This window comes from Sinohyriopsis cumingii, chromosome 8 (genome assembly GCF_028554795.1).
Source record: "Sinohyriopsis cumingii isolate HCF-2022 chromosome 8, ASM2855479v2, whole genome shotgun sequence".
Lineage (NCBI taxonomy): Eukaryota > Metazoa > Mollusca > Bivalvia > Unionida > Unionidae > Sinohyriopsis > Sinohyriopsis cumingii.
In genome coordinates this window covers 89,307,818-89,596,175 of record NC_142968.1, presented here as the reverse complement: position 1 = coordinate 89,596,175, position 288,358 = coordinate 89,307,818, and the positions used below count along the sequence as shown (strand labels likewise).

Genomic DNA, 288,358 nt, shown 5'->3' with positions numbered 1-288,358 from the left:
TAAGAAAAAAAACAAGAAGAAGCAGCAGCAAAGAAACAAGAGGGTGAAAATCAAACGGTCACGGTACTGTTAGACATTTTAGCGGAGTTAAGAAGTCTGAAACAAATGTATCAGACTTCTTTATCACGACCGAAGAGAATACGACCTTCCCGAGCTAAACACGCCAACCCTGTGACAAAGCCTACCGTACCACCCTTAGTGATTTCAACCAAATCATCATCATCAGAAGTAGGCCTCGGCCGTGGCAAAGGCTTAAGGCAGTTAAAGTTGATTGCTTAAACTCACCCCCACACCAAAAACCAAAGGCCCTTTTCAGGGCCACCCACTTCTCTCGAAAAGAGATAGACTTTCAATTCCCAATAACTCAAAACAAAAACAAACAAACCATTTTACCCCTGTAGTACGTGTATATGAGTGCGTGAGTGTAGCTTGTTATTTAAAATCAAAACTCAAAGACACTTACCTTTTTATACCTAATTTATTCTTTTATCAATAGTTACAATCCAATTCACAATTCACAACAGAGCACTTTAAAAATTACATTCACTTCTTCTGTCTCACTGATTAGTCTCTGTTTTTTAAATTTCTTCACCGTCACAGTCTTTTCTTCCTCTTCCTCCTCAATTTCTTCCCTTCTTTTCTTCTCCTGTTTCTTTTTCTTTACCTGGCTGCTTTCTTCCTCTGAACAATCCCTCTCTTCTTCTGAAGAATCCCTCTCTTCTTCTGACTCCTCTTGTTTCTTTTTTGGGCAATCTGGAGACCAATGTCCTTTTTCTTGACAATAATAACAGGTATCTTGACTTTTGTCTTTTCTAGCCCCTTTTTTCTTTTTTGACGGTCTGGACACTCTGAAGACCAATGCCCTTTCTTCTGACAGATATAGCAAGTATCTTGACTTTTATCTCGAAAAGAAGGAGAGTAGTCCGTCGGCTGGTCTGAAGAAAATTTTCTAATGACCCCTCGCAAAGCTCTGATGAAACGTTCGATTTGGCTAGTCTCTTCCATCGTTGTGCTCTGTTAGAGAGTGAAATGAATAGTGAAAGGACAAGACACACACCCTTTTATATACACTGGTCTACCAGGACTATAAATTAGTCCATGCTGTTTAAATTTTAGTCATTTGACTTTTTTCACTCAAGATGAAACGATCCAATTCATTTGAGAAGAAAAAAGAAGAAAGTAAGAGGCAGAAACGTGATCTATCGCCTCGTACCAGAACTGAAGTCTTGGCACAAATTCATGACAGTGATTTTGAAGAGGACATGAGTGAACCAGAGTCCAAACCCTCTAAACAAAGTTCACCACCCTTAGTTAACCCTGAAAAGTACTATGACATTCGAGAGACAGAAAAGCGCTCCTCTAGAAAATTTAGAACCACGGCTTACAAATACACGGTGAAGTTCAAAGATTTCAAGTCCGAAGTACCGTTAGAGAAAGCAGAAGGGTTCATCACCGGGTGTGGGATTCTTTACTCACCACACTCAAGCGACAATGTCAACCCAATGAAGACGATCGCTTGAGACTGTCCATACAACACGACGGTTTGAAATCCCCTGTTTGGATCGAGTTTAGTAGCCCTGCAGAATTGACCGCTTCCAAAGTCATGGACAAGATTCAACACGTGCAACAATCCAATGACCAGTTTGACATCACCGATGGAAAAGCCACATTGGACATGACCCACGTCTCTCCTCCTCAAGGGACTGGCCGTAGAAAGATCTTATTGGCGAACGACCTTCGCAGCACCAAAACAAGTCTCGTCCGAATTCACAACCCTCAAGACCAGATGTGTTTAGCCCGTGCCATCGTGGTGGGACGAACCTATGCTAACAAGAATGACACGGCAGAATGGAAAACAGCCTGGAAAACTATTCACCGATCCGACCGAGCCAAACAACGAAGTGAAGCAGAACTCTTGTTAAAACAAGCCGGCCTGTCCAAAGACACACCCTGTGGCATTCCTGAAATGCAAACATTGCAAGATGTCCTAGCTCCACGGTACACCTTGAAAGTGCACCCTCAAGAAATGCGTGGGCCTCTGTTGTTTCGAGGGAAAGACTCTAAGGATGGAAAATACATTCCTGTCTATCATCACGATGACCATTTCGATACCATTACCAGTATTACCGGATTCCTGGGATATGTTTATTATTGTGAGAAATCTGACCATGGTTATAATAATCGAGAGCAACACAAGCATTGTGGCTCGAAATGCTCAAGATGTTTGGCCTCTCCACCCTGTCCGAGCGAAGGGCAAGAACCAGTGCACTGTCCTGCTTGTCTGCGCACGTTTGTCAGCCCTGCCTGTTACCAACAACATCTGAAGACGCAAGGTTCACAGCAGAAATGTGCTTGTCAACTCCTGAGATTCTGCCCTACGTGTGGACAAGGCATATGTACCAATAATACCAAGGCACACGTATGTTCAGGAAAGAAAAAATGTCACATTTGTCACCACATCGTGGACTTGGAACATCAATGCTACGTGCAGAAATACCAATCCCCACCAGAGAAAGAGGATGGACACAAAAAGAAGGGCAATTTCATCTTTTTCGATTTCGAATGCATGCAAGAGACCGGTATTCACATTCCTAATTTCTGCGTAGCTCATCGAGCGTGCGAGAAGTGCATTCAAGAACCTATCTTCAGTCATTGCCCTCACTGCAGCAAGATTCCCGGAGGGCGTGAAAAAATCTTTCGGGGACCGAACACGTTAGCCGATTTTGCACAATGGGTCTTAGACCCCATCGACAAGACGTGGAGCCAAGAGGACATCGAACGTTACGGAGATTGTCATCGTCATGCCACAGTGATGGCTCACAATTTCTCCGGATACGATGGACAGTTTCTTTTGAGATACTATACGGAGCAAGGCACCGAGCGTCCTAAAGTCACTTTGAACGGAGCCAAAATCATTTTCATGCAAGTGGGACAAGTACAGTTTAAAGATTCGATGAGCTATTTGGCCATGCCTTTGAGCCGAATGCCTAAAACGTTTGGAATGACAGAAATGGCTAAAGGGTACTTTCCACACTTTTTCAATACAGAAGCCAATCAACACGCCGTTCTACCCCATTTACCTGAGGCTCACTATTACGACCCTGACAACATGCGTACCGAACAACGAGACGCTTTCTACGCTTGGTACCAGGCTCACGCCTCGGACCCTTTCGACTTTCAGGAAGAAATGTTAAAGTGTTGTCGTTCCGACGTGGACATTTTACGACGTTGCTGTGGAAAATTTCGTGAACTGTTCATGGAACACGGAGGGGTCTATCCTTTGAAAGAAGCTTGCACCATTGCCAAAGCGTGTTCCTTAGTGTACCGGCAACGATTCATGCCTGAAAACACCGTGGCTGTCATCAGTCCTCAAACGACCAACTATGTCAAACGTCAATACTCGGTCAAAGCCCTACGCACGTTACATTACTTGTGCGACAAGGAAGACAAATGGATTCAGCATGCCCGCAAAGGAGGGGGCGAAAAGACCATTGGAACGCATTCGGTCGATGGCTGGGACTTAGAAAACCCCAAGATCGTGTACGAGTTTAACGGTTGCTTATTTCACGGATGTCCCGTCTGTTACCCTGACCGTGGCACTAAAAATCAGTTTTTACAACGAACCATGGAAGACTTGTACCAGGCCACTTGTCAGCGACGCCTAAAGTTAGAACAGGAAGGATACCAAGTGGTGGAAATGTGGGAACACGAATACGATCACCGTTTGAAAACTGATCCCGAATTTAAACGCCTCGTGGAAAGTTACCAGTTCATGGACCCCCTGAACCCAAGGGAGAGTTTGTACGGAGGAAGGACCAATGCCACCTGTTTGCTGTACCAAGCCGACGAAGAGAAAGGAGAAGAAATCAAATACTTGGACGTGTGTTCGCTGTATCCCTACGTATGCAAATATTGTCGCTTTCCTGCAGGGCACCCACAATTGTTCACGGAACACATCGACCTGAAAAACATTCGACAATACGAAGGCTTGATCAAGTGCAAAGTTTTGCCTCCCAAGGACTTGTACCATCCCGTCCTCCCTCACCATTGCCAAGGCAAACTGATGTTTCCTTTGTGCCGTACTTGTGCCGAAACGTGCAACCAAGATCAGCCTTGTCAGCACACCCAGGAAGAACGGGCTTTGACGAGAACCTGGGTCAGCGTAGAATTGTTCAAAGCTCTGGACATGGGATATCAACTGTTAGAAGTGTACGAAATTTGTCACTTTCCCAAGACACAACAATACCACAAGGGTGACCCCACGCAGAAAGGCATTTTCGCCGACTACGTGGATGCCTTTTTGAAACTGAAACAAGAAGCCAGTGGCTATCCTTCCTGGTGTCACACTCCCGAAGACGAAAAGACATTCAAAGAGAAATACTGGGCACAAGAAGGTATCACTTTAGATCACATCGAGAAAAACGAAGGCAGGCGATCGTTTGCCAAAGTGATGTTAAATTGCTTGTGGGGTAAAATGGCACAACGACCGTGTTTATCCAAGACGGTGTATTTGACAGAACCTTCCCGCTACTTTCAGATGATTCACGACAAAACCAAATTCATGAAACACGTGGACGTCGTTCGCGAGGATTTGATCTTGGTCAATTACGAAGAAGATCTGGACTTTGTACAAGACGACCCTTTTGGAAATGTCATCATTGCGGCTTACGTGACAGCTCACGCTCGCTTAACATTGTACGAAGCTTTAGAACTGTTAGGGGAACGCGTCCTGTACTTTGACACGGACAGTTGCATTTACATCCATCACCCGAGTCAACAACACCCTGACATCGAAGGAGACCGTTTAGGAGCCTGGACAGACGAGCATCCCGACGACAAGATTCTAAGCTTCGTCAGTGGCGGTCCAAAAAATTACGGCTACGAATACCGGGACCCACAAGGAGAAGTGCACACGAAGTGTAAAGTGAAAGGATTGACTCTGAATTATCGTACCAGTCGTGTGGTAAACTTTGGGGTATTGAAAGAAGCCTTGCAATCTGGAGAGGATGAACACTTTAAGGTGACCACCTATCAACCCAACAAGATTGTACGTTTACCCACTCACCACTTCGTCAGTCAACCCTTGGAAAAAGTCTATCAAATCGTGTACCAGAAGCGAGTGCGACTTCCCAATCATTTCACCTTACCGTATGGACACGTCGGTATTGGTCTGTATATAAAAAGGAACCATAGGCAAGATCGATAGTTCATTGTGACTACCAAGACCAAGCGAACAAAATGAATACTTTCAGAGAAACACAAAACAAGTTTAGAAAGGCACAATTCAAGTGTGGGGCTTTTGAAGTGGAATGTGATTGTGAGCCTTGCGATGGGAACGATGCTGTACGTTGTAACCTTAGCGATGCCGTAAAGCATCATGGGAACTTTGTTCTCACTACCCCTATCATGGAAAGTGATGCTGTGCGTGTCAAACCTGAGGGATGCGAAAGCGATGCCGCTCGTCCTCTTGGACACTTTATTGGGTTTCGTTTTAAAGGTGGATGTTCACTTTCACGTCTACCCCACTACGGATGTCATCCAGCCCTGAGCAAACTCCTGTCCATGTCACCCAACCCTCATCGAAACGAACCTGTGAAAGACGAATATTTGTTTCCTGTGCCTTTGTCGGAATACTGCGACTTTGAAAATCGTCTTCAATCGTTCAATGGAAAATGGCCTAAGTATCTGGGAGGCCCGATCCCCGAAGAATTAGCCAGAGCCGGATTTTTCTACTTGGGCGAAGGAGATAAAGTGCTTCAGTTGCGGTGTGTCACTTCACCACTGGGAACCGCAAGATTCGGCCTACCTAGAACATGCTCGTTGGTCACCGAATTGACATTACTTACCCTTATTGGGACCGAGACATTGAAGTAACTTACCATGTAATTGACGAAGAAGAAACCAGATTGGCTAGGAATCAAATGTTGGACATCACCGAGACCGGTATTTAAACTTCATTTCAAAAAAGATATTGAACCATTACCTAAAGAACTGCAAGAGAATATTTACAAGGAAGTTTTGTGCCGAGAAATTCACAAGAGGAAAGTGAAAAAAGTCAACCAGTGTGTTAGATTTCTCTGGGTCAAGTGTGCATTCATCCTATTATATCACTCTAGACCGTTTACATCAAAAGAGTTCAGTGAGATTCTTGGACGTTACCCTGAATGGCAGTGGTCAGAAATTACTCACTATGTGGATTACTTTTGCTCTAGGAGAAGATTGTGAATTGTACGGACTGACCTATTCATGGATACTTTACAAGAGAACATTCGTGCTTTGCCTGTGGAGTTGAGAGAACGCATTTACCGAGAGCTGGTCAAAATACAAGTCAAACGTAAAGAACAGTTGCATCTGTTACGTCACCAGATCTTTAACCACTGGTACCTGAATGGTATAAAAGAACTGATTCGTCAGAAGTTGTTTCAGTGGTCAGACCTTGTTCAACACTTTCAGTTAGTGAATGAACTAAATGTTCGTAATTTTGGTTACTTCGAGATTCACCTAGAGCAACGTATTGAGGAAGACGAGTTAAAGGATTACCAACATATTTTACGTGGAATCTGCTTAGCGGAAGACGAAACATCTAGACAAACTCTGACGTTTCGGTTACAGTATGCAAGATTTAGATTCCCTACTGGAGAACGAAGATGTCTAGTTAAAAAGTACCATTATTGCTTCCGAAACAAAGAGACTATAAAATCAGGAATCCATGCCACGGCTTCTGTCACATGTAATTGAACAGATTCCGTGGAAGGAACTCAATGACCATATTCAAACCGTGGATCATTACCATCGATTATTACAAGAACTGTATCCATTTAATTTGGGTCGACAAGTGGTGTGTGTCTTAGTGACTTGTTTTCTGGGATTTCGTTTACCAGCCGATTCCTTGTGGACTCTTTACGAACAGTACTTACCACCCCAATGGCCTTAAATGGTCACGAAAGACTCCTTTTGCTCAAAGCCTTGCGTTTTCATCTGGATACTTCTCGACCTCTACGGGAAAAAAGATTCGTCAACTTTTAGCTACCGAAAACGTGTATGACGATGTGTGTGTAGCTTGTGACTTACATCCCCATTGGACAGATGTCCGTGACTGGAAAAAATGGGATTTTGAGGCTTGGACCCAAGAAGCGACCCAGTATGCACGAGAGTTTTTCAAGGAAAAAACGTACTTTTCAGCCTGTGTTAGTGACAGTGCCAGAAGAACCCGTCACCCAGGACAGGACTGTCGTGGACATGCCTGAAAGACCCTTTCGGGAGGACACTTGTGTGACCTTACCCCCTATAGAACTGGTCAGAACATTACCCAAAACATGTTGTACAGACACTTGTGTTTATTCCACGTTGATGGTTATCATGTGCCTTTTACCGTTGTACTTAAGCGTTTGGCTTTTATGTATTTTTGTCTTTCGTGTTCATGTTTAAAACATTCAATAAACGTGTCCTGAAAAAAGTATATAAACTCTTGTCTTGTCTGTTTTCGTGTCACAAGTGACATTCCTAACACTATGGCTACCTCTGCTGTCTCTGCTCCCTCTTCCTCTACTGTCCAAGTCATCGACGAACACTTAGATCGTGCCAGTTGGGAGGCTTCGTATCTTCGCCATCCCTTTAACATACTCATTGCTGGACCTAGCGGTTCAGGCAAAACCGAATTCGTCAAACGCTTGATCGAACATAAACATCATTTGATCGATCGACCACCTCAGCGCATCGTGTGGTGTTACAAAAAGTGGCAATCGGCGTACAGCCTCTTGCGAGAAAGTCAAGGCGATTCCATCGTGTTTGTGGAAGGCATTCCTAAAGAAGACGACGGCATCGTCTCTGACTCCCGTCAAACCCATTTGGTCATTTTCGATGACATGTTAGGAGAAGACGAAGAAGAAATTAAACTGTGGTTCACGCGCAAAGGGCATCATCGTAATGCCAGTGTCGTTTACATCACTCAAAATTTGTTTCAACAAAGTAAAGCCCATCGCACCATCATTCTCAATGCGCATTACGTGGTCTTGTTTAAAAGCCCTCGAGATAAATCGCAAGTGCAAGTCTTAGCCAAACAGTTAGGAACGCCTTGGCTGACTCAGGCGTACGACGATGCCACTCAAACTCCACACGCCTATTTACTCGTCGATTTGAAACCTACGATCCCCGATGATTTGCGATTTCCTACCCACTTGTTTCACCACTGGTGCCAAGACGGAGGGCCTGTCCTGTACACGTCTCCGTCCTCGACTTAACTTCATTCCACAAAAAAATCTATAAAAACCTCAGACCCTTTTCGTCTGTCTCACACAACGTCAACATGACGTCCCTTCAGTCGCATCTTCCCGTCAAATTGATTCGTGCCTTGTATGGCATCAGTCGAGAAAAAAATCCACAAACACGAGCTCGTGTCTTAGAAGCTAGTCTCAAAGAAGTCTTACGATGGTTCACGGTGACGGCACGTCAATTACTCCAAGGGATCATTCAGATTCCTCATCAAACCAAACGCTTTTTTTATCGAAACAAAGTCGCTTTGACCCAACTGGCCGATCCCCGCATCGACACTCAAACCAAAAAACAAATCATTCTGCGGTACTCTAGGAGGGGTCATCATTTGCTCTCTCTCTTAAGATGGGATCCTAATGCCCCCAAAGTTCTCCCCAAGAAAAAAGTCAAACGAAGCTCCAAGAAGAAGAAAAAGACCAGGTCCCCAAGGAGAACTTCTCCAGTGGCAGGACCCTCCTCTTACCAGACACCACTCCGGAAAAAGAAAAGAAGCCCCCAGATAAAGAAACAGAGAAAAAGTCCCCAGAAAAAGAAAAGTCCACAGAAGAAAACTAGTCGCAAGAGAGGCACTTCGGCCAGGACGCAACCTTACACTCGCAAACCACGACCTGCCACGGGGGTGACCGCGTCTCCGGCATCCTCAAGTTCATCCACTTCTCCGTTGATGACACCAAGAACTGAAGAGTACTTGGAGACGTTGTTCACACCAAGAACTTCTCCGTTGATGACCCCAGGAACTTCCCCAGTGGCAGGACCCTCCAATTTAGTGGCAGTGGCTGCTGCTCACAAAATACCTTCTCCCAAAATCAAAGTCCAAGAAAGATCGGGCATGTTACAAAGTTTACTGCATTTGTCCAAGCAAGAACTGGCTCGATTTAGTCCGTTGCCTACCCCTGTACGACGTGTCATGCCTGTCCTGAAGTTGATACGACGTAAAGACAATGAGTGGCGACGCGTTCAGCATAAAAAAGGTGTGTGACCAAGTCGGGGTATCAGTGTTTTGGTGCTCCTGAAGATTCAAAGATGTCACCTTCCAAAAAACATCGCTCTTCTAAACAACCCCAAGGAAAGAAAAGGAAAGGACTGCCACCACGTTTAGTCAAACATGGGGACATGTTATCTGTCCTGTCCAAAGCTTCTCCACCCCTACGAAAAAAACTCATTCAATCAGCTTCCAAAGAGGTCATCGATACCGTGTGCGAATGTTGTTTGAACGTCTTGAAAGGCACGATCCCTTTGTCCAAACACCAGAAACAATGCTTAGGCAAACATTGTCACGTTCTTCACCAAATGGTTCAAAAGAAAATTCCCCTTCGTCAAAAGAAGAAGATGTTAGTCCAACGTGGAGGCATTTTACCCCTCTTGCTAGGCCCCTTGCTGAAAGGAGTCTTGGGAACCATGTTGGGAAGACTAGTGGGAGCAAGATAAAAAGGCCCTCTCGAGTCCCAAGATCTCAGAATCGACCCCTGACATCCCATGTAAGGACGAAAACTAGCTTTAGTAACTTAGAATCGATTGATGGAATACCATCGTTGGCAAGAACAACGCACTCCGCATTTACCTCCCAATCCCCATTTGAGCGAGATGTCCCAGTTACAACACGAATTGCAGTCCTTGATGGATCGCCAAGATTTGTCCGAAACAGAAAAATCGCAAAAGTACGGTCAACTCTTGCAACGACTGCAACTCTTTCACCAGAAAGCTTTAGACGAAACAGCTCTACCCACTCTGAAAGATTTTAAGACCTTGATGAAAAGTCCAGCACCATCATCACTGCCACCACCACCACTACTACCATCCCCAGGGGTCACGAGAGATGCTACCCCACGAAGACCTGAGGACGAAGAGATACGAGAAGTGTTTCAAACACCGTCAGCAGCTCCCATTTCAAGGAAGATTGCAGCATCCTTGTTGACCCCGTCCCCCACACCCCAACGAGAAGAAATGAAAGCTTGGGTTAAAAAGATGATGTCCACTCCTCCTTCGACAGAAGTGAAAAAGAAAGAAGGGAAACCAGAAGTGAAAAAAAGAAAAGAAGACCAAAGCCATTCCATTGCCACCTCCACCACCACTACCTTCGACTTCTACACCCGTAGCCCATCGGACACGTAAATCCTTTTCCAAACCACCCTTTCGTCCCACCCAAAGTAGCATTACCGAAGAGTGGGTGGCTTACTAACACACCAAAAAAAAAATGGAAAAAGTCTTAGCCAGCATTTACTACGATCCGTCCCATCCTGCAGGTTACGCAGGAGTTCAAAAATTGTATCGTGCTGCCAAAACGCGACTGAAAAGTCTCCGTTTACCTCAAGTGCAACGATGGTTACAAGAACAAGCTACCTACACTTTGCACAAACCCATTCGACGCAAGTTTGCCAGAAGTCGCACCCGAGTGGAAGGCATCGATCATCAATGGCAAGCCGATTTAGCCGATGTCTCTCATTTGGCCAGCTACAATCGTGGCTACAAATATTTGTTTTGTGTCATCGACGTCTTTTCCAAATTTGCCTGGGTCGTGCCCTTGACTTCCAAATCGAGCAGCGAGTTAGTGCGAGCCCTGCAACGGGTGTTGAAACAAAGCGGTCGTCGCCCTCTTCGATGGCAAACGGACAAAGGCACCGAATTTCTGAACCAAGCTTTCCAAAAAGAATTAAAGAAACGTGACATTCATTTTTTTACCACCGAGAATCCCGAAACCAAAGCCAGCATCGTGGAACGTTTTCAACGCACTTTGAAAGAACGCATGTGGAAATATTTTACGCATCACCACACTCTGAAGTACATCGACATCTTACCGCACCTGGTGCAAGCGTACAACCAATCTTACCATCGAAGCATCGGACGTGCCCCGCAAGAAGTGACTCCCGACAACGAAGTGCTGGTGTTTGAGCGTCTGTTTGGTACGTCCCCGACGAGGGCTGCCCCCAACAAAAGTGGAGTGTTGACCGTAGGAGACTGGGTACGCATTGGCAAAACCAAACGCACTTTCGACAAAGGTTACTTACCTAACTGGACGACCGAATTGTTTCGTGTCACTGGACGAGTGCATGGCCGTCATCCTGCCGTCTATAAATTGGAAGACATGAACGGAGAAGTGCTCAAAGGAACGTTTTACTTACCCGAGTTGCAACGTGTCACCAAAAAAGAAGACGACGTGTACGACATCGAAAGCATTCTCGAACGCAGAACCCGTAAAGTGGGTAAACGACGTGTCAAAGAAGTCAAAGTACGTTGGAAAGGATATCCACCCAGTTTTGATTCTTGGATCGACGCTTCGCAAGTCATCGACTATAAAAAGAAGTGACCATCATGCCCTTTCACACATACGCAGCTACGTCGACCACTCCTTCACCCAGTTCTTCTCTGCAAGATTTACAGAAACAACCCTTGTGGGTGTGGTGTGGAGAACGTGTGCCTAAAACGCAAATCGTCTTTTTCTGCCAAATCTTCGTGGTGTATTGTGTCATCGCTGCGGCCATTGCCAATTTGAGTTTGCAACAAGGAGACAAAACAATTGTGGACCATTTTATTGAGCAGTTGCATCGGTTACCTGCTTCCCAGTCCCTCCCTGAAATTCTCTTCCAACGGGAACCAGGGGAACCTTGTGTCCAGTGCCAGTGTCAGTCACCACTCCAATAAAAACGACAACCCTATTTTGGGCGGAGACACGCCTCTGACGTCCAGTAACCCCTCGGACAGCCACAGAACTCTGGAATTATGAGTCACCAAAACCAATTTTACTTACCCAGTGACAGTTCTATGGAGGTGTTTCACAAGAACACGTTGTGCTGTTACACGGCCAAATTACCTCTGACCATCCCATTAGATCACGAAGCCCATTGGGAAGTGGCTTTAGTAGAAATCATTCACCCGACCCAAGTCCTCAATGTCCTTCCCAATCAAAATTCTTTTGATGTGGAAGTTTATGACGAGCAAATGCAACTGTACTTGGATACCCATGGCAAATATAACATCAAAACCCCTGGCACAGAAAATCAAAAGTACACCACCTATCACTTGTTCGTTCCCCCAGGCTATTATTTTAGTGGTCAACATTTGGTGAGCACCATAGCCTCCAGATTTAATGTCGTGTTTCTGAAAGCTTTGGAAAGTGTCAAAAAAGTGTCACCCTGGAATACCACAAAGCAGCTCGTCGCTTCTTGATGAAATTTGACGGGAGTAAAATCGTGTCCATTTTATTTTGTCCTGAATTGTTTGACATGTTGGGCGGAGACATGGACATGAGAATGGCCATGCTCAAGAAAAACGAATTACCAATCATTTACGACAACGAGTCTTTTAGCAAGTTATTTCGTGCCCCGGTAGAACTGAACCAAGGACTGAATTTGATGTTTGTGTACTCCGATGTGGTGGAGTATAACGTGGTGGGACACACCTATGTGCCGTTACTGCGTGTCATTCCTTTCAAAGTGGATTCTGCCATGGTCGCTGACGAGGAAGGTGGAAACACTTACCACGTTCACCGCGAATTTGTACATCCTCACTATTTGCCTGTCAGTAAGTCGTATTTGGACACGGTCAACATTGCTATAAAAGGAGATCTGGGACAAAATATTTCATTCACCAAAGGAAAAGTCACGGTGAAACTCCATTTTCGAAAACGCTTCTCTCACGACTCGTAAGTCATGTATCCAGTGTACCGAGGGGTTGCTCGACAGCGAGGACACGGTTTAGGAGATATGTTAAAATCGGCCTTTCGTTCGGTGGCCCCGGTGTTGAAACCGATGGTGACACATGGATTGCACGCCTTGAAAGATGCCGCACTGACACAAGGCAAAGAATTTCTCCAAAATGTCATCATCGACAAACAAAACCCTAAAGAAGCCTTCATGAGGGCAGGCAAAAATGTCTTGCTGCAAACGGGTAAAGACATTTTAGGCCGACGAGACACACCTATAAATGCCCTGCACGCTACCGAATCAGGCATTCAGCAAGGACAAGGCAGAAAGAGACGACTAAGAAAACACCCTTTCACCAGACTTCAAGCTAGAAAGGCCAAGAAAAGAAGAACCGTTCGAGACTTAGACGTTTTCGATTATTGAGACACAGCAACAAAAAATGATGCACCGAGAGTCTTGCGCTTGTTCCAAGACGGAACTGGATATGTTTGCCATGCCCCCCACCATGATGACGATGCAAGAATCCCAGTGGGTGGAATTTCATCCCGTCTCCTCATTGACTGATTCCGCTCCCATCGAGTTTGAAATCAAAGGACAGCCCGAAGATTACATCGATCTGAATAGTAGTTACCTATACTTGAAAGTGAAAGTGATCGAACCACCCAACGCTAACATAGACGCTGATGAAGCAGTAGCTCCCGTCAACAATTTCATGCATTCCTTGTTCAGCGAAGTGGACTTGTACTTGAATAACAAACTGGTCAGCAGCAGCATGGATACTTACCCATATCGTGCCTACCTGGAAAATCTCTTGACGTACAGAAAAGAAGCCAAGAATACTCATCTGGATGTTTGCGTGGTATGGAAACCTGACACGGCAGGTGTGGCCACGTTTAGCGACACAGTCCTGACAGAAGATGACAATCCTCACAATGTGGGGTTTAACGACCGTCGTAAGAAAATTCTGCAAGGGCGAAGTTTAGAACTGATGGATCGTTTGCATTTGGACATGTGGTTACACGAAAAGTATTTGCTCAACGGGGTGGATATCCGTCTGAGACTGAATCGTAGCAGTGCCGCTTTCCATTTGATGGCCCATGCCAATGAACACAAAACTATCATTCAAGAAGCCGTACTTTACGTGCGTCGTGTGGAAGTGTTACCTAAAGTGGGAAACGACGTCAGTCAGACGTTGAGCAGAACGACCGCCAAGTATCCGATACGAGGCGTAGAAGTGAAAACGTTCACCATTTCCGCTGGACAGCGTTCTGTGATCGAAGATCATCTGTTCCAAGGACAGTTACCCAAACGTTTGATCGTTGGTATCGTCAGGAATTCAGCCTTCAACGGAACCCACGATCAAAATCCTTTTGAGTTTCAACATTACAATGTGTCCAAGATCGAAGTCAGTCGCGACGGCAACACCTTGTGTACCCGACCCTTTGAGCCCAACTTTGGTGTCGCGAAGAATTATTTGAGATCGTACTTGTCCCTGTACGAAGCCACGGGACAGTTAGGAACCAACACCAGTCACGGTATTTCGTACGACGATTATGCAGGAGGCTATGCTTTGTGGGGTTTTGATTTCACTCCAGACCAAGGCAGCGACGAGGGACATTTCCACCCTATAAAATCGGGTCAGATTCGTGTGGAACTTCAGTTTGCAAATCCACCTCCAGATCACACAGTGAACGTCCTCCTGTATGCAGAATTTGACAATGCCATAGAAATCAACAGTTTGAGAGAAGTCATTCTAGATTATTAGAAACCATGGAAGACTGTTATCCCTCTTTACCTAGTGGAGAAACTTTGAAGATGGAATGTGAGGAGACCGTGGAAGAAGAAGAAGAAGAAGAATCCCAAGACGAAGAAGTTATCATGATGAAGTCAAGATGGCCAGAACAAGAAGCCCATTTAGTTTCCTGTTTTGCTACCGTCCTGGCGGATATAATGAAAGAATTGATCAAGGAAGAGTGCTATGGATGTCACAACGATCATCCCAGTCAAATTCAACACGACAAATGTCTGATGTTACGTCAAGAAGAAAAATTGAACGAATATCTGGACAAAGCTTGGGATCACATCGAGATAGAATTCGTGTTGAACGAGTGGTATAAAGGCTTGGATAAACATTCTTCTCCTCCATTAACGTCTCTGGAGTGCCGTCGCATCGAATCTCTCTTGGACCAGAGTAAGAAGTCGGATCTAAACGCCTTTTACTTGTCAAACATTTTCAAGTAAAAAGTCAGGATCGAATTGATCACTTATCATTACCTGTGAAGAAGAAGAAGAAGAAAAAACCACACAAATCAATGGATACCTGGGAACTTTATTACCTTTTGAACCACAGTTCGTACACGGCTTCTTGCAATCCTGTCGTCTGTGCTAAAGATGAACTCCCTCATCGCAAACCTCAAGACCATCTAGCTTATGTGATCAACACGGACGACAGTCATCTCCCAGGAACCCACTGGGTAGCCGTCTACTTCCTCAAGAAGGATGTGTGGAATATTTCAATTCGTATGGATTGCCCCCTTTGGAAGACGATATCATTGACTTTATGAGAAGAAATGCTCAGACCACCCGATTCAATAATGTGAAATTACAAGGCACATATTCCTTGGTGTGTGGACAATATTGTGTGTATTTTCTGCATCATCGCAGCCTGGGCTATTCCTTTGAACATTTAGTGACTCATTTTGATCCTCGTTCTTCTTCTAGAAACGATGTGAAAGTAGATCAATGGTTTTGTGACCATTATGCTTATCTTTTGTCTCAAGCTAGGAAACGTAGTGTTCATCAATGGCCTAATGACTTCCAACAGTGGAAATCACAATTTCATTCACAACGTTGTCAGCCTTGTCCAAAATAATGTGTGAGTTGGAAAAAAGTGTTTGTCATTTGAAACAAAATGTCTGATGTTATATTGTTGGATTATTGTTTGTTAGTGTTAAGTGTTTTTGAATAAAAAATGTTGTGTTTTGAAAAAATGCCTTGGTCTTTTGTTTGGCTATAAGAATTTTGATTCATGCTCTTTGACTTCTTACTATCCCTCTCATGGCACTCATTGAACGTTCCGGCTCGAAAACCGTGGAGGGATGTTTTCCTTCACGTCCGCGCTTTGACTTTAAAGCCGGGTTAGCCTCCAGTCTAACCATCCATTGTCGACTCATCCTCCTACGAAGATGTGCTCCAAACTAGCTAAGCTAAACGAAGCCTACGTAAATTTGCATAGGGTCAGACACAGTCTGATACCGAAGCCAGAAGAGATAGAGAATGTGAGAATGCTAAAAGTCACTGAAGACCTGATAGAAGAGCTCTTCAGAGAAGTGAACAGGGAGAAAGAAGAATGGACAGAGAAGTACAGACTTCAGAAACAGCAGTGAGAGCCTCAACAGCAACAGCAACCTGAACCTGACAGAGGCTTTGTCGATTGTCGTATCGACACCAAAGAGTTCTTCTTCTCTTTCCGAAGAAGCAGACCTATCGTCAGAAAGTCTATCGTCAGAGGACATCTCATTCTTAGAAACTAAAAGATTGCCATAGCAAACAAAAAAACAGCCCTTTTCAGGGCTACCCAATACTCTAGAAAAGAAATAGTAATCCATTTGCCAATGTGTGTATGTAGATTAGTGTGAATAAAACACTGACTCTTTTTTATAGTGTGAGTGCATGTGTTTGTGTATATGATTGTGTGTTTGTAAGTGCTCACGTACGTTTGTTGTGTTTTTGTAAGTGCTCACGTACGTTGTGTGGATAGTAGATTATGATCATGTTTTTTTGCTGTTTGACGTGTGGGGAGAGTAGATTTGGGGTTTGATTGCTTTGCGTATGTGGATAGTATATTGAAGTGATTAATGAAAATTTTTAAATTAGTAATGGGTAGTATAAAAAAGTGAGTGAGTGTTTCTTTTAGGTCGGCGCGTTGTTTGGTCATGATCTAGGTAATATCAATTTTGTTTTAGGGGGATGTTTTCCTTGACGTCCGCGCTTTTAGTATAAATTGAAAATCGCTGGGCAGTCTAGCTACCCTGTTCATTCGTTAACAAGACAATGAATACCAGAATTGTAAAGCTTCTAGAACTCCAGATGCACCTGGAATATGCCAGGCGCATACTAAATGAACTGGCCGCGGAGGCCATTGTCGAAGAGGGAAGGATGAAAGAGGAGGAGGAAAGAAGAAAAAAAGAAGAGGAGGAAAAGGAGAGAGGAAATTTCAGAATCCCAGAGACAGAAAATTGGAATTCTGAAGCCACTTATCCCGCCTCTGCTCTCCCCCAAAAAAGACTAAAAAGAGACTGGGAAAGAAGATGTGTGTGTGGTACCAGGCCTGGAAGGTGCCATCATTAACCAGGTGCCATGGAGTTCAAAAACAAACAGCCCTTTTCAGGGCTATCCAAACCTTTAGAAAAGAAATAGTAATCGATTTGCCAATGTGTGTATGTAGAGTAGTGTGAATATAAACAGACTCCCTTTTATGTGTGTGTGTGTGTGTGTGTGTGTGTTTGTAAGCGATCACGTACGTTTGTGTGGATAGTACATTATTGGGTTATGTAAGAGCTTAAGTTGGTTTGTGTGATAGTAGATTAGGATTTCATTTTAATGCTTTGCGTGTGTGGATAGTAGATTTGGGGTTAGTTTATTGCTGCTTCACGTATGTGGATAGTAGATCATATGAAATGAGAAAAGTAGGGGATGTTTTCCTTCACGTCCGCGCGTTTTAAGTGATAATCTAGGTAATATCAATTTTGTTTTAGGGGATGTTTTCCATCACGTCCGCGCTTTAACTATAACGCTAACAGTGTTAGCCATTAAAACCCATTCCACGGAATAAAGACAAAGAAAATGGTGGTAGCAACAGCGTTACTGAATGATTTGATAGGTATTTATTATTGGATAGTAGATGTTACGTTTGTCATGGAAAAGATAGAGAAAGAATTCAAGTTAGAAAAGTGTCTTGACTGTTTTAATACTCTGAAGGAAGCAAAGGATATAGTAAAAGGAATGATGGAAGAAGAGGAAAAGAGATTGAGAGGATTGATTGACCCGCCTTATGTAAGAGTGGGAAGCTTAAAGGAAGCACTTGAAAATGTCATCAAAGTCAGGTGCTTCTTAGAAAAGATATTGAATTGGACGGAGTGGCGATACGTAAAATGGGGGTTGGACCAGCTGACAAAAACGGAAGAAGTAATGAGGAAAGTGATGACGGAAGAGGTAAAGAACATCAAAGAAAAGTGGACTAAGGAAAGAAGAGAAGAAGAAAATAGAAAGAGAAAAGAAAGCTTTGGGAAACTCAGCAATAACTGGATACGAATACAGGAGAAATTCCGAGCGATAGGTCATCCTGACTGGATGCCTGAATCAGAAATAAAGAAGAAGACAGGAATAATGGCAAAAGTTAGAAGATGGCTACAGAAGTGGAGGAAATAAAAGAAGAAGATGATTATGAAACCAAAGGCCCTTTTCAGGGCCACCCACATTTCTCGAAAAGAGATAGACTTTCAATTGCCTACCCCTTTTTATATTTTTATTTTTATTTTTTTAAAATAGGGTCCCGACCCTGTTCCATTTCCCCTAGTCCCTAAACAGTCCCACGATCAATTCCCCATGTTCAATTTCCCTTGTCGCTAGAGTGACCCAACAATTTTCCCCATCTTAATTTCCCTTGTCGCTCAACAGACCCACGATTTATTCCCATGTTAATTTCCCTTGTCGCTAGAGTGACCCATGATTTTTCCCCATGTTAAATTTCCATTGTCGCTAGAGTGACCCAGGGGGGTCTGTAATGCTAATTCCCATTGTCGCTAGGGTGCCCCACTTCACTACTTGTACATCAAGAGACAGAGCGACAATGTAGAAAAAGGGGTCTTGAATGTCGTTTGTACGGCAGTCATCGACGACGACTTGAGAGAATCAGAACACGAGGTTCCCCTTGAGTGTCCCTTGGGTGTTGCAAGGGAAGGGGTAGATCAAGTCGATGTGAGTGCCGAGTTGACCAAAGACCAGCGTCAACAAATTAATGCGCTTTTGGTTAAATACTCTAATGTATTCACCGACAGACCAGGTTGTACAACCTTAGTAGACCTCAAAATTAAACTGAATACATCTGACCCCATTAGAATCAAAGGTTATCCGGTACCATACAACGCACGAGAAGCTGTGGACGAAGAGGTGAGTAAAATGTTTGATCTGGGGGTGATTGAACCCTCCAACTCGCCATATTCTTCTCCCGTAGTGCTAGTCAGAAAAAATGATGGGACGAACCGATTCTGTATCGACTTTCGACAGTTAAATACAATCACCGTGTTCGATACAGAACCAATGCCACATATGGAGGGTCTATTTGCGAAGTTGTCGGGCAACCGATGGATTTCCAAATTAGATCTGTCCAAGGGGTATTGGCAGGTTCCCATTGTTCAAGAGTCCCGTACATTGACAGCATGTGCGACCCAGAAAGGATTATATCAATTCAAGGTAATGCCATTCGGGTTAGTAGGTGCCATTGCCACCTGTTGTCGTTTGATGCGCAAGTTGCTAAGGGGTTTAGCAAGCGTTGATAGCTTTATAGATGACATATTTGTGTACACGAATACTTGGAGTGAGCACGTGTCCGTCTTGGGGGAACTCTTCGATTGACTCCGCAGAGCGAACCTCACAGTGAGACCCACTAAATGCAGTATTGGCTATACATATTTAGATTGTTTGGGTCATAGGGTCGGTGGTTTGGGTCAGTTGAAACCTCACCCCACGCAAGTGGAAGCGATTGGGAACGCATCTAAACCGGACAAGAAAACGCAAGTTCGTTCGTTTCTAGGTCTAGTAGGGTTTTATAGAAAGTTTATACCAAACTTTGCAGCCATTGCTAGCCCCCTGTCTGATCTGACAAAGAAGGGGCAACACAACAAAGTAGAGTGGGGACCACCACAGGATATAGCTTTTTGCACGCTGAAAGAAAAAACTAATCAGTGCACCTATATTAATATTGCCAGATGTTAGCAAACCCTTCATTTTAAGAACAGATGCCTCTGAAACTGGGTTGGGAGCAGTTTTACTGCAAGAGCAAGATAACAATAAGTTACCCGTAGCTTACTCGAGTAGAAAATTGCTACCCAGGGAGAAAAACTATTCAGTTATTGAGAAAGAGTGTTTGGCCGTAGTGTGGGGAATTGGGAAGTATCATGCATATCTTTTTGGGAGAGATTTCGTTCTCGAAACTGATCACCAACCCCTATTGTATTTAAACAAGGCCAAGGTCGCTAACGCTCGATTGATGCGTTGGGCGCTGACACTACAACCATATCGCTTCCGTGTAGAGGCAATAAGAGGGGTTGAAAATATAGGGGCAGACTACTTGAGTAGGGCATGATTGGAAATTTGGATAAAAAAATTTTTTTATAGAAAATCCAGATAGCGGTATTACCGGTGTAAATAGTGTAACATATCGATAGTAGTTATTTCTCTTTTATTCTGTGAGGGTTTTAAAAAAAAAATGTGTGCATTTTTTTTCTGAGGGGGGAGGTATTATCACAGAATTAGGCAAAGAAATAACTTGGTTTTGTCTTAAAAACAATTAGACTATTTCTCGTTGTACATGCGTACAACGTTATATAGGGTGAATGTGTTTTTCCAGGTAAGCGACTATATTAACATGTACCTAGCCACAGATTACTTGTGTCAGGTATCATAACTAACATGATATGCACGGGTATTCTACCCCGACTTGTACTCACTCTCCTATGGATTTAAGTAAGATGAATCTCTAAAAACCACACTGGTCGTTTTTTGGATCACGTCAAGGAGTATGCACTCTCCTTTTTTTCTCCAGCCATAGGGGTAAGTGTTAAATTTACATTCTTTTTATTTGATAGACACGGACAGTTACATTTAAATCGATCGCCTGGGTCACTGTTACTCTAAAATTGAAGGAGACCGTTTATGAGCCTGGATGGACGAGCACCCCGACGACAAGATTCTAAGTTTTGCTAGTGGAGGTCCCAACAAATACGGCTACTAATACCGGAATAAACAAGGAGAAGTGCACACCGAGTGTAAAGTGAAAGGATTGACTCAATTATCGCACCAGTCGAGTGGTGAACTTTGGCGTGCTGAAAGAAGCCTTGCAGTCTGGACAGGATACAAACTTTAAAGTGACCACCTACGAGCCGCACAAGATTGTACGTTTACCCACACACCAAATTTTTAGTCGGCCTTTGGAAAAAGTGTATCAAATCGTGTACCAGAAGCGAGTGCGGCTTCCCAACCACTTCAATTAACCATACGGTCACGTCGATATTGGTCAGCATATTTTAAAAAAAGGACAATGTCCAAGCAGTGCCGTCTTAAGGCATGGACACACTAGGCAGTTGCCCAGGGCCTCGCACTTCTAGAGGCATCATGCTGCCCATATTGTTAATGAATATTGGCCGGTGGGAGCCGCAGTGCATTGCTTTGCCCAGAGCCTACAATGTTGTTAAGACGGCCCTGTGTCCAAGACCGATAGTTCATTGTAACTACCATGACCAAGTGAGAAAGATGAATACTTTTTAAACATACATTATACAAGTTCGGGATTCTCAAGTGGAGTGCGATGCTGTGCCTTGCAATGATAGCGATGCCGTACGCTGTGACCTCAGCGATTCAGTACCACATCATGGGAACTTTGCTATGACTACTACTACTACTACCGTTAAATCTAACGTGAAAAGTTATTTCAGTGCGTGTCAAACCTGACGGATACAAAAGCGATGACACTCGTTACAGAACACCTTATCGCTTTACTGGTTTTCATTGTCAATGTCAACCTTCACGCGAGACCACGAGTCTACCACCCTACGGATGTCATCCAAAAATGAACAAACTCCTGCGGAGTTCACCGTACCCTCGTCGAAATGAGGATGTGAAAGACAAATATTCGTTCCCTGTTCGTTTGCCTGAATATTGCAACTTTGAAAGTCGATTCCAAACATTCCAAGGAAAATGGCCCAAATATCTGAGAGGACCTACCCCCAAAGAATTATCCAAAGTCGGATTTTTCTACTTGGACGAAGGAGATAAAGTCAAGTGCTTCAGTTGTTGTCTACCACTTCACCAGTGGGAGCAGACAGATTCAGCTCACCTGGAACATGCTCGATGGTCTCCGGATTGTCACTACCAACCTTTAGTGGGACGACCTCAGTAATATCCGGATGGATACTTTACAAGAGAATATCCTGATTTCCCTGTGGAGTTCAGAGAACATATTTACTGAGAGCTGGCCAAAATACAAGTTCAACGCAAAGAACAATTGCATCCGTCACGTCACCGAGTTTTGAACCACTGGTACCTGAAGGGTATAAGAGCACTGATCATTTCAAAGCTTTCCATTGGTCCGACGTTGATGAATCGCGTGAGATTCATAAAGTTTTGGATACCACTCATTCTACTTGTAAGGTGATCCTAATACACCGAATTCCAACGGACGATTTAGAGGATTAGCAAAATCTTTTACACCAAGAAATCTTGGTTCAAGAGGAAACTTCTGTACGACGTGTGGTGTGTGAGTTAGTGACTAAACAATTTTGGTACTGAACTAAAATAAAACTGATGCTGTTCAATAAGTATAGTTATTACCTTAAGCCAAAGAGGGTATAAAAGCTTGCTACCATGCCACGACCTCTATCACTCGTGATACAACAGATTCCGTGGTAGGAAACCATTGACACTATTCAGACAGTGGAGGATTACCAACACTTATTATTATTGAATTTGGGGTCGACGTGTAGTGTGTATCTTAGTGACTTCCTTCCTGAGATTTCGTTTACTAGCCGATTCCTTGTGGACTCTTTGCAAACAGTACTTACCACCAAATAAAAAATGCACGTGGTCCCTTTAAATGAGCACGAGAAACAAACTTGTTTTGTTCAAAGAATTGCGTTTTTATCGGGATACTTCTCGACCTCTACGACAAAAAAAGATTTGTCAACTTTTAGGTACTGAAAATGTGTATGACGATGTGTGTGTAGCTTGTGACTTACACCCTCACTGGACAGATGTACGTGACTGGAAAAGTTGGGTTTCGAGCATGGACCAAAGAAGCGGCAAACTATGCCCAAGAGTTGTGATCCTCAATTTAAACCACTAGTGAAAAAGTAACTTTTAAATCTGTGTTAGTGCTTGTGCCAGAAAAACCCGTCACCGAGGAAAACCATTCCCTTCAGGACAGGACTGTCATGGACATTCCCGAAAGACCATTCGGGCAGGACACATGCGTGACTGTACCCAATGTAGAGACTGTAAGAACATTACACACTGTCTCTAGGACACTTTGGTTACCAAAACATGTTGTACAGAGACTTGTTTATATTCCACTTTGATTGTTTTGATGTGTATTTTATCACTGCACTTAACCATTTAGCTATAATGTATATTTGTCTTTCGTGTTGTTCCATTTTAACTTGCAATAAACGTGTCCTGAAAAAAATATAAAAACTCTTGTCTTGTCTGTTTTCGTGTCAAACAAGTGACATATCATGCACTATGGCTACCTCTGTTGTCTCTACTCCCTCTTCCTTCACTTTCAAAGTCATCGACGAACACTTAGATCGTGCCAGGTGGGAGGCCTTGTATCTTCGCCATCCCTTTAACATGCTAATTGCTGGGCCTAGCGGTTCAGGCAAAACCGAATTTGTCAAACGTTTGATCGAACATAAACATCATTTGATCGAACGTCCACCTCAGCGGATCGTTTGGTGTTACAAAGAGTGGCAATCGGCCTACAGCCTCTTGCAAGAAAGTCAAGACGATTCCTTCGTGTTTGTGGAAGGCATTCCTAGCGAAGACGACGAAATCGTGTCTGACCCCAGTGAAACCCATCTGGTCATCTTCGACGACATGTTAGGAGAAGACGAAGAAGAAATTAAACTGTGGTTCACGCGCAAAGGGCATCATCGTAATGCCAGTGTAATTTACATTACCCAAAATTTTTTCAACAAAGTAAAGCCCATCGCACCATCAGTCTCAATGCTCATTACGTGGTCTTGTTTAAAAGCCCTAGAGATAAATCACAAGTTCAAGTCTTAGCCAAACGGTTACGAACGCCTTGGCTGACTCATGCTTAAGACGATGCCACTCAAACCCCGCACGCCTATTTACTCGTGGATTTAAAACCCACAAGCCCGATTATTTGCGATTTCATACCCATCTGTTTCGCCACTGATATCAAGACGGTGGGCCTGTCGTGTACACGTCCCCGTCGTCGACTTAACAACAACAAAAACAACAAAAATCTATAATTGAAAAAAACCTCGAACAATTTGGGTCAGTCTCACACAGCGTCAACATGACGACCCTTCAGCCTCATCTTCCTGTCAACTTGATTCGTGCTTTGTACGGCATCAGTCGCGAACAAAATCCACAAATACGTGTTCGTGTCTTAGAAGCCAGTCTCAAAGAAGCCTTAAGATTGTTTACGGTGATAGCACGTCAATTACTGCAAGGCATCATTCACATTCCTCATCAAACCAAACGCTGTTCTGAGAGAAACAAAGTAGCCTTGATGCAACTGGCTGATCTCCGCATCGACACTCAAGCCAAAAGGCAAATCATTTTGAAACCTGTAGGTAGCGGTTCTCTAGGAGGTATCATCATTCGCTTCCTCTTAAAATCAAATCCTAATGGCCCCAAAGTCCTCCGCAAGAAAAAAGCCACTCGACAAAAAGCCAAAGAAACCCCAAAGAAAAAAAATAGAGCAACGGTGTCAAGACCACGTCACAGCCCCAGAAAAAGAAAAGCCCACAGATAAAGAAAAACCCACAGAAAACAACTTCTACCCGCAAGAGAGACAGTTCGGCCAGGACGCAACATTACATTCGCTAACCACGACATGCAGCGACGGCGACCGCGTCTCCAGTAGCCTCAGGTTAGCCTCAGGTTCTTCCACTTCTCTGTTACAGCAGATGCCAGCCAAACCGAATTTGACGCCCGTTCTTCCTCATTTGATGAAACAATGGATACCGGTGTATCCAAAAACTTCTCCAGCAGTGACACCCTCCTCTTTAGCTGCAGTGGCAGCTGCTCACAAAGTATCTATCCCCAAAATCAAAGTCGAAGAGAGATCTGGCATGTTACAGAGTTTACTGGATTTGTCCAATCAAAAACTGTCCCGATTTAGTCCGTTGCGAACCCCTCCACGACGTGTGATGCCTGTAATCAACTTGATACGACGTAAAGACAATCAGTGGCGACGCATTCCATTATAAAAGAAGACTTGTGACAAAAGGATGGGATCAGTGTTTTTGTGCTCCTGAACGCCCAAAGATGTCCCCTCGAAGAAGTGCACACCGTCACCATCATCATTCTCCTGTCCAAAATGGAAAAGGAAAAGGAAAGGACAGTCTCGTCATCCGAGAAAAACGCTTAGCCCAGCATCGACGTCCCTTTGAAAGAAGACACAGTCTTCCAAAGAAAAAGAGGAGCAACCAAAGGCGAGAATTCTGTGGCGATTTTGGAAAACACATCATTACCTTTTTGATGAAGCGATAGTCCAATAAAAGATAAAAGGGCGAGTGCCAAGTCATCGACGTCAGTGTCTTATTTGTGAGTGCCCTGGAACCGACAAACAAAGATGTCACCCACCAGAAAACATTTCTCTTCTACCCCTAAAGGAGAGAAAAGAAAAGGTCTTCCTCCTCGTTTAGCCAAACATTGGGACGTGTTGTCCATGATGTCCAAAGCCTCTCCACCCATGCGAAAACAAATAATTCAAACAGCCTCAAAAGATGTCACCGATACCGTGTGAGAATGTTGTTTGAACATCTTTAAAGGCACGATACCTTTGTTTAAACACCCCGAAAAATGCTTAGCCAAACATCGACACGTTCTTCGCCAAATGGTCTAAAAGAAAATACCCATTTTAGGACTTTTTACCAAATCAATAGTAGGACCCACGTTGGGGCTCCTGGGAAATATTTTACTTATGTTTGTAGGAAGATAAAAGGAACATCTAGAGTCAAAAAATCTCAGACGTGACCATTGAAATAAATGAAATAGAAGGACGAAAACTGACTTTAGTGACTTACAAACAATGGATGGAATACCATTGTTGGCAAGAACAACGGATCCCGCATTTGCCTCCCAATCCGCATTTGACCAAAATGTCTGTTACAACACGAATTACAGTCGCTGATGGTTAGCAACGATTTGTCCGAAACAGAAAAATTGTAAAAGTACGGTCAACTATTGCAGCGATTAGAAATTTTTCACCAGAAAGATGTAGACGAAACAGTTCTGTCCACTCTGAAAAGTTTTAAGGCCTTGATGAAACGTCCATCACCATCACCACCTCTAGCGGTCAAGACAGACGCAGTCCCACGAATGCCCGAGGAAGAAGAGGAACGAGAAGTCTTTTTAAAGACCATCAGCAGCTCCCATTCCTAGTAAGATTGCAACGTTCTTGTTGACCCCTTCCCCCACTCCCCAACGAGAAGAACTTAAAGCTTGGGTTAAAAAGATGATCTCCACTCCTTTTTCGACAGAAGTGAAAAAGAAAAGAAAACTAAAGCCATCCCATTACCACCTCCATCTCCACCTCCACTGCCACCACTACCTTCAACTTCTATTCCCATGGAAAATAGGACACGTAAAGCCGTTTCCAAACCACCATCTGGCCCCATCCAAAGTAGCATCAGCGAAGAGTGGTTGACTTTTTAAAAAATGGAGGTGTTCATCATCATTTACAACGATGCATCCCATCCTGCAGGTTATGGAGGAGTTCATAAATTGTATCGTGCTGCCAAAATCCGTCTGAAAAGTCTCCGTTTACCTCAGGTGCATCAGTGGTTACAAGAACAAGCCAAATACACTTTACACGAACCCATTCGACGAAAAGTTTCCAGATATCGCACCCGAGTGGAGGGCATCGATCATCATAGGCAAGCCGTTTTAGCCGATGTCACTCATTTGGCCACCTACAATCGTGGCTACAAATATTTGTTTTTTGTCATCGACGTCTTTTCTATATTTGCCTGGGTCGTGTCATTGACTTCCAAATCGAACAGTGACTTAGTGCGAGCCCTCAAACTGGTGTTGAAACAAAGCGATCGTCACTCTCTTCGACGGCAAACCGACAAAGGCACCGAATTTCTGAATTAAGCTTTCCAAAAAGGATTAAAGAAACGAGAATAGAGAAACCAAAGCCAGCATCATAGAACGTTTTCAACGCAGCTTGAAAGAACGCATGTGGAAATATTTTTCCAAAAACACTCTCAAGTACATCGACGTCTTACCGCACTTGGTCCAAGCGTACAACCAATCTTAATATCGGAGCATTGGACGTGCCCCCAACTCCTGACAACGAAATGACCGTTTTCGAGCGCCTGTTTGGTACGTCCGCGACGGTGGTTGTCCCCCCAAAAGGTGGAGTATTGGCAGCAGGAGATTGGGTGCGCATTGGCAAGACCAAAAGCACTTTCGACAAAGGCTATTTACCCAACTGGACCACCGAATTGTTTCGTGTCACTGGACGAGTGCGTGACCGTCATCCTGCAGTCTATAAATTGGAAGACATAAACGGGGAAGTGTTAAAAGGAACGTTTTACTTGCGTGACCAAAAATGAAGACGAAGTGTACGACAACGAAAGCATTCTCGAACGAAGAACCCGTAAAGTGGGAAAACGCCGTGTCAAAGAAGTCAAAGTACGTTGGAAAGGATATCATCCCAGTTTTGATTCTTGGATCGACGCTTCGCAAGTCATCGACTATAAAAAGATTGACCATCATGTCCTTCTACACAGCCTCACCTATTATTTCCACCGTAGTCACCACTCCTTCACCCAGTTTTTCTCTGCAAGATCTTCAAAAGCAACCTTTGTGGGCGTGGTGTGGAGAACGTGTGCCTAAAACGCAAATCGTCTTTTTCTGCCAAATATTTGTTGGTGTATTGTGTCATCGGTGCGGCCATTGCCAATTTGAGCTTGCAACAAAGAGAAAATCAATTGTGGACCATTTTACTGAGGAGTCGCGTAGACTACCGTGTTCCCAATCTTTCCTTGAAATACTCCTCGAACGGGAACAACGGGAATCTTGTGCTTAACGCCAGTCACCACACCCCAACGATCACCACAATAATTCTCCTTTAGACACTCCACTGACTTCGAGTGACCCCTCGGACAGCAACAGAGCTCCGAAATTGTGAATAAAAACAACCATTTTTAATTAACGTTACCCAGTGACATTTGAATGGAGTTTTTCCCAACAATACTTTGTGTTGTTACACGACCAAATTACTTCAGGCCATCCAATTAGATCACGAGGCCCATTGGGAAGTGGCTTTGGTGGAAATCATTCACCCGACACAAGTCCTAAATGTCCTTCCAAATCAAAAAAATTGGTGGTCGAAGTTCATGACGAGCAAGTGCAAAAGTACTTGAATACCAATGTAAAATATGAGAATAAAACACATAACTCACAAATTCAAAAATGGACCTATAACATTGTAATTCCACTAGGTTATTATTTTAGCGGTCAACATTTGGTGAGCACGATTGCTACCAGGTTCAAAGCACTGTTTGGCAAGGCTTTGGAGAGTGTCAGGAAAGAGTCACCATTGAGTACTATAAAGTGGCTCGTCGCCAACTGATGAAATTTCCGGAGGGTAAAGTGTTGTCCATTTTATTTTGTCCTGAATTGTTTGACATTTTGGGCGAGGACATGGAGATGAGGATGACATTGATTAGGAAAAATGAATTACCATCATTTCCGACAAAGATTCTTTTATCAAGTTATTTCGTTCCCCGGTAGAATTGAACCAAGGACTCAATTTGATCTTTGTGTACTCCGATGTTTGGAGTACAACGCGGTGGGACACACGTCCGTGCCATAATTACGTGTCATTCCTTTCAAAGTGGATTCTGCCACGAACGCTGACTAGGAAGGTGGAAACACCTATCACGTTCACTGTGAATTTGTACATACTATTTCCTTCATCAAGTCGTATTTTGACACTGTCAACATTGCTATAGAAGGAGATCTGGGACAAAATATTCCATTCTCCAAAGGAAAAGTCACGGTGAAACTCTATTTTCGTAAACTATTCTCTAACGACACGTAAGTCATGTATCCAGTGTACCGAGGCGTCTCTCGACAGTGAAGACATGGTTTAGGAGATATGTTGAAATTGGCCTTTCCTTCGGTGGCCCCGGTGTTGAAACCGATGGTGACACGAGGATTGCACGCTTTGAAAGATGCCGCATTGACGCACGGCAAAGAATTTCTCCAAAGTATCATCATCAACAAACGAAAATCCAGAAAAGCTTTCTTGAGAGCTGGCAAAAATGTCTTGTTGCAAAAAGGCAAAGACATTTTGGGCCAACGAGAAATTCCTATAAATGCCCTGTAAGCTACCGAGGCAGGCATTCCTGCTTCTCTGACGCCACAGCAAGAGCAAGGGAGAAAGGGACGACGAAAACACCCCTTTAGAGGAATTCACACTCATAAAGCTAGAAAGACTAACAAAAGAAGAACCTTCCGAGACTTAGACAGTTTTGATTATTAAATCATAGAGACAAACAATGATGCACCGAGTCTTGCGCCTGTTCCAAGTGGGAACTGGATCTATTTGCCATGTCACCCACCATGATGACGATGCAAGAATTCCAATGGGTAGAATTTCATCCCGTCTCCTCTTTGACGGATTCAGCTCCCACTGAGTTTGAAATCAAAGGACAGACTGAGGACTACATCGATTTGAATAGCAGTTACTTGTATTTGAAAGTCAAAGTGATCAAAACGGACAACAACACTCCAGGAGTCGATGCTAGAGTAGCTCACGTCAGCAATTTCATGTATTCCTTGTTTAGTGAAGTGGATTTATACTTGAATAACAAACTCGTCAGCAGTAGCATGGATATTTACCCTTACAGAGCGTACCTTGAAAATCTCTTGATGTAGAAAAAAAGAGGCCAAGAACACTCATCTGGATGCTTGCGTGGTATGGAGGCCTGAAACGGCGGGTGAGATCAGTTTAAAGACACAGTCCTGACAACAGATGACGATCCTCACAATGTGGGCTTTAATGACCGTCGAAACAAAATCCTCCAAAGACGTAGTTTAGAACTGTTTGATCGCTTTCATTTGGACATGTGGTTGCAAGAAAGGTATTTGCTGAACGAGATTGATATCCGCCTGAGACCGAATCATCGTAGCAATGCCGCTTTCCATTTGATGACCCATGCCAACGAATACAAAACCATGATCCAAGAAGTCAGACTGTACGTGCGTCGTGTGGAAGTGTCACCTAAAGTGGGAAACGACATCAGTCACACTTTGAGCAGAACGACCGCCAAGTATCAGATACGACGCGTGGAAGTGAAAAATTTCACCATTCCCGCTGCACAGCGATCCATGATCGAAGATCATCTGTTCCAAAGACAAATTCACAAGCGTTTGATCGTTTGAATCGTCAAGAATTCAACCTTCAACGGACTTCACAATGAAAATCTTTGCGAGTTAAAGCATTTCAACGTGACCAAGATAGAAGTCAGTCGCGATGCCAAGACACTGTGTACCAGACCCTTCGAACCTAAGTTTCGTGACTAGAATTACTTGAGATCAAACCTGTTCCTGTATGAAGCCATCGGACAATTAGAGACCAACAACAGCCACGGAATTACATACGAGAATTATGCACGAGGTTATTTTTTGTGGGCTTTTGGTTTCACTCCAGACCAAGGCAGCGACGTGGGCCTTTTCCACCCTTCAAAATCCGGCCAGATTCGTGTGGAACTTCAGTTTGCTAATCCTCTACCCCCAGATAACACGGTGAATGTCATCCTGTATGCCTAATTCAACAATATGATAGAAATCAACAGATTAAGAGAAGTCATTTTAGACTATTAGAAACTATGGAAGCCTGTAATCCCTCTTTGAAAAGTGGAGAATCTATGGAAATGAAATGGAGGATACCGTGGAAGTAGAACCCCAAGACAAAGACGAGGAGGACATTTTGATGAAGTCCAGAACAAAAACAACATTTAGTCTTATGTTTAGCCAAACACCTGGCAGAAAAAAAATACGGAACTGATCAAGAATGATTGCTATGGATGTCAAAACGATCATCCCAGTCAAATTCAACACGATAAATGTTTGAGGCTGAATCAATAAATAAGAATAAGACGAGTATCTGGACGAAGCTTGGAGTCTCATCTTGGAAGAAGCCGTGTTTCACCAGTGGTATAAAGACTTGCGTGATCATTTCTCTCCTCCATTGATGGCTCTAGAGATCCATCACATCGAAGCTGTCTTGGCTCAGAGTGCGGAGACGAAGCGAACAAACGGCTACTTGTCAGACATTTTTTAGCAAAAAGTTAGGATTGAATTGATGACTTATCATTACGTGTGAAAAAAAAAACAACAACAAAAAAAAATACAAACAACAACACAACGATGGATACCTGGGAACATTATTACCCTTTGAACCACAGCTCGTACACTGCGTCTTGGAATCCTTTCGTGTGTGGTAAAGATGAAATGTCTCATCGCAAACCTCAAGACCATCAAGCTTATGTCATCAACAAGGATGACAGTCTTATCTCAGGAACCCCACTGGATAGCCGTCTACTTTCCCCGTGATAGCTGTGTGAAGTATTTTGATTCTTATGGATTGCTAACTTTCGAAGACGACATCATCGACTTTATGAGATGAAATGCCCAGACGACACGATTAAATAATATGAAACTACTTGGCACAGATTCCATGGTATGTGGACAATATTGTGTCTATTTTCTTCATCAACGCAGTCTTCGATATTCTTTTGAACATTTATAGACTTATTTTGATCGTCACTCTTCTAGAAACGATGACAAAGTAGATCGATGGTTTTGTGACCAGTATGGCTATCTTTTGTCTTTAGCTAGGAAACGTAGTGTACATAAATGGCCCAATGACTTCCATCAGTGGAAGTCTAGATTCACTTCACAACGTTGTCAACCATGTCAAAAATAGTTAGCTTTTGAAAAATATTTGTTTGTTAATTGTTAATTGTCGGTTGTTATTTATTTGAATACAAATGTTGTTTTTAAAAGAATTGTGTCTGTCGCTTGTTTTAAATTTTTATCGTGATACATGCTCTTTGATTTCTTTCTATCCCTCACCCTCAAATCAAACTATCATAGCGTTCCGACTCTAAACATTGTAGGGATGTTTTCTACTGCATCCGCGATTGAACCAAAATAAAGCGAGGTAGTCTCCAGTCTAAGTAGCACGATTAAGAAAATCGGCTGTTCATGTACCTGCTCCGAATTACTATACCAAAATGACCATAACCCAAACCAAACTAATGAGGCCATATTAATCTTCCTCACTATACCCTATACACCTACATAGTAACCATCTTATTCAGTCCTAACACCCAACTGCTAGTTTCAATTATTGAAACAGGTGGGGACGTGAATTCGGAGGTAGTATACGGTTTACCGCCCAAGTAAGGGGGTGTACCGCGAAACGTGGGCTGATGCTGCACCTGCACCCATCACCTACTACGGCACCGTGGGTTGATCGATAAGCAATGCAATGGAGCGACAGACAGTAAAGTAGGTCATTTCCCACCGAACACCCCTCTTGGTATCACTGGGTGGGGAATTAGGTGCGAGGGTAGCATACGGTTAACCGCCGAAGTAGGGGTGTGTACCGCCAAGCGCGGGCTGATACCGCACCTGCACCTATCACCCACTACAGCACCCTGGGTAATCTGGATGTATGACCCGCTAAGCAAAGCAATAAGCGATTGGTAGCCAATTCGCCCTCAACACTTATACCAACAATCTCTATCTGCTCTCTCTTCCAACGTTAGGCATGATGAATCATTTAAAGATAAGAATCAAAACTGGCCTATATACTTAGACAATATAAGGTGGCTTAAACCCCAGCCATCACGACCCTCTGAACAATGCGGCAACGATTTGACCAATAACTTGTTAAATTTAACGTAAGAACCAAAAAATTAGATCTATAAGGTGGCTAAAAGCCCAAAGCCATCAGGACCAGCTACACAATGTGGCACCCAAAATTACATAATTAGGAAATATGACCCCAATATTTAGAATTATAAGGTGGCCAAAACCCAGCCATCAGGCCCCCCGCACAAGGCGGAAAAACTTATGATTAGAGTATGAACTCCAAAATATTAACTGCTTAAATAAATTCCTCTAAAATAGACAATGAAGATCCATCATGTCACCTCTATCCTACAAACAGCACAAACAATTATTTTCCAAATTACAAATACGGTAAGACACCATTTAACATTCGGAAAATAGGGAATAAAAAGAAACGATCTCAGATGTAAGGCGCATTCCTTCCACTCAGTCCGATATACACCTTGCCACTGCCTGACATGAACTATTTAACTGAGTGTGTGTGGTCCATTTCCACTCACCACGAGTCCCATGACACATCAATGTCTCGAAAATCGGACTAATCAAATAGCACTTTTTAAGTGCTCTAATGCGTTGGGGGACGCGGCACCATACCGTCCCTCTCGAAAAAATCAATCAGCTCCAAACAGGGCATTAAATAGTCGTGCATGCCCGTATGGGCGAATACGATTATAATTGAAACGACCGACCGACGAGTCTGACCATCCATTGTTGACTCATCCTCCTATGAAGATGTGTTTAAGACTAGGCAAGCTGAACGAAGCTTACGTGAAGTTACATCGTGTCGGGAAAAGCCTGATACCAAAGCCTGAAGAGATAGAGAATGTCCGAATGTTGAAAGTGACCGAAGACCTAATAAAGGAACTCTTCAGAGAGGAAATCAAGAAAGAGCAAGAAGAATGGACGAAGAAGAACAGACTTCAGAAGCAGAGAGAGAGAGAGAGAGAGAGAGAGAGAGAGAGAGAGAGCAGAGAGATCAGTAGCAACAGTAGCAACCAGACAGATGATTTGTCGACTGCCGTGTAAACACGAAAGAGTTCTCCTTCTCTTTCCGAGGAAGCAGACTTTATCCTGTGGGAAAGCCTGTCGCCAGACGGTGACCAAATCTTAGACGATAAAAGATTGCCATAACTCCTCGTCCACAAAAAACAGTCCTTTTCAGGGCTGCCCCAATACTCTAGAAAAGAGATACTAATTCAATTGCCAAAGGTATGTTAGTAAGTTAAAAAGTAGAAGTGTCTATTAGCACTTCGTTTGTTTGACTTTATTAAAAGTGTGTCTATAATTACTTCTTTTCCGTAACTTGTCAAAACAGTGTGTGTGTGTGTGTGTGTGCGTGTGTGTGATTTTGATTTTTAACGTAGCTTTAACAATGTTTCAGTCATATCGCTACAATGCTTGCAGTGTTGCAGTTTATAGTGATGTCTAGCACTTATGCATCATGACGCAGACATGTAGCATGATGTCCCACCCAGTCACATTATCCTGACACAAAGCCAACCAGTCCTAACACTAACCTCTTAATGCTGAGCATCCCGCTTATCCTGCCCGCTAAGCCGTTTCGACCTGCAGAAGAGGCCAAGCAGTCCGCCTATCAGAATCCAGTAATTTGCTAGTACTACCATTTTCTCAAATTAATTCAGGGAGGGAATCAAAAGGTAAATTTACACATTTTGATATTAAACCTTCGGGTACGTATCTATTTGTGCTCTTTGGAAATTTAAACCCTCTATTTCTCACTTCTCCTTTTACTCAACAACTAACATTATTTACATCTAACCAATTAAGTCGTAGTAGTTTACATATAGAGAATACCAAACCCCCGATACAACTCTATTACATACAGACTTTGGCGCCTTATTCAAAATGTCAAGAGATACTAGATCCCAAGTTAGGATGAACACCAATAGGTACACAATCAGGAAATTCAACAATCTCCTCGATATGACTATCAAACTTAACAATTCCGTTGGCAATCCCTCAGTAAGCCCAAACGCTTCGGGCAAGATTGGCGAAAACCCAAGAAGCAATAACGGTAGTGACAGGTCAATCCCATATGTCAAGCCAGACAGTCCCCTCAACTTCCATACTAGTTTTGTGCATTTTACATCTAGCCCCACCTCATGTTTAATCATTCAACATCCGTTGGACCTGATCTCGCACATACCAGGCGACAATCCCACAATTTCAAATACAACCACTACGCCAGGAAAAAAACAAACTTGCGGAACCAGAAGGAATCATCAAATCATTCTAAATGCCCTCATCCATTCAAGACAGCCCAATATTGACTAATCGGGTGGCACTAGCAAACACCAAGTCCCAAACAACTGTACCCGCCCTGAGCGGCCTGGAGGTACTGAACATATCTCCCAACAGGAAAAATCTTATCCAAATTGCTTTTCAATACAGCACAATGGCAACCATAGATACCGGACCACCAACCAAAATGGGAGAGAACAAGGCACTTCCAGACTTATTGGAGCTATCAGATTTACCAGATTTGCCAGAAACTCAATCAACACCAGAACAACATTCTCACCCAACTGAACCACCTACTCTCACCCATTATTTAACGTCCAACCCACAGTCGTCATCACCTACTATTACATCAGCAACCAATTACCCTCCACAATGCCTGTCCCCATCACCACCCTCACCAACATACTGTCACCCTACTAATCGTCAAGGCCAACAGGTAAACAACGTGACAGATGCTTCAAATCCACCCACTACCACCAACAACAACGGTAGGAATGACCAACAGAATAAAATGACTCACATACCACCATTACCACAAAGCAAGAACGAAGACGGACCAGGCAAACAACTCAAAACCAAAGTGCCAAAACAACCACAAGGCAAAAGTCGCTCCACTCCAGCCAAACACCAGGCCCTTCCAAGGACACAAGCACATTAGACATAATATGTATAACCTACCAGGAACAGAGGAGGAGCAGGTTACCGAACTCATATATATATATATATATATATATATATATATATATATATATATATATATATATATATATATATATATATATATATATATATATATATATATATATATATGGCATGTCCTGCTATGAGGAGGACTACATTATTAGAAAACAGACCAGAGAAAGGGCAAGACACCGATGAACGGAATACCTAAAAGAAAAAACACAACAACAGAAAACTCAACGACAGCGATCAGAAAACCGACGCTATCGACCAAGGAAAGCCGTACTACCGAACAACAAACAGCAAAGAATACGAAAGAAGGGACCAAACAACAGACGGAAAAGAACAATCAAACCACAAGAGGACAACAAGAGGGAAAAAGCCAATATCATAGCAAATATCTTACGGTATTCATCACCAGCAGCAGCTCCAAAAGCATCAACATCAGTACCAACATCCTAGCATCAGTCTTGTCTAAAACACACTCAGGAGCCTTTGTAATTATTAGACCCAGATCAATCTATATAATAGTTAGGTGCAGCACCATAAGACAGGTAGCCAAAATATATGGAAATACAACAAATTGGGCCAATTCAAGACAAAGTTACCAGACACAATGCGCTCACAGAAAACACCTGGAGCACAACCCAGCAGGATTCGACCAAGAACAAGGAAAAGGAGCAAACGTCTGATAAAATCCAAACAACCAAGACCAAACCGACCCAAACGAATGTACCGAAACCATCTGCCACCTACACAAAGGTCATTAAATCTCATCCGAAACACAACTTCCTAAACAATAATGACCTAGCCATAGAGGTAATAACCCAAGGAGCTGACATATCCTGGGATTCCAGGTTCAAGTCAAGTCACAGACAACTGACCAACAAAATTCTACTGGAATTCCACTCAATCCCACAACTGCTCGTCTACTTCGATGGCTACTCTTATCAACTACTTGAATACATAAATAAGCCTCGCTTCTGCAGTCATTGCAAGGCATGGGGACATCACGTCAGCAGGTGCAAGAACAAATAACGTTGTGATACCTGCGGATGCAGCCACATCATCATATGCACATACACAGGCCAGAAGTGTGCAAACTTATGACGGAACAGAAATTGCCATACACAAAGCAAAAGCCTCAACACAATTGAAAAATACCATGCAGGAAAAGGAGCCAGTACCACAAATATATGTTATCCCTAATCCTACGCCCACCCCTACCCGAGTCCAACCCAACCCAACAAACCAACTGACAAAGGGCCACCCCCCTTGCCCTAAACGAAAAAATGAAACAGGTGGAACACTCAGTTTTAAAAAAGAAAGCAATGTTAATGGTAACACCATCAAACCAACCAACCCTGATATATCGACCTTCATTCGGGAGGTTCGTAATCAAACCAAAAAAAAGAAAATGCAGATAAATCAATGTCGAGCAATGCAAGTAACAAGGGCAAAAGCAATGCAGATAATACAAGTCCCCCCCCCCCACCTCCGAGGTCTTCTCACATACCACCACCATGCACTACCTAAAAGACCTCCTGGAGGGAATTACAACTCTCTCTCAGAACCACCTGATACCTTGTATCCCATTCTTTAAATTACTATCTGACTTATTAGAGAAACACCTGGAAACCACACACTAATTTGACCATTAGAATCTATTAAATAAATTAATCACAACATGATAAAAATAGATAAAAACACGAAAAACAAACTAATAATCTGGCAGTGGAATAGTCGGGGACTAAACATCAATAAACCAGAATTAATGATCAAACTCCAACAATCCAAACTCAAACCAGATTTGATAGTTATCCAAGAAACCCTCATTCACCAAAATTCGAAAAATATACCAAAAATCCCAGGCTTTTCCACCAGTAAATTTACTATGAGAGACAATGAGAAAAGAGGTGGTGGTTTAGCCATCTTTGTCAGCGACACACTCCCAAATACAACATTCGAACAACACTCTATAACTACAGATGACTCTACAAATTACCGTGACAATCCAACAACTCTTGAGTATCAATCGATACTCGTCCAAGGTGGACAATTTTCATAGTTTTGCAAAACATGACATCTGACTGACTGATTGCAAATAAAAAATTAAAAATATATAAATATACAAGGGTAAATTTATTGGATTATTTCTACTAATAATAGATTCAACACCTACATATAGGTATAAAAAAAAACAATAAAAAAATACCACAAAAAAGTACACAAAAAAGAAAGAAAAAAGAAAAGAAACGGGGACAGGGATCTGTGTTTTCTTGTGTGAAGTAAAAAGGAGTTAGTCCCGCAGGGCTATGCTACTTGGCTCACGCGAGGTTGACAGGCTTGCGGTAGACATGCCTGCGTGGGAGTCAATGAAAACTGCAAACACTGAATACGGACATACAGTACATAAACATCAGGGAAACATAAATACGTTTCTTTTTTGTTTTCTTTACTTTGGAATATGAATTTCCCTCTTGTCATTCTACGGTATTATATATACCTCTTGTCAGTCTACCGTATTATATACATCTCTATGCAAAGTGCTACAGATATATATATATATATATATATATATATATATATATATATATATATATATATATATATATATATATATATATATATATATATGTATATGTGTGTGTGTGTGTGTGTGTGTGTGTGTGATAAGAACAAAACTCCGGTTTCGCCATTCTTTTAAAAGAATTAGTAGGGACAGATATCGGAGAGCACCAACAAAAATGAAAGTGTAACAACAGTGTTTAGGATCTTACATGGGCCGGTCCTAACGTGAACCTGTGATAGCAATGCTTCAACATTGTATAATACACACATACCATACACAGGACAATACGAGATCCCTGTCCAGGGTCACAAGCAAACAGGGACAATGACATGGCAATCAGCCAAAGACGTTTGTGTCGGTTGAGGGAAGAATGTCATCAAAAATAATGAAATTTACTACAAATAGGAAGGACCATAACGAGGCCATATGAATACGACACATCTAAATATAATAAAAACGAAAAAATAAAAGGTATAGAGAAATCCCTGAACCAAAAATTTTGTTCTAAATAAATTGTTATCATCAAAATATTCTTTTTCTGGGTGAGTTTTTGCGGAAAAACAAATACATACTTGTCTTTAGGGGATACTAATACACATAAAAGCTTTTATAAATTTTCTAATGCCATTGGGAGACACTCCAAAGGCCGATAACTTAACATAGCTAAAGAACGGAGACGTGCCCACAAATTAAATGGCATTTTCGGACTGAAATTGAAGGAAATCAACCAGGTAAATATACTGAGTTTTTTGTGAAGTTGGACATCATTAAATGCCGGACAGATGGCTGTAAAACCCTACGCTATATTGTCACAACCTCTCTACAGTATTAGGACTAATACAGCAGAAAGGTGGACATTTACATTTTGAATGACTCACGAGCGCACAATCAGCAATGCCGACAGACTAAATACACGAATAAATCAAGATAAAATATATAACAATTTAATCAATATTAATAATAAATAAAACTGTTCAAGTAATTTCTTGATATAAATCTTCCAATTACACTTCACTGATAAATTAATACATGAATTAACCTGTTAACAAATGCCTTTATTTCATCATATGAGAATTAACGTCCTAATGTGAGTCCTTTTAGTGAGTAGTCCCTTGAACTCATCTGTATTCGTTCTTTCTTCTTCTACTCTCCCTTCTTCCTCCCTCTTGCACTCGTTCTGTGCTACGTCTTGTACCATTTCCCCTTCTCCTGCACCCTTCGTGTGCTACTCCTTGTACTCCTCCCTTCCGCACCCCTTCTGTAATAATTCTCATACTACATCCTTCCCTCTCTCAAGAGTTTAGTACCGTTTCTTACGTGCACCCTGGGAGCTTCCTGAAGAAAATATAAGGGACGTACATCCATCCTGTTCTTCCTATACACATCCTCGTAATCTACCACTCTCTCACGGACTTCTCGTCAGACAAATGTCGAAAACTTTACCAGGCCCTTCTCACATACTGAAGTCTATCATTCCATACACACCTTGCTCTACATACAAATACTATTATTTACAAAGTTCGTAACACACGCACACCGTCTGAATGTTATATTCTGACACAGCAATCTACCGTTGTTACGGTAATCGTTCACATTGCCTGTGTCCTACGAATAATATAATGATACATAGAAATATGTAACTACATATGCATACAAATCCACTGTCTACCTCGCATAATTCTCAGTCTACATATTGATAAATGCAAATACACATCCTAATTCAATTTTCTAATAGATTCAACTATATGCTATGATGTAATATTCTCCAGTAATTCGACGGAAAGTTATGTTCTATTTTAAATAAAATAGCTATACGTTATAATACACAATCTATTAATTTCCTATCAACACAAATCAACACAAATATTCGGCTGAGATATTTCCTGCCTGTAAAAGCTTTCTATTCTTTCACATCTAAAGTTATCTCCCCTCTCTCACGCTCGGAGTGGTCTTTTCCCCGAGAATTCTTTTTGATACTTCCTTGAATACTCCGCTCCTTTCAAACTTTATAAATTTTACACAGGTATGGCTAGATATTTCATTGTCCCCTTGTCTGTCTGAGACATTAACTCCTCATACTGGTAGATTTTTATATTGTTCTAATTCCGATTGACTCGTACGTTTCGTTTGATGGCCGGCGGCGCTTGGCACAAGTCTTTTCACATGCAACTGTGAGAGCAGAAATCTGACATTCTTAGCGAAACAAAGAGCTTAATTTCTTTTGAAGCGACTAGCCGACTCAACCGTCTAATTACTAAATAAACACATAGCCGACGATCTTTTGTTGGCCTCGCACCCTTTAGCCGACTGTTATAAACACTGCGTAGCCCTTAGCCAGCAGGAAGTTAAAATTATGGAGGCAAAAATGACAAAATTCTGACCATTTCCTCACATATATGATAGATAACTGAAATCGGGTCCCAGTTACAGTAAAATTATCATTTCGTCTCCTCGGATTGAGATGTTATATTGTCTTCCTCATATCGGAGGAAAGCCTTTAAATTTCCTCATAGATAAGGGAAAGTCTGCAATCTAGAAGGAAAAATATTAAAACTCTTCAAAATTAAAAGGAGGCCAAATCCGGACTCTGCTATTGAATTACTCCGTTCCATTGTCTCCGAACAAATGATATACATGTATTTCGACATTTCAGTAATATAGTCACTTGCAATTTGAATCTAACATATCATACTAAATCATCTTTTATACCCTCAAGAGTTGCCATGTGCAACAATACTGAATTGAATATACAATGGAGCATGGCTTACGGTGCTTGAAAAAAAGTGTTGATTTCCAAATACCGAATCCAGTAAAATGCATAGTCTTAGTCCAGTCGAGTCTTACATATTATTCATACTTGATTGCAACATTGCACATTAAACGTTTATTTTGTTGTGTTCAATTCGTTGACGCACGTTTTTGTTTCTACGATAGTATATAAACCACTCTAAATTTCTTCATGTTCTGTCCCAAGTATAGTCAGCAACGAGTTGATGATACAAATAATTAAGGTAAGTGCCATATCCGACTGTTAGCTTATAGAGTTATTGCTTTGGGGGAATGGCGATGCAAAGGAAAAATACAGAATTTTACAACATGTATGTAAATATATAACATACTGGAATGTTGGGGTTAGCTATTAGGTTTTACGGATGTATGACTCGCCACCGTTGCTTCTATGTGCGGCGCCCATGTAATGGAATGGGTTGAAATATTTGCATGATGTAGGCAGAGGGCCAATTAAGTTCTTAGAACTTGGCTCAATCCCACTGTAACACAATATGACAATAAATTATGTTTCAACTGACCGTTGGTGCTGCTGAATATACTGTGAAGAATTGTTGTTACCAACCAAACAATAAGAAAAATATTCAAAACTCTAAACTTAAGTAAGAAAAAGAACACTTAAGATGTTTTGTGAAACTGGGGCCACTTCGGTTCAGTCTCAAGGTTTGGAGGAGGAGTCTGACGGCATATACACAATCGATACCTAAAACAATCTTGTCTCGAAGATAAACTGACGTCTCGTACTACACTAATGTTTTGGTCATATAATTCAAAACAAGTTTTCCTCGCGTGATGCTATCCATAACTGTCTGATCAATATCCTGCCAGGTCAAAAGTGAGAAGCCACCTGAGCAAGAAAAGTCATTTAGCAGAGTACATGATTTCAAATGGTAACTGCATAGATTAAGATGATTTTCAAGTTCTATTGTCTATGTGCACTAATGAATATACTGATTGTAGTTAAAAATTATGTTATGTATATCTATATTTTGTGTAAATTTTGGTACATGGTTGCATCTTTTTGTTCATGGTTATAAATAGCAGTGATCCTCTATAAACAACATAATACGTAGCTTATATTTTTTGTCTATGGGTGTAGATTATATTTTTTAGATATTGAGTTATAAATAGGTGTTTACAAGTTAAATTCAACCTACATATTGAAACTGTTGACACACTTGAAGTAATTTCTCATTGGCTAGTGAGATCAGGTGGGTTCTTACAAGAATTAGGTTATTTTCCATTGGATTGGTCCGTCACTTGAATTCTTTTAGGACGTAGGTTCTTCTGAATTGTCACATACCGAGGAGAAAAATGCATTTTAGGGTTATATGGATGTATATAAGTGGATAGATCTTGACATTTATTTTATTCTTATTTCCTATGTTATTGTGTTAATATCCGTCTGCAGATGTGTGTAATGTTGTGTTTATATATAATTTGAGGAGAAAAATAGGTTTGTCATTGGAATTACAAAGTGCTCATTGGACTAAAATAGTATTTCTGGACTAGTGTGAATTTATTCAAAGGAGTTCTGGATAGTGTCATTCTGATACAACAGGACTGATAGCAAACAAGTACATTCGAAGATCTGGAATTCATCTGGAACATTCGATTGTTTTGGACTCGTGTATAACGTTTTATGATTATTTTTGACTGAATTCATAATACTGTAAATTCCTCTTAAATGTTGATTTGTTAACTTTTGTAATTAAATTATTTGTTAAGTTTCACACGACGAGAGTTCATAAACGTTATTGGATAGTATTGTACTTGTCAATTCTCTTTTTTTGTATGTACAGTCTGTTAAGTATTTGCTATACATGTGTATGTATGGAGCAGCACATATGCATATCCGGTAAATGGAACGTGGACCGTATAAATCCAATAATGTGTAATTTCGTGTATGCTTAATTGCATACTTTTAAATTTATCAGGCCGAAATTATTAAAAACATAAGTATATGAATTATTATATTGTTTGCCTTCAGTTGTTAACATATCACTGTACGGAATTAATTTTATCAAATAACATTGAAAATGTGCAGCGTTTACAACGAATTTAATAATTACCTGTTGGTTTAACACGTAAGTTAGGAACTACTCACGTATGAATTTGTTTAAAATTAGTATTGATAATTATACTTTTGATTTTTTAATATATGTTATTTCTATATTAAAAGAAATACGCGAGTTGCACGAATCTACAATTTAAGATGTGTAAGTACAAAGAGCTTAATAGCTGACCACTACATGTTTTTTTTTTAATTTATTTTTTTGTAGGACCGAACGTCGGGGAGGGAGAAATTATTATTCCTCAATATTGTCCAATTGAGACCTTAAAATACAGGCGATTGCTTACAAAAGAGAGAACACCTAGAATATACTTGTAATATTATCTTTCTATAAGATCTGCCTTTAATTTAGCTTTTAACGAGTTCGTTTTCTACATGGTTGCTTAAACGGGAGTTTTCGTGTCACCCCTTCTCCCTGGAGTGGAGCCCGTGCAGAAATACTAGACAACAAATCAAGGGATGCAAACATCTCAAGACACACAACAAATAGGCAACAGTATAACAAACAACAATTCAACAGCTTTTTATTTTCTTTAATTTTTTTATTTCCCTACGTAACACTAGAATCAGCATCCCTAACAATTCTAATGACTCCGAAATTCCGAAACTAAAACAAAAATTTAGCAAATTACCTTTTGAAATGTAGCAACAAAATGCATTTTTTCTTTGTTTTTTTTTCTTAATTAAAAATACATAGTACAACTCTAAAATTAGTTTTATAAATGCCAGTCCACACAGAAACATAAGAGGAGCATTAACTAACAGTTCAACACAAAGTCTAAACATACGCTAGACAATAGGAATATCTCTGGCAGGGATCACTATAAAGACACAAAAGCGGAGAGGAAACCAGCAAAATCAGCCTTGCTTTTCTAGGAGAGCACATATCACATAGAATATTCTTTAGACCTGGCTAGGAAAGTCAAGGAGATCTGGAAACAGAGATCTTTAACAAGTACGAACCTATTACCAAAAATTAAAAAAATAAAATAAAAGAAAATAAGAAAGAAAGGATCAACTCCAATCAAAAACTTTTCCTATAAATTTTTAATAAAATTCTTTTTGATATTTTTTTCCCAGAACCCACAACTACAGGCCTATGCGGGATACATGAACGTATAAAACCCTTTTCAAATCTTTCGGCCACATGGATGAATCCCTCAAAAGCTACTAGCTAAAAGCTGGCGAAGGGCCCATATATATATATATATATATATATATATATATATATATATATATATATATATATATATATATATATATATATATATATATATAAAGAATACAAATCATATGGCGAATAACAATCCTTTCAAGTGCACTGGATCCAGCAAGGGATCACGCGTGTCAGGGATTGATTAAGACAAGTGCAATAAACTGACAACGAACAGTGCGAAACTATTATCTAGCTAGCCTGGGCGCTTTCGACCGCATGGTTTCAATGTTCTAAGGCAGGGGTCGGCAACCTTTTGATAACAGTGTGCCAAAGTAGGATTTCTAATTTATTCAGCGTGCCAACAACCTATATTCCTATAAGTCTACCTGCTCTACCATATTTTTATATATTATATAAGTACTCGTATATATGAAATTACTATTAAAACAAATAAATTTGATCTTGAATTTATTATATTAATGTTTAATTAAAGAAATTGAACAGAAAAACTTCAATTGAATGTAATTAATCTGTATCTCAATTAATGTGAGCCTTGTCCTTGCATTCTCTTGGTTAATTGTTCAATATCAGGTACATATTTGGTCACTTTCAGCTTCACACAGGCTTCTGAGTGTTCAGGTGTTAGGCGACTTCTCTGTGGACTTAAAACAGCTTTCATCTGAGAGAAAATTTGTTCACAAGTATAAGTTGAACCAAAAGCTGAAAGTAGAGCAAATGCAACTTTCTTCAAACAGATGAATGCTTCAGGGAGGGATGTCCAGTAGTTGAGAATAGCAGCTGACTTTCGTCAGCAGTTTCCTTCCAGAGATTTCCGCAATTCGGCAAATTTTGATGTCGATAATTCTGATGTCTTAAATTCAACATGCTGCATTTCAAAATCGTCAATATCCATCCACCTAAAAAGATCCAGATCTAATTGGGTAGTAGTCAGATCAAGCAAGTCAGGCTTGATGAGGTATGAAAATATGGGTCCATGAATTTGAAAGTCTTGACTTCGTTTAGCAAACTCCACTTTGAGTGCTTCAATGTACTTCTGAAGCTCATCTATATTCACTGTAAATCGATCTGAATGAGCCTTCACATTTGGGAAGTACTTGAATGTTTTGGCGTTGATATCACGGCAAAATATGTCCAGTTTCAACGCAAATCCTTTCCAGTAGCCAAAAAGATCAAGTACTGTTTGACTCTGTCCTTGTAAATGCAAGTTCAACTGTGTCGTTATGTCTGTCAGAAACATCAGCTTCAACAGCCAGTCCTCATCATTCAATTCCGGAAAATGTTGTTCTTTTTCATCAAGAAACACCTTAATTGCTTCCAGACAAGAAACGAATCTATTCAAGACTTTACCTCGACTAAGCCAGGGAACATTGCTGTACAACAGGAGATCTGCATATTCACTCTCAATTTCTTGTAGAAGAGACTTGAATTGCCTGTGAATCAATGAAGAGCGGGAAACTATAAAGTTGACTATCTTAACAACAGTTGTCATCACAGAGTGCAAGTCCAATGATGAGATCTTTGCACACAAACTCTCCTGGTGTAAAATGCAATGGAAGTTTAATAGTCGACGTCCAACGTGATTCTCAAGAAGTGTGACAAATCCTTTCTTTTTGCCAACCATTGCAGCAGCACCATCAGTTGTTACACAGAATAATTTATTCAACTGGATGTTCTGATTTTTTAAATAGCTTACGAATGCAGTCAGAATGTCCTCTGCTTTGGTTGTATCATGAAGAGCTAACAAGCAACACAACTCTTCATTAATACGATTATTTTCACAATATCGTGCGACTACAGCTAGTCGTGACAAGTCATTCAAGTCAACGCTTTCATCAAGAGCGACACTAAATACAATAGCTTGATTTAATCCAGTCGTTTGTTTAACTGTAAAATTTTCAACCAAATCAGTTATGCGCCTCTCAGTTGATCTTGCGGAAGCTGGTATTTCTCGAATCCGAGACAGTATAGTTTCTTTATTTGGTAAATCACTGAACAAAAGTTTCTTTAATGTACTCTCTATCTATAAAAGGTTTGCCTTTCGAAGCCACACACTGAGCAATTTTGTAACTACATTCAGTAGCTTTATTCTTCATTCCAACTGCTTGACTCAAAATACCAGTTTGTTTCTTGAAACCAGAAATAGCCCTTTTGATGGCTTCACTTTTCTCTTCAGAGATTTTAAACTTGGATTGATGTTTGGTTTCATGGTGTTTTTGTACACTAGACGTACGACACACAACACTTTCACAACAGAAAGCACAAACAGCACGATCCTTTTGTTGTATAAATCTATATTCTTTTGTCCAATTTTCTTGAAATGGGCGTTGATCAAGTTTTTGCCTTTTTTCGGCCATTTTAGGGGTACTGTATTTAATACAAGAACATAAGAAATAGCAATAAAACTATAAACGTTTAACACATTGGCCGCGTCCCAAAGTAGCGGCAGCATGCAGTGACTGGTGTAGCGCCTTCGGCGCCACACTAATATAGCCTGCTGCTGGCTAGTGAAAGCGGACATGTGGCGACACCTAGCTAATGCAAGAAATATTAAAAAAATGATATGGCGCCGTCTAGTGCACGCAGCAGCCATTATGCTGACGTACGTTGTTTTAACTTGCATTTTAAAAAAAAATCCCACTTATTACCTTTTTGGGCGGTTTTCCGCGTGCCATTCATGGTTTCAATGTACTAAGATCTTCTTGGTTTAAACCGCATGGTTTCAATGTTATATATATGCATACATATATAGATACACATTTTACATAGTCATCACTTACCAATGTCTGCGTGGGTTCGAGTCTCGGGCTCCGCCAACGTGGTTACGTGAGAAAGCCTGCCAGTAGCTTCTCGTGGGTCGGTGGTTCTTACCGGGGTTTTCCGGGTTCTTCTTCCACCATTTATATTGGCCGCCATGTATAGCCGATCTTGTGCTGAAAAATGGCGTTAAACCCTACAACAACAACAACAACCACTTACCAAACATTTGTTATGCGTACATCTTCCCTCTGGGTTCTGGTAAATAGCTATAATCAATGCTCCATTGTGTGTTATATTGTTCAACCTTCGAAACAGTTACGTACGCCAGACGAGGGGAGTAGGGTTCTGTAGCTCACATCCGGGATAGGAACCAAAATATCTCTGCTCAGAACCACTTAACATCTGCGCTGGGAACCAATAGCCATACTTAAAACGCGCTTCAAAGCAATATTGAGTCCGGTACTTATGACAGTTTTCCTTATTATCATTATTATTATTGCTCATTACCACACTGCTGATTGATATAGCAGAACTATTGGTAGCTTGCCCTTTAATCATATTTAAAGATATCATATTTAACATTTAAGAAAATACCCTTTATTTCTTTACTGATTTGCCTTAATGAAATTGAAAATTTTCTGATAAACTTACATCAGCTCAACTGCAATTAGTTCAAAATCTGGGTAAAACTGACAGAAAATATACTAATTACCTGAATGAGAAGTGAATATATAATTTAATTCACACTGACGACAACCTTGTAGATTTATGTTTTCATTTCACATTACTTTTAAATTTACAATGTATTTCATCTTCTCGCTTTTCACAATATAGCAGAATATCATCATCATCATCATCATTAACAACAACAACAATAACAATAGCAACAACAAAACCCAATATGGCAGTAATTTATTACTTCATTTGATCCAGTATTTTAATGCTTTAGTTTCCTAATTCTGATCTCTATATGCGTACTGCAGTTGTTATAAGTAAAGTGATTATACTTATAACTCTGAGTAAAGTGATATTTGTCAAAATCTACAAATTACTTCAAGGTTTTAATTGGATTCATTTTTTGGATAAGAGTACTGAACGTCTTAAAAGTTGAAGAAATAAAAGCTGTAGATTGGAAGAAAGCTAAAGCAAATAATATCATCAGTATAAACAGCAGTATTAGTAATGTTTGTATTTCTCATGGACTGACTCGGAATTCTCTCTGTGGGATTCAGTTTCGCGAAATGTTCTTTTCTTATGATTTTTGTAGTTAAGTTTTACATTACAAAGTGTGCTAGTTCAAGCTGCAACTGGCCCTCTCCCCCACCGTCCTGTTGTTTAACCCACTACTTTAATTTTTATTAGTATTTGGTGCTTCGGTTTAACTTTTCAATCGAAAAGTTCGCAAGTCAAAAAAAAAAAATGTTTATTTTCAGTGGCGTACTAAAGGTTGATGCGGGGGGGGGGGGGGGGTGGGTCCGCCGGGTCACAGCCAGAAAGTGGAGTTGGCTATCGGGAGAGTTCAAATCAGTACAAGTTTTCAAACGAAATGAAAACTTCGCCAAAGTAAACGTTATTTCCAATTTGCTTATGACAGCACTGTTTTGTTTAAAAATCTACTTACAAACATAATATTTTTTTGTGTGTTTACATTTTAAAATGGAGTGGGGGTGGCAAAGGATTATCTGCTCCGTGTGCCAAATACTTTAGGTACGCCCATGTTATTTTTACATTATATAGCTAGTAAATGTAAGATCTTATTATTTTGTCCTGAACATAATTTATAAAATATTATATAATACAAGAAATTTTAAAATAAAATGATGCTGAACACAGTGCCTATAATTTTTGTTTTCTAATGAAAGTATTAACAATAAATACTTTTAGCACTGTTCTTTCTTACGGATTAGTCGATGCATGTGTCCGATTGGAACTATCATTTGCAAAACTTTACATTCAAGAATATACTCACAAAGCTATGGGTAACTATGATACAGAAAATCAGAGTCATCCATGTTATCAGGGTAATTCATGATTATGTGATAAGATAAGAAGTTTTACATTACATAATGGTGATAAAGCAAAAATTAGATGTGATATTTTACAACTCAGTTATAAAATAATTGTTTTCCTCCTAATTACTTACAATTTTACTATTATTTCTTCATTTGGAGTCTCAAATGTTACCTTCCTATTATTGTTTCGTTCATAATCTTAGTACCATAATCTCATTCCAATGACGCTTTGCCTTTTTCTTAATAATGACTAGCGAAAGCAAACTTGAACAACAAGTCTTCACTTAATCATCTCTCAACGTTTAGAATCACAAAGTGTTTGACTGAAGTAGTACCCTGAGATATTGCTACTACGTTATTCAAATAATATAATCTTATCCAATATCATAATATTCCTGCAAGAAATTATTTTGAATTAAACGCTTAACGATTCCAGTGTGTAATGCAATTAAACGCTTCAAGCAAAACTTTCACTGAGTTCTCAAGGCATTTTAAGTTTAAGCTTCTTGTTGTTTCATAACAAATCCTTCTTCCAGTTATTTAACATTTAGCTTTGTATCACGAGTTGATTGCCAAAATAAAAATAAGTATATTATGTTTTTTTTACACTAACCATTTGACACTAACCACCAGTAAATTTAAGTAAGTACTATTCCTTATTTGTGACGAAACGGTTATCACGAGAGTGTATTCAGTGTATACAGTGTGACTTGCGACCAAAGCCGATTCATTACTCCAAGTTTCCATATAGCATCCGTGCCTGTAACCAACAGTGCTTGTTGAAAGAATACTAGAAATATTGCAGATCAGACTCCCATACAGCTGTCAGAACAAATGACAAAGGAAAAACTACATCTCTATTGTTACATTGAAATTCATGTCCTACTCCCAATGACGTGCCGCAACATGTAGAATACGGGCATTAATGTCATGAATGATAACAACTTTATAGATGTTTAATCCTACTATACTTAACATCTGAACTAGGATATTTTAAATTCAGTATAAATCAACATATTTCATACTATTCGTTCTTTCCGTGTTTAAATTGCATGATAGATTCCTGGACATCTGATATAGTGTCGTATCAATTTTAGCATCCGTGCTCAGAACCAGCTTAAACATTCTTCATTATAAATGCCTCGGTAATATATATCTTGATCCTTAGCAATTGCAATTTAGCCGTTTTATTCTTACGTCATTGCTCACAAGAGTTGGCTCCCAGGTAAGGTTCCTATACTCGTTCCCTTCAAGCGATGCATCTTCGCTCAGACCCACGACCTTATTACCACTGCCTGTTAAAGCACAAGTTGATGCACACAACAAATAAGAATTTTATTATTTTGGCATTAATCCTCTCACAGTAACCACCAGTAAATTAAAGTAAGTACTTTTTTTTACTTTAGAAGAAAAGATTATCATTAGAGTATATAGTGTAACAATCGACCAAAGCCTATTCATTACTGCAAGTTTCCTTACAGCATCCGTGCCCGGAACCAACATTCCTTTCTGAAAGCAAATTGCAAATACATGTAGTAGAGGTCCGACCCCTATACGGCTATTAGAACAAATGACAAAGGAAAAACAAATATCTTCATTGCCACAGAGAATTTCACAATCATGTACCGATAACACGTACAATACGGTCATTAAGATCACCGATGAAAACATACCCAACACAATTTCATGTATGAATTACCATGCCAAAGTTAACATCTTTCCTAGGAGACGTGAAATTGATTGTGCATTATAAATCGAGAAGTTTCACACTGTTCGTTCTTTTCGTTCTTTTCATGTTGTTTCAATTATTACATCAAAGATTCCTGGACCTGCGCTATAAAATACCGTATCACTTTTAGCATCCTTGCTCAGAACCAACTTACACATTTGCTTGTAAATGTCTGATTAAAACATCTTGTCCTTCCTGCACATTGGTACAAGTTAAATTACTTCATGTAAATCGTTTAGCATCCCATGTTCCGTACGTAATATAATCTAACATCTTTATTATTTAGTCATTGCGCACAAACACGGGGTTTCTATGTAAGGTACCTATACACGTATATTTGAAGATGTCCATCATCACTCAGAACTACGACATCCGTACTCAAAGATATCCTAACACAATTCCTAATTAGAGACCATTTTATTTTCTAAAAACAAACAACTGTAACGAAATTTTGTAAACTTTGACTTAAGGTAAAGCAAAGTCTGCGTCCTCCATGCCACATGTCTCGCGCTTGACCATTTCATTCATACTGACAATAACATTTGCGTCCTCCCTGCCCTCCATCTCTCTCTCTCTCTCTCTCTCTCTCTCTCTCTCATTTAAGTACATACGCACTAGAAATGAAATATACACACAAGTTACCTCTTTATATTCAGTACATTTGCTTCCTCAAAATTATGTTAGATTCATTGGCTATGAACTCGTACATATAATCTGTATACATACACTTACATAAAATGTAAATCGTATTCACAACCGCACGTGACAGTCTACCTAAGTATATTTATTACTTCAAGTTTCCTCATATCATTTGCGCCTGGAACCAGCATTACAAATCATTTGCAATTATGTGTGCTGTATACATCAACAAATTTCATACTCTTTGTGCTTTTCATGTTGTTAAACTTACATCAAAGTGACATGCCCTGGAGCTATAAAGTACTGTATCAAATTTTGCATCCGTGCTCAGAACCAATTTATATATTTTTCTTATAAAAGCCTGAGTCATATATATTTCGTTTCGTTCACATTTGTACACGTCACATTATCTCCATGCATATTATGTCATATTTCTTCAGCTTTAGGTATTGCAATTCAGCAGCTTTATTCCTCAATCGTTGCTCACAAGACCAGTTTCCTATCTAAGGTATCTAAACTCGCTTCTTTCAAGCGATGCATCTGAGCTCAGAACCACGACTTTCTCACCACTACCTGCCACAGCACAAGTTGATGCAAAAATAAAGATGAGCATAAATATTTCTTACAATAAATATCTGTTACTAATCACCAGTAAATGAAAGGACTATTCCTTATTTTAGAAAAAAATTATCACCAGGATATATAGTGTAACAATCGACAAAGGTTTGTTCGTTACTACAAGTTCTCTTGTAGCATCCGTGCCTAGAACCAATATTTCCTGTAGAAAGAAAATTACAAAAAGGTAGAGTTCCATACCCATACATCTTTCAGAGCAAATGACAAAATGAATAAGATCTTTATTACCGCATATAAATTCACGTCATTTTCCCAATCATGTGCCGATAACATGTAGAATACGGCCATTTACTTAATCGATAATAACATCTCCGCTGGGAACCAAAACAAATTCATAGATTTAATACCATGCTCTGGGTAGCATCTTTAATAGCATATTTGAAATCCTGTGTCCTGTATAAATCAACCAACTTCACACTCTTCATGCTTTTCATGTTCTTTCATTTACAACAAAGATTCATGCATCTGACCTATAAAGTACCGTATCAATTTTTGCATCCGTGCTCAGAACCAATGTAAATCTTTCACTTTGCAAAAGCCCGAGTCATATGTATTTCGTTTCTTACACATCTGTACACGTCACATTATCTCCATGTATATCATCTAACATCTGTTCATCTTTAGTTATTATAATTTAGCAGCTTCATTCTTTGACCACACGAAGTGATTCCTATGCGAGGTACCTTCACTCGTTTCTTTGAAGCGATGCATCTGCGCTCAGAACCACGATCTTCTTACCACTGCCTGTCACAGCACAAGTTGATGTCTAAATAAACATCAGCATAACTATTTTTTACAATAACCATCTAATACTAACCACCAGTAAATGAAAAGATTATTATTTATTTTGGACAAAAATCGTATCACGAGGATATATAGTGTAACGATCGACCAAAGTCTGTTCATTACTGCAAGTTCACTTATAACATCCGTGCCTAGAACCAAGATTTCCTAGTGAAATAAAAGTACACAAAAGTAAATATTCATACGTCTTTCAGAACAAATGACAAAATGAATAAGATATTTACAGTCGCATATACATTCACGTCCTTTTCCCAATCATGTGCCGATAACATATTGAATACAGCATTTACTTCGTCGATGATAAAATCCCCGCTGGGAACCAAAACAACTTCATATATGAAATACCATGCTCTAAGTAACATTTTTAATAGCATATTTAAAAATATGTCCTGTATAAATCAAATAACTTCACACTCTTCGTGCTTTTCATATTATTTCAATTACAGCAATGATTCATGCATCTGACCTATAAAGTACCGTATCAATTTTTGCATCCGTGCTCAGAACCAATTTTGTATATTTCTCATTGTAAAAGCCCGAGTCATATACATTTCGTTTCTGACACAACTGCAAACGTCACATTATCTTCATGTATATCATCTAACATCTGTTCATCTTTAGGTATTATAATTTAGCAGCTTCATTCTTTGACCACAAGAAGTGATACATATGCAAGGTACCTTCACTCGTTTCTTTGAAGCGATACATCTGCGCTCAGAACCACGATCTTCTTACCACTGCCTGTCACATCACAATTTGATGCCTAAATAAACATCAGTAATACTATTGTTTCCAATAACCATCTGCTACTAATCGCCAGTAAATGAAAGGAATATTCCTTATTTTAGACGAAAATCGTATCACGAGGATCTATAGTGTAACAATCGACCAAAGTCTGTTCAATACTGCAAGTTCACATATAACATCCGTGCCTAGAACCAAGATTTCCTTTGATCGATTGTTACACTACATACCCTCATGGTACGATGTTTTGTTTCTAAAATAAGGAATAGTCCTTTCATTTACTGGTGATTAGTATCAGATGGTTATTGGAGACAATAGTATTACTGATGTTTATTTAAGCATCAACTTGTGCTGTGACAGGCAGTGGTAAGAAGAACGTGGTTCTGAGCGCAAATGCATCGCTTCAAAGAAACGAGTGTAGGAACCTTGCATAGGAATCACTTCTTGTGGTCAATTATTTAAGAATGAAGCTGCTAAATTATAATACCTAACGATGAAGAGATGTTAGATGATAAACATGTAGATAATGTGACGTGTGCAGATGTGTAAGAAACGAAATATACATGACTCATGCTTTTACAAAGAGAAAGATGTAAATTGGTTCTGAGCACGGATGCAAAAATTGATACGGTACTTTATAGGTCAGATGCATGAATCATTGATGTCATTGAAATAATATGAAAAGCACGAAGAGTGTGAAGTTATCTGATTTATACAGGACACATATTTTTAAATATGCTGTTAAAGATGTTACTTAGAGCATGGTATTTCATATATGAAGTTGTTTTGGTTCCCAGCGGGGATGTCATCATCGACGAAGTAAATGCCCGTATTCAACATGTTATCGGCACATGATTGGGAAAAGGACTTGAATTTATATGCGACTTTAAATACCTTATTCATTTTGTCATTTGTTCTGAAAGACGTATGAATATCGGAATTGTACTTTTGTGTAATTTGCTTTTTACGACGAACTGTTGGTTCTAGGCACGGATGTGATAAGGGAACATGCAGTCAAGAGTAGACTTTGGTCGATTGTTACACTACATACCCTCGTGGTACGATGTTTTGTTTCTAAAATAAGGAATAGTCCTTTCATTTACTGGTGATTAGTATCAGATGGTTATTGGAGACAATAGTATTACTGATGTTTATTTAGGCATCAACTTGTGCTGTGACAGGCAGTGGTAAGAAGGACGTGGTTCTGAGCGCAAATGCATCGCTTCAAAGAAACGAGTGTAGGAACCTTGCATAGGAATCACTTCTTGTGGTCAATTATTTAAGAATGAAGCTGCTAAATTATAATACCTAAAGATGAAGAGATGTTAGATGATGAACATGGAGATAATGTGACGTGTGCAGATGTGTAAGAAACGAAATATACATGACTCATGCTTTTACAAAGAGAAAGATGTAAATTGGTTCTGAGCACGGATGCAAAAATTGATACGGTACTTTATAGGTCAAATGCATGAATATTGCTGTAATTGAAATAATATGAAAAGCACCAAGAGTGTGAAGTTATTTGATTTATACAGGACACATATTTTTAAATATGCTATTAAAGATGTTACTTAGAGCATGGTATTTCATATATGAAGTTGTTTTGGTTCCCAGCGGGGATGTTATCATCGACGAAGTAAATGCCCGTATTCAACATGTTATCGGCACATGATTGGGAAAAGGACTTAAATTAATATGCGACTGTAAATATCTTATTCATTTTGTCATTTGTTCTGAAAGACGTATGAATATCGGAATTGTACTTTTGTGTAATTTGCTTTTTACGATGAATTGTTGGTTCTAGGCACGGATGTTATAATGGAACATGCAGTCAAGACTCGACTTTAGTCGATTGTTACACTATATACCCTCGTGGTACGATGTTTTGTTTCAAAAATAAGGAATAGTCCTTTCATTTACTGGTGATTAGTTTCCATAAGGCATCAAATTGTGAAATAATGTGACGTGTGCAGATGTGTAAGAAACGAAATATACAAGACTCAGGCTTTTACAAAGAGAAATATTTAAATTGGTTCTGAGCACGTATGCAAAATTTGATACGTCACATCTTAGATCTGGTGCTTTGATGTAAGTGAAATAACATGAAAATCACCAACATTATGAAATTTGTTGATTTATTCAGCACGCAGAATTTCAGATATGCTAACTATAGTATGATAAAACATACATGAAGCTGTTTTGGTTCCCAGTGGGGATTTTATCATTCATGATGTGAGTGTCCTTATTCTACGTGGAGATAAATTGACGTCTACAAATGAGAAAGAAACCCAATATATATTAGTCATTTCGTAGAGAAATACGCAAGTTGGTTCTGACCAGGTATGCTAAAATTGAAATGTTAGGTTGATGTGAAGGAAGCCCAGTACATTTTACTTATACACATACAAACACAGATGAATAAGTTAGTTGTTTATACTGGTGCTATAATTCAAATGGTACTTCATAGCACATGTCCATATATCTTCTCAGGAACACGAAACAATAGAATTCCATGATATTCGTTGATTTCTGTACATTTGCAGAATAGACTATATTTATTATTGTGTTGTAGAGAAACACGAATCTAGTGGCTGGTTTAATGTACGGATGCAAATATTTGAGTGGTATTACATACCCCATTTTAGTAGGCGCTACATGACAGTAGTAAATGGGGTGAGATTAGCGACAATGGGAATTAGCATTACAGAGACCCCTGGGTCAGATTAGCGACAATGGAAATTTAACATGGCGAAAAATCGTGGGTCAGATTAGCGACAAGGGAAATTAACATGGGAATAAATCGTGGGTCACTCTAGCGACAAGGGGAATTTAACATGGAACTATAGTGTGGGTCTGTCTAGCGACAAGGGGAAATTAACATGGGGAATAGAGTTCGGGCTTTTGGGATTTTTTTTTTTAAATTTAAATTTAAATTTAAATTTAAAAAGGGGTAGGCAATGGAAAGGCTATCTCTTTTCGAGAAATATGGCTGGCCCTGAAAAGGGCCTTTGGGTTTATGTTAATGTATTCATTAACATAAATGGTACCGCATTGGTCTTCTTCTTGTCCTTAGGCTACGTCTCACTGTTGGTCCGTAAATCAGCACTCTTTTCAGGCATCCTTGTCTTTCAACGTAGATCCTACGTATCCACAGGCTGCTGTTTGTCCTGTGGACAATGGTCCACTTGGATAGGACATACATGAGCATGTCCGTCCTAAACATCATGGAAGACACAAGCGTAGAAGATTGCACATCGGTCCACATCTTGAAGCGACGAGAACAAGTGAATCAATGCAGTGAACTGCGCTTATTTATAGGTACAGGAAGGATTGAAACGGATTGAATTCATTCACCAATCCGAACACGCGTTACAAAATTCAGTCAGCTCGCATCCAATCCGAAGAGAGCAGTCTGTGACGTCACGTGGTCTATATAGATTCGTTAGCGCTTGTGTGCAGTCAATCTATGCGACAGTGATTCAACATGACGGAAACTCAGAAAACGATCCATTGGGGTGCACCAGCAGGGGAGACTGCCCAAGGGAACCCGGACTTACTTTCAGAAGAGGTACACTGGGATTTTGTGGATTTTCTTACCTCGCAAGAATTTGTTCCGGAACCTTCGTTACCTTCTTCATTACCGCAAGTGGAGAATTTTAGACAGAGACAGAAAGAAGAACTGGAGAAATTTATGCAACGACAAAAGGAAGCGGAACAAGCTTTTCTCCTACAGCAACAGCAACAGCAACAAGAAGAGGTAAGAAAAAAACAACAGCAACAACAGCAAGAAGTAGCAGCAAAGAAACAAGAGGGTGAAAATCAAACGGCTACGGTACTGTTGGACATTTTAGCGGAGTTAAGAAGTCTGAAACAAATGTATCAGACTTCTTTATCACGACCGAAGAGAATACGACCTTCCCGAGCTAAACACGCCAACCCTGTGACTAAGCCTGTCGTACCACCCTTAGTGATTTCAACCCAATCATCAGAAGTAGGCCTTGGCCGTGGCAAAGGCTTAAGGCAGTTAAAGTTGATTGGTTAAACTCACTCCTACACCATAAAGAAAAAAGGCCCTTTTCAGGGCCACCCACATTTCTCGAAAAGAAATACAATTTCAATTTGCCAATAACTCAAAAATAAACCCCACCCATTTTACCCTTATAGTACGTGTCTGTGTATGAGTGCTTGAGTGTAGCTTCTTATTTTAAAATCAAAACTCAAAGACACTTACCTTATATCATTCATGTATTCTTTTATCCATTTTTTACAATCCAATTCACAATTCACCACAAAACACTTTAAAAAGTTCTTACACTTCTTCTTTCTCCTTATTTAGTCTCTCTGTTTTTTCAATTTCTTCACCGTTTTTTCCTCATTTTCTTCCCTACTTCTTTTCTTCTCCTGTTTCTTTGCCTCTTTTAAATAGAATTGTCTTCTTTCTTCCTCTTCTTCCTCTGAAGAATCCATCTCTTCTTTCGAAGAATCCCTCTCTTCTTCTGAAGAATCCTTCTTTTCTTCTGACTCCTCTTGTTTCTTTTTTGGGCAATCTGGAGACCAATGTCCTTTTTCTTTACAATAATAACAGGTATCTTGACTTTTGTCTTTTTTAGCCCCTGTTTTTTTTTTTTTGACGGTCTGGACACTCTGAAGACCAATGCCCTTTCTTCTGACAGATATAGCAAGTATCTTGACTTTTATCTCGAAAGGAAGGAGAGTAGTCCGTCGGCTGGTCTGAAGAGAATTTTCTAATGACCCCTCGCAAAGCTCTGACGAAACGTTCCATCTGGGTAGTCTCTTCCATCGTTGTGCTCGGCTTGAGAGTGAAATGAATAGTGAAAGGACAAGACACACACCCTTTTTATATACGCTGGTTTGCCAAGACTATAAATTAGTCTATGGTGTTTAAACTTGAGTCATTTGACGTTTTGCACTCAAGATGAAACGATCACATTCATTCGAGAAGAAAGAAGAAGAAGAAGAAAGTAAGAGGCAGAAACGTGATCTATCTCCTCGTACCAGGGCTGAAATCTTGGCACAAATTCATGCCAGTGATTTTGAAGAGGACATGAGTGAACCAGAATCCGAACCCTCTAAACCAAGTTCACCACCCTTAGTCAACCCTGATAAGTACTATTCCATTCGAGAGACGGAAAAGCGCTCCTCTAGAAAATTTAGAACCACGGCTTACACCTACACGGTGAAGTTTAAAGATTTCAAGGCCGACGTACCCTTGGAGAAAGCAGAAGGGTTTATCACCGAGATGTGGGATTCTTTGCTCACCGCACTCAAGCGACAATGTCAAGCCAAAGAAGACGATCGCTTGACACTATCCATAGATCACGACGGTTTGAAATCCCCTGTTTGGATCGAGTTTAGCAGACCCGCAGAACTGACCCCTTCCAAAGTCATGGACAAGATACAACAGGTGCAACAATCTAATGACCAGTTTGACATCACCGATGGTAAAGCCACACTGAAAATGGCCCACGTCTCTCCTCCTCAAGGAACTGGATGCAAAAAGATGTTATTGGTGGACGACCTTCGCAACACCAAAAAGAGTCTCGTCCGAATTAACAACCCTCAAGACCAGATGTGATTAGCCCGTGCCATCGTGGTGGGACAAACCTATGCCAACAAGAACGACACGGTAGAATGGAAAAGAACCTGGAAAACTATTCAACGATGCGATCGAGCCAAACAACGAAACGAAGCAGAACTCCTGTTACAACAAGCCGGACTGTCCAAAGACACACCCTGTGGCATTCCTGAGATGCAAAAATTGCAAGATGTCCTAGCTCCACGCTACACCTTGAAAGTGCACCCTCAAGAAATGCGTGGAACTCTGTTGTTTCGAGGCCAAGATTTTAAGGACGGAAAATACATTCATGTCTATCATCACGATGACCATTTCGATACCATTACCAGTATCACTGGATTCCTGGGATACAGTTATTATTGTGAGAAATGTGACTATGGTTATAACAATCGAGAGCAACACAAGCATTGTGGAATGAAATGCCCATGATGTTTGGCCTCTCCACCCTGTCTGAGCGAAGGACCAGTGCCTTGTTCGACTTGTTTGCGCACGTTTGTCAGTCCTACCTGTTACCAACAACATCTGAAGACGCAAGGTTCACAGCAGAAATGTGCTTGTCAACTCTTGAGATTGTGCCCTACGTGTAGACAAGGCATACGTACCAATAGTACCAAGGCACACGTATGTTCAGGGAAAAAAAATGTCACATTTGTCACCGCATCGTGGACTTGGAACACCAATGCTACGTGCAAAAATACCAACCCCCACCAGAGAAAGAGGACGGTCACAAGAAGAAAGGCAATTTCATCTTTTTCGATTTCGAATGTATGCAAGAGACCGGCATTCACATTCCTAATTTCTGCGTGGCTCATCGAGCGTGCGAGAAGTGCATTCAAGAACCTATCTTCAGTCATTGCCCTCACTGCAGCAAGATTCCCGGAGGGCGTGAAAAAATCTTTCGGGGACCAAACACGTTAGCCGATTTTGCCCAATGGGTCTTAGACCCCATCGACAAGACGTGGAGCCAAGAGGACATCGAACGTTACGGAGATTGTCATCGTCATGCCACGGTGATGGCTCACAATTTCTCCGGATACGATGGACAGTTTCTTTTGAGGTACTATGCGGAACAAGGCACTGAGCGTCCTAAAGTCACTTTGAACGGAGCCAAAATCATTTTCATGCAAGTGGGACAAGTACAGTTTAAAGATTCGATGAGTTACTTGGCCATGCCTTTGAGTCGAATGCCTAAAACGTTTGGAATGACAGAAATGGCTAAAGGGTACTTTCCACACTTTTTCAATACGAAAGCCAATCAACATGCCGTTCTACCCCATTTGCCTGAGGCTCACTATTACGACCCCGACAACATGCGTACCGAACAACGAGAAGCTTTCTACGCTTGGTACCAGGCTCATGCCTCCGACCCTTTCGACTTTCAGGAAGAAATGCTAAAGTACTGTCGTTCCGACGTGGACATTTTACGACGTTGCTGTGGAAAATTTCGAGAACTGTTCATGGAACACGGAGGGGTCGATCCTTTGAAAGAAGCTTGCACCATTGCCAAAGCGTGTTCCTTAGTGTACCGCCAACGATTCATGCCTGAAAACACCGTGGCTGTCATCAGTCCTCAAACGACCCACTATGTCAAGCGTCAATACTCGGTCAAAGCCCTACGTTGGTTACATTACTTGTGCCACAAGGAAGACAAATGGATTCAGCATGCCCGCAACGGAGGAGGCGAAAAGACCATCGGAACGTATTCGGTAGATGGCTGGGACTTAGAAAACCCCAAGATCGTGTACGAGTTTAACGGTTGCTTATTTCACAGATGTCCCGTCTGTTACCCTGACCGTGACACTAAAAATCAGTTTTTGCAACGAACCATGGAAGACTTGTACCAGGACACTTGTCAGCGACGCCTAAAGTTAGAACAGCAAGGATACCAAGTGGTGGAAATGTGGGAACACGAGTACGATCACCGTTTGAAAACCGATCCCGAGTTTAAACGCCTCGTGGAAAGTTACCAGTTCATGGACCCGCTGAACCCGAGGGATAGTTTGTACGGAGGAAGGACCAATGCCACCTGTTTGCTGTACCAAGCCGACGAAGAGAAAGGAGAAGAAATCAAATACTTGGACGTGTGTTCGCTGTATCCCTACGTGTGCAAATATTGTCGCTTTCCTGTAGGGCACCCGCAATTGTTGACGGAACACATCGACCTGAAAAACATTCGACAATACGAAGGCTTGATCAAGTGTAAAGTTTTGCCTCCCACGAACCTATACCATCCCGTCTTACCTCACCATTGTCAAGGCAAACTGATGTTTCCCTTGTGCCGTACTTGTGCCGAAACGTGCAACCAGGACCAACCTTGCCATCACAGCCAGGAAGAACGTGCCTTGACGGGAACCTGGGTCAACGTGGAATTGTTCAAAGCTCTGGACATGGGATACCAACTGTTAGAAGTGTACGAAATTTGCCACTTTCCCAAGACACAACAGTACCACAAGGGTGACCCTACTCAGAAAGGCATTTTCGCCGACTACGTGGATGCCTTTTTGAAACTGAAACAAGAAGCCAGCGGCTATCCTTCCTGGTGTCACACTCCCGAAGACCAAATACAATTCAAAGAGAAATACTACGCACAAGAAGGCATCTCTTTAGACCACATCGAAAAAAACGAAGGCAGGCGATCGTTTGCCAAAGTGATGTTAAATTGCTTGTGGGGTAAAATGGCACAACGACCGTGTTTACCCAAGACGGAATATTTGACAGAACCTTCCCGCTACTTCCAGATGATTCACGACAAAACCAAATACATGAAACACGTGGACGTCGTTCGAGAGGATTTGATCTTGGTCAATTACGAAGAAGATCTGGACTTTGTACAAGACGACCCTTTTGGAAATGTCATCATTGCGGCTTACGTGACAGCTCATGCTCGCTTAAAATTGTACGAAGCTTTAGAACTGTTAGAAGAACGGGTCCTGTACTTTGACACGGACAGTTGCATTTACATCCATCACCCGATTCAACAGCACCCTGACATCGAATGAGACCATTTAGGAGCCTGGACAGACGAGCATCCCGACGACAAGATTCTAAGTTTCGTCAGTGGTGGTCCCAAAAATTACGGCTACGAATACCGGGACAAACAAGGAGAAGTGCACACGACGTGCAAAGTGAAAGGACTGACTCTGAATCATCGTACCAGTCGAGTGGTCAACTTTGGGGTATTGAAAGAAGCCTTGCAATCGGGAGAGGATGGAAACTTTAAAGTGACCACCTATCAACCGAACAAGATTGTACGTTTACCCACTCACCACATCGTCAGTCGACCCTTGGAAAAAGTCTATCAAATTGTATACCAGAAGCGAGTGCGACTTCCCAATCACTTCACCTTACCGTACGGTCACGTCGGTATTGGTCTGTATATGAAAAGGAACCCTAGGCAAGATCGATAGTTCATTGTTCATTGAAGTAACTTACCATGTCGTTGACGAAGAAGAAACCAGATTGGTTAGGAGTCAAATGTTGGACATCACCGAGACCAGGGTTTTGAGGCTTGGACACAAGAGGTGGCCCAGTATGCACGAGAGTTATTCAAGGAAAAAAGTTACTTTTCAACCTGTGTTAGTGACGGTGCCAGAAGAACCCGTCACCCAGGACAGGACTGTCGTGGACAGGCCTGAAAGACCCTTTCGGGAGGACACTTGTGTGACCTTACCCCTACTATAGAACTGGTTAGAACTTTACCCAAAACATGTTGTACAGACACTTGTGTTTATTCCACGTTCATGGTTATCATGTGCCTTTTATTCTTGTACTTAAGCCTTTGGCTTTTATGCATTTTTGTCTTTCGTATTTATGTTTGAAACATTCAATAAACGTGTTCTGAAAAAGTATATAAACTCTTGTCTTGTTTGTTTTTCGTGTCACAAGTGACATTTCTCACACCATGTCTACCTCTGCTGTCTCTGCTCCCTCTTCCTCTACTGTCAAAGTCATCGACGAACACTTAGATCGTGCCAGTTGGGAGGCTTTGTATCTTTGCCATCCCTTTAACATGCTCATTGCTGGACCTAGCGGTTCAGGCAAAACCGAATTCGTCAAACGTTTGATCGAACATAAACATCATTTGATCGATCGACCCCCTCAACGAATCGTGTGGTGTTACAAAGAGTGGCAATCGGCGTACAGCCTCTTGCGAGAAAGTCAAGGCGATTCCATCGTGTTTGTGGAAGGCATTCCTAAAGAAGACGAGGGCATCGTCTCTGACTCCCGTCTAACCCATTTGGTCATTTTCGACGACATGTTAGGAGAAGACGAAGAAGAAATTAAACTGTGGTTCACGCGCAAAGGGCATCACCGTAATGCCAGTGTCGTTTACATCACCCAAAATTTGTTTCAACAAAGTAAAGCCCATCGCACCATCAGTCTCAATGCGCATTACGTGGTCTTGTTTAAAAGCCCTCGAGATAAATCGCAAGTGCAAGTCTTAGCCAAACAGTTAGGAACGCCTTGGCTGACTCAGGCGTACGACGATGCCACTCAAACGCCACACGCCTATTTACTCGTCGATTTGAAACCTACGACTCCCGAGGATTTGCGATTTCGTACCCACTTGTTTCACCACTGGTGCCAAGACGGAGGGCCTGTCCTGTACACGTCTCCGTCCTCGACTTCATTTCACTCCCCATAAAAAAATCTATAAAAACCTCACACCCTTTTTCGTCTGTCTCACTCTCAGTGCAAACATGACGTCCCTTCAGTCGCATCTTCCCGTCAAATTGATTCGTGCCTTGTATGGCATCAGTCGAGAAAAAAATCCACAAACACGAGCTCGTGTCTTAGAAGCTAGTCTCAAAGAAGTCTTACGATGGTTCACGGTGACGGCACGTCAATTACTCCAAGGAATCATTCAGATTCCTCATCAAACCAAACGCTTTTTCGATCGAAACAAAGTCGCTTTGGTCCAACTGGCCGATCCCCGCATTGACACTCAAACCAAAAAACAAATCATTTTGAAACCTGGAGGGAGCGGTACTCTAGGATGGGTCATCATTCGCTCACTCTTAAGATGGGATCCTAATGCCCCCAAAGTTATACCCAAGACAAAAGTCCAACGAAGCCCCAAGAAGAAAAGGACCAGGTCCCCAAGGAGAACTTCTCCAGTGGCAGGACCCTCCTCTGACCAGACACCACCACCACCCCGGAAAAAGAAATGAAGCCCCAGAAAAAGAAAAGTCCACAGAAAACTAGTCGCAAGAGAGGCACTTCGGCCAGGACGCAACCTTACACTCGCAAACCACGACCTGCCACGGCAGTGACTGCGTCTTCGGCAGCTTCACGTTTGTCCACTTCTCCGTTAATGACACCCAGAACTGAAGAGTACTTGGAGACGTTGATCACACCAAGAACTTCTCCGTTGATGACCCCCAAAAGAACTTCCCCAGTGGCAGGACCCTCCAATTTAGTGGCAGTGGCTGCTGCTCACAAAGTACCTTCTCCCAAAATCAAAGTTCAAGAAAGATCGGGCATGTTACAAAGTTTACTGGATTTGTCCAAGCAAGAACTGGCTCGATTTAGTCCGTTACGTACCCCTGCACGACGTGTCATGCCTGTCCTCAAACTAATACGACGTAAAGACAATCAGTGGCGACGCGTTCCAGTATAAAAAAGGCCTGTGACCAAGTCGGGTATCAGTGTTTTTTGGTGCTCCTGAAGACTCAAAGATGTCACCCTCCAGAAAACCCCAAGGAAAGAAAAGGAAAGGACTGCCACCACGTTTAGCCAAACATGGGGACATGTTATCTGTCCTGTCCAAAGCTTCTCCACCCCTACGAAAAAAACTCATTCAAACAGCCTCCAAAGAGGTCATCGATACCGTGTGCGAATGTTGTTTGAACGTTTTGAAAGGCACGATCCCTTTGTCCAAACACCAGAAACAATGCTTAGGCAAACATCGTCACGTTCTTCGCCAAATGGTTGAAAAGAAAATTCCCATTCGTCAAAAAAAGAAGATGTTAGTGCAACGTGGAGGTATTTTACCTCTCTTGTTAGGCCCCATACTGAAAGGAGTCTTGGGAACCATGTTGGGAGGACTGGTGGGAGCAAGATAAAAAGGCCTCGGAAGTTCCAAGATCTCAGAATCGACCCCTGACAACCCCATGGAAGGACGAAAACTAGCTTTAGTGCCTTACAAACGATGGATGGAATACCATCGGTGGCAAGAACAACACACCCCGCAATTACCTCCCAATCCACATTTGAGCGAGATGTCCCAGTTACAACACGAATTGCAGTCCTTGATGGATCGCCAAGATTTGTCCGAAACAGAAAAATCGCAAAAGTACGGTCAACTCTTGCAACGACTGCAACTCTTTCACCAGAAAGCTTTAGACGAAACAGCTCTACCCACTCTGAAAGATTTTAAGACCTTGATGAAAAGTCTAGCACCATCACCAGTACCAGTACCAGTACCACCAGTACCCGTGACCAAGACAGAAAAAGGAGAAGAAGAGGAAGGGTTTCAAACTCCACCAGAAAAAGTACGCAAGTTAACAACACCACCTACCTCCAGAATTGGATGGATTAAAAAGATGATGGCCACCCCTTCTTCCTCACAAGAGAAAAAGAAAGTGAAGACAGAAGTGAAGACAGAAGTGAAACAAGAACCGATATCCCCCGCTCAGACATCCTTCTCCTCTTCGACACCTATTGATGGCCGCACACGCAAAGCATTGCAATCCAAGAAAATACCCCAAGAGAAAAAGAGTAGCATCCTCCAAGAGTGGGTGTCTTATTAACACACCAACCAACACAAAAAAATGGAAAAAGTCTTAGCCAGCATTTACTACGATCCCTCCCATCCTGCAGGTTACGCAGGAGTTCAAAAATTGTATCGTGCTGCCAAAACGCGACTGAAAAGTCTCCGTTTACCTCAAGTGCAACGATGGTTACAAGAACAAGCTACCTACACTTTACACAAACCCATTCGACGCAAGTTTGCCAAAAGTCGCACCCGAGTGGAAGGCATCGATCATCAATGGCAAGCCGATTTAGCCGATGTCTCTCATTTGGCCAGCTACAATCGTGGCTACAAATATTTGTTTTGTGTCATCGACGTCTTTTCCAAATTTGCCTGGGTCGTGCCCTTGACTTCCAAATCGAGCAGCGAGTTAGTGCGAGCCCTGCAACGGGTGTTGAAACAAAGCGGTCGTCACCCTCTTCGATGGCAAACGGACAAAGGTACCGAATTTCTGAACCAAGCTTTCCAAAAAGAATTAAAGAAACGTGACATTCATTTTTTTACCACCGAGAATCCCGAAACCAAAGCCAGCATCGTGGAACGTTTTCAACGCACTTTGAAAGAACGCATGTGGAAATATTTTACGCATCACCACACTCTGAAGTACATCGACATCTTACCGCACCTGGTGCAAGCGTACAACCAATCTTACCATCGAAGCATCGGACGTGCCCCGCAAGACGTGACTCCCGACAACGAAGTGTTGGTGTTTGAGCACCTGTTTGGTACGTCCCCGACGAGGGCTGTCCCCAAGAAAAGTGGAGAGTTGGCCGTAGGAGATTGGGTGCGCATTGGCAAAACCAAACGCACTTTCGACAAAGGTTACTTACCTAACTGGACGACCGAATTGTTTCGCGTCACTGGACGAGTGCATGGCCGTCATCCTGCCGTCTATAAATTGGAAGACATGAACGGAGAAGTGCTCAAAGGAACGTTTTATTTGCCCGAGTTACAACGTGTCACCAAAAAAGAAGACGACGTGTACGACATCGAAAGCATTCTCGAACGCAGAACCCGTAAAGTGGGCAAACGACGTGTCAAAGAAGTCAAAGTACGTTGGAAAGGATATCCACCCAGTTTTGATTCTTGGATCGACGCTTCGCAAGTCATCGACTATAAAAAGAAGTGACCATCATGCCCTTTCACACAGCAGACGCAGCTACGTCGACCACTCCTCCTTCACCTAGTTCTTCTGTGCAAGATTTACAAAAACAACCCTTGTGGGTGTGGTGTGGAGAACGTGTGCCTAAAACGCAAATCGTCTTTTTCTGCCAAATCTTCGTGGTGTATTGTGTCATCGGGGCAGCCATCGCCAATTTGAGTTTGCAACAAGGAGACAAACAATTGTGGACCATTTTATTGAGCAGTTGCATCGGTTACCTGCTTCCTAATCCCTCCCTGAAATTCACCTCGAACGGGAACCCCGGGAACCTTGTGTCCAGTGCCAGTGCCAGTCACCACTTCAATCACAACCAGAACCCCATTTTAGACGGAGACAAGCCTCTGACGTCCAGTAACCCCTCGGACAGCCACAGAACTCTGGAATTATGAGTCACCAAAACCAATTTTACTTAACCTTACCCAGTGACAGTTCCATGGAGGTGTTTCCCAAGAACACGTTGTGCTGTTACACGGCCAAATTACCTCAAGCCATCCAGTTAGATCACGAAGCCCATTGGGAAGTGGCTTTAGTAGAAATGATTCACCCGACCCAAGTCCTCAATGTCCTTCCCAATCAAAATTTTTTTGATGTGAAAGTTCATGACGAGCAAATGCAACAGTGGATGGATAGCAATGTCAAATATGACAAGAAAACCCGTACACAAAAGTACACCACCTATCACTTGTTCATTCCCCCAGGCTATTATTTTAGTGGTCAACATTTGGTCAGCACCATAACCTCCAGGTTTAATGTCGTGTTTCTGAAAGCTTTGGAGCATGTCAACAAAAATGTCACCATGGAGTACCACAAAGCAGCTCGTCGCTTCTTGATGAAATTTGAACGGAGTAAAATCGTGTCCATTTTATTTTGTCCTGAATTGTTTGACATGTTGGGCGGAGACATGGACATGAGAAAGACCATGATCAAGAAAAACGAATTACCCATCGTTTACGACAACGAGTCTTTTAGCAAGTTATTTCGTTCCCCGGTAGAACTGAACCAAGGACTGAATTTGATGTTCGTGTATTCCGATGTGGTGGAGTACAACGTGGTGGGACACACCTCCGTACCGTTACTGCGTGTCATTCCTTTCAAAGTGGATTCTGCCACGAACACTGACGAGGAAGGTGGAAACACTTACCACGTCCACCGCGAATTTGTCCATCCTCACTATTTGCCTGTCAGTAAGTCGTATTTGGACACGGTCAACATTGCTATAAAAGGAGATCTGGGACAAAATATTCCATTCACCAAAGGAAAAGTCACGGTGAAACTCCATTTTCGAAAACGGTTCTCTCACGACTCTTAAGTCATGTATCCAGTGTACCGAGGGGTTGCTCGACAGCGAGGACACGGCTTAGGAGATATGTTAAAATCGGCCTTTCGTTCGGTGGCCCCGGTGTTGAAACCGATGGTGACACGCGGATTGCACGCCTTGAAAGATGCGGCACTGACACAAGGCAAAGAATTTCTCCAAAATGTCATCATCGACAAACAAAACCCTAAAGAAGCCTTCATGAGGGCAGGCAAAAATGTCTTGCTGCAAACGGGCAAAGACATTTTAGGCCAACGAGAAACACCTATAAATGCCCTGCACGCTACCGAGTCAGGCATTCAGCAAGGACAAGGCAGAAAGAGACGACGAAGAAAACACCCTTTCACCAGACTTCAAGCGAGAAAGGCCAAGAAAAGAAGAACCGTTCGAGACTTAGACGTTTTCGATTATCGAGAAAAGAGACAAAAAAATGATGCACCGAGAATCTTGCGCTTGTTCCAAGACGGAACTGGATCTGTTTGCCATGCCCCCCACGATGATGACGATGCAAGAATCCCAGTGGGTGGAATTTCACCCCGTCTCCTCACTGACCGATTCCGCTCCCATCGAGTTTGAAATCAAAGGACAGCCCGAAGATTACATCGATCTGAATAGCAGTTACTTGTACCTGAAAGTCAAAATTCTAGATAAGACTGGAGGTGCTATAGACGATGAAGCAGTAGCTCCCGTCAACAATTTCATGCATTCCTTGTTCAGTGGAGTGGACTTGTATTTGAATAACAAACTGGTCAGTAGCAGCATGGATACTTACCCTTATCGTGCCTACCTGGAAAATCTCTTGACGTACGGAATAGATGCCAAGAACACTCATCTCAATGCCTGTGTGGTATGGGAAGCTGACGAACCTACCAAGTTTGAAATATTGGAAACTGATGAAAAGAAAGACAACAATGATGGATTTGTAGAACGAAGAAAGAGAATCACGGGAGCCGACACAAGTTTAGAACTGATGGATCGTTTGCATTTGGACATGTGGTTGCAAGAAAAGTATTTGCTGAACGGGGTGGATGTCCGCCTGAGACTGAATCGTAGCAGTGCCGCTTTCCATTTGATGGCTGATAGTGACGGTTACAAAACCAAAATCCTAGAAGCCAGACTCTACGTACGCCGTGTGGAAGTGTTACGTAAAGTGGGAAACGACATCAGTCAGACGTTGAGCAGAACGACCGCCAAGTATCCCATACGACGCGTGGAAGTGAAAACCTTCACCATTCCCAAGGGACAGCGATCCATGATCGAAGATCATCTGTTCCAATGACAGTTACCCAAACGTTTGATCGTTGGTATCGTCGAGAATACAGCCTTCAACGGAGCTGCCGAAAAAAATCCTTTCTACTTTCAACACTTTGGCGTGTCCAAAATCGAAGTCAGTCGCGATGGCAAGACCTTGTGTACCCGACCTTTCGAACCTGACTTTAAAAAGAAGAATTACTTGAGATCGTACTTGTCCTTGTACGAAGCCACCGGAGAGTTAGGAACCAATACCAGTCACGGTATTACGTACGAGGATTATGCAGGAGGCTACGCTTTGTGGGCTTTCGATTTCACTCCAGACCAAGGCAGCGACGAGGGACATTTCCACCCTATAAAATCCGGCCAGATTCGTGTGGAAATTCAGTTTAAAGACCGAGACCCTGATGAAACGGTGAACGTCATCCTGTATGCAGAATTCGATAATACCATAGAAATCAACAGTTTGAGAGAAGTCATCCTAGATTACTAGAAACCATGGAAGACTGTTATCCCTCTTTACCTAGTGGAGAAACTTTTAGTGTTGCATTGTTGTTAAAAAATGTTAGAGTTGTTGTTGTTTAGTGTTAAGTGATTTTTGAATAAAAAATGTTGTGTTTTGAAAAAATTGTTTGATGTTATATTGTTGGATTATTGTTAAAAATGTTAGAGTTGTTGTTTAGTGTTAAGTGATTTTTGAATAAAAAATGTTGTGTTTTGAAAAAAATGCCTTTGTCTTTTGTTTAGCTATAAGAATGTTGGATTGATGCTCTTTCATTTCTTACTATCCCTCTCATGACACTCACTGAACGTTGCGACTCAAAAACCGTGTGGGGGATGTTTTCCTTCACGTCCGCGCTTTGACTTTAAGAACCGGGGCAGTTTCCAGTCTAACCATCCATTGTCGACTCATCCTCCTAAGAAGATGTGCTCCAAACTAGCTAAACTCAACGAAGCCTACGTGAATTTGCATAGGGTCAGACACAGTCTGATACCGAAGCCAGAAGAAATAGAGAATGTGAGAATGTTAAAAATCACTGAAGACCTGATAGAAGAGCTCTTCAGAGAAGAAATGAACAGGGAAAAAGAAGAATGGACAGAGAAGTACAGACTTCAGAGACAGCAGCAACAACAACAACAAGAGCAGCAGCAGCAACCTGAAGCTGACAGAGGCTTTGTCGATTGTCGTATCGACACCAAAGAGTTCTTCTTCTCTTTCCGAAGAAGCAGACCTATCGCCAGAAAGTCTATCCTCAGAGGACATCGCATTCTTAGAAACTAAAAAGAATGCCATAGCAAACAAAAAAAAAAACAGCCCTTTTCAGGGCTACCCAATACTCTAGAAAAGAAATAACAATCGATTTGCCAATGTGTGTAGGTAGAGTAGTGTGAAAATAATCACTAACTCTTTTTTAAAACAATGTGAGGGTATGTGTTTGTGTGTTTGTGTTTGTAAGTGGTTAAGTAAGTTGGTATGGATAGTAGATTAAAATGATGTCTTTTTTTTTTTGGTGTTTGAGGTGTAAATTTGGGGTTAGATTGGATTGCTTTGCGTATGTGGATAGTCAATTGAAGTGATTTATAAAAAATTTTAAAATAGTGATGGGTAGCATAAAAAGTGAGTGTTTCTTTTAGGTCCGCGCGTTGTTTTATGGTCATGATGTAGGTAAGATCAATTTTATGTTTTTAGGGGATGTTTTCGTTCACGTCCGCGCTTTCACTATAAATTGAAACTCGTTCGGCAGTCCAGCTACCCTTGTTGATTGATCAACACCAAAAATGAACACGAGACTGGAGAAACTGTTGGAACTTCATGTGCATCTGGAATATGCCAGACGCATATTAAATGAACTGGCCGCGGAAGCCATTGTGGAGGAGGGAAGGATAAGAGAGGAGGAGGAAAGAAGAAACAAAGAAGAGGAGGAGAGAAGATATAAAGAAGAGGAAAGAAGATACAAAGGGGAGGAGAGAAGATGCAAAGAAGAGGAGGAGGAGGAAAAGGAGAGAAGAAGAAGAAATTTCAGAATCCCAGAGAGCGAAAATTGGGATTCTGAAGCGACATATCCTGCCTCTGCTCTCTCCCCTCAAAAGGTAAAAAGTAATTGGGGGATAAGATGTGTATGCGGCGCCAGGCCTGGAAGGTGCCACCATTAACCAGGTGTCCATGAAGTTCCAAACAAAAAAAAAACAGCCCTTTTCAGGGCTACCCAATACTCTAGAAAAGAAATAACGATCGATTTGCCAATGTGTGTAGGTAGAGTAGTGTGATTATAAACACTAACTCTTTTGTAAGATAGTGTGAGGGTATGTGTTTGTGTGTTGGTGCTTGTAAGAGCTCAGGTATGTTTGTGGGAATAGTAGATTATGGGTTTCTTTATTGTTTCTTAGCGTAGGTGAAGAGTATAGTTAGGGTTCTGTAAGCGCTCACGTACGATTGTGTGGATAGTAGATTATGGATTAGTTTATTGTTCTTAGCGTATGTGTTTGTGTGTTTGTGTTTGTGTTTGTACCCGCTCACGTACGATTGTGTGAATAGTAGATTATGGATTTGTTTATTGTTCTTAGCGTATGTGAAGAGTATAGTTTGGGCTTTGTAAGCGCTCACGTAAGATTGTGTGGATAGTAGATTATGGATTTTGTTTATTGTTTCTTAGCGTATGTGGAGAGTATAGTTTGGGTTTTTATTATATGAAATGAAAAAGTATAGTTTGGGTTTTATTATATGAAATGAAAAAGTAGGGGGATGTTTTCCTTCACGTTCGGGCGTTGTTTGGTCATGATCTAGGTAAGATCAATTTTACGTTTTAGGGGGATGTTTTCCTTCACTTACGCGCTTTAAGTATAAGAACCCATAGTATTCGTCGTTCAAACCATTCTGCAAAGAATAAAAAAAGAAGATGGCTTCTAACCAAATGGACAAAATACAAACATTACAGGACGTTTTAGACAACTTAGGAATGATGGAGCAGATGTTAATAAGACTGGTTGAAGACCATTATTCCTATAGTCCCCATCGTGTAAAGATGGAAATTAATAACTTAAAAAAGGTAAAGGACAAGATTAGTGGTGTCATGAAAGAGATAAAGGAGGAGAAGGAGGATGAAGAGGAAAGAATAAGAATAAGCAAATGGAACGAAAAGATTGAAAAAGAAGAAGAAAATGAGAAGAGGAAGAAAGAAGAGGAGGAAGAGAAGAAGAAGAAAGAAGAGCAGGAGAAAAAGAAAGAGAAGAAGAGAAAGAGTGTTGGAGATAAAATAAGAACTTGGTGGAGAAAAAGAAGAAATTAGAAGCAGAAGAAGAAAACCCAAAGGCCCTTTTCAGGGCCAGCCATATTTCTCGAAAAGAGATAGCCTTTCCATTGCCTACCCCTTTTTTAAATTTAAATTTAAATTTAAATTAAAATTTAAAAAAAAAAAAAATCCCAGAAGCCCGAACTCTATTCCCCATGTTAATTTCCCCTTGTCGCTAGACAGACCCACACTATAGTTCCATGTTAAATTCCCCTTGTCGCTAGAGTGACCCACGATTTATTCCCATGTTAATTTCCCTTGTCGCTAATCTGACCCACGATTTTTCGCCATGTTAAATTTCCATTGTCGCTAATCTGACCCAGGGGTCTCTGTAATGCTAATTCCCATTGTCGCTAATCTCACCCCATTTACTACTCATGACAGAGTAAAAGCGCTTCGTGAAGTTCCTAGATTGACTAGATTGATCATGGACACAGAATTTGAATAAACTTAGGAATGATTTTGAGTATTGCTAGAAAATGCCTTTAATTGTTTTGGTTACTGGTGAAAATGTTATGATCGCTGATGTAAATGCTCGTATTCCACACATTATGGGTACAGGATTTTAAAAATACACCCCCCCCCCAAAAAAATGTCCTGAATTTGTACAGTGATATAGAGATCTGAAACTTTGACATTTCTTCTGAGATCTGTATGCGAGACTTATCAAGAAATTTAAACATTCTGAAAGAAGTGGGGTTAGTTCGAGGTGAGGATGGTGTAAGGGAGACTGCAATACGAATTATAATTACGTCCATTGTACTACAAATCGTTTGTTCGTTGTCATGATTTACCCATATTAATCGAGGATTCCAAAAGGTCCCTTAATTTCACCTGAATTTTGTTAAGGTGCGGTAGCTCGTGCGCTTATTTAATTCATATCGCGAGTGTATCTAAATGAGAGAGAGAGAGAGAGAGAGAGAGAGAGAGAGAGAGAGAAATTTGTGAGATTCACTGTTGCTCTGTGTGACGTGTGTGTGTGTATGAGAGAGAGAGAGAGAGAGAGAGAGAGAGAGTTACTGATGATGTCATATTTAGTAGCAGAAATAAGTTTTGAGGTTAATATTTTGTAAAGAAATGTTCTTTGTAAACGTAAGAAACATATGTGGTGACTTTGTCATGTTGAATTGAAATATCAAATCTGAGAGAGAGAGAGAGAGAGAGAGAGAGAGAGAGAGTTGTGTGTTTTCATATGCCTTCGCTTTATTACAGTAGTCCGTGCACGAAGAAATATTGTTATTTCACTTTACTTGAAGAGACAGAGGTAACACATTTATTATCTCTTTTGTTGATAAAAATCCTATTTACACACACTCACATAATCTTTTTTGTTCTAGTTCTTCTTCTTCGTACAATTGCTAATAAAGGGAAAATACTCTTGAATTGGTTCTCAGCGTGGATGTTTGGCAGTGGTTCTAGCTGTGGACTTCCGGTTCTTCTCGCGGATGTGCACTGCAAGACACTGTTGGACCAGGGAGGGGCTAGTGGTACAATAGGTGACAAGAGTAGGTTTAGCATGTTGAATGATCATTTATGGTACACTTATACTGGAAATTAGTCAGACATGAAATATGTTGCCCAATCAATTGAATGTTAGGGGCGGTTGACATACTAATGATGAGTGCCTAAAATCGACCTTAAATTTAGTTATAACTATACAAAGTCCATTGCACAAGTGATATATTGCACCTATTTTCGTTTTGTCACTAGTTTTCGATGCAGGTTTTTATTTTAGGAACGATAATGGATCGTCAAAACACGTAATTTTAACGAGTTAAGCCTATATTTTTGCAGTAACAGTATTTTGTATTTTATAGTTGCATACGACTTTGTTGAGACATTTCATCAGAAAATTTAACTCGTGATGATAAGGGCTTAAGTGTTTTAATCGCAGGAATATCGGAAATAATAATGATATTGTATATTTACTTAATGGAAAGGTATGAGGAAGGCATTGCAGGATAAATGCAATTATCAGAAGTTGAAGTAGTTTTTGCAGGATGGCTTGAGTTATGATCTTTTTGGTATTTATAAATCACACAGATGAACTGGTCTTGGTACAGGAACAGGCCAGTTGATTTGGGGTTTAAAGGTCAAGGTTAGTGGAGATCATATTGATATTTATGATCCCCATGATAAAACCAGTTTCTGGCATCAGGTTCTCATCAAATATAATCGGCCACTTTAGTTGGGTGCAGCTTGCTGCTGATTTGAGAATGAAAAGGTTCAATCTTGGTGTTGCTAAAATTAAACCCATTAATTTTCAGAATAAAGCAACTGGTAATTGTTTTAAAAAGCCAGCTTAATAGGAAGACTGCTCATGGGATATGAGAGAGTATTAAATTTGTATCCAGAGGTCAAGGCCACTGGAGCTTTCATTGTGAGTTTGCTTTCCACAGAAGAAATTGCATCATAGCAAATTTTCATTGATTCAGACTAATTAGAGGGTCACACGTGGAAAGAAGCAGTACTCTAGTGAGCAAAGGATGGGTTAAATAGCTCAGCTAGTTTTAGTTTCTGCACAAAAGTTCCAGGTTCTTACAATGTGTGATTTTTCTGCAAACTCTAAGAATTGTGTTGAACCCATTTCATGTCAGACATCATAAGTGAATTGTTTCAGAATGGTAGAAGCTCTCTATTTATATATCTCGGTGTGTGCAGAATGTGAAGGTCACTGGAATTAGCGTTATTGTTGTTTATGTATGCATGGAAAGTAATGTTTAATGCAATAACGTTTCTTTAGCTTCAAAGCAGATGAGTAAAATGAGTTAAATGAGCAGATGAGTAAAATGAGTTTCTTCTTAATTTTTGAGATTAAAGATAAAGGTTATTGTTATCATGGTTTCTGCAGGATAATACCCATTTTCTTCATCCATTGACCCCGAACTTCATAGGTAGGCTATTTTGTGTAAAGGATGGGCAGAGACAGCTCCCTATTGGAGTCAAAAGTCAATGGTATATATCGCTGGAATTGTTTGTGGTGTTTGCCTCATGTACGATGAATCTTGTAGCAGTTGAGAAATAGCAAAAATGTTCATCCATACATCTGTCCATTTGGTATAAACCTTTTTTAAAAGCATTTTAAGCTCTGCTATGAAATGTCTGTTGTCTGTCATCCATCATCTGTCATCATTGGTGCCATTCAGACATTCTATATGCCTGTACTGTGGCCATTATGAAAATCTTATTATCACTATTTCTCCTGAATGAATTGTCATGTTTTCACTGAAAGACTTTTTATGGAGTCTGGTTGGTCATAAATGACTATGGTGTTGATCAAACTTATTAAATGACTGCCACAATGGCCATCTTATAAAATATTGTTATCACTACTTCTTGATGACTGGTTATATCGACATTGTGCTTCACCAAAAGACTTATTATGATTATGATGAAGAGTTGGTACTAAGTGGAAATGGTTCCAGTCTGATATTGAATATGGAAACTATGGCATCCATCTTGAAAAGCTTAATGCTGATGCTCAACAGCAAAGTCATTTCAACATGGGGTTTCCACTAGAAGACTCTTTATGATTTCTTGTAGGTCCTAAATGAAAATGGTGCCAAGTTAATATCCATTATGTCTACCACACCAGCTAATTTGAAAATCCCAATATTGCTGAAGAGTTTCAAAGATGGTTTCAATACCTTGCAGTTCAAAATAGAAATGGTATTATCTTGAATTCCTGGGAATTCTTTTCAGCCAGGAGAGCATCTGTTCCCTCAAGGGAGTCTTGTTTAAAGGGAAATATCACCATTTGCATCAGATGTGCTGGCAACTGTATTATGGAGAAGAACTATTACTTGAGATATAGAAGTCAAAGGTCACTGGGACAGTTTACATTGTTAGATGAATGCAGTGGGTTTTGGCTGTACCAGTAAAATCTACTATTGCCATGGATACATTTTCATCAGGCAAAGTAAAGGTGTTTAACATAGCAGCATTGATGCTGAGACAGATTCACTAATGTTCATGAAACATCTTTGTATATGAAGAATTGTAAGGTCCAAGGTCAAGGTTATTGGGTGAAATTTTGTAGGTTTTCTTGAGGTATAATTTTGTTAGTTGTTTGTTAGAACTATATCTTCTATTTCTATGCATTGCTTGAAACTAGAGTTTGCACATATTTCTTGTTGAACACAAAAATTAGATGGTTAAAAGGTCAGAGGTCAAAGTTACATTTGATTTTATGTTGTCCTGCTAAGGCTGCAGTGACCCTGTTGGAGAGAGAAAATGGATTTACTTGCTTTATATTGTTTCTGCATTGTAAATATGTTTGTGTAGCTGTTTGTTAATATCTTCTAATTTGTGTTTAATTACTTTTTCAGACTTGACTGACTGTGTTGTAAGCTGAAAGCCTTGAAGATGTTCCAGACAGGTTTATTAATAGTGACCCAGCCACTGCTGGCGTCTAGAAACAGAATCCCACTCTACCTCACTAGCATTAAAAAACTAATCCAAAATACTCTTTATGTTCACATTCAACCAGTGACTCCCAGGGCAGTTCTAGATTTCACCAACTTTCATCTAGAACAGGTTCCTTACACGACATGTGTCAGGAGTTTTATAAAAGAATTTTACAGCAAAAGTGCAAGTCTCTGCAATAATCTTGATGTGAGGATCTTGCTCAATCACGTATCAAACAGACCACTACAGAATTTGACTTACAGTCTCCACAACCACTGTGATATCGTATTTATTGACCAAGACAGCAAGTCATTTGCTGGAGTAAATTCTAGCAATGACGATCTCTTTAAATGCATACAGAAGTCATTTATGCTTGGGAAAAGTGTGGAATTTAAATTAATTGGCTCATGGGTTGCAAATGATGGATTACATGCTGTTACAGAGAAAGAAGCAGAAGACGAGCTTATAAAGACGTATTGCCATACAGTTCTTGGTGGGACATTTGACAGGTTACATACAGGACACAAAGTGCTGCTAAGTGAAGGGGCTCTTCTGAGTCAAAACTCATTAACAGTTGGAGTCACTGTGCAAGCCATGAACCAGAGTAAGTTGCAATTTAGTTAAATGAACTAGTGCTGTAGGAGTAAGGGACACAGACTAAAAAAAATACGTGTTGTCAAGGATTGAACTCTCTATTCCTGCTATTTTTGGTGTCTTGACTTGTCCTCAGTAGATGGTGCTGTCATGAGGAATGTTTCTAATAATTTTGATGTGGAATTTTGGTGAGATTCAGGGTTGATTCACACATTAACATGGAGGATTGTATAATGGTTAAGTGTATAGCAGACCTCTTGCTTAATGAGGCAAGCAGGACCACAACCTTTAGCCTTGTGGTATGTGTGCCCGAATGTGAAGCAGGTGTAGTGGGTTTGATCCTTCATGACAGCTATACTTTGTCCTGTTACATTGGTCCAATGAAGAACACTTTTTTTCTGGTGGTGCCTGAATTGTATGCTAGTGTTTTAACTGCTTTGTGGAGTTGGAGTTTTTGTGTGGAATTTGAGATTGAATGTTGTGGAGTAATACCAAGAAGTCGTGTTATATATAATAGGCCACTTACTAAACAGCCAAGCTGGTCTGGTCCATGTAGCCATTTAGTGTGTTCACCTGATAATGAAACAGAATTACCAGGTTTAATCCTTGATGACTGTTGTCATTTTAGGTTTGTTCCTCTTTTATTACATACTATTACCATTATAAAGAATCTGCTATGTCACAGCTTTGATGTAGGATGGTCTGTTAGTTGGATCTGCTACCACAGCGTTGATATGGAATGGTCTGTTAGTTGGATCTGCAATCACAGCTTTGATATGGAATGGTCTGTTGGATATGCTATCACAGTGTTGATATGGAATGGTCTGTTAGTTGGATCTGCTATCACAGCTTTGATATGGAATGGTCTGTTAGTTGGATATGCTATCACAGCTTTGATATGGAATAGTCTGTTAGTTGGATCTGCTATCACAGCTTTGATGTGGGATGGTCTTTTAATTGGATCTGCTATCACAGCTTTGATGTGGGATGGTCTTTTAGTTGGATCTGCTATCACAGCTTTGATGTGGGATGGTCTGTTAGTTGGATGAAAACTGTCACTTAGAGCTATCAAGAAGAGATGAGTGACTGTAAAATGCTGTGTATTTTAAAGTAATATGCAGATTCTTAATGTACAGGGTTACCTTTATCATTTGGAAACTACAGACTTGAATGTTCAAATTTCACTTAGGATGGTAAATTTCATTTTATATAAATTTTGTCCATAGTATGTGTGCAATATTTTAAAATTCTTCTTTAGTTTTGTAAATCTTTTCCTTGTAACATTTTATTAAGGTATCGTGCAATCATTATTTCTAATTTTTACTTTTGAAATTTGTGAGATTTTGATGTTTTCTTTGTTTACATCTTATGAGAAAGAAACAAACTTTATTATTATGTTTTTTTTTGTTTATTTGCAGAAAAAATATTGCATGAATTGATTCAGTCTATTGATGATAGACAGAAAGCTGTGGAGGAATTTTTGACTGATGTGAAATCTAGTCTAACATATAACATAGTACCAATAGAAGATGTTTTTGGACCAACAGTTAAAGATTCCAAGTTAGAATGCATTGTCATCAGTGAGGAAACCAAGAAAGGAGGAGAACTCATAAATCAAGAAAGAGAAAAGCGAAGTATGTCAAGGCTGGATGAATATGTAATAGAACTGATGGAGGATGATTCACGACTCTTGCAGTACGAAGAGGAGAAGATAAGTTCATCCACATCTCGGAAGCGCCTCCTTGGCATGCTTTTGCGTCAGCCTCCTCCAAGGGTAAATTGCTATAATATACAAGCTTCATGCTATTTTTATTTCATCATTATGTGTCTTGAATTTACAACAATTATAACAAAATGTACAAAGCAATGATTCAGAACAAAACTGACTTTAGATGGTTGACCGGTCATAGTAGTCTATATCAGAACCAGGATTAAGGGCAAATCACACTTTTCAGATTATTTAAAATTGCAGAAATTTCTCGAACCAATTTTAGTGGGAAGTGAGACATACTGTCACTTACTTATGACAGCAGTTGTGTCAGATTCAACAATGAATTATTTTCAAAAGTTTTTCATTTGCATATATTTCCTCAACTCTTTCATAGATTCTCATCTTGCTTGGAATGAATCATCATGACGTTAAAATGATTCATTAGGTGACATGCATGCTTGCTTCTTTGACCTCAGGGTCATGGCGACATATGTAGAAATTCTGCATCAAGGTTTGTGTTTAGTTGTTTTCATGGGGTAAATTTACTAAATTCTTAGATTGATATTTTTCGTTCCTTGGTGAATCATTATGAAACTAAGACTATTTATTCTGTGAAATGCACCCTTACCCTTTGATCTTCGGGTCAAGTTCACTGTTTTAGAAAATGTGCATTAAAGCTTTAAGTGTTTGTCATTTGTATACATATTTCCTGAATTCCCTGATGAAGTTTCTTCACACCTGGAATGAAACATTATAAAGCTAAGTTAATTCATGCTGCATCTCCTTCACCTTGAGGTCAAGGTTAGGGTCATAGTCAGTTTGCAGTATGTTTTTTGTTTTTTTTAGTTTTTTCATTTGCTTGTGTTTCCTTAATCATGTAATGGATTTTGTTTATTCATTGGCTGAATCCAATGAAGCTAAGGACAATTTGTTCAGCAACATGCCTGCTCTCCACTTTGAGGTCAAGGTCACACATTTGACTTCTGTGTTTTGATTGTGCACCTGACATGCAGGTCATGACTTTGTACTGAAAGTCTGCATGTGAATTGTGAAAAGAGCTCACTGAAAAGCAGCATAAAATTTAGTATGCCACTGATTCCTTTCTGGAGATTCTGTGGCACCATCTGTTGTTGATTTAGGAATAATCTTTTACAGTAATAGATTGGTAAATGAAGTAGATATCTATATTAATATATTTACCTTTATGCAGAGTTTGTGTTCATTGTATAAATGAATGTCTTTGACTTGCTAAATTGCTAAATGAAAACTTCAATAATTGTAGTTATTAAAAGTATAAAAGTTGCCCAAATTATCTTCCTTGTACAGATTTTGGAGAGAAACATCCATAAAGAGAAATATTATAAAATCTGCAATTAGAGTTTTCCAAAAATATTGATGTGAGATAATGACTTGTTGATTAAAATTAATTGAGAAAACTGGTATATCATGGGTCTTACAGAGAAACTCAGCAGTGACATCATTTGTGGGATGCAGTTATCTTTCCTTACATACGGCTGAAACATCATTACTGTTTTCTGCTGTGAAGGGAAATCAGCAAAAATATGGAGAGATTGTAATGTTTTTATTTAGAATAAAATCTAAAGCAAAGAAGTAAACACTTAAAAATTATATTTATGAAAAGAATATGCATAATTATATACAGCTTAGAAATTGTATACAGTATAGAATACAGTATAGAAATTGTATACAGTATTGAAATTTGGTTGCAAATGATGAGATGAAGCAATATTTTTCTTAATTAGAAACACAGTCCTTGTTTTGTTTTAAATTTATATTTTTCCTGCCTGGATCATTATTTTGTTTGTATGTATTTCTAGTTTGCTGATTTAATACTAATGAGCAATTTTTTTTCATGATAATGTCGATTGCTGTTAACTGTGCTAATCAGTGACTGACAGCTGTAGCATATAATAGATCTAAATATCATAATTAGGTACTAAACATTTCAATCCAAATATCATAATTAGGTACTAAACATTTCAATCCAAATATCATAATTAGGTACTAAACATTTCAATCCAGATATCATAATTAGGTACTAAACATTTCAATCCAAATATCATAATTAGGTACTAAACATTTCAATCCAAATATCATAATTAGGTACTAAACATTTCAATCCAAATATCATAATTAGGTACAAAACATTTCAATCCAGATATCATAATTAGGAACTAAACATTTAAATCCAAATATCATTAGGTACTAAACATTGCAATCCAGATATCATAATTAGGTACTGAACATTTCAGTCCAAATATCATAAGTAGATACTAAACATTTCAATCCAAATATCATAATTAGGTACTGAACATTTCAATCCAAATATCATAATTAGGTACTAAACATTTCAATTCAAATATCATTAGGAACTAAACATTCAAATCCAACTATCATTAGGTACTAACATTTCAATCCAAATATCATTAGGTACTAAGCTTTTCAATCAAAATATCATTAGGTACTAAACATTTCAATCCAACTATCATTAGGTGCTAAACATTTAAATTCAGATATCATTAGGTACTAAACATTTCAGTCCAACTATCATTTAGCATTAAACATTTAGATCCAAATATCATTTAGTACTAAACATTTAAATCCAAATATTATAGGTACTAAATAGTTAAACCCAGAGACCATTAGGTATCAATCCATCTGCAAAAATTTCAGGTTTTGTTAATTTTACTATGTATTGCCAGAATATTTTGTGAAATCCATTATTGCTAAGCAGTATTTAACAAAACAGAAGTGCGCAAAAAGGTAACTGTGTCTATGATTTTCTCCTCTATTGTACAAATTGAATAATTAAAGTTTAACATTGCATTTATTTAACAGAGTAGCATTTTGTACAAAATGTATTTTATCTCATGAAATAATTTGTAGATGTGATAGCTTTTAAAAAAATCTCTGTTGACATCCATTGAAACCTTGCTATAAAACAGTGGTCAGTATACACAAAATACCATTATGATATGAACCATATTTTGCAGTAACCATATTGCATGTGTATCCACTTTGCTATACATTATAAGGGGTATGTGTGCAAAACTTGTCTTCGTTGACACAGTTACCAACTTAAAATAATGCATATTCAACAGAAATATTGAACAAAAGTGATTAATATTTACAATTTTGTGGTAGAGAATCAGTAGTCCTGAAATTATTATATTTGCTTGACGTGTCTGGCAGATCAAAGGTTTTGGCCATCATATACTCTGAATATTGGTCATGGAATGTATTAAATATCATTATATCAAATTGTCTTTGAGTTGTTTATCTGCTAAATTGTCAAATAAACACATGAACAAAGTGAAACTAAATAGTCATTAGGTTTAGTACACAGATTGTTGCTTTGCCAGATAATCAATAAAGGTGTTGCTGACAAACCTATGCATAATTAAAGGATGACAAAGCCAATTTTACACATTGCGTTTTTGTTGGATGATCATAAGAGGTATCATTGATTAAGCTTGTTTGTTCTTTATGTTTGCCCAGTTTTTTAAACACTGGATAGCCATAAAGCACAAGTGAAAAGTTTATATATTGGATATGTAAAAAACTTATAACTGAATGATTGCCTCAGTATCTGTACTATACATCATGTTTCTTGACCATACAGTGTCATGTTATGGTTTTATTTGCAAGGTAATTATACCTGTAAAACTTATTAAAATCAGTGTTATGTTGGACTTGATTTCCAAAGCATTGATATACCATAAAGTTAATAGAAAATATTTAAGAACACAGAAATATATAAAATTACCTTGATTTCTTTTCAGCTCTAATTACATGTATTCATTATTTAGCTCTACCGGTCATAGACCAGAAGAATTAATGCTATGACCTCTTGTCAGTTTGTTAGTAGGGGTTTGTTATTGCTGCTCCTCCTAAACTATTTTATGGATTGCCCAGTCTAAGGTTAAATTTGACACACACATTCATTCTAAGGTTAAACTTGACACACATTAATTCTAAGGTTAAACTTCATACACACACATTCATTCTAAGGTTAAACTTGATACACGCACACATTCATTCTAAGGTTAAACTTGACACACACACACATTCATTCTAAGTTTAAATTTGACACACACACATTCATTCTATGGTTTAATTTGACACACACATTCATTCTAAGGTTTAACTTGACACACACACATTCATTCTAAGGTTAAACTTGACACACATATTCATTCTAAGGTTAAATTTGACACACACATTCATTCTAAGGTTAAATTTGACACACACACACATCCAGTACACACATTCATTCTAAGGTTTAACTTGAGACACACACACACACACACACACACACACACACACACACACACACATTCATTTTAAGGTTAAACTTGACAAACACACACACATTCATTCTAAGATTTAACTTGACACACACATTCATTCTAAGGTTAAACGTGACACCCACACACACACACATTCATTCTAAGGTTTAATACTCTAGTTGGTCCTAGCTGAATATAATTTGGCTTGTACATCCAATATGGCCACAATTTTGTGGTCATCTTGAAACCTTTGCTTTTGCTGTTTATACTGACTGAGTGGTCAACCTGGGTTTTCCAGAACCTTCAAGAAGTATTTACATATAAAGCACATAGTCCCAGTAAGACCTTGACAAAAACCAATCATTTTATTCTAAGAATAGGATAAAAATAAAAAGTTGTTTACTTCTCTCATTAATTTCTAAATAAAGGTCGGGAACTGGTCAGCTTTAGGTGTTTACAACTGAAGAGTCAAGGTCAAATTGTTTTCTGAAAAAAGATTGAGTTCCTAGTAAACAATGCTACATTATTTCGACATGTAATGAAATTAGAAATAAAAAGATTTTAAAACTTACAAACAATTAAATTAAATCAAATATACATAACACCTTTAAAGTTACAGAGTGTGACAACAGAAATGCTCAAATGAATATGGGCAATTTTACATTGTACAAAACTAAATGGTGACACATCTTTATGAAGAATTACTTGGTTCTGATTACAGTCAAGAAATACATAAGTATGACTTTTGTAAGTCATCGCAACAAAATGAAGTAAAGAGGTCAAGTATTGGAACAAGTTTATTCAGCTCTGAACATAATTTAGTTGGACCTAAATGAAAAGGTGCAGATCTGTTGTCCAGTATACCAATGCGGTTGCCATCTTGAAATTCCTATTATTTCAGTTCTGTCCTAATGGATGGTCTTACCAACAAGGCTTGTCATCAATGAGTTCTTATGATGCCTGGTTGGTCCTAGGTAAAAATGGTGCCAATATGACTTTAGTATGCCCTCCATAGTGGTCACTTTGAATATTTTGTTATGGCTATTCATTTTAATGTATAATTATATCATGTTTTTCCACTAAGAGACTTCTTATGAAGTTTGTTGTAAATGAAAATGACACTCCTTGGACATACAATATGGCCTAATTCTTTAGAATTGATAGTAATAGTGCCATAGGGTTTTCATTAAAAGACTGAATGAAATAGTCTTGATGGATATCCTGAAAATGTTGGTATGGCTTCTTTTCCAGAATGGTTGGTCTTATTGCTATGGTTTATTTCATTGAAACACAATATAGTACTATGAGGTGTATTTAAAATTTTTGAATGTTAGTGTCCTGTACAACCAAGTTCTTTATTAATGAAAAGTATATCAGTGCATCCCCTCAAAGTAATCCCCATGGACCTCTATACACTTTCCCAGTCTGATTAATATATTCACTTTTTGGTAATGATTATACACTGGAAAACTGCACTTCTAACTGCATGACAGTGTTCAAATAATTGGCCCTTCAGTGAGTTTGTGATACTGGAAGCCAAACATCACTTGGAAGGAAATCAGGGCTGTAAAGTGGCAGAGTTTGGATGCTGTGCTTCTTCAGGAAGTCTCTCACATTTACATGCAGGTGCATTGTCACGAAGTGGACGGATGCCTCTTGTACTGGTGCATTGTCACGAAGTGGATGGATGCCTCTTGTACTGGTGCATTGTCACGAATTGGATGGATGCCTCTTGTACTGGTACATTATCATGAAGTGGATGGATGCCTCTTGTACTGGTGCATTGTCATGAAGTGGATGGATGCCTCTTGTACTGGTGCATTGTCATAAAGTGGATGGATGCCTCTTGTACTGGTGCATTGTCATGAAGTGGATGGATGCCTCTTGTACTGGTGCATTGTCATGAAGTGGATGGATGCCTCTTGTACTGATGCATTGTCATGAAGTGGATGGATGCCTCTTGTCCTGGTGCATTGTCATGAAGTGGATGGATGCCTCTTGTACTGGTGCATTGTCATGAAGTGGATGGATGCCTCTTGTACTGGTGCATTGTCACGAATTGGATGGATGCCTCTTGTACTGGTGCATTGTCACGAATTGGATGGATGCCTCTTGTACTGGTGCATTGTCATGAAGTGGATGGATGCCTCTTGTACTGGTGCATTGTCATGAAGTGGATGGATGCCTCTTGTACTGGTGCATTGTCATGAAGTGGATGGATGCCTCTTGTACTGATGCATTGTCATGAAGTGGATGGATGCCTCTTGTACTGGTGCATTGTCATGAAGTGGATGGATGCCTCTTGTACTGGTGCACAGACGGATAGTTTAGAAGAGTTCCACAACATTTGGCAAGACTTTGGAAATATAAAAATGTCCATTGACACTGGCAGCCAGGCAAGGTTCCTGGATGATCTGTCCTTTTGCATTGGAAAATAATGTGTACAAAACTCTCTTGAAAGTGTGACTTCATCTAGCTATTTTTGGTTATGGATTGTTTTCTCTGATCCTGACTTTATTATTTTCTCTTGAGCTGGGTTCATAAAGGTAAATCTAAGTGTCATCACCAGTGACAATCTCATTCAAATGTCTCTGGTCTTTCTTTTCGTATTTGGCAAGTAGCTCTTCGGCAGTTTCAACCTGAGACTGCTTTTGATCAGCTGTTGACCATTTTGCTCAACCCTTTGAGTTTCAAGCGATTCTTTGATATACCTTATTAAAACAGTTGACAAATCAATGCCTGTCATAATATAAATATTTTCCACCATTTAAGGAGCATCTTCATTTGTTGTCAAATCAAGTTTTGGGATATATGTGATAAATGCATAGAATAATGCCACTTACCTAAATAACTTTTTTAAAAACCCCAAAGTGATAATGATAGATTGAACCAAACATAGCATGTACTTATTGCTTGAGAAGTTCATTGATTTACTATCCAGGATATCAAATTCAATGTCAAAAGCTGACAGAACAGTTTCTGCTGCAGTTACAGCAATCTTGTAAACATGTTAACTCAAACATTGGAAAAAATATTTTTTTATATACCAAATTTGATACATTGGAGCTCTGCAAGAACAGATGTTTCAAAACTCAGCAGTTAAGAAGAATTAAAGGGCAGAAGAAACGTTTGTCTTATATTCATGGAAATTCTTTTCAGCCAGTACTACATCAGTCCTTTTAAAAGACATTTGTTATGATATCAGTTATTGATGCTTTTTGTTATGACATCAGTTTTAGTGATTGTTTTCGTTATGACATTAAATTGTGATTGTTTTTTAGCCTTAGTTAGTTAAAATTTGCTTAACAAATACCTAGAACTATCTGCCAGTTGGTACTGAAAAGACAGATCTTACATTATATCATAGAAATGTGTCCAGAAATTTTGTGCTAAGGTTATCAGTAAATTAGTAAATGCATTTTATTGTTACAGCCAGAGCTTTCTACCCATCCCTACGTGATTGGTTTGACTGGCAGCATTGCTAGTGGCAAGACCTCTGTGTGCCAACGTCTGGAGAAGCTGGGAGCTGCTGTTGTGGACTGTGACAAGCTGGGTATATACAGTGAATCTTCTTCTAACAATTATCCAACTATATATCTTTATTATAGACATAAAATCTGTTTCTGTCAATTTAAAGCAAGATTTATTCTGTTATTTTTCGTAATTTCACTTGGCACATTTCTTAAAAAATTATCTGGTGAAACATTAAGCATATAATAGCTGTTGTGGCCATTCATGGGAAACTGCTTAAAGTTTGGCAGGACCATATTGACATCTGTTGTTTGCATCAGTGGTAAAACGTTGTCTTAAGACATCACAGCATAATACAATGATGCACAATTTGAAATTACATACTTTATGACATCTTTGTTCATTCGTATCATTGTTCATAAGCTTACCTCTATAAAGTAGAGGTTAACTGTTGTGCTAGTCCCAGTGTTGGTGTTGGCATCAGCATCGGCAAATTTAACAGCATATGTATTTGTACAGCCTGATTGCATATAAACCAGTCTTTCTTCCTAGGCAACAAGTTTCATAGCACGTACTCCCTGGGGACGAGAATAAGGTCACATACATGTAGTTTGTACACATACTTTGTACACATATTTTGTACACATTCTTTGTACACATATTTTGGTTGTACATTCTTAGTTAAGCGTTTGCATTTATCTCAGGAATTTGCATCTAATATACATACTGTTATACTTGACATTATTATATTTGATGAGAGGACGCATCTTATTGAGTTCCATATCCACATCATACAAAACAGATCACTTTAACCTAAATTTTGTGCTTTACTGACTTTAGTTAAATCTTGTATTTTGAGTTGATTTCTCAAGCTCTCTTCATGCCAGAATCTTCAAACTAGATCACTGTATGCATCTATATTAGTACCATACCCTTATAATAAAAGAAGGTCACTGTGGACTGTATTGACATTTTACGAGTTTATTTAACCCTTTACCTCATGCAAGCATCTTTGGATGCCTGTACTCCATTCACTTGGAAGCACCTTTTGACACCTGCTGTAAACATCAGCCATTTTGAGCTGGTTTTTGTAGCGCCACCTTCGGGGCAAAACCCCCTATTAGATACTACATTCATTTCTACGAATGTCAATTACGTCAGATCACGTGGTCACTGTTTATGCACTGGTCGATATCTGCTATTTAAAGTAACTGGGGCGTAAATCTCCACTCTCCAAAATGGCGGTCGTGGATTTCATTCAGTACTTACAAAGTTTTCACGATTAGAATCACAACTATGAAAGATTCAATAACTTTGGTAAAGGCTCTGATATTGATGTAGGCAGCAATTAGTTTTTATAAATTATCAAATTCAGATGACTTAGTGATGTAGACGCAGACAAAAAACATGTAAATTTCGAGTATGAGAAAGGACAGCTACGGTTGGTCACGCGGCCTCAGTGACATGATGATGAATGAGTTCTCTCAAGATTTTAATGCACATAAAAAAATTCTTCTGTGAAAAACAATTACACAGCTATGACAATTGGACTTTACTCTTAAATTTTTCCACATATAATATATGTGTAGCAAAAATGTAAAATGGTTAAAATTGCTGTTAAATGTAACATACACTACATTGCCTAATAGTTCACAGGCAGGCCTATGCGACTAGGTAACAGGTGTTCTATTTATAGCGCGCTGCACTTTGTAATTATGCTGTATGAGGTAAAGGGTTAAGTTCTATTTTTTAGCTCTTGACCATATAGGCTTTTTGCATTAGACACATATAATATTCATCCAAGAATCAATTTCATTAGTGGATGTGTGTTAATGAGTACTACATCTTTTGTAGAAAAATGGGTCCCTGTGGCCCATAGTTCATGCTTCACTGACTCAAGTTAAGCACTGTTCATACTGGAAATAGATGATTGTATGCATCCCCATTAGTGCTGTACCATACAGCAAAAGAAAGTTGGTAACTTACATTCTGCTTTTGTGTACATACTTTTATAACTGGAATCATGAAAATTGGTAAGGGTTTGCAACTTGATGAGTACTACACCCAGATCAGAAGACTAGGTTACTGTGATCCATATTTCAACTTCATTGACTTCAGTTATATGTTATGTTTTGACTATTTATGTTAGAATCATTCAGATAGATGATTGTGTACATCTCTGACAGTACTGGACCATTACAAAATGAAGATCTCTGTGACTTACATTTCAGATTTTACTGGCTTAGGTTATATTTTTATGTCTAACTCATGACCACAAGGCTTTTTGGAATGTTATGTATATAATATTTAAAATGATGAAACTTGGTTCGGGGATTTATCTTGATAGTCTTGATTTGGGTTAAATTTTCTGTTTTATTTTCATTTCTCAGACAGTTGTACATGTGACAATCATGGAATTGATGTTGATATGGATTTCTTGTAGTATCACACCAAGCTTGGCTTACATGAGGTTTAAGGGAGCCACAGTAGCTCATTTGGTTGACAGTCTGACTTTTAATCCAAAGGTTGTGTGTTCAGTACCTGCCTAAACCAGCCAAGGTTAGCTGCTTTGGTGTGCTTTTCTGAAAGGTACTTGGTTTCCATTTCCTCTGTATGATATAGCCAATAATTATTTATAAGTGCCACTAAAACCAACAAAAGTGGCTTGACCTAAAATTTGATCTTTAGTGGTTTTGGTGATGTTTCCTTGTTTATCTCATTATAACACATGTTTTGCATGCTGTATGCATTCTATCTTACCTAGACTCATGAAACTTGTGGAGATGATTAATTTTGATAAGGCCAACTAAAAAAGTGTGTATGGTGGTTACCTGACATACTCGGTTATTTTCCATGGTGACCTGACTTTTTACCCATTTTTTTCCAGCTGACCATTCATTTATTTTTTAAAAGCAAAAACGAAATTCAGGAGAGAAAAAAATAAAAAAGGGATGTAGCTATTATCAAGATTACATTCAGGATTTGAACAATGCTTATTTTTTATAGGTTATATATCGACTTACTTACCCTAATTTTTTTCCATGTAACCAGGACCATACATATTTTGTATATGGCCTATGTTCTTCACCCTTATTGCAAATATATGGTCTCTTAGACCTGTACTACTTGAGTCTGTGACTTTTCTTGAAATTTTGTGGTTAAAGGTAATTTAGTGGGTTAAATATTGTGTTTAGCACATGGCCATATAGACTTTTCCATGTATATACATCCTAGACTACATGTATATACATCCTAGACTACATGTATATACATCCTAGACTACATGTATATACATCCTAGGCTACATGTATATCCATCCTAGACTACACAGAAGCTCATTACAGATCACTGCAGCATGAAGTAGAAATCAATGTTTATTCAGTGGTACATTTGAATGATTATATATTGTATATTGTGATAGATTACACTCGATAGGTTAACTGTATACTGTACATATAAGCGACTATAGGATTTAGATGAGGAGACTGCATTATTTCTTGCGAGATTTTAGCTGTAATTGCTAATCAAGGTATTTACTAATGAATGAACTAACTGGTATGCTTCTAATAATGTTGTCATTTCAAGATTGCTGAATGCCTGTGACTTTGACTCAGGAAAATCTAGTTTCTATGGGTGGAAAATGCTAATAGCTTCTGAAGCAGAATTTATAATCTATGATTTTAAAATGAAATTTAAATAACACACAATACATAGGTTCAGTATAAACTTTATTGTAAATATAAATAATCTTTGGCATAATTGGGGCAAATCCTGTCACAGCACACTGCACCAGCCAAGCTCTGAATTGTTTCTATAGGAATATCTCAGGAAGAGAGACTTGGGGGATTTTGTAGGGTTGTGAAGAGTGTCTGTCACCTGTATGTGGAGCCACAAGGGGCTGTTACAAGGTATATAGGGACACTAATAACCAAAACTCGATAAGTCTGATCCTGAGGATTGCTATGATAGCAGACATCAGCTGATACTCCATACATGCACCATAGGAAGCAGGTATGAAGTGTATGGGCATAATAGTTGAGTACATTTAAGTACTGACACAAATTGGGGGTCAAAGGCAAAGCTGTACATGCATAAAACCTGGCAATGACAATAGCATTAGCCGATTTGATAAAGGGCCCCTAGAACAGAGCTGGAATGGTATGCTATGCAAGAAATGTCCTAAACGAACAACATGGTGGAAGGAGGGGAGGCGGGTGGTTCTTTCCATAAATAATGTTAAAAATTAAATGCAGCATCTGCACTGAAAGGAATGCATCTCTGCAGGTGTATCAGTTTTATGAATGATGCCTAACTGAAAATGTTTGATCCCATGCTTCAACTCAGTCATCTGATTGGTTCAACATGACAGCGTATCTAAATTTAGTTATTAGCTTATTAACATATCAGTATATTGGCTGCAATGACATCATGTCTGGGCAGAGAACCATAGTAGGCAAAGAGGGGCCCAGCAAGGAGCCAGAGAAGGATTCACTGTTTATTACTTAAACTTCATTTAACCAATTAAATTATAATAAAAAATTAAATAAATTTTATGAACTTATTATACATGTAGTACCTTATAGATATAGAAAAGAATGTTCTAATTGTTTTACATCTTGTATGTCCTTGTCACATGGATCAGCATTTTGTTTACAAGATCACTTTAATTTGAATTTATTTTCTAAATGATGACAATTGTTTACATGGGTACAGGAGACTGAAAAGCTTCATATTGGCTTGCTATGTAATTGTTGATTACACACTTGTTTTAAGTGTTGTTCCAGTATTCATTTGCTAAAAGCAGTCAGCACATCTCTTGTTTTCTCTGATAAATGCATGTAATTTTTCAAAGATTGCAAGTTTTTTTTTTTAAATTCACATTGCATTTTAGGGATATTACCCTATTGTGCTGTAATCTTTGATTTTGCATTTCTTTTTTGGGAATATCTAAACTTGTGACTGTATAGCCAGGATTGCTATCCTATATATTGCAGACACTTATTTTCTGAACTAGGAAATGGGTGGTATGCTTGTGCGAATTACTGTTCTCATAATGTATATAATTAACAGAATAATACATGTTAGTAAATCAGTTATATTGAATCATTCATTTATCATCAATCTAGGTCATGTGGTTTACCTAAATGGCACTCCAGCTTATGAAAAGTTGGTTGCTGAGTTTGGACAGGAGATATTAACAGAGGATGGTGAGATAAACAGAAAAGCATTAGGAGCAAAAGTATTTGCAGACAAGGTAATTGGGGTACAAATATAGATCATAGTTTACATCATTAGTGTGTGTGTGTGTGTGTGATATTAGTGGTTTTTGAAATTATTTTGTTTTGTGGTCAGTGCTTGGCTGATGTTGGAGAGTAATTATAGTCCATGAATTCAGATCACATTTTTCATGTAACTGACTTCAATGAAAGGTCTCGCAGCTGCCCTGAGGACTTTAGTTGACTCCAATGAAAGGTCTCTCTGCTGCCCTGAGGACTTTAGTTGACTTCAATGACAGGTCTCTCAGCTGCCCTGAGGACTTTAGTTGACTTCAATGACAGGTCTCTCAGCTGCCCTGAAGACTTTAGTTGAGTTCAGTGACAGGTCCCTAAGGACTTAAGTTGACTCTTGCTTGTGCTTGTCCTTTCAGAAAGTAAGAATTTTGATTATTTTGTATTGTGCTCCATCTTTTTGCCAAAAGCTCTGGACATATTTGTTTTTCCATCCACCTATGATACTTTTGTTTCCACTCTATAACTTTCAAGTCTTTTTACCTTCAGGAGTGTAACTTTGCATGCTTCTACATCATCATTAGATGTGTCATGTCTTCAGGTCAAGGTCACAGCTCAATATTTTACATTTTCCTTTACATGTTTTTCACTCTGTTCTTGTTGTTGTGTTTAATGCCATTTTTAGGCACATGATAGGCAATACATAGCAGCCAGTATATCTGGTGGAGAAGAACCTGGAAACTCTGACCCACTAGAAGCTTCAGGCAAACTTTCTCACTTACCCACATTGGTCAAACCTGAGACTTGAACCCATGGAGACAGGAGTGAAATGTCAGTCAGGGTTCCCATTGGGAAAAAGTCGGGAGAAATGATAAAAAAAATTCCTGCCCATCAAAAGTCCTTGAATTTTTAACCAAATCGTCTTAAGGAGTTTAAGTTGGTTGAAAAATCTTGATTAGGATTTTATTGTCACACATAATTTTAGGGTTAAACATTTTTCGTAACAAGATAAAATTCTAAAATTTTGTATTTATTGGGTTTTTTTCATACTGTGATACAAAATGTTTACTTTGTATAACATGCACACATATTGCTCTAGAATTCTTTTGAATTAAAGGTTTGAAAGGAAACAAAATAGTTTATGTTCATTTTGTTGTTTCCATGTAGCAACATAATCCAGGTCAGCAAAATAAAGTTGGAATTTGTATTCTGTACATTGAAATGGCTTTAAATGCCAATTTATGGGAATATAGTCAAATTTGTTTCGTGTGACTCATTTTGTGGTTTTGTACAAGATCATCTTTTCTGACATATATGTTTTGGAGAGTCTTGAAAGAGAAACATCTTCAGATTTTGAAAATGCATGTTTTATAATCCAAAATGTTCTTTAATTCCATTCATTAATGGTCATACCTTGATTTATTTTATTTCATCCTGGATAAAACCTGGAAAAGACCCGGAAATTTATATTTAGAAAAGCATGGGAACCATGGTCAGTGATCTGTAAAGGCAATCACCTTAGATGACTCAGCTGCCTGGGCCACTGTTTTCCATTCTATTAGATGACTCAGCTGAATGGGCCACAGGTTTCCATTCTATTAGATGACTCAGCTGCCTGGGCCACTGTTTTCCATTCTATTAGATGACTCAGCTGCCTGGGCCACTGTTTTCCATTCTATTAGATGACTCAGCTGCCTGGGCCACAGTTTTCCATTCTATTAGATGACTCAGCTGCATGGGCCACTGTTTTCCATTCTATTAGATGACTCAGCTGCCTGGGCCACTGTTTTTCATTCTGTTAGATTACTCATCTTCCTGGGCCACTGTTTTCCATTCTATTAGATGCCTCAGCTGCCTGGGCCACTGTTTTCCATTCTGTTAGATGCCTCAGCTGCCTGGGCCACAGTTTTCCATTTTATTAGATGACTCAGCTGCCTGGGCCACTGTTTTCCATTCTATAACTTTAAATCTCTGGGATTAAGGCAAGAAACTCGGTATATTTGTACATCATAATTAAATGATGTGCTGCAGTCAAGCTTGGGGTTGGAATGGGGGAGGGTAGTATTTAAGCCCATTTTCATAGCATTTGGTTCCTTAATGTAAGAACTGTTTATGATACGTGGATTAAACTTGATTTAATTATACTGGCCATGGTAGATATGTTGCATTCCAAATTTTGGGATGTTGTCCTCAAGTTCAAGGACATGGGTCATTATTTTAAGGTTTCTTTTATTGCTGCTGTATATCATACAATATTGTTTTAGATACATGACTAAAAAGTGGTCAATGATGAACCATTTGTACATTTATGTTTCTGAATTTTCTTATGTTTCAGTCAAAGTTTTATCATCATGATCACTGTCAATGCCTACAAATACACAACAGGCATAGGATACAAATTCATACAAATACACAACAGGCATAGGATACAAATTCACACAGATACACAATAGGCATAGGATACAAATTCATACAAATACACAACAAGCATAGGATACAAATTCACACAGATACACAATAGGCATAGGATACAAATTCACAGATACACAATATGCATAGGATATGTTGTTGTTGTTGTTGCAGGGTTTTTCATTTTTTAGCACACGATAGACCATACATGGCAGCCAGTATAATGGTGGAAGAACCTGGGAAAACCCCGGAAAGAACCACCGACCCACGAGAAGCTACTGGCAAGCTTTCTCACGTACCTACATTGGCTGAATCTGAGACTAGAACCCACGCAGACAGAGGTGAGATAGCAGTGATCCATAACGGAGAGCGCTTTACATGCATAGGATACAAATTCATCCAAATACACAATAGACATAGGATACAAATTCATACAAATACACAAGAGGCAGAGGATATAAATTCATACAAATGCACATTAGGCATAGGATACAAATTCATACAAATACACAATAGGTATAGGATACAAATTCATACAAATACACAATAGGCATAGGATACAAATTCATGCTAATACACAATAGGCATAGGATATAAATTCATACAAATGCACAATAGGCATAGGATATAAATTCATACAAATACACAATAGGCATAGGATATAAATTCATACAAATACACAATAGACATAGGATACAAATTCATACAATTACACAATAGGCATAGGATACAAATTCATACAAATACACAACAGGCAGAGGATATAAATTTATACAAATGCACAATAGACATAGGATATAAATTCATACAAATGCACAATAGACATAGGATATAAATTCATGCAAATACACAATAGGCATAGGATACAAATTCATACAAATACACAATAGACATAGGATACAAATTCATACAAATACACAATAGGCATAGGATATAAATTCATACAAATACACAATAGGCATAGGATACAAATTTGTACAAATACACAATAGGCATAGGATACAAATTCATACAATTACACAATAGGCATAGGATACAAATTCATACAAATACACAACAGGCAGAGGATATAAATTCATCCAAATGCACAATAGACATAGGATATAAATTCATACAAATGCACAATAGACATAGGATATAAATTCATGCAAATACACAATAGACATAGGATATAAATTCATACAAATGCACAATAGGCATAGGATATAAATTCATGCAAATACACAATAGGCATAGGATACAAATTCATACAAATACACAATAGACATAGGATACAAATTCATACAAATACACAATAGGCATAGGATATAAATTCATACAAATACACAGTAGGCATAGGATACAAATTCATGCTAATACACAATAGACATAGGATATAAATTCATACAAATGCACAATAGACATAGGATATAAATTCATACAAATACACAATAGGCATAGGATACAAATTCATACAAATACACAATAGACATAGGATATAAATTCATACAAATGCACAATAGACATAGGATATAAATTCATACAAATACACAATAGGCATAGGATATAAATTCATACAAATGCACAATAGGCATAGGATACAATTCATACAAATACACAGTAGGCAAAGGATACAAATACACAATAGGCATAAGATATAAATTCATACAAATGCACAATAGACATAGGATATAAATTCATACAAATGCATAGTACACATGGGATATAAATTCATACAAACGCACAATAGGCATAGGATACAAATTCATACAAATACACAATAGGCATAGGATACAAATTCATGCAAATACACAATAGGCATAGGATACAAATTCATGCAAATACACAATAGGCAAAGGATACAAATACACAATAGGCATAGGATACAAATTCATACAAATACACAATAGGCATAGGATATAAATTCATACAAATACACAATGGGCATAGGATACAAATTCATGCAAATACACAATAGGCATAGGATAGAAATTCATACAAATACACAATAGGCATAGGATACAAATTCATGCAAATACACAATGGGCATAGGATAGAAATTCATGAAAATACACAATAGGCATAGGATAGAAATTCATACAAATACACAATAGGCATAGGATACAAATTCATGCAAATACACAATAGGCATAGGATACAAATTCATACAAACACACAATAGACATAGGATACAAATTCATACAAATACACAATAGGCATAGGATACAAATTCAGCAAATACACAATGGGCATAGGATACAAATTCATGCAAATACACAATAGGCATAGGATACAAATTCATGCAAATACACAATAGGCATAGGATACAAATTCATGCAAATATACAATAGGCATAGGATACAAATACACAATAGGCATAAGATACAAATTCACACAAATACATAATAGGTATAGGGTACAAATACATACAGCAACACAATAGGTATAGGATATAAATTCATACAAATACATGAAAACATAGGATACAAATTCACACAAATACATCATGTACTAGGGAAAAAACAGGATAAAAATTCATACAACTACATGATAGCATAGGATACAAATTCATGCAAATACACAATAGGCATAGGATACAAATTCACACAAATTACACAATAGGCATAAGATACAAATTCACACAAATACATGATGTACTGGGATAAAAATTCATACAAATACATTTTAACATAGGATATAAATTCATACAAATACATGATAGCATAGGATACAAATTCATGCAAATGCATGATAGCATAGGATACAAATTCGTAGAAATACATGATAGCATAGGATACAAATACATGATAGCACAAATAGGATACAAATTTATACAAATACACGATATCATAGGATACAAATTCATACAAATACATTATAGCATAGGATACAAATTCATACAAATATATGATAGCATTGGATACAAATTCATACAACCACATGATACATCGGATACAAATTCATACAAATACACAATATGCATAGGATACAAATTCATACAAATACACATTAGACATAGGATAGAAATTCACACAAATACACAGTAGGCATAGGATACAAATTCATACAAATACACATTAGGCATAGGATACAAATACACGGTAGGCATAGGATACAAATTCATACATATACACAATATGCATAGGATACAAATTCATACAAATACACATTAGACATAGGATGCAAATTCATGCAAATACACAGTAGGCATAGGATACAAATTCATACAAATACATGATAGCATAGGATACAACTTCACACATATATTAAGTAGTCTACCCTTGGATATAGAGATTGGTATCAAATTCCCTCATTCATGAGTCACTGCTTTAACTGAATTTCACTCTTTCATCATTATAAAAGAATATTTTGCATGTCTTGTCAATTTCGCCATACAGTATGCAGTACAGTGCCACAGGTCACAAACAAAAGCCAGCTGTCTTTGATCTTGATGAATTTGAGCAGCAGCTTAATCCATCAACTGATTAAAGTGTGAACACCTGTTTTCAAGCCTAATTATACCAACTGTCCTAATAAAAAAAATCACCTGTGTGTGTCACAATTACATGTAAGCTGTCAATTTGAAACTGAAATGGGGATGGAGATAACCTGTCAGTTTGAAACTAAAATGGGGATATAAGGGAAATAAGCACAATGCAAATTAAGATTGGTCACATTTTTAAGGCTTAGTTATGATTTAATGTACATGATGGATTAAAGTGAAGATACAGAATCATACTGTGAGACTTATTCTTTTACATTTGGTTATTTTTCTTTTTGTTAAATAGGTAAACTAAATACATATATTTTGGTAGCATAACACTACTGCTAAGTATAATAATACATGCAAAATAATAATAATAATAATAATAATAATAATAATAACAATAATACTATTAACAATAATGATATGCTATTTGGTTCATAGTACATACATTTGTCATGAACCAAGTTTGAGAGCTGAACCTACCTTCTGGTGTAACCTGTCTACAATGGCCACTTTTGCCTTTTACTATGGGTGGTTGTTATTGACAGGTTTGGCTGTACATATTTACACAGCTTTGGTAATCATGCTAATATTGTGTGATAAAAAAGATCATAAAAGGATTCTTGTTGTAGTACAAACAAATGACATCATTGACTTTGGACAAAATTGCCTCCTTAACAACAGTCATAGCACTTTATTGATATGGTAATTGAACAAGAGCTGATGAATGCGGCCGCTCCGGTGGCCTGTTGGTTAGATAGAGTATCCACCCTAGATGAGGGTGGCAGTGGGTTCGAACCCCGGCCAAGTCATACCAAAGACTTTTAAAAATGGTTTTAGCAGCTGCCTTACTAGGCACTCAGCATGAAGAGATTAGAGTTAGGACTAGTCGGCCTGGTGTCAGAATAATGTGACTGGGTGGGACATCATGCTACATGTCTGCGGCACAATGCCCCATTGCTAGATATCACTTTAAATTGCCATGCTGCAGACATCGTACCGATATGACTGGAAAATTGTTAAAGCTACGTTGAAAATTTAAATCACACACACACGGTGATAAAAATGATGTGTGATGTATGGTGGTCTTGCCAATTTTATTTTGCCATTTTTGTGTCTGTAACTATTGGGTCATGTTTAATGTAATGTATATCAGTAGCTTAATAGGTCACCTTCCCAGTAAGCCCCCACCTTACATGCACTTTCTAATGCTGTGGGTGACTCTGCTGCCTCAGAAATTTGAGGAAGCATAGTTCTCCCATCAGATCAAGTATTCCCATAGCTCTGTGCTATCCATTACATGTATCTCAAATGAAACTTTAATATTCTGCTCATACAGTAGGAAATAAACCTGGGGCAACTTGGGGTAAAGAGGATGCAGCTCCTTCCACCCTTTACTTATTGTCCTAGCATATTATGGCATGGTAATTTATTGGAAGAGATCAATTTTTTAAGTTATATGTTTTTTTCCTGATAATACCTATCCAATCATAATGCAGGCATTTCCAGGTCCTTTTTATACTAATATTCTTGGAAGAGCATGCATTTCTAATACAGTAGTAACTGTGACTGATGGAATGTGGTACTTCTCTGCCATGGGAGGCCACTCTTATCTGACATGTCTTGGTTATTAGATGATGCAGCACTTTAGGTGGCGCTCACCAGATAATATGTACTTTTGAGAGAGTGACGTATGTAAGGTGAAGTAGTTCACATTTAAAACATGCACAGTGGAGAGAATGTTTGCATACCTCTATGCTACATTAATGTAATGTGGATGATATTTCTTTTGGATATTGTACTTTTGGAAATTTTACATGATTTAAGCACACTGCTAACTAAAATGACTGCTCCCTTGTGTTAAAAAATCAGTCTGAATTAGTCTAAAGTACACTATACATAGCAGCTATTAAAATAGGGAAAATGAATTTTGCCAGACTAGACAATACCAGCTTCTGAAAGTGCAATGAATGAATTACCAAATATATAAAATGTAAAAAAAGTTATTGGCTCTTTTTTATACAATTGACCTCTGAAGTTCAGGAAGTGAAAATGACCAAGTAGAGCTAGCACTTTTTTGAAAGGTGCACATTTGAAGTAAGGCCAAGCTGTATACTCTATAACCCATAGTACACCCATCAATCATACACCAAAATAAAGGGAATTAAAGGTTCTTTGCATTATACCTAAGATATACAAGGTCTTTTTTAAATAGCCAGTATAACCAGTGAGGAAAGCCGGGGACATTCTTTTTCTTTAAAATCCTAACCCTATGCAAAATGCGAAACTGTATAGCGCCACCTTAATAATTTCTCTATTCATTTCTACTGTGTACTGCTCCATTAAAAGATGGAGGCAACAAAAGGGCATTGCTGCAAAATGTATTTCTATACCTTCTGTCTTTAGTGTCATTATATTTAAATTTGGGCTTCTTGTTAAACCAAAACATTTGTCGTAATTGCATTTTTTTGTTTTATTTTTGATCAGACATTTTTCTCCACAGGGCAAATTTATGTTGATGAAAATTTGTACTACTTTTTACAACCTGCACTCCAGACCTAAAAATATCTTATTTATCTCAAAGTGGTTGATCTGTTTGTAAATGTCATATTTATGTCAGAGTGGTTGAACTGTTGTAAATGTCTTATTTATCTGAGTGGTTTATCTGTTGTAAATGTCCTATTTATCTCAGAGTGGTTGATCTGTTGTAAATGTCCTATTTATCTCAGAGTGGTTGATCTGTTGTAAATGTCCTATTTATCTCAGAGTGGTTGATCTGTTGTAAATGTCTTATTTATCTGAGTGGTTTATCTGTTGTAAATGTCTTATTTATCTCAGAGTGGTTGATCTGTTTGTAAATGTCCTATTTATCTCAGAATGGTTGATCTGTTGTAAATGCCCTGTTTATCTCAGAGTGGTTGATTTGTTGTAAATGTCTTATTTACTTCACAGTGGTTGATTTGTTGTAAATTATTTTGTCAGTCTCTCCTGGAGAAACTGAACAGCATAGTGTGGCCAGAAATTGGAAGACTTGCAGCTGAGAAAATCCAACAATTTCAGAAAGGTGAGTTAGTACTATGTGGCCATTCTTTATTTTAGTTTACCATATATACTTGCTTATAAATTGAATCCAACTGCAGAACAGCATAGACCCTGGTCTACCATAATGTGCCAGCAGATCTGGGTCTGTGTAATTGGTTGTGACTTATAAGCTAGTATATACAGTATGTAGCTGTAAGGCTTAGTGAGATTATGGTATGACCCTGCTGCATTCATAATGCATTGGCCATTGTATGACTTTCAGTAATTGCTTGTTACTGTTCTGGATCCCATATTTCTGATTTGACTTTGATTAGAGTTGGAGATTGGGTTTACATCATTGGGATCTTTGATGAGTGTGATTATAAGTGAGATGCATATATATTAATGAGGTGATTTTGCTTCTGATTGGCTAAACACTTTAGAAACTCTGTGGTGAGATTTTGATCTGATCTGTTCAGTAGTCATCTATCATCTAGCTGTCAGATCATTTTGATTTGATTTGTTCAGAAGTAGTATTTCATCTAGCTGTCAGATCCATTTGATTTGATCTGTTCAGTAGTTGTTTATCATCTAATAGTCAGATCAGTTTGATCTGTTCAGTAGTCATATGTCATCTAGCTGTCAGATCAGTTTGATTTGATTTGTTCAGAAGTAGTATTTCATCTAGCTGTCAAATCAGTTTGATTTGATCTGTTCAGAATTAGTATTTCATCTAGCTATCAGATCAATTTGATTTGATTTGTTCAGAAGTAGTATATCATTGAGCTGTCAGATCAGTTTGATTTTATATGTTCACTAGTTGTCTGTCATCTAGTAGTCAGATCATTTTGATCTGTTCATTAGTCACATATCATCTAGCTGTCAGATCATTTTGATCTGTTCAGTAGTCATCTATCATCTAGCTGTCAGATGAGTTTGATCTGTTGAGTAGTCTGTCATTTAGTTGTCAGATCAGTTTAATTTGATCTGTTCAGTAGTCTATCATCTAGCTGTCAGATCAGTTTGATTTGATCTGTTCAGTAGTCTATCATCTAGCTGTCAGATCAGTTTGATAATGATCTTCACATATTTATAACTAAATCTTGCATCAGAGTTGCTGAACCTGTTGCCACTCTGGAGACTGGATTTCAATCAGATTTTGTTAAATAAACTTGTTTATCATTATCTTAGATACTTTATTAAGTTCGATCTGCATATTAATGAAAATGTATAAGATTCGCTGAGTTTGTTACACCTCTAGAGACTATATTTTTATTCCAATTTCGATCAACTTGGTAAATAGGTTTATATCATCAATATATTGGGTGAGTTCAATTATGAGTCAGATTTGTGCATATTAATTATGCTGTTATCTTGGGAAACATTTCTGTCAGACTACGGTAAAATAAGTAAATTTGACACTATATAAAGATTAGCATAAACTTTCCACAGACTTGTATTATACAACACAGTGCTCCTCCATATACTTACACTTTGGTCTCTGATCACTCTCAGTTACTGCCAATAAATTTGAATATACCAATTTCCTCAGGGGTTCTTCCATTGATTCACTACCCTCATTTTCTGCCATTTGACAAGGCTAATCAATGTACAAGCTATGTATAAATAATCATCAGAGACCTCAAACATCCAAGTATTACTGGAGCTTTGTTTTTACTTATTTATCTACTTGTGGATAATACTAAAACTGTTCATGGTGATATACCAGTCAAACTGTACATGGTGATATACCTGTCAAACTGTACATGGGGATATACCAGTCAAATTGTAGATGGGGATATACCAGTCAAACTGTACATGGTGATATGCTGGTCAAACTGTACATGGTGATATACCAAACTGTACATGGTTGTCAAACTGTGCATGGTGATATACCAGTCAATCTGTACATGGTGATATAGCAGACTGTACATGGGGATATACCAGTCAATCTGTATATGGTGATATACCAAACTGTACATGGGGATATACCAGTCAATCTGTATATGGTAATATACCAGTCAAACTGTACATGGTTGTCAAACTGAACATGGTGATATACAAGTCAAACTGTGCATGGTGTTGTACAGTCAGACTGTAGATGGTGATATACCAGTCAGTCTGTACATAGTGATATACCAGACAAAATGTAGATGGGGATATACCATTCAAACTATACATGGTGATATACCAGCCAAACTGTAGATGAGGATATACCACTCAAACTGTACATGGTGATATACCGGACAAACCGTAGATGGGGATATACCAGTCAAACTGTACATGGTGATATACCAGACAAACTGTAGATGGGGATATACCACTCAAACTAGATGTGGTGATATACCAGTCAAACTGTAGATGAGGATATACCACTCAAACTGTACATGGTGATATACCAGTCAAACTGTACATGGTGATATACTGGTCAAACTGTACATGGTGATATACCAGTCAAACTGCACATGGTGATATACCAGCCAAACTGTACATGGTGATATACCAGTCAAACTGTACATGGTGATATACTGGTCACACATACAAGTATTAGATTCAGTGGATAATAAAATTTTTTTTTTTACAAAGAGCGCAAAGCAGATCCTTATTTCATGTGTTTTATGTATTGTTGTGATTTTTGTAAGAATTGGAATGGTCTTATGTAAGTTTATTACTGAACCATGAAACTGAAAGTTTTTCATTGGTTCTGTTTGTAATATTTAAGAATGACATTAAACTTTACAAACCATGAAAATGCAATACTGTTTTAACTATCTCGAAAGTTACAATCAGAATTTGCCAGTCATGTATATTTTCATTTTGTTTTTATAAACTCTGTAATTAAATCTGAAGTATATTCATTGGCATTAGATGATGGTAAGAGATTACAACATGGTGGATGCTTTTACTTCCAATGCGAAGTTGTGTTTTTCTGTATGTTTGCAGTATCTTGTGGACTAAAATAAACAAAATGAAACTGGGTAATTAATATTGTGTTTTTGTTTATTTATGTACACTTCAAGTGTTGCTACTCTGCTTCAAGACTCGAGGGATAGGTTAATATCACATCTGTTGTTTGGTTGCTTGCTGAATTAGATATTTTTGTATGGTTTGGACAGTACATTGGGGGGGGGGGCATTAAAAAACATGCAGAAAGTATATTCAATGTTACTGTGAAATCATTTCATTTTTTGTTGGTATCAGTTTGCATGGTTTTGCAATGACATTTTCATCAATACTTGACTTTTTATCTAAGTTTCAGATGAGGAATGTAGTCTTATTGTTGGAACAGATGGACCACTGTAATTTTGGTCTGTAAATTCACAACAGCCATGAAATACACACAAATTGGTAAACCAAGATAAAAGTGAATTGTGTATTTCCTTAGAGGGATTGAAAAATCTGAAAAATTCACTTCACTTGCCCGGTCAGGAAAGTACTAAAAAAATTGTACTCAACCAGTCAGGCAAGTACTAAAGATTGTACTTGACCTGTCAGATAAGTACTAAAAATTTGTACTTGACCTGTCAGGAAAGTACCCAACAAATTTTATTCGACCTGTTGTGGAAGTACAAAAGAATGACCAGAATAAACTCTTATTCAAATAGCTATGATAGAAATATAAAGGTTGGTGATATTAAAAATCTAAATACAGTGGTGTGAATGGTTGTTTTCTGGAACTTATTCTTTGACCCTTCTTACACCAGTTGTAAGTAATCAAGACCAGTCTGCCCTCACTCTGGTAAGTAATCAAGACCAGTCTGCCCTCACTCTGGTAAGTAATCAAGACCAGTCTGCCCTCACTCTGGTAAGTGTTTATTGGTTTAGAAGAGATAGCATAGTGCTTGTGTAAGCTTAATCAAAATAAAAGGTAAACAAACTTCTGGCAGAAAGTATGGACTTGCAGTAAATAAAGTCAGCAATTTTCGCAAATGAACATCTTTGTCTTTAACCCATTTTATCCTGAATACGACTATGGCCGTAATACCTCATTCTGTCCTGAATACACCTGTGGTCTTAGTATCCCATTTTATCATGAATACGTCTACGGTCATACTCTACTATGTATGTGTATAGTGTCTCTAGAAACGTGTTATACGTAACAGATATTTGTGTACTTCTTCACCGACACAGGAAATGGTTAAAGCATGCTTACACAGTGAAATTTTTTTAAAAAATGAGGTTGGAAAGGAAATTGTTGGCTTGAAAATCGATCGATAAAATGATGGACGACAACTTAGATGTAAACATGGATGTTGATAGTGCAGGTAGCAACATTGAAGTTGATGATCTGGATGATTTTGATGATAATATTGACTTAAATAATGAGTTAGAATTGAATCAAGTTGATGAAAGAGATGATGCATGGCTTCATGCACTTTTTGACAGTGATTCAGAGAATAAAGCTGACTTTGAAGGCTTTCCAGAGGATTGGGTCTGGGATGATTTTTCACCTCGGTCGCAGCCATGATTTAAATTGATAGAAACGGCAACTGTTCAACACCCAGAAAAAGCCGATGCACAACATTATTTTGAGTTACTTTGGGATGATTTAATCTGGGAAAAAAAATTGTTGATGAAGCAAACCATTATGCTGAACGTGAGCTTTGAAAAAATCCCCCTCCTGCTGTATGATGCTCCATTTTACCACAGTGTATTTAGAATTGCTTCTCAGGAATCAGGCACTGCAGTTGAAATAGGTAAACAGGATAAAATGGGTTAAAGAGAAACACTAGTTAGTCCTGAATCAGTATGTGCCTGGTGGGACAGATGATTGGAAAATTCATTCAGCTGTCAGAAATATTTACTTGACATTTTGAGTTGCGATGGTGAATTCCCAACCCCTGAGTCATTCATACGTCATACATTTTTTTGTATATAATTTTAGAAGTTCATAAATAGCCAGAATTTATCAATTCACCATCTCTGAAGTCCATTGTTCCTCCATGTAGTGTACTTTGGTTGATAGTTGCCACGCTTATTGTCTCAGTTTTGTTCTGGGCTCATCAGTATTCTCAGCTGGAATGACTACTTTGTGCCAAGAGTTCTTCTATCAGAGTACACCACTCCTTTGATAACTCGTGAACCCACATATAATGCAGAGTCAGGCAAAGATTCCATTATTTAAAATAGAAAATATCCTAATAATTGGACCTTATTAGTTGAACATGAAGAAAATCTCAAACAATTTGGTAAATGAGACCTTGATGTGTAGCTTGTTTCATTGTAAAAAAAATAATGGCAAGTGCCTGGTTTGAAACAACATCTTGAAATTTTCAACTTTTAATAAGAACTCGTATATTTTGTAAAATTTTATTTCATTCTTTATACACTGTAAATAATAATTTTCATTGAAATTTGATCAATGAAAATGTCACTTATGTCTACTGGTGGCAGCACTTTAGTAAATAACAATTAGTTAAATAAGTTTTGTCAGGTGAAGTTCCTGTTTTAGTGCTATCTTTTAATCTGGCATCAGTGTAATCATTATTATGTACAATGTTCTCTTGTATTCCAAAATGAAAAATGTCAATCTAGCATGACAGCTATGTCCTTGATCATTTCTGTGTGAATCTATTTAAGTTCCAACCATGTTTTGATCCTCGAATTTCATAATTATGTGTTTTAATGTTGCAATCAATTAAAAGCAGTCCTGCTTAGTATTATTGTATTATCACATTAAATGTGTTTTGTATCAAATCAATAAAGGGGGTGGAAAAAAAGAAAAGTTAAAAGGCATGTAAATCCTACCTATGCATGGGCTAGTGGTAAGGTGTCAGGTCTACTCATTTCACACTTTCGCATTTGAACACTGTTATAAATATTATTATGCAAGTAAATTACCTTTAATTAGCCAACTCGTTCACAGGTGTGATAAAAGATAGCAAGGCAATCAGGCAGAGAGAGTACCTGGGGAATAAATAGCTTTGTTTCACAGGTACAGTTCATTATGAGAAGCGAGTTCCATAGTTTGTAGTGAACTTTCAATTCCTGAATTTACACTCAGAGGTTTCCTAAAGGATGAGAATAAGTCTCACTGTAACTTGCAATGGAATCACATCATTAATATTTTACGAGTTTCGATGGTTGTCTGATGAAGTGAACGTCCTTATTTTTGGAGAAAGAGGAATATTGTTTTATTGTGAATAAACAACAACAAAAGCAGTGACATATTACACACTGATTTTGCTTACAAGTGATAGTTATTGAAACTTCTTGGAGTAATGTTGTTAATGCTCTTTCAGAGGTTGGATATCTTGAAAATTATGGTAATTTATTCAGTGAACGACTTCATTAGAAAATGCTCTTTATTGATAATTATTCCCAACATGATTATGAAATGAGATTCAGCCATTAAACATCCCCTGGGTTTTCTTGATGTCCTAATGCCATGTATGCTTCCCTGTTGTTAATTTTTTTTGGTCCCTGGTGTATGAGTTATTGTGGGAGATGTATACTTTATACAAGTTCCTGGCCATACTTTACGGTTAAATTGATGTTGTTGTTGTTGTTCTTGTTGTAGGGTTTAATGCCATTTTTCAGTATAATTGGTGGAGGAAGAACCCTGGAAACCCCGGGAAGAACCACCGACCCACGAGAAGCTACTGGCAGGTTTTCTCATGTACCAATGTTAGCCGAGGCTGAGACTTGAACTCACGCAGACAGAAGTGAGATGGCAGTGATCTGTAACGGTGAGCGCTTTAAACCACTCGGGGCCCCCCGGCTAAATTGAAACAAAGTAAATCTAATTGTTTATCGCTCATTTGTATTTCAGAGGGAAAAGCTGTAATTGTGTTAGAGGCAGCCTTACTTCTAGAAGCAGGATGGGACAACATTGTGCATGAGGTCTGGACAAATATCATTCCACCAGCAGAGGTATGAATCAAATGCATTATGCAAATATTGTGTCATTTTTATGTTGCCATATTCATTCAATTCGGCATATAGTGTTGAGATTGCATACATATGTTCTGTATTTTTCTTTCTGCACAATAACCTGATAGTATTCATAAATTGATACTTATTTTAGTGTGGAACTTAATGTCAAATTGACTTGGGTTGGATCTGATTTTCACTTTTATCATATCTATTTGCTTTTAAGTTGAGTCAAACTGCAAATAACAAAAATCCTGATCTGCTGTAGCATAATGCGGTTGCAGAACTGGGTCTTTGTCATTTGTTCTTCTGACCTGGCGCATTATGTCATGGCAGATCTGGGGTTTTGCAGTTTGCAGTATATATGGCACTTGTGTCAGAATTTTGGTTAACACATTAACCCCTGGAGGTTTTTGTCATTTTTGCCTTAAAATCGAGTAGGAAACACATTTTGAAAGCTATTTCTGAATATATCTGAAAACACCAAATCCCCAGTGATCTTTCAACAACATACTGCCTAGTTGTGTTAGAAACATCGTTTTTCATTGGCTAATTGACTTCCGCATGAGCAGAAGGGTAAAAGTTGGATTTTTGTTTTTTGTTTTTTTAGTTTTGCTAAATGGAGCCATTATTTTTTTATGGAGACCACTCTTTATTCCAAATGCCCATCTTGTCCTACTTTTTGCAAAGGCTCATCTGTCTGTTTGCAGTTCATACCAGTTTGCCTTAGATCTGAGACCAAAAAGTCTAAAATCCAGACACAAAATCTGATTCCGACCATGGGCGAATTTTGGGTAGAAAAAAGTTGGGTCCAAAAAATGAGTTTTTTTTATCTGTATTTTGTAGTGCAACTAGATATTCCAGATTATTTGGTATCATTGTAGAGCTACATCTGTCTACCTTTCTATAATACCACCCACGTTAGTGTATCATGCATGACCATGATGCTACAGAGCTCGGCAGTAGTTTACTACCTCCTGCCCTGTTAAGTCGTTGCTAGGGGTTAATGTGTTAATGGTTACTATTTGACATCAGATTTTGCACATCATCAAGAACCAAGGCTTCAGTTATACCATATAGACAGGGGCATCTGTGTTCTCAGGGCAAAACATTAATTTAGTACTATCTAATCAAAGTTTAACCTGGCAGAGTTTTCAAACAATACAGAAAAAAGTTAGCCATTCTTGTTAACTTAAATTTTGCTCATGTTTGAGGTCAGAGTGGTCCATCTGCAGGTCCAATAGTCAAATGTGTCCTGTGGATAATGTTTTATGTGGCCTGAGCTCATACAAACAGTCCATTCTGTAATTATTGTATAATTACTATAATATATGTTTGTATGGCCCACAAACATTATATTTTTGGTCCCTGTTGGCTGCGGTGTTGAAGATCTTGGACCACAATGTTTTAGGTACACCACACTCTCAATAAGATGTTGGATCACAGTGTTTTAGAGACACCACACTCTCAGTAAGATGTTGGACCACAATGTTTTAGGTACACCACACTCTCAATAAGATCTTGGACCACAGTGTTTTAGGTACACCACACTCTCAATAAGATGTTGGACCACAATGTTTTAGGTACACCACACTCTCAATAAGATGTTGGACCACGGTGTTTTAGGTACACCACACTCTCAATAAGATGTTGGACCACAATGTTTTAGGTACACCACACTCTCAATAAGATGTTGGATCACAGTGTTTTAGGTACACCACACTCTCAATAAGATGTTGAATCACAGTGTTTTAGGTACACCACACTCTCAATAAGATGTTGGACCACAATGTTTTAGGTACACCACACTCTCAATAAGATGTTGGACCACAATGTTTTAGGTACACCACACTCTCAATAAGATGTTGGATCACAGTGCTTTAGGTACACCACACTCTCAATAAGATGTTGGATCACAGTGTTTTAGTTACACCACACTCTCAATAACCTGTTTGACCACAATGTTTTAGGTACACCACACTCTCAATAAGATGTTGGACCACAATGCTTTAGGTACACCACACTCTCAATAAGATGTTTGACCACAATGTTTTAGGTACACCACACTCTCAATAAGATGTTTGACCACAGTGTTTTAGGTACACCACACTCTCAATAAGATGTTGGACCACAGTGTTTTAGGTACACCACACTCTCAATAAGATGTTGGATCACAATGTTTTAGGTACACCACACTCTCAATAAGATGTTTGACCACAGTGTTTTAGGTACACCACACTCTCCATAACTCATGCCCTGATGGCACATGAACCCACTTATAATGTGGGGTCAGTAATGGATCCCATTTGTTTTACTAGAAAGTACCAAACGTTTGACCCCTCTTTGTTGAACATAAATAAAATCGCAATCAAAATTGGTAACTGAAACCATGATATATCTCTCGTTTGATTTGGCAAAAACAGTTAATGTGTCCTGGAAATTTGAATCAACATTATGAAATTATCAGCTTTTAATCATGTATTTTGTTAAAATCTCTAATCAAACCACATTCCTGGTACACGGTAAAAAACAGTATGCAACTAAATTTTGATCAATGAAATTATCACTAACACATCCTTGAGGCAGCACTTTAATAAATAAGTACCAATTATATGCGTTGTTTTTTTATCAAGTGAAATGTTTGTTTTACTTATATTTTTTTAGTTCAGTTTAAGTGTAATGATCATACATACATACAATGTGCCTTGATGTATTCAAACGTGAAATTTGTCAATCTACCATAACAGGTATGTCCTTGAGTGTTTCTGTGAAAAACTAATTAAGTGCTGATGGTGTTTTGATACCTAATTTGTTTAAGTATTTGTTGTATTGTTGCACTGAATTAAAAGCTGACATCCTTGTATTAGCATGTTACTACATCAATTAAAGGGGGTGGACTAATTAAAAAGTTAAAAGGTATGTAAATCCAGCCTTAGAGCTATAGGTCCCAGTCTAGTGTCAGGTCAACTCATTTCAAGCGATCAATCAAACACTGTTAAAAAAAATTGTGAACAAAATATGATCAAACTTTCTTAACTTGGTATTACTCATTCACAAATATGATCAACAATAACAAGATAGCATACTCATTCACAAATGTGATCAACAATAGCAAGATAGCATACTCATTCACAAATGTGATCAACAATAGCAAGATAGCATACTCATTCACAAATGTGATCAACAATAGCAAGATAGCATACTCATTCACAAAATGTGGTCAACAATAGCAAGATAGCATACTCATTCACAAATGGGATCAACAATAGCAAGATAGCATACTCATTCACAAATGTGATCAACAATAGCAAGATAGCATACTTATTCACAAATATGATCAACAACAGCAAGATAACCAAGCAAAATGAATACTTGATGACATAAAATTCTGTTTCACTGATACATTTTGTTAATGAAATGCTAGTTTCAGAGTTTGTAGTTAATTTGTAATTCCTGAATTTGCACTTGGAGATTTCCTCATGGATGGGAAATTTCACTGTTACTTGCAATGAAATCATGGCATTAATATTTTATTATAGAACAATAAAAGAAATTGTCTTTTCTTTGACGACTCTTTCATGATCTAGATGTTCTGTTTTGTTGTTTTTTTGTGTTTAATAACAGGAATCTTGTGTGATTGTAAATTTGAATAAATAACTACTTTGGTTCTTTGCTCCTTGCGTTGCATGACACAAGAGTCAAGGGCAAAACAGGTTAGCAGACGGACCAGGGAACCAGAGTATTCAACAGCAACACAAAGCAGTTATGTAATACACAGTGTTTTTATGTACATGTGAAGGTTGTTGGAATAATGTTAATGATCTCTCACCGGTTGGACATAGTGAACATAAAGGTAATTTTTACATAAAAATGAATAACATTGGTTGAAAAAGTGCTTTATTGACAAATATTCCAAGTGCAATTCTAAAACAAGCCATTAAACATTAAACAGACCAGTTCCCTACCCCCCACAATGTCCACTGAGGATGGTATCATTTCATATTGTTATGGAGTTCCCTTGATAACTCGCGTCCAGGCTTATTGTGTGGTCTATGTTTTTGGATCCCATTGTGCACTAGTTATTGAGGTAGAGGTATATTAGGAAGGAAATAGGTTATGTATAAAGTACAGTATGTATACTGATGTATTTGGTTTTAGACATGTTACATTGAGAACTTGATATGTTAGATTCACAGTCATTAGAGTAAACCAGAAAGCATGAAATATCCAAATAATGAGAAAATGTACATATTGTGAATTTTTCATATTGCAGGATCAGAAAAAGTCTCATGTTAAATCTCATTTTATATAGCTATTTTCCATTCTGTTAAATTTATTGTTATTTGTAACATGAAACATAAGCTGCCTTACTTGATGTAATAGATTCACTGTGTACTTAATAAATATTTGGATGAATTTCATGAGATAAAATGTTCATAGTAATAATACATGATTGATATGATCTCACAAAATGTGATAAACAACCAAAGTATGTGCATATATTAGAGGAGATAGTTCCCTTTGTCAACACTGGAAGCTCTCCAGTTTGGAGGTGTTTTCTTTCTTCATTATACTCGCATTAATTAAAATAAGTATGATTCATTTTTGAGATTGCTTTAACCCACAAAGTCAAGTGGTAACAAGAAGCTTGGCATGTGTTGTTGTAAAATCAAGAAAATCATGACGTTCTAGGTGAAATTTTATCAGCTGCTTCCCTCCCACATGTGTCTAGGAAATGGATATTGGTGCATTTGATCCACGGAAGGGTGTGTGCTGAATGCAGTACTGTATATACTTGCTTGTAATGCATAATGAGCTGGCAGATCTAGCTCTGTGTATTTGTTCAATAGCAGTAATCAGTAAAACAGACAACATAGACCCTGACCTGCCAGTACATTATGCAGTGGTCCATATTGTTTGCACTTGATCTGGATTTATAAGCAAATATACAAGGTGTATGCCATATTATACAGAATAGTGAAATTTCCTTATATATGGTAATTTGAAATAATGGTACATAAGATATGAACAGTTCTTATTTCTCTTTTTTCATACAGGCTGTAAGGAGAATAACAACAGAAAGGAATCTATCAGAAGAGGAGGCCAAAAAGCGATTAGAGTCTCAGTTAAGCAATGAAGACAGAATAAAAAGGTCAAATGTTGTACTGTGTACTCTATGGGAATATGAGTACACACATTTACAGGTGATATAATTTTTGCCACGCAAGTCTTAGCAAGAATTTCGAATATCAGCCCTCCACTTGCAAAGTTGGTGTTATTTCCTAAACCCTTGATTGATTTTCATAGTACTTGGCATTAATAATTATTAAGCTAAGATGATTCATTTTATAAATTTTGCTGGCCCCAAATGACCTTGGGGTCAAGGTCATAGTCATAGAATATTTATGTTTGAGTTTGGTCGAAGTAGTTGCCTTTTCTTATATCTCCTAAACCACTTGATGGATGTTGTTCATATTTTGGATAAATTATAATTAAGGTCATTCATTTTGTGATGTGCATGCTTGTCATTTTAACCTTGGGATCAAAAGTCACAATTGAAAAAAATTTGCTTTAGGACTTTGGTAAAGTTTTATCATTTGCTTATATTTTCTAAACCCTCTGATAGATTTTCTGCATATTTGGGACAATGCAATCTGCTAATGTGCTTGTGTGCCTTTCATCTTGGCATCAGAGTCACAGTCATAAAAAATGTGTACATGAAGGTCTGGGTTTAAAACCCCTTGATGTGTCTGTTCATACATTGAATTAATCATTGAGAAGTTAAAACAATCTTTGACATGCTTGCTGTCACATTTTGACCCTGTGGTAAAGGTCACATTTTGCACCAACGCTTGATTGTGACCTTTACATGCTGTCCCTTGCCTTCTTCTATTGATTTATCTTTGCTCTGATTATTTGTGGCTTTATTTTATTGTTTTTCATCCTCTGGTTTTAGTATTTATTCCATCACTGCAGAATTGATCTTTGATCATGTCATTTTAATGCACTTGCCACAAGATGGAGTATACTGTCTTATTATGTTGTTTGTTCAATTTCATTCTCTGTACAATAATTCAGGTATACAATTACCAGATTTTATAAGCACCATGCATTTTGGACAAGAAAGAGAAACTTATCAATTGGGGCCTCGAGTGGCTGAGTGGTCTAAAGCACTCACCATTACGAATCACTGCCATCTCACCTCTGTCTCGGGCTCGGTCAATATGGGTATGTGAGAAAGCTTGCTGGTAGCTTCTCGTGGGTTGGTGGTTCTTTTCGGGTTTTCCTAGGTTCTTCCTCCACCATTAATACTGGCTGCCATGTATAGCCTATCTTGTGCTGAAAATTGGCATTAAACCCTGTAGCAACAACAACAAACCTATCAATTTCAAGCTTAAAAAGTCAAAGGTCAGTGTAACAAGAACTGACAGAAGGAAAATGACACTTACTGTGTTCAAAATTTGTGAATGGTTTATTTTGAGATAAGGAGGAAACCTATTGATGAGACAGTCGAGAAACAAGTTGACAGTGACTCTAAGAAAAAAAGAGAGTATATTGTTTCTCGATTGAATATGTTTCCCAATCATGTTAATGTTATGGTATAAAACTTAGATGCCCCTTGAATTTATCTTTCACATCAATACTAGATATAGACAAAGGGAAGAAAATCGTATAAGGTTCCTCCTCCTTTCCACTGCTAGGTGGCTATGCGTATATCTATTATTGACCATTTTGAGCCTTCACTGCAGTATGATCAAGATTACACCACATTGCCTTTTTATATCCATCAAAATCATCATTAATTCCACCCATCAATCAAAGTTGTTGTACTTCTTTTGTTAAGTGAGGTTTCCACAAGGATTTGGTAACTTTAGTTGAGATTTTTCAGTTATTTATACATATTTATACATAATTTTGCAGTTTGTGGAAATGTTATTGATACCTAAAGTTGTACATTTTAATTGTGAATCCTGTGTGAATTTCTCGTATGTATTCATAAATGTGGTTATTGATTTTGTTGACACTTTCAAGTTATTTCCCATTTTCTGTCATTTTATTGTCATTTTGGATTACAGTGGCAATGAAATGTACCAAGTGCAAGAAATGCAAAGTCATAACATGTTTATCGCCTGCACAAAATGCATGTCAGCTTTGCCCTGCAACATTTGTAGTTGATGGTTTTGAGGGGACTTGGTCTGTGTTCTGCAGAAAATTTGGAAAGGAGAGAGAGAGAGAGAGAGAGACAGGCAAAATTGATACTGACAGATAGTGACAGCCCAAGTTTCCATCCCAATTCCTTGTGTAGTGTAGTGTGGGACACTTCAATGGTATTTCCCTCTCCTATGATTTTTTTGAGCCATGCTGTAAACTACTGTTGTGTTTGGACAGCTAAAGACAGAATCGGGTGACATGGGATAAATCCATACTACACTCATCTCATGCATTCCCCAAGTGACAGATGAGGAGACTTGTTCAGAAAATGATTTGGCTTCAGGGGAGTTTTATCTCACTGTTCATTATGTTTTTCCAATAAAGATTTAAATTTGATGGGAGAATTTTATTCCATTATTGGCAGCACAGTGGGCTTAAGTTCCCTGCATGCCTGAGCTTGGATTTAGTATCTATAAGTCTGAGTGCCTGGGTTATTATTCTGTCCTCACCAACATGTTTTACCAGCTGTTGTCATCTTCCTTCAGTATTTAGGTTGTTGACCAGCTAAATCAACCATCCACCTGGCCATTTCAATGGGACATGCCACATACTTCCTATCCATTAAATTTTATACAGAACTGTACAGGGACAGGTACTCCCAGCGAAACATATCTAATCAGCTGCCCAATAGTCAGTCCAGCCTATGACTCGGATGATAGCACTACTTCTTATGTGCAACATGGAATCAATGCTGGACAAGGACAACTACCACAGTGGATGCAGGTAAACCTTCATCTGTCCCATCACTCTAATCTGACAATGGAGGTTACAGAGTTTAGCTTCAGTCAAGGAAATTTACTGGATCTTAGCTCCATCTAAGTGTCTACTGCTGCCATCTACGAGCCAGACCTATAAGGTCAAGGTCTCAGTAGATGTTGAAGATGAGGAGAAAGATGAACATCTCTCCTCCCTTCTCTGATTTCTCTGACTTGAAGAAAAAAGTTCAATTTCCAGTTGGATTTTGTGGCAAAATCTGAGACCTGGGAAAGCCTATCACCAGTATCTTTTTCACTTCACTGCTCACTGTGGATATTCCAGAAAATGAAAAGAACATTGCAGAGGTAAACCTGGCAACCCCACAATTCCTCCTGGTTGATTGTTTTCGATACAGCTTCCAAGACAATGCAGAATATGCTGGCCATGTCATTTATTCTTACCTCCACATCATTAACAGATTTTCACCTAGTTAAAAAATCAGGCAGTGAGCATGTATGAAGTCAATAGGCAACATCAGCAATGGGATTATTAGGGCTATGCATCATTCTATGGCTGACTCCCTTATGACTTATAACAGTCTTAATTTAATGTGATGAGACATCTTTTTCTGTATTTTGTCTTGGAGAAAGCCATATCACTTTTGGAACAACAAACAAACCCCAAAAGCTCCAAAATATAGACAATGACTCTCAGTCTATGATGTCCATCAGCAATATCAAAGGAAGGGTCAGACTTCATTTTCAAGGCTCCAATAGACTTGTTTCTGGGCAACAAATGGGTGATCTAAGTTGTTTTGGAGGGAATAAGAATCTTGTTCACTCATTTCCCCTCCCGTTGATCTTCCCCTTCTCTGATGATTTCAATTTTGTTTACATAGCTTTAACAATTTTAGTCATATTGCTATTATGTCTGTAGTGTGGCAGTTTATAGTGATGTCTAGCAATGGGGCATCATACCGCAGACATGTATCATCATGTCCCACCCAGTCACATTATCCTGACACCCAGGCCGACCAGTCTTAGCATTAACCTCTTAATGCTGAGCACCAAGCAAGGCAGCTCTTTGTACTATTTTTATAAGTCATTGGTATGACTCTGCCTGGGATTGAATCCAGAACCTCAGATTGCCATCGTATGTACTCAAATTGCCATGACACTAAACTTCTGAAATATTTTCATCCTTTCTGTCCCATTGGAGAGATAAGATCTAAGTAATGGGTTTGTTATACACTGTCATCAAAAATTTCTGTGCAATCTCTGAATCTGGAAAACAACTTTAACCAGTTGAGCAAAATGGTAAATTGTACTCTGCCACAAAATTTGCAAGAAAATTCTCTACAAATGACACTTTATCCTCCATTGATCCAGTCTCAAATTAGACCTTTAGAGTGGGTATATTTGTTACAGAAAAATCATTGTTTTTTATGAGATATTGTCTGCATATGCTTGGTGATATAATTTCATCCTATTGTACTATCATGTTAAAATCCACCTTGAATGAAACACACATTACAAACTCAAGACCTTTGGTACTCACCTTCACACTCTTATTTCAAAACTTTGTTGAACTTGCAGTAATATTTCTTTGCCAGTGGTTTTTAACATTGGGAAAAGTGCACATTTCAGCATTTTGACATAATAGGGTAATCGATTTACAGCCTGTTGGTGTTAGCCATTATTTAACAGTTCTCAATCCAGCTAATCAGCACTGGTATTTGCACTGTCGGAACAGTTCCAGTCCCCTGGTAGAGATTTGCAAGGTTATTGTAGTGATCCCTTTTAGATGGGATAATTCCTGGGTCAGTGACATACTCAACCTTGCAAAACAGTGGGACCGCACTATAGCACGCACCATTATAACATGAATTTGGATATAACATGATTGTAGTGTGACTCCCGAAGTATCATATGCATATATTTTTCTTGTACATGAGGAAATATTTTTTCTTCTTAAAAGTACAAAAAGAGGCTTACTGTCATTTTGGTGAATGAATTCTAATACAAGATGATCATGTCGTGGCTCTTGTACACAAAAAAAAATCTTCTTAAAAGTAGGAAAAGTAATGTGTACAAAGTTTACTCAGGGATTGCTTTGGGCTTCACTAATGTCACAAATTGCTATTTTTTTCCACACATTGGTGGCAAAATATACCGTCTGGTGACTTTTTGTGTGTGACAACATAGGTAGCTGTTTGAACTTGTATATACAATTTTTGGTTTGGAGTGAAGAAATTGAAATGCACCATGAAAGGATGCCACAAACTTGGATATAAAATGCACTGGAATCTATCTACTGTTACATAAACAAATAATTTGTTCATATTAACAAACTCTCTTAACAGTGCATCATCATATCACAATCCCCTTATGCTGACATCTGGCCTGAGCACTCTGCTGTGATACACTCGAATATTGATGCTACTGGACTAGCTACAGTTGATCAGCCTTTGAAGGCAAGAACATGAATGACTACAATTGACCAAACAACGCTAGGTTTTTTTAAAAATGTACCCAGAAAATATAGTTTTTCTGCGACTTCAAAGAAAAATTTCTGCAATTATTTGATGTTGCCACCAGAATAACAAACAGTCTTTTGTTTGGTCATCCAAATTTGTTCATTGGTGGTGACTTCAATAACACATGCACCTTTCATAAAAGCAAGCCGACTACGATCTTCAATCAAAGCAAGCACCTTTCATCAATAGAAGTCAGCACCAAACTTAAATAAATGCAATGGAATCTGATCGATTATTGCAATTTCCAAAGTTACCAGAAGACGTTTATTGTTCCATGAAAGTTTCCTTTTTGCAGGAAAAACATTTATACTTACAACTGCTACCAATGGCAGCATAAAACACAATTTAAATTTCCAATCTTTTGAAACATAGATATGTGGCCATCAATTTGCTTTTTAATTTGTTCATGTTTTCATTTCCCTAAGAGTAGCCTCAATCCTGGGAAGCCTTGGCAAGATATAACTGTCTCCAGCTGTCCAAAATTTAGGCCATTTTAAGTACATAGCATGTAAACTACCATTCATAGTTAATTGTTTAGTGAGACTTGTTTGTTGATAATGGGATATAGATCAAATGAAGACTACCATTTTTTTATATAAGTTATTTGTGTTTTCTAATGAGATGTTACTGAGACATGAATTTTGTAACTTGTGATCTGTATTTGAATTCAGGAATTATTCTTATACATGTACAGTACTTAATGCATTATGGATTGTACTACAAGTTGTCAATGTACAAGTGTACTACACAGATACAAGTTGTCAATGTACAAGTGTACTACACAGATACAAGTTGTCAATGTACAAGTGTACTACACAGATATAAGTTGTCAATGTACAAGTGTACTACACAGATATAAGTTGTCAATGTACAAGTGTACTACACAGATACAAGTTGTCAATGTACAAGTGTACTACACAGATATAAGTTGTCAATGTACAAGTGTAATACACAGATACAAGTTGTCAATGTACAAGTGTACTACACAGATATAAGTTGTCAATGTACAAGTGTACTACACAGATACAAGTTGTCAATGTACAAGTGTAATACACAGATACAAGTTGTCAATGTACAAGTGTAATACACAGATATAAGTTGTCAATGTACAAGTGTACTACACGTATATGTTGTCAATGTACAAGTGTACTACACAGATATAAGTTGTCAATATACAAGTGTACTACACAGATATAAGTTGTCAATGTACAAGTGTACTACACAAATATAAGTTGACAATGTAAAAGTGTATTTCAGACTAGTTTAATCTTCATTTACTCAAAAGCACGTGACCGCTCCGGTGGCCTAGTGGTTAGAATGTCCGCCTCAGATGTGGGAGGTTGTGGGTTCAATCCCCGGCCGAATCATACCAAAGAATGGTACTAACAGCTGCCTCACTTGGTGCTCAGCATTAAGAGGTTAGTGTTAGGACTGGTCAACCTGGTGTCAGGATAATGTGACTGGGTGGGACATCATGCTACATGTCTGTGACATGATGCCTCAGTGCTAGGCATCACTATAAACTGCCACACTGCAGACATTGTAGTGATATGACTGAAATTTCTTTAAAGCTATGTTAAAAATCCAAATCACAAACACACATCAAAAGCATGTATTTTTGCACCTGTTTTTATTACTCCCCCTTTCCCAGCCATTTTATTTTTGTACATGTATCATTTTTGTTTAGCTAACTGACTTAGTTTGTTATAACACAGTTCGGTCTAAAACATGGTCATGTTTTATAGACCTTAGCCTTCATGGTATAGCACTGTTACACAATAAATATTCCCAGGAAGAGCAAGATGTCTTCCAACCTACTCAAGCAGCCAAGATTGCAGCTCTTCAGCCCCTGCAAGGATAGACTTCTCCTTCATGTTTGGCTTTTATAAAGAAAGCCTGCTCAGAAAGGAGTTCAACCCTTTTAGTTTTGGAGAGAATCACATGAACTCAGTGATTAATTTTGTTCAATATCACATTTATCCCTCGGTTGTGCAGTCACTGTTAGGACAGTGGTCTTTCATGAGGATCTGTATCATTTCATCCTCCAATAGGTTACCAGGGTAGAGGTTGGATGCTCTTACAACTCAACTGTTCTTTTAATGGTAATGTTTCCATGGAAAAGGAAATTTTTATTACAAATTATATTTCTCTGAGAATGGCACATTGCAAAAAGGCCTTCACATACCTCTCCACAAATGCAAGTGGCCTTGTTTGTTTATTTCTTTATGCTTAAACTGAAGTGCATCCAGTATATAGGTAGCCATTTAGCTGAGATGGGGCTTTAATTATAGTGGTATCTCAGAAGCATTTCTCTCTGTATATACTGTTATTATTGTCTGTATGATATATAAATAGGAAAGTTTAATGTCTTTTTAAATCCCTGCCAGAAGGTGGAATGTATAATGGTTTGATACTGTTCCTCTGTCTATCCATACATCCATCAGTTACCAATGTGGTTTCTGCATAATAATTTAAATTTGTCCACCATCAAACAGTCTTCCTGGATGGCTAGAACATGGGGTAAGAAAGAATGTTATCGATTTTGGATTCACGGGGTCAGATGTCAAGGTTACTAAGAGAATCATAATAATATTTGTTTGACAGTACATACCTGGATCATACTTTGTGGATGGCTTGCACTTGGGAAGAGGACAAAGCCTAATATGACCTAAATTTTTGGTCCCCTTAGGAGCTCAGTTATACAGACTCCTTATTTCTATGATAATTAATTGGATTAGTCTCCTATACTTTGCTGCTGATCAAGTTGAAATAGTATTGTAATTTGGATTTACAAAATAAAGACCTATAAAGTTTTGCTTTATTGTACATTATGACCTAGTAAATTGATAAAACAGTCCATTATTTTCAACAGGACTTGTAGTTTTGCTTCATTTGTGATTGTAGCAAAGCAATTCTCAAAATTTGATAAGAATCTTTCCTCATGCAATTTTCTTTTTTAAATGTGTAACAGTTAGCACCAGAGATAAACAACACTTAAAGTTCTGTATGTATAAACATTTACATGTATACATGTTTTAATTTGTAAACATATATACATGTTTTAATGTGTCAACATCTATACATATGTTTTATTGTGTAAACATGTACACATGTTTTACACTATAGCTCTTGAAGAGTATCATGAAGGTTGATAATTCTCAGAACTTAAATTGATACATTTTGATTTCAGATTGATCGAGCCTGGAAACATTTACAGCAGAGACTTTGTAAGCCAGATGAAGTCAGGCCAAGGATGTGAATTTCCCTTGCATTTGTGTTCAGGGTTCAAAGCACATGTGTGTACACCCATACAATCCATCCTGTTTTTAGCTTGTTCACAGGGCATTTAGTGATTAAAAGATGTGTAATAAAATTTTGCAAGCTCGTACAAATAAACACAGTGAAATAAAAAGGTGTTACCATTGCTGTGCATTACAACCTAGACACATAAACTCTATAAATATTTTATTATTACAGCAACTAATAATATATTTGGAACAATGTTTTTTTCTATGATTTCAGTGTTCTGTACCAAGTGATGTTCTGCCCCAATCATTGAAATCCAATTAAGTGCTTATGGTTAAGATTGTAGATTATACTAAGATTCAAAGAGTCCAAAAGAGGGAAAGAAACAGGTGTGAGGAGTAGAAGTTTGATGGATTGATAGAGTTTTTCGAGCATGGGTATCGTCATAATGAAATGTTGCGTAAATCAAATCATTATTGGATTCATTATATATGCAAATTCATAATAAAGTGTTTATCTCATCAGTTATATAATACATGGGGAATACTAGTGTCCATCTGTCTTTCATAAATATTTTCATTTCCAGAGCATAACTTTAAAACCATTGAGGTATTTCAACCAGATTGAGTCCACATGTCAAGCATATTACTTAGAGGTTTATATAATAAAGTAACTGGAATTTTCATCATTATTTTTTTCTAAACACAGAATAAAGTAAAGAATAAATAATGTATAAACTGAGTGTATCCACCACAGTACACTACCATAAGTAGTAAAACAAAGAGATAGACACTCTGCAGGCTGAAAGTAATTTGAGAAATTCACAATGTTCTGTTTTTCTAGAATGTTTCAATCATCACAGATAGTAGATAAACATAAGAGGTATCAAATTTTATAACAAGTATTTTTGTTTGTTTGAATTCATATGTTCACAAGAAAAGGACAGAAATCTTCCTCATGGCCACTGACCTTGAACCAGATATCAAACTCGTATCATGGGTAGAGGTTCACTGAATTCATATGTATCTTATAAGATCTACCTACATGCTAAGTATTAATTAAAGCAAAAATTATAGTTTGGAGGAAAATTTTAACTTGTTATTCTTTTCTTCAGGCTTGTGCATATCTATATTTGTTTTTTGTTTTCATCATTCATAGAATATTTTAAAAAAACAAACAAACATTTGCCCAGGAAATACTTGTCAGGGTGCTCAAGGGATATAACGGCTCCAAATGTCAATGTGGACTGCTGCACATCTTTGTTCAAGGTCTCAAAATCATACCATTGCATTGAACATTTTTTTTTAAAGCCAGATAAACTTGGTAAAGCAGTCCGGTGTAAATCAGGAGGATGGGAAATCAGGTTGCACAACTCTTGTAAATGACATCTAAGAATAGTGGAAAGTGAACTTATCAGTATAAAGCCACATGTCAAACTGTGTTGAAATCCATTAATCCTTTGTAGAATTATACTGTAGAAATCAAAGCTAGGAGGATAAGCAATCAGGAAACATAACTCCTGTCAAAGGGACTGATGCTCTACTATGTGAAAATTATGCTCAGGAATTAAAGATAAGACCATTTCTTCTTTAAATACATAATCCAATCATAATACCTTAGGGAACTACAACCTCACAAATGTTACTGTATTAGTATAATTATGTTGGTTTTAATCCATTTCATACAAAAAAAATTGTGCAGGATGTTTTCACAGGCTTCTCGTCCTGGACCTTGTATGGGCTTGTGCATTAAAATTGTTTCTATCTTGAAAACAGATGTTTCAACATAGGTCTGAAAGCGATAAAGAAAACAAATGTCAAAATGTAACATAGTTTATTAATAAGATTTTTGAGCTGTAGAAGGGTGGATATGACTTACCAAGTACATGCATTTAAATTTCTGTTATGCAGACATGTACATGTTTTTCAGATTATAAAGTTGATAGTTAATTGCTGTTGTTGTTATGGGCCTCATGACATTTTTCAACACAGGATAAGCTGTATTTGGCAGCCAGTTTATTTGGTTTAGGAAGAACATGCAAAAACTCTGGGAAGAACCACTGATCAACAGCAAGCTACTGGCATGCTTTCTCATATATCTACACTAGCCTATCACAAGACAAAAACCAATGCAGACAGAGGTGAGATGTAACTGATCTGTAAAGGCAAACAATCTTAAACTACTTAGAGTAATTGATTTAAAAATTGTGTTATACAACTATTGATTGTTAAATGAAGAAAACTACCATACTGACAATAAATGAAAATCTGATATGAATGTCTTATCTTTTTCACATGATTTTCTTCAAGATTACTATTTTAAAATTCATATTTTCCAGCCATTGTATGTATCTTTACTGCAATAATATTGATGAAACTAAGAAAAATACAATGTTTTCATATCTACAATGATACAAAGACTGATACAAAAATGTTTTATTATTATGGAAAGAATGCTATGGCCCAGATACATTTTTGGATGTAAATGTTGGTTAACACACAAAGGCCATCACCAGTCAATTGTCCCAAACTTATCCTCAAGCTTACATCATTGCTCATGAGCTGTTCTAAGATCATGTTGCTGTTGTGTTTTTCGAGCAGTTTATTTCCAGTGTGCTCCAAACAGTGTCAAACAAAATGAATGCATATTGGTTTTAACTGCAATTATAAAACATTTTTTTTGGCTATATCATTGCTGAAATAAGGTTAATTTTCAAAATACTCCAGGTATAATGGCTGGTCAACATATCTTCTGATGAAGACCAATATGTACTAAGTTCACAGCAATCTAAAAACAGCAAGAGTACTTGCATTCGCAAAAGCTGGAAATCAATAACTCTTATAAAAATCACAGAAGCCAAAAGATATGTCAACAAGTGCATCTTAGATTATTATTATTATTATTATAATATGTAAGAAGATTCACAGCAATCTATTACAAACAGTTGAAATCAAAATTCTGGTGTGCTGCAGGACAAAAAGTGCAATAACTCTGATACAATTTGTACATACCTAAAGATGATGACCATGACATGTATTTCAGTGTTCCATGAAAAACTGCATGGACTAGATAATAAGATTTGTCATTCATTTGCAAGACAATGGCAATAACTGCGACAAACATTGTTGGAGAACAGTAATTTGTCAAATTATGACAATAACGTGTACAAAGTGTAATGATGATTGATTGGATCACCATAATTTGTCAATATGAGGATAATCCTAACATTTGGCGAGTTTTATGCAAATCCACTTACATTCGTTAGTTGTTCACAAGATTCTATCCTAAACTGCATTCAGCTGCAAAATGGGCAGTGACTCGTAAAAATTGCAGGAACACTGATTATTTTAAAATATGCACATCTTAGATTATGACCATACCAAGTTTCATTGCAGTCCATGAAAAACTGCAGGGACAACTGTACTAAAAAAATTTGTCATGCACAGCGTGAAGCTACAAGAAAAAGGGGCAATAACTCTTATCGAAATTTGTTGACAGTAACATCTTAAGATGGTGACCATAACATTTAGCAAGCTGGCAACCCATTAAAAGCTGAGACTAGTTGCAAACATAAGATTGTGTCCTACACTGTGCTCAGTTGCTTGGTCAAGAAGGACAATAACTAATCAAGTTTAATGGCAATCTAATCAAGTTTAATGGCATTCTAAAAATAAAAACTTGTAGGAAAAGATGTGCAAACAAGATTGCATCATACACTGCCTTCAGTCATAAAATTGTGGGAGCAAAGTGATCTGTGGATATGCACACCTGGATGATGATGATAAAATTTACAAACTTACATGGTATCGATCAGATCATGTGATAACAAGGTTATTTGCCAGAAAAAAAGGAATGGAAATTGAAATAATGATTACAAATCTCGATTCTTTATCTACCTCAAAAGAAATTGAAATGATGACTGACTTTCTTGTGATGAGTTGATTAATTGCCCTCACACATGATGATATTTTCCCTAGCTGTCACAACTTATTCAAGATTATGTGAGTTCTAGCTAATTAAAATGGACAGCATGGTTGATTGTTATAATGGACTTTATTATCCCATTAATTTAAATAGGAATTTAAATCTTTCATACAACCATGAGGTGTCTTTATTAAAATGCTAGAACTAAGGATCCATTGTATTGATGGAATGGATTGAAGTGTAATGCAGTCACATAAGATTTACACATTTTAAAGCTGCTTCATATATCAAATTTGTTTTAATGCAGGAGATTCTGTGCATATTTGCTTATAGATGAATAACTGTTGAAAAGAACTGACACTACATGTAAAAGGGAAAGGATACTAAATCCTGACCAGAATCTGAATTTCAGTGTCATGAACACCCATTTCGATACTGACCAGTGATGATGTGATTATGAAATTCAAACTTTTGAGACACTCAAGAGTACAGTGAATAGCACATGTCCTTCATCTGTGTAGAGCATGGCTGACTTGGAATATTATTAAACAATGGGTTTCAATGACCTTGATATTTTTGCTAAAGGTGTGCAAGTCTCAAGTTAAACTTAGTCATGAAACCATTATTTTCTTTTTAATCAGTCGAACAAACAAAATAAACCCTGATCAGTGACATATCAGGGTCTATGTTGCTTGCAGCTGGGCTTAATTTATAAGCAAGTGTTATTGACATTGTAAGTACAGTAACAAATGAAAATGTCATTTTCTGCCAAACAAAAGCATCTAATATCCACAATTAACAGGACAAGCTGCATTCTGAAGACCGTATCATACACTGCAATTAGCCATACGACTAGCTGCATTTAGAAGATCGTATCATGCACTGCAATTAGCTGTATGACTAGCTGCATTTAGCAGATTGTATTATGGACTGCAATTAGCCATATGACTGGCTGCATTTAGAAGATCATATTATGCAGTGCAATTAGCCATATGACTAGCTGCATTGAGAAGATCGTATGATGCACTGCAGTTAGCCATATGATTAGCTGCATTGAGATGATCGTATCATGCACTGCAGTTAGCTGTATGACTAGCTGCATTTAGCAGATCGTATTATGCACTGCAATTAGCCATATGACTAGCTGCATTGAGAAGATCGTATTAAGCACTGCAATTAGCCATATGCTGCATTGAGATGATTGTATCATGCACTGCAGTTAGCTGTATGACTAGTTGCATTTAGCAGATCGTATTATGCACTGCAATTAGCCATACGACTAGCTGCATTTAGAAGATCGTATTAAGCACTGCAATTAGTCATACGATTAGCTGCATTTAGAAGATCGTATTAAGCACTGCAATTAGCCATACGACTAGCTGCATTTAGAAGATCGTATTAAGCACTGCAATTAGTCATACGATTAGCTGCATTTAGAAGATCGTATTAAGCACTGCAATTAGTCATACGATTAGCTGCATTTAGCAGATCGTATTATGCACTGCAATTAGCCATACGACTAGCTGCATTTAGAAGATCGTATTAAGCACTGCAATTAGTCATACGATTAGCTGCATTTAGAAGATCGTATTAAGCACTGCAATTAGCCATACGACTAGCTGCATTTAGAAGATCGTATTAAGCACTGCAATTAGTCATACGATTAGCTGCATTTAGAAGATCGTATTAAGCACTGCAATTAGTCATACGATTAGCTGCATTTAGAAGATCGTATTAAGCACTGCAATTAGTCATACGATTAGCTGCATTTAGAAGATCGTATTAAGCACTGCAATTAGTCATACGATTAGCTGCATTTAGAAGATCGTATTAAGCACTGCAATTAGTCATACGATTAGCTGCATTTAGAAGATCGTATTAAGCACTGCAGTTAGGTCAAGATGGACATTAACTCTTGTACAAATAGTAGGAACACAGATAATATGTTCATCTTAATGCAATGATTATAATATTTGCAAAACTGCCTGGAAATCTATCAAACACTGCTGACTAGTTGCACTAAAGAATTTGTGTTGTACAATGCATCAAGCTAAGGATGGGCACAGAGATTACTATTTATCATAGGCAGGAGAGAAAAAACCCGCTGAATGGCAGAAAATCATGTATCTTTAAGAATGCATGAAATAACCTCAGATTCTGGTAAAGTACAGAATTGAATGATTCTCTAAATGTTCTTATTTTTACCCTAAGGCACAGACTAAAAAAAATAATGCATAGTGTGACATCAAGGCGTATGCTGGTGTGCGTCATAGTGGTACAATGGCTTAAGCTGGTCAAGTAGTTTGGCCAGTTAATCTAAAGACATTTTGCATAATTTGTATTTTGAAAACAATACCTTAGTTGTTTGATTATGGCAAAGAACTGAACCCATCTTATAATGGGCCTACAACATAAGTAGCTTCACTTAAATATAAATGTGCAATTCAAACCCATTAAAAAAAAATGTAACAAAATTAAATGTTCTGGTAAAAACTACATTGATCAAATATATATATATATATATATATATATATATATATATATATATGTGTGTGCATGTCTGTGGGGGGTTGCACTCGGGGGGGGGGGGGGGTCAGGAATCCTGATATATATCTGGCTTCCTGACCCCCACAAAGCAACCAAACTTTTTGATGTACTTGATAGGTTTCATTAGGTGGCAGCAAACAATATTTTAATCAGTTCCAAAATTTTGCATTCCCTCTGATTAATTTAAGGAGTTTTGGGCAAAATTCAAAGCCATTTCAACAAATTTATAACCAACTTTCTGGAAAATGAGTTTTTTTAAAATGTAACTACTCAAATTCAATGATTTTTCAATGCTGTACAAATTGTTTTAGTGAAAGCCTACTAACTGACAATCTGCTCAGAAGAAGTAGGTATAACAAGATTTTCAAAATGGCTACCCTGGCAGATTTGTTGGAGGTCTGATCGACACCACTTTCATTTCTGATTTCTGACCAATGAGATGTGATCATACATGTTAGTGAAAGAACAATAAAAAGATTTTCTTGATGGTCACCATGGTGGCATGTATGAAGGCCACAAAATCTATTTAGGACCAACTAGACACTGTAAGAAATTTTTTAGTGAATGAAGAAACTCAAACCATGTCTATATCACCATCTGTTTTGGAGTAGTAGTGATCATATTTCATGATGGCTGCCTTGATGGTCATACTGGATGTCTGAAGAGCACCAATTTCACAAGGGCCAACTAGACCTTATGATGAATATGTTTCATGGCAATCCTAGCAGTAGCTTATCAGGTTTAACATAAAGAACCTGTACTAACTGATCATAGCTGGACACCAGACACTGGACAAAAGGCCATTCATTATGTTCTTCTCGTCTATGACCAGTAGAACTAAAGAAGAATAATAATAGCTATAATACAAAGAGAACAAAAAACATGCTCTGCATGCTAGACAATTATCAGAGTCATTTCCTTGAATACATAAAAATACTAATTTTAAAACTGCTACATAGGACTACAAAAATGAACAAAAACAAGGGTAGAAATGTTACAATCCACAATCCTTTATATAAAAAGATATTTGCATAAGCATATTGCTTTCCTCTGATAAACTATACCATATTAAGCTTGAAAATTTTAAAATTTCTTCTAATGTATTTGTGTAAATGTATACTATTTACAAGTATGATAAGAATTTTATCATGTACATACATTTCAGTTAATAAAGCTAATAATGATTCTAAACAAAGCATAATTATCACATAAAATTTTGAAGAACATTTTCATTAATGTTAATAAAATGAAACCATAACAATATTTATAAATACAAGAACTACAGTATGTTTAAACAATCAACAATTTATATATTTTCATAGATATCAATGCTCATGGATTTGTAAAAAAAAAAAAAAAAATCGTTTGTCCTTAAATTGTTAGTGGTGTATTATTCTTTTCACAGATTGATAATTGTTTGTTGGGTTGTTAATGTCATGATCATTAAAGATCATGATGCTAACAATATTTAGTATCTCATGAAAAATTGTGGCTACAGAATGTCTGACAGCCCTACTATCATGACTATAGTGTCTGACATGTAGCTATATGACTGACGCCCTAACTGACACAATGTTTGATCACATGCTCCAACTCAGTCATCTGATTGGTTCAACATGACAATGTATCTAAATTTAGTTACTAGCTTATTAACATATATTGGCTGCAATGACATCATGTCTGGGCAGAGAAACCATAGCAGACAAAGAGGGGCCCAGCAAGGGGCCAGATAAGGATGCACTGTGTATTACTTAAACTACATTTAATCAATAATAATATAAACACCTAAGTTGAGTCCAACTGCAAACATTGATCATGATCAGCCATTGTCAAATACACTGACAGATCAAGAACAATTTATTTGTTTTATAAATTATTCTTAACGAACTGCAGGCCACAGTCGATGTTTGCAGTTGGACTCAACTTAGGTGTTTATACAGTAATGAAAATGATTAATTCAGTTTTGGAAAAAGGAAAATGCTATTTTTTAAATGGGAATGGGAGTAGCTCAAGCATGTTCCCTCAGAGTAATTTGCATAAAATAATATTAAAAAGAAAATCATTTTGATCAATCATATCTAAAATAAGTTTTCATGGCAAAAGGTCACATTCATTCATCACCTAAATTTCATTTTATCAAGATAATTTATTTTTGAGAATGTTACATTTTTTGAGGGTATTCTTTGACAATATTATGAAAAATGTAAAAATTCCTGCAAAACACTGAATGCTTAACTGGATGATAAATTTATTTAATTTTTAAAATCTTTTATTCTTATTTTTATTTAATTTGTGTGAAAAATGCAGTAAGTATAAGTGTAGTCTTCATGAAATACAAAAGAGAATGCAGCTTTGTAGACAAAAAAGTCACGCTCATTGATTGTTTTATTAAAGTTATAAAGTATCATTTTAATTTCATTATAATTTGACGGTGAAACAGCATTTCTCTTCAACTGCTAACATTTTTATATGGGCTGTTCCATTAAAACATACAGGGAAGGCACTTTTAAAGTAGGGTACTCACCCATAGATGCAATTTAGAATGTTCTTATCAATGAATGAATAATGAATAAGTTATAAATTAATAACTGAGCTGTCAGTTTATATGATTTGATGAAAATAAACATGCAAACAGGTTGATATGGTTAGGGCTGTTCCATTAAAATATATATGGTACCCAGGGAAGGCAGTTTTATAAAAATATAGATGCCATGGTACTTTGAATCACAGAGTTAATATGAATTCATTCATTTCATTAATGTTTTTACTTATTCATTTAATTATTCATTCTCTCTATGCCGTTTATTTGGACAATGTCCTTATTCATTCTCTCTATGCCGTTTTATTGGACAACGTCCTTATTCATTCTTTCTATGCCGTTTTATTGGACAATGTCCTGATTCATTCTCTCCAGGCCGTTTTATTGGACGATGTCCTTATTCATTCTCTCAGTGCCGTTTGCTTGGACAATGTCCTTTTGCCTGTGAAACGTTGAATTACCTCACAAGAAGTTGGATGTAGCACAAAAGGGAGACAACATTTTGAAAGCTGTCATTTTGGTATGTCACAGTAAAATGAAGCTAGACCTTGCAACATTTAATGATTCAAAATGATATACCCTTTTAGCAAAGAAAAACACTGCACAATAGAAGATGATTTATATTTTAAACAAGTGATATTGTTTAAGTTGTAAAACTTTTTTGATGCAAATTAAAAGTTAAAAGAAGCAAAAAGTTTGTGTCTAAAATAATTATACATTGACATGTACTGACAATTCAAGTTGTGAACTAAATATACTCACATATAAATGAAGTCCAATTGCAAACAACATAGACCCTGTTCTGCTGTTGTTGTTTATCAAGGTCTATGATGTTTGTTCTACTTATTGCTCTTAACTGCAAAGACCCACAGCTGCCAGTGCATTATGCAGTGACATCAGGATCTGTGGAGTTTAAATTCAGACAGGACTTATAATCTAGCATATATGGTATTTACTTGGTCCAACAGCATAACTAACAGTATACTCTGTCTAGCCCATATGTACAGCAGTTTTACTTGAACCACTTGTTAATTAAACCAAAAATTGCACTTTTATTTGGAGAAAAATGTCCATGAGTCTTTTTTATTACAAAAGGGTTAGACATTTTTGCATTACAAAGGGGTTAGACATTTTTTTTATTACAAAGGGGTTAGACATTTTTTTATTTGTACACAGGATCAAACTAGGTCAGGATTTGAGGAAGAAGTTACATCGCAGTGATAAATAATAAATGTCCTGAAATACAATTTTTTTCTAGCGCACGATGCAATGCTTCTGTATGTATGTTTCTCCAATGCTGCTACAGGGTTTCCAGAGTTTATCTTTCCTGTACAAATTGAACTTGTTTATGAGCCTAAGTGTCACAAACATTTGATAGGATAGAAGTGTTTTCACCAGTTATATGTACTTTCATTTTATAACAATTTAACTTAGTTTACAATTTTACATTTATTCTATGTCAGCAGTAACATCAGTATGTTGTGAGATTCTGCTTTTTAATAGTAACTGAAAATAGATGGGTCTCATTTACTGAAAAAAAAAAGGACATAAAAGATTCGCTTTCAAATGTATTCATAAAATAATCAATAAAACACACATTATTTTTGTAACAGTATGGTCAAAAGGCCTTTATACATAGGTAGCATGTCCCGAGAGAGAATTATACACAAAAATGTTTTTTAACATCAAACACTAAAAACAGGTGACTGCAGCTGACATCTAAGGCATCTTGGTTGTCATCCTGGTCATGTTTTCAGGCACACATACAGTTTTGTGTGATTATTTCACCCCCAGCCTGGTAGCATGACCCACAAATACATAAAATGATGATATAATCACTCTAATGTAAACAGTACTTTGCACTTTGCCCTTTAAATTTGTTCTAAGAAATTTTTATGAACTTTTTGAATTTTACAAAAAAATATGCAAAGCATTGGTTGTATATACAGATCACTTTCCAAATATCTTGTAACAAATCATTGTCATCAATGTAACATATTTAGCTAAAGGTTGGAAACACGACTGGATTATGAGTGAGACTGATTTGCAAGAAGTATTAAATTCTCAAATCTGTTTGTTTTAATGTAGAGTTAATCTGATATTTCTTCTTGAAGCATGAAGAGTAAAATTGCTGTTCTGGCTTTTACATGATTGAGTTAGACCATACTGTCATTATTGATGGCTTTTACAAGATTGAGTTAGACCATACTGTCATTATTGATGGCTTTTACAAGATTGAGTTACACCATAATGCCATTATTGATGGTTTTACAAGATTGAGTTAGACCATACTGTCATTATTGATGGCTTTTACAAGATTGAGTTAGACCATGCTGTCATTATTGATGGCTTTTACAAGATTGAGTTAGACCATACTGTCATTATTGATGGCTTTTACAAGATTGAGTTAGACCATACTGCCATTATTGATGGCTTTTACAAGATTGAGTTACACCATAATGCCATTATTGATGGTTTTACAAGATTGAGTTAGACCATACTGTCATTATTGATGGCTTTTACAAGATTGAGTTAGACCATACTGTCATTATTGATGGCTTTTACAAGATTGAGTTAGACCATACTGTCATTATTGATGGCTTTTACAAGATTGAGTTAGACCATACTGTCATTTTTGATGGCTTTTACAAGATTGAGTTAGACCATATTGTCATTACTGATAAAAACAAGTGCCAGAAGTGACCTTAATATGTTTTATATAAAACTTGATTAATGAGTTTTGTCCACTTGTGTAACATATAATGACCTGGTTTTTACCCTGTACGGATAATACAGAGCAACTGGATCAATCTAATGTAAAGACTATAAAGTTTAAGACTACACAAAATAATCGTCAAATGGTTGATTAAACGATCTAAGCATGCCATATTTACGTCAAAATTAGTGGCTAATATGACACAAGAACTGATTAAAAAACACATTTCATTGTTTCCAATTTTCTCCTCATGAATTTGATAATGATTATTATCTATATAAAGATTATGTGTTATTTATATGACAGGATATATTTACATGATTTTTTCTTCTAATAGGTCAAATTCCTCAAAATGACCCTAAAGAAAGGTTACTCTGATGTGCTGAAAAATCAATTTCAGATCACTAATAAGGGCATTATACCAGAGTTCAGTGAGTAACTTAAAGAAGTATGCATTGAAACTTAACAATACAAAAGTGGAAAAGACCATTTACAGGAATGTACATATGAAATGACAATTCAAGGTATATTTTAAAAAACAAAATCAAAATATGTCAAATATTTTCTGCCTCTGCTAACCAGGGTCAATCGGTTTAAACCCTGTTTTGGCTAATTTCACCAACTTTTTGGCATATTTTATATAAAGGTACTCCAATGATTAGTATACCTAATGTGCCTTTCTTATCCGTACTTTCTACTTGGGCTTAATCGACTAGTTAGCCAGTTACCCGTACTCCTACAGAAAGCCATCCACAAAGTTTGGTCCTGGTATATGATGACAAACTTGTGTCATTAGGTAGAAACCATTTTTCTTCTTCCAGACAATCAAACTAACTATAAAAAACCAACTAGGTTCCACACACCAAGTGAGAGCTATCTGCAAAGTTTGTAGATAAGGAAGAAGAAAAGTTATTTCGTGGAAACCATGGTGACCATGATTTTTTGAAAATTGACAAGATTCTTCCTGACTCAATGTACAAACCTTCCACAATGTCTGCTAACTGTAGATGGTGGACAATGCAAGTTATTATATGGAATCCATTTTTGTTCTTTTAATAAGTGACACTGGCCTTGTAACTTTTGACCCATAAATATGTATGGTTCTTCTTTACTGCCAGTGCAAGTCACATATTTTTCAAGTAATAATAAGCTTTAGTGCCAAAATAACAATTTGATTTATTGTCAAGATTTACTGTATTCTTACAGAAAAAAATATCTTGCTTATTTAAAAAAGATATGTTAGCTCTCTGAAAAGCTGATTTCACCTAATTGTTACTGAGCCATAAAGCCACCAAGTCTTCTCTGTATTGTCTTCAATGCATCCTGTGTGCAATCATTGCTTTATGTATGTCTTCAATGCATCCTGTTTATAATCATTGCTTTGTGTTTGTCTTTGATACATCCTGTGTGCAATCATTGCTTTGTGTATGTCTTCAATGCATCATGTGTACAATCATTGCTTTGTGTATCTCTTCAATGCATCCTGTGTACAATCATTGCTTTGTGTGTCTTCAATGCATTCTGTGTACAATCATTGCTTTGTGTGTTTTCAATGCATCCTGTGTACAATCATTGCTTTGTTTGTCTTCAATGCATCCTGTGTACAGTCACTGCTTTGTTTCTCTTCAATGCATTTTGTGTACAATCATTGCTTTGTGTATGTCTTCTATGCATCATGTGTACAATCATTGCTTAGTGTATCTCTTCAATGCATCACATGTACAATCACTGCTTTGTGTGTGACTTCAATGTATTAAGTGTACAATCATTACTTTGTTTTTGTTTTCAATGCATCCTGTGTACAATCATTGCTTTGTGTTTGTCTTCAATGCATCCTGTGTACAATCATTGCTTTGTGTTTGTTTTCAATGCATCCTGTGTACAATCACTGCTTTGTGTTTGTCTTCAATGCATCCTGTGTACAATCATTGCTTTGTGACTGTCTTCAATGCATCCTGTGTACAATCATTGCTTAGTCCAGGTTAGACAGTAGTCAACAGATGTTTCCTCAATCATCTAGCACACTCAACCAAATGCTAAACAATGGAGAGGTCAATGAAAGTTTCTCACCCAAATTTATAAATCAATCAACCTCCCCATCTACTTATGGGACCACAATGCATACTCAATCAACCACCATACACATCTGCTGAAACAAGTTTATTGCCCAAATTGTCAATGGTAGTTTTAGTCTTTGCTACATCCCCCCATCTTACTAATTTTTATTTGTGTCAGTAAGCAGCAAGAAATCACCACCATGCCAATGTAATTCTAAAGTTACCTGTATATAGCTGTGTTGTGGACCACTCACTAATAGGACCATTTATGTTGTAGGGGTGGGAGGGATTTGCTATTATAATTAAATAAATTACTCATAATTTTTCCTCTGCAATATCACAAAGTCATAGTTATAAATAAAACTCAATTATTATTTGATTTATTTTATTTATTTGTTTCCTTTGTCTTTTAAGGAATGGCTCCTGTTTTGTTATATATCACTCTCTACCCATGAAATCAATAGGCATACTCCCAAATAGCGTCCACACAGCTGTTCAAAAAAATAATCATCCCATTACGAGGTAAATACCACTACTTCCTGAATGAATTTTTAGTCCAAGTATTTCTCAAGCCTAACTACAAGTTTCTATCTAGGACTCCCAATGTCTGATTTATGCATTTTATTCTTGGTAGCAAGATCAATCTAATGGTCATGTCCAGCAAATATGAATGTTTAATAAATACAATGTTTCCTAAGTTGGTGTGAGTGTATAGCAAGAAATTAAGCATTTGAATTTGAATGTAGTCTTGCAGAAACATTCTATAAATTATGCTTCTTTGTGCACATTTTCAATTGAATTACAATTATGGATAAAATGAGATGGGCTGAACAGTACACTTAAGTTGACAATTTTTTTTATACACATATATGTATGGACCAATGAATATTCTCAGCCAAAATATAATTATTCAATATGTAATAATGAGTATTTCTCACATAATATGCATCAGGTTGGTAAATACATCAATGAAGTCCATTGTTATGTGCCTGATGCCTGCCCCACTCCACATCTTCCATACCAGACATAATTCACATGCAATATTTTCTTCAGTGAACTGACTGAATACTGCATAATACAGTATATGCAATGTTGGTAGTTAAATGAACTGACTGGATACTGCATAATACGGTATATGCAATGTTGGTAGTTAACTGAACTGACTGGATACTGCATAATACGGTATATGCGATGTTGGTAGTTAACTGAACTGACTGGATACTGCATAATACGGTATATGCAATGTTGGTAGTTAACTGAACTGACTGGATACTGCATAATACGGTATATGCAATGTTGGTAGTTAACTGAACCGACTGGATACTGCATAATATGGTATATGCAATGTTGGTAGTTAACTGAACTGACTGGATACTGCATAATACTGTATACGCAATGTTGGTAGTTAACTGAACTGACTGGATACTGCATAATACTGTATATGCAATGTTGGTAGTTAACTGAACAGACTGAATACTGCATAATATGGCATATGCGATGTTGATAGTTAACTGAACTGAGTGGATACTGCATAATATGGCAAATGCGATGTTGGTAGTTTGTGAACCCCAACCATCGTGATATATATAGAGGTTTCACTATTCAGATCAAGATATTTCATTCTAGACTGGTAAATAGTCTTTTAACTTAAGTATTGTTGATGTTCTCAAATATACTTCATTAATTTATCAACAGAATTTTCACAAAGGTAACAGAGTAGCCTTTGGTTACACTAATTGGCCTAATTGTCTTTGGGATCAAAATCCTATGGCACAATAATTCACTCTGTCATGGGGTTTCACAGAAAAAAAAGAGTTTAAAAAATAGAAATCAAAGGATCACAGTATCATGTCATTTCCAACTACAGTAATATGACAAGGGTTTTCAAAAGAATTTAAGGTATAAAGAGTGAAAGGTGATGAGAATGTTGTTTGCTAGTTCCAGCTGTTTGTGATGGAAGGTTTATCTAACAAAGCCTTAAGTTCTTTGTAAAGTACATCAAAATGGGGTCGATTGGAAGGTTCCCGTTCCCAGCACCTCAGTGTTAGCGCATAAACTTGTTCTGGAATGGCTTGTGGTGGAGGCATCCTGTAACCTGAAGTGAGAAATACCTGTATCACATCACATTCATATAGCTGATATCATATTGTGAAACTGTACGAAGCAAGATCAAATACAAAATTACTGTATGATATCACATTCATACTAATTGTATCTCACTGTAAAATTGTACCAGCAAAATCAAGTAAGTCAATAGTAAAAAAAAGTGATGCAAATCATGATCAACAGATATAACATTTATAAAAGTTACTGAATAATACAGTAAGTCACTACCTGCAGGTAACTCATGGATAATAAGAACCCTTAATAAAAAATTTCCCTTCACTTAAACACTCAAGATTTGCCATTTATCATATTTACATAAAATATGATAAGGCCCAAATTATTTCATGTCACAGAATTATAATATTAAAACACATTATTATTGTCTAGCACCATGGGAATGTTACTGGTAACAACATATACAACACCATGTTATGTAATAGATATATCCATACTGTCACGGAATGGTGTAAATGTTGTTAAATTAAATACATGTACTCGGGTTTCGTTTCTTTTCTCTGTACAACGATACCCGAGGGTGATTATAATATGGTCTATGTATTTCAAAATCGTGAGTACGATTCGTCCTATGCCACACGTGCAAGGTGCCTTTGATAAAGAATAACGAAAATTCTAAAGGTATAAACACGTTACTACATGTAAAGGACCTTTACAATACTAATGGTTTTGTCAGCAAGTGGCCTGCTAAAAGGATTCGCACAACTCCAGCTGTAGGGGTAGGTAATTTTTGGGTTTTAAGTGATAACTAGTGTATTACCATATTTGCCTTTGCATGTTTGTTATAGTTTTCTTTACATACCATAATGCGTGCATTTTTTATTCTTGTTGCGACGTAGTGCAGGACTTATATTGGTAATGTAAAGCTACATTTTTTAAAAAGAATTGTTTACTGTTGTCTTATCAAGCAGGGTTAAGTTTACTATTGAACCTCTGTTTTGTAATTGCCATAATAATATAATCTTTTTAACTTACCATGTATAACGTCCTTACGTTATGTCTGTATCAAGTGTAGTACACTGTATCGGGTATATTTTCAGCTGAGTGAGTTTTTGATGGTAGGAATATCCGGGGTGTCCGGTGTTGTCAGAGGGTAGAAACGTCCGTGTGTCCGGAGCGTTTAAGGTGCCGGAGCGTCTAATGTCTAGCGTCCGGAGTGTCCAGAGGGACTAAGGTGACCCAGCTGTAGAGCCGTCAAAGGACCAGGGGGTCCGGAGGGTCTAATATTTCAAGTGATCATAGTATTCCGAGGGTCCGGAGTCTATATTGGTTGTGAAATTGATTCGTCGGAGCTGTGGAGCGGATATGGTGCACGGGTGACGGAGTGCATCTCCACACATGTATTTTTAGCTGTATGCTAATTTTGGGTTAGTAAGACCCAGTGTATTATTCAGGACTGGAAGGATAGATTGTATATCCGTTCTTGTTTAGTGACATAATTTCGCTACCTGAGCGAATACATTTTTTTTACTATGTGTAAACACTTACATTGTTTACTATTTGAGTGAACTATATTCATCTTTCCATTATTGAATCATTTATGAAATCATTTATCCTGTATTTTAGGGTTACTGAACTAAATTTATTTGTATATTTTTTTCATCTTTGAAACTGTGCGTTTTTTGTTAAATAGATCCAATATTTGGATTATAAATACGCACACATCTTCATAATCCACTACTCACATAAATCGCTACATTAAACCATATATCTGTGTCGTCAAAACGTGTTCTGTTGTTAATCCGAAATATCCCACCCGGTTATCTTGTTACAAATGGTGTCAGAAGTGGGATCATTTCGGATATAACAGAGCACTGAAATTGTTTTATTATATTTGTATGCTTTTTGTGTGTTTCAGATGCGTTTGACAAAGCACCAAGGTTAGGTAGATACCTAATTTTACGTTATTTTTTTTATTTAATATTTTTGTTGCATTTCGTGAAAGAAAATACGGTTTGTGGTAATTACGTGTTTTGTATAAAACTGCACTTTAAGGTCGGTCACCACCAAACTTTTGAAATGTCTTCTATGAAAGAACTGGTAGAACTGGGGAAACAGTTTGGTTATGAGGGGGAGTCCCTTAGAAATTTCGTTCGTGAAGAACAAGCCCGGGAGAGGGACCAAAGATTAAAGGAGAGGGAATTAGAAGGGAAAAATTTGAAAGGGAACAACAAATAGAAAAGGAAAAAATGGAAACCCAGAAGGAAATGATAGAATTAGAGAAACAGGCTGAGAGGGAATTAGAAAGGGAAAAATTTGAAAGGGAACAACAAATAGAAAGGGAAAAAAGGGAAACCCAGAAGGAAATGATAGAATTAGAGAAGGGTAAGATAGAACTAGAGAAACAGGCTGAGAGGGAAAGGATAGAATGGGAAAGGGAAGCAAAGAGGGAGAAGTTAGAAAGGGAAAAACAGGTAAGGTTAGAAACTTTAGAGATGGAAGATAGAAATCGGCAGAGGGAACATCTAAGAAATTCTGAGCTATTGCAAGCTAAAAAAGAGGGGGAACATGATGTTAAACTGAGAGGTCCAAAATTGCCCCCATTTGAAGACGATAAAGATAATATGGATAGTTATCTAAATAGGTTCGAGAGGTATGCTACGGTACAAAAATGGAAGAAAGACGATTGGCCGCTCCATCTTAGCGCGTTATTGAAAGGTAAAGCGTTAGACGTGTATTCGCGTTTATCCACGGCCGATTCGCTCAATTACCCCATGTTGAAAGAGGCACTTCTCAAGAAATATGAACTAACCGAGCAAGGGTTTCGCAAGAAGTTTAAGTATAGTAAACCAGATAGAGGCGAAACATTCACACAGTTCGTCAGTAGGACTTGCAATTATTTGCAGCGATGGGTGGAATGTGGTAAAGTCGTCAAGACATTTGAGGGTCTTGTCGATTTCTTGCTTCGTGACCAATTGTTAACAACTTGTGGCAAGGAGTTATATTTATTCTTGAAGGAAAGATCCTTCACAAATGTACATGAAATGGCCACACAGGCGGATTTGTTTGCCGAAGCTCGGGGAGGTTCGCAGAATGTCATCACGCGAGATGTCAAAGGTGGGAATCAGGTCAACGACAGAAAACCCAGGGAACCTGAAAAATCTGGTAGGAGTAACCAGGGGAAGTGGAGTGACATGCAATGTTTCATTTGCAAGGAAGTGGGTCATATCTCCCACTATTGTCCTAAGCGGAAGGGACCAGTCCAGAAAGTAGCGGTAGCCATTAGAGGCAGAAGATCGGTAAATGGAAAACTTAATGTTTCCCAGCAAGTTAAGCGGAAAGCGGTGCATGAACCGGTGGTGCGTTCAGAGACCAGTCAATCGGCACGTGTATTTTTCCAGAGGCACGGGTGCCGACCGCAAACGGCACTGTTAACGGACAAGAAGTCACCGTTCTACGAGACACGGGATGCACTACTGTAGTCGTGAAACGGAGCTTAATCCGCGATGATCAATTGCTTGGGTTTAAATCACCTTGCATGTTGCTTGACCAGACAATCGACCACGTTCCAGTTGCAAGGATAATGATAGATACACCTTTTTTGACCGGGACTGTGGAAGCTTTATGCGTAGCCAACCCGATCTATGAACTGACGATTGGCAACGTACCGGGTTCTAGACTCCCAACTATAGCAGATTTCCGATTCCCTATCATCCAGGCAGTGCAAACTAGGGCTCAGGTAAAGGAGGAAAATAAACCTTTGCGTAAGTTAAAAGTACCGGAAGCCATTACTGATATATCCCGTGAAGAATTTCAAAATGAGCAAAAACGTGACGCGTCTTTACGTGCAACCTCTGAGAAGGCATTAACGGGTACCGTGAGAAAGTGTAAGAACGGGGGTTCCTCTAAATTCCTTGTTCGAAAGGGTTTAATGTACAGGGAATACTCTACATCGGATAAGAAGTTCTTGCAATTAGTGGTTCCCCAGAAATTTAGGGCACATGTACTAAAGGTCGCGCACGAGTCGAGTATGGCAGGTCATTTAGGCGTAAAGAAAACAACGGATAGGGTATTAAGAGAATTTTATTGGCCTGGCGTCAATAGCGACATAGCGCGGTTCTGTCGCTCGTGCGACGTTTGCCAGAAGACGATCTCTAAGGGCAGGGTAACTAGAGTACCGTTAGGTCAGATGCCCTTGATAGATACTCCGTTCAAACGAGTAGCTATCGACATTGTAGGACCAATATTTCCGCATACAGATCGGAAAAACCGATACATCTTGACACTGGTAGATTATGCTACCAGATATCCAGAAGCCATAGCTTTGCCATCAATTGAAACCGAACGTGTAGCCAAAGCGCTCGTAGACATGTTCAGCAGGGTCGGAGTGCCCGAAGAGGTTCTTACGGATTGTGGAACACAATTCACCTCAGATCTTATGGCAGAAATTAGGAGGTTGTTGTCCCTTAAACAGTTACGCACAACACCTTACCATCCTATGTGCAATGGATTGGTCGAGAAATTCAACGGCACATTGAAGCAAATGTTGCGGAGAATGTGTGCGGAAAGACCGAAGGATTGGGATAGATATATGAACGCCCTTCTGTTCGCATATCGTGAGGTTCCTCAAGAAAGCTTGGGTTTCTCCCCGTTTGAACTATTGTACGGTAGGACAGTTCGTGGTCCTATGCGCATACTTCGTGAACTGTGGACAGATGAGGTCGCGGACGAAGAAGTTAAGAGCACATACCATTACGTAGTTGATTTGCGCGAAAGATTAGAAAGTACTTGTCAAATGGCGCAAGACGAACTCGCGAAATCTAGTCGTAGGTACGCCAAGTACTACAACCGAGGAACTCGGAGTAAAAAATTTGACGTAGGCGATCAAGTGTTGGTGCTTCTCCCAACGAATAACAACAAGCTGCTAGTCCAATGGAAAGGGCCATATGAAGTCAGACAGGTGAAAAGCGAAATGGATTATATCATTGATATGGAGGGGAAGTCCAAGACATTTCATGCCAATATGCTTAAACTCTACGTAGCGAGACCTGGACAAACGATTGATAAAGGGATTTTGAATGTAGTATGCGTTGCGGTGATAGAGGATAGGTCTGGTGACGAAGCGGAATTCGTCTCCAGCACAGAAATACCCCTTGAATACCCCATGGACGTTGGTAAAGAAAGTATTGACCAGATAAATGTATGCCCTGAGTTATCGGAGGGTCAACGTACACAGATTATGGAGGTTTTGTCCAAATATCCAGATGTGTTCACGGACAGACCAGGCTGTACGGGTCTAATTCGACACGAGATCAAATTGAATACCACTGAGCCTATCAGGATTAAAGGATATCCGATACCCTTTAATGCACGGGAGACAATCAGCGAAGAAGTGATGAAAATGTTAGACCAGGGAGTGATCGAACCTTCAAACTCCCCATACTCGTCCCCCGTGGTGTTAGTCAGAAAGAAAGACGGGACCAACCGGTTTTGCATCGACTTTCGGCAATTAAACAAGATCACCGTATTTGACGCAGAACCAATGCCAGATATGGAAAGTGTATTTTCAAAATTGGCAGGTCATAAATACATTTCCAAATTAGATCTAAGCAAGGGATATTGGCAGATACCCATCGCCGATAATGCCCGCGAGTTAACGGCATTCGCGACTCCCAAAGGACTGTTTCAATTTAAAGTTATGCCTTTCGGGTTAGTCAACGCCGGTGCGTCGTGCGTTCGTCTCATGCGCAAATTATTAAACGGAACGGAAAACGTCGACAGCTTCGTAGACGACATCTTTGTTTACACGCATACATGGGATGAACATGTTAAGGTATTACGGGATCTGTTCAATAGACTTCACATTGCAAACCTTTCAGTTAGGCCTACTAAGTGTAGCATAGGGTATTCCAGTCTGGAATGTTTGGGACATCTGGTAAGTGGACTAGGCCAGTTGCAACCTCATCCAGATAAAACAGGAGCAATCAGGGATGCCCCTAGACCAGAGACAAAAAAACAAATAAGGTCTTTCCTAGGTCTAATCAGGTTCTACAGGAAATTCGTCCCCAACTTTTCGGCTATTGCCAGCCCATTAACGGATTTGACTAGGAAGGGGCAACCGAATAAAGTTTCATGGAGTGTATGCCAGGAAAAAGCGTTTAACACTCTAAAACACAAACTGGTAAGTGCACCAATTTTAAAGTTGCCGGAAATAGATAAACCTTTTGTACTGAGGACTGATGCGTCCGATACGGGTCTTGGGGCTGTTTTGCTACAGGAGCAAGGGGGGATGAAATTGCCCATTGCTTATGCAAGTAGGAAATTGCTCCCTAGAGAGGAAAAGTACTCCATGATTGAAAAGGAGTGCTTAGGTTTAGTATGGGGAATAGGAAAATTCCATACATATCTTTTTGGGAGGGAGTTTACCTTGCAAACGGACCATCAGCCACTTTTATATTTGAATAAAGCAAAGGTCACCAATGCAAGATTGATGCGTTGGGCGTTGTCTTTGCAACCATACAGTTTTCGAATCGAGGCAATTCGAGGGTCAGAAAATGTGGGAGCTGATTTTTTAAGTAGGGTGTAATTAGCAAATCATTTCGTTCGGTCTGAAAATTGGAAGTTTTAATAATGATTCATTGTTCACATTCCGTGATTGTTCTAAAAGTGATACCACTTTTTTTTAGGGGGGAGGTATTGTCACGGAATGGTGTAAATGTTGTTAAATTAAATACATGTACTCGGGTTTCGTTTCTTTTCTCTGTACAACGATACCCGAGGGTGATTATAATATGGTCTATGTATTTCAAAATCGTGAGTACGATTCGTCCTATGCCACACGTGCAAGGTGCCTTTGATAAAGAATAACGAAAATTCTAAAGGTATAAACACGTTACTACATGTAAAGGACCTTTACAATACTAATGGTTTTGTCAGCAAGCGGCCTGCTAAAAGGATTCGCACAACTCCAGCTGTAGGGGTAGGTAATTTTTGGGTTTTAAGTGATAACTAGTGTATTACCATATTTGCCTTTGCATGTTTGTTATAGTTTTCTTTACATACCATAATGCGTGCATTTTTTATTCTTGTTGCGACGTAGTGCAGGACTTATATTGGTAATGTAAAGCTACATTTTTTAAAAAGAATTGTTTACTGTTGTCTTATCAAGCAGGGTTAAGTTTACTATTGAACCTCTGTTTTGTAATTGCCATAATAATATAATCTTTTTAACTTACCATGTATAACGTCCTTACGTTATGTCTGTATCAAGTGTAGTACACTGTATCGGGTATATTTTCAGCTGAGTGAGTTTTTGATGGTAGGAATATCCGGGGTGTCCGGTGTTGTCAGAGGGTAGAAACGTCCGTGTGTCCGGAGCGTTTAAGGTGCCGGAGCGTCTAATGTCTAGCGTCCGGAGTGTCCAGAGGGACTAAGGTGACCCAGCTGTAGAGCCGTCAAAGGACCAGGGGGTCCGGAGGGTCTAATATTTCAAGTGATCATAGTATTCCGAGGGCCCGGAGTCTATATTGGTTGTGAAATTGATTCGTCGGAGCTGTGGAGCGGATATGGTGCACGGGTGACGGAGTGCATCTCCACACATGTATTTTTAGCTGTATGCTAATTTTGGGTTAGTAAGACCCAGTGTATTATTCAGGACTGGAAGGATAGATTGTATATCCGTTCTTGTTTAGTGACATAATTTCGCTACCTGAGCGAATACATTTTTTTTACTATGTGTAAACACTTACATTGTTTACTATTTGAGTGAACTATATTCATCTTTCCATTATTGAATCATTTATGAAATCATTTATCCTGTATTTTAGGGTTACTGAACTAAATTTATTTGTATATTTTTTTCATCTTTGAAACTGTGCGTTTTTTGTTAAATAGATCCAATATTTGGATTATAAATACGCACACATCTTCATAATCCACTACTCACATAAATCGCTACATTAAACCATATATCTGTGTTGTCAAAACGTGTTCTGTTGTTAATCCGAAATATCCCACCCGGTTATCTTGTTTTTCATATAGCTGTATGAGGAAATAATTTATCAAATGTGCTGTCTTAGTGGACAAGTCCCGAATGGCAAGTCTGATATAACAGTACATTTGAGAAACTGTATAATTATTTCTCCATAATGTTAGAAAAGTATCGATGAAACTAATTTAATCTATGGTACATTTATTTTAAAAATGTTACAACTACATTTTTTGGTGATGTTAGATGAACTTTAACATTTTGAATTATATATTGCTCATTACTGCCCCTTTAAGACAAAACATTTCAATGCGTGCTTTCTTACTGCCCTGAAGAAAAAAGTAACCTAAGCATTCTTTATGTCCATTGGGCAATTCATTATCACAGCACCAAGGTCAAGTGGCCCAGTTCAAATGTCTCTTAACTGTCAGAAAATGACATCACGTTTTATTGGCTGTTGAAATCACATGATTAAGTAGTCCAGGTCAATACTGCCTCCAAACCAGGGGAAAATGTTGCAGAGACAGTGGAATACACAGTAAAAAATTTCTGAACGAGAAAGATGATAGATAAAGCCCTATTTGACCTTGTATGTAAAACAGACTGATGAAATGACTTCAGAATAAGAAGCTCATTTATGGAATAATTCTGTTTTTAGTGTGCAATGTCAGTGATCCACAATTTGTTTTTCTACGACTGTAAAATGTTCAGCTTGTGGTGGAGGACAAACATAGTCTGCAAATTACACAATTCAAAATAGGAACTTATGGAACAGGAAAATACACTGGTAAAAGTTCTAAAACCTGAATATAATGGCATGAAAAATGATATTGTCAATGTGTAAGTATATTGCACTAATTGGCAGCGGTCCATTTTACTGTTGACCCTGCCAGGCAAAGTGATTAGATTTCGCTCTCAGGTTCTTGGAGTTCATGAGCTGGAAGGACTGATAAAGGAGATAGCACAAGATTGCAAGTTGGCGGGAAATTACACAAACTAATCAGGAGAACAAACACAACATTATTTTTTCATGCTGTTGTGGACAAACAACTAATTAAGAGTTGAACTGAACATAAAAGCATAGAAACAGTAAGAAAATACTAACATCCTTGCAGCTCCCAGTTAGAGATATTTCAAACATTTTAAATGTTCCTCATATGGAAAACTTTTAAAAGTTTAAATACTCTGTTGCAGCTAAAATGCCAAAAGAGTGTCAGTCATGTACTTCTATGGCACCATCATCTACCAGTGCTGGTAACACAGCAGTGAATGACTTTATTTCATTGTCTGGGCAGGGTGCAAGATCTGACAATTGCTCATTCACTATAAATTGTGGTCTCCCAAAGTAGGAACCTATAGTAATATTTATGATAAATAATAATAATATTATAATAATTTTACAATCATACTTGAATGGCAAATTATGCTTTTAAGAAACAAGAACAACATAAGCTCTTCTCTCTCTCTCTCTCTCTCTCTGGAGCACTCAAATCTTAATTGCTGGCATCTAAATGTAAAATTGTACAATTGTCACAAAACAGTACAATTATCAAACAATAGCTGTACTGAAACTCCAAATGAAGAGGTACACAGTTGTGGAGTAAAACAATGTTAACAAATTAGATCTTCTGTCTAGTACCACAAGATGGTTACCAGTAATAATACATGTAGCATCATGTTATAACATTGTTAACACATTACTTTTGTCTGTCTAGCACCATGGGAGGGATAGTGATAAGTAACATATGCAACACGTGTAATATCATTGTTAACACAGTAGTTCTTCTGTCTAACATCATGTGAGAATTACTGGTAATAAAATATGCAACATTCTGTTATAACAATGCAAGCATATTAGTTCTTCTGGCTGTTTAATATGAAGGTTACTGGTAATAATATATCCAATACCATTTTATAACACTGTTAAGACATTCATTCTTTTAAAAAATAAATTCATGACTAATCATAACCACATCATCAACACAGCAGGAGCCCTTGCTTGTTAATGTTTCATCCCAAGAGTGAACAGGGGTTTAGGAAACACACACATTAAAAACTTTATGCAAAACCTTCACAACACTGTAAATGATATCACAGTTGATATCACAGTACATACAATGACTGCTGTGTCTCAATAATCTGTTAAAGTGGGCTTCTTAATCAATATTAAGATCAATCAATCAATATTAAACAGCTTCTTAATCAATAGTCACTATGCCATTGTTTGGCAGATCAGGACTTACCTTGCTCTACACTCTCTCTTGCCTGGCCATTGGTCCAGCCTGGATATGGAGTCTGACCAAAACTGAAGACCTCCCACATTAGAATCCCATAGCTCCACACATCACACATTGATGTATATTTACCTACAGGCAAAAAACACATCAAATTCATACAGATCCCAATAACTTATTTTGCAACTTTCTGCTTTACACAACTCTCATTTCTGCCTATAGTACTTTTTTCTTCTAAAGATCTAAAAATGACACAATAGGTCAATATAACAGGTCAATGAACCAGTTCAGACCTCTTATGATGTAAAATATGGTAACAGTATCCATCTTTGTCTGCAATAATAACCCTATCAGATTAATTAATCAAATTTACTATGATTCCTAACAACAACACAAAGCAAACACAATGCAAACTTTGATGTCTCTAAAGGTGAAATTGAAAAAAAATTGCATCTTAAAAACAGACTGTGCTGTTGTGAGTTATTAGTTTTTGAGATCTAATTTAAATTTTTAACATCATTCACTATTTAAGAATTGTGTAAATCATGTCACATGTCCTTAAAACAACCTCAACATACAAAAGTAACACAAAAAATGTTAAGGTCAATTAGTGATCCAATTAATGAAAGTATAAATTTATTGATACTGTATAATGTATTTTCCGACCTATAAGTCAATACTTTATGACTTGAAATTCAGGTCTTCGTCTTATATATGGATTATGTTCTTGAAATTGCATCGATTTATATAACTGAATTAGGCATTGAAAGTTTCAGTGGAAGTGCATTATGGTGTTTTAGGTTCATGAAAGAAGGGGACTTAATATAAGACAATGCACTACTATGGCTCAGAAACTACCAGTAGACTTTCTGGAAAAATTTAACAATTTCTGTGAGCATGGCCAAGACAAGATTAAGACTGACAATTTGGAAATGACTAACATGATAAACATGGACAAAGTGTCATTAACATTCGTTATTCCAATGAACAGAACAATTGAGCTAAAAGGTTCTAACGGTGTTACTATTAGGACAACAGATCATGAGAAGTCAAACTTCACTGTAGTTCTCTCAAGTTCAGCTGATGGCAAAAAGTTGCCACCAATGCTGATTTTTAAAAGAAAAACAATACCAAAGAAGAAATTCCCCAGTGAAATAATGATTGAAGTAAATTCAAAATGATGGATGGAGAATAACATGACGGGGAAGTGGCTAGATAGATGTTTCACACATCAAGTTGGTGGATTTTTCTTCAATAAGAAGTCTCTCCTCATTGTGGATTCTATGCATGCACATATCGGTGCCGAGACAAAGGTGAAGGCTGAAACTAAGAAGACATCGTTAGGCACCATCCCAGGTGGTATGAAAGTTATTACAACCATCAGACAATTCTGTTAAAAGCTGTTTCAAAGCTGAGCTTTGGAAGTTGTGGGAACATTGGATGACAGCAGGTGAGCACAGCTTCACAAACATGGGATGCATGTGGCGTGATACATATTTCCAGGTTGCACAATGGGTTAAGGATGCATGGGACAGGATTCCTCAATCAGCTATTGTGAAAGGCTTTGCTAAAGCAGAAAATGTCAGTGGGACAGAGAAGCCAGATGAGGATGATGAGCCAGATAAGCAAGATGAGATGGAGACGGACGATAATAAGAACATTTCCAATGATCTAAGCCCTGAGATAGCCATCATTTTTCACTCCGATACAGAAGATGAAGACTTCTAGGGTATTTTCAGATATTGGAGATGATTAAGTGAACTCTTAATAATTATTTTCTTAATTAGAATGTGGAACAGTTCTACTACCGGTAATAAAATGAATTACAACATCAATGTGCTTTCAAATATAATTGACATGTTAAATAATATGTATTATTATATGCTCATTTTTTTCCCCGTTAACTTTACATTGTCAGAATTGTGCAGTATTACCCGATATTGAATCCGCATGACAATACACATATAGCATTCATGTGCATAAAGGAACTACTTTCTACTGTAAACAAACAATGGATGCAGACGCCAGCACTTTTGATTTGTACACAAATCATGTACACTTGCGTAAGAGGCTCTTTATGTTGTGTTTGTTTAAATTTGTTTCTGAATGGATTAAAAAAAGATGTTTCATGGACTGCCACATACCAGCTGCTTTGGCACATTCTGCGTTGATATAATATTATGGATTTAGGCTAGCTACAGTATATAACATACGCAAGATAAGGTCCTTACAAATAACATACAAGTGACAAGTCATATACTCTCGTCTTTAGCTGGTGATAAGAATGGCAAAATAAAATATACTTAGTTTTACATCCTGAATTTCCTCAAAATGTATTTTCTTAATTCTGCAAATCCGAATTACATGAGCCATGTCAAAGATTTTCAATCTGGATTACACATTTCGAAACGTGCTGTAATTTCAATGATAAGTGCAATTGCATCCTCCTTACTGCACTCAAAATGAAATAAGCATTAAATTCCATAGCGTCTTTTTGATAATTGCAATGGAAAGACTTCATATTTTTCCCACATTGTGATTTCAAACATTCAATGACTGAAACAGAAATACATTTGCAGATGTCAACATGCTTCTCCCTAGCTTCTTCAATCTCATGTATTTCATAATCACGAAATTTCCTAGACTCGAGAAATACCAAAATCTATTCATTCCAGATCAAATGGAAAAGTTGTTGCAATGCACATCCATTCACAATATGACTCCAAATTTCAATTTTAACTAGACACGCCATTTTCTTTCGAAAGTTATATCAAGCATGTGACTAAGTTCAAATTTATCTGGGCAGAGTTATGTGCGCATTAATAATGTTGATTTGTGTATTTAGTTTGGAATGCAGCATACATTCATTTACGTTGTTTCTTGTAGTGTATTTTGTTTATATAATTAAACCTTAGGTAAAATAAAAAAATGAGCATATAATAAAAAAGTTACTGCATTTGATGGGAAAGTATGAACTTGTTTTATCGGAAGGATATATTGCACTCCCAAGGTCATGCAGTATTCCGTCCAAAAAACTTGTTCATATTTTCCCATACAAATGCAGTAACCTACAACTGTTCGTTTGTTTAAATTTGATACTGCATTTCAGATATGTTAAAGTATAATAAAGCATTTTTATTCATTTTTCATTTGTAACTTTTCTGTTTTCTCTCTTTTCTTCATATTTCTGATTTTCCTATGGATAGCCTCTTTCCCTATTGTTAGCCTCACTGAGTTTATCTCATCTGTTAAATCTTGCACTCAAGGCTGGCTTCAACTGGGATAATCAGGTTAAAGCTTTATAACTTTAACATGTACATAGCATGCACAGCCATATATAGATGGATATCATAATAATAACAAGCATGGACTGTTTATTCGGCTGTGTCAATTGATAATGGAATATAGTAGTGCCTTGTACAGGAGTAAAATCACAAGCATGTTAGCATCGGTGAAGAAATTTAACGATCGCTAGTAATATGGAATATCATATAGTGATACCATTAATATTCATGAAACCGGAAGATACTAGTGTAAAATACAAAGCCAAGTTATTGACCTGGTCTAGTCTTATACTCCGAATCGACTTATATATGGAGGAAGGATGGAAAATTTACAAAATTTGTGAATTTGACTTATACTCCGAATCGACTTATAGGCCGGAAAATATGGTAAGCATATACAATATATGGGTACATTTCTGTGTTGTGAAATGTTTGCAAATTTACTATTTTTGAACATGGTGTGTTTAATATTTGCAATTTTGATCTTTGGTGGCACAAGATGTTGTACTCTGTTAATTTTTTTGACATTAAATTTCTGAAAGTTTAGACTTGACTGAAAGCTGTGAAAAAACCCATATAATATTTCTCAATATATGATACTATCTTGTTATAAGTTAGCACCATATTGTAAACTTTCACAATGTCACATTGGGATACATGCTGCAGATTTCCTCTGTAACCTTTTTCATATGACAAGATGTCATGAGTCAAGTTCTGTTACATCAAGACAACACTGGCCTTATAGGCTCTAGGGCTGTAAATAAAACAATGAATCTGTCATCATTGGCCTTATAGACTCTAGGGCTGTAAAAACAATGAATCTATATCAATGTCCATATAGACTCTAGGGCTGTGAAAAACAACGACTCTGTCATCAATGGCCTTAAAGACTCTAGGGCTGTAAAAACAATGAATCTGTCAAGCTTAAATCAGACATACTTTAAATTTAAAACCAATTAGATTTCAAGCATCTAGATGTTTGTCGAAATTCAAGTGAAACATTAAGTTTGCATTTAAAAACCTTGAGCTTCAGCTTTCTTACCAAAGTTCAGGGCCTCTGGTGCCGTCCATTTGATTGGAATCTGTTTCAGACCATCTGAAACTGTGTACTCCTCTTCTTCTCGAGACATACCAAAGTCAGAGATCTTCACAATGCTGTTTTCTCCAACTAGACAATTACGTGCTGCTAAATCCCTGAAAGTAAATTAAAACTCATTGGAAACATTCTTTTACAAGTCTTTATTCCTGTCTATAAACATCATGAGATTGGAATAAACAACTTAAAGACTCCAAAAAAACATTCAGAGAGGTCAATCATCTGGAATAAAAAGCAATGTCAGTCATGGAATAGTTTTGCTTGTATGCCATGCTGGTAGAGACTGCTATAACTTCATGAACTTATGTGTCAGAAATTCTTATGGTCTTAGGTTATTTCCTTGTCAGTTTAGCAGGTAACCCAATTTAGTCGGGATGAAAGAGCCTGATCAAAACTATACTTACCTCCTTCGATGAAAGGTAAGGACAACTCCCTCTACTGATCTCCTTAATATATTTCCGGTACTAGTTTCAAACTAAAGACTGATTTCCCATGTGCAGGAGACTGTCAGCCATCATATAAGGCTTAGACAGTGGTTTAAAAGGCGACTTGTTCAAGCATGTCAAAACCTGTGGCAGGTCCATTGTAGACAGAAGCCCAAGGTCTTTGGCCAAATATTTTTAAAAAGCAGTTCAAGGGCTGCAAAACAAGTCAATTTCAATACATTGCAGCACAAATTGTTCAACATACACCCCATATCCAAATCGTTGATTAGTCTCATGGGGATGGCAAGTGCACTCTCCACCACCCCCATGACAATGTAGAAACAGCATGAAAACATACTGTAATCATGAAACAGCAGAACTGTTGATTAGTCTCATGGGTGATGTCAGGATGCCCTCTCCAGCTCCTCATGAAGACACAGAAACAATATCAGAACATAATGTTTCTGTGAATACAGTAGAAAGCACAGATGATACAAATCAGGTAATGGAATGGTGTAAATTCAAATGACTCAAAAGGCTTTGTCACCAATGAATAGAAATGATGATTACATATTGCAATCCAACTTCAGATAAGCCTATGACCCGAATAATGAGGAGTGAGGGCTTACAATCAAATATAATCCCATCCAAGAGGCAGAAGGGTTTATAATCAAATTTGTCCCTCACCCATTAGCCATGTGCATGTACAAGTGTCATTTATGCCTTTAACGCTTGAAAATATTAAGCAACAAGCTGGATGTGAAGGTTTGCAATTCGACCGATATGGCCAGCCAGACTGGCTAAACTGACCAAACCACAAAGTGTGATGCAAAGGTTTGCATTCTGACTTACATGGATGCCAAGACTACAAGGTATATATAGTCTTTTGTATGCCATACTGACTGCCAACCAACCGGTCATCGAGCTATGTACAATTACAGTGGTCAGGAGACTGTTATCTCAGACTGGCAAGCCGTCCTGCTAGGCATCCATGTTTTCTGACAGCAAAAGCATCTGATGCCAAACAGCTAGTACAGCTAGCCTGCTGGACAACTAATCGACCGTACCGATCATTCTAATAAAAAAATTCATAGTCAAACAGCATTAGAATGCCCTCCTCCACCTTCAATAAATTCTACAAGGTCAAGGCTTTTGTGGATGTAGACATTGATAACAGTTCATTATTCAGAACATTGCCCAATTATTAAAGACTGCAAAATTTACCAGGTGTCTCTTGAAGCATTCATATTTCTAGTGACATATGAGCTTAATTTGTGCTGAATCTGTTGCCCACAACTTTTTCACCACACTGGTAACAAAGTACATACTGAATTATTTTATTCTGACTTTCCTAGGATATATGTTAATAAAATGCACATACAAGTCCTTAATGCCACATTAAAGTTAGTCAGGAATATTGTGTTAAGTTCCTCCCTACCCAACTTCATGCATCTGATGATTTTCATCCTGCTGAAAAGGATGTAAATGATCATAGCTGGGTTTTGATGCACTCCCTCCCATTCAATTCTCCACTACTGTTTGGGCAAGTTGAGAAGCTGAGAAAACAATAGCTGCCTATTTAGCTTTTAGCACATGATCCTATCTCAGCACATGATCCTATCTCCGCACACTATCCTATCTCCACACACGATCCTATCTCCGCACAACCCTATCAGGGAATGTACAAGGGAAGAGATGATTGTAGCCAGAGAAATTGCAGGGGTAATTCTCAACATGGCAGATTTTTTCTTGTGGCCAAATGAATTATAGGGGGTCAAGCAAGAAATAACCTTACAAGAACAGACCACTTGGCTAAAGGGCCTTACTAAAGCAGCATGCCTAAAGTCTCACTGTATCAGGTACAAGTAACAAAGATCTCAGCTCATTAAATAAGAGCCACTTCCATGAGCTGGGCCTTGTACATGATGCATCTGTTAGGTACACAGTAGAATTAGCTGAATGGCATGCCCAGTCTACCTTCTCTACCCAGGTAAGAACTGAATCTCACTGGGATAGTGGTACCTGCACAGAGAGTGAACATGTCTCATTCATTTCAGCACAAACATAGACCCAGGTATGAATTTGCTACTCTCACATGATTCACCAGTGGAAACTTTTGATGGTGTGACAATAATCAAGTGTGGAATCTCAAAGGATCTCCCTTGCTTGTGTATAAATAGGCTGTCTCTTGTTAAGAGAAATTTACCCTTTTAGTAGAGAAATCATGCTCCTACTGAGTGACATGGGCAGAAGTAGGATGCTCAGCATTTCTTCCACCTCTTACCTTTTCTCCTAATGTTAATGCAATCCAGTAGTGCATTTGATGGAGAAAGCAATTTTTTGTAATTGATGTTTCTGCAATAATACTTACCTGATCACATTATTAGAAATTCTGCCAACCCTTCACAGCAATGCTAGCATCCAATTATAGGTTTTGCACACATGAAAACTGGCTATACTTGTTTTTACCTAAGGGGTAGAAAGGAGAGTTGACCTGTAAGAGTTGCTTCCCTTTGTCGACATAACTTAGATGTACAGATGGTTTTGGTCTTTCAGGGAGTGATGGTTTCAGAGGTATCAGAGAGTAATCCTTATGTTAATGACATTAAATATATAATACTGAAGAAACACAATTTACTACATAAAACTGTTTTCTCCTCATATGCTTTTAAAGTGATTAGACTTCTTTCCCAAACAATTCTGTCCATCACTGGTTCACAAAAAATGTTTATTTCTAAGGGTTTGTCCGATATGAGCAAGGCATGCAGGTTCAGTATTTTTAGCTTGGGATTTGGCATGATTATGGTGTTATTTTCTGCAGGAAGGAGACCATTGAGGAGATAAATGGGGCTGAAATTTGTCCTTCACTTCGTGCTATAGAAAAATGGAGGCTAGCTGAAGAGTAAGATCTGGAGGAGGGTTTCCCCATTGGTGTGCCTTAGACAGGTCTTTCAATTACCTGTTTTTGAGTAAACTAGACATACAGGTAAAATATTCCTAGGTTTAAGTTTCACATTAATTTTATTTTTTACTGGCTTTAAGAAACATACTTAATGTCCAGATATCTTCTGTACTATAAGAAGCACTGGGTGGCCAAGTGGTCTATGGCACTCACATTTACAGATCACTCACATGGGTGGCCAAGTGGTCTATGGCACTCACATTTACAGATCACTCACATGGGTGGCCAAGTGGTCTATGACACTCACATTTACAGATCACTCACATGGGTGGCCAAGTGGTCTATGGCACTCACATTTACAGATCACTCCCATGGGTGGCCAAGTGGTCTATGGCACTCACATTTACAGATCACTCACATGGGTGGCCAAGTGGTCTATGACACTCACATTTACAGATCACTCACATGGGTGGCCAAGTGGTCTATGGCACTCACATTTACAGATCACTCCCATGGGTGGCCAAGTGGTCTATGGCACTCACATTTACAGATCACTCACATGGGTGGCCAAGTGGTCTATGGCACTCACATTTACAGATCACTCACATCTCATCTCTGTCCATGTGAATTTAAGCATCGGTTTTGTAAATGTGGGTATGTAAGAAAGCTTACCAGCAGCTTCCCATGTGTCCATGGTTTCTTCCTGGTGTCTACCCCACAAAACCAAAAACCTTTTGCACTACAGAAAATTATTTCAAAGTTTGAATATATGATATTTTCAAAATTTATGACTTCAATGAATGTACTTAAAACAAACTGCAATAAGATGGACTACTGAGATATAGTAAAGTGCAATAAGGTGGACTACTGAGATGCAATTAAGTGAAGTGCAATAAGGTGGACTACTGAGATGCAATTAAGTGAAGTGCAATAAGGTGGACTACTGAGATGTAGTGAAGTGCAATAAGGTGGACTACTGAGATGCAATTAAGTGAAGTGCAATAAGGTGGACTACTGAGATACAATTAAGTGAAGTGCAAAAAGGTGGACTACTGAGATGCAATTAAGTGAAGTGCAATAAGGTGGACTACTGAGATGCAATTAAGTGAAGTGCAATAAGGTGGACTACTGAGATAGTGAAGTGCAATAAGGTGGACTACTGAGATGCAATTAAGTGAAGTGCAATAAGGTGGACTACTGAGATGCAATTAAGTGAAGTGCAGTAAGGTGGATTACTGAGATGCAATTAAGTGCTATAATGTAGACTACTGAGCTGTTTGCACATGAATAAGTGCAGTAAGGTGGACTACTGAGCTGTTTGCACATGAATATTCAAAGCTATAGACTGCCAAAGAGTCACAGATAATCACTTTTTTTTAAACAATGAAAATGGAAAGAAATATGAAATGCATGCATAATAATGTGGCATGGTACATACAAATCCCACTATTTTTAATTCCTAGGGGTAAAGTATTCATTAATATCAGACCCTACATCTATCTGATTGACCATCAATGCTTAAGTCTTTCAGTTTAAAACCATGATATATAACAATGGAAATATTAATTAGTAGCAGAAAATTGTTGTTGAATTAGTAAGCATCCTGATTTCTGTTTGATCAACTCTTTCTGCCATATTTTTGTCTATACTTCTTAAGGCACATGGTTTTCATTGTTAAAAAGAATGTCTGTTTTAATCATGTGTCAATTCAACTTCTGTGTGTTTGTGTGTGTGTGATTTGGATTTTTAACGCAGCTTTAACAATTTTTCAGCCATATCGCTATGATGTCTGCAGTGTGACAGTTTATAGTGATGTCTAGCACTGGGGCATCATGCCGCAGCCATGTAGTCACATTATCCTGACACCAGGCTCACCAGTCCTAATACTAACCTCTTAATACTGAGCGCCAAGCGAGGCAGCTGTTAGTACCATTTTTGTAAGTCTTTGATATGACTCGGCCAGGGATCAAACCCACTAGGCCACCGGAGCGGTTTTAATCATGTGACAGTGTCAATTCAACTTCTGAAAGTTGCGGGCAATGACCTGTTTTATTAAGTTGAGGGCTCCACAAAATGATGTATTTCTTCTAACTACTGTGCACATTGTGATTCATTTGAATCAACATGTGTGTATAAAGGTGGGACAAAAATATGCATGTGTATAAAGGTGGGACAAAAATATGCATGTGTATAAAGGTGGGACAAAAATATGCATGTGTATAAGGTGGGACAAAAATATGCATGTGTATAAAGGTGGGACAAAAATATGCATGTGTATAAAGGTGGGAAAAAAATATGCATGTGTATAAAGGTGGGACAAAAATACACATGGGACACTATTTATATTGTCAGAAATGATGAAAATCATAACATACATGAAACTTTAATGCAATTAATCTTGTACATTTCCATCTCTGGAATAAATGCAATACATTTTTTTTTTAAATGGCCACAGTGGCATCATTGTAACACCCCAATGCAATTCTTGCTAGTACATACCTATGTATGCAGCCTCTTTCTTCCAGATAGGCCATTCCACAGGCAGCATCACAGCACATCCTTGTCAGCACCACTTTGGACTGTCGTCTGCCTTCTTTTCTTAAAAAATTTAATAATGCACCACCTGAAAGTAAAGGACACCTTTCAATGAGAGTAAAATGTCTGAAACACTTCTATTTATCTTGACCTGTCCATGTTTTTTTCTTGTTCTATATAAACAGTGGGTTGTAGTATAATCAAAAGTGATGTCAATGGTACATTATATATCTATGTGGTCAATCATTCATACTGTATGTTCACACAAGTCTGACCCTAAAACAGCATAAAATATTGGGTCACACTCACCCTGACCTTTTATTCACCAAACTTAAGGGTTACTTTCTGAACCAGTGTGCAGATTTTACCTAATTTCCAATTTAGACTTTAGATTTTATTAAATAATTTGCATAATCATGTACAACAGAAGCCAGTCAGCTATCTATGCCAGTCAATATGTACAGAATGTCATGTGTTTCCTGACTGTGTTAAACTAAAAGACAATATGTACAGTATGTCATGTGTTTCCTGATTGTGTTAAACTAAAAAACAATATGTACAGTATGTCATGTGTTTCTTGACTGTGTTAAACTAAAAGACAGTATGTACAGTATGTAATGTGTTTCTTGACTGTGTTAAACTAAAAGACAGTATGTACAGTATGTCATCATGTGTTTCTTGACTGTGATAAACTAAAAGACAGTATGTACAGTATGTCATCATGTGTTTCTTGACTGTTGAACTAAAAGACAATATGTACAGAATGTCATGTGTTTCTTGACTGTGTTTAACTAAAAGACAGTATGTCATGTGTTTCTTGACTGTTAAACTAAAAGACAGTATGTACAGTATGTCATCATGTGTTTCTTGACTATGTTAAACTAAAAGACAGTATGTACATTATATCATCATGTGTTTCTTGACTGTGTTGAACTAAAAGACAATATGTACAGTATGTCATCATGTGTTTCTTGACTATGTTAAACTAAAAGACAGTATGTACAGTATGTCATCATGTGTTTCTTGACTGTTAAACTAAAAGACAGTATGTACAGTATGTCATCATGCATTTACTGGCTGTGTTGAACTAAAAGACAATATGTACATTATGTCATCATGTGTTTCTTGACTGTGTTAAACTAAATGACAGTATGTACAGTATGTCATGTGTTTCTTGACTGTGTTAAACTAAAAGACAGTATGTACAGTATGTCATCATGTGTTTCTTGACTGTGTTAAACTAAAAGACAGTATGTACAGTATGTCATCATGTGTTTCTTGACTGTGTTAAACTAAAAGACAGTATGTACAGTATGTCATCATGTGTTTCTTGACTGCGTTAAGCTAAAAGACAATATGTGCATGTCATCATGTGCTTCTAGTCTGCAAAACTAAAAGACAGTATTACAGTATGTCATCTGTTTCTTGACTGTGTTAAACTAAAAGACAATATGTATTTGTACAGTATGTCATCATGTGTTTCTTGACTGTATACTTGGTACACACTAATGTTTTGCTACAGGAGTTTGTGTCAATTACCATATTCAGGTTCACAATTTCAGGGTCAAGATCTGCGGTTACTGTTACTTAGTTTTTGATTCTATGCAACGAATACAGTCATCTGAATCAGAGATGAAAAATTGCATAAATATGTGTCACTGCTAGGACATATGTTGCACATCGCAGTCCGTATCCTACCTTTAAAGTTAAGGTCTCTGCTCAAGATTACTTATTATGGACTTCCTGCTTTATAATCCAAAGCCATTTGAGATAAATTAATGAAACTTAATATAGTGTGACCAACATGTTTTTCCTCCACAGGGGAGTTGTCGGGATGAGTTGTGTCTTTGACATTCAGAGTCTGTGAAGAACTGGAGGTATTATTCTGAAGGTACAGTTAATCCCACTTCAGAGCAAAGGTATACAATGCCCATGTTCTCTGGTCTGGAACTGGAGAGACAAAACAGGGAGATTGTTTCTATGCCTTGTTTCAAATAAGTCTAGCATAGGCCTTCCCCATTGAGCCACAAGAATCTCTAATACTGACTGGTGCAGAGACTATTCTATGATGACTGCTTATTACTGTCAGGACAAGCTATCTGTCAGAATATTCCTCTGGCCCACAATGTGTTTGACTCAGAGAGTGATCTATCTGAATCTGTCCAGCAGAGAAGGCCCAGACTTTCAAACAAAGAGAAGGGGCACAAGTGCCCCCTTGACACTTGTAGTGTGCTACAACCAACAAGTTGTCCATAGTGAACAGGATGCAGCAATGTCTTATGCAATTGATGAAACCCTCAAGGGCTAGCAAAACAACCTACTTTTCTAGATTGTGAAGGTAAGATTCTTCCTGAGGTCACAGGCCCTACAGGACTACTTCCTTAGTAAGCTCTCTAGCATGAAACTGAGGAATCAGTTGAAAGGAAAGAGTAAAGTTCTCAACAACCCATTGGAACTCCTGTAAGGAACCCATCTTGATTTTTCCATCCACTCAGCTGGTGATGAAACTTAGATCCTAATGGGATCTGAGCAGAAATGGGTTCCTTGTGAGATTTCTAGTTTGCTGGAGGGGCTGTATGATGCCTTCCCAGGGGAACTTAGTATGTTGCAACATTCAGAATCTCGGTAAGAAAGAAGTGAGCAGACAGTCTAAGAGAGCACGTTTTGTGAGATTCTGTCAGGAGGAGCATGGATATTTGTGAAGGGATCACATCTGGGGATGTTATGTAAATAAAACCAATTATATGATAACAGACACACTGCAGTTTACTTTCAATGCACAGTTCCTTCTTATAATCCATTAAAACCTTAAATGTATACATGAAGACCGCTCCAGTGGTCTAGAGGTAAGAGTGTCCACTTTGGATGCGGGAGGTTGTGGGTTCGATCCCCGGCTGAGTCATACCAAAGACTTACAAAAATGGTACTAATGGTTGCCTTGCTTGGCATTAAGAGGTTAGTGTTAGGACAGGTCGGCCTGGTGTCAGGATGTGACTGGGTGGGACATCATGCTACATGTTTGCAGCATGATGCCCCAGTGCTAGACATCTCTATAAACTGTCAAATTGCGGACATCATAGCTATATGACTGAAAAATTGTTAAAGCTACATTAAAAATCCAAATCACTCACACACACATGCAAACATGAACCTGCTGTCTGTCTACTGACACCCAGATTCAAGATGATACAGGTCAGAGCATAAGCTATTTTGCGTTTTGAACAAAGAGTAAACATACCAGCCACATATTCCATTAGAATCATCACTGGCTGCCTCTGTGTTGCTATTCCAATGAATTTCACAATGTTAGGATGGTCATATTGCTTCAGGATTCTGCCCTCTTGTAAAAATTTTCTCCTTTGCTCCTCTGACAAAGTGTCCTTACATGTCTTCACTGCCACTACCTGACTTGTTGGTTTGTACAAGCCACGGAATACTTCTCCAAAACATCCCTGGAAAGAGACTAAATCTGTACAAATCATGAAATATTTGGTTTAGTGTTGAGAATTTCCTGATATGACTAATTTGTATTGTCCACGGCATGCTGTTTTAAGATGTAATCTAGACTGGAACACTCACAGGATTAATTTTAATCTGAAACTTCTAAATCTTAAGACACTTCATTATTCCTATGAATGACACAATATTTGTCACATTTGCAACATACAACTTTCAATATCAAACTAATATACAAATTATAGTATTGCTATGGATGAGACTCTGTTAAATTTGCATCATAACTTTCCATATCAAACTAATACATTCATTATGATTATTAGCTGTGAATATTTAGTGTACATTTAATGAGCTCAGACAATCAGGGCAATGAACTATTGTGATTTATTTGTTGATTTCTACCAGATGCAGTCATTTGGTGGAGGAACTAATCCATTTGAGGGTACAAGTTTTTGAAGAAAATGGCTGTAAGTTCGGAATTCTGTATAATTCGAAAAACTGGGTTCATGAATGGAGTCCACTGACATTGGACTGTTTCTGATCACTGATAACCCTTAGCAAAAATTTATCTATAAAATACAGGTCAAGCTAAACAGAAAATATTTTATATGTGGCCAATGGGCTAACATTCTTTGATGATTCATTGAAACATGGTTTACAAACAAGAGCCATAAAACTACTGAAAAGAATATTATCACCCTGACTTTTGAACATACAATGTGGAGGGGATGTACAGACAAGGCAAGCCTTTTCCTTATTTATGGTTGGGGCATGAATAAGAATGGCAAATAACTGTAATGTAAGTAAAAATAGCATCATCAATATCCTTTTTATATCAGCTCATCAGTAACTGATCATCCAAATTAATCAAAATCCAAATAGATCGAGTAAAATAAGGTTGAATAGGACATACAAATATATGTTTCGTCTGGACTAGTAACTTCCTATATGACAGCTGTTGAGCAAATGTTTTGCTACTATAATCAAGGGTAAAAAATCTATTTCCTCATCAATTTAAAAGTCATTTCCTGCTTACTTTGTCATGTGGGACAACAATCAATTTTAAATGTCATTCCATGCTTGCTTTGTCAAGTGGGGCAAAATTAAAAACCCTAACCTTAATGTCAAACTTGACAAGAGTATGAGGGATGGATGGAAGAATGATGGATAGATAGATGGACAGACAAAGCTAAGAATATTAATCCTTTCACATTTATGATAAGGCACAAAACCTTGCTAATGTAAGACAATATCTTACCATTACTTATATACCTAGTATCATCCAAGGAAAGTTCCTGTTACTTACTGTTCCTATTTTGGTTTCCAGGGCAACATCATCATTATTCAGTTCCCAGGATTCCCTGAGTATTGGGTTATATAGGTATGCCTGTGACTTGTTGGTTATAGGGCTCTTGGACTGATATTGTTGCATCACTAACTCTGGAATGGTGCTGTAAGCCTGGCCCTCAAACCTCCAGCCTCCTCCCTGTAAGAAAAAAACAAATTATTATGGAAACTATTTCTTCCAAAGTATAATGGAATAATTGTGTCACAGTGTTTAATGGATTAACTGTGTCACATTGTTTAATGGAATATTTGTGTCACATCATTTAATGGAAGATTTGTGTCACAGTGTTAATGGAAATGTTGTTGTTGTTGTTGTGGGGTTTAACGCCATTTTTCAGCACACGATAGGCTATACATGGCGGCCAGTATTAATGGTGGAGGAAGAACCCGGGAAAACCCCGGAAAGAACCACCGACCCACGAGAAGCTACTGGCAAGCTTTCTCACATACCCACATTGGCTGAATCTTAGACTCGAACCGCCGCAGACAGAGGTGAGATGGCAGTGATCCGTAACGAAGAACGCTTTAGACCACTCGGCCACTCGGGGCCCCCTGTTAATGGAATAATTGTGTCACTGTTTAATGGAATAATTGCATAACATTATTTAATGGAATAACTGTGCCACAGCATATAGTGGAATAAATGTGTCATAGTGTTTAATGGAATAATTGTGTCACAGTGTTTAATGGAATAATTGTGTCAGAGCATAACATTTTTCAAACTGAGACATAAGTAATATTAATGTTCAACAGAAACATCAGAGTGAGTTGAAACATCAGACTGAGTTGAGTGAAATCAAGTCTTTAGAGTCATGTTAATTGACATATTTCTGAAACTTGTTGCATCTGCAAGTAGTTTATGGTTGATAAGTATCAAATGACTCATTCTAAAATTTGTTACCTATAATGAATGCTCATGTAAAATCCTTTCTTGTTTGATTTTAATTATACATGGTCTGATGACCAAAAACATTTTCCTAAGTACTATGTGCTATTTGAGGTTCAGTGGAGAAACAAACAAATCCTGGCTCTATCACCAAGCCAAGAGAAGTGATGACTAGAATTACTATAAATCTCACGATGTAGTGAGATTTTGGTTGATTACGTTTTTCAGTGACGCAAGGCTGCAAGCAAGGGTGTGCTTTGATCCCGACTGGCTGCTGTTTGAGCCATGCCAAGTATTTGAGTGACTGATGTTTGATGTTGTTCTGGGGTTTATATGCAATTTTTCAGACAAGATAGTCTATGCATGGTGGCCAGTATAACTCATGGAAGAACCAGGGAAAATCCCGGAAATAACCATCAACCAAAGGGAAGCTACTGGCAAGCTATCTCATTTACCCACTTTGGTTGAGCCCAAGACTCGAACCCATGCTGATAGTTGTGAGATGGCATTGATAAATCATTAAGAGTGCTTTAGACCACTCAGCCATGACTGCTGTTTGAGTTATGCGAACTATTTTTATGACTGATGTTTGAGTAATGCCAAGTATTTGTGTGACTGATGTTTGAGTCATGTGACTGTAGTTTGAGCTGTGGCAAGTATTTGAGTGACTGAGATTGGAGTTATGCCAAGTATCTGTGTGACTGATGTTGATTTATGCCAACTATAGGGGGCAGTCACCAGTTAATATGTACTTTTGAGAGAGTGACATATGTAAGGTGAAGTAGTTCGCATTTAAAACATGCACAATGGAGAGAATGTTGGCATACCTATATGCTACATTATGTAATGTGGATGATATTTCTTTGGATATTGTACTTTTGGAAATTTTACATGATTTAAGCACACTGCTAACTAAAATGACTGCTCCCTTGTGTTAAAAAATCAGCCTGAATTAGTCTAAAGTACACTATCCATAGCAGCTATTAAAATAGGGAAAATGAATTTTGCCAGACTAGACAATACAAGCTTCTGAAAGTGCAATGAATGAATTACCAAATATATAAAATGTAAAAAAAGTTATCGGCTCTTTTTTATACAATTTACCTTTGAAGTTCAGGAAGTGAAAATGACCAAGTAGAGCTAGCACTTTTTTGAAAGGTGCACATTTGAAGTAAGGCCAAGCTGTATACTCTATAACCCACAGTACACCCATCAATCATAATAAATCAAAATAAAGGGAATTAAAGGTTCTTTGAATCATACCTAAGATACACAAGGTCTTTTTTAAATAGTCAGTATAACCAGTGAGGAAAGCTGGGGAAATTCTTTTTCTTTAAAATCCTAACCCTATGCAAAATACAAAACTGTAGAGCGCCACCATATGTGTGACTGATGTCTGAGTTATGCCAAGTATTTGAATGACTGAGACTGGAGTTTTGCCAAGTATCTATGTGACTGATGTTCATTTATGTCAATATTTGTATGACTGATGTTTGAGTAATGCCAAGTATATGTGACTGATGTTTGAGTTATGGCAAGTACTTGAGTGACTGATATTGGAGTTATGCCAAGTATCTGTGTGACTGATGTTGATTTATGCCAACTATATGTGTGACTGATGTTTGAGTTATGCCAAGTATTTGAATGACTGAGACTGCAGTTTTGCCAAGTATCTATGTGACTGATGTTGATTTATGTCAATATTTGTATGACTGATGTATGAGTAATGCCAAGTATATGAGTGACTAATGTATGTGTTTTACTGATTTTCTTGATGCTCAAAAATGAATTAACTTATGTAGTCTGGGAAGACAAATGACAGTTTCAATTTATTTTGATAACAAGTGTTGTTAAATATCAACAGTTTAACTGTTTGAAAGTCAACAAATATAAAGTCTTCCAAGGGGTGAAAATAATTCTAATTATGTAATACTTGCAATAATAGCAAGTATCATTTAATAAAAATCATTTTTAACCCTGAAAAAAGCAACAGCTGAATAGCTTTAATGCATTACCTGCTACACTCGCTTTGCCAAATGTATTATTTTGGAGGGAAACTGATGACCTCAAAAACAAATCTGGCACAAGAAAAACATCTTTTAGTAAATTATGCTCAGATAATACTTACCTGATCATATTAATATCAAAAAAGAAGATATGCTTTGAATCCAGTAATTGCAGAAAGACGAAAAATGTCTTTTCCACCTATATACCATATACATGTAAGGATAAACTCTTCCCAAACTTCCAATTACCTCCCCATATCATTTCTGCAGTTTGTTACTCAGTTTTAGCTTGTGTGATACCTCAACATGGATTCTAGCATTTGAAGGTTATGGATAGATTTTATATTAATGTGAGCAGTTATTTTTGCAATAACTATACACGAATAAGAGGAAAATGATGAATATTTGTCACTGATTAAAATTTCGTGTGAATCCAGCAACCTGTACTCATGAGAAGAGGTGTTGACATCAACTGGATGAACATCAAGCTTGCAGATATTGCTCTAATCTCATGAGCTCAAATCTTCAATGAGGTACATCTTTTTTTCCCGACTTCAGCATATTATCCACTTCAGCCATGTTGACTGGTTTTGAGGAGTTGTATCTTCTTTCTTCTCCTTTGCCAGAAGAGAGAAATGTCATGCCCCACAACACATGCACATTATGTAATGTTTGAGGTTATACATACTGTGGACGAGGTGCCTCCTGTAACTGTTCATCAGTTTGTGCAATGTCTTCAGTTCATATGAGAACATGAGAGCTTTCCTCTTGCTCTATAGTTTCAACTGTAGCAGACAATCTTACTATAAAGAAGTCTTCCATCTCGACAAATAAAACTCACTGCTTATTATGCGCTATATAATTCTGTTATGGCTGATCAATGGATCAATTTGTTATACTCCTCTAGGAGACAATGAAATTGAACCCTTTGACAGTTTCCGCTTGTATTCAAACACAAAATTTACCATAGTATAGCTTGACTGAGATTTAATTTGACAAGCGAATATTTTTTAATTTTTGTCTTTAAACACACTCCCCCACCCAAATTACAGGCATGCATTGGTTACAACAAACAGCAAGAATCACAAAAATGTGTATGACCTTTCCCCCAGTGGTTTTTAGAAATTGCTTGACTAACAGTTTTTGTTGTGAGAAACCCGTAATCCCACGGCCTGGCAACATCTCAAAAGTCTTCAAAAAGGAAGACCTAGTTCATGAGATACTCCCCACAAATGAACACTGTAATCTGTTTCCATTCTAGGCTTTCCTGACAGGAGAAGGTGTCAAGGAACCTGTCTGGGTAGGGATTAAACATTGGTTGCCACTTCTGTCTGAGCAGGTTTGGCTTCACTTGGATTTTCCAGGGAATATCTATAGCTAGATTAAGCAGACTGTTCATCCAGGATTTGTCCCACCTGTCTGGTGCTATCAGAATCACTCTGAATTTCTGACCCCTCAATTTCGGTACTCATTTTGCAACCAAAACGTGGGCTTGACCCCTCCAAATTGACTTAATAGCAGATTCACAGCCCATGCTTCTTGATCAAGGACTGGAAACAGCAAGGTTGGCAATTTCTGATTCCACCCTGTTGCAAGAAGGTATAATATCATTGTTAGATCCAACATGGAAGCTACTGCTACAATATTATGCATAAGCTTAATGAAAAACACTCTTATCCAAAATGTCAAACTGTGAGGTTGTCACATTCACTGCTGCGATGTTTTGTTTACTGTTGAAAGCTCAACTGTAAATGTGTTTGAATGTGTTATGATGAAAACATTAATGGCATCTGGCTTTCCAAAATGCATGCCTCGCTATTGCCTGTAGATGGATCTCATCCAACAGATGGTTTAATTTTTCCTTTATAGTCACAGACAGAAGGACAAGATTTCAACCTCGTTTTCCAAGTCTAATGAAGCCCTCACCTTATAGACCTGGCTCATCATTGGCAGTGATAGGCATGCAGATGTTGGCAACAAACAATATTTCCCTATTTTAAAGCTAAACCCAGTCCGTTCCATCCGTTCCATTGAGTTATGAGATGGTCAAGTAATCAATGTTATCCTTGCAGTCATAGGACACTAGACACTACCTCCATGTCCTGGCGGCAAAGATGAGGCCATGCCATCATCTCTAAGGGTGCCATGATATGCCATGCCATCATCTCTAAGGGTGCCATGATATGCCATGCCATCATCTCTAAGGGTGCCATGATATGCCATGCCATCATCTCTAAGGATGCCATGATATGCCATGCCATCATCTCTAAGGGTGCCATGATATGCCATGCCATCATCTCTAAGGGTGCCATGATATCCATCCAACAGATAAACCATGAACAAAATACTTGCTGTTGGAATTCGCATCAGGGCAAGTGTGAGTATGGACTGCTGGAGAGTGTGCTGAGTGGTCAGCTGGATGGTTGACTCATTTACTGGCTGGACTGTATACAAGGCTGTGTTCTGGATGGTTGGCTCTGGAAATGCCTGTGCAGAGTATGTGGTGAAACAGACAAATCAGTCAAACTGATCCTTGTATAGTTCCACATACCACAGAACTGTTGGCTGGTATGTGGCATGACTTGATGAAGCGATGGACCTCTGGTTGATAGATAATAGGAATGGCTGGACAGATGGATGCAATGGCTGGTCGCTAGCTGGTCTGGCAGTTTACAGCATGAAAAAATGGTGATATGATCATTCCGACAGAACAAATACCTCATACACACTGACATGATGGGATCCCTGGAGGTGTATGACAGATGCATATAAAAAAAAATCTCCAGAAGCCAGAAACTGAATTACTGCTTCTTTTATCAGTCCACACTACTGCAACTCAATCAGTGTATAGGAAGAATACAGGGAAAGCAAATCTGCAACCCTTTGCTCCCTAAATTCTTTTAGTAGGGCTGGGTTCTCAAGGTAGCAGGCTTGGGGAATGTAGTTGAAGGAGAAAGGAACACAGGTACACTCAATTAAAGCAAGGACTGGGTAGAAGACGACTAAAACAACACTAAAATGGATGTGTTTAGCTGAAATGGAGCCTAAAGTCAACAACAAAGGTGAATCTCATTCAGCATCCTGATACATATGTATGAACAAAATAGTCCAAAGAGGAAGATATTATTTATGTGGAATACAGCTAAGGTATCAGACTGGAGCCATGCTATTTTCCTTCTGGTTACTTAAGCCTTCCAAGCTGGATTAAGGAATGTACCTGGTAGCGACACTGATGGGATACCTGGATGAACATCACTGAAAAGTCACTTAAAGTAATTGACCTTAAGTTTCAAAATGTATTACCAAAGCTTCACATTTTGATCTCTATGTGGTTACCTTCTTCAGGCTTCTGAGGGAAAAGAAATGGCAATCTGCTTTCAATGCAGAGCTCCTTCCATTTCTTTCAATAATTAAGTTGGAGAAGTAGATGGGGATGGATTACCACTTGCCCAGTCCACAGACAAATGGAAATTCATCCATGGTACCATGTAGGAAAGGGAGATATTCTAGATTCACCACCTGGTGGATCAAGTTCCCAAGACCCACTGTCATTGAACAGGAACACAGGGAAAGTGAAGAGGGTGTTAACCTGGTCCATTTCCTAAGGAGATAGATGGCTCCCAGATCACAGTTGGGACCTGTGATGTTTCCAGGAGATTTCAATCATGAGATCTAGCTCAGACTGGCATTCCAGTGATCCTTCAATGTACTGAAGGGGGTCCACTGGAGAAGATGAGTCAGTGACTCCTTTCTTCCTGTTGCTAAGGAAGCAGCAGCTCTCTGCTAGATCCCACACCTGATCTGACCACAAGGCACAGAAAGACACCACTCATTTAGCACATGCAAAACCTTTCTATTGCTGCATTTGTGAACTTCTTTTAGTCTACTGAAAGAAATTACAAAAGCAGCCCCAATGAACAAAAGATTGAGAACAATACAATAATGAAAATACTGTCTGACTAAAAGGTGCACAAAAATATAAAAAAAGACAAATGTGGTACGAATAAATCTAAATAAATGCAAGGAGTAGGGAGAAAAGAGCCACATGAAGAGACTAATGCTGTACTGCCTGTAAGAATTTCAAGGAATTTACAATATGACCATTTCAGCCTTTTATATGATGGATGTTGAAACCATCCCTGATATTCTTCAGTTATAACAAGATTTTCAAATTAGCTGCTGTGGTGGACATGTTGGATGTCAGACTGGTATAATTTTAATTTGGTCCAACAAGCCATTTTACGAAGTCTTCTGGTGGAAATCCCATGCTGATATGGCTTTCCATTTTGGAATAATAATGAAAACAAGATTTTCAAGCTGGTTGCCATGTTGGACATATTGGAGCTCAGACTGGCGCCACTTCTATGTAGGAGAAATAGACACGAGAAGAAATTGTTTGGTGAAAGCATAATGTCAATATGACTAGCCATTTAGGAGAAAGATTCTTATTATGGCCACTTTGAAAAGCATACTGAATATCTGAATGGCACCATTTTCATTCAGGATCAATCAGATATGATAAGAAGATACATAGTAAATATCCCATGTTGATGCAAACATCCATTCAGATGGAGCAGTGATAATAGTATTCATTCAGAATGAGCAGTGATAATATTATTCATTCAGATGGAGCAGTGATAATATTATTCATTCAGATGGAGCAGTGATAATATTATTCATTCAGATGGAGCAGTGATAATAGTATTCATTCAGAATGAGCAGTGATAATATTATTCATTCAGATGGAGCGGTGATAATAGTATTCATTCAGAATGAGCAGTGATAATATTATTCATTCAGATGGAGCGGTGATAATATTATTCATTCAGATGGAGCAGTGATAATATTATTCATTCAGATGGAGCGGTGATAATATTATTCATTCAGAATGAGCAGTGATAATATTATTCATTCAAATGGAGCGGTGATAATATTATTTATTCAGATGGAGCGGTGATAATATTATTCATTCAGATGGAGCGGTGATAATATTATTCATTCAAATGGAGCAGATATAATATTAATTTCAAGATGGCAATTGTGGCGGCATTACTGGATATCAGATCAGATTGGCATCAATGTCATTTAGGATCAACTAGACATCTTAAGAAATCTTCTAGTTAAAACCCCATGACAATATTACTTTTCATTCAGGTGTAGTAGCGATAACAAGATTTTTAAAATGGCCATTGTAGCAGGTTTATGAACCACCAGATTGGCACCATTTTCATTTAGGACCAATTAGACTTTATAAGAAGTCTTCTGGTAAAGAACCCATGTCAATATAACTTTCCAATCAGGAGGTGTAGTGATAACAAGATTTTTCAGATGGCTGCTGTGGCAGTCATACTAGATATTAGATTACGGAATTTTCATTTAGGACCAACTAGACATAATAATAAGTTTTCTGGTGAAGACCCTTGTCAATATTACTTTCCATTCAGGAAGAGAAGCAATAACTAGTTTCAAGATGGCCACTGTGGTGGCCATATTGGCACCATTTTCATTTAGAACCAACTAGACATCATAGGAAATCTTGTAGTGAAAACCCATGCAGATATTGCTATCCATTCAGAAGGAGTAGCAATAAAAAGATTTTCAAGATGGCCACTGTATTCATTTATGACCAACTAGACCATGGAATGAATATGTGTATAAAGTTTCACAGCAATCCTCCCAGTAGTTTATTAGGAGTATCAATAACAAACTAATGCTAATGGAATGGATGGACAGACAACTGAAAACAGACAACAGACCATCCCTTAAAATCTTCAGGTCTGACAAGCAGAACTAATAAGGCTGAATGAACTTATGGAGAAAGACACCTGAGTGAGTGAAAATTCTTCAGCCAAGACATGTATTATACTGCACAAAGTCTTAGGAAAGGGATGATATTCTGAGTGTCAGAAGTCACTAAGGTATCAGACTGAGACACTTTTGTTGTTTTTCTAGACCTACAATTATTAACTGAAGAAGAGAATTCATCTTGGTCTGGGGACTAGCACCAGGAATGTAAAAGTTAAGTATTAATAATAGGAAAGTATCACTTAATTAAAATTAGTTTACCTTCCAAAACTAAATATTTTGTAACTTTTAAAGTTATGCTAGTAATTAATCTTTAGGAATAATTAAGAATTCAAAGCAAGTATCTTCTATATATAAAAACTGACCCTGTTTGTGACATATCCTTTTCAGAACTCTACCTAAATTGAGACTTTCAGAATTTTGGATGAATATTCTGTGACATGTCTCTTATTGTAAAACTGAAGTATTCACTTCAATTAATATTAAATTATAATGTTACCAACCTCTTGGTATTGAATGATAAAATGGCGATGGCCCTGCCAAAATACTGACAGGACATATTGGACTTCATTGGTCTTTTTGTTGGTACTCTGTCGGACCAGAAAATCACCATCTTTCACTAGTAATCTCTGGACTTCATCCCGAGGTAAGACCCCATGAAACCACTGCTGGTCTTCCAGTTTACTGGAGCTGGATATTGGACTTTTGGGCTGAAATAGGCATGGAGAGGTCTAGAGAAATACATGCATAAGACAACTAAAGGACAGAATATTTTTTGCATGTTCATGTTATAAAAGTTATTAAATCCAAGTTCACATAATGCTAATTATAAAACGTAGCTGTAATGTGGTCAAGATGCAATCTCCAAGCTAAGGTGATATTCTTTTACATCTGCTCCAGTTCTTCTGTTTTGAAAACTTACTTTAGAGTGAAAATCAAAACACAGACCTTTCATCTTAACCACAAGATAAACGGGAATCAATCAACACTACACATATAGTCAGTACAAACAAAATCTGATCAAAATCCATACAATCTACTTATTTCTTCCAGTGACTGTGTTGACAGGAAATTATAATTAAGAAATCTAAGTCATAATCTTTGACCTTGTGTACAAAATCACCTAATGATGACTAATGAACCAGAGATCACACTACCAGGCAAAGCGAGCAACCAAGTTGCCTAATAAATGTAAACTTCACCTTCTTCTAGCAAACGTGACTTCACCAGGAGTGAAAATAGTTTATGGTTTTCAAAGATGCTCCTTCACTATAATGAGGTAATTCTGAGAGTGTTGTGTGAAGGCAAAATATATTCCATGTGATACTGATAACAAATGCACAGACAAACTCTTGTACATTCATAGGCATGTGTTTTAATAGCTAACTAACCATTAACCCTTTTTCCCGAGCATATTATCAATGCCCAATTGCCACAAGTTACAATTTGATGATGAAAACATACCAACTTCTGCTTTAAAACAGAAACATCAAAATGTAAAGAGTAATTTGTGTTTTAAGAACAGAATCAGTAAATAGCAACTTCTAATCTACCCTCTCCCACAAGCAAAGATTTCTTAACTGTCATGTTTGAGTTATTTTTGAAAAAATGCGAAATCTAAATATTATAAAGACGACTTAGCGTAAAAAATTTAATCATGTAAGTCCAGAACATATGAGACATATGTTATATAATTTGATGAGTATTGTAAGCTCAGAGCAGGTAGACAAATAACAAAACTAAATTTGCAATCCTATCAATGGATTGTTAAAATGAGGCTAGTATGTGAGGGGTTATATTAAGAAAATCACTCTTTCTAAAAATCGATGAACTCTCACGTCATGCATGGTGCTGTAATGCTTCTTACCAGCATCATACTGTAATGGCCAAGCTAGGTCCTGATAATACTACATTGAAGTATGGCACCAGGGATGAGTATGTTTCTTACCAGTATTGTACTGTAACGACCAAGCTAGGTCCTGATAATATTACATTGGAGTATGACACCAAGGGAGGAGTATACTTCTTACCAGTATCATACTGTAATGGCCAAGCTAGGTCCTGATAATACTACATTGGAGCATGACACCAGGGATGAGTGTGCTTCTTACCAGTATCATACTATAATGGCCAAGCTAGGTCCTGATAATATTATATTGGAGTATGACACCAGGGATGAGTATGCTTCTTACCATCATACTGTAATGGCCAAGCTAGGTCCTGATAATACTACATTGGAGTATGACACCAAGGATGAGTATACTTCTTACCAGTATCATACTGTAATGGCCAAGCTAGGTCCTGATAATACTACATTGGAGTATGACACCAGGGATGAGTGTGCTTCTTACCAGTATCATACTATAATGGCCAAGCTAGGTCCTGATAATACTACATTGGAGTATGACACCAGGGAAGAGTATGCTTCTTACCAGCATCATACTGTAATGGCCAAGTTAGGTCCTGATAATATTATATTGGAGTATGACACCAAGGATGAGTATGCTTCTTACCATCATACTGTAATGGCCAAGCTAGGTCCTGATAATACTACATTGGAGTATGACACCAGGGATGAGTATACCTCTTACCAGTATCATACTGTAATGGCCAAGCTTGGTCCTGATAATACTACATTGGAGTATGACACCAGGGATGAGTATACTTCTTACCAGTATCATACTGTAATGGCCAAGCTAGGTCCTGATAATACTACATTGGAGTATGACACCAGGGATGAGTATGCTTCTTATCAGTATCATACTGTAATGGCCAAGCTAGGTCCTGATAATATTATATTGGAGTATGACACCAGGGATGAGTATGCTTCTTATCAGTATCATACTGTAATGGCCAAGCTAGGTCCTGATAATACTACACTGGAGTATGACACCAGGGATGAGTATGCTTCTTATCAGTATCATACTGTAATGGCCAAGCTAGGTCCTGATAATACTACATTGGAGTATGACACCAGGGATGAGTATGCTTCTTATCAGTATCATACTGTAATGGCCAAGCTAGGTCCTGATAATACTACATTGGAGTAAGACACCTTGGATGAGTATGCTTCTTATCAGCTGAGTAAGGAGGGAGAATGGAGTAAACTCAAGCACTTGATTTCTTTTCAACCATAACACAAGATGATTCATTTATTAAGAAACATCGAATAAAGTTGCAGTTCATAACCAAGAAAGTCTTGTTATTTGTATACAAGATGAGAATATTATCATTGTCATTAGGCTACAGTTTGGTATATGACAATTTCGCACAAGGTCAAGGTAGGTAATAACACTATCCTATTAATTCATTATCTTATTACCTCTTTTGATGAATGAAAATTATATAAGATTTACTATATCTGAATTCAGTTGCAATAAAGTTTACTACAGAAGAGAAAATATGACTGGATTGTAATTTCTGAAAATGAGATTATCATATCAATGATTGTGAATGTCAAACTAATAATTGTGAATGTCAAATCGGTGAGGATAATGCTCACAATGACTTGAACATTCCATTTCCCTACAAACATTTCTGGACCTATAATTTAAGAAAATGAATTATATATTTGCAGGGTAATGAAATTTCTCTGTATGCATTTAGCTTCTTAAAAATGATTAAATAAATAAAATTTATACATAAATAAAAGTATTGATCTGTGAGGACAACACCCACTTGACCTAAACAACTGAATTTTTTTTTAAAAAAATGATATAACAAAATCAGGTTGCTTGTAAAATAAATCTGAAATGAGCTGAAATTATTTAATTTAGAAGCATGAAAGGAATGAAAATTCCTTAAATAAATTTTGCTTTGTGCTTAAATAAACTTTAAACAAAGATTCTGTTCAAAATATTGCCCAAAGTTACAGGACTGGACAGAGAAAAAATAAAATAAACAAAACAAAAAAAATACAAGATAAATCTCACAAAACTGTGAAGTGACTAGCTTAAGAGCTGCAGAGATGACTGCTCACAAGCAGCCCACAATGCCTTATATACCTGAGACAAATCACACAACCAAAAGAACCCACAAAACCAACACATCCAACAAAACCCACAAAGTTTGTTAGAATAGTCAAACATGAGGTAGTATGGCAAATTTACTATTTGGTCAATTTTCACGATTATTTAAAGCAATTACCAACTTGATATTTTACATATTACTACATTATGATTGCATTGCCCCACCCCATAAATCAGTTTATTTTTTGCACACATACTGTGTTTATGCTGACACTCATAGCAATGGTTCGGAACCTGTGTTGAGTTATGCATTCTTACAATATTAATGAGGTAGACTACATGTCAAGGGAAGTCAGCATGTATTTCTACCAAGGAAATAAAGAGGAAGTAATAATTAAATGACGTATACAAACTAAAAAGATGGGGCTATAAACACATTGAGTGTGTATCGTGCAGTCTTAAGCACTTAACTAGAAATAGTCATTAGTCAAATTATCATTATCAAGCCACCAGCATTGATACTCCCTATTTTTTTAAACTCCAAACATGTAGAGTAGAGTATAGAAGCTAACAATTATTCGAAGTAAACAAAACAGAATCATAGAAAATATTAATGTTAACTCATTAATTCATTTGCTTGTAATGCACTGATTTCAACTTTTTTTTATCGAAATGGAATTGGGCGGCTTGTATGAACAATGTTTACTGTATATATGCATATATATTTCACTCCAAAATTGCAGGTTATTACAGTGCCATATTTATTTTTGGTTGTGTCAAATCTGTTGGAATGAAAGGTCTAGTTCATTCATATATCAACTTTAATTCTTCAGTGTGTTTATGAATAGTTACAGTAATGTTTTATCGGCAACAATGAAATTAGGCTGAACAGAATCACATGTAGATACTTATGCAATGGTTCTCATGTAGATGTTACAGGGGTTGTTTCAAATCAGTTAAGACATTTTTTTCAACTGCGATTTTTTACTAAAATTGTTTAAGTGGCAGCTGATTAAGCATTTTAACCAAACAGTTACAAAACTATAATCTAGTTATTCTTATCACTATAATCTAGTTATTCCTATCACTATAATCTAGTTATGCCTATCACTATAATCTAGTTATTCCTATCACTATAATCTAGTTATGCCTACCACTATAATCTAGTTATGCCTATCACTATAATCTAGTTATTCCTATCACTATAATCTAGTTATGCCTATCACTATAATCTAGTTATTCCTATCACTATAATCTAGTTATGCCTATCACTATAATCCAGTTATTCCTATCACTATAATCTAGTTATTCCTATCACTATAATCTAGTTATGCCTACCACTATAATCTAGTTATGCCTATCACTATAATCTAGTTATTCCTATCACTATAATCTAGTTATTCCTATCACTATAATCTAGTTATGCCGATCACTATAATCTAGTTATTCCTATCACTATAATCTAATTATTACTATCACTATAATCTAGTTATGCCTATCACTATAATCTAGTTATTCCTATCACTATAATCTAGTTATGCCGATCACTATAATCTAGTTATGCCTATCACTATAATCTAGTTATTCCTATCACTATAATCTAGTTATGCCGATCACTATAATCTAGTTATTCCTATCACTATAATCTAGTTATGCCGATCACTATAATCTAGTTATTCCTATCACTATAATCTAGTTATGCCTATCACTATAATCTAGTTATTCCTATCACTATAATCTAATTATTACTATCACTATAATCTAGTTATTCCTATCACTATAATCTAGTTATGCCTATCACTATAATCTAGCTATTCTTATCACTATAATCTAATTATTCCTTTCAGAAAGTAAAACAAAATTGTTTAAGTGGCAGCTGATTAAGCATTTTAACCAAACAGTTACAATGCTATAATCTAGTTATTCCTATCACTATAATCTAGTTATTCCTATCAGTTAAAATTAATTACAATGTATAGTTTCTGCTGTGATCTTTTAAAAGTCATGTAGCCAAAATCCACTCCATCTCTCCATCCAAACACGAACACTTTCAAGTATGAATACAATGGGTATGAATATGACAATTTGTAAACAAATACAAAATATGTTTATAATAAACATGTAACTGAATTTTCAACTTGAAAATAAAACCAATGTTACATGCATACTGAGAAGCAGAGGACATAATTCAAATAAGAGAACACACACGCACACACACACACACAAATTTCTTGCCTTGTTCCCATTATCCCTGTCTTGCATTCACTTCTCCCTACTCTCTCCAAAAGGACAATTCATTTCACCCTAAAATTTATGTCTAGCTTTATCCCTGATTGAACTCATCACTTAAGTGATTGGAATAAACCAATATAGCAAGGCTGGTAAAGATACAATTGAATTTTGTAAAATGTTACATTTATTATTTATTGTTGGTGCAAATATCAAACTATTTTATCTTTGACCTTAAAGTCAAGGTAAATAAACAAGCCAAATTTCAACACCATCACTATAATTTCTTCAAATTCTTTGTTCACAATCCTCATTGGTTAAAATAATTTTCATATTTGTTAAAGTAATTGTGTTCATATGTTACATGCAGTATAAAAATCTACGCTTTACCTTGACCTTGAATGCAAAGTCATGGAGAACTGATTATCAAACTCATCTTAGATTTTGTCAAGATGTATCCACACAACAAGTTTGATTACAATTTGCTGAAGCTATTATGTTCATAAACTGGTGCTAAATGATGGGTACTGGATATCATACTATAGGCCATCTCTGAAGCCGGGATCATGATTGTCTTAGCCAATGTTGCAAATTATTTCCTTGCTGGTGACAAATTATACCATCTGGCAATTTGTTTTGGTGACAACATTTTTGGCTGTTAAACTTGTATATAAAAACCTGGGTTGGAGTGGAGAAATTTAAAGGCACCATGAAAGGTAGCTACAAACTTAGATATACAGTGGAATCTATCTATTGTTACATAAACAAATCCTTGGTTCATATTGACAAACCATCTTATCAGTGTACTGTTATATTATAATCCACTTATGCTGACATCTAGCCTGAGTAGTGTATGCTATGATACACTCAAATAGTCAGGATAATGGACTAACTAAAATCAACTAACATCTGAAGGTGGTATCAGGAATTGCTGCACCAAACAATGGTAATATCTTATTTTTAATGTACCCCCCAAAAAACAGTTTTGCTGAAATTTCAAAGAAAACTGATTACATTTGAAGCACCAATTGTTCTGTATAAATTCTATACCAATGTAGCATTTATAAATGGTAAACAGTCATGATTGGAGCTGATGTAACACTATCCTTTGGGCAGTTTAAATAGTGGCAATTAAAGGCATAAAGGTCGGGTATAAACTACGATTAAGCATATTACTTAATTGGCTGTCAATAGCTTGTGAGATGTGTTTGAAGACTGCAGTGGGTGAGACCATTGTGCTAATTTTCATAGGTAAAGATCACAAAATGGAACAGCACAGTAGAGGTAAATCAAAAATATGCATGTGGGAGAACAAAAGTTATTACATATTATTGCTTTGAATGAGAATGTTTGACCAATCTGTATTAAAGATTACTGACAAATTTGTGAACAGTTGCAATGTTACTTTTAAGTCAGATTTTAGTCCATATGCAAAATGCAAAGCCTGATTATTTCAACTATCGAAATAAGGTTCCAGTGTGATTAATATTTTAAGGTGATTTTAAGATGAATAAGCTAATAAGCTATCAGCAAAGAAAGCAAAACCCATAAAAAATAAATTTCTTTATTAGATGACAGGGTTTTACTTTGCGAAGCACACCAGCAAATGAGGCAATTGTGGTTGTGGGGGCATTTAATACCTGAATAAATTAAATCAATGTACGCATTATACATGACTCATCTTACATTGCAAATTATGATCATAAAAACTGCCCTATCCTTTTTCAGTTTTCATTGCCTACTACTTTAATAGACATGGTACAATACTGATGCCTTGCTTGGCAACGTTTTTGAAAATCGGTAATAAAATATTAAAGATGGTGACAATCTTTTAAAAGACAGTACCATTCCTGAAAAAGCTCAAATGGCTTGTATGCAATTTGAGCTGAAAATATTGCTAAATGTGAAGACTTCATCAAAGTATTCGAGGGGAGGATACTGGTTTAAATGTATGGATTGCAAATATAATTAATGTTTTTTTTTTAAAACTAATGTACCCAAAAAACTTGTATAAATACCTTAACTCCAAGGTTTCCATTGGCAGCTGAAATGTTTGGTTCATAATTAGAAGTCTGTTTTACCACCTCCTCGTCCTCCTCTTCCTCCTTATCATCCAGTGTGCTGGAATCCGCTTTCTTGCGTGGAAACTTAATTTTGCTTAAAAGGTAGTTAAATGTCTTGCCGACATTTTGTCCTTCTGGTCCCTGCATATGAGAAAAAGATAACTTAAAAAATCAGGACACATATATAATATCTGTATAGTGCAACTTAATGAAAACAAGAAAACTACCAATGGCAGTACCTTAAGATGGTATAGTTAACTCCATGATATACAAATTAGGTTTTATGATTCTATCAATAGCATGAGAAAATGAACTTGATGTCCATTTATCACTGGTGCCCAATATCAATGAAGAGGTAAAGCTTCTTTCCAAACACAATCTCCAATACATTCCAGTTCTGTCCTATATAACCCAACCACCCCACATTATGATAGAGTCTGCCTAGTGTATATCCATGTCTCAATCACATGTCCACTTAAGTGCATTTAAAACTACCATGCATGGTTGTCGGGACAACCACCTAGTGTAACTTTTGCAATCTACATCGATACTGAACACTTACACTTAGTGTAACTTTGGCAGTCTACATGGCTACCAAAGATGGCAGACAACCACCTAGTGTATCTTTGGCAATCGACATTGATACCGCACATTTACACAGTGTAACTTTGGCAGTGTACATGGATACCACAGATTGCACACAAAAACCTAGTGTAACTTTGTCAATCTACATGGATACTGCACACTAACACCTAGTGTAACTTTGGCACTCTACATGGATACCACAGATTGCACACAAACACCATTTCTATTTTTGACAATCTACATGGATACTGCACAAATACCAAGTGTAACTTTGGCAATCTAAATGGATACCATAGATTGCACACCAACACCTAGTGTAAATCTGGCAATCTACATGGATACTACACAAAAACACTTGGTATAATGCTGTCAGTCTTCATGGATACTGCACACAAACATCTAATGTAACTTTGGCAATTAGCATGAATACCATAAATTGCAATCATGTAATCAGCATAAATGATTTTTCATGGTGCTGAAGGCCTTATAATAGTTTATGAATTGGTCACCTTCGCTTCTACCCATAAACCTTAATTTTTCTTGGTGATTGACTGGTATGTAAATTGCCAGAATGCTTTTGATTTTGTCTAATGGGTCTATATAAGTCACTATTGGGACCTGCAGAACCTGGTTTTCTTTAGCATGTTGTCTTTGTTTAAAGTTATAGTTAATTAAAGTTTGTAACAAATGATCCAATGTTTTAGTAAATTATATTATAGTTTGTAAAAAGCCAGGCAATGTTTTAGTCAATTATGTTATAGTCAAAGTTTGTAACAAACCATCTAATAGATCCCATCAACATTATTAAAATAAAATCCACTACCTCCAGGACCCAACCCTTCCAAAAATGTGTCTTTTTCATCTATATACCATAAAGACATAGGAATGAAACTCTTACCCCTTACCCCCACTGGGTGACTTACCATCAACTGAATGTTATGGGGCAATCCATTTATGTATGGAGGGGGGAGGGGGTAATTCAAATGCATACACTTGTGTATGGGGGGGAGGTGTCTACAGACAGTAGGCTGTGTTTTATTATAGTAATGTGATGGGGTCATTATCCATGGAGAAACAATTTACACATACATTTGCTTCCTCCTCTGAATAATTTCCTGACCATATTAATGTTATGAGAACAGGTAATAGGAGGAGCAAATGCTGAGCATCCTACCCATGTTATCATGTTCCCTCACGGGAAGAATCTCTCGATTTCCTATATGAAGGACAACCTGCTCTCTTAACATGAAAGCAGTACAACTGTCATGCACATCATAATGACCATACATTATATGAAGACCTGACATGAAAGCAGTACAAATGTAATGTACCCTGTGATGACCATACATGGTTATGAAGACCTGACATGAAAGCAGTACCAATGTAATGGACCCTGTGATGACCATACATGGATATGAAGATCTGACATGAAAGCAGTACAAATGTAATGTACCCTGTGATGACCATACATGGATATGAAGATCTGACATGAAAGCAGTACAAATGTCATGTACCCTGTGATGACCATACATGGATATGAAGACCTGACATGAAAGCAGTACAAATGTCATGTACCCTGTGATGACCATACATGGATATGAAGACCTGGCATGAAAGCAGTACAAATGTCATGTACCCTGTGATGACCATACATGGATATGAAGACCTGACATGAAAGCAGTACAAATGTCATGTACCCTGTGATGACCATACATGGATATGAAGACCTGACATGAAAGCAGTACAAATGTCATGTACCCTGTGATGACCATACATGAATATGAAGACCTGACATGAAAGCAGTACAGATGTCATGTACCCTGTGATGACCATACATGGATATGAAGACCTGACATGAAAGCAGTACAAATGTAATGTACCCTGTGATGACCTTACATGGTTATGAAGACCTGACATGAAAGCAGTACAAATGTCATGTACCCTGTGATGACCATACATGGATATGAAGACCTGACATGAAAGCAGTACAAATGTAATGTACCCTGTGATGACCATACATGGATATGAAGACCTGACATGAAAGCAGTACAAATGTAATGTACCCTGTGATGACCATACATGGATATGAAGACCTGACATGAAAGCAGTACAATTGTGCTTTGGCGAAAGGCTCCAACAGTTCTGAGTTTAGCCATGTCACAAAAATCTTTAAAAAATTAATTTTGGAAACAGGGTGACAGATTTTTGTCATTAAAGTCAAATCTGGCTAACACTTTCATAGACACTGATCATGACCAATTTCTCCTCTGCCACAATGCCTGAAAGTGTTGGATAACATGATGGTAGCCTTTTATTGTAATCAAAGCTAATTCTTTCTCCTCAAAAAGCCATAGAAAAAAGTTAGCCATTCAATGTGACAATGCTGCTGACATGCTCAGTTCCTAAAAACAAGCCACATTCCCTCATAATCCTTTACAGTAGATGGTTTTCATGAGATTCTTTCCACAACTGATATTTAAAATTCATTTCATTGCAAGGCTCTCCTGACAAGATAGGCATGAAAAAGAAGCCTGTTGAACTGGGATGAAACAACTGTAATTGTGCCTGTTGAAGCTGGGACTAAACAACTGTAATTGTGCCTGTTGAAGCTGGGACTAAACAACTGTAATTGTGCCTGCTGAAGCTGGGATGAAACAACTGTGATTGTACCTGTTGGAGCTGGGACAAAACAGCTGTAATTGTGCCTGTTGGAGCTGGGACAAAACAACTGTAATTGTGCCTGTTGGAGCTGGGACAAAACAACTGTAATTGTGCCTGTTGAAGCTGGGACAAAACAGCTGTAAGTGTGCCTGTTGGAGCTGGGACAAAACAACTGTAATTGTGCCTGTTGGAGCTGGGACAAAACAACTGTAATTGTGCCGGTTGAAGCTGGGACTAAACAACTGTAATTGTGCCTGTTGAAGCTGGGACAAAACAACTGTGATTGTGCCTGTTGGAGCAGATCTGGTTTCACTTGGATTTTCCTGGACACAGCTATCTCTAGATGAAGCATATCATCCACTTTGGATCTGTACCAACCAGGAGGGACTATCAAATTCACTTTGGATTTGTCCCAACCAAGAGGGTTGTTGTTGCTGTTGCTGTGGGGTTTAATGCCATATTTCAGCACACGATAGGCAATGCATGGCAGCCAGTATTAATGGTGGAGGAAGAACCCAGGAAAACCCCGAGAAGAACCACCGACCACAAGAAGCTACTGGAAAGCTTTCTCAAATATCCACGTTAGCCGAATCCTAGACTCGAACCCACACAGACAGAGGTGAGATGGCAGTGATCTGTAATGGAGAGCACTTTAGATCACTCGGCCACTCTGGGCCCCTCCCCAACCAAGAGGGACAATCAGATTCATGTTGGATTTGTCCAAACCAAGAGGGACTATCAGATTCACTTTGGCTTTGTCCCAACGAAGAGGGACTATCAGATTCACTTTGCAATTCTGAGACCTACATTTCTGCATTATTTTCAGTAGCAAAACCAGCTTAGACCAAAAACCAATGTAAGAGGTCTATCAAAGAATGCTGCCAAAGTGCACAAATCTGACAAAAGACAGACTGATGAATGGGCCAATCAGTGTGAAGGGTCTGGCCTCTTCTTGACAGAGAGTTGACCAGGATGTTGAGCCAGCGGGGAATGTAACTGATATGGATTGTTAATTTTAGCCTGGTGGACCAGTGCAAAAATTTCCAAACCAGAATGTATGGATTGGGGGATTTCAGCTCCCCCCCCCATGGAAGTAGGTCACCATTACCAAGTTGTATGGCATAAGAAGTAATTTCCAGAAAAGCTGATCTTTTCAGAAATGACCAGAACTGACTATAGACCTTATTTCCGGTAGGCTGATGTCAAGAAGTAACTCCTTCAGACCCCACTTGCCACTTACCATGTTGAAGCACGGCAATAAGTGGACCCACCAACTGTATCAGTATATACCATAACATTCAGTTGGGGCTTTTCCTGCAATGAGCCAATGCACCACTGATGTAGGAATACTACTACTATGGCCATGATCATATCTCAATGGTCAAGATGACTAGAAAAGTGGCAACAATGGGCCATCAGGGTATGAAATGGTGGTCAAGAAGAAACAAATCCACTGCTGCAACAGACAAGACTGATGAGAAACTCTATGCCCAGATGAAAAAATGATGAGATAGTTTAAGATCTCACTTTTCCCATTTCTCTATAAAGCCTAAATGACTTAACTGGGACAGAAGATTATTCCTGCTCTTTACCAAAATTAAACTCAACATGTCTTTTTGCATGGTATCTAGATATGATGCAGTTGAAGAAATAGTCCAGAACATATGAATTTTTTAAAACTCCTATTGAACAATGTTGAGACAGGATGTAAAAACTGCAATAAATTGGTATATATTTCCTTGATAGGCAAAACAAAGGAACCTCCATAAAGCAGGGTGAATATGGATTTGAAAATATGCAACGAGCTAGGTCTAGGCTGGCCATAAATTCGTCCATTTTTATGGAAAACCTGAGTGAAGATGCCATTCATGTTGAGCTGGATGATGTCAATGATAGGTGGAGCTCTCCAAAGACTTTGGGTACTAGAAAAAGCATCGAGTAAAACCCTCAGATCAGTTTGCAAACTATCTCCACTGCCTTCCTGTTGAGTAATGTCCAGATTTCCTTCTGCAACATTTCAGCTTTCTCTAAATCTGATGCGATGTTCAACATGAAAGGGGATGATGAAACGAAAGGTAGGGACCATATTAATGAAAGCTGAAGCCACTTGGAAACAACTTAGATCACCCATTTAGTTTGCAAAAAATAGTTTGATCTGATACTGGTGAAAATTAAGGAGTCTTCTGCCAACTGGCATGATGTGTGTAGATGGTCAGGGTGTCAAGTCAATGACAGTTGTTTGGAGGCTTGGGGAAACGTAACCTAGTTTCTTTACTGACCTGTAAGCCCAACTGAGGAGCCTGTTACCACCTCAAATTTGGCTGAAGTTGAAACTGTTGCTGTTAGGCACTATTCAGTCTCTTATCTTTTTGCTGACAAGCATCTTTCCATCATGGCCTAGACTAATTCAGAATGAACACCAGTGCAGGTGGCAAGACAAGCGGGACAGACAGTTGTTGCTTTGCCTGCCCATGCAACTTCTCTATTCTACTGCCAAATAATGACAGCAACTAGAAGAGTACATCAAGGATAGCCAAAGGAAGATGTAGCTTGAGCGGTAATGAGTTAAGGCAGGCACCTTTTCTTAATAAATCTAAGTCAGCTGAAGCCACCAGGGTGTTTGCCATAGAATGGTGCTCTGCCCTGTTGATGACCTTGTCAATCCTGGCCTGAGTTTTAGGCAAGTCAAAAGTTGGCTACCAATGCAAGATCGTACAAGGATGATATGATAACAGTGTTATCTCAAGAGGTGGCATGAAAAACATTTCTATCCACATTGTAAAATAGTGGGTTTCTTATATTCACAGCTGCATTGTTTTTATCTACTGCTCAGTGGTAACTGTGTTCAACTGTATTTGATACACTTTGTGCATCATCACTGGCAGCTGACTTTCAGAAAAAGAATGCATCAGAATTGCCGAGATCATGGATCTTATTAAATATTTCCGTCATCTTTGCCAACTGTGGCAGTAAGACAGAAGAAGGATGTTCATTTTAATGTTCTACTGAGGCCTTTGCATAAGAGGCTTGGTTCACAGCTGGTGTTTGTGGATGTCAGCAATGCATAATTTAAAACTAGACAGCCACTTTAAAGCTGAATTCAATCCATTCCATTGTGGGATCTGAGTGGTTTAAGGTTATCTCACACTTGCTGTGGGGCTTGTTCTTCATGCTCATGCTTAACATTCCAAGAGACATGGATGAGGCATTGACATTTTCTCTAGTGTACAATGGTATCTCCCCAACGGATAAGCTGTGGACAAGTGACTTGCCAGTGGAATTGGCAGCTGGGCAGGTCCCATGGCTTCTCTTGTCAATATAGACAGCCAAATACTGAATGGTCAGCACAGTTGCTGGCTCGAGACTGGATTGTTGGACAGAAGTTTCATTCTGGAACCAACTATGCAGAATGTGCAGCAATTGGTCACAATGACTCCTGTAGCCTGAACAGAGGTATAAGACATGATAAAATGGTGATGCATCAACAAATACCCTATTTTGCATGATCTTACAGGCACAAAAACCATGCTCAGACATGAGGGGGTACTAATTTGCAATGGATGCATGAACAAAACTGTACCAAGGTCAGTGACTGTATTATCACTTCCTTTACCAGTCAACAATTTGCAACTCTTATCACTTTTTTTCAGATGTGGGAGGTCGTGGGTTCGATCCGCAGCAGAGTCATGCCAAAGACTTATAAAAATGGTACTAACAGATGCCTCACTTGGCACTCAGCATTAAGAGGTTAGTGTTAGGACTCGTTGGCCTGGTGTCAGGATAATGTGACTGGGTGGGACATTGTCCTACATGTCTGTGGCATGATGCCCCAGTGCTAGGCATCATTATAAATTGCCACACTGCAGACATTGTAGCGATATGACTGAAAAATTATTAAAGTTACATTAAAAATCCAAATCATACAAATACACACGCTTTTTTCCCACCAAATTTCTGGATGAAATCATCAGAGTTATCATTATAAGCATTATTTTGTATCGGGGTTGGGGTTGGGGATGGTGACATCATGACATCACCTACTATTTTAGCAATTAATGCCATATTCAGGTAAAGGGTCAAGACATTGCACTCCATTTAGGATTTCACATGTCTCTACTTACTCTTGATACTTTCCTGCAACACAGATGCATTCTGTCCAAAATGCCCAAACACTTCAGGTAGAGAATGATGAACACTTTGTACAAGAAAAACATATCAGGGTTGTCTTTAAATTTCTTGGAATTGCTGTATTTTGTCAACACTGCTTAAATACAATGACAAAGTTACAAAAATGTGGAAAACAACAACTTAAAAGTGTTCACAAATCAAAATAATGACACTTGTTACTCAAATCAAGTGAAAATATACAGTCAGACTGCAGATAAACATGGATAAACAGCATTGTGTTGGAGCACAATGTCAGAATAAACTGTCAACACACGCAGAAAAACAATTTCCATAAATAAAAATAAATTAAAAAAATTACATCAATATGTAACCAACAATTAATACACACAAATATACTGACTTGCTGGATGGATGGGCTGAAATCATGAAATATTTTCAAGTATTTGATAGTATCAAACTAAAGCTTAAAACTAACAAACATGGATTGGTGGGAAGCTACCCAGCTATGGCAAGAGGAGGTAATTGGAAAGAGTTTCCTCCCTTTATCTATATGGTATATAGCTGAAAAAGAATTGGTTTAACTATTTATTTTTGGGAGGGCTGGATTCTGGAGCTTATAGATATTATCTTCCTAACATTAACGTGACTGGAGAATGTACCCAAAGGAGAAAACTGCTAATGGCAGTATGACTGGATTTCAAACCATAAAATATAGCTCACAGCAATCTAGTTTTCACTAAAGGCTGTAGTATTCTTCATAAAACATTATGTAACATGTCATATGATTATGCAAGCAGCAGTGTCTCAAAAAATGACCTGAATGTAAACCCTAGCTCATAATTAATACCAGATGGACGAAAGGACTGATGAATGGATTGATCCAAAACCCTGAACTGCTCTGCACTCTGATTCATAATGGGATCTTTTGTGCTTGACCTTTGGAAGCACATATTTTAATATGACCTCTACAGTATAAACTAGATTATTTTGTATTGCCAGATCAATTGCAGATCTTAAAAATTATCCATATCAACCTACTTTTGGCAAACATTAATTATTCCTTCTCAGATGAAAGAATCCATCATGTTTCAAGCCTACGCAAGCAACAATATCAGAGAAATGAAGCTTAATGCCCAAAAAAATTATATTCCTAAGGAAAAAATAGCAACTGTTAAAATAGTGATATGTTTCACCCATGTTCTGAAATTAAGAATTTTGTTAATTAGAGTTTTCCACAAACAGAAACCAGGTGACTTCAACTGACCTCACTTATTAAAGGCATATCATCCATTGCTGGAGGTGGGGTTTTGCCATTAAATCGTTTAAGTGGTTCATCAATAAGCTTCAACACCTCCTTATTGGTTTGTAAATTACTCTTAAGCTCCACAACTTCTCTCTTCAAGTCTATCACAACTTTCCTCTTGCTCAAATATCTGTAAAAAAATTTAAAAAATTACTGACTTAAATCTTTTCTTTGTCAATGTAACTAGCCACATATGTTAATAGTCATCCTGTAAATGCAAGCAAGTTGGTTTCATATCACATTTGATGAAGACTTCACTGATATGACATTTTTACATGTTTCAAAATTGTATATTTTAACATCTGATACTGAATGTAAAATCAGAGATAAGAGCACCTTATGAGTCAAGAAAACTAAGTAAATTCCCAATGACTGTAATATTAACATCTGGCTGATTACTATATTTCCACTGTAAGACCAGCAAAACACGTTGTTTTAATGACTTCTCCATGAGGAAAATTCAAAAACAACGAAAATGACATGCTATGAGAAAAACTGTCTTATAGGCATGCACTAGAAAAATCTGGCCAGGTGAGAGTTGTTTACATCCAGTAGTACATGGGTGTTGACACTAATAAAATCTGGCCATGTGAGAGTTGGCAACAGCAGAGTTGTTTACATCTAGTAGCACATGTGTGGCACAGCCATAAATTACATGGTTTAAAGTTCATGCCTGCTACTGTAGACTTCATCTGAAAAATTATGTTAATTTGGTAAATATTTTCAGCTAATCAGCAACCTTTACTCTTTTATACAGTATTTAATATACCAAACATATATTTCCAGATAATACAACCAAAACAACTTGATTGTGCAGGCAATTTACATGAAAAACATGGATAGATTGAAATATTTGAGGTATGCTTTTAAACTAAGTCTGGTTCTCTGAACCATTCAATCTAAGATCAAGACTGAATCTTGACAAGCCATTAACCAAATTTGATGGCAACAATAGAAATTTTGTATTAACTGATATTATTCGTCAAGTTAATGTAAGGATCATTTCAGTAAGACTTATGGACAGATCATAAGGGGCTGGCTGGTCTGCAACAGGTAAGGTTAAATCAAAGGGGCTAGCAGGTCTGCTATAGATAAGGTCAAATCATAGGGGCTGGCAGGTCTGTAATAGGTAAAGTCAAATCATAAGGATGGGTAGCTCTGCTATAGGTAAGGTCAAATCATAAGGACTGCCAGGTCTGTAATAGGTAAAGTCAAATCATAAGGAATGGCAGGTCTGCAATAGGTATGGTCAAATCATAGGGTCTGGCAGGTCTGTAATAGGTAAAGTCAAATCATAAGGAATGGCAGGTCTGTAATAGGTAAGGTCAAATCATAGGGGCTGGCAGGTCTGTAATAGGTAAAGTCAAATCATAAGGATGGGTAGCTCTGCTATAGGTAAGGTCAAATCATAAGGACTGCCAGGTCTGTAATAGGTAAAGTCAAATCATAAGGAATGGCAGGTCTGCAATAAGTATGGTCAAATCATAGGGTCTGGCAGGTCTGTAATAGGTAAAGTCAAATCATAAGGAATGGCAGGTCTGTAATAGGTAAGGTCAAATCATAGGGGCTGGCAGGTCTGTAATAGGTAAAGTCAAATCATAAGGATGGGTAGCTCTGTAATAGGTAAGGTCAAATCATAAGGACTGCCAGGTCTGCAATAGGTAAGGTCAAATCATAGGGTCTGGAAAGTCATAAGGAATGACTGGTCTGCAATAGGTGAGGTCAAATCATAGGGGATGGCAGCTCTGCATTATGTATGGTCGAAATCAAAGGGGCTAGCAGGTCTGCAATAGATGTAGTCGAATCATTAGGCTTGGTAGGTCTGTAATAAGTAAGCAATTAATGTTAGAAGTGCCTTATTGAGATTTGGGTTTGGCCAATGCAAAGTTTTCAAGGTTTACTGAACAAATTAGATGGTTAAATCACATGAAAAATAGAATCTTACATTTATCCTCATTTCAAATGGTATTTTTACTTGTGGAATAACTGAAACATTTGCTTGAAAAAGCTCAGAAAAGAAAGAAACCATTTAACCTATGTCATAAGTTTCATCTGTGACTGGCACTTGTATAAAGTCCTCTATGTAATGCATTATTTTGGTCCAAAGGAAAATTTTCTAAAAAAATGTAAATGACTCCAAGATAAGTAAACTTAGTTTTGGTATACTTTCCTATTTTTTTGGCTATTTTGAAGTGAATAGTTCTCTATCAATTTCAAGCTGAAAATCTACGTTACTTCAAATTTTCTGATTAACTTGAATAATTTACAGCATTCATTCTCCAACAAATTTGAATGAGATATACTTATTTATAGCATTCATTCTCTAACATATCTGAATGAGATGCACTAATTTATAGCATTCTTTCTCCAACAAATTTGAATGAGATATACTAATTTATATAATTCATTCTCCAACAAATCTGAATGAAAAATACTAATTTATAGCATTCATTCTCCAAAATATTTGAATGAGATGCGCTAATTTATAACGTTCATTCTCCAACATATTTGAATGAGATATACATATTTAAAGCATTCATTCTCCAAAAAATTTGAATGAGATATACTTATTTAAAGCATTCATTCTCTAACATGTCTGAATGAGATGCACTAATGTATAGCATTCTTTTGCCTACAAATCTGAATGAGATATACTAATTTATAGCATTCATTCTCCAACAAATCTGGGGGCCCCGAGTGGCCGAGTGGTCTAAAGCGCACTCCGTCACGGATCACTGCCATCTCACCTCTGTCTGCGTGGGTTCGAGTCTCGGGCTCGGCCAGTGTGGATATGTGAGAAAGCTTGCCGGTAGCTTCTCGTGGGTCGGTGGTTCTTTCCGGGGTTTTCCCGGGTTCTTCCTCCACCATTAATACTGGCCGCCATGTATAGCCTATCCTGTGCTGAAAAATGGCGTTAAACCCTATAACAACAACAACAACCAACAAATCTGAACGATATATACAATTTATAGCATTCATTCTCCAAAATATTGAATGAGATGCACTAATTTATAGCATTCATTTTCCAACATATTTGAATGAGATATACTAATTTATAGCATTCATTCTCCAACATATTTGAATGAGATGAACTGGTTCAGCTGAAAATTACATATCTCATACAGAGACACTTCTGAATTTGTGCAGAAGACATAATTAGCTATGCAAATTTGTCTCCTTTAGGATGACCACTAGATTACATGAATACTGTATATTCTCGCTTATCAATTACAAATTATATATAGACCCTGATCTGCCAGTGCATGAATGTGAAGGGACCTATGTTGTTTGTGCTGCTGATTATTCCTTACACACTGCATAGACCCCGGTCTACCTGTGCAATTTTCAATGGAATATCAAGGTCTTTACAGTCTCCAGTTGGACTTGACTTAAAAGTGAGTATGTTTGGTAAGATATCTCAAACGGTGATTGTTATTTTTAAGTACACTGTGTTGATTTGTGCAGAAACCTTATTTCATGAAAGTTTTGTCAACTTTACAAAAACTACTGAATTAAACTGTGGTTTTAATCATTTCTGAACAATAACATTGTAAAATCTGAAAAATTTAAATGCTGTTAATAATGGATTTTGAAAAAATTTTATGAATGTTTACCCTTAATGTCTAGCATAAAAAGAAATCACTTTTATTGTAAAATTGTTCACCTCTAAAAACTAAAATATTCCTCATGTCTGATGAATGTCAACTGTTTTTGCATACAATACCATGGGCCTGATTGATTGCAACCTTCATGTAACTAAGTAGACTCTAGCAATTTTGTAAGAATGAAGAGTAACTGTGTGCAGAAGTTTTCAATGGATCAGACTTACTCAGTGTATTCTGGTTTGTCAGCTGTTAAATTCTGTTGCTGTAATTCATTAATCCTGGTCTCATGTTCCTTACATGTACTTTCTTTATTTTCTAATGTGGACTCTAACTTCTTAATTTCTTCTTCCAGTCTGGATTTGCTGCAAGGCAAACAATATAAGCATGTTTTGATGTTATGCTAAAGATTTCACATGGGATATCGCTTATCCCCCACCAAAAAACAGTATTTTTTTTAAATAGGGCCTACACTAACTCTGAGAAAAAAAATTCTATTCATGTACGACTTTCAGATATGCATTCTAATTTGTGTCTAATTGTACTAATGTCAGTTTAATAAACATTGAAAATTGTATTTTATGATCATAACTATGTGCATTATCCAGTAAAATAAGTCCTGTAAATTAGTAATAAACTTGGAAGCTTCACCACCTGTGTATGTAATAATACAGTGTTCAAGTTAACCAGCATAAATAGCAGATGTTTTAGCAAATTCTGTTCCTCTGAGCACATTTGCCTGATTGCATTAGGAAGATGTTCCACTACCTCTTGAGTCCAGTAATCACAGAAAGACAAAACAAATTCATCTTTCACATCTATATTCCATATAGGCAATGGGAAGAAACTCTTTCCGACCCTTCCCCTTACATCCCCTACCTAGGTGACTTTGATTGTTCACCAGTTTTGCTTGAGTGGTATCTCAGTGATGATACTCACATTTACAAAAAGGTGTGGGAGGGGTTATTAGAATGTGATTGGGTAAGTATTCTTATAAAAATACAGTTTACTAAAAACAATTGTGCTTTCTGTTTTGATTACATTCTCCGATCACATTAATGTTAGAATAGGTAATAAGAGGAATCAATGCCGAGTATCATACCTCTAGCATGGTCACCATGGAAGGAATAAGGAGTCCTGCCTGTATCAGAGCATCACAGTTCTAAAAAGATAACAGCACCACTGATGGTCATCTAACCTGTGACACCATTTAAGAGAAAGAGGGAAGCAATGACTTTCTTTCTTACTGAATATATCACCTGAGGAATCCAGCAAGCGTTGTTTTATACCCATGATAATGCTGACTGTAGACCAATCAGGTCTGGACTGCACACAATAGACTTACCAGATTTAGATCTTGTCTCTACTGAAGCTGGATCATACAGAAAGCTGACTGTGCCTACCAGCCATGTGCCTCTATTATGTCTCAGACGGCCACATACTGTTTGAACACGAGGCTTACAATTTTAATGAAGCATACTCCTCTCTTGAGATCTATGAGTATGCCAAGAGTATTACATACTTCATCCATGATGCTAGGGATCAGCTGGTTATATCCTCTTTCTCTCTCATGAACCATGTGAGAACACACCAGGGTTCCCAAGGTTGTTAAAACAAACATTTACAAGTCTTTTCCAAATTCTTTTTCTCAAATATCACATATGACCCTTACTGAATGAATAAAAATATTCAATCTGATTTAGAAAATATGTTCAAATTAGGAAACTCTCCATAACATCTGAATGAATAACATGACAATATACCAAACACAGGAAATTCATATAAATTTGCAAGGAAGTGACTCATCTTAATTTACTGAAAAAGAATTTTAACTTTACTCTGCTTAACTGTACATTGGTATGAAGAAAGTATTTTATGCAAAGGTTTTTTTTTGTATGTCTCAACAGTCAATGCTTAAAAATTACATCCATTGAGATGAAAAAGGACTGATTTTGTTTTACAAATTCCACTTGTGTCTAGTTGGTGCCCTAACATCGTTGTAATTTATGGACTGCATACTTAATGCAGTCATTGTCAAGGACATTCAGAGAACGGGATAACACATTGAAAACTGGCCCTGTATCTGCTATATTTCTAAGTACAGGAACGATTCTACTGTATCAGTTGGGGCTGGCTGCTCCATATTTCTATTATGAAAAATATCCCAATCAAATGTTAGTAAATCTTGCTTGGCAGAACCTTAACCTAATTCCATTCACACAGTCATTGCCTTTAAGTGCATTTAATCATAATAAATCAAGGTCCAAGCTGGACTCCAATATTTGGGAGAAATTATTTTTCTAACCATAACAAGGAGAAGCTGGTAAAATAGGGAGAAACTGGTTTACAGAGTTCAAAATATTCACTTGGAACTACTGTTTTTGCATCTTTGTTGACAGATGGTAGAGAATATACAAGATTGATTCTGGTTCCTTGAGAGGTGTACATACAATGTGACTCATGTAAGCAAAAGCAAAAACCATTTTGAAAAAACAGGAAAACAACAGTAGCCACCAGTTGTGGCAGGAGAAGGATTGGGTTTGGTTTGGTTTTTGAAGGTTTAATGCCATTTTTCAGCACACGATAGACTATACATGGCAGCCATTATAACTGGTGGAGGAAGAACCCAGGAAAGGCCAAAGAAGAACCAAGAACCCAGGAAGATACTAGCAAGCTCTCTTACATACCCAAACTGGCAAAGCCCTAGAATCAAACCCATGTGGACTGAGGTGAGATGGCATTGACTGTTAAAGGCAAGTGCATCAGATCACTTAGCCACTTAGAGTTGGAAAGGATTTTTTCCCTTTCATCTACATGGAATACAGATGGAAGAGATGAATATTTGTTTTTCTGTGATTACTGGATTTGAAAGTTAGTAGAACATCTTTGTAATATCATTGCGATTGGGGAATGTATTCAAAGGAGAAACTTAATTAATGTAAATCTTAATTAACCTAATAATTCAATACTTTAATATCTGAGAGGTAAATGTTTTGCATTATCATTCAAAGAATGCCTTATAGAAACTTCAACCTAAATACGAAATGTATTTACACTGGTATAGTAATTCAAGAAACATACATGTAAAAACACATATGTCTTGCCATGTGGCATACATGATTTATTTTCAAATATTATCAGATCATGGATGAAAGATTCATTACCTAGCAGCCAGAAAACAAACACCTTTCTGAATAAGATCCAGTTTGAAACATATATAAAGGAAGAATTTTTGTTTCTCAATTAACATGTAAGCTGTATTTGTAATTTGTGTAAGGTATGTAAAGTAACTACATAATTTCATGTAACTTCATTGAATTTTATAAGAAATTTGAAGAAACATTTTGAATTCATTGACACAATGAAAGTAGAAAATACTGAGATTTTACAGTCTGCAGCAGATCAGTGGTAGACATTTTTCATGAGACATCAAAACAAGAAGTTTCAAACTACAACACATGACATTGCAAAACAAGTATCATTAATATAAAGAATACGTCATTCACTGATAGTGATTGAGCCTGATTTATGACACTATATTTATCAAGGTTTGTTTATTGATCTGCATAAATAATTTCATCTATGTTAAGTTTCAAAATGGTCAGCAATTTTCTTTCTTCAATCAAATAAGTTTTCCCTTCAAAATTTTAATTACTAAAGCCATTGAATTAGCTATTCTAGCATTAGTAGTTCTTCACATTGTTGTTTAACTTAGTATAAATACAGCCAGAGCAGTGAAATTGCTAGACAGGAACAATAAGTGCTCTGTGTAAAGTGCTGTTGCATGTGTGTGTGTGATCTGAATTTTTAACATAGCTTTTACAATACTTCTGGGGGCCCCAAGTGGCCGAGTGGTCTAAAGCGCTCACTGTTACGGATCACTGCCATCTCATCTCTGTCTGTGTGAGTTCGAGTCTCAGGCTTGGCTAATGTGGGTACGTGAGAAAGCCTGCCAGTAGCTTCTTGTGGGTCGGTGGTTTTCCAGGGTTCTTCCTCCACCAATTATACTGGCCGCCATGTATAGCCTATCCTGTGCTGAAAAATGGTGTTAAACCCTACAACAACAACAATACTTCAGTCATACTGCAACGATGTCAACAGTGTGGCAGTATATAGTGATGTCTAGCACTGGGGCATCTTGCCACAGACATGTAGCATAATGTCCCACCCAGTCACATTATCTTGACACCAGGTTGACCAGTCCTAGCACTAATCTTTTAATGCTTATCACCTAGTGAGGCAGCTGTCAGTACCATTTTTATAAGTCTTTGGTATGACTTTGCCAGGATATGAACCCACAACTGCCCGATTCTGAGGTGGACACTCTAACCCAGGGGTGTACAAACTACAGCCTGCGGGCCACATGCGGCCTGCCAAGGGTTTTCATGCGGCCTAGGCACAAGTCATCATTCACACTGACTCTGTTTATGCTACTCTGTTGATCAAATAAATGTGCTTCTTTTGAAGTTTAAGTTTTCAAATATTAACAACTGAAAATTAATTAGATGTTACTTAGAAAAACTTTTTGTTTTTGCTATTTCAAATATTAATTATTTTACTTAATGAACTATGCAGCTCGCGACAAGGTGTAAATTTGTGCATGCTGCACCTGCACTGGAAAGTTTGCCCACCTCTGCTCTAACCATTTAGGCCACCACAGAGGTCAAAGTGCTGTTGCACCTACAGCCACAGTAACTCATGCTATTAGCAATGGATGCAATGCAAAAGACACCACTAGCTACAGTTTACTATAGGACTGGGCCCTAACAATGTATTCCACTCCCACCCAACCTGCAAAAACTGTCACTCATGTCAAAAGATCCTGTCACAGCCTAGACAAAATCCTTGCAACAGAGCTCATTCTCTCTCATCCTCAACCACAAATATATGCACATACAACATCTGTCACACACTGCTAAAAACCAACTATTTCCTAAAGCAAGTTTATCGACATGTATCTACTTTACATTTATAAAATGATTTATTTAACAGATTTGTTTTGGCAGGAGACAAGTCTTACAGAGCTTCCAAAATCTAAAACCATTGCTATGTATTGGTATAATTTTTAAAAAATTCAAAACAGTTTACTTAATCAACTTATTGTATTGTTGCCTCCTACCTGCTTCTCAGTGTTTCTATAGTGGTATCATCTATGGCAATCTCTTTGGCTTTGAGATTTCCCTGATAATCATCTAGGAGTTTGCTATCAAATTCAAATGTAATGGGAGGCAATCGATCTGACCTGAAAGAGAGATTATAATTCAATGAGGACAAAAACAGGTGTAGAATCAAAATCGTAAGGAAATATTTGCAGTTTCTCAGTTGAAATCCATTTTATGTACAATACAGAAATTCATACACTGCCTCTGAGTGCATTATTTAATGATTCTTGTGTTATATTCTTGGCATATTATCTAATAATTGTGCAGTTCACACTGACTGCTCAAGTGGGAGCTGAACCCAACTCCAGCCTGAAGTCTTATGACAAAATGCAACTGCAAGATGATTTTACTTTTTTTATGCAATAATGTTAGGAGAAGAAAAAAAAAAGAATTCTTCCAAACACAGTGTCATGTCAATACAAGCTGTTATGATGATACAGGACATTAGGATAGCAAGGTACAAACTTAAGGAATTTAGTAATAATAATACCAGGAAGGTATAAACTTAAGATATTTAGTAATAATAATAATATCAGCAGGGTATAAACATAAGACATTTAGAAATAATAATAAAAGCAGGGTAGAAACTAAAGGCATTTAGTAAAAATAATACCAGCAGGGCACAAATTTAAGGCATTTAATAATAATAATACCTTTAGATGATATGTTATGACCTTCAAGAACATAAATAATGAGTTTTAACATTTACACAAATTATATCATGTTGCAGGCATAACAGGAAAGTAAATATAACAGTAAATTATGTTTCTTCAAGAATACTTACCCAATGACATTAATGTCAGAGAAAAGACATGCAAACTCTTGAATCAGCCCTCCAAAAAAAAAAAAATGATGAAAATAAAGGAAAGAAACTCTTTCATATTATATCCCCTTGCCACTGCTGGTGGCCACCAATATACCACTTATTATTCAGTTTCAGCTTTAGATAAACATCAACATTGTGGGGATGTATGAGAGGGATTTATAGTAATGCATCATGTAAGCACCAGGAGAGAAACATAATTTACTATACAATTCCTTTTCTCTATCACAGCGATTACAAATTACATTAACATTTGGGCAATAGGTAATAGGAGGAGACAACAGATCTTGGAGTAAATTATCTTTCTCCAAGAATTGTTAAGAAAATAAGATCTAACCCTAACAAAAACATGAAACAATTTGTCTTTTCCATCTTTATACAATGGGAAGTAACCACTAGATGACTACCCCTCAACTGCATGTTCACCATTTGTATAGCTGAGTGAAACAGCAAATAGGATGCTTATTTTTGCATGGAGGAATGGAGGGGTTTTAAAATAATGGGCAAATATAATTTACAAAAAAATCTGCTTTCTCCTTTGAGTATACTCTCCAATCACATTAATATACAACAATAATAAAAGCAATTTAGAAGATAACCTTATTCTGAAGCATCATCTCCAACCATAATGCCAATATTTAATTGCTGATATACCATATGTATTCCTTATAAGTCAAGTCAAACTGCAAACAACAAAGATTGCCTGCAGCTCAGGGTCTATATTGTTTGTTCTACTGATTACTCCTAACAAACTGCACTGACCCAGATCTGCTGGTGCATTATATGATGGCAGATCTGGGTCTGTGTATTTTGCAGCTGGACTTGTCTTATAAGCGAATAAATTTAGTAATTCTAGGAGCTGGAAATCTGTGACCTTGTGTGCATAATTTCCGTGACCATTCAATTATTTTCCTGATGTGACGTCATAATAGCAACTCCAGCATCCCGACTGCCAGTTACTAAGGTTCATTTCATGTGAAAGACAATGCCATTTTGAGGTGCTTACAGGGTGTAATAGCACACTAAGAAAATATTGTAGACTATATTTTGTTCTTTTCTAAATGATGAAGGCATAAAGAAAAGATGGATACATTATTGCAAGTGAGTTGATTTGAGAACAACACCATACAGCACTCTGTGCTCATAACATTTCTCAAAGGAATGCTAGAAGAGGGATCCTGAAAAAATGGCTGCTCTTGGATATGCAATGTTAGGCCAAGACATCAAATAAAAGCTGTTCCAGAATTACCTTTGGATATTTTAAATCTTGGGGAAAAGCCTTCAACGTGTAGGTCATGAAATAAGGCAGACAGCTGATGTAAATGACCACAAAATACAGCAATAAATTCATAGATCTTTTCTCTAGACAACAGTACATAAACTATTGCACCAGAAATGTATAGTATCAGATTTGTCCATATTGTAACTGTAGCCTACATGTAAAATACACCATAATTGAAGCTTAAGAAGGAAGCATCTGAATATTTAAGTCAATTATGTTATGATTTCTACTTTTCACATTCTTTTGAAGAACAAGTGCTTAAGTTATGACTGATTAAAACCATTCTCAATGCCTTTTAACCTCCCCAGTATTGGATATCATTTCACACACAAGTAGGCCCCCCTACTAATCTCTTCACCCAGAACCAAAGGTCAGGTTGCATATGACATCAACACATTGGTAATTAGAAATTAATGTTTTCTTACCAAAATATTCTGGCTGATACCAGTGAAAGCTATAGACTGATGGCATCTATGATGTTTTAGACTAAAATGATGTGCTTGAATGAATGTCTTCCAGAAATTGCTCAAATCATGTGTTGAAATTTTCAAAGGTGTATCTGGACTTGTGAAACATCAAAGTCCATTGAGTGTACCACCCGCTATAGACATGATGCCTAGGCTTGAGGGATTATATCATGTTTCCTGGCCTTTCCTACAAGGAAAATGCACTGTCAAGACCCATTTCAAGTGCATGGACTGGGTACTGCAGTTCTGCTTTTCTCAACTTACTGATCAAGGTGAGTGAGCAAATGATGACCACCTTCTGACTGCCAATAAATGGTAACCTGTTCTTGGCTATTGAGCATTATTATGTCATTAGGACAACCAAACCATCCAATCTGAACTGGAGATAGTCTGGATGTACTGAAAGGGTGTGCAGTTCACTCACTCCATATGCCAAAGCTAGGGCTATAAAAAACAAAACATGCTTTGTAAGACAGGACTGAGCGAAGCTCTACCCAGGGGCTTGTCATGTCACAATGTAGGAAAGGGGAACAATGTAACTGGAATCAACTCAGGTCAAAAATTTAAAGAAGGTCTGATGAGCCCTTGTCATGCACTGTATCCCACACTATTGAAAATGTGTCAGAAATAATGCAGTGGCGTAATCTGATAGCAATAGGTGCTAACTTGTGCCCCTTGATTAGGTATAGAAAACACTCAAAGGAGTTGATATTGTTGCCCCTGCAACAGTTCCTGAATATGTGCCACTTCCACTCATACCACTTACAAAAGTAGCACTTTCTAGCTCATTGATTGTATCCACTATTGAAGGCAAAAGTATGTGAAGGAATGGAAAACCTGCTGCAACTGGAGCTGCTTGTGCAGATTGGTCATCAGTGAGATTTTCCTGTGGATGTCCTTTGCTAGATCAAGTAGATCATTCACACATGCTTTGTCCTTTTTTGCAAGCTAGGCTCTGTATTGTCTGGATTATTCTCGGTATCAGAACAGATCAAGGGATCATGCATCAAAAACCACATATTATCTCCTTTACAAGTTTCCTCATCTAAGACTTGAGCAGAGACTGTATTGGGTGTAGCATGGATGCATCAACTTCATACCAATCTTCTACTTCCAGTTTTAGGAATCTTAGAAGGGGAGAGACCATTGTTGCATGCTGGCTACAGATGCAATCTTAGGTGAAGGCTAAAGACGTCAAAGTCAAAAGATATAAACTTCATCCATCTCTCTCTTAGAATTTACTGCAAAACTGTGGACCACATCATTTCTGACCTATTGGAACAAACACTGCAAAGTTAAGTGTTTCAGGCCAGGCACATCTTACAAGTTTCCAAAGAAACCTTAAAATTGTTACCCTACTAACATTTTGTAGTCACTGTATATTTGCAATGACAAAAAAACAACCTGCAAACTGTATCAATAACAGAGACTCATTCTTACAACAAACATTTAATTGAAAAATTGTAAAAAAAATTAAACACACGCAACAGCCATTATCAGGTGTGACTACAAGGTCTGAGACAAAGTCCACAACTTTAAAAGCATAGATACCAATGCCTTGAAGTAACTTTAGTTATCAATACTGTACCTACTTAATGTTCAAATGGGTAGAATTAATGAGGAATTATTACAGCTGTCGAGAGGTGAATATGGAAGTGAAAACCTTTAGTGACTAATATCCAGTATATGGGCATTCCCCCCACACAGTAGCAATGTAAAACAGTCTGAAAGAGTTTCTTATGGATAGAAACAACATCATTTAGTGTTCATCTAGACTAGTTTTGAACAGAAGTGGAGTTTACTTCCGAACTTTATTGTGATAAGGTATTTGATGAGGGAACCACTGTATATTAGGTTAAAAAATTTACACATATAGGAATAGTACACCAAAATTTTGCAGTAGCTCATATTGCATGTAAAACCTCTTCAAAATCTGAACTCCAAGGAAAATGATACCTTGTCATGTGCTAGAAAGACAAAGGTGTAAATCTGTACAAGGTGCAGCTTACTTGTTAGAACTAAGGAACTCTCCTGTGTATTCCTTTGTGTGATCAATCTTATTTACAGCTGCTTCTATAGCCCTGAAGATGTCATAGTGGTCTTTGGTGACAAAAGATGTCAGACTTTGGTATTCATCCAAAAAGTTCTTGCTGGAAAAAAAGCAAATACAACCATTAGTGTGAGTGTCGATTTTAAACCCAAGTCCTCAACATTACCCAACTTTCCACAAAGAGACCAGGACTACTGGTCTTTTCAACTGGACATGGAATTTGAACTCTACAATCAATATGAATCAGAAATATTTATGATACTAACTTTTATAAGATTTCCAAAATCAAGCAGATTCAGTGATTTTTGTGTCCTCTGCCTATAATGATGAGGTCAAAAAATTCACAATAATGAAATCAGACTATGACCTTCAAGACATAGCTATAAAGTTACTGGGCAGATATGGAAAGTAACCAAGTTTCAAAGTTCTGTCTGGGCAGATATGGAAAGTAACCAAGTTTCAAAGTCATGTCTGGACAGATATGGAAAGTAACCAAGTTTCAAAGTCCTGTCTGGGCAGATATGGAAAGTAACCAAGTTTCAAAGTCCTGTCTGGACAGATATGGAAAGTAACCAAGTTTCAAAGTCATGTCTGGGCAGATATGGAAAGTAACCAAGTTTCAAAGTAATGTCTGGACAGATATGGAAAGTAACCAAGTTTCAAAGTCCTGTCTGGACAGATATGGAAAGTAACCAAGTTTCAAAGTCATGTCTGGGCAGATATGGAAAGTAACCAAGTTTCAAAGTCCTGTCTGGGGAGATATGGAAAGTAACCAAGTTTCAAAGTCCTGTCTGGACAGATATGGAAAGTAACCAAGTTTCAAAGTCATCTCTGGGCAGATATGGAAAGTAACCAAGTTTCAAAGTCATGTCTGGGCATTTCAAGAAGAGTACAGGAAATTGGTTTTGACAAAAAAGTGATCTTGATCTTGATGAGAGAACCTTCACCATGAAATATGAGATAACATTAAACTAAGAATCTTACTGATACCATGATTCCTCCATGTCCTTTGAACAGCTTTTATGATACAAAAGTAAGAGTCCTTCAAATGGATTGCAACTCACCTTGGGCAAAAAGAATATCCAGGAATTCAAGACAAGACATTTCTTCCTTTTAACTGCAGAGTGTTGAAATCATCTCTTGATATTCTTCAGTGATAACAAGGCTTTCAAATTAGCTTTGGGGTGGACATAATGGTCATCTAAAATGGCAACATTTTCATTTAGGTCAAAGAATATATCATTAAAAGTCTTTGGTGATAACTATGTCAAATTTAGCAATCCATTCAGGGAGAGTAGTGACAGGAAATGTTTTGTAACAGCTGTCATATAGAATGTACAATGGGCACCATTTTCATCTAGGACTAACCAGGATCATAAGATGTATATTAGTGAAAACCCCATTCTGATACATCCATATTTTAGTGAGGAGCAGAGATAACACTATTTTCAAGGTCATCACCAAGGTGGTTAATGTTGAGGTTCAATTTGCATCATTTTCATTTAGGACCAACTAGGCAACGTAAGAACTCTTCTTATGAAAACCCCATGTCAAAATGATTCTTCATGTGACAGAATTAGTGATAACAAGATTTTCAAAATGGCCACCATGCTGACCGTATAAAATGTTAGATCAGCATCATTTTAATTAAGCATTATAATAAGTTTTTCAAGTGAAAACTCCATGTTGAGATGACTTTTCATTTTGGAGGAGTAACAATAACATTGTTTTCAAGATGGCTACCATGGTGGCCATATTATATACCATTTCCATTTAAAAATGATTAGAAGACTTGTTGATAGCACAGTGTTGATATGACCAGCCATGTAGGAGATGTAGTGATAGTCCAGTCAGTACTTAATTTGGCTGTCATGAAAACAATTATATGCACCATTATAATTATTGTCTGATACTTTTCACACTTGAATTGGAGCCCTGGGTGGCCAAGTGGTCTAAAGTACTCGCCTTTAACTGCCACTGCCATTTTAACCTTTGTCCATATGGGTTTGAGTCTTAGGCTTGACTAATGTGGGTATGTGAGAAAGCATGCCAGTAACTTCTCGTAGGTTGAAGGTTGTTACCAGGGTTTTCCTTGATTCTTCCTCCACCAGTTATACTGGCCTATATGTGTTGCCCACCATGTGCTGAAAAATGGCATTTGATCCAAAAAAAACAAAAAGAACAGCATATCACAATTATGGTGATTACACTGAAACCAAATTAAGAGGTAAAGCTGAAACACGAATTTCACTTGACAAGATTTATTTAATGTATTTATTTCTTTAGAGTACTGTCATCAGAAGGCATTACTGACATCATAACTGATTCATTTTACAGTTTAGAATTGGTCTTCTTTAAAGAAAATTTAACAAAATAATAAAAGTTATAATAATTATAATTTGTTAATCAAATTTACCGGTTCTAAGCACTATTTTCAATGATAAAACATCTGAAACCCCAATGATTCATTTACCAGCTTTGATCATGATTTTATTCACTGCCAGAGACCATCTGGGCTATTTTTAGAAGAAAAGTGTTTGTTATTTGCATACACTATAACAAGGGAGCAGCGTACACTGAGTTCTAAAGAAATTAGTTAATATGATAAGAGAGAAAGAAAAGTAAAAGAAATCAATAATGTTGTGCAATGTGCATGAATATGGAACACTGACTATATTTTGGTTATTATAACAGCTGTGATTTATTTAACTTGTTTTGACATTGATGTTTTCTTCTGCCTTTAGATTCAGGCAAGATACTTAACAGTATATTACGAAATACACCAAAGTGTTCTTTATACATACTGGTTAAGAGCACATTAACACAATCTTGGATAAACAGAAATGAACCATGTTTGAGTTACTTCTGTTAATAAGGTGAGCATTTTACTACTATTATGCCTATTCATAAAAATATAGTAATTTTTTCCTGTTTTCAATTTTAAAAAATTATTTTAAAATATTGTTATTTATACAGTTGTGTGCAACTTTAGTCAATATACAATGTTTATTGGGGGGAGGTGTAAATAAAACTAATTTAATGGCAAGAACCAATCCATCTAAATCATGAGCCAGGGGTCAGAAGCCAAAATGTATTACATCTATTATGTCTCCTCCCCCTACCAATGCAAGTTGCACAAAATTAAGTCCAAAAATATTAAAAATATCACTGTAATTGAAATTGTTGTATATTGGACCTCTGACCCCTTCCTAGACACCACAGGGCAATAGTGCAACAATAGCCAACCGTTGTGCCAAGTTTGGTGAATTTCCACTGAGCTGTTTGGGACATATCCCCGCAAAGTGTGAGGACAAAATTTTTAGATAAAAACTTAACTTTGTCATACCTTTCACAGTCATGAAACTGAAACATATCTTATATAACTGTGTATAAGTCAAGACCAAGTTTTTCTGAGTGATACTGCATGCTTTTGGGACTACATTACTATTTTTTTTAAAGTTCATATTTTCCAATACAAATGAAGTAACCTTTTTATTATATACTCATTTTGTTTTCCTACTAAAGGCTTAATGATAAAAGAATACACTACAAGAAACAAGGTAGTTGAATTGATGCCGTATTCCAAAATAAATACACAACAGTAGATTCATTGATACACAGATAACAATATTAATGCGAACATAGCAATGCCCAGCAATGTTTGAATTTCTTCATGTGCTCAACATTAGTTTTAAAACCTTTTTGTTCTGGTCTATTTAAGATTGAAATTTAAAGTAATACTGTGAATGAATGCTCATTAAAACAACTTTTCCAGTTGGTCTGAAATGGAAGAATTTTGTGTTTTTGTTGATCTTCTGCTTTTTGCTTATGATGGACTGGATTTACTGGGTCAATTCTGAGCAATGCACAAGTTATATGGGAAGTGGAGGGATAGGTGTTGAGGGATCAACTGTAGCCGTGTTTCAGTTCTGTCATTCATTGTTTGCAATCATAACATGGGTTAAATATGAATTCCTTTAATTGAAATTATCAAAAAGATGCTATGGAATATCACATTCATTCGTTTTTATTGCAGTAAGAAGAATATGATATTTGTTGGAAATGTAGCTGAACTTCAGCACAACTGTACGGTGAGCATCAAGTTTTGGAACCTGTGACACATGTCATGAAATTCAGATTTGCAGAATTAAGTATGTACCTATATGAAGCTGTACAATATGGGAAAATAGTGCACGATTCTGACAATGTAAAGTTAATGGAAACAAAACATGAACATACACTAAACAATGATATTTTAGCACATAATGCACTGGCAGATCAGGATCTATGCTGTTTGTTATAGTGATTACTCCAACAATCTGCAGAGACCCTGATCAGCAATCACATAATGACTCTGTGCAGTTTGCAGTCACATCTGACTTATAAATGAGAATATATGCTATGTCTCATTGTCTGTCTTCACAAGTTAGACAGTAGTTCTCAACATGATGCTACTAACCACTGTTCGACCAGAACTTCCTGGTATACTTGGTGGAAGTTAAGGAACTGTGGCAGGGTGCTGTTGAGGTAATTTTCCTGATGTGCCTGAACCTGACGTAGTGCCATCACGTAGTCATTGTGACTCTTGTGTAACTTCATGGTATCACGCTGGTATTTCTGCTTGGCATCAACTAGCTTACTTCCTGACTTGCCTGAAAACATTTTAGTACATAAACCAATAAATATATATAAGCAAAGGATAATAATGAATTGGTTATGAAATATAAAAATCTGGTATAAAATGAAAAGGAATCTGTTGTAAGCCAGTGGGTTAAATGTAAGTTGCTGAAATAATGAAGATAAGAGATGGATCTTTGTGTTTTTGTTAATCTCATGCATGTTGACTCATATACAGGAAATTGTAAGTTATCTTTCTCTTAGAGTACTGATTCATCACATTAACATAAGGAAATTAATGTTGGATACTTCCTAAATCAAGCCTTATCAAAAACTTGATAACAAGAGTCCCTCAAAGGGACTGGCACACTAACGGACAAAAAGAATTTTCAGGAATTTAAGATAAGGCCATTTCTTCCTTGTGACTGTCGAATGATATTCTTCAGCAATAACAAGATTTTCAAAACAGCTGATCTGGTACACATATTTGATATCAGCTTGGCACAATTTACGTTTAGGACAAAGCAGATGTAAAAGTCTTTTGTTGAAAACCCCATGTCATAATGATCCAATCAGGGGGAGTAGTGACAATAAGATTTTTAAGACAGCTGTCATGGCAGCCATATTAGTTGTGTGACTGACACCATTTTCATTGAGTACCAACTAGATATCATATGAAATTTATTGGTGAAAACCACATGATGATATACTATCCAAACAGAGAGAAGTAAGTGATAACAATATCTTCAAGACACAATTTTCAATTCAGGAGTAGGAATAACAAAATTTTCAATATGGCAGTTGTGGGGGCCATATTGGATCAGATTGGAACCATTTTCATTTAAGACCAACTGGATATCAATAATAAGTCCTCCTGTAAAAACCCCATGCCAACATGACTTTCTGTTTAAGTAGAGTTCTGACAAAAAGATTTTGAAGATGGTTGCCATGGCAGCAATACTTGAGACCCTTGTCTTTGTATATTTAAGTTTCCCATTATATCTGAATGTGTCATAAATTATGATGCAAATACATTTTAATATGAACTGGTTATAATTTACTCCCATTCACAAAAGCAAAGAAAAAGATAGCCAACTGTGAGAGGGAAGCCTGTGAGGAAACAATATGACTGCCCTTACATGATTACAAAAAGACCTATTCCAGCATATGACTTGAAATCAGAGGTATAACCATATTCTATCTTATGCAAGTCTCTCTATGACTGAATGGCTCTTAGCCTGCACTGCTTTCCTGACCAGAATTATGAAGATGTCTGTTTATGATCTTAGCTATTTAAGAAGGTTCCTGCATCAGTCTGGGAACATCTGTATATAGCAAGGATGACTAAAGGTAGTGACTCAGGTTTTGTCCCATCAAAGCATGGTGACCAGAATCACCCTGCAGATCTGGTCCTTTATTTTTGAATCACTCTCGGAATAAGCACAAATCACAGCATGGGCTAGCATGGATTCTTAAATATATCACAACTACAGATGTTAATCGTTTGTACAAAAGAAAATACTCAACTGGATATATGTCAGCCATTATATTCATTTTAAATTACCTTTCATATTTATTTCTTCAAATTTGATTTTACTTATGCGCACCCTTTCCAAACTTTTGGTATATTCTTGTTTGCAATTATGCACGTCATCCTTGACCTGGTGAAGAAAGGTAAGAAAAAACGGAAAAGATAAAAGTTTTAATACATACGTGAAACTAATGAACACTATCTTAAACAAAACAGCATTGTTAACAAATTCTGCACAAAATTTTTTTGAATGCTTTGGAAAGTGAATAAAAACCTTATTATCTGAAGACTTGAGGACTTAGTGTCTTTTCCATCACACAAATAACTTTGCATATGTAAACTTTATCTGTAATTGTAAAATTCCTATTATCATCCTCAAGTACTAAAATAAACAACAATTATCCCTTGAATCTGTAATACATTTAATGCTGCCTAACTCTACAAGCCACTTTCATCCTAAACTTGTTGCCCTACAGATTAGTGCTGACCTTCAATACCCTTCAATGTCACCTGACAGATCTTTCGCTAGGTTCCGTGCAAATCAACTAATACAAATTTGAAATAAAACACACTCAAAAGGTGAGCATACTGGGATCAGGTATTATATAAAAGTAGGGTTTTATCAGTGGGTATTATAGTATACTGTATTGATTACCATTTTTCAATACTCTTTGGGTACACAGACATCTACTGAATCAATAAAAATGATAAAAATTTCTTAACTGCCTACAAGGATATTATGAAAACAAATTTTGTATCGCTTACACACACACATATATATATAATCTAGCAAGTCATAGAGTGAAAATTTGTTCCAAGCAAGAATAAAACCCATGTCATCAGGAATGACAACTATCATCTAGCTCTCACATGCCATCACTCATGTCCATGCATACATTGGCAGGTGTCAACCTCATTTCTTTTTTTTTAGCTAACAGAACACATAGAGAAGACTGCAGGCATCAACTTTAGTTTCTGTGCTAACAGCATATACACTGCAGAGTCTGCAGGTGTTGATTTCATTTTTGTGCTAACAAGATACACACTGCAGATTCTATAGGTATCTACTTAAGTTTCTGCCCTAACAGCATACACACTGCAGATTCTATAGGTATCTACTTAAGTTTCTGCCCTAACAGCATACACACCGCCGATTCTATAGGTATCTACTTACGTTTCTGCCCTAACAGCATACACACCGCAGATTCTATAGGTATCTACTTAAGTTTCTGCCCTAACAGCATACACACCGCAGATTCTATAGGTATCTACTTAAGTTTCTGCCCTAACAGCATACACACTGCAGATTCTATAGGTATCTACTAAAGTTTCTGCCCTTAGAGCATACACACTGCAGATTCTATAGGTGTCTACTAAAGTTTCTGCCCTAACAGCATACACACTGCAGATTCTATAGGTGTCTACTTAAGTTTCTGCCCTAACAGCATACACACTGCAGATTCTATAGGTATCTACTTAAGTTTCTGCCCTAACAGCATACACACTGCAGATTCTATAGGTATCTACTTAAGTTTCTGCCCTAACAGCATACACACCGCAGATTCTATAGGTATCTACTTAAGTTTCTGCCCTAACAGCATACACACCGCAGATTCTATAGGTATCTACTTATGTTTCTGCCCTAACAGCATACACACCGCAGATTCTATAGGAATCTACTTAAGTTTCTGCCCTAACAGCATACACACCGCAGATTCTATAGGTATCTACTTAAGTTTCTGCCCTAACAGCATACACACTGCAGATTCTATAGGTATCTACTAAAGTTTCTGCCCTAACAGCATACACACTGCAGATTCTATAGGTATCTACTAAAGTTTCTGCCCTAACAGCATACACACTGCAGATTCTATAGGTATCTATTTAAGTTTCTGCCCTAACAGCATACACACCGCAGATTCTATAGGTATCTACTTAAGTTTCTGCCCTAACAGCATACACACCGCAGATTCTATAGGTATCTACTTAAGTTTCTGCCCTAACAGCATACACACCGCAGATTCTATAGGTATCTACTTAAGTTTCTGCCCTAACAGCATACACACCGCAGATTCTATAGGTATCTACTTAAGTTTCTTCACAAACTGGATATACTCTGCATACTCAGCTTTCTATTTCAGCTTTTGTGCTAGCATCATAAACTTCACTGACTTTACAGTTTCTGAGCTCAAAGCTTACTCCATGCAGACTCAGCAGGTGTCTATTTTAGTTGCAGTTTACATCCTGTCAGCAGCATATACCCTGCAGATTGCAGTGGCAGTATACCATGGTGCATGTGGCAAGCAGCACATACAGCATATACACTGCAGACTGCAGGGGCAGTATACCATGGTGTATGTAGCAAACAGCATATACACTGCAGACTACAGGGGCAGTATACCATGGTTAATGTGGCAAACAGCATATACACTGCAGACTACAGGGGCAGTATAACATGGTTAATGTGGCAAACAGCATATACACTGCAGACTGCAGGAGCAGTATACCATGGTGTACATGGCAAACAGCATATACCCTGCAGACTGCAGGGGCAGTATACCATGGTGTACGTGGCAAACTGCATATACTCTGCAGACTGCAGGGGCAGTATACCATGGTGTACGTGGCAAACAGCATATACCCTGCAGACTGCAGGGGCAGTATACCATGGCATATGCGGCAAACAGAATATACCTCTGCTGAAAAAACCAACACTAGACCATAACGATTTAAAGAACCCCTGCCCAATTTCTAATATCCAATTCATATAAAGAATCTTAGAAAAGGCTGTTCTATCCCAGCTTGTATCTCATATGAATTCAAACAGTCTTTTTAGCAATATACAATCTGCATATCGCCCTTGCCACAGTACTGAATCTACTCTTCTAAAAGTAGTTAATGATATTCTTTCTGCTTTGGATAATGGAAAGATTACAGTCATCACACTCCTTGATTTGTCTGCAGCATTTGACACAATAGACCATGATATATTACTTCACCATCTCCAGCATGTATTTGGCATTCATGATACAGCCTTACTGTGGTTCTAGTCCTACTTGGACAACAGGACACAAATTGTATCTGCAAATGGCTGATGACACCCAAATATACAAATCTAACCACCCAACTGAAGTTGATGCTACCATCCAAGGTATAGACAGGTGCATTTCTGACGTGAAATCATGGATGACATGTAACAAGCTGCAAATAAATGACGATAAAACTGAGGCCATTCTGATCAAAGACTTTCTCATTCACATCCTTTACCTCAAACAATAAATATCAGCAACACTAACATTAAATTCACACAATCAGTACGAAACCTAGGTGTTACTCTGGACAGTACTCTCACATTGCACCAACATGTCATGAACATATGCAAAGCTGCATATCTTGAGCTGAGATGCGTCAGCTCAATTTGCAAATATCTTTCAGCTGATGCCACTAAAACACTTGTGTGTTCATTAGTACTTTCAAGACTGGACTTTTGTAACTCAATTCTGTCTGGTTTATCTCAATATCTACTCCGGAAACTTCAAAACACAGCTGCTTGGATCATACTTTGAGTTCCACGATCAGAGCACACCTCCCCGCTGCTCTGTACCCTACATTGGCTATCCATTTGATCCAGAATCAAACACAAAATTTGTTCTCTGTGCTACGTTTCACTGACGGACTCTAGTCCAACATACCTATTCGACCTCATCCATGTGTGCACACCAGCAAGATACTTACACTCCTCTTCTGACAATTGCATATTCATTATTCCCACTATGAAAACAAAGTCATATGGACAGCGTTCTTTTGCATACCATGGCCCAGCAACGTGGAATGAACTGCCCACTGAACTTAGACACAAAGACACAGTGATCCCATTCAATAGTGCTCTCAAAACTCACTTATTTCGACTGCAAGAACAAACCTAAAGACCTAATAATGTTTCCTACCTTAAATATTCTCAGCAGGTTCTTTTATGTTTTAAAATTTCATGGTGTTTGTGTTCGTAATCATATCATTATATATGGTTTTCATCTTATAGGTGTTGTCTAATATTGTAAAGCGCTTCGAGCTTCTAAAGATTAGGCGCTATATAAAGTCCTCATTATTATTATTATACCCCGCAGACTGGAGGGGCAATATACCATGGTATATGTGGCAAACAGCATATACCCCGCAGACTGGAGGGGCAGTATACCATGGTATATGTGGCAAACAGCATATACCCCGCAGACTGGAGGGGCAGTATACCATGGTATATGTGGCAAACAGCATATACCCCGCAGACTGGAGGGGCAATATACCATGGTATATGTGGCAAACAGCATATACCCCGCAGACTGGAGGGGCAGTATACCATGGTATATGTGGCAAACAGCATATACCCCGCAGACTGGAGGGGCAATATACCATGGTATATGTGGCAAACAGCATATACCCCGCAGACTGGAGGGGCAATATACCATGGTATATGTGGCAAACAGCATATACCCTGCAGACTGCAGGGATACTTATTCATCTTTTTTACATCTTCCGTTGATCGGGAAGCTTTATTTTGCACCGTTACCATCTTACCGTTTTTAATTTCAACCATTTGTTCTTTTATATCGCTGGTCGATATAGGACCTTTTATAAGTTTTAAAAGATTATACAAATAACACTTTGTTTGGCACTAAATAGCCTAAAAGTGCTCATACGCCGTTAAAAAACAAACAATCAATCAATCTGCAGGGGCAGTATACCATGGTGTATGTGGCAAACAGCATATACCCTGCAGACTGCAGGGCAGTATACCATGACATATGTGGCTCTGTGCCTACAATAGGATGAACATGATACAAAATAAATTGGTAAATCGGTGTCTGGTAATTGCAGTGCAAGTGCATACTTACCTTGCTAAAGTCTTTTTCTAGTCTGTTCCGTTCATCCTCAAAACTTTTCCGTGCTGACCTCTTTTCACTGATCAGTGTGCTCAGCTTCTCTAGTGTGGAAGCTACAAGCTGGTCAACTTTTCTCTGGAACAGCTGAGCAAGTTTCTCTGTCTCACACACAATGGTTTCCCAGGCCTGAATAATTCCCATGAAATATGAGATAGATTTTTTGATAGGAAAAGAACTCATTTAAATTGGTATCACTTCAAGTACAAATGGCATCTAATCTGTAGGAACTGTTAGACTTCCCTTACATATATATTCTCACAACAGATGTGAATACATTGATGAACTGTAGTGTTCTATGAACATTTGATCAAGTGTCCCTAAAAAGGACTGCTGCTCTATATGCAGAGAAAAACTCATGAAGCCAAGAAAGATTTCTTTCTTGCTTATGTAGCAACTTTTGACCTTGATCCCAAGGTAATGAGGGGCTAATTATTATTTGAGTTCCATGGTGATATACAAACATATCAAGTATGTCCCAATCTATTCACATGATCACGACCAATGAATTCAAGGTCACTCGGTGCTACTGACTAAACTCACTGGAGGTATAAAGTTTTTATAATTACACTTAATTTACTCAAAATTCAAGTTATTGTGATCACAAGATAAAAAATTGAAAAGTGACATCATACCTTAACTCCAAAATGATGGGGAGCTGAATACATTTTTAATCACAAACCTTATCATGTAGAATATATCTATGTGAAATATGGATTTACAGTGTGACCCCGCTATAACACGGTAGTTGGGGGCCATAGAACCCGACCATGTTATAGACCGAACCATGTTATAAGCAACCAGGTCAGTTAGATGAAGAAAATGATGCATGTACCCCAACACATTTGTGGGGTGGGGTAGGTAATAAATGTGGGTGGTAAAATACGTGCTTCTTTGGCACAGTTACTATCTTAAATTGATGCATATTAAATGGAAACTAGACCGGTAGTGAAAACAGATAAGGCATATATAATATTTTACTTTATTTAGAGAACCATGGATTAGTACATATACGTGTATACTGTTTATATATACATGTCTTATGTAAAGCATGAATAGAGTATCAACACTGTGTACTCACCCGCAAATCTCATCACATACAATGAATCCACAATACAAATAATTCCATCTAAAAAAATCCACACAAATTTAAAATATTCAATAATTTTGTCACAGGTCATATAGGTCTCAATGCAGGGATAAACATAGCACAATCACATAACAAATGATGAAGCACATTTACTTTTCAGTACGTCCCAAGTTGGTGAAAGTTAGTTTGTGTTTTAAGCTGCCATTGGTAGCATTCGTAAGCACAAACTTTTTCCTGCAAAACAGAAACTTTCCTGGCAAAGTAAAGGTGTCCCAGTCACATTGGAAAATGCAAAAATCCATCAAATTCCATTGCTTTTATTTAAGTTTGGTACCAAGTTCTTTGAAGAAAAATTCTTTGTTTTTACTGAAGATTGTAATCGGCTTTCCCTGATGAAATGTGCATGCATTATTGAAGTCACCGCTAAAGGCCAACTTTAGAGAACCAAACAAATGCCCATTTCTTATTGTGGCGGCAACATAAAATAATTGTACTGCATGACTGAGACTGATTTTTTTCCCTATTTGCTGCGTACGTTTTCATAACAGTTGGTGCTTCAAAGGTAATGTTTTCTTTGAAATTTCAGCAAACTATATCTGGGTACATTTTTAAATAAATCAACTGGCCATCATTTGGTCGATCGTAGTTACAGTTCCTCCCTGCCTACTGAATAAACCAATTGTGGTTGCGGAGTGATGCTGCCTTCCACTCAATTTAACAAGAGGTCAATGGACAATAGAGACACAGGTGTTCTGGACTGAATACAAGGATTAGTACAGAACATGTGGGCGTTCTGAAGGATTAAATTCTGAGTGGAAAGAAGAGGAATTTTACATACCATCCACACATAAATGTCTATGTAAATATGTTAATTACTAACAAGTGGCCAAAAATCTGAAAAAGATTACGAGATAATGCCTCGTCCAGTTGATCTCCGCTACCAGAAATGTCAACAACAAAAAAAAAAACCAACATATCTCCCAACATACAGTACTCATGCTCGATGTCAACATAAGTGGATTATGATGTTTGGTTTGGTTTGGAATTTTTTAACATAGTTTTAACAATTTTTCAGTCATATCGCTAAGATGTCTGCAGTGTGACAGTTTATAGTGATGTCTAGCACTGGGGCATTATGCTGCAGACATGTGGCATGATGTCCCACCCAGTCACATTATCCTGACTCCAGGCCGACCAGTCCTAACACTAACCTCTTAATGCTGAGCACCAAGCGAGGCAGCTGTTAGTACCATTTTTGTAAGTCTTTGGTATAACTCGGCTGGGGATCAAACCCACGACCTTCCGCATCCGAGGTGGACACTCTAACCACTAGGCCACCGGAGCGGTGGATTATGATATAACAATGCACTGTTAAGATGGTTTGTCAATATGGACAAAGAAATTGTTCATGTAACAACAGATACATTTCTGTGCATTTTATATCAGGTTTGCAGCTTCCTTTCATAGGGCCTTCAAATTTCTCCATTCCAAAACAATGGTTGTATATACAAATTTAAACAGCCAACAATGTTGACAATAAAAAAAAAAATCGCAAAATATTATATTTTGCCGCCAATTAGGAAAATAAAATCGCAGTTTGCGACATTGGCAAAGCCCTATGCGATCCTGGAATAAACATTTTACACTTTATTTTTCATAATTTTAAGAAGAAAAAACATTTTTTTCCATTTATGAGAAAAATACATATAAATTTACAGAAGCCACACCAGGATCATCTTGTATTATTCATGCGTGATCTCTTCCCCAAAATGATAATAAACTTTCTACGTTTTTTTTGGTACTTTTTAAAAAGAATTTTTTTTCTGTGCGAGAAAAATATCTGCATATAAAATTTCAGGAGCCATGCCACGACCATATCTTAATTTGCGTTATAACAGAGTGTGCTATAGTGGGGTCACACTGTATGTACATCTATACCTGCACCTAATGCAAAAAAAGTAAAACAGCCCGTTTACAAAATTTCACCATCGTGTACGTGTGAACACTCTTTCTGAAGTATATTTATTTACCCATAACATCTAAATGGAACAAATAAACTGTTAGCTTTTAATAAAAGCAAAATAAGAAGAACCTGCCTGAAATAAGGAGCAATATGTGGAATACTCTGACTTCTCAAACTTCTGAGCTATCTGTACAAAGTTGAAGAGTGATTGGGCATATTTTTTGTCACCATCAATTTTCTTCTGAAGGCAAGATTTCATAGTCTCCAGCAGCTTAATTTCTGTGTCCTGTATGCGCAGCAATGCATCATGGGATGTTCGTCCCTGTAGGTCAGTTCCAAAACCCATCTAAAATGAAATAGGATTCATGTATATTTGATCCTTTCATAAGCCGCTACACAAATTACCAAACAGATGTAAGCTATATCGATTGGATTTATGGTACACCAGCACCATAAGGCTATTTAGTACCACAGAAAAAGTTATATGTAAGATTATTTACAGCTGATAAAAGGTTTATAATCGACCAGCAATAATAACATCAGACACTTAAAAACATAACGATGAAATGGTGAGGGTAACGTATGTAGCTTCCCGATCAACGGGGAATGTAAATCATGTGTCAATGACATATAGATGAAAAGGTACTTAGTATTACCAACAGTATATACATTACAAACAATACTCAACATGATGGCATAAATGTTATATCTTAGAATTGATGTTTACTTTTTCAAGAATTTTAAAATGGAAGAGATGTTTATTGTATCAAAAGTTGCTTCCACGTGTTGAACATTGTAGTAACGATTGTGTGCAGATTGGAGATCAAAGCAATATATCATAAAGTGCTCAGTAGTGAATGCTTCTTGGCAAGAAATGCACTCAGGTGGGTCTTCACCTTTTAGAAAGTAGGAGTGGGTTATGTAAGAATGACCAATTCTTATTTTTACAATGACTACCTCATCACTACGGGATGGTTTTGTAGGAAGGACTCCAGTCTCCTTGGGTTAGCTTGATCACATGGAGTTTATTATTCACTGCATCGTTCCATGATGCCTGCCACTTAAGACAAAGACTTTTTGATACTAGGTTTAAAATCAGTATGATATTTTAAAATCAGATGGTTTTAGGGATAGGAGTGTGATCTGCTTTCTCATTACCTTTAATACCAATATGGCTGGATAACCAACAGTAGACTATATTGTCGGAGGTACACTGTTCACTTTGCTTGAAATGAATATCAGTAAAGGGTTTTCTAGCTTTCTATTGTATCAAGACATAAGTATTGATAGTGAATCAGAGAAGATAATTCAGTTTAAAATGCATTTCCTTTCAACATATTTCAGGGCAAAGGTCTATTCTCCTGATTTTGGCTGAAAAAATCTATGCACCATTTGCAAACTTTTGTTGTGTGATTTCCATTAACATAGGCTGCAGCAGCCTTTTCCTCATACTGTGATCCATCAGTGTAAATTCTCGTGTAGTTATTAAATTCAGTGAGGAGTTCATGATAAGAGTTGTGGAAGATGGAAGGGTTTGTGTCAGATTCTTTTTCATCGTGTAGCTTAAAAAGTACTTTTGGTTGTTGAAGTAGTCAGAGAGGTGTTTTTGAGATGGACATCTGGATTTTAGAAAGGTCAATTTTTGTATTGGCTTGATGATATGCTAATGCCAAAGGTAGGTACAAAATTTGGCTTAGTGTAATGTTTTGTATTTGGGTTTGAATACAGCCAAAAATAGCAGGGTTCTGAGGATTTGATCTTAATTTGAGGGCATATTGTATAGAAAGTATTTCTCTGCAATGTCATAAAGGTGGTTCATTTGCTTCTGTGAGATCTGGATGTGCTAAATGCTTCCAGAGCGAGTCTTATTCCTTGATGGTGAATTGGATCAAGTATCTTTAAGTACTGACTCTCTGGCTGAACCATAAACAACACAACTATTCAGTTTGGAACGTATAAAAGTTCTATATAAACTGAGGATGACTCTTCTATCACCACTCCAGTCAGTGTGCGCAACTACTTAAGTAAATCTAGAGATTTCATGCATTCAGCTTTCAAGTTTCTTAAGTGTTTTCTGTTGAAGACAAAAGCCAGAACAACCTTGACATACATATCGTTCTTTCACATAAGACTTGTTGGCAAGCCAATTTAGTTGTGAAATTCTATTACCCTTTAAATGTTTGATTATCTGTCCATAATTCTATTTCCTAAACCACTGGATAGAAATTTATCAAACATCTGCAAGAAGGCACATGTATCATGTTTGGACCCCTCCTCTTAGGTCTGCATAATTTTTTTTTACCAAACTTGGAACAGTCATGGCACTAGAACACATAATATATATATAGGGGTCCTGGATGGATGTGTGGCCTAAAGCGCTCGCCTTTACTGATCACTGCCTTATCACCTCTGTTCTCATGGGTTCAAGTCTTGAGCTCAGCCAATGTGGGTATGTGAGAAAGCTTGCCAGTAGCTTCCTGTGGGTCAGTGGTTCTTACAGAGTCTTCTCAGGTTCTTACTGCACCAGTTATACTGGCTGCCATATATAGACTATCTTCCATTGAGAAATGGCGTAAACCCCAACACAACAACAACAATATATAACCTATTTTCAGTTTTGCCCCCTTTGTCTGCTTGAGTATTATACCTAACCAAATTGTATGAGAATGGTAGTCTTCTCATAGTTGATGTTTAGGTATTTGGCAAATTTTGTGATGCAGTGGCAGTGTCAGGTGACCAAATGTACTCTAAGCTTACCCAAATCACAACATTCATTTTCATCCAAGCCTCTGATAATAACACTAGATTTATCTTCCCTGATGCAAGTGGATAAGGGTTATCTTAAAATACTGAGAGCTATACCAGTAAAACCCTCTTAGTTTTCTGTTCATAACTACACCTCCATACAAAAAGCTCAAATTCTGGGATGTAAAAGATCCATTATGAAAATACATTTGCAAAGAACTGGCAAACAAGGAAAAACCTTTATTTGTTCGCATCTGCTTTACTGTTTGCATTTGGTTTTACTCATAGGTCTATAATATGTAAATTCTGATTCAATACATAATTAATACACCAAATTATATGTGCAGTCTTTGGGTGAGGCTGAGTGATATATGGGTTCTTTGTTACTATATCATGCTTTTAATCCTTGAAACCTTTTAAAAATCAAATAAAATCATTCCTACAGTATGAACTTTCATCAATGAAAATAATCACCAATATTCAAGATCATGTTTCCTATTTTGCCCCAAACCCTTGGGAGGATCTCAGATAATACAAAACTAGCATGGCCCGATGATCTGTCAACTTGACCTCTAAGCTTTGGAAATGATCTTTATCCCCAGATATGTATACACAGTCCTATCAGTCTGGATTCCCCCTCCCCTGATGAACAGAAAAAAGAATGAGTGAAGACAAATTGGAGCCGGTCACTCTTTTGATAAAAGGTCATATGGATTAATTGTAGCTGTAACCTTCCACCTGCACTAAACTAGGTACTGATACCTGGCTACATAGTGATAACTGTTAGGCAGTACATTACTGCATGTGGATGCTACAACAGTGACCCTTCAAACAGACTGTATGATCAGGAAGTAAAATGTGTGTCAGTATGATGTATATCAGCAGTGGTTTTTCTGTTGTACTTCACTCAATCAAGAATGTACATGAAGTCTACTCTGCACACACATGTACATAAACAACATGGAAACCTGATGTGTACAACAATGAAAATTATTAACTTGGGTATCTGATATATTGATGCAAGTTGTGCCTACTGAGAACATGTTTCCCAATGTACACTTTTTTCTTCTCACCATACAATTAAACTGGCCAAAGATACTTTTAAATAAGAAAGAGGACTAAAATTAAGGATAAAAGTGTTATTTATATAAGTTCTAGCAAGTGTGGCATGCAAAGTGTTGGCCAAACTCATCAGCAGTGTCTAAAGGCATGAAAATATTTGACATAATAATAACTATAGCAATCCATCATTTTCAACTCTGGGAACAAAGCAGCTATATAACAGGGCTCTCAACAGATTTCAAAACTGAAGAGTCATTTGACCATTGACATCAAAATCTCAAGAGTCAAAATGAAAACTTCAAGAGCCAAAACTTGAAATACAACCATCGTTTGTCTTTTTTAGTCATGACCTTGTACCTGGGATTGTTTGATATTCGTGCAGTAAACTGATGATTAAGATTTCTTGTCTCATGTTGAATAAAGGGAAATGCCTGTACAGCATTTTACAAGACTTACTGATGATTAAGATTTCTTGTCTCATGTTGAGTAAAGGGAAACGCCCGCACAGCATTTTGTAACAGTTACTGATGATTAAGATTTCTTGTCTCATGTTGAATAAAGGGAAACGCCTGCACAGCATTTTGTAACAGTTACTGATGATTAAGATTTCTTGTCTCATATTGAATAAAAGGAAATGCCTGTACAGCATTTTGTAACAGTTACTGATGATTAAGATTTCTTACAACTTCAAGAGATTTATTCTCCTCCTCCTCACAATGGTTGCTAATTTTCCCCGATTATTTCTGAGGGTCGGAAAGATCATCACTGGCAGGTTGTTTCTGAGACTGAGATGGTAAAGAAATTATCTTTCCAAAACCAGTGTGGTTAGTTAATATGAACCAGTGTATGACAACACTTCACTTAAGATTTAGAAGAAGAAAAAACATTTCTATTTCATTCACAAGATCACTGATGGTTGACCAGTGCTGCCAATGTGATTATTAAGTTACACACTTAACAGGCCCTCAATGGTTTTCTTGTTAGAAAGTGATGACTAAAAGGATATGGTAGAGTACCCTCTCATCTTCTGTCCAGACTTTCCCTTGAAACATTTCATTGTTGAGAAGAATGTGAATGTCTTCTCTATATCAGCATTAGAATGTGGCAATGACAAAACAACCACATATTTAGCCTGCAAGAAACATCAACCTTCATTTTTTTTCTGTGGCTGCAGAGTTTATATCATTGCTGACTGCTCTCCAATACTCCTCCAAACCAAGTTCATCCTAAGGAGAAAATTTCAGAGTCAAATACGAAATGTACTCCTGACTTGCATATTTCTTAGCCATTTTTTTCAGTATTGGAAGAAAGCTTATGTTTCAGCATTCTGACATTAACTCATCTAAAACATGGTTCAACTTCCTTAAATATTTCTCTGTAAACAGTTTGAACCATGCAGGAACAATTAAACAATTACAAAAATCAAAGGTCAGCCACTTTTTATTAAAAGACTTGAAAGCCATGATGAACCACCTTTGATCGCTTAAAAAAAAAATCATGCATTTGGCCTTAATTCTCATGATTACAAAAGTAAGCTAAATCAATTAACAGATTGTTGAGTACATGTATCAGCCTGATTACCACACATCACTGGACCAGTATTACATGTCCGGTTTCCGGTAGACTACATAAGATGGAATTTCCATGTATCAAAAATGGGTAAAATTTAAATTCCATATGTCGAAACCTGAGGGTAAGCGTCTATTTGTGAATCCTATAGAATAAGGCTATTAGTACAAATCCAATGTGGATACAGCCATCCACTTGGGAGCAGAGATAATATTTTCAAGAGAACCATCATAGAGGCCATACTGAAGATCAGTCCCTTTCATATAGGACCAGCTAGACACTATATGAAATCTTCTGATGAAAACCCTATGTCAAAATAACTTTCAGTTTAAGAGGAGTAACTAAAACAAGATGGCAGACAATGGAAGTCAGATCATCACCAATTTAATTTAGGATCATCAAATCAATGTAAGAAGTCTTTTAGTGAAAACTCTACTCTGAGCATACATTCACTTATGATAACAAGATTTTCATGATGGCCACTGTGGCAGCCACTAAAAAGAAGCCTTCAGGTGCAAAACTCGTGTTGATATGACTGTCCATTAAGGATTTGTTGGACAAAGGATCAGCATGATTTCACTTAAAATTAACTAGACATCATAATTAATCTTTCAGTGAAAACCTCATGTTGATATGATCATCCATTCAGAAGGAGTAACGATAACAAGATTCCAAGATGGCTGCCATGGTGGCCATATTAGACAGCATATCAGCATCATTTCATGTAGGACCAACTTGACTATGGGATGAACATATGTCAAGTTTCATGACATTCCTCAAAGTATTTTGGAGGAGTGGCAATAACACACTTGTGCTAATAGATGGACAGATGATAAACAAAAGATCATCCAATAAGCATTTCTGGTCTATGACCAGTGGAGTTTTAAAAAAACATTATGATGACTTCCAAAAGTTACAATATGTCAATTACTATTAGTAATTCTGAAAAGGAATTTCTATTAAATGAAATTTACTGGATTCACTTCTTGGATTATTTTTATCCAAAAGGTTTAAATTTGAAGATCACATATAAACTTAATTGATAAATGTACAGTATTTAATCAAATCTGTACATTTTGAGAGAAAAAAAACTGTTTATTGCTTTTTCTTTATACATGTTCTATTGATCATAGTTTTAAAAGAGATATGTACATCCTTCTGATCCAGTTTTATACATGTATTATGTGTTATTTGTATGTATCATTTTTCCACGATAAATACTTGACTTTAAGAGGGTTACTCAGTATAATGTACTTTTCTCCCTGATGCCATCAGGATGTAAACATTTTAGTAAAGAATGCATAACTTTTTTTAAGTATAGCAGCACAAATCATATATGAAATGCATTAACAGAATAAACTGGAGTGAACATTTTTCAATGTTACAATGAAAACTGCCTTTCAAGATGGTAGTCTTATGATTTGTTTTCAACACAATTAGGTTTGTTTCTAATCTAATTGCTTTGGGGTGTTCATTCCATAGAAAAGTACTGGAATAAGCAAATGATTTTTAAAAAAATATTTACCTTTGGAAATGGAGTTATGTAATGATCATTTGTGTATGTGTGATTTGGATTTTTAATGTAGCTTTAAAAAAAAATCAGTCATATCGCAACAATGTCTGCAGTGTGGCAGTTTATAGTGATGTCTAGCACTAGGGCATCATCCCGCAGACATGTAGCATGATGTCCCGCCCAGTCACATTATCCTAACACTAGGCTGACCAGTCCTAACGCTAGTGAGGCAACCATCAGTACCATTTTTATAAGTCTTTGGTATGACTCGACTGAGCTTCCAACCTGCGACCTCCTGCACCCCAGGATGACCCTCTAACCACTAGGCGACTGGAGCAGTCCATTGATCATTTGTACTTGATCTCAATTTAGGCCCTTGGTACTATTTTTCTGACTAAAAATGACACATGCCATACAAGTATCGTGGAAAAAGTTAATTCTTTACTTTGAACATTAATATGGACTTGGTAGTCTAATCTGTATTCAAATTTCAGCCACCTCAGTTTTGATATAAGAATTCTGGATAGGGTACTACATGGTAAATTTAAAATAATTCTTGCTGTTCTTTTTTGAAGATTGTGGATTATTTCAGTGTTAGTATCATGTCCCAAAATTGTGCATTAGTAGTCTAAAAAAGGTGAAGAATGAATGCATTGTGAAATAATTTCCATTGTGAAAGGTAAATTCTCAAGTTTACCATAGAACAATCAAGTTTCACCTGCTTACACCAGTCTAGAATCTTATCAGCAAGAACTCCAAAAGTTTTTCTGTGACATTTTCAATCTGATCATCTTCAATATACAGCTCAAGATTTGTATTTCTGTTCACTGATAATATTTGCTAGGTACCAAGTAATATGGTTGCTGTTGTTGTTGTGGGGTTTAATGCCATTTTTCAGCACACGATAGGCTATACATGGCAGCCAGTATTAATGGTGGAGGAAGTACCCGGGAAAACCCTGGAAAGAACCACCAACCCATGAGAAGCTACCACCAAGCTTTCTCACATACCCACGCTGGCTGAATCCCAGACTCGAACCGGCGCAGACAGGTGAGATGGCAGTGATCTGTAACAGAGAGCACTTTAGACCACTCGGCCACTCTGGGCCCCCAAGTAATATGGTTATTAGGGGATTAATAAACATGTCACTTAGTGAACACTAATATTCAACTTGATAGAAATCTTCATTCAATTTTTTCTCTCAAAGTTATAAAATCTCATACTGTTCATGCATGAAAGACATTATATATAACTGTAGCTAAAATGTCTTTGTATATCAAATTCACACCATGACATCATTTTGTCTATAATGTTAACCTCCAAGAAATAAATGGGGGGTTTAATGTTTTAAACAACTATCTAAATTCAGTCTGAAGTAGTAACATTGTGGAAACAGTTATGGATTGTACATACAGATGCTGTTTAATGCCTTATTAAATGTACATGAAGAAGTACATGTAGCATTAGATGATGATCTAAGTAACATTTACATGTATACAATATGCCCAAGAAAACTTTTTGGCTGTGTAACAAACATTTCTCATACTGTATCCTCTCCACACACTGCTGGTGAACCATACAACCTGATTGATGTTACTTCTCCATCTGAAGCTACTTAAGTTTCCAATATGTCAATTTCCTCATGTACATATGATATGTCAATTTCCTCATGTACATCTGATATGTCTAACTGGACTACAGGACATCATCACTGACAAGATGAGTGTGATATACTATGTACTTCATATCTTTATGTAAATAATTTTCAAGGTCATCATGAGCAATTAACAAAGTCCAACAAAAATACATTCATGCATAGTGCTACCTCAGACAATCCCATATCAAAACTGTCCTGTTTTGGCCTGCTAAATCCCATGATCAAAACTGTCCTGTGCCTGGCCTGTTAAATCCCACGATCAAAGTTGTCTTTGTCTGGCCTGTCCAATTATATTGTATGTTCAAAACTATCCTGTATCTGGCATGCTCAAACCTATGATCAAAACTGCCCTGTGTTAAGCTAACTCAAACCTAAGATCAAAATTGCCATGTGTTAAGCCAACTCAAACCTAAGATCAAAATTGCCCTGTGTTAAGCCTGCTCAAACCTATGATCAAAACTGCACTGTGTTAAGTCTGATCAATGCTAAGATCAAAACTGCCCTGTATTAAGCCTGCTCAATCCTAAGATCAAAACTGCCCTGTGCTTGGCATGCTCAACCCCATGTTCAATCAATCCTATAATCAAAATTGTCCAGTGCCTGGCCTGCTAAATCCCATCATCAAACATTGTGTTGCATTTGACCTGCTCAATCCCATAATCAAAGTTGTCTTTCTCTGGCCTGCTCAATCCTATGATCAAAACTGCCATGTGTTAAGCCTGCTCAATGCTATAATAAAAAATCGTCCTGTGTTTGCCTTGCTCAATACAAGAATTAAATCTTTCCTGTGTTTGGCCTACTCAGTCTTATCAAAACTATCATGTGTTTGGTCTGCTTAATCCCATGATCAACCAATCCTGTGATAAAAACTGTCCTGTGCTTGGCTTGGTAAATCCCATGATCAAAACTGTCTTGCATTTGACCTGCTCAATCCTATCCTGTCTGGTCTATTCAATCCCATGTCAAATCTATCTTGTGTTTGGCATGTTTGATCCAATGATCAAAACTGTCATGTGTCTGCCAATGCCATGATCATTCAATTTTTATGATCAAAACAACCGTTTTTGGCCTACTCAATCCCATAATCAAAACTGTCTTGTATATGGCCTGCTCAATCGTGTTATCGAAACTACTCATGCGTTTGGTCTGCTCAGTCCTATGATCACACAATTTTATGATCAAAACTGACCTGTTTTCAGCTTGCTTAGTTCCATAATCAAAACTGTCTTGTGTTTAGCCTGCTCAATCCTATGATCAAAACTGTCTTGTGTTTGCCCTGCTCAATCCTATGATCAAAACCGTCTTGTGTTTGCCCTGCTCAATCCTATGATCAAAACCGTCTTGTGTTTGCCCTGCTCAATCCTATGATCAAAACCGTCTTGTGTTTGCCCTGCTCAATCCTATGATCAAAACCGTCTTGTGTTTGCCCTGCTCAATCCTATGATCATACCATTTATGATCAAAACTGATATGTTTTTGGAATGCTCAGTCACATAATCAAAACTGTCTTCTATTTGGTCAGTTCAATCATATGATCAAAACTGCCTTGTATTAGGCCAATCCTCAATCCCAAAATCAAAACTGTCTTGTGTTTGGCCTACTTCAACCAATGATCAAAACTGTCATGTGTCTGGCTTGCTCAACCCCACACTCAATCTAACCTATGATCAAAACTGTCCTGTGTTTGACCTGCACAATCCTATGATCAAAACTGCCCTGTGTTAAGAGTGCTCACTGCTATAATCAAAACTGTACTAAGTTTGACCAGCTGAATAAAAGAATTAAAACTTTCCTGTGTTTGGACAACTCAAATCTTATAATCACAACTATTTGGTACGTGGCCTGCTGAATCCCATGATCAAAACCATCTTGCATTTGACCAGCTCAATCCTATGATCAAAACTATCCTCTGTCTGGTCTGCTCAATCCCATATCAAAACTATCCTGTGTTTGGCATGTTTGATCCAATGATCAAAACTGTCTTTTTATTTGTGGGCAGCTCAATCCTAAGATCAAAACTGCCCTGTGTTTGACCTGCGCAATCCCAAAATCCAAACTGCCTTGTGTTTTGCCTGCTTAAACCTATGATCCAAATTGTCATGTGTTTGACCTGCTCATCCCATGATCCAAATTGTCCAATGTTTGGCCTGCTCAACTACACGATCAATCAATCCAATGATCAAAAGTTTCCTGTGCTTGGCCTCCTAAATCTCATGTCTTGCATTTGACTTGCTCAATCCTATGATCAAAGCTAGTCTGTGTCTGGCCTGCTAAATCCTACTGTATGATCAAAACTGTCCTGTGTCTGGCCTGCTAAATCCTACTGTATGATCAAAACTGTCCTGTGTTTGGCCTGCTAAATCCTACTATATGATCAAAACTGTCCTGTGTCTGGCCTGCTAAATCCTACTGTATGATCAAAACTGTCCTGTGCTTGGCCTGCTAAATCCTACTGTATGATCAAAACTGTCCTGTGTCTGGCCTGCTAAATCCTACTGTATGATCAAAACTGTCCTGTGTCTGGCCTGCTAAATCCTACTGTATGATCAAAACTGTCCTGTGTCTGGCCTGCTAAATCCTACAGTATGATCAAAACTGTCCTGTGCTTGGCCTGCTAAATCCTACTGTATGATCAAAACTGTCCTGTGCTTGGCCTGCTAAATCCTACTGTATGATCAAAACTGTCCTGTGCTTGGCCTGCTAAATCCTAATGTATGATCAAAACTGTCCTGTGTTTGGCCTGCTCAACATCGGGTTCAAAACTACCTTGTGTTTACCCTGCTGAATCGTATGATTAAAACTGCCTTGTGTTTGGCCTGATGTCTGGCACGTTCAGTCCTATGATCAAAATTATGTTGGTCCTATGATAAAAACTATCATGTTTTTGGATGTATCCACACAGGCCACTTTCTGAGCTATGACTATTGGCCCCAGAGAAAATATGCTTTCACATTGGTGAGCTAACAAAGAAAGGTAAAAGGATGCGAAGTTCATCTGAGATCACCAAATGTGGCTTTCATCATAATCTACAGAGACATATGAGTTAGACAGGCCTATGAAGAAGAAATGGTTCAATCTTCATGGGTTTTAATCTCCATGAATGAAAGGTCCCTCTTGGTAAGGGACAAGTAAGCTCACATGATAGTTAAGGTAATCCACATCAAAATGGTTGATGCTGAAAGGGAGAAAAAAGACATCCCTCTTGGTAAGGGACTAGTAAGCTCACATGATAGTTAAGGTAATCCACATCAAAATGGTAGACACTGAAAAGGAGAAAAAAGACATCCCTCATGGTAAGGGACTAGTAAGCTCACATGATAGTTAAGGTAATCCACATCAAAATGGTAGACGCTGAAAAGGAGAAAAAAGACATTTCCTGTCCTCATCTCACTTTAGCTACCAAAAATCTAAAAAACATTAATTGGACATAAATGTCAATATTACTCATCCCCAGCACAGATAAGAATGAGACTGGGCAGCTCAATGAGAAATGGAACAACTGATGGAAGCTGGTTATTTGCTAGGAAACTTGGTTGGCAAAGGAGAAAAACCAACTCATAAATTTCACTGAATGGTGGACAGCCTGGTTCTTTGGACAAGCATAAAGCTAGATCCTTATTGTTGTGGCTGGTAAGGTAAACAAGATATCAGCCTTGAGGGTAAGGTTCTCAAACAAAGATCCACTCAAGGGTTCATAGGGGTTTTTAGTTACAGAGTACAAGACACATCAGCGATTCAATCTAGGCATTATTTAGTGAGACACTGATCTTTGCAGCTCAAAATACCTGATCAATTTTGCTATGTGAGAATCTGCACCAATGGCTGGGCCCTTTAAAAATCTGAATGTGAATATAGCCCTTGATAACAGAAACAAAGAGATGTTTCTCTTCAAACGGAAAAGAAAATCAGACCCTGCACTTATAGAGGGACAGCTAAGATTAACACATTTCGTACTGCACCAATCACAAAAAGATTCTTCACTTGGTATCACAGAACCTGGATGTAGATCATTTCCTAGACTTCACAATACATTTTGCAACTTTGTTCAAAAATCTACCTGTCCTGGTGAAGAGATCAGTTGAGTTGATCAAAGCATAAAGGTGGGATAATCTCTGGGCTGTTGTATAAGAGAAAGCCCCTGTGCTATGACAAAATGTCCCTTTTCTGGGGTAATGTTCTGGACTGATATGACTTTCTGCTCAGGAGGGGTAGCAATAATAAGATTTTAAAGACTGCTTTTATAATGGCCATATATAATTTTAATTCAATACCAACTAGACATCATAAAGTATTTCAGTAAAATCCCGATGTTAATATCATCATCTATTCAGGTGGAGTAGCAATTAAAAAAATTCAAGATGGCTCCATGGTAGCCATTATGAATTTGAGCTCAGCATGATTTTCTTTAGGATCAACTAGACATAACAAGATATCTTTTATTAAATCCCCAATCCCATATGACCTGGCCAATGTCATTTGCAACATTCATTTCATTAAAGACAATAAACTCAAGCTGAACCAACTTCAGCATTCCTCAGCTATCATCACTCTTGGACAAACTGAAATGCCGCTCACAGAGTTAGAAAAATTAATGCCATGTACTTGATTGTGCAAGGAGATACTTCTGTAAGGAAAAAGGTGTTAAAGTATAGTATGACTAAAACAGGGTTTTATGTCATGGGTGTCTATCACACATTGGACCTGAATTTCACATACTACAATTAGGACTGGAATGTCTAATTGCATATAACATTTGCAATTAATAGGGTAAGGTTACACTGACAAATATTAAATACCTAACATCCACAAGTCACCTGTGTAACTTTAATGTCACTTTAAACATTTTAAGTTTTGAAATTCGTCAGCTTTATTCTCTTTCTCCGGCATGGTAATAATATTAAAACTGGTGTAACATAAAGCAAATATCCATATAAAAAAGCCACTAACTAGTCATCACCAAGATTAACAGCCAGATGATTAAATCACACAGTAACCAAGTGTCACTATCAGCATCATGTCTCAGCTTACTTACTGATTCACCTCTAATCTAAATCAGAACCTGACTTAACAAATGGTTAAGCATCATCACAAATGTCTTATAAAGTGTTCAAAGAGAGGTGGATATCAGAATTTTCCTGGCGTTTTAGAGATGTATCTGCATTGAACTGCAAGACATGATGTTTCTGAAATGATCAAACAAACTATACAAACTTTCAGTGCTCATTGCTTAATAGTCATCAGGATACAGATGACAACATTTTGCTCTCAAATACTCCATGAATTCAGGAAAATACTGTGGCGATCATAGAGGACACATAGAAAAAGAAAAGACTGCAACTGAAACTGTCATTGATACAATGGAATTCTATTTTCTAGAGGAACTGTCCAATAGAAAATTTCCAAAAATCACTGAACATATGGAATGTACTAGCTTATTTAAATTACAGCACTTCAGCAGAAATGTCACTGACCATTTCCCATACACTTATTTGTTGTGATAGGGGTTTCAGACAACATAATAGTCAAGAATAAGCACAGAAACAGGTTTGCTGGTTGAAAGGCTAACAAAATAAGCATAAAAAGAGAATGGGAAATGAAACGAGAAATAACCAACAAAGTAACTGATTATAATCAAGCCAGGAAAATAAACTGAATTAAATTGTATGCATGTATGTACATGAAAGTTCAGCACATGTCACATCTGATACTACTGTAATGAATGGATCTAAAGAAAGAAAATAAAATAAAATCTGGAAATTTCTTATTGGCTTTTTATAAAATTGTGCATATCAAATTATTCTTTATAAATATCATTTCCGGCATGTGCACATTTACACCTGTGATATATTGTTATACCCATTTACTCTAGCCCCGATGGTATGAATATTCTCATGTATTCCACCTGTGTAAAAATCCTGTAAAGCAATTACAGGGGTCAAGCTAGACTTGAATTTTAAGGAAAACTGTCTTCATTTGGACAGAGCAGGAATAAGTGGGAGCAGAGTATGAAATGCAATATATGTGTGTGTTTTCTTTCTTTTATTTTACTTATGTCCTCTATTTCTCAGGATGCATTTAATACTAGTTTTAAGTAATAAAATCTGTGTTATGTTTATTATCAATAAATTTATACAAGTCTAAAAATTATTCCATTCATATCCACTGTATTTGGATTGAGATACATGCAGTATAATATGGCCAGATGACTTTTAAAAAAAGCACAGCAGAAACTATATATTGTGAATAAATTCAACTGAGATTAGAGTCTTGTAATTTCAAGTCGATAAAAATGCACCATAAACTACCACATTTGTATAAAATTATTTCATTGTTGCCAATGAAACATTACTGTAATTATTCACAAGCAACACAATGACTGAACTAGACCCTATCTTCCAAATGACTCAACACATCCAAGAACATGCACGTGAACTAGACCCTATTTTCCAAATGACTCAACACAACCAAGAACATGCACTGTGCCATGTTAATGTATCTCCTTTACCTAATGCTTGGAAGCGCCTTTTGATGCCTGCTGTAAACACTAGGGCATAACCGATTAGCATTTTTCTACTGATTTCCGATTCCGGATTTTGGGCATGAAATTTTTCCGATTCCAGATACGATTCAATTAATCGGAAAATTAACTTTTTAAACCGTGTTACACACGTTTTGCATATCACACCGATGTCACAAGGGGAAGGATATGGCAGGACTATAGCAAAATGCAACGAAGTTCAAAGCCACAAAGAATCCATGAAATTTTTTATTTTTTGCCAGTTCCGACCCATTCTTTGTTCAACAATTAGTTGATCTTTCCGCCAGGCTTTTATTTTCCCGCCTTAATCATTTATGTCGGCAAGCGGCCAGTTCCATCCTGTACTTTATTCAACAATTAGTTGATCTTGCCGCCATGCTTTAATGTCGCGGTCAAATAAAAATAAAACAGGCTTTTGTTTGGTCCTATAAAGTTGGCCTCTTGCGGAATCATTTTCTTTTAATACCTCATTAGCATGTGTCAATGTATTCAATATTATGCCTTCATTATTGAGGATGTTGACATAAACGGGTAGGACTGTATTATATATTTTAATAAATTTAAATCTTTCGGTCTAACTCAAGTATTATCGTTTCACCCCGTTGTGTTGACCATATTGGACTTTTCTGACTTCTTATTTAACTTTATTAACGCACTATCGAATGACACGCAGTGTTAGACACAGTGCTATAGAAATTCAACTTTATTATTTTTATTATCCGAATCGGTCGTTCCTGCCTTGTCCGACTCCGATTAATCGGAAGTTCATACTATCCGGTGGAATCCGATTTCCGGATCAAAAGTCGGTTATGCCCTAGTAAACACCAGTCATTTTAAGCCAGTTTTCGCAGCACCACCTTCTGGGAAAAACCCTTATTAGATACTACATTTATTTCTGCGAATGACAATTATGTCAGATCATGTGGTCACTGTTTATGCTCTGGTCGATATCTGCTATTTAAAGTAACTGGGTCATAATCTCCACTCTCCAAAATGGAGGTCGTGGATTTCATTCAGTACCTACAAAATTTTCACGATTAGAATCACAACTATGAAAGATTCAATAACTTAGGTAAAGGCTCTGATATTGATGTAGGCTGCAATTAGTTTTTATAAATTATCAAATTCAGATGACCTGGTAATGTAGACGCAGACAAAAAACTTGTAAATTTTGAGTATGAGAAATGGTAGCTTCGGTTGGTCACGCGGCCTCGCTGACTTGACGGTGAACAAGTTCTCTCAAGATTTTAGAGCACATAAAAAATTCTTCCGTGAAAAATAATTACATAGCTTTAACAATCGGACTTTGCTCTTAAATTTTTCCACACATAATAGATGTGTAACAAAAATGTAAAATGGTTAAAATTGCTGTTAAACATGACATGCACTACATTGCTTAACAGTTAACAGGCAGGCCTACACGTATAGAGTCGAATAGGTAACAGGTGATCTATTTATAGTGCACCGTACTTTGTAACTACGCTCTATGAGGTAAAGGGTTAATATAACCACTGGCTTTCTAGCTTTGTTACAACAATCCATTTATAGGACTGTAAATTTATGGTTTTATTATTTGCCATGTACTAGTAGTAACCACTTGCATTGGTTAAAAAGTATTTGCTTCACTATCTTTTTCATATTTCACAAAAATGAATGATGTCAGGAAACAACCTTGACCGCAACAGTTTTTTGTCAAATTCCAAAACACATAATTGCTTCATGTGTTTCTTACCTACTTGATTAAATATTCAACTAAATCTTCTACCATATAATATTCAGAATTTGCTTTCAATAAAAAATATATTTTCCTTCATCTATTTGCTCAATTATTTATGAAAACAGACAATCTAATGAAGCGGTATTTCACAGACACAATGATGTCTGTCAATACAGGTTCACTTAACACATTAACCCCTAGCGACGACTTTACGGGGCAGGAGGTAGTAGCCTACTGCCAAGCTCTGTAGCATCATGGTCATGCATGATACACTAAAGTGGGTGGTATTATAGAAAGGTAGACAGATGTAGCTCTACAATGATACCAAAAAATCTGGAATATCTAGTTGCACTACAAAATACAGATATAAAAACCTCATTTTTTGTTACCCAAAATTTGCCCGTGGTCGGAATCTGATTTTGTGTTCGGATTTTAGACTTTTTGGTCTCAGATCTAAGGCAAACCGGTATGAACTGCAAACAGACAGATGAGCCTTTGCAAAAAGTAGGATAAGATGGGCATTGGAATAAAGAGTGGTCTCCATACAAAAATAATGGCTCCATTTAGCAAAAAAAAGAAGAAGAAAAGAAGTCCAACTTTTACCCTTCTGCTCATGTGCGAGTCAAATAGGTTGGGTCGGGAATCCGGGCACTTTTTCACATCCAGGCATTTTCAGTGCATAGTTACGACCGCCGAGGTGAAAATGACCGCCATTGTTATAGGGACTTTAGGAACGTATGGGTGACATTTGTACAACATTTTAAAATATGCCTAAGATTTAATAGGACAAATAAAGAATAATATTTATGGAAAAATATAAATTAATGAGAACTTTCAAAAATAATTAGGGTCACAAGTAATACCGACTGAAAATTTCAGATTTTGATATAGTTTAATTAAAGAAAAATAGGTTTGAGAAAAAGGTGTTCAATTTACTTCAACAAAATATTTTGTTAGAAAACAAACTTACCTGGTGTATCTGTAAGATAGTTGCAAATATCAGGCCAAGTCACTTCAGGCCATTTTGTTGGGTCATTTACCCAAATATTTGCTAAAAATTTAAAATCATTAATTTCCACAACTTTTAAGTTTATGTAAATATCGTGCATTAGCATCGCTATCCAGCGTCTCTTTGTAAACGTAAGACATTGCAAGAGTGGCCAACTGATCTTATGAACCTTGCATTTATATTCATTTTATAAATGAAAAGTGTACAATACACAAACTATATAACAAACAGCCTTCAAACTGCCTTGACACTAATTGGTGTATATTGTCATGTACACATGTATGTGACACGTACCACAGGAGTCTGACGTTTTATCAATAAAGTACAGTAAATCTCTGACATGAAATCTGCTTATCTTATCGATAATATATTCTCCTTTCCTATTGGTTTTTTTTTTCTTCTCCTTCTTCTCAATCATTTTCATCATCATCATCATCATCATCATAAATAGTACATCCCTCATATAAGTATCATATTTTCTTCTCCACTATTATTTTCTGTTGAGAAAAAAATATCAGTACAAACAACAGATAATTTTACCAAGTGGCAACCTCTAGAAAATCAATCAAACACAATGGATTCTAACAGAAAGGGTTTGTGACCGTAATGGTCAAAATAAAGGTTAATTCGGTGGATTGGATTCATGACATGATTGTCCAAGAGTTATGCGTACGTCACTGTCTTTTGAATGTATATGTGTAGTTTTTCAGTTTTCTTGCATTTTTGAAGCGATAAAAGACGCGTGAGAAAAGTCGAATTGAGCAGAGGGTTGTGTTGGTCACGCTTGCACTTTATGTGTTCATTTATATTACCAACAAGATGATTTCATGTTATTAGAGATTTTGCCGTACTTTGTTGATAAAAAGTCAGACTCCTGTGCACGTACACACCACTATCACCCTTATCAACCTAAAATATATTACGTCTTTAACAATATTCAACAGACACATTCGTGGTTTTACATCCTGCTTTTACAGAAGACTATGCATCACTTCTGAACAGAAAACAGAAATAATAAACAAAATACAGGTAAACTAAAATGATTTGCATATCAAACATAACTAACGCTACTGTACTGTTACTAAGCAATTGTTTTCACCTCCGCAATATGGCGGAAAGTAGGTCGCTATGCTTGTGACATCATGCCGACCCAACCTATAGCCAACGAAAAATGATGTTTCTAACACAACTAGGCAGTATGTTATTGAAAGATGACTGGGGATTTTGGTGTTATCGAGTCTATTCAGAAATAGCTTCAAAATGTGTTTCCTACTCGATTTTCAGACAAAAATGACAAAAAGCTCCAGGGGTTAATGTGTTAAAGAAAATAATGCAAACATTGTTATTTTAAAAAATGAAATTAGAAAGTGCTTTTTCACTGATAGTATTCTTTAAAAAACCCAAACAAATTACTCTTTACACACAGATGTTGAAATTTCAAAACAGAAGTTGGTATACTTCATCATCAAAAAGTACAGTAGGCCTAATGTTTGGAAATCAAGCAGTGGTATCTTGCTCATGAAATGTTTTATAGTGAGTTAGATATTAAACACAAGCCTGTGAATGTGCAAGAGTTTGTCAACGTATCTGGCATCAACACCACATAAATACATTTTGCCTTGGCTACAGGGAGGGAGTACCAAAGTCATAAACTACTGTCTTTGTACATCTAAGGAGTCACATTGCAAAGTCTTTTTTTTCTTTCCTAACTGAAGAAGGTGAAGTTTAGATTTTTATGCAACTTAGTTGCCCACTTCGCCTGGTAGCACGACCCCTGAATTGAACTCTAATCTAGGCAACAGTGTCTAATTGCGATGTTGACTGACAATACAATGAGCTGAATGGCACCGCTTTTCAGGCAGCAAGACGTATACATATACACCCACACCCGACACACATTGATGCCAATCACAGTAGACGTCTTACAAGTTACACTGTAAAAACTTGTCATCTGCCAGTATAAGGCCAATATTGGTCCCTGCTGGTACTGACAACCTTCTGGCACCCGATATTCAAAGGTCCGGGTCCAATGGAGAGTACAGTCTATGACATATTTTTAATCTTGTATCAATACCTGAATGGAAAAATCTTTTCAAATTGTACTGTTTACACTATTTATTGAATAGTCCAATATTATTTTTATTTTCACTTAAGCGCTGTACGATTATCAGTAATGTTTTCTTCACCTTTATTAGAAGGAAACGCAAATATAAAAATACAAGTTTACCTTCGCATGATCCTATTTATTCCAATGCACTTCATTCAATTGTTTGCAGTTCTTCATCGCATTTATTTTTATTGTACAGAAACTTTTAACAATGATAACACTGACGGCAGCCTGTAATTTCAACTTCCGCTTTCCCAGAAAGTGAACAACGTCATGAATTTTGAGTTCTACCTCGTAATTGATGATGTACCCGTTGGGCTACAGCTTGGAATAACACAACAATTTGGAATCCTAAGTAATTACGCTCTTTCTCGAGAAATTGTGTAACCGTGCGAATCGATATAAATAGACCGAGCGGCTGGTTTAACATCGGTTTCATTTGAGTGTAAAGAATGGAGGATGTTGATAGGAATATTTTTAATTCTTTTTGCAAGAAAAAAATCATAATCACTAAAGCAATTGTTGAGCAATGATTGAAACTTTGCAACTTGTTATCTTGTTTAAATTTGGCAACAAAATGTATAGTCCTATCAAATTCATTTTGATTTATGCAAATAAATAAAAACAAATATGTTTAGATGCCACCAATTAATTTATATATTAAGGAATTGTACTTGGCTTACAGTGAACATACTGTATGAATAATGCAGGTCCTACTAAATACTGCTAAGCCTGACAAAGCTACACAAAGCCCTACAAAGCCATGCAAAGCCAAGTAATTATAAAAAGTGTATTTATATTATTGATTATATTGATGAATAAATTAACCAAACCAAAAGACTAGTTTTCAACAATATATTTATGCAGAATGAAATGATCGAAAATTGGGTGACAAATTTGAAATTGAATAATAACAAAGTAATAACAAAATCATATGTAAAATGTTTATTACTTTATAAATTGTTCATTTTTAACTTATTATCAAATGAAAATGCAATTTTTCAATGTATCCTAATCACACAAAGCCAGACAAAGTCATACAAAGCCTGACAGTTATACAAGTCATATAAGACAAGTGTATTTATATTGTAAATTATATTGACAAATAAACTGGGCTTCTGTACAGCTTCTTTGTGTCATCCAATCAGATCTAGGAAGGTTGATCTTTTTGTGTAACTTTTCAGTTTCTCTGACATACTGAAGGCTTAATTAACATATCTGACAGGTGATGAGATAAATGACATTCTCTGTTTTGCATATTTTGTTTGGACCATGTATGTTCACTTTTTCTCTAGTCACTGTGCTAGAAAATGTCCTGGTCTCTATCATATGTTGACAGGTTTTGCACCTTTTATCACCACATGGGCCAGATTGACTAGGATGGTCTTGATTAGTGATTGTCGTTAGCTTTCCCCTGACTTGGATGTCCTTGAGGTTTTTTGGTCCCGTACAGAAAAATCTCACCAGTTTACATGAGCTGCTCATAAGCTGCACATGAGAACCTTGTTAGAAATGTATGCAAATTGGGTAGATTTTGCAGGCTCATGTGTGCAGTTTGTTAGATCTTGTGAGCCAAGGAAAAACTAACCTGATTCTCACGTGAGCAGATTTTGCTCACGTGAGAATCTAAATTTTCACATGAGAAAGTAGAACTTAGAAAACATTATTTTCCATTACATACAACTATGTTTGAAAATAAGGCAGAGTTCTAATTTCTCACGTGAGTTATCACGTGAGAAACTTGGACTTTGATTCTGATTAAAGACTTATTTCAAATTTATTCAAAGTTGGATTTTCTCATGTGAGTTATCACATAAGCAATTTGGACTTAAATATTCTGTGTAAATGTTGAATGTCAAGCATCTCCATTATTGTCAAATAGACATCATTTCTATTTTGCACTTGCTGTTGCTTTGTTGTATTTTTTAAATTTGAAAACATCTTCAACTTATTTTCTTACAGTGAGTTTTAATCTTATTTTGACCCAACAGGCTCCTTGTATTTAAACATATTAAGGTTCATTTCACTGTTCATAAAATGACACAATTCAGAATTAAGGTCTCTTATAACCAGACTACCCATTAAACTTTAACAGCTGTCAAAGAATAGAGTTAATAACTTGCATACTGATCGTGGTTGATGTTTAATAAAGTAATCCGTAAAAAAGTGAAATGTTTCTCTCCCCGAAATACACAGTTTACAAATATAAAAAGGAAATAAAACTTTTGCCCTAAAATGAATCCTATTATCCATAAACATATGATGCAACTCATTTATTCACAAACTTCTAAAACCCCACTATAAAATTGTAAGAAAAATACATTGCCACATATCTGGAGAAAAAAAATAAACACTGATGCACAGTCCTTTTGGCCTAATAAACTCTCAAGTCATTTTCCAGAAAAAATTGGAGAATTACATAAACTACGTCGTTTTCTTTCATGCCTAACGTTCGCACAAACGCCAATACAATCTTATACTTACTGAATTGTGTAATTCGGCTAAGGGGTCATCCATTTAGTACTTACGCAAAAATCTGGCAAAGCTTGACCCCCCCCCCCCCCGTACGCATGCATACTTTTTTACGCCCCGCCCCCCCCCCCCCGCGTACGTACGCTTGATGCCCCCCTTCCCCATATTCTATAAAACGGCCTATGTTTAATCCACGCAGAAACCATAAAGGATTCATAATATTAACGTGTTTAATAAAACATTGTCCACCGACGTTGAATGTCTGGCATCAAAGAGATACGCGGGGTAACATTAAACATTTTGTCTAGTGTCCGCTAAAATTCAAACGCCGACTGAACAGTCGAACAGGTTAAGTATTAGACAAATTATTATCGAGGTTTCACCCCAACCCCGTTTCCTATGCATATGTACATCATCAGTAAAAAACCAAACATGTACTGTACATAAAATTTAATAAATCCGTAAGAAACTGCCTAATCCGGTCGTGTTTGGTTGTGTAGCTGTTTCGCACTGTTTTACACGTGTATATTCTTGGCAATGGAAACTTTTGCTTATTTGCAGCCTTTTAAATGTTCTAATCATGTCATTTCAAAGTTTATAAAAGAAGTTTCCTATTGAAATAATCACAAAACAAATCACTGACGTTTCCGTTAACTTTTCTGTGACCCAGGTTATCAGAGTACACGGTGGAAGAATCGGCTTGTTAGAACCATTAGAGTGTCCTATGGGGCATGGCTCGGCACAAGCTAGTGTAAAAACATCAAAATTAACTAGGTCTATATTAATTAACTTATTAATGATATGAATTCACTTATAGCTCAGTTTTTATGAAACATCAGATAATAAAATAGCATTTATTTGATATATAAAATAAAAATATAACATTAAGAAATACCCGAGTACATGTCTACAAAGGAGTGTAAAATCAGAAGGGCTCGCATCGTTGCTTACAATTTAAATGTCAGTCATACAGCAGTATAAAATAATAAAAGTATTATTTTTATAATTCATGTATGACTGACTTTTATATTGTAATCAATGATACAAGCCCCTATGCGTACAACAACATGTTTACTAATAATTAACCCTTTATGGTGCCTCAGATGAACTCAACAGATGCTGGATGTTGACCTACAGTGTACATGTAGAATAGCACTTTTAAACTGAACAGACAGAAATTTACGCGCGGGCCATGTTCTCTTAGCAAGGGCCACGCTGTTTATGGAGAAAGTTATTTAATATTCTCCTGCAACATGTTTGCTCTTAAAACATTCTGACAGCAAGAGCGTGGACATTATTAAAATATAGAAACCAACACCAACATGTAAAGATGTCCACGTCGGTACGGTTGTTAATGTCCAGTACGAAACAGAAGACGTCGACGTGCTGTTAGGCAAGATTCAAGGATTATGAAAGACTGGTTCTTTGCCGAGAAAGAGGTAAGTTACTTTTACTCATTTCTTTTTACAATTTTCGCATATAGAATGATCAAAGTAGATAGCCTGAATCATCGACATTATAAGCATAAGCATAAATTCGCATGGTCGTTTAAAATTGAGCCAAGGGATTGTTTCAGATTTTACTTAAAGATAATAATTCAACCTCCTGTTTCTAAAAATGATATCTACACCATACTATCATCGAATATTTAAGCCTTCCACAATTCAACTGTGCAATCATGTCTGGCTCTTACCCCCACCCTCAATAATGCGGGCGCCTCAGTGAGGAGTACTTGCGTTACTGATTGAAACAATTTGTACAAACATAAATGTTCTTCGTATTATTTTATTGCTGATTGGGTGGATCAAGATAAGCATACACGATTGAGAACCAAATGCAGTAGCTTAATTCATGATTTTATTCCTAAAAGACATTTGCCCTGTCTGTCAAATATTTTGATTGGTAAATTTAAAATAGAGATTTAATTGGATAAGGATTACAGCTTTTCTTAATGCTTATATACACTAGGACTCTTTTGCCAACCAAATCGTTTTCTCATTTCAGTGCATTCTTTCTGTTATGCATAGATATTTAAAATGATCAATTATACTAATTTTTATCTTTTTACAGATAAAACTTCATGAAGGTCACAAAATTTAATCAACACAACAAAATTAGCAATCATTTGAAAGAAGTGCAAAACATTGACAGCAACAGGAAGAAGTTAGACAAAACCCCATTGCCATGCTAGAGGAAATTCCGACTCCAGTAAAGGGTATGTATAAGACGCTTCAAATCTTTTGATGTAATACACATGATAACATATGCATTTCAGACTCTAAAATTTGACCCCCAATACATTTGTTTTTTTAAATATAAAAGTTGCAAACCAGATTTTGAATTTCTTTATATATTGCAAATGTACATATTTTGGAAAAATGTATCCCAAAAGATTTGGAGAAATCTTCCAGAGGAGCTGTTCCAGAGGTAGAGATGACAATTTTTTTGCAAATTTCTAATGTGTGCCCATCATTCCTAACGAATGGTTACTAGAGTATACAATCAAAAGGAAATTGTATTAAATGTGAAGCTGAACTGCTTTGTTGTAGGTTCGCATGTTCCAACCCCAAAAAGAGCGCATACTTATTACTAATATAAGTGGCAAAAATCATAATCTGAGCACAACAAGAGTATAAATTACATGCCATTATTACAGAAAACTGTATGAAAAATGTATATGCAGTTATAATTTTTGTCACAAATCAGCTGAACTCGTGTGGATTAGTAGTATAGATGAGAATAGACACAAAAGAAATTGATAAATTATTTGTGCATAAGTCATTTCGACTAGTGTACATGTCTACAGTAACTTTTGCGAATCATCATAAAGTCCATAAATGTTGATTGTTGTATTATCCTCAACCTGCCATGGTTTATCCCTATACGACGGTCCAGTGCAACATGTTTTTAAGTTTAACAAAATATCTTTTCTCTAACATTTTTCAGTTACATAACATCCATCAGTTGCATTGATACATCCTGGGTTATTTTTGTTGTTGTTTTTTCTTCTTTTTGAAAAAATGATATATGGTGCCATTTATTTTCTATTTAAGCTGGACTGCTATGTGTGTAGTATCATAATATAACGAATCTAGGGCAATGGTTTCACATTCAAGAACCTGTTTTTTCAAAACTGTTATTAAGTAGCAAACTTTTTTTGATCTTTATATTTCAGTCTGTATAGTTGTCCATTTCATTCATTTTTTCTCCTAACATGGTGGTATAAGAAGTGCATGTTACAGTAGCCAAGTTAAACCAGACATTTATATTGTGCTTAATTTTATTTGACCCAGATAATGTCACCAGGTTCTGAAAACAAGAGTGTTTTATGTCATGAGAAAATTGGCACATGAACCATGGACAGGCATGAATTTTAGGATGGTCAGGCTTGAAATATCAGGGTTGATTCTTAAATAGGTCACTTGAGAAAGGATTGTATTATTATTATACAGACCACGTATGACAAGTAAATTGTAAGCAACCATATGAGCCCCCGTGAACACCTTTTTTTTTAACGGGTACCCAATTGTTCGTTTTATTACCCAGGTTATTATCAATGGGAGAATACCCGGGTACACATTGGCATCTTTATCCAGTAGTAGTCAAATCTGGAATATGCAGTGTGACTTGCAGGTGTCTCATCAACAGTGCAGTTTATATGTTTGCTACTGAACTATGGTAATTCTATTGGTAGAGCAATTTGACTCATAGTCCGAAGGATGAATTTTCAGACTGGGTTGGCTGCGTAAGTGTGTCCTTGGGAAAACAGTTGGCTCCTATTTTCACAGTGTGATAAAGTGCCATCTAATCCAAACTACAATTATGTATTTTGCCTTTACCTTGTAAAACAAATCTTCAAAAATCCACCTTACAGAATGTCTCAAATGCTGTGATCAGAAAAAAAAACTTCTACCAACTTTTTCATTTCCATTTCAGGTTTCATTTTTCAACAGTTCAAAACTGAGCCTGCATGCAGCTAACTTAAATTCAGTGGTCAACAGGAAGTGCATTGATTCAAAGAGAACAATCTCCAAGTGAATATATTGTTGCAGACTGGCAAATAATGAAATTCAGAAGCAGGAATGTCAATTACATGTTTTATTTGCTTTGAATTTTCTGGAACAGTGAAGAATGGTCTTCATGTGAAGCAAATTTCCAGCAGTATCTTTCATTATGACCTTAAAGTTTTTAGAATAAATGTGATGTATTAATATAACAGGTACATACATACATACATACATACATACATACATACTCTAGTTGTCTTACCTTATTAAAAGATCACTAATCGAACTCAAATTATATGCTTATGAATACTAGATTTGAATATTGATCTTAGTCTGTTTAATTCTTGTATTCAATAAAAACTAAATACTATAGTTGTTTTTTGTTGTTTTTGCTCATGTGAGCAAGATGCCACTCATGTGAGCAAAATCTTGCTCACGTGAGCAAGGTGTGGCTTACGTGAGCAAGATGTTGCTCACGTGAGCAGATCTTGCTCACATGAGCGAGGTGTGGCTCATGTGAGCAAGGTGTGGCTCACGTGAGCAAGATATTGCTCTTGTTAACAATTCCTGCACATGTGATTTTCTTATTAGAATCTATTTGCTCATGTGAGTTCTACCTAATTTGCATGTTAAATTGCACATGAGACTAACCTGAGTTAGATCTCACGTGAGAATCTCATGTGCAGAAGGGTAGGCAGTTTTGGTGTGGGGTCTTCAGTGGGCGAGGATTAACTTTAGTGCATCTGACGATTCCACGATTCCACAATCAAGTCAGAAATCGCTATGACAACATCTAGAGTAATCAAGGCAGTATTCACTATGGCAAGGCAGGGAATAATCAGTAATCACTGTAATAAGTCCTGGGGTAATCAAGTTAATAATCACTGTGATTAGGCCTTGAATGATCATGTCAATAATTATTGTAACAAGGCCTGGATTAATCAAGCATGTAATCACTGTACTGAGGCCTGCAGTAATCAAGTGAGTAATAGCCATAACAAAGCCTGGAATATTTAGTCCAACTGATGCTGGTCTTACGTTTAATATTTTCAGACAAGTGGCTGACTAATTGTAGTACCCGTAGAAAACTTTCATCCATCATTAAAGGCACTCCATCAGGTCGCATGCCATGGGAAGGAATATGTAATTCTACACATGACCTAATAGAATAAAATGCATTATACTTTCATCCATTCAACATTAAAGGCACTCAGTCAGGCCGCTGGCCATAGGAAGGAATGAGTAATGCTACACAAGGTATATTACAACAAAATGCATTACATTTTCAACCATATTGGAAACTGGCATAATTGTACTTAGTTCAGTGAATGGGAGACTATGTAATAAAAAATAAATTAATAACATCAACGTTGTTGTTGTTGTTATTATTATGATCATTAGAATAGTTTATTTATATTTTTAAATTTGATTTCATATTGAATATAGTAAACTGTCTCATAATATTTGTTGCATACCTTTGTGTCATATTTGTAACTAAATTTGCATGATAAGCATTGTAACATTTTTTTTACTCACGTTGCTAATCAATATGAAGGCCTGCCCAAAAGTGCTGTTCAAAAGGACATCAGCATGTGCATGGCATGCAGCAGGAATAAGTCTCAAGTTATACAAGCCCCACACAATGTTATAATCAGTCAAAGCTTGTTCTCCCATTATCAGGTGCATTCAATAATGGTTAGGGGCCCCAAGTGGTTGAGTGGTCTAAAGCACTGTCTGTTACGGATCACTACCATCTCACCTCTGTCTGCGTGGGTTCTAGTCTCAGATTCAGCCAACATGGTTATGTGAGAAAGCCTGCCAGTAGCTTCTCGTGGGTCAGTGGTTTTTTCCTGGGTTCTTCCTGCACCATTAATACTGGATGCCATGTATAGCCTATCGTGTGCTGAAAAATGGCATTAAACCCTACAACAACAACAACAATAACAACAATATTGGTTAAGAACCTTTCCCATTTGTGACTGTATGTATGTATGCATTACAGTACTGTGCTGTCAACAATTGATATATCCAGGTATCTGTATATAACATATATAAAGATAGTTCTATTATCTCCTGTTCCATACTAATATTAAAGGAATTGCATAACTGTAACCATTGCTGATGTGGATTTTACATTTTATCTCAACCAATGGCAAGTATGTCACTCTATCATATTTACTCCCAATTGTCCAAGCTCCTAGTTTGTCAAAACATTTTTGTTCATCCTAGTCACTATGGATCTTTACATTTTTTTTTCAGATTGCTTTAAAAAAAAATCCAAAGGAAGTATACATCTGCTCTTTGGCAGCTAATGAAAACAACAGAAAAACAAAAAAAAACAGACTTGATAAAATTCATTAATATTTTTTACATTAATGTTTGCAGATTGACCTTGTAGACTTGACATCAGGAAGCCATCAGGTGGTTATAAGTATATACTCCACCTGATGGATCACTTAAGTAAGTTCCATTTACTGGCACCACTGGTCCAGAAGACTCAAGCAGAGGTTAATCTCGCTTTGTCCCATAAGTTTAGTATAATCAGTGGAATACCAGCCATACTACATACAGATAATGGAATACCAGCCATTTTACATACAGAAAATGGAATAGCAGCCATGCTATATACAGATAATGGAATACCAGCCATTTTACATACAGATAATGGAATACCAGCCATACTACCACGAGAGGTTAATCTTGCTTTGTCCCATATGTTTAGTATAATCAGTGGAATACCAGCCATACTACATACAGATAATGGAATACCAGCCATACTCACATACAGATAATGGAAAACAAGCCATACTACATACAGCTAATGGAAAACCAGCCATTTTACATACAAATAATGGAATACCAGCCATTCTACATACAGATAATGGAATACCAGCCATTTTACATACAGATAATGGAATAGTAGCCATGCTATATACAGATAATGGAATACCAGTCATTTTATGTACAGATAATGGAATAGCAGCTATGTTACATACAGATAATGGAATACCAGCCATTTTACATACATATAATGGAATAGCAGCTATGTTACACACAGGTAATAGAATACTAGCTATTTTACATACAGATAATAGAATAGCAGCCATGCTACATACAGATAATGGAATAGCAGCCATGCTATATACAGATAATGGAATGCCAGTCATTTTACATACAGATAATGGAATAGCAGCCATTCTACATACAGATAATGGAATACCACTGATTTTACATACAGATCATGGAATAGCAGCCATTTTACATACAGATAATGGAATACCAGACATTTTACATACAGATAATGGAATACTAGCCATTTTACATACAGATAATGGAATAGCAGCCATGCTACATACAGATAATGGAATAACAGCCATTTTACATACAGATAATGGAATACCAGCCATTTTACATACAGATAATGGAATAGCAGCCATGCTACATACAGATAATGGAATAACAGCCATGCTATATACAGATAATGGAATAGCAGCCATGCTATACACAGATAATGGAATACCAGCCATTTTACTTACAGATAATGGAATTCCAGCCATTCTACATACAGATAATGGAATAGCAGCCATGCTATATACAGATAATGGAATACCAACCATTTTACATACAGATAATGGAATAGCAGCCATGCTATATACAGATTATGGAATACCAACCATTTTACATACAGATAATGGAATAGCAGCCATGCTATATACAGATAATGGAATACCAGCCATTTTACATACAGATAATGGAATACCAGCCATTTTGCATACAGATAATGGAATACCAGCCATTCTACATACAGCTAATTGAATTCCAGCCATTCTACATACAGATAATGGAATACCAGACATTTTACATACAGATAATGGAATACTAGCCATTTTACATACAGATGATGGAATAGCAGCCATTTTACATACAGATAATGGATTAGAATTTGGAGCTCTTGATAGACTCCTGCAGCAGTGGCCAGGGTCAAGTGATATTGTTCATCCAGGATGTCTCCATATCCTCAGACTCAAGGATTGGTGGAGAGAGGGAATCAGGAACTGGAGGAGAAGATTGCAACAACTGAGGTAACCTATCATGGTGATGGCCCATCTCCCTGTGGCTTCCTCTCATACAATGTTATTTATGCATAGGTTTAGTGAATCAGTTTATAGTTCTGATTGCAGCACATCATCAAATCTAAATGCCTAATATTTATCCATCGATAAGGTTATGGCTAATTTAAGTCCATCTTCCACATGTTATCATAGAGCTCAGTTATAGTTAAAATGTGGATTTACCATCAGCATGATTCTATGAGGCAATATAAATTCTTTCAGACCTTTAATATTCATTTTATGCAAGAACTACTGTCAAGACCTTTCCTACTCTTAAAATGGTCTTATATTACAAAATTCTAAATATGGCAGGAAAGCATATACACCAGCTTGGAATAACCCTTACAACTGTGAAATACAATTTGGTGGGTAAATAATAATAACTATTTAAGGCAATTAATATCTGCAATATATTTCTTGTCTGCAACAACTCCCTTGAATATTATATATTAAGATTATTATTATTTGTGTGTAAACATGACTTTACTTGGTTTTGAGTTCTAGATACAGCCTTGAATCTGACCTCAGCAAATTCTGAAACAAATTTTATAGTTTGATTTAAATTTTCACTAAGATGACCCCCATCTTGGTCCTCATATTGTGTCTTATGATTTTGCAAAAGGGAGAAGTAAACAGAAATTCTTAATTCCTATCTGTAGCATATGTTGTTTTCAATTTCAATTTGAGAGGATTTATTATTTAAATTATTAACTGGAATTAAAAGTGCTCAATAACATTGTTGAACGAAATTACTATTTTGGGTATATTGTGAATTCATGTAGAGACATTTTGAATTATATCATTGTGATACATCAAGACTGTTAGTACATCAACACAATTCTAGGCTATTGCATGCAGTTGGTACATCAGCACTATCAAGATTGGAAATTATTTGGAACACCACTGGAATTCATTTGGAATAGTCTATACTTTTAGACTTGTGATAGAACTTTTTGTGGAACATTTGGGATTTAGTTCACAATACTGTAAAAAAAATAATTAATTTTCACTTTGTATTCTAGGGAAATAAATTATTTTTGAATTTTACAAAGCTTTTGTTTTTCTCTCTTTTCTGTTAGTGACTTTAAGACTAGAGAGTCCTGTTTATGTACATCTTGGCATGTATATTGATAAATATTGAATGAAGTGCTTGGAAACCTTAGATCACCATCTCATGTTTGATAAACTATTTTAAAGCAGCTTTTATTTCTCAGCTTCAAGGTAGCAATACATATGATAGCAGATGTTGAGGGCATCCCATCTTGAGGCTGAGGTTATCATTCTGGAAAGTTGTTAACACAGAATTAGTTCTTAACACATTAACCCCTGGAGGTTTTTGTCGTTTTCGTCTGAAATTCGAGTAGGAAACACATTTTGAAAGCTATTTCTTAATACATCCTAAAATACCAACTTCCAGGTGATCTTCCAATAACATACTGCCTAGTTGTGTTAGAAACATTGTTTTTCATGCCTATTTGGCTCACGCAAGAGCAGAAGGGTAAAAGTTGGAGTTCTTTTTTTTTGTGCTTAACGGATCCATTATTTTCATATTAAAACCACTCTTTATTCCAAATGCCCATCTAATCCTACCTTTTGCAAAGGTTCATCTGTCTGTTTGCAGTTCATACTGGTCTGCCTTAGAGCTGAGACCAAAAAGTCTAAAATCCGAACACAAAATCAAATTCTGACCAAGGGCAAATTTTGGGCAGAAAAAAATCGGGTAAAAAAAATGAGGTTTTTCCCTCTGTATTTTGTAGTGGAACTAGATATTCCAGATTATTTGGTATCATTGTAGAGCTACGTCTGCCTACCTTTCTATAATACCACCCACTTTAGTGTATTGTATGTGACCTTGACGCTACAGAGCTTGGCATTAGGCTACTACCTCCTGCCACTTAAACTCGTCACCAGGTGTTAATGTGTTAATACATGGATTTCTTGCTTGCTTGATATTTTCAAAACTGTAAATAAGAACACAAACAAAATTCTTAAAATCTTTGCATGGTTATTGCTTTATTATTTGTACCACATATTAAATGACAAGCCAGCATAAGATTTCTTTTAGACATTTTGCAGCTGTAACCCTTTTTGTAAAAATAGGTGCCATACCTTTTACTACCATGAACATGTTGTACTCATTTGTTATAAAATAGGTTAAAAATTATATCTATAATAAACAAAATTCTGTTTCAATTTCTTGGTATGTCTACATGCATACTTTATTGGCTCTACTGATCCTTGACTTCATTTCTAGATTTAAATCAGTCTTTCTAAATTCCCCAAAATGGCATGCAAGTATCATGCAACAGTTTGAAATAACTGTGAAATATAACCCTACTGGGTGATAGTAACAACCCCTTGAAATGTTTAATATCTTCCAAATATTCACTTATGCAAACACTTCCATCAGGACCTTTCCTACCTTTAAGTCAGTCATTCTGGGACTTAATTCCAAAATATGGCATGCAGCAACTTTGAATAATCTCCACAGAGAAGTATAACTCTGTAAGGTAATAGCAACAACACCTACAGACATTTAATATCATAAAGATATTCTTTCTCTGCAACAACTAACTTGAAGACTTTTTCTACCTTTACAGTAATACTTAAAATGAGTAATTTTTAGAAAATACGTATCATACAATATCTACTGAAATAACCCCCATAAGCATGAAATACAAGTCTGGCATGTATGCATCATACAAGACTCACTGGAAGAAGCCCCATAACTGTGAAGTACAAGTTTATGTGGCAATAGTAAAATTCACTTTAGACATTTAATATACTCCTACTATTCATGTTATGCAACATCTCCCATCTAGGTCATACAAGAGCTTGGAATAGCACCCATAACTGTGAAGTACAAGTTTATGTGGCAATAGTAAAATTCACTTTAGACATTTAATATACTCCTACTATTCATGTTATGCAACATCTCCCATCTAGGTCATACAAGAGCTTGGAATAGTACCCATAACTGTGAAGTACAAGTTTATGTGGCAATAGTAAAATTCACTTTAGACATTTAATATATTCCTAATATTCTTGTTATGCAACATTTCCCTTCTAGGTCTCTCCTTCCTTGAAAATAGTCTTTTTAGAACTAAATTTAACAAAACTTGGAATAAACACCTGAGGCTGTAAAATATGTTCTATGGGGCAACAGTAATGGTCTCTTTAGATTTTTCATATGTTCCAAATAGTCATTTTGTGCTACATCTCCCCTCAAGACCTTTCCTACCTTTAAATCTTTCCAGGACTAAATTCCAAAATGTTGCATGCAGGCATCATGCAACAACTTGCAATAACCACAGTAAGTTCTGTGGGACAATATTAGACCTTTAATATCATCCAAATATTATTTTCTGCAACAACTCCCTTGAACATCTTTCCAATCCTTACAGTGGCTTTAACTTTATTAAATTTCCAGACATGTTGTACATACACTGTGCAGCAACTTAGAATAACCGTCACAACTGTGAAATATAAGTCTGTGGGGTGGTAGTAAAAATACCGTTAAAAGTTTAATATCTTCCAAATATTCATTTATGCAAGAACTTCTCTCTTACCTTTAAAAAGTCTTTCTTAGGATTAAATTCCAATATGGCATGAAAGCATGATGCAACAATTTGGAATAACCTCCATAACTGTGAAATATTACTCTATAGGGCAACTTTATATCTTCCATTTATTCTTTCTCTGCATCAAATCCCTTGAATACCTTTCTTACCTTTAAAATGGTCTTTAATTGTTGAAAATTCCAAAAATGGCATGCAGGCATCATACAACAACTTGGAAAAAATCTTCATGCCTATGAATTATAACTCTTTGTGGGACAGTAACAATCCCTTTAGATCTTTAATACATTCCAGATATACTTTTTATGAAATTTATCTCATTAAGACATCAGGCAACAGTTTGTGTAGGTTTCATATTGGTGAAACTTTGCAATGGTCCTATTAGATTTTTTCTACATTCAAGCTCATCTTTTAGAACTAAAGTCTGAAAATTTCCTTCAGACATCATTGAACAGATAGGTGTTAGCTTCATTACTGTGAAGCATTTCCCTACCATTAGATAAAAAGTTTCCTCATTGACTATTTGCAAATAGTTCTGCGCAACATTCTTAAATAAAATGTTTCGATTCAGTCTTATCCAGCAACACAAAATCAAACTTATTACAAACATAATACAAAGAAATAAAATTAGTGTTTAGATAAACAAATAAATAAATAAATAATAGAAACAAATAAAACTTTAAATATGTTGTTTAATTAAATATTTTGACAAACATATTTTAAGTACAACTATTTTTTAAAACATGTATTTCAATAACAAAATATTTTTTAAAACATATTTCAAGTACAATTATTTAAAAAAAGTGCAACGAAAAAGAAAAATCAGATTAAATATAAAGATTTTAAATAAATATATCAATCTTTGAAAACTACTATTTGGAATCCCAAGTTATTGCGCGCAATTTCCGGAGAAATGCTATTCCAAGTTGGAGCCAACGACAATGCAATTTCTCAAGAAAGAGTGCACCAGTTTGGAATTCCAAGTTGTTGTGCGCAATTTCTCGAGATATGGCCTATTCCAAGTTGGAGCCCAATATAGCTACAGAGTACAGTTAGGTGAGCCGACAATGCAAAAACTATTCGTTATGCCTAACGATTTAAAAGCAGTGATTATTTGGTCAGTTTTAAAAGTTTTATTAATAATGTAGAAACTTAGCGAGGGATAATTGCTGTGCAGCAAATAAGGGCGATCTCCGTTTGAAACTCATAAAAGCTCAAGTTGTGTTAAATATTGCAATGCAACGTCCCTTGATTCATTTACGGATACTCCTAATTTTCTTTGTAACGAACCCGTGTGGTCATATTGGTTGGCTTATGGTCATTCTGTAGTCCTACAATGTAAGACATAGCACATGTTTTTGTCTTAGTGCCATCTCCACACACCCCGAACAAAAATATCGGGTGATGTGTCTTATGTTGTAGGATTAGGTCATTCCGTAGTCCTACATGTAAGACATAACACATGTTGATTTTGTTTACGCCCAAAACATAAATATCAGCGTCAGGTCTTACAGGTAGGACTAGGTCATTCCGCACCCAAGTCGTTTCAGACCCAGTAGAAATTGGTCGTTTCGTACCCAAGGTGCTGGCAGTTTCATTCCCAGTATTCTAGTCGTTGCGTACCAGAGGTGCTGGTCGTTTCCTAACCAAGGTGGTGTTCGTTTCATACCCATTAATTTACATGGTCAGATATATAGTATTGTCATATTTACTGCTCCCTTTCTAGGCTTAATCTTTTTCCTACCATAAAAATTGCACGAGCAAGCATATCCGGGCAAAAAAATTGACAAAATACAAATAATTACAGTAATTGTATTGTTTTCACTGTATAATATCATCTATACATGTGCTAAAAAGAGTTCTGTCTGCGTGGGTTCGAGTCTCAGATTCGGCTAATGTGGGTATGTGAGAAAGCTTGCCAGTAGCAGTCGGTGGTTCCTTCCGGGGATTTCCCGGGTTCTTCCTCCACCATTAATACTGGCCGCCATGTATAGCCTATCATGTGCTGAAAATGGCGTTAAACCCTACAACAACAACAACAACAACTGAAAAGAGTTAACAGGAATTCAAATTGCCAGTAAAAATAAAAATAAAATGTTGGCCAGGTTTAAATATCTTTTTTCTTTTGTTCAGATTAACAAACGTAATATTTCTTGGTCTTTTTTGACTAATGTGACTGAAAAAATTACAAATGTAAAGCAACTAGAAATTCTGCGATCTTTTAATAATGGGGCAGAATGCAAATAAAAAAAAAGTGTTGCTTGATTAATGTTTTGTTCTCCAAGGACCAGTACTGGTGTTAAGTTTTCTATTTTTGTCGCCTGCTTTTATAGGTGTTGAATGAGGTAAACTATACAGACTGACAAACCATTTTTTGTTGACTGCCGGCTGCATTAGCATAATTGTGCAATGTTTTGGACACTTTCAAAGATCACAGAAAACTAACAGGGGCCCTGAGTGGCCAAGTGGTCTAAAGCACTCTCCATTATGGATCACTGCCATCTCAACTCTGCGTGGGTTCAAGTCTAGGATTCAGCCAATGTGGGTATGTGAGAAAGCTTGCCAGTAGCTTCTTGTGGATCGGTGGTTCTTCCCGGGGTTTTTCTGGGTTCTTCCTCCACCATTAATACTGGCTGCCATGCATAGCCTATAATGTGCTGAAAAATGGTGTTAAACCCCACAATAACAACAACAAGAAACTAACAAGTTAGTGGCATAATTGAAATTCTCAACTATGTATAAATATTAATATTTTTTTCATGCAAGTGAAAATTTGTTTTATTTTGTTATCCTACTAAACATAATGCACATAAATAATTGTGCACAGAGAGAGAGGGAGAGGATAATTAACGTGGTACTGCATTTTACATATTTACTTGTGTTTTAAAATTGATTTATTTAATTATTTAAATAATTGAAGATATGTAACAGTATGCATATTTTGATTTTGCCAGTATTGAAACATTTATAATACAGCACCCCATGTAATATGGCATGTATTTTTTCCAGAATAGAACAGTAAAAATTACAATCTCATGATTGATTGAAGGAGATTCTCTGTAAGACGAAATATTTGCTCAGATAGGTTTCTTAAAGAACAAAAGACATTATTCTGAATTGTACATTCCAGAGTTATATTACATACATGAAGAAAACATAATATATGCATTTCTGTTTTCAGATTTAGTTAATTTGCCTTGTCAGTCAGTTGCTGGGCCATATATGCTGCTGCAACGTTTCATTAATTTTGAGGGGAAGATCAAGCCATTCTGGTACTCTTCCCACACCAAGAATTTTCTCATTTAAACAGTTTGAAATACGTATGAAAAATCATTTTTATATGATATTGGTGGTTATATTTGTTCTTTAGGTACGAAATGACTGTAGCATTGGGTATGAAAAACCATTGCTTTGGGTACAAAACAGCTCATTTGGGTATGAAACGTCTTGGGTACAGAATGACCAGACCGTTTATTTCAGTAATGGGTATCATGTTTTAGAATTTGATTCTACATACCTTTAAGTGGCGGGTATTCACTTAATTTGGATTCTTATTCATCCACATTCCTTTGGAAAATCATTATTTGGACACCCCGAAAAGTGCATACGGCAAAATCAATGTTGAAGTACATAGACATTTTTGGATGAAATGAATCTAAAGGTGTGCTACACATATTGATAAACAAAGTTGTACTAACCACTCAATGTGCTCTTTTCCTGACCCAAGTTTAGTACATGACAACCATTGTAAAAGACCACAGTGATCAATAATTTTTGTCTGGTGGTTTCTCAATGACAGTTAAGGTGCAGATCATTCAATAATCAGAATTGAATAGACTTTGGTTTTAAAAAATTGTGTTAAATTTCATGTGACTTTTACTATAGTATAATCCAACACTGTTATCATGGGCTCTCTATTATCACGGCAAATTATGTTTTCCGATTAATTTTATACATGCACTGTCTAGCAGTTTACAGATATAAAGCAGCAGCCAGTAAGGACACAAATATGTTATAGCACAATTTCCTCTAAAATGTCAACATTTTTGATGAGTTTACAATGAAAAACAATGAACATTGCTTTTTGTCGAGTGCTTGCAATCCTGTTGCTCATCACATACAAAACTCCTGTCAAAACTTACTGTACCTGCATTGGCCTTGATTGCAAAATTTACTTGGTGTATCGTCTTTTTGATGATTATAGGCCATATACCAATGCTGATGTACATGTCCTTGCAAGGTTAATCTTGGAATTTCATTCCATGGTAGCTAATATGGACCATAATTTAAAAAAATGTTGCTTATGATTTAGCTTATTGTACATAAACAAAAAAACAATAACAGTTCAAATTTCTTTAAATTAGTCATATTTCACTAGTAATAATAATATTAATAATAATTTTGTATATATTTATACATCTTTTCCCACATTTCATTAAAAATTCTTATAAAGTCAAATAATATTTATTAATTTGTAATGTTGTTATTCATGGATTTCAACTTTAATTACATTTGCGTATTTAATCATTGGATCCTGTCATTTTTGTTAATGGAAATATTTATCCAGTGCAGTCTTAACATTACTTGTTAAAAGTAAATTGCAATTTGTTTATTATAATATGTGCGTGCTACCATACCTAGATTAGGCAAATACAGCGATAATATAGAGTTGTTCCCCCATGGTACATTAATCTGTGTCAGGCATCATAAGCAGTTTTATTTACGAGCTTCAATTGACAAAGATTTTTTATCGGAATAGACGGGGAATTTTTTTTTAGTCTCTACCAATAACAACGTTAAGTATCGCGATAATACAGCGTTCCGGTCTAACATGGTCACCATATGTGCCTGGGCGAGTCCGTGTTTTCATGCAATAGATGTGATGTTGTTCGCTGTCTTTGATAAGCTCTGAATAATTTCATAAATTCAGGAGTTTATAATGATATCTGTTTCTCCTCATCATTCATCCATACATTCAGTTTGGTACAGCATTAGTCCTGCAGAGTAAAACATCGACCATGATATTTACGTTTTGGGGGTTGAGGTTTTACAGTCAAAATAGCAGCACTGTGTAGTGTGTTCTGATGCCAACAGACATCAGAACTAGAAGTCAGATTTTCAGGAATATCTCACACTTGGCAGCCCATATTGAAGCTTTTCTACAAATTGAAGTCTTAATGTTTTAGTAAGGTTTTACTTACTCTTATGTCTTTTTTCTAGCAAATTAAATTTCTCACACTAGCTAATGGATGTGTTTTTAAGCTCTATTAACCTGCATTTCAGTTAGCTGGAAAGCAATGGAAGCCAAGAATGACAAAATGGGTTAAAAAGGATGATAAGTATCATGAACCAAACGAAGTTGTTTAAAAACTTTCTTCAGCATTAATATATTTATTGTTTGTTTTGTTAAAGAAACATACTTCAACTTAATTTATAGAAAAGCATCAATATGGGCTGCCAGATGTGTGAGATATTCCTGAAAATTTTGATATTGGAACAAACTATGCTGTGCTGTTATTTAGGCAGTAAGACCACGGCCTGTGAAACATAAGTATCAAAGTTGATGTCTTGCATTGTAGGATTAGTACAGTGTCAGATTCATAGTGCAAGTATTGCTGGTTTGCATGGCTCAAAATTTGTGCTGGTAAATGGACAGGATATACAGTGAAGCTCGTGTATTGTTGGAACCCCATGCATTATGGTGGGGGACTTAATTCCCTTCTCTTTTGCTCCGTGATAACACTCATTGATGGAGCAATAAAATACAAACAAATCACCATCGTGCCTTGGCGCACATTTCGATGGCAACTCCACCATGGAGTGGCTGATTGACATTATTGATTGATGTTTGAACAGTCAATCAGTGAAGACCACTGATGGAAAGACTGAGATGACATGAGTGATTAACAATCAAATACCATTTCAGCAATCAGTGATGTTTATTTTGTTCCTATTGATGGACAATAAATGAAATTAATTTTATAAGTCTTGTTCATTTCGTACATTTAGAAAAAATACACGCTGACTTGATGAGAGGCCCACCTTGTTGAGCTTACTTGCTGTTAATGATAGACCATAATTTTTAGCTGTAAACTACAACGTGCTAAGTCAGATGGCTTTGTTTTAGAAATACACCTTTTCCACACTGAAATTGACATTGTTTTATGATGCTATTATTTTATTACAATTTTAACAATGGTCAGTTTTTTTAGACCAGGAGTCTGAAACTCAAACCACCCTGATGGCCGCATGAGGGTATTTTCGATGGCACAAAGGCCACACCACACCTACAGCTGTCGTGACACCAATCATTTTGAGGGCCACAGGATACAGCTTGGCAGGCTGTTTTGAGACCCCAGCTTTAGACCATCTGCTCTAGCTAATTCTTTATAAGGGATAGACCATTTAAGTTTTCCAAAAGGTTACATTACTTGAAATAATTTTATCTTGTGATGAATAAAAGAATTTAAAAAATGCCCCAATAAGAAAGAACAATAAATTAAATGACCAGTCTCATAGAGCTTCAAATTGCATTTAGAATTGAACTAAAGTTTATAGCTGTATACATATATATTCAACCTCATCACTGGGGTCATTACTTTTCAAGGACTGAACATGTGGTTCACATGTAGGTGTAAGTTCAGTGGGGTTTTTTTTTTTACAAACAGAAGTGGCTGTTGTCAGGAATTTAAATGTACATACCTCAGAGGATTACTTTTCATGTTTAAATGGTAGGATAAATTTACACTGTTCAAGAGAAGATCAACAAAGTCTCATCAAGTCTGTATAAATTTGTTCAGATTTCTTTGAATAATGTAAAAGCGTAAACTTGTTGCAAAAGGTGTCAATTAGCCTTTTGGTAATGAAGAAGTACAGTAGTATTAGTACAGTTTTAGGGGCGACCTTCTGGACCTGTTGCAAATTTCTTCTGTGACAAAACACAGTCTATTAGAGATAAGCTTGACCATACAACCTCAGTTGACTCATCATCACCATACAATTGTGATTCATTTGATACAGAATATCAGTGGCAACCTTTAACATCATTTGAACCTGTCTCAATTGATTTGGTACATATAATTGTGATGAAAAGCACCCCATACTCATGTGAACTCTGTCTGATTCTGACATCATTGCTGCCTAGGTGCTTGAATTCAATATTGCCATCCCCAGCTGATGTTATCAGTATTTCACACTCATCTGGGCAATCACCATCATTTTTTTCAAAACTGCCCATGTAGAGCCTCTGTTGAAGAAACCTATGCTTGATCATGATGATTTAGTGAACAACATTCCTGTTTTTAACCTCCTATTCATGTCAAAATCTTAGAAAAAGTTGTTCTGTTCCAACTTGTATCTCCTCTGAATTCAAATAGTCTTTTTAGTAATATACAGTCTGCATATCACCTTTGCCATAGTACTGAAACAGCCCTTCTGAGACTAGTTAATGACTCTCTGCTTTGGATAGTGGAAAGATTTCAGTCCTCACCTTCCTTAAACTGTCTATAGCATTTGACACAATAGACCATGATATATTACTTCACCATCTCCAGCATATATTTGGTATTCATGATACAGTTTTAATATAGTTCAGGTGCCACATAGCCAACAGAACACAAATTGTGTCCATAAATGGAAAACATTCCAGCCCAGTTGGTTTATGTTTTTGGGGTTCCACAAGGTTCTGTTCTTGTCCTCATTCTCTTCATTCTCTACTCTTCTAGTCTTGTGTCATAGATTGACATCTGGCGTCTCACCAATTTTATGCTGATGACACTCAAATATACAAATCTGGCTGCCCAACTGAAGTTGAGGTTACCATCCAAGGCGTCAAGAGGTGCATTTCTGATGTGAAGTCACTGTTGACATGTAATAAGCTGCACAACACAAAGACTAAATATCATGGACCACATCCAGTGTCACATCAATTGTAAACTGATGACTCTCAAATATACAAACCTAACTGCCCAACTGATATTGAGGATACCATCCCAGGTATAAAAAGGTGCATTTCCAATGTGAAGTCAATGTTAACATTTAACAAGCTGCATAGGAATAATGGTGAAACACTAAGAAAAGAAATATATTTAAAAAAAGAATCCGGAAATGATTCTCACTTACTAGTATTAAAGACAAAAAGCTCATTCCCCACTCCTCCAGGCATTATGGATTAAATGGAAAGACAAACGATGTACTCAACCCTACACTGAAGCCCTTTCAGAAGATTTCTCACTGGGACATTAGGACTACTGGTGTTGTGTGGGGTTTCACAAAGATAAAAAAAAATACAAACCTCTAAATTGACTGTGTATATCCATCATTACTCCATTTGATGAAAAAATGGTTAATCTTACTGGCTATTTACATGACTGCGACACTACAATGTCAGTTAGTGACATGTACTTTAGTCTGGTTTACTGCAATTTACAAATTACACCATATGCTGGACTTGTAAATTTCACAAAACTTTTAGCTAGCCAATTTTTTTAATTAAATCCCTTATTAGAACAATCTTTACTATTTATACAGTCATTGTTACAAAGGATTAAATGATGGTTAGTGGTGTTTATCTCGCTATATGGTTGTTCAACTGTAGTGTTATTTAATGTGCACTTTGTTTTCATACTACATGTATCTTGAGCTCTAGTGTTTACAAAGGATTAAGTTAAGGTCAGTGGTGTCAATCTGTTTTGATTTTTTGGCGATGCGGTCATTCATAGCAGTGTCAAAATACATATTTTGCCAAGACATCACAGTCGCTGGTCACGTTGAGCAGGTGGTCGCTCATAATAGAGCATTTATATCATAAAATCGATCTGTGCATTATGATTGTGGTCGGAAATGACAGTTGGTCGCTCATAACAGTTTTTACTGTACCAAAGAAATCTTCACATACACATATTTGTGAAACAGGCTTGGAATATGAGGAATGTTCCAGCTGCTGGAACTTCTTGCGATTTTTTTCCATATTGGCAACAAAATATACCATCTGATGATCCTTTTGGCGTAATATTTTTGGCTGTTAAAAATTTTATATACAGTATTGGGTTTGGAGTTGAGAAATTCAAAGGCACCCTGATAGGAAACCGCAAACATGGATATAAAATTGTACTGGAATCAATTGTTACATAAACAAATCCTTTGTTCATCTTGACAAACCACCCATACCACGGCATTGCCATATCATAATCCACCCATGCTGATGTCTGGCAATGGTGCTCTACTGTAATGTAACCCAAATAGTCATGCTGACTCGCTATAATCGACCACCTCTGAAGGCAGGAACTGAATGACTACAGTCTACCAGAAAATGGCAAATATGTGAAATATGTGTCCTTTTTGAAAATGGACCAGAAAAAATGGTGAAACTTAAAGAAAACTAATTACCCTTGAAGCATCAATCATTATATATATATATATATATATATATATATATATATATATATATATATATATATATATATATATACACTTCACGAATGGAGAAAAAATAATCTGTCTCTTTTAATGTTTTGAATTATTTGATGTTGACACAGCAATAACAAATGGGCACTTGTTTGATCCTTCAAAGAGCACCTTTAGCACACACAAGAACCATCATCAAATCAAGCCGAAGGTCATTGATCAAAGAAAGTCTGCAAAAAATCTTAAATAAAAGCATTGTTTCATTTTACTTAGTGATTGGAAATCTTTTTTGAGCTGTGACATTTTCCTGTTTGCAACAAAAGAGTTCATGCTTACGATCGCTACCAATGGCGAGATTAAAAAACAAAACAAATCAAAGTTCCTTTATTTTGAAAGAATATATATATGGCCATCAAGGTAAATGAAGGTGTGACATCTCGCAAGCATGTAAAACCTTTTAATTTGTTCACACATTTTCATTTCTCTATGAATAGCTTCATCCCCTTGGTAGCCTCTGCATCAATAGTAGTTGTCTCTCACTGACCAAAATATAGGTCAAATTAAGTACATGTACATGTAGTATATAAACAAGCAAACAGCCATGTGCTACTATGATAATAAATATCAGAGTGAATTATTTGTTGATGGTTGGATATAGATCAAACGAGGACTACCATTTTTAATATATACGTTTTAGTTGTGTTTTTGAACAGGATTTGACTGATACATGAATTTTCTAATATATAACACGGGCTTGTATCATTGTTTACAATTGACCTGTCATATATGTACTATATAATAAGTGCAAGGGAAGACACTTCTCTCTTTTCTTGCAACACCTATTTAAATAAATGCTGTTATTTTAAGCTACATTTCGCATAGCATAATAAATTTGGTACTGATGTTTAGCTTGGGCATTTGACTTTGCATGAATATCCAAAGTTTGGCTTACTATCATACCTTTAAGGAATGCCAGACCATTTTCCCACGCTACTGCTTGACATGGCTGAGATCGCGCTAGCTAGTAAGTCATACTTGGTTCTTTTAACTGTTTCATTTGACAACCTATTCAAACTATTTCCAATTACATTATCATGTATATGGGATTTACTTTGTGTCTGTGGATCCATCTGTTTTACTTGTTCATGATAATACTCTTGATATAGACTCGTTAACATCAAACTTGCACTACATGTGAATTTGTGATAAATATATGTGTGTACCACATAAATAAACAGAGAACTCATCCTTTTATTCTTTTATTTTTATGAAAGCTAGATGTTAATAAGGTAATCCTTCAATCAGTAATATAATAATGTAAACCATAATATTTTGAGTCAACACCATGATCCCCTTACACAACAAATTACTTTATCCACTGCTCTAAAACTTCATATAGAAACTGCTTTACTTCGAGGAAAGCATATTACTATCTTTTAAAACTATAATAAAAATGGCAATAATAATAATAATGTGGACTTATTACAGTGCCTAATCTTTAGAAGCTCAAAGCGCTTTACAGTATTAGATAACACATCAAGAAACAAATACAACGACAAGATTACAAAAACAAACACCATGAAAATACTGAACAAAACAGAGGTGTATGGTTTGGTTATATGCCATGTATTACTTTTATTTATCATATGGAGGCTTCTCTTAGTAGCAAACAGAGATGGAGGATTAGGGACCGATACAGTAAGATGGCATATGATGCAGAGGTGCTCTGATGTATGTGGGACACAAGTGAACACGAGAATATTATCTTCAGGTGTATGAAGGTCATCCCATCCACAACAGCAGTACAGTCTTTTATTTTCACATAAATTAACGTGAAAGCATCAACATCCACTCTCATGCAGTTTATGCCTTAGATTACTATTTTGATTTGTCATGTGATCATCTTAGCATAATCACGCTGTATTTTTAAATGAAAGCTCTGTGTATGCCAACATTTGACTGTCTTAAATGTGATTTTAAGTCTTTTTAGATTCAACACAAACTTAATATAAAATTAAACTGAGAAAAGTAAAGCAAAATAAAATTTAGAAAAATTATGTTCCTTTTAGGGTATCATAGAGAGTCGTGTCCAATACCCTCAAGATCTCATTGGGTTTCACCATAGGGCTGGTCCTCATCTTTCAGAACTAATCAAATACTTAAGAAGCCATTATCCTGCTCTTTAATGGCATGATGGAACCTTTTGCATGTTCTCTGGTCATCATCAAAACAACTTTATGAACCCTTGAATGAGGCTTCATTTGAGAACCTTACCTTGAAGGTGTTTCTTCCTCCTTCTCTCTCTGTTATCTAGGAGGAGTGAAATTCATGCTTTGTCTGTGGAAAATGTTTTGTTATAGTTCCATGGCAATTGCAATTTAGCTTCCATTGTTTGCAAGCCAAGCTTTCTGGCCAGGAATAAGTTACATTTTCTAGCCTCAGTACCTCTGTGGTATGCATCGGATTTTGCTGAGATACATGTTAAAAATAAGCATTGATCACTAATGAAGCTTTACCAGCGAAGGATTATATAACCTAAGTGCCAGGAAAATAAAGACAGTATGAAGAAAGTTAAAAATTTTTATAGTCTTGAATTAAAGAGTATGAACAAAAAGTTTTTATTGTATTTTTATTTTTATGTTAAATAGTGCATATTAAAATAATATTGAACCATAGTTTAATAAGGCAGTAACTAAAAATCACAAAATAATTGGCTAGATTGAATAAAAAATGTGCCTTCTGGGTCACGTGAAGTAAGACTTGTGCAGTATTTAAATTAACTACTTCAACGTCTTTAAATCTAACCATATCCTTAAATAAGAGTTTCAATTTTTGTTTTTATATTTAAAAAAATTTACTTTTATGTGATGGTCTGTTGTCTATTGTCATTATGTCTATTTGCACAAGTTTGTTAATGCTGCTCTGCCTAAACTACTTGGATGATTGCCATGAAACTTGACCTACATTCATCTCATGATCTGGATAGCTCTAGATAAAAATTATCTTATTAATACATGTATATTAATTGGTTCCAGTAGCCTCATTATTTAATTTAATGTTTACTGTTCTAATCTGTTTCAGACATAGAAAATAAATCGGGTTTTTTTTGTAATCCTGTGCAGAAACTCTCCCCACCCACCAGCAATGGAAGCATCTTCTTTCTCCACAAGTGACAAAACTAGGGCTGTGAATCCTTGCAAAAGAAAACGAATTGATTTGTCAGATGATTCCTCATGTAGCCCAGGATCTGATGGAGCTTGTTCTAGTGGGATAACAGTATGTTCCACAATGTCAGCTTCATTGCCAAATGAATCCATCAAACAGTCGTTAGACAACAAAACTATAGTCAGTTCAGAAATGAATTTCAGTTCTGGACATTTAGAAACTAGACCTATACTAGTACATGTCACTGGCAGTGGTGATGGAGATATAGATGAACCAGTTAAGGATAGGTATGCAGTACAGATGCTGGGCTTTGGGGACTATGATATTGAGAGTGGAGAAATAATACAGGATGATGAAGATACTTCTGAGCCAGCCTCAGGCAGAGTTGATGATTTGGGGAGTGGTATTGATAGTCGTGGTGATAGCAGCAAAACTTTTGTAAATGTAAGATCAAATTGTGGTACATTGTCTTTCATGGGACGGGATGTTTCAAGTCCATGTTCTTCTACAACAAATACACACACAGGTAAAAGAGAGTCACATGATTTAGCTGTGGAGTCATCAGTGCTGCTGCCACCACCTAGTACATTTTTGTCAAATTGGCAAGGTGTCTGGAACCAGGAATCAAAGTCTTTGAGACAAAAGTCCCATTTGGGAGTGGTTAAAAAGTTAAATCAAACTGAGGAATCATCAGGAAGTATTGTGGACTCCAGTACTGATGGAATTTCAGCACTTTGTTCTTCGTCCTATGTGATAAAGAGAGAAGATCATCAAACATTTGACCTAAATTTATGTGCAGTGACTGACTGTCTCCTCAAGGGACCTCATATTAACAAGCTTCCTTCCTCTCTGCTCTTGCATATATTCAGTTATTTGTCTATATTTGATGGCCTCCGGAAAGCAAGTCTTGTGTGCAAATATTGGTATAATCTTTGTAGGGATCCATCCTTGTGGCGCTGTCTGAATCTTGGATCTCAAATGAAGGTGACAGATCGTGTCCTGGAACAACTGTCTTCATTCAGTGATAGAGTGATGTATGTGGACTTGACTGACTGTCGTTTCTTGACCAATACTGGAATTAGAGCGTTACTAATTAGATGTAGATACTTGCAGACTCTGAAGGTAATAAGGTGAGTGTAATTGTGTCCCAGATAATTTGAGTCAAGTTAATACTTAGGTCACTGGGTAAATTACATTAGGTATACCATGTTTAGACAAAGAGTGCCCAGATATTGGGATGTTACTGTATTCTTCTAAGTTTTTTTTTCTTTTGTCACAGAAAAAGGACATTCATTCAACAGTCATCAAATTGGCTGTTTTTCAGTGTTATATGCAGATATGCTTTGATTTTCAAAATGATTGTTAAATGTGTGCTTTTCCAATGGCAACCTTAGATATATCTTTGTTCAAAATTCATTGCTGCAGATGAAACTGATTCTCATGAGACTGACCAACAGAAAGTAGGCAGTGGTACTAATTTTGATACAGAAACCAGAACACCAAAGAAAATGAAAGACTTTCGAAATATTCATAAAATTGGACCTTTCTGCAGGATTTATTTAATACATTTTATAGGGATTGACTGCAAAAGTGAATATAGTATGTTTGTTTTTTTCTTTAAGTATGTTGCACTTTACTGTCAGTCTTACCTTATGTGTCACTGTCATTAAGCTTTACCTTTCTGTAATGGAAATACCCTGTCCATACTAGATGCACTAATGCCCTTTTGATGAGAGTTCATAAAAGACTTGCATTGATCCAGTCAGGGTGACATCATTGGCCCATGCGCTATCGCACATTCTTATTCTTTTTGAGACAATCATGAGTTGGCGCATGGAAAAGACTAACAATATCTATATGTAATAAGTACCAGGGCTTGAGATTCATAATTCTTGTTAGGACATTATTCTTTGTCCATATCTGTTGAAAACTTTCTGTTCAGAAAGATAACAGTGATAACTTTTAATTAATGTGCTTTGCACAATGAACCTCCTTAATTTCCTTACCTACTCCTGCGTGAGGGTGGTGAGAATGTGTGTAATTATTCAGGTTGTCAAAAATTATTCATTCATACTTTACACCTAAGTGTTTATAATTTGATGTGGGTTTCCAGTATTACCGGAAATTTATTTTAATTAATGCAGCAGCATGGTTACAACTTATGACCTCTTTATCATTTTTGTAGAGATTCCAATTGCCACCAAATGTTTCAGTAATGTTCAACAGCGTTACTATAACTCAAAACAACGATGTTGAAAGTAATTGTGTTTATTTAACACAATCTGATTGAGTCATGGGTCAGCCACAATTCAAATGAAAAGAGAATGCATCTTGATGGAGTGCTACTCCGTCATTGTGGCATAATCATTATGAACCATGTTTTATATTTGACTTGTGTTCAGTCTTGTGAGTCTGATGCTAGAAGCCTGAAATGGTTATAATATTACATACAACACCCTTACAACAATAGAACATACAACACCCTTACAACAATAGAACATACAACACCCAGCCTAGTTTCGGCAAGTAGCTTGCATGGTTTCCATTTAGATGAAACCTGATGATGGGATACATGTTGATATGTTCTAAATTCTTATTGCAGATAGAGGTCTCTGCGACATGTACTTCATGCTTCAGTTGTTGAATTTCATTTATTAGGTGTGCTGTTTCCGTTTTGATGCTTTGATAGCATGGGTTAAGTATTTTTGTTAATGAGCACATGGATTCATCCATGCTGTATACATCCCAGCCTACACAAATGTCCTATTGGACCAGAGTATTTGGAGTGGAAATAAATCTGTTCATTCATTGGTAAACTATCCATATTAATGACTTTACATTGCATATCATAGTAGGTTACCCTTAGCAGATTAACTGTGTGTATTGTACATGTGAAGGAGTATATCGATTAGCAGAGTTGATAGCATGCTGTATGCTTTTCAAGATGCCTAATCTGTACTGTCTAATTAAGGTAATTACTGATCCATGAACTATGTGTTCCAAGTAAAATGTGGCTTCTTAGAATGGAAAGCGATTTTAATGCACAAGACAATATAAGTTTCAGGGTTATCAGCTCATTGTAGAACCGCTACTTTTATATCATAGAAAATAATTTGTCTTTGATGCCATGTCACAGTAGGTAGTTAGGTACATAGGTGGTTATTTAGGTACATAGGTGGGTAGGTGTATGTATTGTGGGTAGGAGATTTAATGGTATGTCTGCACAATAATGGCAATATAGTGCAGATTGAAATGTGGCATTTTACATTTTAAGAAAATTAAGTTAAATTGTAAAGAGAGAAAATTGCAAAAGAAAACATGAATTAGAAAATGGGCCAATATTTTGTTTTTGTATGCTGTTATTTTCAGCATAATAATTGATGTTTAATATAGCTGCTGGAGGCTTCAAAATTTGTTTTAGAGGTGAGCTTTATAATCATTGATTATACTCTGGTTTTTCATGTGTTGAGTGAAGGTCAAGTTGAAATGCTCGAAAACAAGATCTATTCATGATGAGAGAGGGATTAAAACTATAGTATGCTACCAAATGAATAGCAGTGCAAAATGTCTACAGCTTTCTTTCATGCTGGAAGCTGCAGTGTTTTTTCTTCATTTTAGGTGTTTTGATTTAACAGATGATGCATTTATTGGTTTGGATATCGGGAAGGCAAGTCCACGCATACAGAAACTCCATTTTGATGGGTGTTGTAGGCTTACTGACAAGACAGTCATACAGGTAACACATTTTAAAATCCTACAGTTTTAATGTAGCAATCAAAATTGCAGTAATCCTTTCCAAGCCTGTTTAAGACAAAAATGGAATTGTGCAGTCCTTCAGTTCTCTGCATTTCATTGTGTGCTTAGGCAGGGTTTTGTTAATGAATGTCTGATATATTATTTGCTCAACTTCTTAAGGATTTTGAGAATTCTACCACTTGACAGCTTTGGAACTTCTCTTTTTCTACCTATAACCACCAATAATAAATCTCCGTTTTCTCAGTCATTCTCATCTGTTAACCGTTTCTTTAGTTCAGTGTATTTTATCACTTTTTTGTTCTATTTGATATTTTGTGACTGCATTAGACTTTTAGGATCGTAATACAGACTGCTTAATTATCTCTTGAAATCATTAGCAAAGACATTGTTGTCTCGCTGATCACCACTCTCGTCATTCTGCTATTTATATATAATGAATGTAATGTAAGATATTTTATGAATTTATTAGTCTTTTCTTTTACCTCAATGAAAATGTAACTGTGGTAAAGTCAGAAACTAATGTTTTCTTACTCATAGTAATAAATGGTGTAAAAGTAAAGTGTTGTATAGTAATTAGTACGAACAAGTCAGCAAACTGAGCAAACCACTAGTTCCTGAAAAAAAATATAAATGTCTTAATAAAACAAATACACAATTGAGTTTTAACAAATCTGATGAATCACATTTGAGCTTTTATTAAAATCATATGGAAATTAACTTGAAATATGTACATAATAAAATTTTTGAATTTGCAAAGAAATATTTCAAGTCATCTACGTATGTCTTTTAAATGGAGAGGCTTTGTTGGCAGCCTATGCTGAGCTTGGGGTCAAAAGGCCTAATATAAATAATCTCAAAAAAATGCTTAGTGTCACTTATATCTTTCTGTATTCCCCAAAAATATTACGTGCAGAATTTTGCTATTTTCGGTGTTTTTACCAAATCACTTTCTTCCAGATTACTTTTCATTTGGATGTACATAACTGTTTCATTTACTTTGATCCATGCGCTCACAAGTTACTATTTTTTATTGGTATAACCAATCCTCATTATTATGAAAAAGTACAACATATTTAATTGCATAAGGCACAAAACCAGCACATATTCACACATCTGTCACATGTTAATGAAAGAATAATTATAATAAAGGTCAAAATTCTGAATGTGCAAAAACTAAGATCATCATCGATCTATTTAGTTATTTGTTTTGACTGAACAAAATCATTTATTTTCCATCCATTTGCAAGCTGGTTGTTTTGGCATCCTTTTCACTTATGATTGGCAGATTTGTCCTTTGTTGTCAGACAGCTTTCAAGGCCAGTTAATCGTTTAGACCTTGAAACTGGTTTGGGTAAAGAAGGAATTTTGTCCACGCTGTGCTTGTAATTTGAGGTGTAATTGCCTTCTACTCCATGAAATTAGCATGATTACTGTAACTGAGTAAATGGTACTTATTTGAGGTTAGTTACATCAAAGCAAACTACAACTGATGTTTTTATGGATTAAAATTTGCTTTTGAAGCATTATTTCTGAAACTTTTTTTTCTTATACTATTTTGGAGATATTATTTAAGTTTTGTGCAGTGGCGCCTGTGATTTGAATCAAAGGGGATGTACTTCCTTCATTGCAAGTTAAAATCTTAAATGTACATGTGGTGATACCATTACTTATAGAAATGCTCACTGAAGGCAAAATAAAAACAATTACTAGTGCATTCATACAAAATTCTAATGTAATAATGCATAAAGGAACAATATTAAGCTAGAGTCAGACAGGAGAGGTTACTGTTATAAATGCATACAGCAACCCACTAATGTTGACATAGTCTGATCAAATTAAACATACATCAGAATTTGGTAGAAATAATATGAAAGCAGGAAAATTAAATAAATTTATTTTCTTTTCAAACAAATTATATAAACTATAACATTTCTTTGTAATAATTCATGATGATAGTCCTTCAACAACCACAAAGTCATTTTTTGTTTGTCACTACAATGAATAAAAGACATTTATTGGTTATTAGAAAAATATGGTGGTGTTCCAAGACTTAAATTACATTAAAAAAAATTTTTTTTACATTTCTATGTCATAAAAATTTACTTCAGAAAATGATGAAGGGTGTGCCAAGACTTACAGTGTCCCAAGATTTAGTCATTACTATATATATATATATATATATATATATATATATATATATATATATATATATATATATATATATATAATAATCACTGCTCTCTTCAAGTATTTAAATAACTTTAATATTTTTATTTGCCTATATCTTAAACATGAGCAGGTTTTATTTTATTTTTTTGTTTAAAATAGTAATCATCACCCTTGATGCCCACATTTTGTAAAATGTTATAAAAGGTGGGGAAACATTTTGATGTGCTTTGTTTTTATATCTTAGAATCCTTGAAACTGATGTTCATTCATTACAAAGTATCATAGATCCAAACAATTGTCTCATACTAATGTAAATTAAAAGTAACATATGTTATTACTTGATTTAGTAAGATAAGGGTAAATTGAAACTGCTCAGAGTTATCTAATTTTGTTGCCATTCCAAATGACACAAAACACCAAGCTCCAGAAATTTATCATTTAGCACCTTCAAAAAAAGATGAAAATAAGATTTAAGAAATTTCAGAATCTTGTTTACTATGGTTCTTTGACTAGTGTGCCAGATTTCATAGTCTAATAATCATATCTATTTGTTTATTTTTAGCTTGAACTCGATTTTAATGCACAAATTAAGTTTCAAGATTATGGGGCAGTGTTTTCAAAGAATTCCAGTACTTGGTCACAGCACATAAGCCCGGTTTGTTTAGTCATGTCAAGACATTTTACAGTCCATTTTCTAAATTTCTTTTTTGTAACAGTTTGCAAGAGATTATGGGGCAATATTTTCAAAGAATACCAAGTACTTGGTCACAGCACATAAGCCCGGTTTGTTTTGTCATGTCAAGACATTTTACAGTCCATTTTCTAAATTTCTTTTTTGTAACAGTTTGCAAGAGGCTGTCCTGATATTCAGCTTCTACATTTGAACCAATGCAACAAGATGTCAGATGAAGGAATTATCACACTTGCACAAAACTGTCACAAGTTAAAGCGACTTTTACTTGACCACTGTGAAAGGGTATGAAAAACCATTCTTGTCAGCATTGCATATGAAATATTTCAAAAATTTCCGTCCAGTCAGTTGGCATTTTACCTTGAATAATTTAATGTATGAAATTTAATATAGTACAGCTCACATGATTTTTCATTTCTCCATGCTGGTTGGTTAAAGAGTTTCATTGAGAGAGAGAGAGAGGTGAACACAGTGGGGCACTGACCCCTTATACTTTAAAGATACTGTTTTGTATACATTCTTATTCTTCCAAATCAGATATTATATTATCAGCTAATGTGAAATGAAACTTCAGTATATCATCAAATTTTTTATTATTTTTTTTTTTTAAAGAGAGGGGCGGTGTGCTTATGGCTGCAGAAGACATCTTCATGTTACATGCATCCCCCTGCAAAATATATAAAGATTGCATTATATTTCAGGGGGAAGTTTCATATGCAACTGCTATTCTAAAAAAAAGTTAAAAAATTGTTGTTTTCACAAGCATTCTGGCAGACATGTCAACACTGAAGTCCTATTGTACATGAAGATATTCTTGGTTACATGTATATTAATATATTAAAATGGTTATCTTTTTAAACATGCTTAATTTATAGCATGGAGTGAGGGAGTAAGTTGTGAGCAGTCACTGAAACATAAAAGAAATGCAGATTTTAATATCGACAGTGAACCACAGTACAGTATTTTTTATAGCTAAATATTTTATTATAAATAAGTAATAAAAGTAAATAAAACCAGATTTATTGACTTAACACTAGAGAGAAAGAGAGAGATTTTGAACCTTGAATTCTAGTAGGCTTGACTTTATAATTTACCCCAAAGCAAGAAAATAGGAATGAGCAAATTGTAATTGATGGTACAATATGTATTTTTGTTATAAAATAAAATCTTAAAATCTCTGATGCAATTTAAATATCACTGAGAGGGAGGGGAGAATTAATATTGGAATTATGATAATTTTTTCTCATTTCAGCAATAATTTAAATCAGTTTCTTTGTGGATAATCAACAAACTTCTTTTAATTGCTGGGTTATAAAATGAGGTTGTTAAATACAATGATACAAGTCAAATAACTTCATGAAATGTAGATAATACTCTCCTGATCCAAAATTGTCATATCCGTTTGATGTTTATTGCTGTAAACATTGTATAACTGTCTTGACAATTGCCACTGCTTTGATTTCAGTACAGTATTGTCTGAAGTCATGTCTCTTTATGGGACAGACTATTCGGTTTTTTAATGGGGAGAAAGGGGAGTGGTTTGGGTGTGGAGAAAAATTGGATTCTTTTTCGAAAGCTTGGAAACAGTTGTCTTGCACTGATTGGTGGGATAAAGAACTTTTGTCTAAAAAAGAATTTGTACTTGAAATAAAAGGAATAAAATACCCAGGCTGGAAAGGAAATCCCTGTCCCTGCAGCATCACCGCCTCTCCTTTGCTGTCCAATACCACCACCAGGGACCAAAGTTAAATAGTATCTCGTACTCATCTAGCTGGCACAAAGTTGTATATATTGAACCTTGGTGAACAGGTGCTGTTATTGACAGTGTGTACCACCATTACTGCATTTTAAGACTACACATATGGTTCACATTTCAGTGTAAATTTAGTGTTTTCTGTTCTTTTCTTTAGTTTAGATATCATTAGTTGTCACTTGGAATTGAATTGTCTGTATCACAAAGGATCACTTTTCCTTTGTCACTGTAGGGTAAATTACAGCTATTCAAGGGAACCTGATAAGTGTGCTTCTGGTCAAGTCAATTCATAACTTTGTTAAGGTTTCTTTGAATAAAGTAAAAACATAAATTTCCTAGAAATGTTAAACTTTCAACTGATCATGGTGCAAACTTCTTGGGCTACATTGTTTACACTCAGTTGGGAATGCACATTAATTTTATAAATCAGCAATAACTTCAAAAAGAAGTATTATTACATAGAAGTTGGTCAGCTTTTCTACCCACACATGTATTGAATATAAAACTCTTTTGAAATTATTTTTTTTAATTGTCAAATATATAAATGATACATAGATAGTTGATTCTTCAAATGATATCTGATTATTAAACACTCATGATGTCTCAGTCTTTTCATTAGTCGACATGCAGTTGGCTGTTTGGACATCAATCACTAATTGATTGTTAAACACTCATGATGTCTCAGTCTTTTCATTAGTCGACATGCAGTTGGCTGTTTGGACATCAATCACTAATGTCACTCAGCTCCCTCCACAGTTAGTTGCCAAGGGCATGCCTTCTTGGGTATGATGGTGATTTGTTGGTATTTACCTCTTGTCCACAGAGTGAGTATGGAGGATATTAATGGTAAAAAAATAGAATCGCTTGAGCTGTACTGTATGCAGATCTTACAGCTAATTTAGTAAGAGAGATAAATAGAAAGTAATATAGCTAATCTTGATTTTATATCTATCATATTTCCAGACAATGTTGGTGGGGTCTTGGGGTCTCAGAGAATGTGTTTTGAAGTCCCAAATTGGGTCAGTGTGCATGACCTAAAAACATGATATCCATGATTAAATTATCTTTTCACATAAGCGTATATAACATTTTCTTCAAAGATTGTGTCAACGTGATGTCCAGTATGACCACAACAGCAGCCATCTTACAAATATTGTTTTCATTACTTCTTCTGAATGGATTGTCATATCAACATGTGGTTTTTAATGAAAGACTTCTGTGATATTTAGTTGGTTGTAAATGGAAATGGTGCCAATCCAACTTCCAATATCGCTGCCACAATGGCCATCTTAAAAATCTTGTTATCGCTACTTCTCCTAGAAGGTTGGTCATATCAGCATTGTGCTTTGACCAAAAGACTTCTTATGGTGTGTGGTTTGTACTAAATTGGAATTGTGTGAATCTGTTATTAAATATAGCCACCATGGCATTGATCTTGAAAGGCTTGTTATTATTGTACCTCTAAAACGGAAAGTCATATCAACATGGGGTTTCCACCAGAAGATTCTCTATGGTGCCTTGTTGATCCTTAATGAAACTGGTGCAAGTTGGCTTCCAGTATATCCACTACAGCAGTTACTTTTAAAATCTTCTTTTCACTGGGTCAGAAAAGGTTACAGCATTGCAGTTAAAATGAAGAAATGTCTTATCTTGAAATCCTGGATATTCTTTTCAGTCAGTAGAGCATCAGTCCCTCTGATGGACTCTTGTCTTGAAATGCCTCTTACTGTTCACAGTCCCTTTGATGGACTTTTGTCTTGAAATGCCTCTTACTGTTCACAGTCCCTTTGATGGACTCTTGTCTTGAAAGGCCTCTTACTTTTCACAGTCCCTTTGATGGACTCTTGTCTTGAAATGCCTCTTACTGTTCAGAATTCTTTGGTGTACATTTTGTTTTGTTGGTAGGTGGGTGGTTTTTTGTGTGTGATATACCATCCATCCATAATTCAGACTTTGTTTCCGTAGCAAAACGTTAAATTAGACTGAATCTACATGTGCATTTTGCTATTAATATGTTAGATTATTTTACCCTTCTTTCTGTACATCCATCCGTCATGCACACTTTTTTTTTCCCATAGTAAAACTCCAGAATTGTTGAAAATTCTGTGCTTATGAAACATAGAAACATTACACACAACAGTTTCATGGTCAAAATGTACCTTTTGCTTTTTGGAATTCTAATGTGAAAATGATGCATGGACAAATGTGTTGACTTCTACTTTGGTTGTTACTCCTCCACAGGTCACCAGTAGCAAAAGGATCAGGGTATATTTCAGCCAGATTGAACAAGGGCACACATAATATGCATATCACTTTCCTGTATGTGTTGTAATTATGAACTTCCTATCTTTGAAATCTTCAGCAAACCATCTGTCTCCTTACAAACATTTTGTGGGGGTGGGAGATACAGATAGTTTCATCTTGTTATTGTTGTGGCAATGCTGTACTTTAGTTCCATGTACTTCTAAATGAAAGTTCTTACTCCTGTTCAGGAATTATGGACCTTTATTTCTTGGTAAGGAGCAAAAGAACTGATTAGTCTGTACAACAGGGTTCCTGCACATTCCTTATTTTTAAGGAGGGTCTGGAATCCAAATGGAATTTGATTTCAATGAAAATATAATGGAATCCTCCTTGAAAATTATATTTTGTCATAAAATATGCTGGAATCTGTTATTGAACTAAAAGTTTTGTTGAGAAAATACATTATTTTCCACTGCAACTATGCTGTGAATGATTTTGCAATGATAGTTGAGTCTGATAACTAAGAGATTTTTGCATGCATGCCTTCAACTGAAGTATGTGTCTTTAATCAAAGTATCAGACTTTAAAAATGACTCCTGAAGTTTGTCATTTTCTTCTATAAATCTCCTGGAAATTGAAAACCATTTTGGTGCAGGAACCCTGCTACCAGTTCCAATTAGCCTTTTTATGTTTCTGTTTCTAATGTTGGTCAGATGTTCTGAAATGTTTTATAAATTTAGCATTTTTCTTGCAGGTTACAGATGATACTACCAGGGCACTAGCACAGAATTGTCCTGACTTGGAATATCTCAATTTGATGTCCTGTGGTCTGTCGGATGAGGGAGTATTACAGCTTACTAAGGTACATAGCTTTCCTGTTATACCCACATTTGTCTGTTCACTGATTAAATATGTTGCCCATCCATGGTTAATAGTTTCCTGTGTCCTTCAGTTTCAATTTCTCAAAGGGTACCCCATGGCAAAGTCTTAGTCATTCAGAGCGGTAAATTAAACTCGTGAAACCATCTACCAACCATAAAATAATGTCCCAAAGATTGGGGTCTTTTTTTTGTCAAAATAAATGTAAAGAAAATGATGCAATATTATGCTTGATTGCCTGCATTATCGGACATGGAAAACTGTAAATATGAAAGGCAAGAGAATCAAAATTCTTGGTCATTTAAAGATTGGGCTTTCAATTTCTTAGTAGGCAGATGAACAGATGTAATTAGGAAAACAATGTTGTTGTTTCCTTTAGTTTACCAGATCATTAACCAAGTTGTGCTTAACCCTTTACTTCACAGAGCAAAGTTACCCAGTGCAGCATGCTATAAATAGAACACCTGTTATATTATTGACTAAATACGCATAGGCCTGCCTGTTAACTGTTAAACTATGTAGTGTATGTTACGTTTAACAGCATTTTTACATTTTTGTACACGTCTATTATGTGTGGAAAAATTTAAGAGTAAAATATGATTGTTATAACTGTGTAATTTGTTTCATGGAAGAATTTTTTATGTGTTTCAAAATCTTGAGAGAACTCGTTCACCATCAAGTCAGTGTGACCATGTGACCAACCATAGCTGCCATTTTTTTGTCTGCGTCTACATCACTAAGTCATCTAAATTTGATAATTTATAAAAACTAATTGCTGCCTACATCAATATCAGAGCCTTTACCTAAGTTATTGAATCTTTCATAGTTGTGATTCTAATCGTGAAAACTTCGTAAGTACTGAATGAAATCTGTGACCTCCATTTTGGAGAGTGGAGATTATGAACTAGTTACTTTAAATAGCAGATATCGACCAGAGCATAAACAGTGACCACGTGAACTGATGTAATTGTCATTCGCAGAAATGAATGTAGTTTTTAATAGGGGTTTTTCCCCAGAGGTGGCACTATGAAAACTGGCTTAAAATGGCTGATGTTTACAGCAGATGTCAAAAGGCACTTCCATGCGAATGGAGTAGATGCGTCAAAAGGCGCTTGCATGAGGTAAAGGGTTATGGTATGGGTCTCTCATCAGTCATGCATTGTCTGTTTACAGTTACTATTAAATTATTATTATGTGTCAAATTATTATCATAACAAGGGGCCGAGTGGTCTAGAGCGCTCACCATTCCAGATCACTGCCATCTCACCTCTGTCTGCATGGGTTCGAGTGCAAGGCTCGGCTAGCGTGGGTATGTGGGAAAGCCTGCCAGTAGCTTCTCGTGGGCTGGTGGTTCTTCCCTGCATTATCCAGGGTTCTTCCACCATTTATACTGACCACCATGTATAGCCGGTCTTGTGCTGAAAAATGGCGTTAAACCCTAGAACAACAACAGCAATTATTATAACTGTTACTTACAGCTTATACTTAAAAAAACTTTGAACACAATTTGACCAAATTTGAAAGGAAGCATCTTGGGATGAAGCTGTTTTAAATTTATTCAAAATAAGGCCAATCAGCAATCATATATGGCCACTGTTATTAAAAATTGAAAAACCTTTAAGTTATGTCTCAAAAACTGCTCGGCAGAATTAGATCAAGTTGAATGGAAAGCTTCTAGAAATTTATGTGTTTCTTTTAAATTTATAAAATGATGCTGATCCACCATCAGATATGGCCACTACTACATTAAAGATGACCTTAAAAATGACTTTTTAAAATTGCTTATTAGATTTTGACCATATTGTACATAATGCATCCTGGCATAGATGGCTTTCAATTTTAATATCATAAGATTCCAATCCTCTGTCAAATATGACATATATATATATACCACATACATTAAAAATAACATGGTCTTAAAGTGTTTGTAAAAAGCAGTTTGATATACCAATACTGTTGTGATCCACCCATGGAACAATAATATGCATATATAAACATTCTCGCAACCGTATGTTGTTGATTCTAGATGAGAGATGAATTTCCACACATTAATCATTAGTGACAATTGAAAATAACAATAATATTTATTAATAATCCTTGTTTTCTAAATGAATTTAATATGGTACACAATTTCGTTGCAATCATTTTTGCTTTCTGTTCCCCCTACCCTCTCAAGCTTAATGGGAAAAATACTACACAGAAATCTGGAGTGTTGTTGTTGTGGTAGGGTTTCACACCATTTTTCAGCACAAGATAGGCTATACATGGTGGCCAGTATAAATGGTGAAGGAAAAGAACACGGGGGAAAACCCCGAAAAGAACCTCTGACCCATGAGAAGCTGCTGGCAAGCTTTCTTACATACCCACATTGGCCAAACCTGAGACTTAAACCCACACAAACAGAGGTGAGATGGCAATGATCCATAATGGTGAGTGCTATAGACACTCGGGGGCCCCCAGAATCTGGAGTGAGAGAGAAAAAGAGTTTGGGATGGATGAAGACCTTGAAATTGAACTTTCACCAAGCAACCTACAAGGATATGGTTGGTCATAACGTTATGTGTGGACGTTTCTTGGGATTTATCAACAGTGTTTATATAATCAATTATGCAAAGTTGCAAACCCTGTCGACATTATATAGTGAATTTCTCGGTTACTTGTTACACATAGCGTAATGCATTTAATATGTTATTTCTTAAACCTATTATAATGTTCTAAAAATTGATTATTATTAAATAAATATGAAAATGTCCAAAGACCGCTCTTTCTCTCACTCTCACTCTGCACCATTGTATCAAGATACAGGTGAAAATTTTTGAAAAGACAAGCATAGGTGGTTTTTGCTTGTGTCATCCCATGATGTCTCTGGACTTATGAATGATGGTAAACATTAAGTCAAATCAACCAAAGGATGAGAAAGAGAGTTTTATGGTTGGTAGTACTGTCCTTTGTTATGTGTTTAGGCTCTTAGAAAAAGTAACAAGAAAAAAGTGAGGACAAAAAGCTTTATAAAATTTAACAAATAATTTACTCCCTAAAAAACAAGGTAAAAAGAACTTATGGTTTTACAAATCAAATCCAAAAATAATCCAAGAATTAAAAAAATAGAAGTCCTAGTAATAAAAGGCCCTAATGAAACTGAGTTCGAATCCTGATGAAATCCAAAATGGAAGGCAATGATGTATGCTGTGGTCAGCATTGTACTGATGTGTCAACAGTTCTTTGTTGAATCACAGAAAATAATAATATTCCAGTTTGAATTCTATATAAATTTTGATAACTGTCTTTGTCCAAGAATTAATTTAGAGCACAAGTATTTCCAGGGAAAAATAATCTCTTGGAATCCAAATAATTTGAAGAAAAGCAAAATAAATAAAAAATAAAATAATTAGCCCAAAAACTGGTCACAACATAAAACACTAACTTCTCAAGTGTTAAGGCACTAATAATTATTATTTCTTAAAACAACAGTAATAAATCGCCCAGATGTAGGAAAAACCAGAGTTTGCATCAATTGCTAGATGTTATTTGTCATGTACTCCAAGTATAGCCTTGATTTCACATTATGAATCTTATTCTGAGAATATTTTTAAAAAAAGTTTACCACTACTCTTACTGGTTCTGAATCAAGATCAGGAACTAGGTCAGCATTAGATACAAAGTTTCTATTATCAGTTGTTTACTATTTAAAAAAAGGACATTTATTTTCAATATTGTGGAATGCAGTGCAAGGATCATAGCAATGAGGTAACCAGATTATTTACAGATTCAAATTCAAACAAGAGTCCTTTTATATAAAAAAAACAGAACATTTAGTTCAGGAAACAACCTTCAGCGTCAAACTTTTTAAAAAAAAATTATTGATGCCATGATTTCATTACAATTATTAATGAAACTTCTTGACCATGAGGAAATCTTCAAGTGTCAGTTAAGGAAGTACAAGTTAACTACAAACTCAGAAACAAACTTCTCATTAATAAAACGTGTCTGTCTGTGAACCAGGCTTTTATTTAATAAAGTATTCATTTCACTTGGTTGTCTTTCTATCTTTGATCACATTTGTTAATGAGTATGCTAATTTGAGGTGTAATTTAAATATATTACAATGACAAAAGAATAATAATTGTCCGATTGATCACTTGAAATGAGTTGATCTTATGCAGGTTGGATTTGCATGAATTTTAACTTTTCATTTAATCCACTCCCTTTGCTTTGTACAAAAGATATAATGACTGAGTTATTGAGGGAGCGGTGTACTTACAGGCTGTGGGTTTGCAGGTTTCAAGACATGTCACTTTCAAAACCCATGGGGAAAGATCTTGCAAGTTGTATATGGTCCCCACAATTTCTTTACCTAATAAGTGATTTCTTAATTTTGTGTTTTTTAATTAGGTTGATCATTTCACAGTCTATTTTGCCTCTTGTACCCTACTGTCAAAGAAACATAGTTTACTCTGAAATTGCTTTCTGTCAAATACCTTACCCAATCTCATTAAAATTAGGAATTACTTCTGCTACCTCCAGAATCCAGTGCTGGATTCTGGAGATAGTAGAAGTAATTCCAGGTGTTAATCTGATTGGGTAAGTATTTTTGGAGAAATTTAATTTTTACTCAGAAATTTCTTTTTTCACACATCTTACTGTTCCTCACATCTACCTTTTTCAATGATTTGGCAAGTTAATGTTCATGCATTTTAAATGTGATCATGCTCTACGCTGTGAATGTCTTTTCAAATTTTATTACGAAATTTCACTTACTAAGGATGATTTTTTTAGTATGATGTTGATATTTGCCCCAAAAAAATGACAAAGTCCTTACGGCAAGCAATGCCAGTTAAATATTTACAGTTTGAACAATCATACTGGTTTTGCTGCAATTTTGATCTCTCGTTTTTATCTTTAAACTTTCTTCCTTTTCCTTTTAATTTCCTCGAACACTGCTGAAAACTTTGCAAATACCTGTCATGCTTGCTGTTAAAAATATATTTATTGTTGGTGTTGATAGATGACTGCATGTAATAATCACCGATTGCAACTAATAGAAATTACCACATTTGTAATCCAATCCATATTGTCTGGTACCTTCATTTGAAATCAGTTTTTACACTTAATGTAAAATTGCAGGAACAAGTTGCTAAGTTTGAAACACTTCTGATCTAAACATAGGGAATGATGGAGTATTCTTGGTGTATGAGATGCTTATGTAAATCTAATATATGTTAAATGAACTAAAATGAATAAGTTTTAATACTGGATTCTTACACATCTGGTTGATAGAGACTTGTACCAGATGGGTATGTTTGTATACTAAGTTGGTTGAGAGAGCCGCTGAATAAAAATAATTTGCATAAAATTGTACTTTTCCAGTTGGGCAAATATCTTGAAAAAGTCACTTGCCTTCCCAACCTGTCATATGGATGAGCGGAATTTTTTAGTCTGATAATTTTTAGTGTCATTACTCCCAAACAATCCTGATAAAATTGATAGTCAATTTAGACAGTGAGACTTGAACCTGCAACTTTCTGGTGATGTATCCAACACCTTAAAAACTATTGAGCCACTGTAACTCCTTTGGGTCCAGTTGTCATTGGTTTCCAAGTTATTCTTGGGGGTGGGGGGCGGTAACAGGCAAATCCAGGAATCATTGCATTGATCAGTTTCCCTTGAACTGCCAAGTGAGTGTAAAGGCTTTAAAAGCGGGCTATAAACAGTTTCTAACTAGGGCCAGGTTTCCAGGTGGCTTGTCCTGATATGTTGAGATAAATAACACCAATATTAATAGATTATATAGCATCTATGTATCATCACAAGTTGACATATGTATAACTATCCAGACAAGCAAAATCAGGCTCACTTGTTACATTTTCGAACTCAAGCTAACTCCGTGCTCTTTTTCAGCTGAAGAAACTGACAGTGCTAGACTTGTCTAATATTGCAAAAATAACACCCCGCTCAGTGGTGAAGGTTGCTCAGTACTGCACCCAGCTGGAATGCCTCAATATCTCATTGAATCAGGTGATGGATGATGCCTGCATGACGGACATTGCACAGTATGGCAGCAATTTGAGGCGACTCTATTGCGTATCCTGCCATATCACTGATGAGGGTAAGCTGTTGTCTCAAATGAGGCACGGATTCTAAATTGTCAAAAATAATTAACACTACAAGATTCATTAAGTTCAAGAAAAGAAAACTGAAGTCCTTGCAGCAGTTTCCTTTATCCAAGTTTTATTCAGAAAAAATTACCATTCCCATTAAAATTGTATTGTATAGGCATCATCATATTCCAGAATTACTGTAGTTTTGCAAAATGAGGTTACTGTGGTATTTGTTTATGACCAATTTAATCTTGCACATACTGGAGCTGGGACCTCACAGGTGTACAGAGAGTGTGCTGTCCAGGCTTTTTTTTTCTGTTCTCTGAAATTAATTTAGCAACATCATTTTGGTCAGTGTTTTGTCTATTTTCATTTTCTTCTTAAAGTCTTCCTTGCATATTTTGTCAATAGTTTTTCTTTTTATGAATGCATGTTTCATGCTATGGTTGTCTCATATTAATTCTCAGTTTAAAGAATGAAAAGGCAACTAATAACTAATCATGACTACTGAAAGATTAAAATAGCTTGTATAGGGTAAGTATCATTTTGTATCGATTCCTCCCCTCTTTTATCAATATGGGTATTGATATGGAAAAAGTATGGATACATTGATACATCTTTAATCAAAGTTATGGTTAAGTAGGTTAATTTAAGGTAGTTTAATTAGATTACACACACAATAACGTTTATAACAGTGTTCGATTGATCAAATGAAATGAGTTACCCGACATGTGACCAGAGGTGGTGGTTCTTAAGCATATAGGATTTGTATGCCTTTTAAATTTTTTGTTTATTCCACTTATTCCACCTCCTTTATTGATTCAAAAGATGTAATTAACATGATAATAGAAAAGGAGGTCCGCTTTTTATTTAGTGCAACAATACAACAAATGTTTCTACTAGTCCAATATCAAAACAAGGTCTGCACTTAATTAGGTTCTCAGAGAAATGCTGTTACGGTAGATTGACACATTTTACGTTTAATTACAACAGGACATATTGCATTTTTGATCATTACACTTGAAAGGAACTAAAGGATGGAACTAGAATACAAATTAGAGTCACCCTCTATAAGTTAAAGCATTATTATTATTATTATTATTGTTAAATTTCAATTGATTCAACAAATTACTTAATTGGTATTTATTTATCAAAGTAGTGCCTCCACTAGGCGTAAGTGACATTTTCATTGATAACAATTTCCTTGAGTTTCATTAATTACGGTGTACTATGAATGTCGTTTAGAAAAAAAAATATAAAAATTTTATGACTTCTTTTTAAAGTTGATATTTCATAATGTTGATTAAAATTTCCATGTCCTATCTACCGTTTTCGATGATAAAACAAGTGATATATCAGTTTCTATTACCAATTTTAATTATGATTTTCTTCAAGTTCAACAAATGGGAATACATTGTTTGGTATTTTCTGGTTTAAAAAATGGGATCCATGCCTGACCCCACTCTATAAGCTGGTTTTTGAGTTATCAGGGCACTAGTTATCGAGGGAGTGGTGTACAATGGGAAACTAGCTGCCTGACTTTTGAAGCAAGCAGAGGACCTTTAAGCATCATTGTTGCTGTATTAAACCAGAATATTCGTAAACTCTTTTTCTAAATTGAAATTTATGTTAGTTTATGTAGCCCCTATAAGCAGGTAAGTATTATCAAATAAAGAAATTTTACCTGATGAAAATTAGTTTTTCTTGAAATGTTGGCTTGCTTACAGAATTTTCATCATTGTTATTGACCGATACGTCAGTGTTAACTTTTCTGCATTTAGCTTTATTCTGACCTTGATGTATGTACAGCCTTGAAACTTGATGTGTGTATTCACTTTAAAAGGTCCTACATACCACAGACCTATTTTCACACTAGAGTTGTTAGATTAAAATTTATTTCATCATGATGCAGTTGATAGTATGATTGCCCAAACAAAACTCTGCATATTCAAATGAAATTTCTTAGAAAATTTACATCTTTATGTAGATGACCTTATTTGATTTTAGGCAATTACAACAATTCTTTCAGTTTTTATACACATTTTTTGAGCTTTGACAAAAACCTTATTATGACTAAGTAAACACCACTCATAGACAACACATTTATGTACAATAGTAGCATGTTTTTTATCCTTACATGTTTTTTTAAAAATATTTTGACACAGACCAGAGTAGTCAACTCCAGACACAAACTTCCTGACCTCTTTTGAATAGTCCAACAACTGTAAAAGTGATTCGAGAAATTAGGGGTCCTTTGGCCAACAGTATTGATCAGCAGGCCAAATAATAATGTTTGTTTCACCAGGCCAACTTAGAACATTACTTCCTATTTCCTTAAAGTATTGTGTATCACACCTTATATTCTATTTTCTGACCTTTTTCTTTTCTCTTTGCTGTTTATAGGTCTAAAGAACTTAGCCAAATATCGGCCCAATTTGGAAGCCCTTGATATAGCATGGTGTCAGCTTGTGACCATAGAAGGAGTGAAAGCATTGTCTGAGGCTTGCCCTAAACTTTCCTATCTTGGCCTTATTAAATGTGATAATGTTCGAAATGAATCCATGGAGGAATTAGTTGTGCTGTTTCCCCATATCAAGTACTCTACATTTATGCTAGAATCAAGACGTCTAATAGACAGAGCAAGGAGAGAGGGATTTCAGTTCACATCTTCCTAGCTAATTGCATCTTGCTTGAATTACCTATTGGATCAAAATCGGTATCAGAGTATAGAATGTTAAAATGTATATCAGCATATTGTGTGTACTTTGTAAACTTTCCCACTGTGATGTTGAAGAGTACATGTGAAGGAAACACTTGAGAAAATAATTGAAAACACGATTTCACAAAATTAAGTTACAATTTAGGATTTTATTGTTGAAGTTATTACATTTGCATATTTAAGAGAATTCCTCAGTTTTCCATTGTTTGTATCTTAATCATCATTTGTAAAGAAGAGAATAAAAAGAGATCAAAGTCAAATTATTTTCTTGCTAAATAAAAACGAGATTGTGGAGGAAAAGGTTTTCATGTTTTTCCTTCTCAATTTAAGTCAAAACTCCAACCAACATAAATCATCTGAGACCAATTGATCTCGTACTTAATTATCCACTTTCCTTACAGTAATCCCCCTCTTAGAATGTCACCCCTTATGCAGCAGGAAAGTGGCATTATAAGATGGGTGGCTTTTCTAGCTTTATTTTAAAAATATTTGAGTAATGATAAAATGTGGTGAAAACCATCAAATAAAATCAGGCTACAAACTTGTGACTATCATTGTGCATCTATTCCATGTTCAAACTATTGTAGAATTTGTAACTGAAAATGCTTATTCCAATCTTTCTGATGTCAGATTTCTTAGCAGTAATCAAAGGTCTCTTTTCATTTAGTCAAATTGCTTTCACTTTTTCTTTTAAATTGACAATGTCTCATAACATTTTGCTCTTTTATTTTTGTAACAACTTCTCTCTATGGCAATTTGTATCTATTACCCGAAATGCGCATTGTTGATGAGGGATTGAGCTAGTTGCATGATGTCTGGAACCCTTTAAAATACACTGCATAACCTACAAGAGAGAAACCACAAAGACTTAAGCTGAAACAATATAACTTAACCATTACACTAAGCAGGCTTATGTAGTAATGTAAGAACATGACCTATGTAAACTCTCCCCCAGATTTTATGTCATGTTTATTTTACATATTTTACTACTTTACTGTATCCTGGTGCAATTCTTTATACGGCAAAAGGAACAATTAATATGCACAGTCTTTTAGCTGAAGTCATCCAAGATCATTATGATATGAACACTTGTACCAAGTTTATTATTTTGTTATTGTTTATTATTAATATGTGCTGATCTCACTTCTTATTGATCCTAGTACCTTCACTTGAAATCAGTTTTTACACTTAATGCAAAATTGCAGGAACAAGTATTATTAAAAACAAGCTTAATGTGGAGTGAAATCCAATAGGAATTAAGTTGCCTAATTGTTAACATGCTCAGCTAGTCAGATGCATGAATGTCTTCTTATTATACATATGCCTTGCTCCTTATTTAACAAGTACGGTCAAAATCTGTCCAGAAATACAGTTGCTAGGTTGTTAAGATGTTCTGCCAATTAGATTCAAGGTCAAGTAATTAATATGCAAGAATTGTACTTGGTTTAAAATGAAAATGTTACCCAGCTGATGTTCATTTTACTTGCTATGTCAGCCCTCTTGAAAATCTTGTTAAATGAACAGAAAGTTGTTTTGGGATTTTCACATGAGCATCTCTTATGATGTCCAGTTCATTCTAATTGAAAATGGTGCCAATCAGATGTCTTGAAAATTTTCATATTGCTACTCCAGAATTGATGTTTATACTGACATTGGGTTGGTATCTAGTTGGTCATAAATATAAAAAATGGTGCAAATTTATTTACAGCATGGCCACCACATTAGCCATCATGAATCTTGTTATTGCTACCCCTGGATAAGTCATGGGGACTTTTCACCAGAAGACTTTATTTGATACCTAATTGGTCCTGAATGAAAAAGGCACTGATTGCACATGCAAATGGCTGTGACTAATGCAATCTTGAAAATCTTGTTATTGCAACTCCTCTTAAATCGATTGTCATCTTAATGGGGGAGATGTTTAATACAAGATTTATGACAATCTAATTACTCCTAAAGGATAATGGTACAGATCATCGTCTGATGTGGCCACCACTACTGCCATATTGACAATCTTCTTCTTGATTCTCCTTCTCAACAGACAGTCATATCATCATGGGGTTTTCACTAAAAGACTTCTTATGATGTCCTGTTGGTCTAAAATAAAACTGGTGCAAATCTATTCTCCAGTATGGCTACCGCACTGGCCATTTGGAAAATCTTATTGTCACTACTTCTCCTACATTGCTGGTTATATCAACAGTGTGCTTCACCAGATTTCTTTTAATGTCTTGTTGGTCCTAAATTAAAAAGGTGCTGATCTTTATGTCCAATATAACCACCATGGTGCCATAGGGAATATTAGAAAGTGTAGTGACAGGAATGGATAAAAGGAGAAAGAGGTTGAACAGAATAAAAGAGAAGAAAAAATCTTTAAGAGGGAGAGTAGTATTTCTCAAAAGAGGCTAGCAATGTCCTAAAAAGCCAGTGTGGACTTCATTTCTACAACAAGCGAATAAACAAAAACAAAGAAAAAGCTAACTGCTTGTGTTTAAAACAACTTGATGGCAGTTGCACAATGCCTTCCACAAGAGTGTGTTGTATAGTAGAGTGGTATACATATGCCCATGTGTCTACTGAATTATAATGGATGGATAACAGTGCCACTGTATAGGCATGCCTCGTCATTGAATAAAATGTACTCAGTAGATTCAAAATGTAATGAAGTATGAAATGCATGCCTTAAATTGATCAGACTTGATGCTTAAAGCAACAATGAGCCTAATTCTTTATAATCAGTAGATTATATGTTCCAAAATGTTATGACACCATGGTCGTAAACTAGCAGAAAGAAGCAAACATAAAATATTCAGTAAAATTCAACAATTAGTTTTTTTCCCTAGAATACAAAGTGAAAAGTCAAAAGACCCAGTATTGTGAATTAAATCACAAATAATCCTAAATGTTCAAAAGTATATAATGTTCTGAATGAATTCCAATAGTCTTGAATGCCCTGTTGTATTACAATGGTATAATCCAAAAAAAATGAGTCTACAATAATTCCAAATAAATTTTTAGTAATTCCAATGAATAATTCAGTGATTTCTCTCAAATTATATTTGAGCACAACACAATAGTAAATGATTTTACAGATTGAACATAAAACAGGAATGAAGACATCATTTATAAAACTTATATATACTATTTCTATTTACCTAAGGCACAATAAACATACTGAAGGAAAAATCCTGGCCTTGATGTTGTTGTTTTTGTTGTAGGGTTTAACACCATTTTCAGCACATGATAGGCTATAGATGGCGGCCAGTATTAATGGTGGAGGAAGAACCCAGGAAATCCCCGGAAAGAACCACCGACCCTCGAGAAGCTACTGGCAAGCTTTCTCACACACCCACATTGGCCAAATCCAAGACTCACTCCCACGCAGACAGAGGTGAGATGGTAGTGATCCGTAACAGAGAGCGCTTTAGACCACTCGGAGGCCCCCCGGCCTTGAACTCAAAGTAAACATCTTTTTAAAAATGACAAAGTCAGTGGGACAAAACTCAATCCTCAATTGCAGACAAAGGCCAAGCACGCAATATAAATTAAATATACATAACCTCTATTCTCATGAAGAAAAGAAAATATAAAATAAAGCTTTCTTTTATTTATTGTTCAAATATACATAATGGTATTATAATAATTAAAGTTAAATAGGAAGATGTCACATTGATGACAAAATAAAACATATAACAATTCAGGACTATTACACTTGTTAAAATGCATCTGCAATCAGATTATATTTTTCCTTGATGTTCCTAATGTTGCTGTTGTATTCCTGTAACATCAAACTTCATTTCAGCAATCTCTGATTTTTGTTTTTCATTTTGTAAATGACAGGAAGGGGGTGGGATCACTGGATGCAATAATCAGAGGAGTTGATCTAATATACACTTGAGATTGTTGCAAAGTCAGTTTCGTAGCCAGACATGCCTTCTCAATGGTGGAATCATTTCTCTAATACTTGTTTACTTTTTTCTTAGAAAAAAATCATACTGGATGATCTACACCATATTTGTATCTCCTTGAATCACTACTCCACTAATCCCAACACCATGAGCATGAAAGATTTTTTAAATAATTGACGTTTGGAGCTGAAAGAACTGGCGCATCTTTAAGTATGGCCTTTAATTTGTCAAAAGATTCCTGACACATGTAAGAACAATGAAATTTTGATTCCTTACTAAACAAATTTCTCAGAGGCTCAGCAGTTGCACAGAAATTTGAATAAAATTTATAGTAATATCCTGTAACATTCAGTAGTTGCATCTGTTTGCTTTTTATTAACAGGCACTTGGAATTCAGAGATTGATGGGTTTAACTTGACGGTGTTCCACCATATGTCCTAAAAATGTGACACATTCATGGCTGAACTCACTTAATTGAATTTGTCAAATTTGCATCACAAAGTTGATCAAAGAACTTCCAAATAATTTCCAATTTATCTTTCCAGGTGTCGATGTAGATGATGACATCATAGGTGGAAGCATCACTGTCATCTCGACAGATGTCAATTAAACTTTGGAAAGTTGACATAATTTTTCATACAAAATGGAATAACAGAATTTATGTTGGGGTTTGGACCAAGAGTAATGGAATCTGTGTTGAGGTTTTGACCAAGACAAGGAAGCCCATTTATGGGGTTACATTATTTGTTTCCCCTCAAGGTTCTGAATTGGGGAAAGACAAAAAATGTAACCCCACGGCTGATTTCCTTGTCTCAGTACAAACAACAACATAGATTATTTTTCTCACCCATATTTTTTTCTTCATTTAATTTAAAATAACCCTGTACTTTTGCAACAGTTAGCAGATTCCAAACACAGTATTCATCGGGTACTATTATTGTCTCTCTGTATAATGGTCTTCAGGTTTTGCACTCTT

General features: G+C 36.9%; 4 protein-coding genes across 11 annotated transcripts; 2 read left to right on the top strand and 2 right to left on the bottom strand.

Annotated features, from left to right (window-relative positions):
* Window positions 1-45,159: 45,159 nt before the first annotated feature.
* LOC149794113 (general transcription factor II-I repeat domain-containing protein 2-like) lies at window positions 45,160-45,861 on the bottom strand. The gene has a single exon (XM_089969086.1). It carries the CDS (start codon window positions 45,859-45,861, stop codon window positions 45,160-45,162), a length of 702 nt encoding a protein of 233 aa, XP_089825212.1.
* A 28,545-nt stretch (window positions 45,862-74,406) lies between these two features.
* LOC149794112 (bifunctional coenzyme A synthase-like) lies at window positions 74,407-124,517 on the top strand. Of its 2 annotated transcripts, none has more exons than XM_089968091.1 (9): window positions 74,407-74,560; window positions 77,393-78,075; window positions 79,484-79,839; window positions 87,519-87,639; window positions 92,684-92,811; window positions 101,643-101,724; window positions 108,454-108,554; window positions 113,612-113,758; window positions 122,189-124,517. In XM_089968091.1, exons 2-9 carry the CDS (start codon window positions 77,430-77,432, stop codon window positions 122,255-122,257), a joined length of 1,650 nt encoding a protein of 549 aa, XP_089824217.1. In that variant the 5' UTR covers window positions 74,407-74,560; window positions 77,393-77,429; the 3' UTR covers window positions 122,258-124,517. The 2 variants fall into 2 exon arrangements, with proteins under 2 accessions (XP_089824217.1, XP_089824216.1); XM_089968090.1 differs by having other exon boundaries at window positions 74,407-74,569.
* An 8,292-nt stretch (window positions 124,518-132,809) lies between these two features.
* Window positions 132,810-236,708, bottom strand: LOC149794111 (tyrosine-protein kinase Fer-like). The gene is made up of 17 exons (XM_089968089.1): window positions 236,547-236,708; window positions 216,643-216,855; window positions 213,412-213,585; window positions 208,556-208,652; window positions 206,834-207,026; window positions 202,334-202,474; window positions 197,710-197,832; window positions 192,818-192,955; window positions 188,950-189,118; window positions 180,267-180,452; window positions 172,555-172,761; window positions 163,314-163,493; window positions 161,790-162,003; window positions 158,516-158,639; window positions 152,636-152,787; window positions 148,319-148,441; window positions 132,810-138,122 (listed from the first exon to the last, which is right to left on the bottom strand). The coding sequence occupies exons 2-17, from the start codon at window positions 216,853-216,855 to the stop codon at window positions 137,962-137,964; spliced, it is 2,595 nt and encodes an 864-aa protein (XP_089824215.1). The 5' UTR covers window positions 236,547-236,708; the 3' UTR covers window positions 132,810-137,961.
* A 14,889-nt stretch (window positions 236,709-251,597) lies between these two features.
* LOC149794110 (F-box/LRR-repeat protein 17-like) lies at window positions 251,598-283,774 on the top strand. 7 transcript variants are annotated; one of them, XM_089968083.1, is made up of 9 exons: window positions 251,654-251,712; window positions 256,808-257,016; window positions 258,320-258,590; window positions 263,082-264,295; window positions 266,784-266,901; window positions 269,935-270,066; window positions 274,533-274,640; window positions 280,556-280,763; window positions 283,159-283,774. In XM_089968083.1, the coding sequence occupies exons 4-9, from the start codon at window positions 263,145-263,147 to the stop codon at window positions 283,428-283,430; spliced, it is 1,989 nt and encodes a 662-aa protein (XP_089824209.1). In that variant the 5' UTR covers window positions 251,654-251,712; window positions 256,808-257,016; window positions 258,320-258,590; window positions 263,082-263,144; the 3' UTR covers window positions 283,431-283,774. The 7 variants fall into 7 exon arrangements, with proteins under 7 accessions (XP_089824214.1, XP_089824207.1, XP_089824210.1 ...); XM_089968082.1 differs by lacking the exon at window positions 251,654-251,712 and adding an exon at window positions 253,777-253,867; XM_089968085.1 differs by lacking the exon at window positions 251,654-251,712 and adding an exon at window positions 253,777-253,867 and having other exon boundaries at window positions 258,320-258,600.
* The last annotated feature ends 4,584 nt before the right edge of the window (window positions 283,775-288,358 follow it).

Coding starts and splice junctions, on each gene's coding strand:
- LOC149794110 (XM_089968088.1), top strand. CDS start 263,145: ATGGAAGCATCTTCTTTCTCCACAAGTGACAAAACTAGGGCTGTGAAT. Junction 274,641..280,555: donor GAGTATTACAGCTTACTAAG/GTACATAGCTTT, acceptor GCTCTTTTTCAG/CTGAAGAAACTGACAGTGCT. Junction 280,764..283,158: donor CTGCCATATCACTGATGAGG/GTAAGCTGTTGT, acceptor TGCTGTTTATAG/GTCTAAAGAACTTAGCCAAA.
- LOC149794113 (XM_089969086.1), bottom strand. CDS start 45,861: ATGACAACTGTTGTTAAGATAGTCAACTTTATAGTTTCCCGCTCTTCA.
- LOC149794112 (XM_089968091.1), top strand. CDS start 77,430: ATGTTCCAGACAGGTTTATTAATAGTGACCCAGCCACTGCTGGCGTCT. Junction 92,812..101,642: donor CAAAAGTATTTGCAGACAAG/GTAATTGGGGTA, acceptor TTATTTTGTCAG/TCTCTCCTGGAGAAACTGAA. Junction 113,759..122,188: donor ATGAGTACACACATTTACAG/GTGATATAATTT, acceptor TTTTGATTTCAG/ATTGATCGAGCCTGGAAACA.
- LOC149794111 (XM_089968089.1), bottom strand. CDS start 216,855: ATGGGTTTTGGAACTGACCTACAGGGACGAACATCCCATGATGCATTG. Junction 192,956..197,709: donor ATAGAAACACTGAGAAGCAG/GTAGGAGGCAAC, acceptor TTTGCCTTGCAG/CAAATCCAGACTGGAAGAAG. Junction 158,640..161,789: donor TCTAATGGAATATGTGGCTG/GTATGTTTACTC, acceptor CTTTACTTTCAG/GTGGTGCATTATTAAATTTT.